At 60.0% G+C, this 240,992-nt stretch overlaps 22 protein-coding genes and 3 non-coding genes across 42 annotated transcripts; 17 read left to right on the top strand and 8 right to left on the bottom strand.

Moving 5' to 3' along the window:
* Nucleotides 1-8,159: 8,159 nt before the first annotated feature.
* On the top strand, nucleotides 8,160-51,215 carry DCHS1 (dachsous cadherin-related 1). Of its 2 annotated transcripts, none has more exons than XM_033052195.1 (21): nucleotides 8,160-8,251; nucleotides 12,284-14,098; nucleotides 26,644-26,832; nucleotides 26,931-27,162; nucleotides 28,144-28,380; nucleotides 28,664-29,683; nucleotides 30,063-30,250; nucleotides 34,769-34,865; nucleotides 35,025-35,182; nucleotides 36,732-37,566; nucleotides 38,284-38,523; nucleotides 38,934-39,059; nucleotides 39,311-39,520; nucleotides 40,000-40,863; nucleotides 41,343-41,456; nucleotides 42,395-42,606; nucleotides 42,746-42,900; nucleotides 44,021-44,151; nucleotides 44,535-44,821; nucleotides 45,404-45,542; nucleotides 45,751-51,215. In XM_033052195.1, the coding sequence occupies exons 2-21, from the start codon at nucleotides 12,347-12,349 to the stop codon at nucleotides 48,363-48,365; spliced, it is 9,801 nt and encodes a 3,266-aa protein (XP_032908086.1). In that variant the 5' UTR covers nucleotides 8,160-8,251; nucleotides 12,284-12,346; the 3' UTR covers nucleotides 48,366-51,215. The 2 variants fall into 2 exon arrangements, with proteins under 2 accessions (XP_032908086.1, XP_032908087.1); XM_033052196.1 differs by lacking the exon at nucleotides 8,160-8,251 and adding an exon at nucleotides 8,706-8,747.
* A 2,067-nt stretch (nucleotides 51,216-53,282) lies between these two features.
* Nucleotides 53,283-58,684, top strand: TPP1 (tripeptidyl peptidase 1). 2 transcript variants are annotated; one of them, XM_033053201.2, is made up of 14 exons: nucleotides 53,283-53,308; nucleotides 53,667-53,756; nucleotides 53,843-53,982; nucleotides 54,056-54,206; nucleotides 54,344-54,465; nucleotides 54,789-54,973; nucleotides 55,181-55,379; nucleotides 56,528-56,716; nucleotides 56,818-56,890; nucleotides 57,156-57,276; nucleotides 57,363-57,521; nucleotides 57,591-57,728; nucleotides 58,426-58,612; nucleotides 58,665-58,684. In XM_033053201.2, exons 1-13 carry the CDS (start codon nucleotides 53,298-53,300, stop codon nucleotides 58,564-58,566), a joined length of 1,719 nt encoding a protein of 572 aa, XP_032909092.1. In that variant the 5' UTR covers nucleotides 53,283-53,297; the 3' UTR covers nucleotides 58,567-58,612; nucleotides 58,665-58,684. The 2 variants fall into 2 exon arrangements, with proteins under 2 accessions (XP_032909092.1, XP_032909090.1); XM_033053199.1 differs by lacking the exon at nucleotides 58,665-58,684 and having other exon boundaries at nucleotides 58,426-58,646.
* A 212-nt stretch (nucleotides 58,685-58,896) lies between these two features.
* On the top strand, nucleotides 58,897-60,498 carry TAF10 (TATA-box binding protein associated factor 10). The gene is made up of 5 exons (XM_033053248.2): nucleotides 58,897-59,096; nucleotides 59,296-59,447; nucleotides 59,591-59,655; nucleotides 59,761-59,875; nucleotides 60,336-60,498. The coding sequence occupies exons 1-5, from the start codon at nucleotides 58,916-58,918 to the stop codon at nucleotides 60,423-60,425; spliced, it is 603 nt and encodes a 200-aa protein (XP_032909139.1). The 5' UTR covers nucleotides 58,897-58,915; the 3' UTR covers nucleotides 60,426-60,498.
* A 468-nt stretch (nucleotides 60,499-60,966) lies between these two features.
* On the bottom strand, nucleotides 60,967-66,739 carry ILK (integrin linked kinase). 3 transcript variants are annotated; one of them, XM_033053247.1, is made up of 13 exons: nucleotides 66,691-66,739; nucleotides 65,173-65,266; nucleotides 63,998-64,163; nucleotides 63,611-63,706; nucleotides 63,436-63,532; nucleotides 63,267-63,350; nucleotides 63,084-63,169; nucleotides 62,779-62,888; nucleotides 62,392-62,519; nucleotides 62,168-62,289; nucleotides 61,994-62,093; nucleotides 61,787-61,917; nucleotides 60,967-61,561 (listed from the first exon to the last, which is right to left on the bottom strand). In XM_033053247.1, exons 2-13 carry the CDS (start codon nucleotides 65,259-65,261, stop codon nucleotides 61,412-61,414), a joined length of 1,359 nt encoding a protein of 452 aa, XP_032909138.1. In that variant the 5' UTR covers nucleotides 65,262-65,266; nucleotides 66,691-66,739; the 3' UTR covers nucleotides 60,967-61,411. The 3 variants fall into 3 exon arrangements, with proteins under 3 accessions (XP_032909138.1, XP_032909137.1, XP_032909136.1); XM_033053246.1 differs by having other exon boundaries at nucleotides 66,655-66,733; XM_033053245.2 differs by lacking the exon at nucleotides 66,691-66,739 and adding an exon at nucleotides 65,966-66,399.
* Nucleotides 66,740-66,980: 241 nt separating this feature from the next.
* On the top strand, nucleotides 66,981-69,395 carry RRP8 (ribosomal RNA processing 8). The gene is given in 8 exon segments (XM_033052687.2): nucleotides 66,981-67,108; nucleotides 67,183-67,240; nucleotides 67,243-67,345; nucleotides 67,422-67,809; nucleotides 67,994-68,123; nucleotides 68,417-68,523; nucleotides 68,629-68,725; nucleotides 69,201-69,395. Coding segments are annotated over 8 exon segments (1,044 nt in total). The 5' UTR covers nucleotides 66,981-67,058; the 3' UTR covers nucleotides 69,312-69,395.
* A 42-nt stretch (nucleotides 69,396-69,437) lies between these two features.
* LOC116992750 (F-box/WD repeat-containing protein 7-like) lies at nucleotides 69,438-76,273 on the top strand. The gene is made up of 13 exons (XM_033052685.1): nucleotides 69,438-69,607; nucleotides 70,713-70,892; nucleotides 71,184-71,513; nucleotides 71,933-72,015; nucleotides 72,362-72,500; nucleotides 72,769-72,903; nucleotides 72,985-73,108; nucleotides 73,189-73,325; nucleotides 73,969-74,082; nucleotides 74,290-74,471; nucleotides 74,553-74,778; nucleotides 75,344-75,554; nucleotides 75,835-76,273. Exons 1-13 carry the CDS (start codon nucleotides 69,476-69,478, stop codon nucleotides 76,101-76,103), a joined length of 2,262 nt encoding a protein of 753 aa, XP_032908576.1. The 5' UTR covers nucleotides 69,438-69,475; the 3' UTR covers nucleotides 76,104-76,273.
* Nucleotides 76,274-76,670: 397 nt separating this feature from the next.
* On the bottom strand, nucleotides 76,671-77,636 carry TIMM10B (translocase of inner mitochondrial membrane 10B). Its single transcript, XM_033052686.1, has 3 exons — nucleotides 77,545-77,636; nucleotides 77,184-77,279; nucleotides 76,671-77,112 (listed from the first exon to the last, which is right to left on the bottom strand). The coding sequence occupies exons 1-3, from the start codon at nucleotides 77,581-77,583 to the stop codon at nucleotides 76,906-76,908; spliced, it is 342 nt and encodes a 113-aa protein (XP_032908577.1). The 5' UTR covers nucleotides 77,584-77,636; the 3' UTR covers nucleotides 76,671-76,905.
* A 46-nt stretch (nucleotides 77,637-77,682) lies between these two features.
* ARFIP2 (ADP ribosylation factor interacting protein 2) lies at nucleotides 77,683-83,309 on the top strand. Of its 4 annotated transcripts, none has more exons than XM_033053185.1 (9): nucleotides 77,683-77,768; nucleotides 78,682-78,789; nucleotides 78,883-78,991; nucleotides 79,916-80,026; nucleotides 80,562-80,677; nucleotides 80,794-81,015; nucleotides 81,316-81,473; nucleotides 81,553-81,727; nucleotides 82,078-83,309. In XM_033053185.1, exons 2-9 carry the CDS (start codon nucleotides 78,691-78,693, stop codon nucleotides 82,231-82,233), a joined length of 1,146 nt encoding a protein of 381 aa, XP_032909076.1. In that variant the 5' UTR covers nucleotides 77,683-77,768; nucleotides 78,682-78,690; the 3' UTR covers nucleotides 82,234-83,309. The 4 variants fall into 4 exon arrangements, with proteins under 4 accessions (XP_032909076.1, XP_032909075.1, XP_032909074.1 ...); XM_033053184.1 differs by having other exon boundaries at nucleotides 77,698-77,768; nucleotides 82,052-82,143; XM_033053182.1 differs by lacking the exon at nucleotides 77,683-77,768 and adding an exon at nucleotides 78,013-78,110.
* A 2,246-nt stretch (nucleotides 83,310-85,555) lies between these two features.
* On the top strand, nucleotides 85,556-94,487 carry TRIM3 (tripartite motif containing 3). Of its 3 annotated transcripts, none has more exons than XM_033052821.1 (12): nucleotides 85,556-85,648; nucleotides 86,731-86,872; nucleotides 88,597-88,831; nucleotides 89,200-89,360; nucleotides 89,590-89,770; nucleotides 90,107-90,830; nucleotides 91,059-91,162; nucleotides 91,492-91,659; nucleotides 91,742-91,910; nucleotides 92,636-92,706; nucleotides 92,818-93,016; nucleotides 93,115-93,194. In XM_033052821.1, the coding sequence occupies exons 2-12, from the start codon at nucleotides 86,745-86,747 to the stop codon at nucleotides 93,177-93,179; spliced, it is 2,205 nt and encodes a 734-aa protein (XP_032908712.1). In that variant the 5' UTR covers nucleotides 85,556-85,648; nucleotides 86,731-86,744; the 3' UTR covers nucleotides 93,180-93,194. The 3 variants fall into 3 exon arrangements, with proteins under 3 accessions (XP_032908712.1, XP_032908710.1, XP_032908711.1); XM_033052819.2 differs by lacking the exon at nucleotides 93,115-93,194 and adding an exon at nucleotides 93,813-94,487 and having other exon boundaries at nucleotides 85,557-85,648; nucleotides 92,818-92,958; XM_033052820.2 differs by lacking the exons at nucleotides 85,556-85,648; nucleotides 93,115-93,194 and adding exons at nucleotides 85,874-85,905; nucleotides 93,813-94,487 and having other exon boundaries at nucleotides 92,818-92,958.
* Nucleotides 94,488-97,395: 2,908 nt separating this feature from the next.
* APBB1 (amyloid beta precursor protein binding family B member 1) lies at nucleotides 97,396-103,773 on the top strand. Of its 3 annotated transcripts, XM_033052593.2 has the most exons (14): nucleotides 97,397-98,049; nucleotides 98,479-98,657; nucleotides 98,932-98,988; nucleotides 99,063-99,169; nucleotides 99,546-99,582; nucleotides 99,934-100,071; nucleotides 100,185-100,309; nucleotides 100,824-100,829; nucleotides 100,936-101,050; nucleotides 101,688-101,772; nucleotides 102,288-102,371; nucleotides 102,467-102,588; nucleotides 103,119-103,295; nucleotides 103,380-103,773. In XM_033052593.2, the coding sequence occupies exons 1-14, from the start codon at nucleotides 97,524-97,526 to the stop codon at nucleotides 103,545-103,547; spliced, it is 1,926 nt and encodes a 641-aa protein (XP_032908484.1). In that variant the 5' UTR covers nucleotides 97,397-97,523; the 3' UTR covers nucleotides 103,548-103,773. The 3 variants fall into 3 exon arrangements, with proteins under 3 accessions (XP_032908486.1, XP_032908485.1, XP_032908484.1); XM_033052595.2 differs by lacking the exon at nucleotides 98,932-98,988 and having other exon boundaries at nucleotides 97,396-98,049; XM_033052594.2 differs by lacking the exon at nucleotides 100,824-100,829 and having other exon boundaries at nucleotides 97,396-98,049.
* Nucleotides 103,774-104,171: 398 nt separating this feature from the next.
* SMPD1 (sphingomyelin phosphodiesterase 1) lies at nucleotides 104,172-108,085 on the bottom strand. Its single transcript, XM_033052596.2, has 6 exons — nucleotides 107,842-108,085; nucleotides 106,291-107,087; nucleotides 105,601-105,772; nucleotides 105,445-105,521; nucleotides 104,884-105,029; nucleotides 104,172-104,813 (listed from the first exon to the last, which is right to left on the bottom strand). The coding sequence occupies exons 1-6, from the start codon at nucleotides 108,082-108,084 to the stop codon at nucleotides 104,398-104,400; spliced, it is 1,851 nt and encodes a 616-aa protein (XP_032908487.1). The 5' UTR covers nucleotide 108,085; the 3' UTR covers nucleotides 104,172-104,397.
* Nucleotides 108,086-108,625: 540 nt separating this feature from the next.
* Nucleotides 108,626-111,991, bottom strand: CCKBR (cholecystokinin B receptor). Its single transcript, XM_033052498.1, has 5 exons — nucleotides 111,719-111,991; nucleotides 110,521-110,772; nucleotides 110,058-110,313; nucleotides 109,862-109,989; nucleotides 108,626-109,587 (listed from the first exon to the last, which is right to left on the bottom strand). Exons 1-5 carry the CDS (start codon nucleotides 111,867-111,869, stop codon nucleotides 109,070-109,072), a joined length of 1,305 nt encoding a protein of 434 aa, XP_032908389.1. The 5' UTR covers nucleotides 111,870-111,991; the 3' UTR covers nucleotides 108,626-109,069.
* Nucleotides 111,992-112,235: 244 nt separating this feature from the next.
* On the bottom strand, nucleotides 112,236-117,228 carry CNGA4 (cyclic nucleotide gated channel subunit alpha 4). Its single transcript, XM_033051759.1, has 6 exons — nucleotides 117,173-117,228; nucleotides 115,911-117,058; nucleotides 115,142-115,343; nucleotides 114,952-115,058; nucleotides 113,460-114,452; nucleotides 112,236-113,391 (listed from the first exon to the last, which is right to left on the bottom strand). The coding sequence occupies exons 1-6, from the start codon at nucleotides 117,226-117,228 to the stop codon at nucleotides 112,475-112,477; spliced, it is 3,423 nt and encodes a 1,140-aa protein (XP_032907650.1). The 3' UTR covers nucleotides 112,236-112,474.
* Nucleotides 116,557-124,789, top strand: FHIP1B (FHF complex subunit HOOK interacting protein 1B). Of its 2 annotated transcripts, XM_033052496.2 has the most exons (14): nucleotides 116,557-116,578; nucleotides 116,938-116,979; nucleotides 118,478-118,743; nucleotides 118,820-119,068; nucleotides 119,446-119,832; nucleotides 120,432-120,590; nucleotides 120,671-120,757; nucleotides 120,853-121,020; nucleotides 121,166-121,245; nucleotides 121,460-121,632; nucleotides 122,185-123,138; nucleotides 123,211-123,389; nucleotides 123,624-123,786; nucleotides 124,185-124,789. In XM_033052496.2, the coding sequence occupies exons 3-14, from the start codon at nucleotides 118,606-118,608 to the stop codon at nucleotides 124,454-124,456; spliced, it is 3,009 nt and encodes a 1,002-aa protein (XP_032908387.1). In that variant the 5' UTR covers nucleotides 116,557-116,578; nucleotides 116,938-116,979; nucleotides 118,478-118,605; the 3' UTR covers nucleotides 124,457-124,789. The 2 variants fall into 2 exon arrangements, with proteins under 2 accessions (XP_032908387.1, XP_032908386.1); XM_033052495.1 differs by lacking the exon at nucleotides 116,557-116,578 and having other exon boundaries at nucleotides 120,480-120,590.
* A 1,268-nt stretch (nucleotides 124,790-126,057) lies between these two features.
* Nucleotides 126,058-128,167, top strand: RPS11 (ribosomal protein S11). The gene is made up of 5 exons (XM_033051991.1): nucleotides 126,058-126,155; nucleotides 126,728-126,859; nucleotides 127,067-127,142; nucleotides 127,541-127,670; nucleotides 127,997-128,167. The coding sequence occupies exons 1-5, from the start codon at nucleotides 126,141-126,143 to the stop codon at nucleotides 128,118-128,120; spliced, it is 477 nt and encodes a 158-aa protein (XP_032907882.1). The 5' UTR covers nucleotides 126,058-126,140; the 3' UTR covers nucleotides 128,121-128,167.
* On the top strand, nucleotides 127,212-127,296 carry LOC116993234. Its single transcript, XR_004417226.1, has one exon. It is a non-coding gene; the product is annotated as a small nucleolar RNA SNORD35 (small nucleolar RNA).
* Nucleotides 127,804-127,893, top strand: LOC116993235. The gene has a single exon (XR_004417227.1). It is a non-coding gene; the product is annotated as a small nucleolar RNA SNORD35 (small nucleolar RNA).
* Nucleotides 128,168-139,977: 11,810 nt separating the features above from the next.
* Nucleotides 139,978-140,979, top strand: LOC116992594 (olfactory receptor 52B2-like). The gene has a single exon (XM_033052372.1). It carries the CDS (start codon nucleotides 140,005-140,007, stop codon nucleotides 140,977-140,979), a length of 975 nt encoding a protein of 324 aa, XP_032908263.1. The 5' UTR covers nucleotides 139,978-140,004.
* Nucleotides 140,980-150,304: 9,325 nt separating this feature from the next.
* LOC116992525 (olfactory receptor 52B2-like) lies at nucleotides 150,305-153,367 on the top strand. 3 transcript variants are annotated; one of them, XM_033052256.1, is made up of 2 exons: nucleotides 150,305-151,079; nucleotides 151,856-153,367. In XM_033052256.1, the coding sequence occupies exon 2, from the start codon at nucleotides 151,862-151,864 to the stop codon at nucleotides 152,807-152,809; it is 948 nt and encodes a 315-aa protein (XP_032908147.1). In that variant the 5' UTR covers nucleotides 150,305-151,079; nucleotides 151,856-151,861; the 3' UTR covers nucleotides 152,810-153,367. The 3 variants fall into 3 exon arrangements, with proteins under 3 accessions (XP_032908147.1, XP_032908146.1, XP_032908148.1); XM_033052255.1 differs by having other exon boundaries at nucleotides 151,835-153,367; XM_033052257.1 differs by lacking the exon at nucleotides 150,305-151,079 and adding an exon at nucleotides 151,102-151,168.
* A 14,334-nt stretch (nucleotides 153,368-167,701) lies between these two features.
* On the bottom strand, nucleotides 167,702-169,854 carry LOC116992301 (folate receptor gamma-like; the record flags this gene model as incomplete). Its single annotated transcript, XM_033051758.1, has 4 exons — nucleotides 167,702-168,027; nucleotides 168,172-168,307; nucleotides 168,747-168,935; nucleotides 169,723-169,854. Coding segments are annotated over 4 exons (783 nt in total), but the record flags the coding sequence as incomplete, so codon positions are not given.
* A 14,921-nt stretch (nucleotides 169,855-184,775) lies between these two features.
* On the top strand, nucleotides 184,776-186,439 carry LOC116992139 (hemoglobin subunit rho). The gene is made up of 3 exons (XM_033051407.2): nucleotides 184,776-185,100; nucleotides 185,453-185,675; nucleotides 186,283-186,439. Exons 1-3 carry the CDS (start codon nucleotides 185,009-185,011, stop codon nucleotides 186,409-186,411), a joined length of 444 nt encoding a protein of 147 aa, XP_032907298.1. The 5' UTR covers nucleotides 184,776-185,008; the 3' UTR covers nucleotides 186,412-186,439.
* A 2,040-nt stretch (nucleotides 186,440-188,479) lies between these two features.
* LOC116992136 (hemoglobin subunit beta-like) lies at nucleotides 188,480-189,883 on the top strand. Its single transcript, XM_033051405.1, has 3 exons — nucleotides 188,480-188,592; nucleotides 188,908-189,130; nucleotides 189,755-189,883. Exons 1-3 carry the CDS (start codon nucleotides 188,501-188,503, stop codon nucleotides 189,881-189,883), a joined length of 444 nt encoding a protein of 147 aa, XP_032907296.1. The 5' UTR covers nucleotides 188,480-188,500.
* Nucleotides 189,884-192,339: 2,456 nt separating this feature from the next.
* LOC116992138 (hemoglobin subunit beta) lies at nucleotides 192,340-194,275 on the top strand. The gene is made up of 3 exons (XM_033051406.2): nucleotides 192,340-192,511; nucleotides 192,599-192,821; nucleotides 194,076-194,275. The coding sequence occupies exons 1-3, from the start codon at nucleotides 192,420-192,422 to the stop codon at nucleotides 194,202-194,204; spliced, it is 444 nt and encodes a 147-aa protein (XP_032907297.1). The 5' UTR covers nucleotides 192,340-192,419; the 3' UTR covers nucleotides 194,205-194,275.
* Nucleotides 194,276-204,550: 10,275 nt separating this feature from the next.
* On the bottom strand, nucleotides 204,551-214,635 carry LOC117010375 (olfactory receptor 51E2-like). Of its 4 annotated transcripts, XM_033084797.1 has the most exons (4): nucleotides 214,450-214,635; nucleotides 208,593-208,679; nucleotides 207,153-207,205; nucleotides 204,551-206,576 (listed from the first exon to the last, which is right to left on the bottom strand). In XM_033084797.1, exon 4 carries the CDS (start codon nucleotides 206,528-206,530, stop codon nucleotides 205,580-205,582), a length of 951 nt encoding a protein of 316 aa, XP_032940688.1. In that variant the 5' UTR covers nucleotides 206,531-206,576; nucleotides 207,153-207,205; nucleotides 208,593-208,679; nucleotides 214,450-214,635; the 3' UTR covers nucleotides 204,551-205,579. The 4 variants fall into 4 exon arrangements, with proteins under 4 accessions (XP_032940688.1, XP_032940696.1, XP_032940704.1 ...); XM_033084805.1 differs by lacking the exon at nucleotides 207,153-207,205 and having other exon boundaries at nucleotides 204,551-207,123; XM_033084813.1 differs by lacking the exon at nucleotides 207,153-207,205.
* A 20,873-nt stretch (nucleotides 214,636-235,508) lies between these two features.
* TRNAL-AAG lies at nucleotides 235,509-235,590 on the bottom strand. Its single transcript has one exon. It is a non-coding gene; the product is annotated as a tRNA-Leu (tRNA).
* Nucleotides 235,591-240,992: the final 5,402 nt, after the last annotated feature.

The following is a 240,992-nucleotide window of genomic DNA, read 5'->3' as shown; positions in this document are numbered from 1 at the left end:
TCCAGGCCTTAGCAAGCAGCTTTCTAAGAGGCACCGGTGAGAGCAGTGTGCTTCAGACAGCGTTCACTCGCAGAACTGCTGCCAAATGAGGTCACCCTGCTGCAAACGTGGATGAAGAGATTTCAGAGCAGGAGAATGGAAGAAGCCAGTACAGGAAGCAGAGCAGTCAGTAGCACAGGGCTCAGCTCAGTCTACTCATCCTCTGGAAATGTTGATTTCAGTTTTGTCTTGGCTCACAGATGAACATATATTAGATGGTTTCCTTCTCATCATTATCTCATTCCCTTTTCTCATACAACGATTCCCTGGCTTGACACGGTTCAGCCATCTCTTGGGGAAGGGTTTCACGGGGCAGGCAGCACACAGGTTCAGAGGGCAGCTCAGACACCAGAACTGGATGACACTGTCCACGTCATTTGGGAATCACAAAGCTCACAGAAGCTTTGGGACAGACTCTGCCTCTGGAGAAAGGTCACAGACTTGTAGAATTGGAGAATACCAGGTTGGAAGTGATCTCAGGGGTCATGTGGTACAAGTTTTCTGGGCAAAAGCGTGGTCCATATGAGCTGGCCCAGCACCCTGATTAGCCAAGATGGGAATCTGTTATTTCTTTTTCATGGTTATTCTAGTGATTAATCCCTCTTTCCACTGAACTACTGCTGTTTCCTCTCAGTTTGCATCACTTCAGTTCCACATTATTGTTCTTGTTACACCTTTATTTGCTAGATTGAAACATTATTACACTTGAAACAATTAAAAATGCTCATTCTTAGAGATCCTTAGAAACCATTACTTCTCAAAATCTTACTTAAGGTCTTCACATGGAACCTTGCTCCTTGGATCCCAACTCAGTGACTCTTCTCTGGCCATCTTATTTCCCTGTTGTTCTGTGTTCTTCTGTTTAGCCAGTTTATATTTCCTTGAAGATCATTAGTCAAGATACTAAAAGCATTGACAGAAAATATTATTATTATTATTATTATTATTATTATTATTATTATTATTATTATTATTATTATTATTATTATTATTATTATTATTACTATTACTATTACTATTATTACTATTATTACTATTATTATTCCTTGGTAAGAAGTGTATCTGCTTAATAGGAAGAACATACTGTACAGGCTGAGTGTGTGTCTCACATACTGAGAAAAACAGTCTGTATGGTTTGGTGTATAGGGGTCGGTAGGCTGAATAGGAGTCAGGTGAGGGCATATTGTAAAAACAAAATAACACCATGTGAGATAGTATAAACAGGAATATGACTTGCAGGATGCATGAACTAATATTTCTGGGTCTCCTTTGCTGCTCTCCTTTGACAGCCACAGACTGTCCAGTACCAGCTAGTGCACCCCAGAGAATGTAGAAAGATTTGTGAACGTCTAGAGGAGACAATTAGAGGTTCAGAAAATGCAATGTAGAAAGATCAAATGCTCTGGGCAATTTAGCTTAGAGAAGAGTGAAAAGATATGATGACCGCCTTGATTTGTAAAGGACAGTTGCAAGGAGAACAATCTACTCCCAGTGTTCACGTACAAGAAATACTGTTTAAATAATAGTAAAGAAAATTTAGCACTGAATAGATTTACTGGCAGATTTATGAAATCTTCACTATGGGTGGACTTTTAGAACCAGCTAGGTGCACATCTGTGAAGTATGGCAGGTGCTCCTCAGTTCAAGGGAGGTCTCTTTGAGGTGAGGGAATCAATCATCTCACAGCCCTAGATCTTTCTTCTTCTGTTTAAAACCTGCCTCTACTATGCTGTTTGTAAAATACCTGCCAGAGCTTCACCAAATTTCCAAGAGTGTAAACACTCTCAGCAGCAAATCAAATTCTACCTGCTCTACCTTAAGAGCATCTCTCACATGCAGCCCAGGAGAGGACCTTGCATTCAAGACCAGCCCACACAAATATGCCTGTTGTGAGAACAGGAGCTCTGCGTCCATCCAGACAAGCAGGGAATGCAGAAGAGCTCTTCCACTGTGAGGTTCAAAGCTCTCTAGCTGGGTTAGATGCAGAAGCAGCTCACAGGAGCATTTCCTCTTGTCCTGGCTGTGAATACAGAGCTGCACGGCTGCGGTACCAGCTCCATTTGCAGGTGAAATGATCCTGCAACTCTTTCTCTATCCATGGATTTAATGGATTTTCTTTCATGGATTTCAAGTGAAATCTAAATGGCAGAGGCAAACTTGGGATCTCACATGAAAAAGACTTTCTCCTGTCTTAGGGAGAGCTGTCCCCTCACTTTCCCTCCAGCCCCAGCAATGAATGTTCCTAGCAGGTGCCTTATTTTATTTTTAACCTCCATTCTGCATGGAGGAAGCCTTTGCTTGCTGCAAACATCCGGGAATCGGAGCCTAAGCACATCCTAGAAGGATTTCCTGTTTAGGACTTGGAGCCAGACTTCACCCTGCACAAGCAGAACCCTCTGAGCAGGAGCTGAGTCCTGCCATGCTGTGGGCCAGAGGACTCCTGTCTGCTTCAGGAGCAAGCTGCCATCTAGCAGGAAGGTGCCAAATGCCCAATCTCTTCCCACCTGCTAGGGATGAGGATAGCAACACACAAGTCCAGTCGAGGTTGGGACGTACCTGACTCTGGGTTCAGGGTCCGTGTGGCAGAACAGCGTGGTGAGGGACTGTAATGTGGATCCCATCGTGTTTGCCTGCAGCTCTTGGAGCATGCCTACAGTGTGTTTTCTGTGCTCATCTCAGCTGAGCTTGGGCTCAGTTTGCCATATTTTATCACCTCCTACATTATTTCAGTTTTGGGAGTTTACCAAAGCACTGATTAAATATGATTACCAGTAATGGTCTGCCCTGAGTAGGTGAATCACGTACTGCTGCTCCCGTTCTGTGTCGTAGCTGCTCTCACAAAGCACTGCTCAGCCTGACCTCTTTCTACCAGCCCACATGTGCACACCAGAAGGACTGTGGAAGGCCTCTCTGAATGTCCAAGCACACGTTATGGGTCTGTTCTCCCCTCTCTTGCAAAGTTGCTCCCAGAATTTCTGGTAGGCTAGAATTTACTAGAAGACCAAAAGGAATCCACGAATTTCTACCCTTGAGTAGAGGGAGCACTTGAGAACCAATTGGAAGTCTTAGAGGAGGATTCTTTGATGATCTGGGGCTGAGGACTAACAAAATCATTGGTACTGAAGGAAGGAAATGACTGAAGGGATTGACCTAGGAAAATGCAGATTGCTTGCAGTAGTACAAAGAATTCAAAGCACATTTTAAAGGGAAATGTTAATTTGAAAACATGGCAATAATGTGATAGACCCTGTGTTCTTCAACATCTTCATGAATTACTGGATGCAGGAAGGAAAGAGATACTAAGCAAGTTTGTTGTTTGTGTAAAACTGGGAGGAAACTGTTGATACTCCCTTGAAGGCAGGGAGGCCTTGCAGAGATACCTGGACAAATTAGAGGACAGGAAAATCACCAACCAGATGAAGTTCAGCAAGGGAAAGTGACAGGTTCTGCACCTGGGATGGGGCATCCTGGATGTCCGTACAGACTGGGAAATGAGATGCTGGAAAGCAGAGCCATGAAAGGAGGCCTGGGGGTCCTGGTCAGCAGAAAGCTGAACATGGGTCAGCAGTGCCCTGGCAGCCTGGAGGGCCAACCCTGTCCTGGGGGCATCAGGCACAGCATGGCCAGGGAGGGGATTGTCCCACCCTGCTCTGCACTGGGGCGGCCTCACCTCAAATATTGCGTGCAGTTTTGGTCACTGCAATACAAGAAAGATATTAAACTATTAGAGAACCTCCAAAGGAGGGCGAGAGATGGTGAAGGATCTTGGGGCGAAGCCGTGCGAGGAGCAGCTGAGGGCACTAGGTCTGCTCAGCAGGAGAAGAAACCTCAAAGCTGTCTACAACTTCCTCATGTGGGGAGGAGGAGGGGCAGACACTGATCTCTGTGACTCGTGACAGGACCCAGGGAATGGCCTGAAGCTGTGTCAGGAGAGGTTTAGGTGGATATTAGGAAAAGGTCCTTCAGCCAGAGGGTGGCTGGGCACTGGAACCCAGGGCAGTGGTCACAGCACCAAGTGCAACAGAGGCTTCAAGGAGCATTTGGATAATACTCTCAGGCACATGGTGTGACTTTTGGGGATGGTGCCCTGCAAGCCCAGTAGTTGGTCTTGATGATCCTTGTGGATGTTTTCCAGCTCAGCATATTCTGTGATTCTGTGATTTTGTCAAATTATGCCAGAATAGCACATTAGACACCTTGATGAGTGGCTTTTTTGGAGGCAGGATCAACTTTTGTGTTGAGCAGACTATCTGAACTGCAGTGATAGCAGCACATGAGAAATTATTTACTCAACTGAAAAAGACAGACATTAATATAAAAACTCTAAAATGTGGAAGACTGGCAAAAAAAACCCAAATCAAACAAACAGTAAATTAGGAGTTTTATGCTTGAGGAAATGCACAGTCTTTTCAAGGTCAGTTTTGGAGCTCATCTATTTCAATTTTTTTCAGTAATGATCTCAGAAAAAAAAAAAGTACATAGATAAGGTAGCTCAGTGACAGGAAGTCAAGAGGCATTGTGAGTATAGAGGATGACTGGGACATTATAAAAGCAAAAAGCTATTATTAAGGAGTAACATAACAGAAATTGAATGAAATTCATCAGTTCATGGTAGATGGTCCTGTGGTTAACAGGAGTGTCCATAAATCATAATCCACCCCCTTAAGTGAAGAGAATCAACAATACCAGGTCAGATCAGCCTTGGAAACTTGCAAGGGGATGAGATTCACTACTCTGTGAGTAGCTTTTCCCAGTGCTACACTACTCTCCTGGTGAAAAAAACATTCTCTAATCTTCACTCTGAATCTCTCAAGGTGTAAATGTGGTCACTGCTACTGTGCTACTGTCTGCATTTGGTTCCATCATATTTGTAGTCTGTTCTTGAGGTAGCAGTAGGATGCTGCTAAACAGCTCTACTGCTTAAGCATCACCAGACCAAGAGAGCCCAGCTTCTTCAGAATCTTGTTATAAATTGATCAGATGTCCCAGACCACTACCTACCTCCTACAGGTTTTCAATACCCATGAACAGGGGGAGACAAAAATGTAGAGAGGATTCCAGATGTGGCTTCACTATAACCCAGTTCAAGGGGGATGATTATTTCCCTCCATCTGCTGCTGACCATTCTCCTCCTGCAGTGCAGGAAAATGTTTGCCTGATTTACAATGAGAGCATCCTATTGACTCTTCATTCCATGTTCATCCCTACCCTCATGTTCCTTTCAGCAGGACTGCAACTTTGTCACACGGTTCCCAACCTGTAAGCGATTTGGAGGTCATTCTGACCCTAGTGCAGAACTTTGTATTTCTCCTTATTGAACTTCATGAGGTTTCTGCTAATTCCTTTCTCTGCATTTCTAGACACCTCTTTGGACTAAAATACCACATATCAGTGACCCCCTCCTAGTGTCATCTCCAGACTTGTACTCCAAGTTATCACAGAGCATCAACAAAGACACTGAGCGATCAATGGCACTGGCTCCTAAATCAATGCTTGGCATATTTTGTTGGCTGCTAGGCACCAACCCTGTGTTGTGTCATTGATCACTACCCTTACAGCCCAGAGGTGCAACCAGTCTTCAGTTCACCTAATGCTTTATTCACTCAGACCATGTGTCCTCAGGTTGTAAACTAAAATTCAGGGGGAGCAGCTGTCAATGCTGTCAAGGCACTTTGCATCTACTGCTTAGTGCAGTTCAACACTTTCCCTTCATCCATACAGCCCATCATTTTGTCAGAGAAGCTGATTGGGCTGCTCAGGCATGATCTGTGCATACTAAATCTATTCTGACTATTCCTGATCACCTCTTTGCTCTCCGTATGGTTAGAAATGGATTCTGAGACAATGCAGTCCATGAGTTTTCCAGGTGTGGTGATGACCTTGAAAAACTGGTCGTTCTCTGAGTTCCTTATTTCCTTTCTTAAAGGTGAGTGTAATGTTTGAATAACAGAATCATAGCACGAAATCTTGGAAGGAACCTTTAAGGGTCACCTACTCCGACCCCCCTGCAATGAGCAGGGACATCTTCTACTGCATCAGGTGACTCAGAGCCCCATCCAACCTGACCTTGAGTGTTTTCCCACCCTCAACATAAACATTTCTTCCTTATACCTAGTCTGAATCTACTGTTTTGTTTTTTTTAAACTATCCTTACAGGCCCTGCTAAAAATTCTGTCCCCTCTTTGTCATAATCCCCCTCTAAGTTCTGGAAGGGGCTCTAGGATCTCCCCAGAGCCCACATTTTCCAGGCTGAACAACCCCAACGCTTTCAGTGTGTCCTCACAGGAGAGGTGTTCCAGATGTCTGATCATTTTTGGGGCTCTTCTCTGGATCAGTCCAACAGGTCTGTGTCTTTCCTGTACTGAGCACTCCAGAGCTGGGAGCAGTGCCCCAGACAGGGTCTTTTCAGAGTGGAGTAGAGGAGACGAATTATTGCCCTGGTCCTGCTGGCCACACTATTGCTGACAGAAGCCAGGTGCCCTTAGCCTTCTTGCCCACCTGGGCACATGCTGTCTTCATGTTTGGCCACTATCAACCACCACCTCCAGGTCCTTTTCCATCTTTCCAGCCACTCTGTTCCCAGCCTGAAGTGCTGCTTGAGGTTGTGGTGATTCAAGTCCAGCACCCAGAACTGGGCCTTGTTGAATGTCAAACATCAGCTGATCAGCCCATCAATGCACCCTGTCCAGATCCCTCTGCAGAGCCTTCCTCCGCTCCAGCAGACCAACGATCCTGCCCAACACGGCTGAACCCATCAGCCTCCTCCTCGTCCCTTGTTTGCCAGTCATGTTTATCGGCAGGGTACACTGATATTTCTTTTCTGGCTGACACACCTGTAGAAACTCTTCTTGTAATTCTTTGCATTTCTCGCCAGGGTCAGCACCAGTAGTGCCTTAGCCTTCCTCACAATTTCTCTACACAGCTGGGCAAGGTCCCTATACTCCTCTTGGGATACCTGTTCCTGTTTCCACTGTCTGTGTGTTTCCATCTTGCTCTTCAGTTTGACCAGCAGGTCTTGACTCAGCTGTGCCAGTCCTCACCTTCCTTGCCTGATTTCTTACACATGGGGATGGAGAGTTTTTGTATTCTACACAAAATGTCATCAAAGGTCTATCAGAGAAATAAGAGACACGATAGCTAAGTCAAGGCTCAAGTTGCTGAAACTGGAACAGGCACCAGATTGTAAGGAACATTTGACCATCTCAGAGCACACTGAGCCATGGCCTTTAGCAGACGATCTTAGCAACAGACCCTAGTCAACAGCAGCTTCTCCACTAAGAAATCAAAGACGGTCCAGCAGTGGTCATTGGCCCTAGAGGCTTCGTGGCTCCAACAGACACACAGACACTGCTGAGACCTGTCTGGAGCAGGGAAAAGCTGCCTGAGTGGCCAAGCCGAGCTGAGGAGCCAGCTGCTGTTGGAGATGCCTGGACAGTCATCAGTCTTGGGTTTTTTCCCTGGCACAGAATGGTGGAGCCCCAGACCCCAGTAGCACAGGCACATCGGGTGAGCATCTCCCAGTCTGGACCTCAGGAGCCCTGATGTGAGTCAAGGTGTTGGCAGGTCACAGGTACTTGAGCTCTGGGTTATGTGCTGAAGAAGCAACTGCGGTAGAGAGCAAAGAATGGCCCCACACGCCCTCAGCGTCTCCCACAGCCCCATTTCATCCCTGCCCAGCCCTCTCCCTGCCCGGTCTCGTCCCACTCCTGCTCCTGCCAACCCCTTCCCGTTTTCTCGGGCTCCCGGCGCCCACCGCTTCCTTCCATCTTTCTGTGCCCCAGGTCCAGCCCTTTCTCCGTGCAGATCCTGCTCCCCGACCCCTCGGTGCCCGGCCACACCGGCCCGCCGCCCGCACCGCGCTCGCCCGTCCGGGGCCGCCTCGAGGCCGCGATCCGCCGGCGCGCTCCGGTGCGGGGCGGGGAGGGGGCGGCGGAGGGAGCGAGGGGCTGAGGGCGGCGCTGGGTCGGGTTTCATCAGGAGCCTTCGCGCCGAGGCAGCTCCGAGCCAACGCCGAGCCGCCGCCGAGCGCTCCGCAGGGCCACAGCCGCACCGGGGCGGCCGCGGCACCGCGGCGGCACCGGAGCGCTCGGGGCACTGGAGCGGCCGGCGGTACCGGAGCGGCCGTGGCGCCGGAGCAGCGGGGAGGCTGCAGGACGTGGTGGCGGGGCCGGACCCTGCGGGATGTGAACGCCGCCGGTACGGGACGCGCAGTGTAAGTCCCAGCGCCGGGGACTGGCCCTAGCTCGCCCCCCGCCCGTTGTCCCGCACGGTGGTGGCATCGCGCGGTGGGACCGGACCGGGACCGGGACCAGGCGCTTTGTTCTGCCTCCGCCGCGGAGACAATGGAGCTGGGGGGGCGGGGGGGGACGGGGGGACGCGCCCGAGGCGGCGCAACACCGCGGACCCGCGGCAGGACCGGGCTCGCTGGCGGCCCCGGCGCTGGCAGCTGCCGGCCGGGACGGGACAGGACGGGACCGGGGCTCCCGGTGCCGCTGCAGGGCAGACCCGCCGAGGGGAGGGCGCTCGGCGGAGCCGTGGAGGCGCCGGGCGGGGGCTGCGAGCCCAGGCGGAGCGGGGAGCGGGTCTGGCAGAACGCCGGCACCGAGGCCGCCCGGTGCGGGACGTCCGGGAGCGCCCGGGACGGGGACAGGGAGCGGCGGCTGGGGAGCCCCAGGAGAGAACGAGCCCCGACAGCCGGCGGCTCCGGTGTACGAGGAGCAGGCGAGGCCCCGCAGCGCGTTGGCGATGGGCACGATCTGGCAGGGGCCGATGGAGCGCGGGGATGTCCCGAGACTGGGACTGTGGGAATTGGCTCCGGCGCGGAAATATTTCGTTAGACTTTCCTTTGTGGGGGATGCGTTCTGAGAGACAGGAGAGCCCGCGGGGAGCCCCAAGGTGGCACAAAAATGGGATTCATAAGGATGCAGTAGAGGCTTAACTGCATCCGCAGGAAAGGACTGGCACCCCCGCTCTGACTGCCCGGGGCCCGTATCAGAGGGTGGTGAGGATGTGTGGCCGGGCTGGAGTGAGCAGAAAGGTGCCGGTCCTGAAGGCCCAGGTGGGAGATGGTAGGAGAGCCAGGAGGCACGGAGGTGGCTGTAGGCAGTGTTAGGGTGAGTAGAGGCTGAAAGCGAGTAGTTAGCCCAAGGCTGTACTGCAGGCCAGTTGGGGCTGTGCATGGTTCCGAGGGCAGATCATGTGAAACTAGAGAGAATCTGTGTGAATGTACAGGAGGAAGGCATATTCCAGGTCCGTGACCAGTCTTCAACAAAGATTCAACGGGCTTCCTGGACTGGAGTCTGAAAAACATCATTACACAAGTCATGGCCTCTCATGTCAGACCTAGGGTATGGCACCAGCAGCATCTGCAGCTTTCCTGGAGCCTTTGCACAGCCAGCACTCTGACATCTGTTTGTGGCATGCACAGTGGGTGCTGTCTTTCCAGATCCTCTGCTGGGGCTGCTGTGAGCCCACTTCCCCCTTTCTTGTCGCTGACACAAAGGAGCAAGCTGCCACTGGCAAGGGAGCACACAGTGGTCCCAAAGTAATTCCATATCTTTTCTCTTTCAAAATGTCACACATCTGCTAAGTGTAGGCTGCGCTCCCCTGGTGCCCCAGCCTGTCAGCCCTAGGCTTACATGGATGTTGTAGCTCACTCCATTTTAGATGCCCTTCTTGTCAACCTCCTCACCATGTCTCTGGGCCTCAAAGACCTTTGTGAAGAGATTCTCATCCTGGCAGTTTTATTCAGAGACTCCTGCTGCCGTTCCTCGCAAGAGCTCTGGGTGCCCGGTGGTGGGAGGGACAGAGAGGGAGGGGGGCAGTGTGGCTCACGTTACACGGACCGGCCAAGCCAGCCCCTGCGCTGAGCTCTCTGCTAACTGAAAGCAGCTGTTCACATTTTGTGACTCTGCATCCACTGAGGTCACTGCTGTTTCCCTGTGACCCAAGCCTGCAGACCTCATTGTAGCAGAGATCTGCTGGTGCCAAGGATGCCTTCTGCCCACCTCTGACTGGTGCAGTCTAGTAACTGTTCACTTGCACCTTTTTCTGAAAGATGGGCTTGCTGTGAAACTACTCAATTGCATCCGGGGAGAATCAAACTGAAGAAGCTTACACAGGCTTTCATCACCCGTTTTCCAGCCCAGGGACTCTAATTTTTGTGCCCTGGTTGTGCTAATGCTCTCAGCTGCTCTTCACACTCCCCAGATTTGCTTTTCAAGTTTCTCTCCTCCCCTCCAGCAGCCCACAAAGCCTCACTGGCTTCTCAAGAGCAATATTACTGATCAAACCAGGTGGGCTTTTCCCTATGTCTATGCTCTGATTTCTTACAGACACTACTAAGAACTGTTAGCCCATCCTGTCCTTAGTCACTGAGGTTGCCCCAGGGAATCTTGGCCCTCTACCTGCTTTTCTTCACATTTTTTTTTTTTTTTTTTGTCTAAGCTCCTGCCAAGCCTTTAAGCTCCTCTGCCCTGGCCCTTCACATGACCTGAGCATCTGGAGCACCATTGGAATGGTGCAGTCTCATCACAGAAGCTACCTCAGACCCCATGCCCCCAGCACTGCATGTTTTAGGGGTGGGCAGTCACCCCTCCATCTGGGGAATTAGAACTAGCTCCAGTAGAGAGGCAGACCTATCTAGAGCCACTGAGTGCAGATTCCCAAACTGCAGCCCACAAAATTATCTTCTTTTGACTTCAGGTCCTAGGACATTGTGAGGGTTCTCACCTGCTGGGTGCAAGAAGAGCATGTGGGTTTACCTTAAAATGTTGGACAGGCCTCAGACTGGATTCCCGTTGAAGTAGGCATTTCTTTATGAGTAGAAAATACTTTTAAATTATTTTGTTTCTGTCACTAACCCAGGATTTCCATAGAAAAAAAAATATAGACAGCTGATCCGAGGTGGGAAAGGAGGACAAGGATATCATTATATGTTCCCTGGAAAGGGTTAACACTGCCATGGGGTTCTTTGGGCAAGGGCTGATATTCTTAGTCTCCAAACTGGGCATTGTCAGCCACCTCCATCCTCCAAGACAGGGAGGTTCTTGCTCCTGCATCTGACATGAGCGGCTCCTGAGTGTGGTTATGGGACCAGCAGCAAAAGCTTTCAAGAGAGTCCAAGTGTGAGCTCATGCTGCCGCCATCCCTGCAGACCACGAAGCCTCGTTCGCTGGGGCTGAGCGAGCGCTGGGGTTGGTGTTCTTCAGCAGCTCCTTGGATGCTGGGTTATCCTGGCTGTTACCAGGAGGGGTGGGCAGTGCAGGGGGCTGGCAGCCTGCGGGCACAGGGAGTGTGTCCGGAATGTGTGCCGTGTCCGGCTGCAGTGCTGCAGGAGCTGTGCTGGCTCTGCGTCCCTCCCCCACTGCTGCAATGAAATGCAGTTACGGGGGAAAGGGAGGGAAGGAGTCGGAGCCAGCAAGGAGCAGCGAGAAGGAGACAAAGGAGGGGAGTGAGCAGCGGAGGGTGTGGGACGGAGCAGCTGGCAGCTCGGAGGAGTCGCTGCGTTCCTGCTGCACCGCCGCCGCCCTCCATGGTACCAGCTTGGGGCACCCACGGATCTCCGTGCCAGCCCAAACAATGAGCATGGTCTGATTTTTCTCCCGGGCATTCCCAGCTGTGGGCACATCCTTTGCAATACATCCTTTCTGATTTATTGTTCACTGGATGGAAGCCCACTCCGGTTCTGTGCTCACTTCATGGGTTTTTGGCACCTATATCCCTGAGGTCCTGAAAGGCACACTGCTGGGGAGAGAGGGGGTGGGGGCTAGGGTCCCAACCAGTGACTCCCGAGCTATCTTGTAATTTGAGACCAGCTTTTCTCAGGGTGGAGAAATGCAAGGCTGCTGTTTGCCCAAAAACCTCTGTCCTCTTGCAGGCAGGCTCCGAACCTCACGGGAAGCATGCAGCTGTTAAAGACACAGGGCCGTGCTGCTCTGGGGCAGCTGATGCCAGTGCTGCCAGGCGGGCAGTGGCTGGAAAGAGCACTTGAGGATGTAGGAAGCACCTGTGTGACAGGGCCCTAGCTGCTCACCTTGATGCACTGTCAGGTGTGACCTGACTCCAGGTGCTGTCCCAAGCCTTTGTTCTGGGCAGTCGCTGACACATTGTCACATTTGCTTCTTGTGAGGGACAGGCGATGCATAGTGACTGGGCAGCAGGTACCCCAGGCCTTCCCTCTGCAGGCTGTTTTCTGTCCTTCCTTTGCTCCCTCTTTACCAGTATCCTCTGGTCTGCATTCCAGGCAGGATTAAAGCAAACTCTGCAAAGGAGATCAGGCCACCCTCTGCTCTGCTGGTTGCCAGCCATGGAGCAAATGAAGAGGTCAACAATGCTTCTGCTGGAGCTGCTTATTCTTGGGGGCCTGAGAGCAGGGATGGGCTCTGCTGTCCTGGGCACCCTGGATCTACAAATAGATGAGGAGCAGCCAGCTGGCACCATCATTGGAGATATCAGTGCTGGCCTGCCCCCTGAAACTAGTGCCTACATGTATTTCATCTCAGCACAGGAGGGCAGCGGCGTCTCCACTGACTTGGGGATAGATGAGAATACTGGGATCATCAAAACAGCTCGTGTCCTGGACCGGGAGACTCGGGACCGCTACAGCTTCATTGCTGTCACCCCAGAGGGCATCACGGTAGAAGTGAACATCCAAGTGAATGACATCAATGACCATGCCCCAGCGTTTCCCAAGCAGCACAGCACCTTTCAGATCCCAGAGCACACACCCATTGGAAGCAGGTTTCCCTTGGACCCAGCCTTTGATGCTGACAGTGGCCTCCTGAACACACAAGGTTATATGATTAAGGAAGGGAATGTGGGGCAGGCCTTCCGCCTGGAAACACGCCGAGGGCCCAATGGGGTCCTGTATTTGGACCTGGTGGTCAGCAGCGTTCTGGATCGGGAGAACCGCTCGTCGTACTCGCTGCTGTTGGAAGCCTACGATGGTGGCTCTCCTCCCCGGAGCACCCAGATGACACTGGATGTGTCCATTCAGGACATCAACGACAATGCCCCCAGCTTCAACCAGAGCCGCTATCATACACTCATTTCAGAGAATCTGAAGCCTGGCAGCAGCATCCTGCAGGTCTTTGCCTCTGACGCAGATGAAGGTGACAATGGGGATGTGATTTATGAGATCAACCGACGGCAGAGCGATCCTGACCAGTACTTCACCATAGATGCTCGCACTGGAGTCATCAAGCTCAACAAGGGTCTGGACTATGAAGTGAGGAAGGTACATGAGCTGGTGGTGCAGGCAAGGGATAAGGCTGTCCATCCTGAGGTCACCACAGCCTTTGTCACTATCCATGTGCGTGACTACAATGACAACCAGCCCACCATGACTATCATCTTTCTGAGCGAGGATGGCTCCCCACAGATCTCCGAGGGAGCCCAGCCTGGGCAGTATGTGGCACGTATTTCTGTGTCCGATCCAGACTATGGAGAGTACTCTAATGTCAATGTCACCCTGGAGGGAGGAGATGGCAAGTTTGCCCTCACTACCAAGGATAACATCATCTATCTGATCTGTGTGGATCAGCTTCTGGATCGGGAAGAAAGAGACTCCTATGATCTACGGGTGACAGCTACGGACTCAGGAACACCCCCCCTCCGGGCAGAATCAGCCTTTGTGCTGCAGGTGATGGATGTTAATGACAATCCCCCACTCTTTGACCAGCAGGAGTACAAGCAGAGCATCCCCGAGGTGGTGTACCCAGGCAGCTTTGTCCTGCAGGTGACAGCTCGTGACAAGGACCAGGGTCCCAATGGGGAGGTGCGGTACAGCATTCTGCATGGCCGTGACACCCACTCCAGCTGGTTTACCATTGACCCTGCCACTGGCATCATCACCACTGCTGCCCCCCTGGATTATGAGAAGGACCCTCAGCCTCAGCTCACTGTGCTGGCCACAGACCGGGGAACCCCTGCCCTCTCTTCCTCAGCTGTGGTGCACGTGGCCTTGCAGGATGTCAATGACAACGAGCCAGTGTTCAGGAGTAACTTCTACAACGTGTCCCTGAAAGAGAACACCCCTGTTGGGACCTGCTTCTTGCAGGTAGGTACAGATATTGAGGGCTGAGCTTAGCAGGGGCACAGCCAGGGCTGTGAGCAGCCTGGGGTGGGAGACCTGCCATGGCAGGGCGTTTGGTGCAGGTGTCATGCAGGCATTGATGGGCATTTGCAGCAGGAATGTCGGAGTGGGGATCCCCACACTTGGCGTGAGTCCGGAATGGGGCCAAGTCATCTCCATCCTTTCTGGGTGCAAGTAGTGGGCAATGCCACTGACCTCGGGCACACCGCAAGGCTGCCCATCATGCAGAGCATAGTGTGGGCCTCTCTTGAGCCGGGTCCTGCTGTGCCAGGCCTCGCTTCCATCTATGTGGAGCCACCTTGCAGCCAGAACACTCAAAATGGGGCTAAGGAACAGGATACTATCTCTAGGAAACTGCCTGTAGCCAGGCTTCGAACTTCCCTCTCCCTCTGTGAGGTTGTTAGCCCAAGTTCATCAGTGTTGGTAAGGCTGGTTGTGAGCATTAGCATTAATTGTGCTAATGAGCTAATGAGCTGAGACATGTGCTGTGGTACCAGCCTTTATGTGGCAAGAGATTGGGGCTGGAGCTGGAGAGCTGCTGGGCCTCCAAAGGCTCTGTGACCCCATGATGAGCTAGCAATGCCATTTGGATTCTGTGTTCCCTGTGTTTGGTTTTTCTGTTGCGGATCAGGCCCTGGAGCCCTGGTACCTGGGGACAGGTGATACCAGCTGGCTGAGTTGGGATGAGGGCAGGTGTGGGGGGTGCAGTGAGGCACTGCCAACCATGGCAGCATCCAGGCTGTCCACTGGGACAAGCACCAGTGGCATTGGGGGCACTTCTTTGCTAGAGGTGTGGGGCACAGAGATGTCTGGCTGGGACCATGGGAAGCTCTGGAGCCACGTTAGTGAGAGGTGCCCAAGGGGATGGGAGGAACAGGAATTCTGGGGTCCATAAGACAAAGCTGGAGAAGGTCCTGTGATTTGGCCAGGAAAAGGGGTCTCTAGGTCACCCTGGAGGAAAATTTGGAGCTGGCAAGAAAGAGCAGCCTATGGGTGCCCTGTGGGTACACTGCAGGGGCATGAGGGCTGTGAGCTGGGCTGAGGAGGAGGGGCTGGGGGTGTGTGTGTGTGTGTGTGCAGGTACTGATGGAGTGGGGTGGGAGTGCTGGAGAGGGGCTTGTTGGGGAGTGAGTGCGAGGGATGGGGTAGGAGTGTGGTGGGAAGGAGAAACTGGGTGGGAGCAAGGGCCAGATGTGGAATAGAGAAGGCTTGTGGAGCAGGGGCAAGTGTAGGATGGCATAGATCAGGAGGCTTGGGGACGGGTCAGGGTAGGATTAGGGGGGAGTCTGGGCAGCAGTGAGTGGGAGATGAGGGGGAAGATACACCTTCCTCAGGGAAGGTCAGGGGAGATTTGGGTTTGGTGTATGCAGGGCAACGCTGTGTCCCAGTGTGGGCTGGGTGGGGATGTGGCAGGGCTGGGGTCACGGTGGGGAAGGGCTCGGGGTGGGTTCAGGGCCGGGGCTGAGCAGAGATGCCGAGTGTCCTTGCGGGAGCACGGCAGCCCCAGGCATGTCGGGGCCGTCTGGGCTGCACAGCCCCCGAAGGGAGGCCCCCCTCTTTCCTTGTCCGTGCCTTCCTGCTCGGTGCTGCTCGCCGTGTGGGAAGGCGTTCTGGAAATGCAATCGGAGATGGCGGCTGGGCTCCTGACCGAGCGTGGGGCCAGGCTGCAGGGAGAGCGCGCCCGGCAGAGCAGCCGGGCGCTGGGGCACACCCGGAGGAGCGTGCAGGGCACGGCTGCCTGGCTCTGCTGGGCAGGGCCTGGGCTGGCCCGGCGGCTGGTGGTGACCAAGGCTTGGCTGGGTTTCCATGGCCTTGGCTTAGTCCTGGTGTTTCGTTTGGAAACTGCGCGTCTGGGCTGAGCGCAGGTAACTCCCGCGCGGCCTCGGCACAAAGCAAACAGCTCACACATCTGCTGCTGCTTCCTCTGAGCCAGGAAATGTGAGAGGATGGGAAAGGAGGCTGGCCAGGCCGATGGCTTGATCGAGGATGCAGCAGGAGCCGGCCAAGTCTGGGAGCTGGGCAGAGCCAGGCCGGGGAGCCCTGGGCTCGGAGCACAGCCCTGGCGTGGCCACCCCTGTTGCCTCAAGCAGGAAGGCTTCAGAGGTGCTGCCAGGGCTCACCGTGTCCAGTGCCCAGCACTGTTCCCCCCAAAGTTGCCCGTGCCAAGCGTGCTGCCCTCACAGCCCTTTTGTTCCATTGTTCCTGCTTGACTCCATCTCTCTATGGTTTCCAGGCACTGGGGCTCACCCTGCCTTGGGACAGTAAAGCGTCTCTGTCAAGGTCCGGGTTTTGTCCAGACCCACACAATGGTCATGAGTGCTCAGGTCACAGGCAAGCCCTGCCAGATGAGGCACAGGACACAGGGCAGCCACCCAGGTTACCACAGAACTTAGTGGGTTTACTTCTCTGTCGCATCTGCCACACTTTTAAGCAGAAAACCCTGGGAATACCAGCACTGTTTTTAGACAGTAATGTCTGCTCTCCATAGACAGGACAGAAAGGTGGGGAAGGAAGGAATCTCTGTGAGTGAGCAGGAGAGACCTAAGAATCGCTACAGAAGATCTGCTCCCTTGCAGACTCCATTCTGTCTGCCAGGTCAGTCTTTGTGTCTGGGTATGAACGGGGATGAGCAGAGCAGGTTGCTGGCCGGAGCTTCTGAGAAAGAAAAAGGAACTCATAACATATTCTGTGTTTATTACTTGTGTTTACACAGTAGCAGACTGAGCATGAAGCAAAGGAAATAGCAAACTCGCTGTTCAGATCTGAGATGAGAAAGAAACACCGGTGGAGACAGAGCCCAGGGTAGCAGTGAACATGGGACCAGCAGAAAATGGAGCAGAAGACAGTCACCAGCTGGCTGCCTTGCTCCTCTCTGCCGCCATGAGCTGATGATGCAGAAGCTTTAGGGCACCGGACCACGTTCCAATGCTGTGGTCCGTGATGCGAAGCACTGCTCTGGTATAAATTCGCCCTGCTGGTTTAAATTTGTTTTAAACATTTCACTGTGTACCAGCACGCTGCATGCATGGTCAGATAGTGTTTTTCTGGGACTTTCTGACTTTTCATGCTAAATCAAGTATTGTCTGTGCTCTGGCAGAGAGAATTGTGAGCCCCATGTGGTGAGCATGGGCTGGTTGGACAGCAACCTGAATGCCATGCAATGGTGGGTTATTGATTCTTGCATATGTCCAGTATTGATGATTTTGGAACCAGGGTTTTTTTACATACTCCCTTTGCATACACATAAAGGGGTTGGGGAACATCAGAAGTGAAAAGCTGACCAGCAATGCACCTAATGTAGAGTTTCTGCAGTTTTGGGGACAAGTCTGATGACTTTTTGTTCTGATTTGTGATTCCATTCATGGGCAGTGCTGCATGCATAGCAGTGGGACAACCCCATGGGCTGTGCCCTAGGGAGGAAGATTTGGATGAAGATCTGTAGGCTACACCAGGCCACATACACTGTATTACCAAAAGAGAGTCTGGAGGGCTAATCCTGGTGCCTTGGTTGTGCCAAAGGGGCGGCTGTGCAGGGACAGGGAGCATAGCCATGTGTGGACAGTGGAGCAGCACAAGGACTAATGCTCACCAACTGCGGTCAAGGAAAGTGGTAAGAGGAAGGGGGGCATTGCTGCCTGTGTTTGTGTTCTTAGGGCAAGGGATTTAGCATCAACCTATTTTCAGACCTTTGCACAACACAGAACAGGCCTCCCCCTCGTTAGAAACAAGAAGGCAAGCTTTCCAAAGCGAGAGGGGAGACGCCTGGGAGCGTGCTGGGGAGCAGAACGAGGGGAGGGAGAGCATCGTGGTCCTGAGGCGCAGGCTGCCGTGTAGGAGGATCTGGGGTACGCAGGATTGTGGGCATGGGGGAGACACTGGTACATGGGGAGATTGTGGGGGGAGGTGAGTGCTGTTGTTACCACCAGAAGAGCTGCATTTGTTCCAAATTCCTGTGAAAGTTATTTCCTTGCGCTGCCAGCAGCCTCCTCCTGGGCTTGGCACAGCAGCCAGCGCCATGATTAATTCAAGTAGCGTTTCCCCTGGAGCTGCAGCAGCTTTTCCACTGCAGCTGAGAGGCCCCAGCCCCTCGCACTCCTCTCCCCCCATCCTCTGCTCCTCCTCCCAACCCCCTTGAACAGCTCCCTCCTTCCTCCATGCAATCCCCAGCCCCCTCACAGCTGCCCCTTTTCCCTTACCTCTGTTTCAGCTCTCGGCTCCTCAGAACTCCTCTTTCTACCACTGCTCACACAGCTCCCTCCGTGTCCACCCACAGCCCCACCCATGCCTGCTGCCCTCCAAAGGGCCAGTCCTTCTGCCCCCCTCCTGTGGCCCCAGTCACCAGCATGCCCCCCCTACGTTTCTGCTCCCTCTTATTCTCCCCACACCCCTTGGTCAGTGCCAGCTGCAGTTGTCTTCTCTCCTGAGACCTTTGCCACTGCGACCCAGGACAGCTCTCTTCCACCTGCACAGCCCTTGGGACATACCAGCCTCTCCCTGCTCTCTGTGGGATCTCAGAATGGTTTAGGTGGGAAGGGACCTTCAAGATCATCCAGTTCCAACCCTCTGCCATGGGTAGGGACATCCTTCCTTCCTTCCTACCTTCTGCTAGACCAGTCCAACCTGGCTTTGGACGCTTTCAGGGATGGGGCAGCCACAGCTGCTCTGGGGAATCTGTACCAGGGCCTCACCACCCTCACAGGGATGAACTTCTCAATATGCCATTTAACCCTACCCTCTGGCAGTGGGAAGCCATTCTCCCTTGGCCCTTGATCAAAGTCCCTCTCCAGCTCTCTTGGAGCCCCTTTAGGAAGGGACGCTAAGGTTTCTCTGGAGCCTTTTCAAGGTTGAACATCCCCATCTCACCCAGCTATCTCCTGAGCAGCTCCATGTCCTCCTGATGTTGGGGGGCCCCAGCCCTGCCTTGATACCTAGGCTCGCCCTGCCTGGCATGCTCAATCTTGTGCTGACCCCAGCCCAGTCTCTCCTGCACATCTTGCTGATCTGTCCCATCTTTTTGCATAGACCTTCTCTGTGCACGGCCTGCCTGAGGTCCACATGGCTGAAACCTATCCCCACACCCTGGTTTGGACTCATTCTGGCTTCAGTGCCCCCCAGGGCTCTGCCATTTCTGCCCTGTGCTGTGGCTGCCCTGTTCAATCCCCCCACCCTGAGCTCTCTTCCCTGCATAGCCCAGCTTCCCAGCCCTGCTCCACTCCAGGATTCCCTGCCCCTTTCTGCTCCCCAGCTTCCAAGTCCTGTTCGGCTCCTGCACCTTCCATGGGGCTCCCTGTGCTCTGTGGCTCCTGGCTGCCGATGCCATTTCACCAGTGAGGGCACCCGGGAGCCCAGGTGCAGAACCTCGCTCCTTGTCCTTCTGTGCCTTGGTCGGTCCCTGTGCCTGGAGGTCCCTGGGCTCTCAGAAAGGTGCTGTGCACTCCCAGACCCCCTCACATCTTGCCCAGCCCCACCATTGGCATCCTGCCTCCCTGCCAGTGTCTGTGGTTAACCCACGTCCCCTCATCCTCTGAACCGGAGGCTTTGTCCCATCTCAGAGCAGTGCTGGAGGCAGCCCCTGCTCCCTCTGCCCAGCTGCTTGTGTTTGTGTCACAGAATCAGAGAAGGGTGGGAAGGGACCTTAAAGCCCATCTCATTCCATGCCCTGCTATGGGCAAAGACACCTTCCACTAGACCAGGTTGCTCCAAGCTCCATTCATCCTTGAGTACAGTCACAGCTTCTCTGGGCAGCGTGGAGGCCTTGGCTGTGGGACCACCAGCCAGCCTCCTGCCCGTGTCTGGGGCCTCGGGGATCCGGAGGTGCGAGCCAGCAGTGCCGGCAGCTGCGCTGGGGCTCCCGGGACGGGGGGCTCTGGTAGCCATGGGGTCTGACCCTCGCCTTGGCCACGTGTGCTGGGCTGTCGCTGGGCCGAACCCTGACCCTGCTCCCTCCCCTGGGACCCGGGTGTGCTGGAGGCTGAGACAAAGCCCTGGAGCCGGGAATGGCTCCTGAAATAGCCGCATGGCCGCTCCCTGGCCACTTTTAGCTGGTCAGTGGCTGTGCCAGGGCTGGGAGGGCAGGGCGCCTGGCACGCACTCAGGCGCAGGGAGCCGTGCGTGGGATCGCTGACCACACTGGCGCCAGCCTCCCCTCCTCTCCCACCAAGAGCCGTCACTCAGAGGGGCGGGAGCCCCAGAGCCAGATGTTTGCCAAAGCCACAGCATAACATGTGTGCAGCAGAGCCCCAGCCATGGCTAGGCTCCAGATGAGTTCCCTGCCTGCTGACTGAGCTGGCTGGAGCGGGGAGGATGGCTGAGGAATGGAGGCCTGAGCTGCTGAGCAGTGCTCCATCACTTTACAGCACTGTGGGCTGGGTGGGGGTGTGCAGGTCGGCAGGAGGGCTGTGAAGGCAGGAGGTGTGTGCAAGGGCCTCTGGTGATGTGCTTGAGATGGGTCTGTGGGAAGGGGTGGCTTTGACTCCCACAGGTGATGCAGCTGAGGACCTTGGTGCAGGGCTGTACTTCATCCATCCCCATCTCTGGGAAATGTAAGAAGTCTGTTGTGCCTTGGCTCTGCTTGTCCCTCCTCTCTTGCTGAGGAACTGGGAGGAGGGTGTGAAATGGCAGGGCCTCAATACCTGTCACTGCCCTCCCAGCTCTCCATGCAGTGGGGAGAGGCACACTTGGCCAGGACCTCACTTCCTTTTCAAAGTCTGGTGCTCTGGTTTCTTGCTGCCTAGCCCTGAGTCATCTTGCTGTTCTCCTTTGTTGTCCTCTGATGCTCTGTGGTGCCACAGCACTCCCACCACATGCTCTTGTGCCCAGCTGCAGGGCAGTCCAACAAAGCCTTCTCATCACATCTGGGGGAAGGAGGGGCAGGTAGCAGATGCTGCTGCCCAGTGTGGTCATGGCTGCCATGCAGGGACAGGAAAGCAGATCAGCTCTCTTGGAACTATTTGAGCTCAATGGTGGACTGGGGTGTTCAGGAGGGTCTTTGGCTGGAGATGACAGAATGGCTGAGTTTGGAAAGGACCCCTGCAGATAATCTGGTACAACCCCCCATGCATAAGCAGCACCATCCAGAGTTGGTTGCATAGGACATCCCCACTTTCCTTTTATGCCTCGTAAAGGAAAAGTGCTTCCTCATCTTCTCCTGTGTTCCCATGCCCTCTGATCCTGACCCTGGGCGCAACTGGGAAGAGCTTGGATCCATCCTGTTGTTGCCCTCCTTCCTGTATGAATGATACCCCTTCTCCAGGCTGAACCATCCCAGCTCCCTCATCTTTTGTCACAGGAGAGGTGCTCTGGTCCCTTCATCATCTTTGTGGGCCCTTCACTGGGCTCTCCCCGGTATGGCCATTTCTCTTCTGTACTGGGGAGCCAGCATTCCAGCTGTGGCCTCACCACTGCTGAGGAGAGGGGCAGGATCCTCTCCCTGACCTGCTGGCCACACTCATGCTGATGCTGCCCAGGGCACAATGCTGTCTCATCTTCAACTTGGCAGCCATGAGGACCTGGAGGGTCTCTTCTGCTGAGCTGCTCTCCAGTGATCTGGCCTCCAGCATATACTGGTGCAGGGGATTGTTTCCTCCCTGGGGCAGAACTTTGCACTGTCCCTTGTTGAACTTCAGGAGGCCTCTCATCCATCCCTGCAGCCTCTCAAGGTTGCTCTAGGTGCAGCATGACCCTCTGGCAAATCAACTGCCCCTCCCAGTTCGGGGTCATCAGCAAACATGCTCAGGGTACACACTGCCCCATCAACCAGGTTGTTAATGAAGATGCCAGACTGGACTGGACACAGGACTGACCCCTGGGTACACTGCTAGCTGCTGTCCTCCAAGTAGATATTGTGTTCCTGGCCACCACTCTCTGGACAGGAGCCCTTCAGCTGGTTTTCAGCTGAATGAGGATCTTATGGGGGAGAGTGCCAAAGGATTTAGTGCACTTCAGGTGGACAATATCCATTCCTTTTCTGTCATCCACCAGGCCAGTCATTTATCAAGTGGTTCAAGCATGATTTGTCCTTAGGGGAAGCTGTGCTCACCACTCCTGATGATTTTCTTGTCCTTCCCATGCATAAAAATGGTTTCCAGGATTAGCTGCTCCATCAGTTTTCCAGGGATCAAGGTGATGCTGATTGTTTTGTAGTTACCTGGGTTCTCCTGCTTACTCTTGAAGACTGTGGAGAGATTTACCTTGCCCAGCCCTCCAAGCTGTAACATCCTGCCTTGAATGTGAGGACTGTGGGCGAAGGTGTCAAAATCCTTCCTAAAGTCAGGGCAATTGCTACCCACAGCTGTCAGCCCTTTGACCCCAGGTCCCATCACTGCACCACAGAAAGCAAACAGGATGGCCAATCCATGATGGCTCTTCCCTTCCAGGATCTTTCATGTGACCTAAAACATGCTGCAAGACGACTCCATGATTCTCCCAGGCCCAAAGTGTGGCTGACAAGAACATAGACCCTCATATGATCCTTTTGGCTTCTGTTGAAGGTGGGATGTGATACTTGCATTCCTCCAGTTGTCAGGGGTCTCCCCTGATTTGCACCTCATGTGAGAGCAGCCCTACGAATCCATTTCTGTCAGCATCCATTGATGCAGCCTGTTGAGTCCCATGGATTCAGTGGATCAGTCTTTTTCTAGAAATGCTGACTCTCTTCATCCCTCTCTGGTAGCTCTCTGAATCCTTTTGAATGGTGTGGAGGCCTGGGAGGCTGGTGGAGCCCAAGGTGGAGAAGGCACTGAGTGTTCCAGTCTTACCTGGGCACGCTGCTGCTGACCACACATAGAAACGAGCCCTTCTTCAGGCCTCTGCCACCAGCACAGTGCTGCAGGCTCTTCTTGGCACGCTCAGGCTTGAACTTCGACTGTGCTGACACACTCCTGACATGCCTGGCAATGTTAATAGATTCCTACTATGTATCTTGCCTCTGTGCCCATCTCAAAGAATTGTGGAATGGTTTGGGTTGGAAAGCACCATAAGTATCATCTCTTTCCACCCGCCTGCCATGAGCAGGGACACCTTCCACTGTCCCAGGCTGCTCCGAACCCTGTCCAACCTGGCCTTGGGCACTCCCAGGGATGGGGCAGCAACAGCTTCTTGGGGCAACCTGTGCCAGGGCCCACCACCCTCACGGGGAAGAATTTCTTCCCAATATCCAATCTAAACCTACTCTCTGTCAGGGAGAAGCTGTTCTCCCTTGTCCTGTCACTCCTGGCCCTTTAAAGTAGCCTCTCTCCATCTTTCTTCTTGGCTCCCTTCAGGTACTGAAAGGCCACAATTAGGTCGCTCCAGAGCCTTCTCTTCTCCAGGCTGAACAATCCCAGTTCTCTTAGCATGCACAACCTTTTGCATGGCAGCTTAGCCCTGGGGCCCCTGCTTAGCCCAGGCCATCTGCTGACATCTCTGTGCTTTCCTGAGCACTGGGATGGGCTGTTGTGGAGTGTGCTGTCCTGACGGCTTCCCAGCTTTCCTGAGCTGCCTTTAATGCTGCCTCCCATGAGATCCCTTCCATTGACCAGTTCCCTGTAAAAGCTGAAGTCTGTCTTGCAGTCCAGGGTCTGTACTCTGCTTCTCTTCTTCCTCACTCCCTTTAGGATCCTGAATGTGCTGCTTCATGGCCATTGCAGTCACAGCTACTGCCAGCTACCCCATCAGTCAATACTGCCTTCTAGGGAGCAGCAGATCCAGCTGCATGCCACACCTGCTTGGCAGGGACATTGGAATTCTTTGTAAGGCCAGAGATCTGTGATCCTGGCTTCCTCAGGTACTGCTGCCTCCTTGGCAGCTTCAGGTCAGGAATCTGCTGGCAGAGCATTGATGTCCTTCTGCTTAAAGCCTTTTAGTCAGAGGTGAGAGAGCAATGGGGCCACCATTCAGGCTCAGAGCCCTGGCTCCTGCTCCCACGTATTAGAGCAGCAGGACTGGCACAGCCCCAATGGGAGTTTCCTGGGCAGTTCTACAGGCAGCTTGACCCTGTTTCCCTCTATTTTTCAGGCAAACATCAGTCTCATGAGTGAGCTGCAGTAAAACCAGCTGTGGCTCCAAGATTTGGGGCGGATGCTAAATACAGAGCCTGGGGCTGCCCTGCATTAGCTTCTAGCAAAGTTCCTGGAAAAAATGTTCATGCTTGGTTTAAAAATTTCCAGAAGTGGTGAACTCACCGCAGGCCTTAATGGGCCCTTTTGGGCCCTCACAGCTAAAACTGTGTCCCTGTCCCAGGCTGTGTGTGCTCTGAGTCTGCAGCAGCACATGCCAGCTGAAATGAGGTGGTTGCCGTACCTGGTGGCTGGTGGACCCCTGTGATGTCTCTCAGGAGGCGCCAGGAGACATCACCCAGCTGCAGTGGGGATCCTGCTGTCCCAGGGTCGTCAGGTTCTTCTGAGGGTGGGCTACCCTCAGGCTGTCAGCAGCCCCATCCCATGGGATTCACACGTGGGATGTCAGCAGTCTGCAGGCAGGGAGCTGGGACTGGGGTGCACCAGCCACAGCCCCCCTCCCTCTGCACACAGTGACAGAGCACAGAGCAAAGTGTCCAGAGGCCCCAAACTCCGCCAACACCATTACCTGGTCCAGTAGGTGTTTGCTGTTCCTGTGGCTTTTCCCTAGGCACCAGTTTAGCATCACCCATCCAAGGGAGACAAGAACCAGGCCTCTCTCAGACCCTGTGTAGGCTCGTGTTGGGCAGAGTTTTGTGTTGGACCAGTAGTCCACAGATGGTCCCACCCCAGGATGGGGTGGTGAAGCACTAGGTACATGGGATACCTTGTTCTGGTACCAGACTGCTGGCTCCACCAGTTATCTTGCTGGAAGATCGTTCTGGACACCAGGAAGCCACCAGGGAGATGGTGATGCACTACACAATAGTGAGAGCTCACCTATTGCTCCCCTGTTCCTGAAACCTGACACAGGTCTTGTGGCAGGAAGCTGGATATTCCCCCTTTGGGTATTCCTGAGGGTGGCACCCAGCAGAAGATGGTTACAGCGGTGAAATGAGGCTCTTCTGGAAGCCCCTGGCCTAAGGAGCCTGAAGCTGCTATCTCACTGTGCAGCCAAGCGTGTTGCTGTACAGTGATTAAAGCAGATGATGTGCATTTTGGATAAGCTTCAGAGTGAAAAGCTCATTTTGAAGGAAGAAAAGTCTTCGTTTGCCATATAGTGCCTCTTCCAGTCACCGTGGCAGCCGGTCAGTTCCTGAGCATTTCCATCTGCAGTGGTGAAGGCTGGCAGCTGCCCCAAGGAGTGACAGAGGCACGGGGGGCTGTGGGTGCAGGCTGCACCCCATAACAGGCAGCGTGTAACCTGCATACGAGCTCTGGTGATGTCGGTGAGGTCAGATTTGTGCTCTCTGCTAGGCAGCTCCCCAGGAAGATGAGCTGGGGCAGTAGGGAGGGGTGGTGAGCTCTGGGTGGGTCCAGTTTCCCAAAGTACCTCCTGACCCAGTTCTGTCACAGCACCTGTGTTTCCAAGTGCTCTGCAGCTGGAGTGGGGAGGGGGGGGATCCTGTTCCAGGGCACTTCCTCTGGCAGCTGCAGCAGGTTTGGGGAGCAAATCCTCTGCACAGGAGCTTAGTGCTCGGTGGAGATGTAGTCTCGGTTTCTCCCTGCAGGCATCCCCCAGGCAGCAGGGCTGGCGGGGGTGTCGCAGGTGCTGCCTCCCCTTCCCAGTCAGGGCAGGGTGGTCCCATCCCTGCCCAGCTGACTGTTTCCTCCAGGCCCAGCTGTTGTGTGTCCCCTTGTCCTTGCTCCTCCATCCCTGATGACCGGGCTGCAGCCCCCAGCCGGGCCCTCGACTTGGCGCGCGTGCGGCGTTCCTGCGCTCCTCGTGCGGGAGCCGAGGCCCCATGGCTGCTGCGGGGAGGAGCTGTGGCTGACGAGGCCTGAACTCCACTTCACCCGGGCCTGGCCCAGCTGCCTTCCCCCAGCTCTGTCCCCCAGCTTTGTTCTCCATGGAGCTCCCAGCTGGTGGAGGAGCTCTGGGCAGGGATGTGGAGTCAGGAGTTGGTTTCCGCTGACCTGAGCTCTGTAGGAGCCCATGGAGGAACTGGGGAGGGCAAGCAGGAAGCAGCATTAATCTTCCTGCTCTGTCTGTCAGCGTGGGTGCAGTTCTTGTGCTACAGGCAACGTGAGACTGGACTGTCACAGGGCAGTGCCACCCTCCATCCTCATGCCCAGAGTCTGGGGCTGCTGGACACACAGCTTTGAGAGCAGAACAGAGCCAGGGCCACGGTGACAAGGGGTTGACTTTCTTCCTGTCCCATCCTAAGTGTCTTTGCAGAAGAGAAGGAGCAGAGGCACAGGGGCTGCTGCTGCTGCAGTGCTGCATGTCCTGCAGAAGAAGCAGTGGCTGGTCTGGGACAAGAGGCACAGTTGCTGTCACACTGCATTGTGATGGCCAGCTCTGAGGATGGTGTGGCAGCTGTGGCCATGGAGCAGAAGGTGGCACTGAGATGTGCTGGTGCTGGATCTGGCCTGGTGGTCTGTTCTGTTCAGGTGGTGCCTTCCCTCACACAGGTGACAGCCACAGATGCAGACAGTGGTGCATTTGGCTCCCTTTCCTATTCCATTGGCTCTGGCATCGGCAGCGTTGTCCCCACGCAGTTCAGCGTTGACAAGCACTCAGGGCAGCTGTGCACGGTGCAGCCCCTGGACCGTGATGAGGGCACATCTGCCTACGACTTCACCATCACTGCTGTGGACGGGGTGAGTGCTAGCGAGGCTGCGTTCGCCGGGTTGCTGACCCAGCGTTGTGCAGGGGATGCTGCTGTCCTGGCACTGTCTCTGATCTGGTGCTTCCTCAGGGCGGCCTGAACTCCATGGTGTATGTGAAGGTGTTCCTGGAGGATACGAATGACAACCGGCCGGTGTTTTACCCGCTGGAGTACGCTGCCAGCATCAGCACACAGAGCATGCCGGGGACAGCCGTGCTGCGTGTCACCGCCCACGACAAGGACGAGGGGCTGAACGGGAGAGTGACGTACCGCATCGTCCTGGGAAACTCGCCCCCCCTCTTCTCCCTCAACAAGGACACAGGTGAGAACTGGCAGGCTGCCAGAGCAGGCGCAGCTGGAGCACGGTGATGTGGGAGAGTGAGCAGCCTGAGTGTCACTGCTTGGCCACCTCAGCAGTGCAGTCTGTACATCTGTTCCTCTCCCTGCCACATCTTTCCCTGCTAAACTTCCTTAGCCTCTGCTAACCCCTTCCCAGACTCAGTCACTGACTTTTTGTTTTTTCTTTGCTCCCTGTTCTGTTCTTCATTTGTCCTGTCTTCCTTCTTCTCCCCATTCCCCATCCCTGATTCACTGTACCATTCCTCTCATGTGCTGATGCTTCACCCCATCAGGCTGTATCCTGCTTCCTTTCTTGTCCCTGCCAGTCCCCTCTTCCCCAGCTCAGTCATGTCTCCTCTTTAACTCTGTCACTCTGTTCTCATTGGCTGCATCTGCTCGAAGCTCGGGCAGTTTCTGCTGGGAAAGTGGTGCATGGGTGTGTGGTGCCAGGTGCTCTCAGCGGGACAGAACGTGCATTGGGGCATCTGCACACTGGTTCTCAAGTTTCCATCAGGTGAATGAGACAAGCCCTACCAGCCCTCCTAACGCAGGGCCACCTCCTTTGTGGGGCCTATCAACTATGGTCCTTCACTTCTGCATCCCCTCCCAGAGGCTCCCTGCCAGCCCAGGGCCCATTTGCTGTGTTACGACACTCACCCTGTGCCCCAGATTGGAAGTCCTCTCCCCTCCTTTCCCTCTCCCAAGATCTGCCTTCTGGCTCATGTCCCTCAGCCTGTACCACTGCTTAACGCAAAGCTGGGTGTAAGGTCAAGTGCGGAGGTTTTGGGGGGGCTTTCCTGGGAAAGCTCCACTCATTCACTCCAGCTCCTCTGTGGTGGGCTCCCACTGTGATGCACATTTTTTTCTGCCCCTTCTGGTCTGTCTTTTCCGGCTTATGGTTTGTCACCTGGTGCCAGGTGACAAGGATGCAGCACAATGCCACATCAATGACTTTCTTCCTCAGGAGTCATCTCTCTGTCATGGTCTCTGAGTGGCAAAGCCAACACCCTGGTGCAGCTGGTGATCTCTGCTCAGGATGGGGGGGGCCTGCAGGCACAGCCGAATGCCCGGGTGAACATCAGCATCGTGGAGGGCACAGTCTCACCCCCCGTCTTTGAGCAAGCTCAGTATTTCTTCAGCGTGCCTGAGGACATGCCACAGGGTGCCAGTGTGGGGGCTGTCCAGGCCCAGAACCCACCAGGTATGAGCTTGTCCCTTTTGCATGTTGGCACTTCCTCTGTCCCCACACCGTCCTTGAGGTCCAGCATCCACCACAGTTCCTGGTGGAGTGGCCCTGCTCTGAGAGCTCCACACACTCACATCTGAATGCGCACCCAGCTCAGCTCCTGTGTGTACACAAGTGTGTGTGCACACCCGTGTGTCTGTGCACAGGGGTACAGTGCTGCTGCACAGCTCCCTGACCGTGGGGCTGGGGGACTGAGCTGGGTCCCTCATTCCTTCTGTCTCCGTCCTCTTGCCCACAGGTCATGCTGATGACATCTTCTATTCCATCTCCTCGGGGGACCCTCATGGCTATTTCTCCATCGACTCGGCCTCGGGGCAGCTCCGCACCAGCCTGCCTCTGGATCACGAGTCCCAGTCCGTTCTCATCCTGGATGTCCAGGCCCGGAGCGGTTCACCCCCTGCCTACAGCAACACACGTGTGAAGATCTCCGTATCAGACGTGAATGATAACGTGCCAGCATTCCCAACTCCCTCCGATTCCATCTTGCTGCCAGAGGCCACAGAGCCTGGCACTACAGTCTACACCGTGCAGGCTGAGGACCGTGACAGCGGTGCCAATGGCCAGGTGACCTTTGAGCTGCTGTCGGGGGGCGAGGGCACCTTCGTGGTGGAGCGTGCCTCGGGGGCAGTGCGGCTCCTTGGGGCCCTGCAGTACGAAGCCATCTCAGCCTACAGCCTGGCCATCATAGCCCGGGACAGCGGCATTCCCCAGCTCAGCTCCACCTTCACGCTGCTGGTGCACGTGCAAGCTGAGGACGACAACGGACCCATCTTTGACACTCTTACGTACCGCGTGGAGGTGCAGGAGGGTGTTCCCGTCTCCACCCGCTTCCTCCAGGTGAGGGCCCTGGCACACGATGTGGAGCCCACGGCCCTCACCTACCACCTGCGGGCAGATGGGGACGCTGCCAGCTTCGGCATCGTGCCTGAGAGCGGCTGGCTGTATGTCAAGAGCGCCCTGGACCGGGAGACACGGGACTTGTATGTGCTGACGGTGCTGGCCTCGGTGGGAGGCACCGGGGCTGCAGCAGACACGCGGAAAACTGGCACCAGCACCGTGAGGATCAGCGTCACTGATGAGAACGACAACAGCCCTCGGCTGAGCGAGGAGCGGTACTTCTTCACCGTGTCTGAGAACCAGGCTTCTGGCAGCAGTGTAGGAAGGGTGATGGCGAGTGACCGGGACGCCGGGCAGAACAGCCGGCTCACCTACCGCCTGCTCCAGCACGATCCCAACTTTCTTATCCACACACAGACAGGTGAGAGGCTCCTGGCTTCCTAGGTGGGGCCAGCTGGTGATAAAGCCCAGGGCAGGGCAGCAGTGATGGCAGCCAGGCCAACTCAGCAGCAGAATATTCACCTTACTGCCCCTGCAGTGCTGGGCTCCAGCAACACACCCGAATAACACAGCTGAGCATGGGGTCTGCTCTAATGCAGCTTGTGGGCTGAGCTGTGTCCCCACTCACCAGTGTTCTCACTTGTGCCTGCCCTATTCCTGGAAGTATTCAAGGCCCTGTTGGATAGGGCTTGGGGCAACCTGGGATAGTGAGAGGGGTTCCTGCCCATGGCAGCAGGGTGGAACAAGATAGGATTGAAGGTCCCTTCCAGCACAAACCCTTCTGGGATTCTCCCTCACAGGAGAGGTCAGCACCAAGCACAGCTTGGATCGGGAGCAGCAGTCCAGCTTCCAGCTCCTGGTGATTGTGCAGGATGGGGGAGCACCACCCCGCAGTGCCACCGGAACCATCTATGTCACTGTGCTGGATGAGAATGACAACGCTCCTGCTTTCCTCCACGTGGGCCCTGGTCAGGAGCTAACTGTGCAGGTAGGGGTGCAGGCTGGCACCGATGAGGCAAGGGCCTGGTGGCCTCTGGATGTGGGGGCAGGTGGTACTGCTGGGGAAAAGGGGGTGGGTAGGGAGACCCAGGAGAGTTTCAGGGTTGGAGGTGAGCAGGCACAGATCGGATCCGTGCAGCAGCCGGGACAGTTTGGTAAATGTGAGATGTGGCAGGAGGGGCATGTTCTTGGGCAATGCAGATATCCTGGTGCACAGAACAGGCAGGGACTCTGGAGGGCTCTGGCACAAGCAGGGCTGGCCAGCAGGCAGAAGCTCTTGGCTCACACATGTCTGTAGGGAGGGACAGCAAAAGGAGCCCTGAACCTGACACAGGTTCAGAGAACAGCCAGGGTAAATAGTGGTGAGCAGGGAAACTCAGGAGGCTATCACTCTCTAGTCTGAGGATTTTGGGTATGGCCACTCATCTTTCTGGGAGGTCAAGAAAGCATTGTCCAGCTGGGCTTGGTATGCACAAGAGTTTTCTGTGATTCTGCTGTGTCTGCCAGCCAGACTTTCCCTCCACACTCCGGTGGCAGCAGTCACCAGGCACTACATGTGCTGCAGACCCAGCTACAGAGGAACTGCTCAGGAGAACTGGGTGAGGACCTGCCCCCCACCTGGCTCTGCTCTGCTGTGTCCCTGAGGGCGTCATGAGCAGCGAGGGCTCGTGGGAGCCGCTGAGGGGCTCTGGCAGCAGCAGAACAGGATGGGCAGCCGGAGCCCTGGCTTCATCTGCTCAGCACACAGCAGGGACAGCCTGCAGCTGGATGGCCATGCCCGCTCTGCACATCCATCGCTGCACATCAGGCTGTGTGCTCAAAGCCCTTTGCTCTGGGTTGGTTCAGAAACACCAGGATGGTGACAGCCACCCTCTGTCACATGTCCTGCCTGAGCCACACACCCCAGACAGATCAGAGCAGACAGGACTGTGTTGGTGGCCACCTGGGTGACACAAGATCTAGGGACATTGCAGCTCCAGCCAGGCCTTCCCCGATCATTGCTGTTTCCATTCCCATTCTAGGGTGCAGTTGTCCCTTGCCCGGCCATCTCCTTGCATACGCTGCTCTGCTGGCAAAGCTGCTGGCAGGGCTTGGCCTGGGTGAGCACATCCCCAGAGCCCAGAGGCGGCAGAGGGGGCACAGTTAGTCTTGCCCTCTCTCTGAGCAAGGCTCTGGGACCAGAGCAGGCCAGGGACCAGCCAGCCATGGCATGGCTGAGGGAGCACTGGACGGGCTCTGCCATACAGCATTGCTCGCACCTGGCATCTGTTGTGAGCCCTCTCCTGTGCAGGGACACCTGAGACACACTGCACTGCAGGATCTGCAGCTGTTCCCAGTGTTTGAGGGCACAAAGTGCTGCAAGTGCTCTGCTAGAGCTTGGGAGGGCTCTGCTCTTACAAAGAGACCATGAAAGCAGATGTGTCCTTCAGGGGACAGGACAGGGGTGAGATGGGTTCAGAGTTCTGAGGGCAGGTAAATGCTGCAGCATCTGAACCAAGACCTGTTTGAGCACTTTGGTTTTCAGGCACTGGAAACAGAGATACAGAAGGGTGAAACACCGTGACAGCCCACTGTTAGTCATGTTTGGGATGTAGGAGACAGACGTGGAGGAAGAAGTGAAAACTAGATGATAACACAAAGCTGCATGATTTCTTACAGATGTGCTCGGTGCAGCGTTCATGCCAGTGTTCATCAGGCAAAGCAGAGGAGGGCTCTGTGTCGGCACCTTTCAGCATCAGCTGCAGCGTGCTAAGATGAAACACGCTGGCAGTACATGGGGTGTTCGCACAGTAACGGATCCTCCCAGGGAACGATTGCTAGGAGAGGGGACAGAGAGCAAAGGGGAGGAGGAGAGTGCCTGTTTTCACAGAGGGAGTGTCCCTGGTGCTAGTGTTTTGCTGTATCCCCTCAAAGATACGATGGTTGATGTGACTGGTCTGTTTACAGCCTTCAAGGTGAGGGCTCACTGTGCAGAACTGCAGAAGGATCCCATCTCATGCAGAAGGATCTTGCAAAAGGATGGCGCTTAGTGGAGGGCTCTGAACCGCCTGCTTCAGTTTGGGAGAAGCCTGGAGCTTTGTGATTGTGCCACATGAGGCTCAGGCACAGGCAAAAAAAGCAAATCAAACGCTCGGTTTAATTAGAAAAGAAACAAAGAATGAAAGAAAGTATCATCACTCACAGCTCAGATTCTGCCCACACTCTCTGCCTGGTTCCATTCCCTGAGTGAGGCAGAAGTGCTAGAAACTGTTTATAAAAGGATGTTAATGGGATCTCTGGCAGATAATGGTTCCAAGCAGAAATAAAACATTCTTTGGCATGGACAAAGCTGCGGGAATATCATAAAGGTGTGCACAGAGTTGTGGGGAAATGAGAAGTTGCTTTTTTATAACACGAGGCTGGGCAGCTCCGTAAAAACTGACCAGGCAGCAGGTTTAAAATAAACACAGGCAGCACTTCTTCATGCAGAATGTAATTAAATTGTGAAATCATTGCCCAGAGTTGCATGGGTTCAAAACTAGATGAATTCATGGAAAGAAAAAAGTCCATCAAAGGCTGATGAACACAAATATGATCTGTGTCTCAGGAAGTGTCTGAGCCACAGTGGGCTGGGAGCCGGGGAAGTTCACAGGAGGATTGTTCCATACGTACCATGTTTCTCACATTTCTGTATATCCACTGCCAGCCCCTGCCAGAGCTGTGCTTGTGGCCAGAATGGCTCTGTAAGGTTGGCACCAGGCTGGTGTTTGCAGCCACCTTTGGGGAGGGTGGGCAGACCCAGATGTGCCCATGTGGCTGCTCTCTTACCAGTTTGCACAGGCAAGCTCACTGCTGTTGCTGTTTATTCCTGTTTGTGTGACTGAACTGGCATCTGTGCGTGGGGCTGTGTGGGTGTTGCCCGTGTAACTCCTCTGACATGTCTGCTTTTCTCAAAGGGGTCTGACTCCTCATGGAAGGGGATTCCTCATGCTGCTGAGCAGCAGCCACTCAAGTCTGGGCTGAGGGCAGTGGGGGCAGATGCTGCCCCAGCCTGTGGCAGGGAGAGGTTGGAAGGGGCCTCTGAAGCGCAGCCCCATGTAGAGGTGTCCACGCAGACCCTCCTTTCATCGAGGGCCAGGCTATATTTAGGACTGCGCCTCCATCACTACTGTGAAAGGCTGTTCCAGATTCCTTGATCTGGTACTAGAAAACATCTCTTCATTTCCAGCCTAAACTAATTTCTGACCATTTTATACTCATTTGTTCTTGTGCCAATATTGTGTTTTTGCTTAAAAAGCTGTCCTCTCTCCCTGGAATTTCCCTCTCTCTCCCAGTGTTTACAGAGCACAGTCCCAGCGCTGCTTAGCCTGGCTGAACAAGTCCAGCTCCTCTGGTCTCCCCTCCCAGGGCTTCAGCACAGTGCCAGCAGCTTGGGCAACAGCTCTGGCCCTCACCTCCACCCAGGGACCTGCATGCTCTTCTCCAGAGTCCTGCTTGGATTCCATTTGTCCCTTTCCTAAAAGCATTAAGTGGCACAGATCACTCTGCTCAGCTGGGTCTGGGAGGGTGGTCTCTGCCACATGGGATGGGATGGGAATGTGAGGTCTGTCCCCTTGAGGTGAGAATTTGGCATCTGCTAGGGTGGAAGGAACAGCAGAGCCCATGCCAAGTGGGAGTCCTGTTCCACTGAAGAGTATGTGCTGGAGGGGCAGATCTGCAGCAGGGAGGGGATGTTTGCTGAGGATGATTCCAAAACCTGACCAGTGCTGAGGGACAGTGATGGGGGTGCATCCAGTTCCATAGCTATCCAGAAAAGGTGTGCAAATGCTGTAATGTGTGGTCTCTGTGGCAAAGGAGGTAGCTCCCCTCAGGACACGAGGTTACCTGAGCATGTGTGATTGATGTCTCAAGGGTCTTGTCACTGGCATAAAATGGGGGTGTAAAATACCTACAGACAGGCAGTGCTACCCAGGAACAAAGGAGAGCAGGGAAAAGCCCAAGCTGAGGTACCTGAGCCCCAGAAGATCTGCCAGCTGCACTTCCAGAGTGGGAAACTTCTCTGGCTAACTGTGGGAACTGCGAAGATCCCTGCCTTTGGCCAGGGAGGCTGGCACTGGGCTGTCAGGGCTCACACATTGGCATTTGCAGCTGAAGGGGTGTTTTGGGGCAGGGAGAGCCAGGACTGTTGTGGAGCCCTGCCCTTACTGCCTGCAGAGGTTCGGGGTGTAGCAGGGGTGAAGCAGTGCCCTCCCTCCCGTAGCCCTGCAGCGTGCTCCCCCTGCCTGTGTTGTTAAATGGGACGGAAGGGAAGGAGGGCTGGTGAGGCAGAACCTCCCCTGGCCAATTGCTGTGAGCTCCTCCGTGTTCCCAGCCTCAGGCACAGCTTGTGGGTCCTGTGGGGGGTCTGTGCTGTGGGTAAGGGGTAGGGCTGGTGCAAGAGTGCAGACCTCATGCCATGCTTGGGGGGCTGTGAGGTGATCTGAGAGGTTTCCTGTGCCACTCAACTGTTCCCTGGGCCACATGGCAGGTGCTGGAAGAGAAGCCATCGGGACTCCTGGTCGCCTCCCTGCAGGCCAAGGACCCTGACGAGGGGGAGAATGGGACCATCATCTACTCACTGATAGGTATGAGCTCCAGGACTGGCAAATCCATGCTGCTCTGGCTTGCAGCAGATGGGTGCCCACTGCCCAGGATCCCCACACCACACTTCCCCTCCTTCGCACCCTCCCCTGCCTCCCTGCACCATCCCTGCTCATCCCAGCCACGTTCCCCTGTCTGTGCAGGAGCCTGGGCTGAGCGTTTCACTCTGCACGTGGCCACCGGGGAGCTGCGCACGGCCACCGTTCTGCGCCGGGCCGAGCGTGCCGAGTACATCTTCACCGTGACGGCCAGCGACCGCGGCGCGGTGCCCCGCAGCACGTCAGCCATCGTTCGTGTGCAGGTACCCGAGCTCCTCCTGCTCCTGCGCGCCGGCTCCTCTTGTCCCTGTACCATCTACCCCTCACTCACCTCTTGGAAGATACCATGCAGCTCTTTGGCAGCCTTTCTCGCCACCTCCTCATCCTCTACTGCCGTCATCCCTGGGTACCCTCCGCTCCTGGTCAGCTGTTGATCCAGCCCTAAAATCCACATGGAGAACCTGGGATGGGAAGGGATGCCCCTGCGCCTGTTCTCATTTCCAAAGAGCTGCCAATTGCAGTTCTGCCTTCTCCAGGCCTTAGACAGTCGACCTTGTCCTAGATGCAGGAAAGACATCTGAGATTCCCTGCACAGAGACTTCCAGTCTTCCCAGTGTCTACTGAAACCAATGTTCTGATCTGCAGGGTGTTTATTCTGACCTGCAGGGTGTCCCTGATGTCTGTGTCACTTTGGCACTCCCTGCTTGGTACTGCCCAAGCAGCCACATCCTTTCTTTGCTGTTAGTAATGAGTCTCCCCTTAGGGCAGAGGCTCTGGTTCCTCCCCATCCTCGCTCTCCCACCAAGCACTGTTTCACACCCGCTCATCCATGTCCTCGCAGTTGCCCAGGCCATCTGACTGCCCTTGCTGTGCCATCTCTGCCAGCCCTTCCCATTGCTCCCTTGAGCCAGCTGGTCCTCAGTCCTTTCTGTCACACAGCTGTCCCTACTCTGTGTCTTTCCCCCGTTGGTGTGGGAGCTCCAGAGCTGAGTTCTAGCCCAGGTGGATGTGACATGCCACATCCCCCTGAGTGGAGCCTGGTGTTAGCCTGCCACATCTGCCTGCAGCCAACAATGACATGTTTTATACCATTGCCTTTTCACACTATGTCTGTAACTGTTCTTGTCATCAGAGCTGTTCTGCAGCCTCCAGAGCACTGAGGCCAGGCTGGCCATCCCCATCATGCTGGTTTGCATCCCTGTAATAGATATTTGCTTGGCAGTCACTGGGTTTGATCCCCTCTGGGCTGACAGGTTTGTTGCTACTCCTGCTTTCCTCCGCTCCTTGACAGGAATGTGCTTCTTCTGCAGGTTTTCCCTGTGGTGGCCTTTACAGCATCCTCTCTCCCATCTGCCAGTGCACTTCATCCCCAAATTAGCTGCATTATCTTTAATAAAGCTAGTGATAGTATTTATTTATCTTGGGGTCATACTGGGTTCTCTTTCTGTGCCTCCCATCAGGATGAGCGTGACCTCTCTTGTTACTCACTCTTGCTTATATTTGCAGAATTGTTTCTGCTGCCGTCAGTTGGCTTTGCAGTGTCGGGCCCAGTCACAGAGCCAGGGAGTGGCTGAGGGAAGGCACCTGTGAAGGTCACCTTCTCAAGCCCCCTGCTCAGATGGGTTGTCTGGGTGACTTTTGGCCGTCTCCAAGGCTGGAGACTCCACCACCTGTGGGCAACTTGTGCCAGGGCTCAGGCACCTGCACAGTGAAAAGTGTGTTCTGAGGACCAGAGGGACCCTCCTGTGTTCCAGAGTGTGCCCTGGCACACAGCCCCCTGTGCCTGCCCCTCACTCCTTCCTCTCCTCACAGGTGTTGCCATCTTCTCGCATGCTGCCACGGCCTGATGCCACCGTGTTGACCCTGCATCCTCTCGAGGGGGTCAAGCCGGGGTCTGTGATTGGTTCAGTGGCCCCCCCGGACGCCCCTGCACGAGGACAACTGATCTACACGGTGGTAGGAGGTGGTGGGGATGGCACCTTCGTGGTTGACAGTATGACAGGGGAGATTTATGCTGCCCGTGAGCTGGACTATGAAGCTGGGGCACGGCACGTGCTCCAGGTGAGTGCTGAGGACACGCAGCACGGCTATCCCTCCAGCAGGTTGGTGCTGGTCCAGATCCACGTGCAGGACTGCAATGACCAGGCACCCACCTTCCCCGAAGACCCCATTACCATTGTGGTGCCTGAGAACGCCCAGGCTGGCTCCTCCATCTTCACCTTCCAGGCGCTGGATGGGGATGGAGTGGGTCCCAACAGCCAGGTGCGCTATGCTCTGCGGCACCTGGAGCCCCCCGGGGCCCCCTTCCAGCTCGACAGCCGCTCGGGACAGCTCACCCTGCGCCAGGGCCTCGACCGCGAGGCTGCTGCCTCCTTCCTGCTGGTGGTGGAGGCCACAGACCAGGCCCGCAACGTCAGCCAGCGCCGCTCGGCCGCCGTCACGGCCCGCGTGTTTGTGACCGACGAGAACGACAACGCGCCCGTCTTCCTGTCCCCGGCCACCGTCAGCGTCATGGAGGACCAGCCCACGGGCTTTGTGGCGCTGCACGTGGTGGCCCAGGACAGCGATCTGGGAGAGAACGGACGCGTCAGCTACTCCTTGCGAGCGGGCAACAGTGATGGCCGCTTCCACCTCAACCCCAGCACTGGTGAGGGCCGGGAGGGTGCAGGGTGGAGGCAGGGACACGGAACAGGGAGGCTGAGGAGGATGCGGGGTGGAGGCAGGGACACTGGGAACAGGGAGGCTGAGGAGGATGCGGGGTGGAGGCAGGGACACTGGGAACAGGGAGGCTGAGGAGGATGTAGGATGGAGGCAGGGACACGGAGCACGGAGGCTGAGGAGGATGCAAGATGGAGGCAGGGACACTGGGAACAGGGAGGCTGAGGAGGATGCAGGGTGGAGGCAGGGACACTGGGAACACGGAGGCTGAGGAGGGTGTAGGGTGGAGGCAGGGACACTGGGAACAGGGAGGCTGAGGAGGGTGCAGGGTGGAGGCAGGGACACTGGGAACACGGAGGCTGAGGAGGGTGTAGGGTGGAGGCAGGGACACTGGGAACAGGGAGGCTGAGGAGGATGCGGGATGGAGGCAGGGACACTGGGAACAGGGAGGCTGAGGAGGATGCGGGATGGAGGCAGGGACACTGGGAACACGGAGGCTGAGGAGGATGTTGCACGGGGCATGGGAGGAGGGTGTGGGCTGGGGAGCCTGGAGGAGCGAGGCTGGGGCTGCAGGGAGGCCCGAGCCCAGCATCTGGTTGACGCAGTGCTGCTGTCTCCTGAGAGCCTTGTGTCCTGTGCCTGCAGCTGCACAGTACTGCCAAGGCACGAGCCCCAGTGCCAGCTTGCCCCCATTCTGTGTCCACAGGTGCGCTCTCCATTGTGCGGGCCCTGAACCGGGAGGAGGTGGCGCAGCACAACCTGACAGTGGTGGCCACGGACCACGGCTTCCCACGCCTCTCTGCCACACAGCTGCTGTCCGTGCTGGTGCTGGATGTCAATGACGAGGCTCCTGCCTTTGAGAAACCCGAGTATGAAGCCCACGTCATGGAGAACCTGCCGGCCGGCAGCCCAGTGCTGCAGGTGCTGGCCACGGACCGGGATCTGGGTGAGGATGCAGGCAAAGGTGAACTGCCCAGTTCAGTCAGGGCCTGTCTGGAGATGCAGCCCCAGGTCTGGGTGTACCCTGCTCCCTTCTGCCAGTCTGGGGAGCCTGGCTGACCAGAGGGAAGGATCAGCACCTGGCCTGGAGGTGGGAGATGGGCTGAATCCTGGGAGAGGGTGGGAATGGAACAAGGACTGTGGTTCCCTCTGGTCCTCTGGCCCGTAGCCTTTGTTCTGTGGGTTCTTCCCACCAGCTGGGTTAGGCTGGAGCCCCACACACACCTCTGCCACCAGGGAGGAGCCCATCCTCTGACCCAACCTGTGAGAGCCAGGAGCAGGGAGGTCAGGACTGGGAGCCAAACGGGGTGCTGGGGCTGCTGCTGGGCTGCCTTCAGAGCACCTTTGTCCCCACAGGTGCCAACGGGCAGGTGTCCTATGGGGGTCTCTCTGGGGGGCCGTTCTCCATCCACCCACAGACGGGGCTCATTGTCACCACGCAGCCCCTGGACCGGGAGGAGCAGGAGCAGCATGTGCTGACAAGTAGGCAAGGGGAGGTAGCAGGCAGGGGGACGGGAGGGTAGACAGGGCGTTCCTGCTGTGGGGTGGGGAGTGTTGCAGAGAGGGCAGGCCGTGGGGAAGGATTGGGGCTGTGGGGCACAGTGGGGCTGTGGGGTGGTTCAGGGCTGCAGGAATGCCGGTGCTGTCATGCATGGCCCCTGTGGGTGCCTGGGGGTTGGCGTACAACGGCTGTGGCCGTAGCTCCCAGCCAAGGCAGCCTCTGTGTCCTGCAGTCTACGCGCGGGACGCCGGCCTGCCGCCCAGCCTCACCAAGGCCACGGTGTGGGTCACAGTGGGGGACGAGAATGACCATGCACCCCACCTGGAGAGCGAGTCCTGCTCCGTGGAGGTTCCTGAGAACCAGAGTCGTGTGGCACTCTACACCCTGCGGGCCACTGATCCTGATGGTGGGGAGAACGGGCGCTTGGAGTACCGGCTGACAGGTGAGATGCACTGGGAGCGTGGGACTAGGCAAGGACTTCTCCCTGGGCTTCCCTGGGTCTAGGGACATCAACAGCAGCAGTCCCATTCCATGTCAGTTCTTTCCTGCTCCAAACTGCATGGCATTGCTGCCATCTCTCAGCTCTCACCCCCCAGTAAAGAGCACCCTCAGATCTGGACAGGTTGCATTGCTCACTCCCCAGACTTGTGTCTAGTTCCCCAGGCTTAGACCAGTTCCACACCTCTCCTTGCTGCTCTGACCTGTTAATTCACAGGTTTCCAAGTCAGATTTTTGCTGTATCCTGTCACAGGCTGTCTGGTGACTCCCCTTGGCAGCAAGTGGCCCAAGGAGGTTTGCTCCCACTGGGACTCACTCTACCTACCCTGCCAGACCCCATGGTGGTGGGCTTCATGCTCTCCAGGGCCTTTCTCATTCCAGTTACAGGCATGCTGCATTGTTACTCCCCCTCTTCTTTTTTAGGTGGAGACCCTGGGCAGGATTTCAGCCTAGACCCCGTCTCCGGTGTCCTCTCCACTGCACATGCCCTCGACCGAGAGCAAATTGCTTCCTACAGCCTCACTGTAGTGGTGCAGGACCATGGCTCCCCCCCACGCAGTGCCACCATGTCGGTGACTGTGCAGGTGTTGGACCTCAATGACAATGCACCCAGTTTTGCTCAGGCCAGCTACACGGTGGAGGTGCCAGAGGACTTGCCAGTTGGTGCCCTGGTGCTGCAGCTGGCGGCTGAAGACCCGGATGAGGGCACCAATGGGCAGGTCTCCTACTACCTGGGCAATGAGTCGCTGGGCATGTTCCAGGTGGAGCCGCAGAGCGGGCGCATCCGCAGCGCCCAGGCACTGGACCGGGAGCGCCAGCCCACCTACAGCTTCCTGGCCAAGGCGGTGGACTCGGCCCCATGGGAGCCCAAGAGCGCGGCTGTGCGCGTCACTGTCGTGGTGCGAGATGTCAACGACCACGTTCCAGCCTTCCTGCACAGCCCACTCACCGTCAACCTGTCCCGCCACACACCGCTCAAGCAGGTGGTGGCCACCATGAGGGCCGAGGACAGGGACGCGGGTGCCAACGCCTCCATCCTGTACCGCTTCGCCACCCCCAGTTCTGCCTTCGCAATCAACTCCTACACAGGGGACATCCAGCTGCTGCAGCCCCTTGGCTCGCTCAGCCAGCGCCAGCGGACGCTCTTCGTGCTGGCCATGGACCTGGGGCAGCCGGCGCTCTCCTCCACGGGGGTGGTGGTGATCCATGTGCAGGAGGAGCCCTACCGGGGGCTGCGCTTTCCCCGCAGCACCAGGGACGTGGCCCTGGCCGAAAATGCAGCCCCAGGTACCCGCTGGCAGTGACCAGAAAGTGCTGTGATGGAATGGGATGGGGCATGAGGGGACGTGGGAAGCGCTGTGGGGAGCCCAGTCAGAGAGCACTGTGGGGTCTGGGGAAGTCCTGTTATGTTTGGGCAGACCCAAGGAACTTGCAGGGTCAGAGTGGTGCCCAGGCTAGTTAGGGTGGTGTCCCTGTAGGTTGGCTGGTCTCAGTGTGTGCAGATCACTGTAGGCAGCCACAGGTGTCCAGATGCTCCCAGAAGGTCTCCAGGGTCACAGTGAGACCACTGAGGAACCATGGATAGGCAGCATGACACCAGGCTCCCAGTCCAACATTAACCTTGGATCTTCAGTCCCGTGCCAGCAGTGTCCTCAGGCAGAGTGGTGCTCCTGTGGTACAGCACATGCTGCCCTGCATGTCATACTTGACCCTTTGCCATGTGCTCCAAGGCTCCACTGTCCCTTCATACCCTTTTGCTCTCCCAGGCACTGAGGTGGCAAGTGTCCAGGCCGTGCACACAGGGGGCTCCTCGGGGCACATCACCTACAGCATCATCAGTGGCAACGAGAGGAACACCTTCCTGATCCAGCCCAGCTCAGGTACAGCTCCAGGAACACTTGGGGAGCTCTGCTCATGGCTGCTCAGGTGCTCAGGGCCCCCAGGGCATGGGAACGCCGTCCACGCTCTGTACCAGTTAGTTGAGAGTTGTTAGTACTGGAATGTAGAACTGCCCTGTCACTGACCAGCAGCTGTTAGCACTGCTCCCAGTGCAATTGTGGTCCCCCATAATTAGATCTTTTACCAAAACTTCAGAGAGTGGGGTTAGATGAGATTTTGGGAAGACATTCTTCCCTGTGAGGGTGGTGAGGCTCTGGCACAGGTTGCTCAGAGAACCTGGACAGGGCTTGGAGCAACCTGGAATAATGGAAGGTGTCTCTATGTGCCCATAGAATGTTGTCAATTAGTTTAGTACATCCTGCTGGCTGCCCTCCTCCTTCTCAGGTGGGACAGCAGCCCCTCATTGCTCCAGCAGCCTAGCTGTCCATGGCTCAGGTTGGTGGCAGTGGGTGTCCTCAGAGCACTTTGAGAGGCTCTGACTGGACTCAAAGCTGCAGTGAGGTGTATCTGGCTTGGAGCTGGATAAGCTAATGTTAGGGTAGGAACAACTCTTTCTGCCCCACACCTTCAGGCGAGACTCCAGATGGAAGGACTGTCACATGCTGTAATGACAGCAGGAACTGCCTGTCCCCAGCAAGGTGTGGGTGTTACCACTCAGGGCAGCTCTTGAGAATTATGAGAAGCTGGCAGTGTGGGGAGGGCTTGGAAGATTTCAGTGTGTCTGTCCTGTCAACCTGAGAATGGGTGGAGGAATGGATGGATGATGGATGGATGGTGAATGATGGATGCATGATGGATGAATGGATCTGTGGATGGAAGGATCTATGGATGGATGGATGGATGGATGGATGGATGGATGATGGATAGAAGGATGGATGGTGCTGGTACATCACTCCCCACTTCCCACCATTCCCCCCAGGTGCCATCTCAGTGAAGGACTCCAGTAGCCTGGACTTCGAGGCCAGCCCCCGGCTGCGCCTGGTAATCCAGGCAGAGACTGCAGCTTCCTTTGGTTTTATGGCCATAAACCTCAACCTCCAGGATGTGAATGACAACCTGCCCCGCTTCCAGCTGCAGAACTACGTGGCGTTCATCTGGGAGTCACAGAGCTATGACTCACCTGTCATCCAGGTATGGTGGGGCACAAACAGGGACACCTGAGCCCTGGCCTGGCTGGAGTTATGGGATGGGGGCTGCATGGGCCTGGGATTGGCACCAGCACACAAATCCTGCCTTGGGCTCTACAGCTGTATCTCGTGTGGCTTTGCAGGTGCTGGCAGATGACCTGGACCAGGGAGTGAATGGGCAGGTGACTTATGCCATCAACCAGTCCCTGCCAATGCCGGGCTTGTACCACATTGACCCTCAGACTGGCACCATTACCACTGCTGCCATCCTGGACAGAGAGATCTGGTCCCAGACCCGGTGAGTACAGCCAGGCTAGGGGATGCCAGGACAGGGACAGAGTCATGGAGCACAGTCCTGAGGCATGGAGAACATTGTTCTTGGTGCCCCCAAAGCTGCCCCAGCCTGGCTATGAAATGGCTCTGTCAAGAGGCACAGCTGAGGGTCAGTGGGAGTGATGGACACAGGAGCCAGATGGCCAAGATGAGCCCACACACAGCTCAGTCAGGTGTCTAGAGAGCTGAGAAGATTGTGAGAGGGCACTAGGTTCATCATTCCCCTTCCTCCCTCTTTAATCCACATTGCATCTGCTCAATTTCTTCCACCTCCAATCACAGGACCCTTGTGTCCTGTCACATGGCTCCAGACCTGTGCACCAGCCTGAGCTCCCCCAGATGTTCCCTTGCACCCAAACAGGCCCTCTGGGCCCTTCACCATGTGTGCACACTCTGGACGTGTCCATCCACTTTAGCCAGATACATGGGAAATGCTGGCAAACACCCCACCATGAATCTCAGGCTTCTCCTGCCCTTTCCACACACCTTGCTCAGGTGAAGTCCTCCAGTTCGTGTTCTCCCCCTCCACATGTGCCCCCATGGCTGTGGGTTCCTCTGCCCTTTTTCCTGGTGGGAAGTTCTGGTATTCCTTCCATCCACACACCCCTCGCCATTCCAGGGAGGCTCCAAGTGTTCCCCAGAAGCCAGAGAGCCCCAGACACCTGCCTGCACCCACACACCTTCCAGACTTCAACACATGCCTTAGGTGTGCAAAAACTTGCTGCCCTGTCCCAGCGTGCTCTCCATGTATCACACCCACTGCCCCACACACGCTCTCCAAATCATGCAATCGTTGAGGTTGGAAAAGACATCTGAGATTACTGAGTCCAACCTGGGACTGATCCACCATCTTGTCTACTAGAGCACCGAGTACATTTCTTAAACATCTGCAGAGAATGCGCTGCACAGGTCCATCAGCCCAGACTCTGAGCTGCTGCAGTTTGCCCACCACATGCACACGCTCCAGCCTGTGCACACCTGCAGTGCATGTCCCAGGTGTGCGGTGCATGTCCCAGGAACTGTACACGGGTACGGTGCTCCCTCACATGTGTGGACACACACCTGACCCTCATGCCTGTCCACAGCTTGGTGGTGACAGCGATGGACCGAGGAACACCACCGCTCATGGGCTCGGCCACGCTGACCGTGGTGGTGATGGACATCAACGACAATAGCCCTACCATCCCAGTCCCCTGGGAGATCCGTGTCCCTGAGAGTGAGTGCCGCAGCACTGGGGCCAGAGCTGGGGTACGATGGGCACGTGGGGTGGGGAGGAGCCCCAGGGAGGCCAGACCAGTTCCTGTCAGGGGCTGGGTCACACTGACCCTCTGAAGCACCCTGAGCTCTCCAGCATGACCCCTGTGCTGCTGCTGTGTCCTGAGGGAGCAACCTGAATTACTAAACCAGCCCTGGCCCCTGCCTCTTGTCTGGGACTCTGTCTGCAGAACCTGCCCTGTCAAGCCCCTAACATCTCCCTCTCCCATGGCATCTTCCCCACTTCCTGGTGCTCAGGCTCTGGATTGGACTGGTTTCCCACCAGGTGAGCCAGGTATGCTGGGCAGGGATGGGTCTGCTCACTCACATGTCTGCTCCCCACAGACACGCTGCTGGGCACCCAGATAGCCCAGCTGACTGGGAACGATGTGGACTCGGGCCCTGCGCTGTCCTACACCCTGCTGCTGGAGGGGGACGCAGCAGACACCTTCGGGGTGCGGCGCTACAGCGGCCACATTGCCCTGACGGGGCCGCTGGACCACGAGCAGCGCAGCCGCTACACCCTCACCCTGCGCGCCTCTGACACGCGCCACGAAACTGAGGCCAACCTCACCATCCTTGTGGAGGATGTGAACGACAATGTGCCCACCTTCACCCAGGTTTTCTATCAGGTACATGCACCAGGTGTGCCAGCCTGCAGGGGCCGTCCCACACAAGCCCTCTGCAGCTGCTGCCTGGCCCGCCTGCCCCTACAAAGCAGAGGACGGGTCTGAGCCCCTTCTGGTCCCACTTTCTGACCCACATCTACATCCCGGCATCCCTCATGCTGTCACTGTGGCATAGAAGGAGTTGAAACCAGGCAGGTGATCCTGGGACCAGCCCCAGCAAGGGACACAGCTGGATGCAGAGGGTCCTGCAGAAATGGATGAGCACAGTGGGGAGGTCAGAGGGGGTGGGAAATGAGCCACAGCCCAGACAAATGTTTGCAGTGAGACCTGGCAGGTCCCTGTTGAAGGCTGACTTGGGCAGTGTGTGCTGCAGTGCTGGAGCCCGGGCAAAGGTCTGGTGAGCCCCAGGAATGCTTAAAGGGTCTAAGAACACAGACCCTTTACCTGTGGTTTCTCTGGCCAGTGAGAGGCTGGACAACCTTGGCTTTGGCTGCCTGGCCAGCCCCAGATCCCCCTCCCAGTGGTGCTGGGGGCTCTGGGCGGTGGGGGGAACCAGATGCTGACTGTGGTTTGCTCCTCTTCCAGGTGCTGCTGCCAGAGCACACACCTGCTGGTAGTGTCATCCTCACTGTGAGCGCAACTGACCCCGACTCAGGGAGCAATGGGGACATCACCTTCCACCTGGCTGTGCCCAGTCCTGACGTTGCCATCGACCCCAGCAATGGTGCGTGGGCCTGGTGCTCTCATGGGTCAATCTGAGGGTGCCTGTCGAGGGAAGTGCTCTGGTGCTGTCCCTGTTCAAACCCTTACAAGGTCTTTTTCTGGTATGGCTGGTGAGGCAGACAGCAGGGTGACCATCAAATGCTCCTCCAGCTGATACCCTTCCCAGTTCCCACTGGTTCCCATGCTGACCCTGGCTTTGTGCTCCACAGGGACCCTCTTCACCACCCGGCAGGTGGAGTTCAATGCCAGCCAGCCCACCCTCGACCTGGTGGTGGAAGCCCGTGACCACGGCTCTCCCAGCCTCTCATCCTGGGCCACAGTGCAGCTCCAGATTCTGGATGTTAATGACCACAGCCCCCGCTTCCAGGAGCCGTGCTACAACGCCAGTGTTCCCGAGGACCTGCGCCCAGGCACCACCGTGCTAACGCTGGAGGCAGGGGATGCTGACCTGTCCCGGGAGAACGCTGGCTTTGACTACACCATTGTCAGTGGGAACGGCGGCAACGCCTTCCAGGTGGAGAGCCGGGTGGCCCGCGCCGGGGGACAGCTCCGCACGCAGGGAGCCCTGGTGCTTGTGGAGTCCCTGGACTTTGAGGCCATCCCAGTGTACAACTTGACCGTGGCAGCCTCAGACCGGGGCCTGCCGCAGCGCAGTGCCACCGTGCCCGTGCTCATCACCGTGCAGGACGTCAATGACAACCCGCCCGTGTTCGCGCGGGCCGAGTACCGCGCGGCGGTGAGCGAGGCCGCGCTGCCTGGCACTGAGCTGCTGCGCGTGGCAGCCCACGACGCCGACTCTGGGCCACGTGGCCACGTTCACTACACCATCAGCTCAGGTGACCAGCACGGGCTGTTCCAGCTTCATGAGAGCACAGGGGCCCTGAGCCTCGTGCGGCCACTGGACCGGGAGGCCCAGGCGCTGCACACGCTGGTGGTGCGGGCCACGGACACACCGGGTGGGCACTTTGCGCTGGTCCCCGTGGCCATCGAGGTGAAGGACATCAATGATAATAAGCCATACTTCCCAGTGGAGGTGCTGAGTGCCAGCATCCGGGAGAACTTGCCCCCTGGCACGCTGGTCACCACGCTGCGTGCTGTCGATGCCGACACCGGTGCCTTTGGGGAGCTGCGGTACGTGGTGCTGGAGCAGGCAGTGGGGGACCCCACCATGGGGGACGGCCGGGACGCCTTTGCTGTCAACAGGAGCTCTGGGGAGCTGCGCTCCCGCCTCACCTTTGACTATGAGCGAGCCAAAGCCTTCCAGCTCTTGGTTCGGGCCACGGATGCTGGCAATGCCTCGGCCACTGTGACTGTGCGGGTGCTGGTGACAGGGGAAGACGAGTACGATCCCATCTTCCTGAGCCCCTCCTTCAACTTTGAGGTGCCTGAGGGCGCGCGCAAAGGGCAGAGCATTGGGCGAGTGCTGGCCACAGATGAGGATGAGGGGGCTGATGGTGTTGTCCTGTACACCCTGGCAAAGCCCTCACCATACTTTGCCATCAACCAGACCACGGGCTCCATCTACCTGCGTGTGGACAGCCAGCCCCAAGCTGGGGCTGGGCGTGCAAAGAGGGAGCCACGGGAGATGAACTTGGAGGTGCAGGCACGCAGCCCCCTGCCTGCTTCCCGCGTAGCCTCTGCTCAGGTCACCATTGATGTCACACACACCTCCTTTGGCCTGGCACCCGACCTCAACCTGCTGCTGGTGGCTGTGGCTGCCTCGCTGGGCGTCGTGGTGGTGCTGGCCGCCGTGGCCATTGTGCTGGCACTGGTGCGCTCCCGGCAGCGCCGGGGCCACAAGAAGGCAGAGGGGGAGGGGGCACTGGCCCGTGCACAGAGCGGGTCCTTGCAGAAGCTGGGCCGTGAGGAGCCGGCACTGCCTGGGGCTGAGCACATCTACCACCAGGCACTGCCAGGGTATGGGACCGAGCCGGCAGGGCCCTACACGCGGGGCGGCTCGCTGGACCCCTCGCATTCCAGCGGCCGTGGCTCTGCTGAAGCCGCTGAGGACGACGAGATACGGATGATCAATGAGTACCCACGCGTGGCCAGCATCACGGCCTCCATGCAGGAGCACATCGCCGCCCGCGGCCCTGACTCTGGCATCCAGCAGGATGCCGACCAGCTCTCTGATATCTCCTGTGAGCCAGCTGCGTTGGAGAGCGCCCAGTGGTTCAAGAGCAAGAAAGGCTCTGGGCTGCTGCTGCCAGGGCCACCCCTGCAGCTGTACCGTGAGGAGGGCGGGGGCAGCGCCTTCCTGGGTGTCCGCTGCGGCCTCAGCGTCTCCTCGCAGCCCCAGGACTACGCCTTCCCAGAGGACGGCAAGCCCTCCGTGGAGGGCTCGCTCACCGCCATCGTGGCCAGCGATGAGGAGCTCCGCGGCAGCTACAACTGGGATTACCTGCTGAACTGGTGTCCCCAGTTCCAGCCACTGGCCAGCGTCTTCACGGAGATCGCCCGCCTCAAGGATGAGAGCTCCCTGCGCAAGCCCTTCCCGGCCAAGCCCAAGGCAGAGCCCAAGCCCCGCATCGACCCCCCACCCCTCATCACCTCGGTGGCCCATCCAGGTGCCAAGTCTGTGCCCCCCAAGCCACCACCAGGCAGGACCTTCCCGCACCCATCCTCCCTGCGCCGCTCGCCCATCAGCCACGAGGGTTCCATTTCGTCCTCCGCCATGTCGCCCAGCTTCTCCCCATCACTGTCCCCGCTGGCCGCCCGCTCCCCTGTGGTCTCGCCCTTCGGCATCTCACAGGGACCATCCACCTCCACTATCAGCGCTGAGCACTCGCTGGAGCCCCCTGAGGAGGCCGAGCTCAGGATTTAGAGCTGGGCCCCTGGACTCCTCTGCCCCAGCCCACAGCCACGGGGCCGGAGCAGGGCCCAGCCCAGGGCTGCTAAAATGGGTGCTCGTCCCTCTCCCAGCACTGTGCCTGGCCTGGGCCCCCAGGGACTGCGGGTGCCCTTGGGGGCAGCCACCCCTGTCCCTCCCCACAGCTTGGCAGATCCTGTGCTGGCTAGTGCCCTATGGACTGCTGACCCCAGTGCTGGCACCCCGGGGTGATGGTCCATGTGCTGCTGGCGGTGGCTCAGAGTGGTGCTGGGCAGGATGGTGCTTCACGGTACTTGGTGCTCCGGGAGTGGCTGGGAGCTGAGGGGTGCTGGGTCAGGGGCTGCGGGCCCAGACCCTGCCCTGCCCAGCTCCGGGGCCATGCAGTAGCCCATGTGCAGGAGGACCCTGAGCCTTCCCTAGGGACTCCAGGAGCTCCCAGGGCAGGGGTTTGACACCCCATGGCTGGGGGTGGTGTTCAGGGCAGGGCTCGATGCCCCAGGGCACAGATGCTGCCTGCAGGGGAATGAACCTGCCCCCTGGCTGGGAGGGGACAGTCACTAGGCTGGCTGCAGCAGAATGCAGCAATGCCCACATCTTGCTGCCTGTCCATGGCTGAGCGGGGACAGGAGGCTCTCCAGCCCTTTCATTACCCCACTGCTGCCGGTGACATATCCAGGGAATCTCCGGCCCAGAGCTTCAGGATGGTTCCTGTGGTTCTGGGAGGGAGGCACCTGCCATGCTTAGCATGGGAACCCTGTTCCTGGGACCAGGTACCTGTCCGGGCAGGGGTCCCAGGCAGGGACAGTGCCCAGGTACGGGCAGCACAGTGGTGCCGGCAGAGCTGTGTGAGAGCTGACAGGGACAGCCCAGCCTCAGGAGCAGTGGTGATGGCTGCTGTGAGCCACACACGCCTCAGGCCCAGCAGGCAGCCTGCAGCTGCAGGGGCACAGGTGGGAGGTGGTACCCCAGAAAGCCACATCGCCCAGGCATGTTCTCTTACAGCCGCAGTGGGGACAAAGGGCATCTGGCCTTCCCCGGGGCCCTGTGGCATGACTGCTCCCCAGGACCGTCTGGCCACCTCCAGGACACGGTCAAGGTGCCAGAGCCCGGCCCCCCATGCAGGGCTGCTCTGCACCCCCGTTATGCATGCTGTGAGCCCGGACAGAGCCCCTGCAATGGGGCCGGTCCCCATCTCCTCCCAGCACTGTGCACGGCACTCACACAGGCAGTGTCACTCACACCACGCTTGGCCCCACCGGAGCTGTTCCCGAGCCCGCGGCTCCGCGGGACCAGCCATGCATCCAGGCCATGGAGTGTGGCCGTGGGTTCTGCTGCTGTAGCCCTGGTGTCCTGGAGGCTGTGATTCCCACTTGGCCGTGGGTGCAGAGCAAGGGCTGGAACAGCATGGGGTGTCCCACAGCAGCCCTGAATGCCCAGTCCCTGATCTTGCCCAGGTCAAGAGTGTTTGGGGTCAGGGAGGACACCCCGTGTCTGAGCAGAGCCGAGGGGAAGCTCCTTCCCATCACACTTTCCCCAGACCCAGCATGTCTGCAGTGTGCTGCAGCCCCAGCCCCAAAGGTGTTGTCACAGCAGACAAATGTACCACTTCTGCCCGTCCTCCCCATTTCCCATGAAGAACCATCTGTGGCTGCAGCTCCATCTGTCGTAGCCCCTCACCCCCCTTGTGCCGTGGGGTCCTGGCACATGCCAGTGGTCCCAGGTGCTGTCCTGTCCTGTCCCCTGTCACTACAGGGGACAGGGATCTGCGACAGTGACAGGGGCACCAAGGGAGCACAGGGCCATGCCCACTCTGCTGGGGCCTGAGGTGCCCTGGGAGGGGAAGACAGTTCTGCTTTGGCACAGGGACAACCCACAAAGGCTCTTGGGGTGCGCACCCCCATGCCCTCTCTGTCCTGCTCACAAACACTGTGGGGACACACTGTTCTCCCCAGGCCCCGTGGGGGCACTCTGGGGGTGCCTCGTGTCCCCCAGCCCTGTGGGGCACTCTAGGGCTACCCAGTGCCCCCCGGCCCCATGCTGGGGTGCCCCATGCCCCTGTGCTGCCCCGACCGCCCACACAGCCCAGCTCCACTGCACATGTAGGATGGGGACACAGATGGGTCACCCTGCACGCCACAGGAAGGGTCAGACACATGCACCCTGCTTTGGGCTGGGGTCACTGAGCCCCCAGTTATTTATTTTTACACAGTGTACTACAATTCCTGTTTTTACTCGTTTGTACCTTTTGTATTGTGTCTCGTGGAGCTGCATGTACAGTGCTGCCCATGGCCGCGCAGGGCCACGCAGTGCAGCCTGAACCCAAGTGCCAACGTCTCAAAAAATGCCTTAATAAACCACACATTTGTACAGACACAGCCCCGTCCCTGCTGCCGTGGGCTTATGCCAGGCTGGTACCATGTTCCCATGGGACTGATGGGGAAAGGGAGGGCACTGGACCTGCCCCACGGAGGGCTCACGTTGGCCTGGCCAGGCTCTGGCACCCACATCCTGCCAAGTCAATCCCCTGCCAGGCCAGTGAAGCTGCAGCAGGAGCATGGCCCTCGGTCTCAGGGCTCAGCAGCGAGGCTGAGTGTGTTTCCATGCATGCAAACACAGCTGTGGAAGACATCTCCACATGTACACACAGCTGGTCCCACATGCCACAGGCAGCCCCATCCCATCCTGCTGCCCTCACTCTGGTGAGAACTATGGGCAGGGCTGTGCAGGGACCCAGAGCTGCAGCAGCTGCCCCTGGACACACCGTCTGCCTGGCACTCCCAGGGTCCCCACTGAGGACACCTGGACATAAAACTTCCCCAAGCCACGGCCTCGTCACAGGCACCAGCGCACACAGACATGCCCTGGGGATAGCTTTGGCTCTGCTTATCCATGACAGACATACACACAGGGCTCGTTGCTGATCTCCAAACACTGTGACCTGACACCACACCTGCCCCCTCACCAAACAGTGCCCCCCCAAGCCCAGGAAACAGTTATAGAGTTTGAGAACCAGGAGTGGCTGTGCAGCTGTCAGGTGTTGGACATGGCCAGACCCACGCAGTGACTAGCCACTTTCATCCTGCCTTCCCTGCTTTACCATTGTATTGTTGCTCCCCAAACTAACCTGTTCAGTCCCTGTCCTCAGCTCTCGGATTCCAACACCCCATAGTGAGTCCTGCACAGCCCCAACCTGTTCTGCACAGCCCCAAGGCATGCCCGACCCTGCTGGCAGCATTCTGGGACCAGGGTAGCAGCTCCCACGCCCCTGCTCTGACAGGGCTGCTAGCACTGCAGGGGCAAGCGTTAGCCAGCACAGCTGGGGCAGAGAGGGGGAAAGGGCCACCCCCCTCCCTGGCGGTCCTGGGGTCCCCTCTGCTCCTTCATCCCCCAACCTGACCCCTTCCAGCTCCCTGCTGGGCACAGCAGACATGTTGGGACCAACAGGCTGCCCTCAGTGCCACTGTCCTCCTCCTGGTGTTCCTAGCCGAGGGAAAATCCAACTGCCCACAGCAGGGACTCGCTTCACCCCGTCTGCAGGAACAGCACACAAGCATGCCCGGGCGAGTGGGGCTCCAGCCAGGAGACACAGGATCCCTGAGCTCCCAGGCACCAGACAGCAGCAGACGCTCATTAACGTGATCAGCTCTGTCCGGCCACCTTAATCCCGGCTGTCCAGACAGATCCAGGACATCATCCCCTGCAAATCCCATCCCACTTAGAGTCCATCCCCAAACTGGACATGGAGCATGCAGCTCCCGCAGCATCCCGCCCCTGGTGCCTGGTTCCCCTCGCTGTCTGTGGCCGGGAGGAGGCCAGGGCTGCCCGGCCAGGGCAGCTGGTGGGGCTGGAGCAGGGGGAGCAGGAACAGACACCTCTGGCACGGCTCCAGTGCGGGGGATGTGGCAGGCAGGGCCAGGCAGGTGGTTTTCCTATTGCCTGTCTCTTCCTGGCCTGGACCCCGCTCTGCAGAAGCAGGAAAACAGCTGGGAACTGCTGGAGCCGTGGAATGTGCCGTGTGATTTGGCTTCTCACCGAAACTGCAGGAGAAACAAAAAAACTCTTCAACAATATTTTCAGTGTTAGAGAATCAAGGCATTGCTTTATTCTGGGCAGGATTTCGTACTGGCCAGGATGTGCAACAGAAATCGTTTCATCCGCACATGTCCCAGGTCGTGCAGAGAAAGTCATTCCATGACACATGAATTTTACCAGATTTTTCAAGTATTTTATACAGTCAAAACAGCTAGAATTTCACTGGTTCAATGTCCATTGGTCCCGAGTTGCGTAGTTCTAAGTATTTGGTTTCCTGTGCGAGGGGTGACGTCTGGAGCCGATGTTCGTTAATGGTCGTTAATCTTTGTGTATCTCCTGCGCTGCTCCCAGCAGCTCCTCCTGCACCGGACCCCCAACCCCCGGCCCGGGACCCCCAACCCCCGGCCCGGGACCCCCAACCCCCGGCCCGGGACCCGACCAGGAACCCGCAGCCCTACAAGGGCCTCCCCTCCGCCCCCAGCAGTCTGGGGCCATCAGTCCCGTACGGACTCTTGTCCTGCCTTCAGCCCAGGATGCCCAGCCCTGCACGGAGCCCTGGCCCCCTCGCAGTCCGGGAGCCCGGCACGGACCCTGGGCCGAACCGCCGGTCCGAGCCATGTCCGCACCGCGACAGGGGCGGGGCCGCCAGCGCCGCGTCCGAGCCGCCGGCAAGCAGGGACGGGCTCCCCGCTGGAGCCGCGCCCGGACCCGCCCCGCTGCCGAGGGGCCGAGAGGCGCAGCCGCTGCCGAGCCCGCAGCTCCGGTTCCGGTCCCGGTTCCGGTCCCGGCGCTCCGGCCCCGCCCACCTCGTGACCGACGGTCACGTGACCGCTGTTTTGGTGTCCCCACGTGGCGGGAGTCACGCGCGCACACGTGACCGGGCGGCAGGGCGGCATGGCGCGGGGGTAACGGGCACGGAGCGGGGGAACGGGACACGCCGCGGGGGGGGGGGGGAACGGGGCGGGGGCGCTTTCCCGCCTCGGGGGCGGCAGGGACCGTAGGGGTCCCACGAAGCTCCCGGGTGACGGGAGCTCAGGGAGTCCGATGGGGCTCCCGGGTGGTGGCGGTGGGAACGGGGACCGGAGGGTCAGGCGGGGTTCCCCGGTGATGGGGGCTCCCGGGTCAGGTGCGGGTGCCCCATGGCAGAGTAGCAGGGTCAGACAGGCTCCCCGGTGCTGGGACTCGGGGCTCCGGCGGGGCTCGCAGCGTTCGTGGTGAGTCCCGCGTCCCGGCTGTGCCCGAGCTCCCCTGAGCCCCTTGCAGGTGCTGGGGGATCGCCGCCGTGCTGCTGCTGTGCGCGGCCGCCTGGAGCTGCGCCCGGGGGCTGGTGCTGGAGCGGGACCAGCCGTTCCGGTAGGTCTGGGGCGGCGGGCCGGGCCGGGCCGGGCCGGGCCGGGCTGGGGTCCCGGTGCTGGCCCCGCTCACCGCCCACCCTTCAGCGTGCCCCCCGGCTGGGCCCACGCCGGCCGTGTGGATCCCGGGCACCCAGTGCAGCTGACGTTCGCCCTGCGGCAGCGCGGCACTGCCCGCCTGGCCCGCCTCGTCGAGGCTGTCTCGGACCCTCAGTCCCCGCAATACGGTAACAGCCACGTCCCTGAGGCTCCACAGCCCCCGGGGCCCGTGAGGGGATCTAACCCCTCTGTGCCTCCCAGGGCAGTACCTGTCCCTGGAGCAGGTGAGGGACTTGGTCCAGCCTTCCCCAGCCACGCTGATGACAGTTCTGAAGTGGCTGCAAGGCTATGGTGTAGAGGACTGCCGGACTGTCACCACCCTTGACTTTCTGGAGTGTCACCTGCCTGCAAGGTGAGCCCTAAGGGCTGGAACTGACTCTGGTAGCCCTGTGGTGGCTTCCCCTGTGTCTCACTACTGTCCCATCCCGTGGTGGCTGTTCTGGTGTCCTAGTCCAGTCCCATCCCACAGTGGCTGTCCCTGTGTTGCAGCATGGCCGAGCGCCTGCTCCCTGGGGCCGAGTTTCACCGGTACGTGCAGGGCCAGCGCAGCCTGGTGCGGTCCCCACAGCCCTACTCTGTCCCTGCAGAGCTCGCAGAGCACCTGGACTTTGGTATGTCCCACCTGGGGGAGGTGAGGCTGTGGAGCTCAGGTGCAGCTACTTTTGGGGGAACAAAACTCCTTCCTGCAGATTCCTGTTACGTGGGATCCAGTGACTGTCCCACAAAAAGTGCAGGGGTTGCCAAACTGAGGCTGTGGGAAGGCTGAGGAGGCTCTTCCCTTGGGCCAGGGCTGCAGGGCTGGGCTCTCCAAGCCCTGCTGTTGGCCTGCCCACGTAGACATGGGGTCGGTGATGGGGAGCCCAAAGCCTCTGTCCTGCCTTCCCGGGGCTCTGCACCCTGATGTCTTCTCCCACCCCACTGGGTTCCGCTGCAGTGGGTGGGATGTACCGGTTCCCAACGGAGCGCAAGGCAGTCAGCAGAGCCGGGGCCAGGAAGGACCCACAGCCGGCAAGAGCGTCGTTCCACCTGGGCGTGACACCAGCCGTCCTGCGCCAGAGATACAACATGACAGGGGGGGACGTGGGGCTCCTGCCCAACAACAGCCAGGCCTGTGCACAGGTAATAACAGCCACCCAGGTCAGAGGCCTGTGTGCTGTGACAGGGATTGGTCCTGTTCCGGGGATCTTGGGACAGCTGGGTGTCCCTCGGTGCTGCTGGGAGTGCCTGGTGCAGCACAGACCTGTGCTGCGCAGTTTTCTAGGTCAGGATCAAAGTGCTGCCTTGTTTTTTCCAAAAGAAGACAACCTGTCCCTCTGTGTCCCACAGTTTCTGGAGCAGTACTTCCACCAAGCTGACCTGGCTGAGTTCATGCAGCTCTTTGGCAGTGGCTTTGCCCACCGCACGCAGGTGGACCGGGTGGTGGGGCACCAGGGCCATGGCAAAGCCGGGCTGGAGGCCAGCCTGGACGTGGAGTACATCATGAGCACGGGTGCCAACGTCTCCACCTGGGTCTTCAGCAATGCAGGTACTGGGGAAGAGCCCCGAGGGGCAGGGGGAACACCTGGAGGGGGAAGGGAGGCACCCAGAGGGGTGAGGAGAGTGCCTGGAGCAGAGAAGGGAACACTTGGAGGTGTGTGGAACAGGAGAGGAGAGTGCCCAGAGGAGTGAGGGGAGAGCTTGCAGGGCTGTGCAGACAACACCTGGCTGTAGCACAGCCCCAGCTGCTTTCCCAGCTGCTGTGAGGGTGCACCCTGTGTGCTCCCCAGGTCAGAGCTGGCACTGGATTCCCAGCTCCCTGGGACATCACTCCTGGTTTGTGTAGTGACTTTGAACCGTGTGAACCCTTAGCATCCAGAGTATCCTGAAGCAGGGATTTTGTTGCTGGCACCATGCGGAGCAGCTGCCCACTCAGCTCCCATGAAGAGGGCACAGCCCTCCTCCCATGGCATTTTCCAGCCTTGCTGGAGCTGAGCTTCCACCCACCAGTGTTGCAGTGGAGCACATGAGGGAGAGTGAGGGAATTTGGGAAAACAAATTGCCAAACAGCCTACACAAACAGGGTGCAGTGCTGGGGGCCATGTCCCTGTCCCAGATTGGGAACTGGCTGAGCAGGTGAGTGCCACAGGGACAGTGGCAGAGCCCAGCACTGCCCTTCCCTCTGCCCCCACACAGTTACTGGTGTGGGAAGGGTGCAGGGACAGTGACAAGGACAACCGAGAGTGAGTGGGGGTGGCTGGGGCTCTGCTCCCTTCCAAGCAGACAGGGCTGGAGGGCAGGGAGGGACCTGAGCAGGTGCAGGTAGAATGTGTGGAGGTGGCACATGCGCCACTCTGCTGGCATCTGTTGCCAGAGGAGGAGCTGAGGCCCTGCTGGGTCCCAGGTGCCCATGTGGCTGCAGCCCTGGGGCAGAGTCTTGGAGAGGGGTGCGAGTGTAGCCCCCTGTCCTTGCCAATCCCATGGGCTGAGTGAAGCTTGGTGCCATGCAATGTGAGGAACCCTGGGATGAGCTGCAGGTGGGATGTGTTGTGTCCCCATGGCCCTCAGGAAGGAGCACCTGGGGCTGTCCTCCATAGGAAGGTGCTGGTGCTGATGAGGCAGGACTCCTCGTGCTGTCCCCTGTCCCTGGTGTTGGAGGAGCTATCCCTCATGTCCCTTCCCCAATGTCCTTGCCAGGGCGCCACGAGAGCCAGGAGCCCTTCCTGGCCTGGCTGCTGCTGCTCAGCAACATGTCAGCACTGCCCTGGGTGCACTCGGTGAGCTACGGGGACGACGAGGACAGCCTGTCCTACGCCTACATGGAGCGCGTCAACACCGAGTTCATGAAGGCAGCCGCCCGTGGCCTCACCATCCTGTTTGCCTCAGGTGCGGGCAGGGCCTGGCATGGCAGAGCCGGAGCCCCGAGCAGGGCTGTGGAAGGGCTGGCTGGGGTGCCACGGTCACCTGTCATCTGTCTGTGTCGGCAGGTGACGAGGGCGCTGGGTGCCGGCGGGTGCACAGTGGGAACCACACGTTCCGGCCCAGCTTCCCGGCCTCCAGGTGGGTGAGGGAGGGAGCTGGGTGCGAGGGGTGGACACAGACCTGTGGGGGCACTGCCAGCCCTGGCCCCGCTGGGGTCTGAGCCCCTGGAGGGTCTTGTGAGCGTCCTCACCAGCATGCTTACGGACCCCAGGGCTGCAGTCTGTGCAGCTCTGGGGGTTTGTCCAGTTTGCAAGGCAAGGTTGTGGTAGCAGAGGGGGCTCTTGGTTGCTGCTGAGGCCGAGGCAGCTGTGTGCCCACCTTCAGTGTCCCCCTGTTTCCCCAGCCCCTACGTCACCACTGTGGGTGGCACGTCCTTCAAGAACCCTTTCCTGGTGACAGAGGAGGTGACAGATTACATCAGTGGGGGTGGCTTCAGCAATGTCTTCCCCATGCCCAAGTACCAGGTGAGGGACACCTGGGCCAGGCTGGGGGCTGCAGGGTTGGGGGTGATAGTGGACTTTGGGATGACCATGGGCTGTGCCATGCCCAGGCTGCTGCTGTCGGGCGTTTCCTGAGCTCAGCCTCGAAGCTGCCGCCCAGCTCCTACTACAACAGCAGCGGCCGCGCATACCCTGACCTGGCTGCGCTCTCCGACAACTACTGGGTGGTGACAAACCGCATCCCACTGCCCTGGGTGTCGGGGACCTCGGTAAGAACCTCATCCCCTGCTGCCCTCTGGGATGGTGGGGGTCCTGGGCTGAGGGTTGTGCCCCCGCAGGCATCCACACCCGTGGTGGCAGGCATGGTGGCACTGATCAACGACCGGCGGCTGCAGCGGGGGCTGGCACCCCTTGGCTTCCTCAACCCCGCACTCTACCAGCTGCAGAAACAAGGGCTCGGTGATGCATTCTATGATGTGAGTGAGGCAGGCCCTGGGGGCTGGAGGGCTGTGCTGGGGGATGAGGGGACTTTGGGTGTCCTGAAGTGTTGGGCTGAGGCGGGGCTGGGCCTGTCCATTGGATTGGGAAGGCCATGCATGCTTCAAGGGCTGTGGAGGAGGCTGTCCTGGGGCTCCTGCTCCCAGAGCTATGCCTGAGGCAGGGCCAGCAGTGTCCTACTGAAGGGCAGGAGAGAGTCACAATGGCCTTCCTGTGGGAGGGGTGTCCTGGGTTTCCCTTGACCTTTCCATGGGAGTGATGTCCTGAGGCTCATGGACTACTGTGAGCTTTGTGGGGCAGGTCCCCTTGTGTGGCCGGGGCAGCAGTGTCCAGTCACTGTGCAGGTCCCAAGGTCCAGCTGAGTGTGCTGTCCTACATTGCCTGAGGGGACCCTGGGCAGGGGTGGCCTGTGCCATGGGAGGCGTTGTGGGGGGTCCCTGTATTTGGGGTCTGGGAACGCCTGTGGCCTGGGATTCTTGTCTCAGAGATGCTGGGGGCAGCTCTCCCTGGTTCCCAGAGGCTGCGGGCACATCTACCCATGGTATCCCTGTCCCGGCTGGTTCCTGTGCCCGGGTCCCCGTCCCAGGGCTGTGTGGTGCTCCTGTGCCCTGGTGGTCGCTGTCTGGGGATTTGGAGGTCGTCCCCGAGCCCCCGTGCTGAGGCTGGTCCCCGCAGGTGATCCAGGGCTGCCACCTGTCCTGCCTGGACGGCACCGTGCAGGGACAGGGCTTCTGCGCCACCCCCGCCTGGGACCCGGTCACCGGCTGGGGCACCCCCAACTTCCCGCGCCTGCTGCGGGCGCTGGGGCCGCGCTGACCAGGACACCGGGAGCGGACACCGGGAGCGGACACCGGGAGCGGACATCGGGAGCGGACACCGGGAGCGGACACCGGGAGCGGACACCGGGGGCGGACACCGGGGGCGGAGCTGGAGGCGGGGGCGGGGCCAATAAACACGCGAAGCCCCGCCCACCGCCTTTGTTTGTTCCATCACTTCCGCCAGGGGGCGCGCGGGGCGATGACGGCCGGAGGGCGGGGCCAGCGGGGGCGGGGCGGGGCCCGGCAGCGCCAATGAGCTGATGAGAGGGGCGGGGCGGAGCCGCCGCGGGGCCAATAGCGCGGTCTTGGCGCGCGCAAGCGCGGAGCGGAGGCTGGTGCCGGGGACCATGAGCGGCAGCGCCGATCCCGACCCCGCGCCCGCCGCCCCGGCGGCCCCGCCAGGCCCCGCCGAGGGCAGCAAGCCCAGCCCGGCCGCTGTGGGCAGTGCCGGGCCCGGGGCGGCGCCAGCGGCGGGGGGCGGCGCGGCGCGGGCCACCGAGGGCTGTGCGGCCGGCGGGAGGGGCCCCGGTGAGTCGAGATGGGGGACAGCGGGGAAGGGGCCCCGCACACGGGAGTCCCGCGATGTGCCCTGAGCCGCTCCGGCCGGGAGAGCGACGGCCGGTGGCTGCGGGTGTGCCGGGGTCCTGCTGAGCGTGCCGTGCCCCGTGCCGGTGTCGGCGGGGCGCGGGCGTGCGGGGCTCCTGGCGCTGACGGTGCTGTCCCGCAGCGCCGGTGTCCGCGGCCGTGGCCGCCGCCCCGGACGGGGCCATGTCCAACGGCGTGTACGTGCCGCCCGCGGCCAACGGCGACGTGAAGCCCGTGGTGTCCACCACCCCGCTCGTGGACTTCCTCATGCAGCTGGAGGATTACACGCCCACGGTACCGACACGCTGGGGCTCCTGTGGGACGGGACGGGCCGGGTCCGCGGTGCCGGGATACGGGGCGGCTTCTGTGCGGCGGGATGTAGGATACGGAAACGCTCCCACGGGGCCGTGGAGCTGTTCCAACTCTTCCCTTCCCAGATCCCGGACGCCGTGACAGGGTATTACCTGAACCGGGCAGGGTTTGAGGCCTCGGATCCCCGCATGTGAGTGGCCGCGGGGCGGGGGAGTGGCAGGAACCCCGTGGGGTCCGGCGGAGGGGCCGGGCCGTGGGTCCGTGTGGCCTCCCCGACACGGTCCCTGTCCCGCAGAATCCGCCTCATCTCGCTGGCGGCACAGAAGTTCATCTCAGATATCGCCAACGACGCACTGCAGCACTGCAAAATGAAAGGCACGGCCTCGGGCAGCTCCCGCAGCAAGAGCAAGGTGAGGGCACTGAGGGAACCGGGGAACCCTCTGGGGATGGGGCTGAGCCTCACGGAATGCAGGGACATGGGTGCAGAAATCCCCAAACCTGCTGGGCTTACAGTGGGTCCCTGCAGCTGGGGAGGGGCTGGCAGGGACACAAGGGGAGCACTGAGCACTTTGGTGTCCCCACCCCAGCAGTGGCTGCAGCTGTGGGCTTGGGGAGGAGTTGGAGTGGGGGGTCCTGGGGACCCTCCTGGTGCCATATCTGGGGTTCAGGGGCTCTGCAAGGCCAATGGGATTTGGTGCTAGGTGTCTGGGAGCATCTGAGGGCACAGAGCAACAGAATGTGGGGAGCTAGGAATGCCCTAGTGCTGCCCAGCAGCTCCTCTGGAGCAGGACATGCCCGTCCTTGCACCTTCGGGGGGCTCCCACACCCCCAGGCTGTCCTTGCTGTGACCACCCGCCCCATGTCCCCCAGGACAAGAAGTACACGCTGACCATGGAGGACCTGACCCCAGCGCTGGCCGAGTACGGCATCAACGTGAAGAAGCCGCATTACTTCACGTAGAGCACGGGCGAGCTTGGGGAGCTTGTAGGGGCTGTGTTGGTGCTATTAAACACCTGGTAGGGTTTTGTGGGAAGGCAGCCTTGCTCCTGTGCCTGCGTCCACAAATGCTGGCCCTGGTCCTCCGCATGCTCACCCTCCTCTGCCAGTCACAGGGGGCTCTGTGCTCCCAACAGTACTGGAGCAGAGTGGGGTTAGGGGGACAGGAGCTACCCAGCACTCTTCCTTCTCTTTCCCTAAACTGCCTCTTGTCTCCCATAGGGAATACCCTGGGGGCTGCACAGGCAGCACTCTGGAGCCAGGGATGGAATCCTGAGCCAACCCTTCCTGCACTGGGCACCTCCTGGGAGGGCCCTGTGCCCATTGTCCTGCACTGGGCACCAGAGGGTTGCTGGGGGTGGTGATTTTGTCCCCAGGGCTCTGTGGGCTGCAAGGTAGCCCCATATGAATCCAACCCCATCCTCAGTGCTAGACATCCCCTGTGAGTCCCAGCCCCCCACGCCCAACCACCTCCCCACATTCCCCTGTCCTGTACCCCAGCAGCTGGTTCCATACCAAATGTTTATTTGGTTGCCAGAGGCTATTCTGGGGCCAGAGGGAAGTGGCCAGTGAAGCGCGAAGCAGGGGCAGTGCTGGGCACCACAGGTGGCCTCTCCTGGCCTGCCCCTTCCCCCCCAGCCTTGGGGGGCTGAGTCCTGGGTTGGGCTTTGCCCAGCAAGGGGGACAGGGGGCCCCACAGCCCCGTCCCTCAGCAGCAGGGCCAGGCCACACGCTGTGCCCTGGGGGGCTGCCCAGAGGCTGGGTTAGGGCTACCCTGGGTGGGGGTCCGGAGCTTGCAGAGCTCCAGCGCAGGCAGTGCCATCTGTACCGTGTGTCCGTGGCTGGCTCAGGGTGAGGGGTGTCCTCTGCTCCCCCCGGCTCTAGGGCTAAAGGCACTTGGGGGTGGTGGGGGGCGCAAGGCAGCACTGGAGGGGAGAGGCACCTCCCCTCTACTTCTCCTGCATCTTCTCCAGGATGGGCACGATCATGTCGAACTTGGGGCGCTTGGCTGGGTCCTCGTTCATGCAGATCTTCATCAGTTTGCAGATGTGGGGGGAGATGCCAGGGGGGATGGTGGGACGTAGCCCCTCCAGTGCTACCTGCAAGCAAGAAGAGGAGCCAGAGTCAGAATTGGGATCCTGTTCCCACAGGCAGGGACATCTTCCACCTGCCCAGGTGGTTCCACACCCTCTCCAACCTGGCCTTAAACGCTTCCAGCCAAAGTTCTCTGGGCAACCTGTGCCAGGGCCTCACCCCCCTCAATGGCCAGAACCTCTCCCCTAACTCTGACCCAAATCAGTTCCTTTGCCCCTCCACCCCCTCACCTTCATACCAATCTCCATGTTGGACAGGTCAGCGAAGGGCACCTCACGTGTCACCAGCTCCCACAGCAGCACCGCGAAGCTCCACATGTCAGCTGAGCGCCGGTTGATCTCCTCTGGTTTTTTCTGCAGGGCTGGGGGATGGCTGGGGGCTGAGTGGGGCTGGGGGTGAGGGGGCCAGGCTGGCGGGGCTGGGATCTGGGCACTCACCTTCGGGAGCCACCCAGGCCGGGGCGTACATCCGCCCCGGGCACTGGAAGGAGAACTTGACGTCGGCCATGCTGATCCGTGCTGTCATGTCCTCATCGATCTGGGGAGAGCAGGGGGTCAGCAGGAGCCCCCCCTGCCCTCCCAGCCTGGGGGAGGGGCTGTGCCCCTGCTCACCATGACGCTGCGGCTGTTGAGGTGGTGCCGCGGGATGAGCGGCTCCAGCGTGTGCAGGAAGGCCATGCCCCGCGCGATGTCGAACGCAAACTTCACCGCCTGCATCTGGTCCACCACAAAATCTGGGAGGGGGGTGACAGGGGGTCAGCCTACCCTAAGCCCACCCAGGGCTGTGGCTGGAGAGACCCCTGCTGCCCCCAAACACACCAGCCCCCAGCACTCACTGGTCCCCTCGTGCAGCACGTTGTACAAGGAGCCATAGGGCATCCAGTGGCTGATGACGATGGGGTGGGGAGCTGGAGGGGCCTGGCAAGCACCCAGCACCGGCAGCACATTAGGGTGGGAAAAGATCCTGCAAAAGAAGTCACAGCCCTAAGAACAGGGAGCGGCTATCTCCACCCCCTCATCTGGCCTTTGCCCTCCCCCAGGGTCTCCCAACCCTTGGCTACCACCCTGGAGTGTTCCTGGCCCCACAGAGCTGGAAGGCTCCTGCCTGCCCCGTACTCTGAGAGCTGCTGTTGCCCTGAGAAGGTGCCAGGGTGGCCCTGGTCAAATGCTGGTGAGGATCCCAGGCACACGCCGGGGTGGCTTCAGGCAGGTGCAGCACTCACCGCAGTTTTGGGTATTCCTCGTTGAAGTCCCGGCTCTTCCGTGTCGTCCAGTCCCGGATTTTCAGCATTTTGATTACAATGTCATTGCCCTGCCAGCGCCCCTTCCACAGCTGGAGGAGCAGGGACACAGGCACTGTGAGACAGGAGCAGAGTCCCCAGCCCCCCCAGTGGGGCTCTGGAGCCCCACAATGAGGAGGGAGCCCCTTGAGCTGGGCAGGAGCTCCCTCCCTGCACCTGGCCACAGAACTCCAGAACAGCAGGACAGGACAGGGCACAGGCCCAGTCTACACAGGCACAGCACCCACCTCTCCTGACTGGTTCTCGTTCAGTTTGTGGCTCAGGCTCAGCTGTTTGAAGTCAATCCCGGCAAGTTTGTTCAGGGTCCCATTCCCTACAGTACAAGAGAGACATATCCCCATGGCTACTGGATCCAGGAGGCAGGGCATGGGGACCCACGGCACCCCCCGCAAAGCACCCCCAGTCCTTACTGGGCCGGGTGCGGGTCGTGCCCTTCCAGAATGTGTCCTTGTAGGGGATCTTGGTGAGGCTCTGGCCCAGCTTCTCAGCACGCTCTGCAGAGGGAGGAGGAGAAGGAGGGTGGCACCCAGAGCCTGCTGTGGCTGGCTGGAGGCTGCGCCAGTTGTGGGGTCCTTGTACCTTTCAGGACCTCTCGCAGCGGTGTCTTGGCCTTGTCTGTAGGGGTCTCACCGTATTTGTTAGCAATGCTGACCAGGGCCCCACTGCCCACCAGGTCCTATGGGAGCAGAGAGCAAGGACTGTGGTTTGTGATCTCTCCTCAGTCCCCCTCCCTCCTGCCCATGCTCCCACTCACCTCAGCCACCTGCTCATGTCCCCAGAAGCAGGCATAGTGCAGCGGTGTGTTCCCATGCTCATTTACTGCATTGATGTCTGCTTTGAACTGCATCAGCTGGGGACAGGGGACAGTCCCTGTGAGCCCAGGCAAGATCGCCATGAGCCCAGGACAGCCCCCATCCTCCTTGTGCCTTGTCCTGGGGGATGCAGGGGTAGCACAGTGGCAGCTGTAGGGAGGGGGCTGATGTGGGGCTCAGAGAGATTTGGAGGCAGTTTGTGAGGAGCAGGGAGCTCAGAGGCACTGGGGGATGACAAGTGTTCCTGACAGGTGATGAGTGGAGCAAGTCCTATGAGGGGAGTGTGGAGAGGGCTGGGGAAGGGCAGGTGCTGGCGTGGGGGCAGGTACCTTCTGCACGATGTCCCGGTGGCCGTGGCTGGCGGCCAGGTGCAGCGGGGTGTCATCGCCCCGGTTCATGACGTTGATGCGCGCCCCGCGCATGATGAGCATGTCCACCACGTTTGAACGGCCCTCGCGGCAGGCCCAGTGCAGGGGGCTGAACCCATGGTCGTCCCTGCAGGATGGTGGGGGGCTCTGGTCAGCTCTACCCCCCTGGCCCAGGCATCACTGGCATCATTCTCAGAACACCGGCCGCAGGGGCGAAGGGACCGGGTTGAACATCCATCCCACTCCCACCCACCCCCACCAGGGCCCCACCAGCCCAGGCCAAATCCTGTCTCCTCCAAGGCTGAATCACAGCCGGATCCTGTCCCCATCCCCCCACTCCATGACCAAGTAAGGGAGGAGGTGGCAGCCAGGCCTTAAATGGAGATCAGGAACTGGCAGAGGGGCTGCTGCAGCCCCGGCTCCCCTCCAGCCCAGGCTCCCCCCAGTCCCAGCCCCCCTCCAGCCCCCTGGCACAGCAGACCCCACTGCCCCCACCATGGCTCTGCAGGCAGGGGCTACCCATCACAGAACAGTCCCTTGGGCACCTTCTGTGGGTCTGGGAGAGCTCCAAGTGCCTGGCACCCCCAGGAGGGACAGGGAGGCACAACCAAGGGAGGCCATTTGTCCGGAGCATGTCCAGAATGCCACGGCCATGGCCTGGCTGGGGTCAAGGTACACACACTGCAGGCAGATGCTCCAAGCCCCATGCAGGCCCAAACGTGGCTCCTGAATGGCTGTGAGCACATGTTGGATCCCATAGTCCTGCAAGACCCCTGGGAATGTGCTGTGGGGAGCAGACACCTGGACACAAAGAGTGGCCCCCGCAGTTCCCAGCCCCAGTGGTCCCAGCCATGTGCCCACACTTCTGCCACGGTGCTCCCCAGAGAGGGGATGGGGACACAAGGATAAGGTCAGTGGACACAGCCGCCCCCATGGGGACAGGGGAGTACCCCCAGCCCAGCTGAGCCCCGGCTGTGGCCGTGAGGAAGTGGCCAGAGGATGTTCGGCCTCGTGCCTCAGCGATGCGGTAACTTCCTCCAGCGGGGAGGAGCTGTGTCCTGCCGTCTGCCATGGAGACCAGCGGAAACCAGCCCCCAGCACAGCCCCCCCGCCCAGCCCAGCCCAGCCCCACTCACCCCTGGTTGAGGTCGTTCTCGGTGTTGTCCAGCCACAACCGCACGGCCACCGCGTTCCCCTCCCGGCATTGTGTGAAGATATCGTCCATGGTGGCTGTGGGAGGGGACGTGGGTAAGGACATGGGGACCCCTGATCCCCCTTGGCTGGGAGGTCCCTGGAACAGCACGTACAGGAGCCTCCTGCCCCCTCCTTGTCCCCTCCTGTCCCATCCCCGCAGCCCTCCAGGAAGCCGCAGGCAGGCTGAGGTCGGGGCTGGAGCTGGACCGGCAGCCCAAGGGGAAGATCCCGGGTGACTCCAGCGGGGCCGTGGCCACCCGCAGGAAGCCAGGCTGGCAGCCCCGGGCTTATCACCAGGCACAGCTGGCCCCAGTGCCCACAGCTCTGGGGAGCAGTGAGGCTGGGGGAGCTCAGCACCCTCAAGGTGGGATCCTGCAGTCCCGTGACCCTCCGGACCAAGCTCGGCTGGGCCTGGTATAGCACCGTGCTCAGAAACCAGGACCCCAAAGTCTCACGCACTCTCCTTGGATCCACAGACACTCCAGCTCAGAGCCAGGCATAGAGCTCTCTCCTGCTCCCCAGGATCCCCCGAGTCCCTGACTGTGAGCGTGGGAGGGTGCGATGTTGAGCAGGGACACGGAGTGAGTACCACAGTGTGGGGACAGAGTCAGATTGAATGTGACACGCCTGACATACACCCACTGAGGCTCAAAGCTGCTGCTGGAGGATCCCCCCGGACCTGATGCCCACCCAGACACAGCGGGACCCCCACTCAGCTGCCCCCCAGGAACCTGCCTGCACCCCTTGTCCCAGGCAGCTTCGGAGGGGTGGGACACACAACCTGGATTCTTGCCAGGGTCTCATAGGCCCCAGAATGGCCCCAGCACATCCATGGCAGCACTGGCCCTGTCCTGGCACGACAACACCCACGCTCCCGGATGATATTTATCCCCCATCCATCTGGGGGCACCTCATGAAAAGGAGTCCCCAGGACATGCCACACCAGTCCCGGACCTGAGGGACCACACTCTGCAGTGGACACCCCATCCTGGCCCCACCCTGTTCCCTGCTCGGGCCGGGGCTGTGCCCTGCTGTCACCCACCGCCCCCTACCCAGTCCGTGGGCTGCCAGGAGCGGCAGCCCCAGCCCTGCCAGGATGGCCAAGTGCCCACCTCGGCCCTGCTCGGCACCCCGGGCAGGGGGCGGGATGCGGGGACACAGTCCCCCCGTGTTACCCCGAACCAGCCGCCAGTGCCTCGCTCTGCCCTGCGGCCCCATCAGTCCCTCCCCTTCAACCCCCCAATCCCTCCCCTGTACCCCCAACCCTTTCCTGCATTCCCAATCCCCTCCCTGCGCCCCCCACCCCTCCCCTGCACTCCCCCACCCGGCCCCGGCCCCGGCTCCGGCGGGTCTCCCCCCGGCCCCGGCCCCGGTTCCGGCCCCGCTTCGGGTCGCCGCAGCCTCCCGCTCGCGGCCTCCCCAACCTGTCCCGCTCGGTGCCGGTGCCGTCCCGCCGTTACCGGGTGCGTGTCCCGGCGGCTCCGCAGGGCGGCGGCTGCGGCGGGCGCGGGACGGCGCGGGGGCTCCGCCCCGACGCGGCGCCCCCTGCCGGCCGGAACCCACCGCGGCCGCGGCCCCGCCACACGGCACCGGGCGGGGCCACGGCCGGGGAGCGCGGCCGTGCGGGCTGGAGGCGGGGAACGGGGCGTGCCGAATCGACCGGGGGCGCGGTTATCCGGCCGGGGGCGGAGCGGGGTGTCCGCGGCACCGCCCGGTCCTCCGGGCCGCGAGGAGGGGCTGTGCCCGCGGCGCTTCCCGGGCGGGAGCACGTGCGGCCCGGTACCGACCGAGGGTCCCCGCTCCATGTTCGCGGAGCAGGACTGGAACGATGCAGCGGAGCCGCTGCCCCGCGGCGCCCCGGAGGGCCCGGGCCGGCCGGTAAGCGGGTGATGCGGGGGCAGCGGGCTGGGCCGGTCCCGGACGCCGGAGTCACCGGCCCCCGCTCTCCACAGGGCCCCCCGGGAAAGAGGCGGCTGCCCGGGACCGGCCGGGACGGCGAGGCGGCGCGGAAGCGGCCCCGGAAGCGGAAGAAAGCCGGCGGTTCGCGGGCCAAGGCGGGGGAGCTCCCGGCCGGTCCCGACGAGCTCCGGGATGTTGGGCAGCGGACGGACACAGGTACCGGGACGGCTCCGGGGCCCGGCGGGCAGGAGGGAGCCGCCTCCGCGCCCTGACTCCCTCTCGATGCCCCCAGACGGCCCGGCCGAGGCGGCGGAGGAGTCCGGGAAGCCGGCGGGGCTGAGCCGTAGGCAGCGGCGGAACCGGCAGAAGCGGCAGCGGCAGCAGGAGCCGCCGGCGGGGTCGGGCGGGGAGCGGGGCTCAGGGCCGGGCCCCCCGGAGGCTCCCCCGGAGCCCCGCTCGGGCCGCTCGGCCGCGCTCCGTGCACGGATGGAGGAGCGGCTGCTCGGCGCCCGGTTCCGCTACCTGAACCAGCAGCTCTACACCGGCAGCAGCCAGGACGCGGCGCGGCTCTTCCGCACCGACCCTGCCGCTTTCCACCTGTACCACCGCGGCTTCGAGCGGCAGGTGCGGCGCTGGCCCGAGCGCCCCGTGCAGCGCATCGTGCGCTACCTGCGCCGCCGGTGAGCGGGAGGGGGAATGCGGGGCCGAGGGGACCGGAGGGGCCGGTGAGCGGCGGCAGAACGGGGATGGACTGAGGAGGGGCTGGGGGGCGCGGGGCCAGAGGATGGCCGTGGGACGGGGGGATGACCAGGGGACCGGTGACCAGCCGGGCCAGGCCGCTCTGACCCCCTGTCCCTGCCCCAGGCCAGCGTCGCTAGTGGTGGCGGATTTCGGGTGCGGGGACTGCACGCTGGCCGCCAGTGTCAAGAACCAGGTGCACTGCTTCGACCTGGTGCCGCTGTCCCCGCGGGTCACCGTCTGTGACATGGCCAAGGTACTGGGGACACCCCCGGGGCAGGGAGCGGGTGCTGCTGGGCCGGCTGCGGGGGGGAAGAGGGGGCACCCTGATCCCGAGGGTCCCCTGCGGTAGGGGCAGCACGAATGTGTCTATTAGAAAGCTGGATGTGTGCCTGGGGCACGGCTGAGCCCACAAGCCTGGGGGGTCCGGGGGTGTTGCCCAGCCCTATAAACATCGCCATCCTCCTCCTCCTGCTCCCGGGGGTATGCAGAGCAGCTTCCAGGCCAAGTCATCATCCTCCTTCTCCGGGGGTGTCCCGGGATGGGCAGGTGCCACTGGCAGCTGAGTCGGTGGACGTGGCTGTGTTCTGCCTGGCGCTGATGGGCACCAACCTGCAGGAGATCCTAGGGGAGGCCAACCGTGTGCTCAAGCTCGGGTAGGCAGAGGCTGTGGGGCAGTGGGGGGTTGGGGGAGCAGCAGGGACGCTGAGCAGTGTCCTGGGCGTGCCTGGGCGCCCTGCTCAGAACTCAAGTGACTGCAGGGGGACCCTGATGGTGGCCGAGGTAGCCAGCCGCTTTGAGGACACTCGTGCCTTCCTGAAGGCCATGACGCAGCTGGGCTTCAAGACTGTCTCCAAGGTGTGTCCCCAGGTGTGCCCAGGGCTGGGTGCACAAGGAACCAGGGAGCCCAGGGACAGAGCCCAGAGGGGGTGTATTGAGTGTGGAGCAGACCAGGGGTTGGTGAAAGCAGGTGGAGGTGGAAGGCATTGGTGCACGGGGAGCTGCAAGTGCGAGAATGGAGGGTCCAGTATGCACAGGGGTGGAGTCCTGGGGACTGTGGGGGTGCGCTGTGGCAGTTTGGGATGTGGGTTTGATGGGGTGCTGGGGCTGGCGGGGGGATGAGGGGAGCCTGGAGCACACTGGGATTGTAGTGTGGGGCCTGGAGGTGGGTGTGTAGCCCGGGCGGAGCTTGGGGGTCCCAGGGCGGCAGGGGGTACCCGGGGCTGTCTGAGGCAGTACTGAGTGGTCCTGGAGAGGGCTGGGGGTTTCGGGGCTGTGGTGATGATGGGGGCTCCAGGGTGCCGGTAACAGTCGGGTGTTTCCGCGCCCCCAGGACTTCTCCAGCTCCTACTTCTACCTGTTGGAGTTCACCAAGACGGGCCCGGGCCGGCCGGGCCCCGCTCCCGGGCTGCGCCTGCTGCCGTGTCTGTACAAGCGGCGGTGACCGGGGCGGCGGGATGGGGGCGTGGCCACGGGGCAGGCCCCGCCCCCCGCGCGCCATCTCCAATAAAGCCGCTGCTTCCTCCCAGCTACGCGTGCGCCTGGGGGGGCGGGGCCGCGCCTGCGCGCTGCTGTCGGGCCTGCGCGGCGGCAGCGCCCGGTACCGGGATGTCGGGGCCGGGCGGGCCGGGCCCCGCCGGGGCCAAGCTCGACATCAACCGCGCCGGCGTGGCCGAGCTGGAGGGTGCTCTCAGCGGTATTGGCCGCCGCCGTGCCCGCGGTATCGTCCGCAAGAGAGAGGTGCGGGGGGCGGGGGGGAGCGGCGGGGACGGTGACCCGGACCCGGGACTCCAGTGGCGGTGTCGGTCGCGGGGCGGGGGCCGTGGGGCGAGTGCAGGGGCGACAGTGCTGTTTCCGTCCTCGTAGCCGGGGCAGGTGGGGCCGGCCGGGATCCCCGAGGCCGCCAGGCCGGGCGAGCGCAGCCGCCCCCGGTGCTGCCGTCCCTGCTGCCGGGTCCAGGTCGCGCCCCGGGCGAACCGGGGGGAGCCGGGTTCGGGCGGGATGGGACGGGCACCGCGCCCCGACTGCCTCCGAACGCGTCACCCGCGATGTTGGGGCGAGACCCTGCGGCGACCGGTGACATGGCCGGGAGCGGTGGGAGCGGCACCGCGGGCCCCAGCGCGGCGGATACGGGCGGGTCAGCGGCGGCCGTTCCCCGATGCTGCGGGGATGGGCAGCGCCGCGGCCGGGCGAGGCAGGGCTGGGAGCCTTTGGCATGTTTGGGGCTGGACAAGGAATTAGAGGAGTGGATGACCGAATGCTGTAGACACGTATGCTGGGAACACCGGGAGGCGGGGGGGCAGAAACCGGTAATACGAAGGGAGGGTGGTCTGGAGCAGAGCCTGTCCCGGGGCGGTGCTGCCACTACCCTTTGTGGGGAGCAGCAGCGCCTAAAACGAAGCCTGCCGGGTCAGAAGGGCCAGTCGGGCCCTTCCCGGGCCCGTGGGCTGCGCTGGTCGTCCGCCGGGTCCTGCCCCGGGACAGCCCGGCCCCCCGGGTTCCGCCCATGGCAGGCGCTCCGGGAGACCGTGCACGGTGATGGAGGCACCTCATCCTGGTCGGGCTGGGCAGTGCTCGGCCCGAGGTCCCGCGGGACGGTGGGTGCCTTGCACAAGTGTGTGTCTGCATGTGTCCAGTTGTTCCCCTGCCCTGGAGCTGCAGCCTCGCTCCCCATCCTGGCACTGGTCATCTGGCGGGCACAATGCTCCTACCGTAGTTGGCGGTTTTGGGTTGCTGCCCCTCTTTCACAGCGCTGTGACTCTTCCCTGCAGTGCTACTTGGGCAGGGGGCTCTGTGGGAGCAGGAGGGACTCTGTTCTGGGCAGGGCTGACTTCCCTCTGCGCAGGAGCTGAAGGGCTTCACTTGCTTGGATGACCTGCTGCATGTCAAGGGCATTACCACACGCATCCTGGAGCTCAACAGCCAGCGCATGACGTGCCGGCGGTGCCCAGGCCCCGAGAGGCCCCCACGGGCCAGCCCCACTCCCTTGGGGGACAATGAGGACCATAGGGCACCTGCAGCACAGGTAGGTACAGAAGGGTCCCTGCTGCCAGGACAAGGGAGAAGGTCTGGCTCTGGGGGGGCTCAGGGGACACTTGTGGTGAGCAGACAGAACTGCATCAGATTCTGGAGGAGCTCATGGTTGTGGGTTTGAGGGGTCTCTACCCTACAACCCCCCCTGTTGAGTGGAGCCCCTCTGCTCCAGGGCCATGGCTCTCACTGGCAACCCTCCAGCAGCACTCCCAGCCCTCTCCTGGTCTGCAGTGGCCCATGCTGGTGCAGAGTCAGCCCTGCTCCCTGCCTCTTCCCTGCTCAGGTGGTTGCTGAAGAGGAGGAAGAGGAGGAGGAGGAAGAGGAAGTTCCAGGGCCCTGGGAGCCAGAGCACCCCTGGAAGGGTTCCCCCAGGTCCGGAGCAGACCCTGATGGTTCTGGGGGGCGGGAGCCACAGGAGCACCCCAGGTCCACCAGGGAGCAGCAGGAGGAGGAGGAGGAGGAAGAAGAGGAGGAGGAGGAGGAAGGGAGCTGCTGCAGCGAGGAGGGGGAAGACAGCAGCAACGTGTACCTGTACTACACTCTGGGAGAGCGCTGGATCGACTACCTGCAGCGCACTGGGGATGGGGGGCTGCTGCGGCACCTGCGTCCCAAGGTGACCAGGGAACCAGGGAGTGCTGTGGCGCTCCAGGCACCTGTGGGAGGGTAAAAGGGGGGTTGTGATGCCCGGCTGCTGGGGCTGGAGAAAGAGATGCTGCCCCAGTCCCCCATCCAGACTCCTGCCCAGCATGGGGGTCCTTGGTTGTAGGGTGGGGGAAGGAGGTGCTACCCTGGTCTACCCTAGTCCCCAACCCTGCTTGGTCCTGGTGCAGCCCCCCTGCCCTGCATGGGAATCCCTTGTTGCTGTGTGGACCCTGAAGGGAGAAAGCAGGAGCAGGTGGGGATCTGCCCCATAGCTCTGGGCAGGGGGCCCACAGGGGCATGTAGAGGTCTGGAAAGATCAGCTGTGGGCAGGGAGTCTGCAGGGGTCTGCCTGGGCTTGTCCCAGCCACTCCAACCTGCTGTGTCCCACAGATGAAGCGGAAGTCAGAGAACGGGCCAGATGGCCGGGCCTTGTCCCCCGGGAAGAAGCTGTGCAAGGGCTCTGACTATGGCAGGTGAGGGGTGCCGGGTGTGCTGAGTGCAGCTGGTGCAGGGGGTTGTGTGTGCTGGGGCAGCACGTACCTCCTACTGCCCTCCCCAGGAGGATGATGCAGCCACTTGGGTGAGCAGGGGTTGGCCCAGGCGAGATCCAGCCCTGACCAGTTGCCTGTCTGCTGAGCAGGCTGGGCTGCATGTCTGCGCAAGGGGTCAACAGGGTGGGAGCAAAGAGGAGGAGTCAGTGGGGTGGAGCTCCCACTGGTGGGAACCAGTTCCAAGAGCCTCTGGCACAGTGTGACCCAGAGCACTGCTGGCATGTGCCACCTGTGCCATGGCCTCACTTGTGCCTGGTCCTTCTCCCAGGACACTGGGTCCCTGTACCCCCAGCCCCACGACCACCTTTGGGGACCTGCGCAATGCCAAGGTGGGGCAGGCCCGGCGCCGTCGCATCCCCTCAGTGGCCCCCCCTCCTGAGCTACAGGACTGGCTCCGCACCTTCCAGGTATGGCTCACCTGGTGGCTCCAGGCAGCCTGGGTGTGATGGGAGGGAGCCAAGCCTAAGGGATCCCACTGTGGGCCAGAGTTGGCCTCATGGTGGATTTTGGGTGATTTTGCTTGTGTGAGGAAACACAGAGGAGGTTTCAGCCCTGGCCAGGGTTGGTGTCACCTGTCACTCAGCACCACCAAACTCCCACCTGGCCTGGCTGCCAGGGCTGTGGCTGGGCTAGCTGGGGACACAGAGCCAGGAATCACTGGGGGTCCCCTTGCAGCGCTGGAGTGGCCCTGAGAAGCTGCTGGCCCTGGATGAGCTCATTGACCGCTGCGAGCCAGCACAGATCAAGTACATGATGCAGGTCATCGAGCCCCAGTTCCAGCGTGACTTCATCTCCCTGCTGCCCAAGGAGGTAAGTGAAGCTGGGGGACCGGGGGCCTGGCCTGACCTGACCCCTCTGGTGACCCCTCTGTGACCTTTATCCCTCCTATAGCTGGCCCTGTACGTCTTGTCGTTCCTGGAGCCACGGGACCTGCTCCGTGCCGCCCAGACTTGCCGCTACTGGAGGGTCCTGGCCGAGGACAACCTGCTCTGGAGGGAGAAGTGCCGTGAGGAAGGTGAGAGTCCTCCCAGGTGGGGGCTGGGGGGCCACCCCTGGCTTGACCCAGGTGAGGCACTGCTGTGTTGTCCCCTGCAGGGATTGAGGAGCCCCTGCACCTGCGGAAGCGACGCCTGCTCAGCCCCGGATTCATGTACAGCCCCTGGAAATTTGCCTTCCTGCGCCAGCACCGCATCGACATGAACTGGCGTAGTGGAGAGCTGCGGCCCCCCAAGGTAGGTCTGGGTGTCCCAGCAGGGACAGACTCTGGGGAGCTGTGATCCCCAAGGTGAGTCTGGGAGTGTCCCTGCCGTTGGTGGACCCTGGAGAGCTGAGGAACTGGTGGGGGGGTCCCTCTGGGGACAGACCCCAGGTCACTGGTATGGGGAAGCTGCTGCAGGATCTGGCTTCCTCAGAGCACTGGGGGCAGCAGAAGTGAGGTCCCCTGGGCCTGGAGAAAGGGGTCACTTTCTTTGCCCCTTTCCAAGGCCCCAGGCAGGGCTCCAGCCAGCCCCAGCATGCAGGGAAGGTGCAGTGTCACAGAGCTCAACTGTGTTCTGTGCAGGGTCCCAGAACCCTGGTGATCTCTCCCTGGGGGACCCTCCTGCCCCTGGGCAGAGTCCCCACTGCCCCTTTTATTGCTGCTTCAGGTCCTGGGTTCCTGAGCCCCCCACTTGCTCTCCTGTAACCCCTGCCCTTGTGCAGCAGCTGCCAAACACACCACACTCCCCAGCTCTGCTGCCCTGCAGAAGCATCGGGGGGTGCAGGTGATTTGGAGACCTGTGTGCCTTTCCTCCCAACAGCTCCTGCTGCCTTCCCATTGCTCATTGTGCTGGGGAGGGCCCACACTGCCCCCAACGCACTCCTGTGCTCCCACAGGTACTGAAGGGCCATGACGACCATGTGATCACCTGCCTGCAGTTCTGCGGGAATCGCATAGTAAGCGGCTCTGATGACAACACACTGAAAGTGTGGTCAGCTGTCACTGGGGAGGTGAGTGTGGCCCTGTCGCTGGCACCACAGGGGTTTGGGGCAGGGACTGTCTCCCTGTGCTGGGCACAGGTGAGGCCACACCCTGACTCCTGGGGTCAGTTTGGGCCCTTTTTGCCAAGGCCATGGAGTTGTGCTGCTCCTCTGTGCTATTTCAGGGGTGGGGAGAGATGAGAAGCTCACCTGTCCCTCGTGTCCTGTTCCCCACAGTGCGTGCAAACGTTGGTGGGCCACACTGGAGGGGTTTGGTCCTCCCAGATGAGGGACAGCGTTGTCATCAGTGGCTCCACTGACCGCACGCTCAAGGTGTGGAACGCTGACAGCGGCGAGTGCGTGCACACCCTGTACGGACACACCTCTACCGTGCGCTGCATGCACCTGCACGGCAACAGGTACGGGGCCGGTGCTGCTGTGTGAGAGGGGGTATCCGCAGGGGGTGAGGCTTGTTACCCCAGGTGTCCTCTCACCTGCAGGGTGGTGAGTGGTTCCCGGGATGCCACGCTGCGGCTCTGGGACATCGAGACGGGGCAGTGCCTGCACGTGCTGATGGGCCACGTGGCAGCCGTGCGCTGTGTCCAGTACGATGGCAACAAGGTGGTCAGCGGTGCCTACGACTACACGGTCAAGGTGTGGGACCCAGAGAGTGAGAGCTGCACCCACACACTGCAGGGGCACACCAACCGTGTCTACTCGCTGCAGGTACGGCCCAGCACACGTCCCCTCCTGCTCCTTTCCCGTCTCTAGCTCCCCTGCCCTCCCTGCAGGTACACCCTCGAAGGTACAGCCTGCCCTCCTGCTGGCTTGCCCTACCACTTCCCTGCCTTCCAGTCACGGGGCACAAGCTGTCCCTACGTGTGCTGTAGGGACAAATGGGCTCTGCCTGTGTCATGCAAGGCCCTGTGTGATTTGCAGGGAGATGTGGGCCATGTCTGTGCCCTGAAGGGATGTATCTGCCATACAAGGACACATGAACCATGCTTGTGTCCTGTGGGGACAGTCTCTGCCCCCCTGACCCCGCTTCCCACACACACATGCTACGGACACAAACACTCCTCCATACCCCTTCCCTGGAGCATTTCTACAGTCCAAAAAGCCAAGAGGTCTGTGAGCCCATGTCTCAGCTGCTGAACTGGGGTCTCTGGGGCTGGTGCTGAAATTGGGGGTGCTGTATCCCAAACCAGGGGACGCCAGAGCTGTGGGCCACACCCCAAACCAGGGGATGCTCCTGTCCTCGATGCTGAACTGCAACCCTTCTCTCTGGCAGTTTGATGGGACGCACATTGTGAGTGGGTCCCTGGACACATCCATCCGCGTGTGGGATGTGGAGAGCGGGAACTGCCTGCACACGCTCATGGGGCACCAGTCACTCACCAGCGGGATGGAGCTGCGTGACAACATCCTCGTGTCTGGCAACGCTGACTCCACTGTCAAGATCTGGGACATCAAGACGGGGCAGTGCCTGCAGACACTGCAGGGTGAGAGGGGATTCCTCACCCTTGGGGGGCAGGGGGGAGTTCCCTCCATCAGGGGGCTGGGAAGGGACAGCTCTCTCCCTTGGGCTGGGAGGGAGCAGGGGAGGCTCCCTGCCCTTGGGGCTGGGTTGGCTCTAAGCTGCTATGTGTGTCTGGACAGAGTGGCGGGTGTCCCTGAGGAGCCAGGGCGGGGTGGCTCTGAGCTGCCAGAGCTGGCAGGACTCATATCATACAGCAGTATCTGCCCCAGGTGCACCTGGGGCTCACAGGTGCCTCCCTCTAGGTCCCAGCAAGCACCAGAGTGCTGTCACCTGCCTGCAGTTCAGCTCCAAGTTCGTGGTGACCAGCTCGGATGATGGGACAGTGAAGCTGTGGGACCTGAAGACAGGGGAGTTCGTGCGAAACCTCGTGGCCCTGGAGAGTGGGGGCTCTGGGGGGGTCGTGTGGCGCATCCGTGCCTCCAACACGAAGCTGGTGTGCGCTGTGGGCAGCCGCAACGGCACTGAGGAGACCAAGCTGCTGGTGCTGGACTTTGATGTGGACCTTAAGTGACCCCGGCCAGCCCGGGCGTCCCGTGGGAGAGGTGGCCCCGGCGCAGGCGCTGGCCCCCGCGGGCAGGACAGAGGGAGGGCCGGGCCGGGCCTTATTTATATGCGCGGGAGTGCCCGGCCAGGCCTGCAGGAGCATGTTTTGTACACGGAATATATCGATTTATTTCTGTATTGGGGCTAGTGCTTACCTGCCCCAAACCCTAAGCACTGTCCTGGGCCTGCAGCTCACGCCCTCTGCCCGGGTGCTGCAGCACGGAGAGAAGAGGCCAGGCTCTCCTGGTGTCACAGGGGCCCTGCACACACATGTGCCCTTAGCTGGTGGGCACTGCCCTGGCAGCACCTGCCACCTACCCCTTGCCCCCTCATACCCTCACCCTGTCCCCATCTGAACACCTCCTCTGCACCAGCCCATGTTCAGGGCCCCACAGTCTCTTCGTGCTCACAGGGGCCTCCTGCAGGGAGACATTTGTCTCACATTGGATTCCCAGCTGTGCCATGTGCTCCCCAGCCATGGCACACCAAACAGGACCAGGGCTCTGCTGCCCTCCCTCTATGGCACACTAAGCCGTTACTGTAAAGATGTTTTATTGGGATTAACAATCCACTTCCCAGAAGTCCACAACCACTCGGGATAGGGGGCTGGGCTTTACCCCCGTTTTAGTGCCTCCATCCCCGGTGCCCTGCAGAGCCCAGCCACTGCTCGGGGCTCCCGGGGCCCAGTGCAGATGCTGCTCCAGCCTGGAGCTCCAGCACAGTGAGGATGCAGCTGCTCCTGCGCCGTGGGGATCTGTGGCCAGGTGCTGCTATGTGCCGGCAGCGGGAGCATCTAGCGAGGACTCCGCGGAGCCCGGGGCCGGGTCAGGGGAGGCCGGGAGTCCGGGTGGCCCCGCAGCTGCCCCATACTCGGCTGCGCGGCGCTGCAGCATTGCCGGCACCAGTCCCACGTAGGCGCCCATCAGGCGGTGGTTGGCGCGGACCAGCCTCGCGGCGCAGCTATCCAGGCACGACTCCTGCGGGAGGGAAGGGATGGGCTCAGGGGCGTGGGGACACCCGACATGCGGCCCCCCGGTGCCCCGCTCACCTCGCGGCCCGTGAGCAGCCGGTAGTTGAGGTTGCAGACGCAGTGGCGGAAGCAGAGCTCGGTCATACGGTTGTAGACCAGCAGGAAGTCCCGCAGCTGGGGAGCAGGCGCGGGTCACACCGGGTGAAGCCGGTCCGGAACCCCCGAAACCCACCGGGAGCCCCGGCGTGCCCCCGGCCAGCCCGAGACGCCCGGGTCCCTTCCAGGACCCGCCGGTTCTCCTACGAACCCGGGACCTCGAGATCCCACACCCGGAGCCCGCCGGGACACACCGGGACCCATCACCGCACCGACAGCCCCGGGACCACCCATACCGGCCTCGCGGCACACCGTGCTCCCCACCCCTGGCCCAGGCGCTCACGCTGCGGAGCTGCTGCCGGTGCTCGGCCGCCGGGTCCATGGCGGGCCCGGGCGCGGGCCCGGTGCCTCCGCGCTCGGCGGGACCAGCCGCCGAGCTCGCACCAACGTCACTTCCGCCGGGCTCAGCGATGACGCCACTTCCGGTTCACTGACGCCACTTTCGGCGCGTCCGGGCCGAGGCGGACCGGGAGAGGCGCGGGGGGGCCCGGCGGGGCCGGGGCGCAGGTGGGGCTGGGGGCAGACCGGGGGGGCTGGGCAGGGGGAGCGGCCGCGGGGCCGGTGTAGTCTGGCTGGGAGAGCCCCAGGAGCGAGGCTGGGGCCGCCGCCGCTCGCTCGGGCCGGTTCCGCCGGGAGCAGCCACCGGGGGTTCCCTCGGACGTCGGTGCCTTCTCGAGGCCTTGCCGTGCGTGGCTGCGGAGGGGGTCCGTTCCGACGCTGCCCCCGCCCCGGAGGCTGTGGGGACTGCAGGGCCGTTCTTCGGCGAGGATGGTTCTGGCCTCTGCCCGCAGGGTTCGACCCTAGAGCTGGGCCGGGCCCTGTCCCCGGCGGGGAGGGGACAGGTCACAGGTAACGGGTTCTTGAGAGCCCGCCCCGAGCCCCGCCTGCCCTGGAATGTGCCCGGACCGGTCCGGGCGCAGCGGCACCCCCCGCTCTCCTGCGGCTGTGGACGTGGCTCCCGGCGCCCTCCTGGCCGGGGTCGGGCTGGGCGCTGCTAGCTCCGTTGTCCCGGGGCAGGGTCTGCGGGACGCGGGGATCCCCGGCGAGCTTTGTGAGAGGGAGTACGGAGTGCGGCCCAAGGGGCGGGGGAACCCGGGAGTCCTGGGCGTGATGGTGTGGGAGCCACAGTGGGTCCAGGTTCATGCTGGGTTGGGGTCGGTGCCTCTGGGATGTGTCACCCTACGGGTCCGCTCTGGGAGCCGGGGGTGCCCCGAGAGACGGCTGAGCCAGGCAGGACAATCGCTGCAGGAAGCCCTGGGCAGGGGGCAAAGTCTGCTCAGTGCCAGCAGCTGCCGATGTGGGCCCCTCCCTCTGCGCTGTAACCTCCTGCTGTCCGCTTCCAGCGCGGCCCCGCGGGTACTAGCCGGTGCCCCCCGCCGGGGGTAGTCCTGGCCCCAGCACCGCCTCTGTGTCCCTGCAGGCCCTGAGGATGTCGGACGGGATCCTGAGCAAGGCAGCCACCATGGAGATCCCCATCAGCAGCAACGGGGACACCAGCAGCCTGCCTGAGGACGATGGCCTGGAGCAGGTCCGGGGATTGGGAGCCCCAGGGGAGTGTTTGGGACTGTACCAGGCCGTGCTGTCTCTGCATCTCAGCCCCCTGTGTTTCTCTGCCTGCCAGGACCTGCAGCAGGTGATGGTGTCGGGACCCAACCTGAACGAGACCAGCATCGTGTCAGGTGGCTATGGGGGCACAGCTGAGGGCATCATCCCCACTGGCACCATCAAAGGTATTGGGGCTGGGCAGGAATGGGGATCATCATGGGAAGAAGGGGCTCAGCTCTCCTCACTGCCCCTGACTTATGATACAAGGCTTTGCCACAGCCCAGCCAAGGTGTCTCTTGGGTGGGCTCTGTTCCCACTGGACTCGGGTTCTGTGCTGGGGCAATGTAGGGGAGTGTGCTGGTGGCACAGGAGGGGATGCTGCCCCAGCTCTGCTCTCCCTGGGCTGGCTTACTCCCCTATCACAGGGTGGAGTCTCTGCTGGGGAATCTCCATCCGCTTGTTCAGCACATCCCCATGGGATTCTGAGTCCCTTCTGTGGTAGAGGATCCCAGGTCTGTCCTGGTCCATACGCAGCGGGAGCTCTGGAGTGTGCTGGGATTGAGGGGACAGGCAGGGGGCCCTGAGCCCACACCCCACTGACATCTTCTTGCTGTCCCAGTCAGAGCAGGGCCAGTTGGGCTCTGCACCCTGGGACACCTGGCACCACTGTGCTTGTTCCATGCAGATCTCTCCCTGAGGGTCCCCTCAGGCTTTGAGGAGGGTCCATGCAGGCAGAGAGGCCCATGTACACACAAGTGTGTGTATGTGTGTGTTGTGTGCTTTCCTGGAGCACCACGGCTGCTGGTCCAGTGTCCCCATGTCTCTGTGTCCCTGTGTCACCATGATACCAGGCCTACCCAGCTCTTGGGGTGCAGGGATTCCTGCATAGGGGCCGGAGGTAGGGTGTTCCCTGGGTGGGGGAGTCCATCTGTGTGGCTGTAGCCATGTCTCTGGGTTCCATGCTCACCTGCTGCCGTCGCTCTCCCGCTGCCGCCCGCCCGCGCACTCGTCCCTGTCCCCTGCCCCCCGTCCCTTCTGCCCTGGCTACCCCACTGTCCCATGCCTGTGCCCCCTATCCTGTCCTGCCCCACCCTGCTCGGCCCCCGCAGCCCCCCCATTTCCAGGGTCTCTTGTCCACCCTCACCCCCCCCGAGGACCATCGGTGCCCCCCAGCGCGCCTGCTGCCCGTAGGATGGCCCGCCCGGCCGCTGCTCCTGCAGGTACTGCGCCCCTCACTCCACCTCTGGGCGTCCCTTGGGGCTGGGGGCCCCAGGCCTCCCTAGGGACTTTGTTAAGAGTCCCCGTGGCAGCTGTGTCATGGCCAGAGCCTGGTCCTGGTGCTGCTCCTTGTGCTGGGACAGAGGACAGCGCTGATGGGCCCAGGGGACTCAGAGGTGGGTCCTGGCCAGGGGAGCCCACCCTGCCCCTGGAGCCCACCTGAGACTCCCAGTGCTGCTGGGTGGTGTTCCCCCTGTGTCTGGCCTGGTGAGGGTGGTCAGCAGGATGGGACAGGGCCTGGTGCAAGCAGACATGGCTGAGCTGGGGTCTGTGCCCCTGTGTGGGACCCTCAGGGGGCTGGCAGGAGCAGGGCCCTCAGCACGATGCCTGTGAGCCGGCGCTGGGCACGTGCCCAGAGCGGGGAGTGCTGCTGGGGAAGCAACAGCTCCAGGGCTGGGGCTGCCCAGTCCCCATGGCTGCTGCTCTCCTGGAGCTGGTACCAGGTCCTTCCTGTCTCCATCCCTGTCCCTGTGCCAGGCCCTGGGCTGCACCCACCACCCCCTGGACCCCCACCTGGTGGAGAGGAGGTCGTGCGTGGCATTGCCGTTGAGAAGTTTGACATTGTCAAGAAGTGGGGGATCAACACCTACAAGGTGAGCGGTGAGGGGACCCCAGAGGCCTTCCTGGTGCCCCTCCCACAGCAGCTGCTCTCGGAGTGGCTCAGGGGACTCACACATGCTCTGGGGCCCCCCGTTTCCCCCGCCTGCAGTGCACCAAGCAGCTGCTCTCGGAGCGGTTCGGACGGGGGTCCCGCACGGTGGACCTGGAGCTGGAGACTCAGATTGAGCTGCTGCGTGAGACCAAGCGCAAGTACGAGAGCGTCCTGCACCTGGCACGGGCGCTCACGGCCCACCTCTACAGCCTCGTACAGACCCAGCACGCCCTGGGGGACGCCTTTGCTGACCTCAGCCAGAAATCCCCCGAGCTCCAGGTGTGCCAGGGCTAGGGGGACACTGCAGTGAGGGCAGGGACACCTGGGCACCAGGGCTGGGGGTGAGCAGGAGTGGCTGGGGCTTGACACTGGGGTTGTGGGGATCAGGATTTGGGGAGTCACACGTGGGCACCAGCACAGGAACATGATCTGCACAGGAGTGGATGTGCATGCTGGTGCTGGGCTTGGTGGTGCTGGGTCACGATTGGTCTCGGGGCTTTTAGCCCAGCACCCTAGATGGAGGGGAGGGGGCGTGTGATCTGTGCCTCCTCATCAGTGCACCCATCCCTCTGTCCCCAGGAGGAGTTTGGGTACAATGCAGAGACACAGAAGCTGCTGTGCAAGAACGGGGAGACGCTGCTGGGTGCTGTCAACTTCTTTGTGTCCAGCATCAACACGCTGGTCAACAAGACCATGGAGGACACGCTTATGACAGTCAAGCAGTACGAGACAGCCAGGTAGGGCAGGGAGTTTGGAGGGCTCAGGGATCCTGGGGAGATGTGGAGGCAGGTCACTGATGGTGGGGATTCTGTGCAGGTTGGAGTATGACGCGTACCGCACGGACCTGGAGGAGCTGAGCATGGGCCCGCGCGATGCCAGCGCCGTGAGCCGCCTGGACGCAGCCCAGAGCCAGTTCCAGAGCCACAAGGACAAGTATGAGAAACTGCGAGCGGATGTGGCCATCAAGCTCAAGTTCTTGGAGGAGAACAAGGTGGGTGCAGGGATGGGAGGTGTGGAGTGGGAATGGGGAACACAGGGATGGGAGGTGCAAGACAGAGGTGGGGGATGCAGAGATGGGGTACGTGAGGAGGGGGAGTTCGGGACAGGGATGGGGGTGTGGGGTGGGAATGGGAAATGCAGGGATAGGAGGCACAGGGATGAGGTCCTTGCAGGGATTTGACAGCCATGCTAGATTTGTCACTCAAGGACATTAATTGGGTGGAATGGGCAGTGGGAGGAGCGGGGGAGCAGTGGCACTTGGGGGGGTCTCAGAGGGCTTTCCAACCCCTTTTCTGTGCTGCTGGGGTGGGGTCAGGCCCCCCAGTCATGATCCCCTCCCAGATCAAGGTGATGCACAAGCAACTGCTGCTGTTCCACAATGCCATCTCTGCGTACTTTGCTGGGAACCAGCAGCAGCTTGAGCAGACTCTCAAGCAGTTCAACATCAAGCTCAAGACCCCCGGCGCTGAGAAGCCTTCCTGGCTGGAGGAGCAGTGAGCCCCCTGTGCCCCCCCAGATGGAGGAGCACACATGGACCTCAGTTGTGGCCGGGGGCTCGGTCTTGAATGGGGGGGGCCCCCAGATGTGGGGAGCTGCCAGTGGGCTGGGGCTCCCCTATCCCACAGCCCTCCTCAGGGCAGGGTGCAGCAGCTCCTCAGCACAGACCCCACACAGCAGACAGCTGGAGTCCCCCCTGCCCCTGACACTCCTAAGGGGCTGGGGACACCCCCCTTGCTGGGCTGCTGCCCCCAGGTACCCCACTCACCCTGGGGTGAACCAGGACCTTCCACTGTCCCCCCTCTGCCTCCCCAGGGCAGTATGAGGGTGCACCCCTCCCAGGCCCACTGCCAGCTTCCACCCAGGGAGACCCCTGCCCTGTGGCACAGTGGAGCTGGGAGGGGCAGCACCGGAACAGCCAGGTCCCCCCTATGTTGGGGGGGGCCTGTGGGGCCTCCCCACTGCACCTGGCACCCAGAGGGTCTCCTGCTCTGCCCTCCAGTGCCAGGGACACCCTGGCCCACTCCAGGCCATTCACAGGTGTTACCAGTGTGGCCGCTCTTGCACTCCTGATTCACAGGGGGCTGCACCCCCCAAAGACCCCCCTGCTTCCCTGGAGCTGTGGCGTCCTCAGCTGGGCTGGTGAGGGGTTCCTGTGCCCTGCTGCTAGTGGCAGGGGGGAGTCGCTGGCCAGGCACAGGTCCCCTGGAACCCTGGGAGAGGGCAGGGGGGCTCCAAGCTGGGACCAAACGTCAGTGGAGGCACAGGGGGGTGCACGTGAGTCCCTGCACGTCCGTGTGCAGGGACACGTGTGTCCCAGGACTGGGGCACATGTGCTGCACACGGGGGGCTGGGGTCCCGGCCAGGGTTCACCCCCACCCCACGAGGAGCCCCCCGCCCACTCCCGCACTTGGGCACTTTCTCCTGAGACAAAATTGTTGGTTTTTCTTGCTCATTAATTTAACCCATAATTTAATGTCGGGATCCGACTTCCCCCTGCCCCGCCCTGGTGACGGTCTGACCCGCCCCAACCCCCTGAGTTCTGTAAAACCCCGAATAAATGGTACAGATCAGTGTGTGCGGAGCTGCAGGTGGGACAAGCAGGGGCTGCACCCTGTGGGCTGGGGCTGCCGGAGCGGGTGGGAGATGGGCACGAGCCCTGTAATGGTGAGGAGCCCTTGTGCAAGGGGCACTGGCTGCTGCTTGTGGGGGCCCAGGCTTGGAAGGGGAATGGGAGAGATGGTTCTGGAGGGTGAGTGTGGCTTACGGGGTCCCTGCTCACTTGTGTCTGGCGAGGGGGGCCACCCCTTGCTCCAACCTCATGGCACCAGCGTGCACCAGGACCAGGTGGGAGTAAATGGCGACAGGATGGGGGGCCCTGCAGGGAGAAGCTGGGTGAGATTTGCCTGGGATTCCTGGCACTATCACTGCTGTCCCACTGGTGGCAGTGAGGGCTTGGCAGTCCTACAGGATGGATTCTCCTTCCCCAGGCCAGGCACTGGGGCCGGTGCCATCTGGTGTCCTCGTCCATTGCCCTTTGACCTGTTACCACTCTAGCTGCTGTTCCCCTGGAACCCCTGGACACCCCCCAGGACACTGTTTGGCCCCTGGGACACTCCTTTCAGAAAACCCCGGGAGATTCCCAACCACGCCCTGAACGTTCCTCTGGGACACCCTCTCCCCCTGCCCTGACCCCCCTGAACACCAAAACCCTCCCATGGAGTCCTGCAATCCCCAGAGCTGGATGTGGGCAATCCCTGGCCATACTGAACTACTGGAGTCGGGGGGTGTCTGACCCCAGGGGATGAGGGCTGTTCCCAGGCACCTGCTCTGTCCCCTCAGGTCCATCCACCAGGTTGTGAGGGATATTGGGAAGGACCAGGGGTCTGTGGGGATGAGGAGCCACTGGAGGTGAAGGTGGAGGGCCAGAGGAGGTCCTTGGTGGAGGGGAGCCCGCTTGATCCTCCTGTGCTGCAGATGTCCCAGCATCTGATCCCCACTGTGCTGTAGGGGGCCAGGGGACGTGCTGACCCTCAACACCTTGTGCTGCTTCTGCTGGTACCCGGCTGAGAGTGGTCCCATGTTCCAGGGCAGGTCACCCCCTTATCACCCTCATGATCATCCTTGTTCTGGGGGCCTGTGCTGGCTGCATAACCAGGTCTGGCCTGGCTGCAGAGCCTCACAGACACCGAGGCCAGGGTGGAGGGTTAGGGACCGTTCCGGGGCCCCCTGTGTGGATGGGGACGGATTTCTTGGGGGACTGGTTCATGGCAGAGCTCTGGGTCTCTCCTGGATCTGTTTCTCCCTGATGGGTCCCCAAAAGGCAGGGGGACCCAAGTGTTGGGCCGGGTCAGGACCTTGCTGTGGCAGTGGCCATCATTCCCCCCATGGCCCACTCCTGCAGGGACCTGGCTGGGGACAGGGGCACCCTGTGCACCTCTCGAGCTCCAGCTCTGCCAGAATGCCCTGTCCTTGAGGGCCTCACCCGAAGGCGGCAGCAGGAGCCTGCTGAGCTCCCCGGGAAGCTGCAGCAGCGGGGCTTCGTGCCACCTCCGGAACGGGAGGGCCTGCCCTGCCCTGAGGGGTACCAGCTGAACGGGTGATGGTCGTGAAGGGGGTCCCGCGTGGAGGAGGAGCTGTGGCAGATGGCAGGGGGCAAGAAGTGTGGGCTCCCTTTGAACAGAGGGGCTGGGACCGGCCTGCTGCGCTCTGGTTTTACTCCGGCCCCCCTTTGTAAGCTCCTTTGGACCCTGCCTGTACCTTCTTTATGCCACCCCTCTATAACCCCTATTTTACCGCTCTGTTTGCCAGCACACCCTCCTCGCCCCCATTATATCAACCTGTTCGCCTTGACCTTCCCTTTATTCGCCCTTTATCCCCCTTTTATACTCCTTCTGCTTCCCAATTTATACCCTCTGCTTGGTAACCACCCGCCCCGCCATGCCCCCACCCACCACTGTATGCCCACATTTCCCGGTCCCATTTCCCCCTCCGATTTCGGGTCAGCCCCCCCCCAAATTCGGGGTCGGGATGTGGTTGCCGTGGCAACAGCCGGGTACCCCTGGATGCGCGGAGCCCCCCCCAGCTGCAGAGCCACAGCCCAGGCGAGACCACTGCTGTTGTTGGGGGGGACCTGAGGGCTCACTTCACCCCGTTCCCCACGGGGCCCTCCCCGCGAGCCCCCCATCGCGGGCGGCACCGCGTCCTGCAGCGACGCCTCGGCACCCCCGCGCGGGGAGGCCTCGGGGGCGGGCTCCGTGAACCGGGGAGGCGGTGGCATGGTTCACCTCCCCCTCCGGAGCGCGCTTGGTGCCGCCCGGCCCGGCCGCCTCCCTGTCGCATCTCGGGCCGGGGCCGAGGATGCGCCGTGGGGTCCCGCGGCGCGGGCGGCAGCGAGGAGGGGGCTGCGGGGGGGGTGAGTGCGGCCCGGGGGTGCCGCGGGGGCCGGCGCGGGGGCGGCGGCGGAGCGCGGGAGGCCGCGGGAGGGCTGCGGGGCGCGGGGTGTGTGAAGGGCGTGTGCGGAGCGATCCCTGGGGTCGGGACCCCCGGGGCAGCCGCGGGCTGCGGGGCCCCCCCGGCCCCCGCCATGTCCCGGTGCCGCGGGGGGGGCGGTGCCGCACAATGGCGGCCGGGGCGGGGCCGGGGCCTGGAGCGCGGAGCCGCCGCAGCGCCGTGAGCGGGGCCGGGGCGAGGGACGGAGGGTGACGGGGGTCGGGGGCTGTGGGGCGCGGGGCAGTGGCGGTGGGGAGGGGTCTGTGGGGCACGGGGACCAAGGGACGGGGGGCCGCGAGTGTCCCGTGGGACGGGGGGCTGGGTGCGTGCCGGGGGGCTCCGGAGGAGGGTGCTGGGGTTGGGGTGTGCCCCTGGGGCAGGAGGATGGGTGCTGTGGGTGCCGTGTGGGGTGGGGGATTGGTTACCGCCGATGGGGGGCGGCTGCCGTGGGCACGAGGAGAGGGGCTGCGGGACGGGGGGGGCCGAGGGGCAGGAGGAGGGTTGGTGGTGCTGTGGGGCACGGCGGTGTGTGAGGCTGGGGGGTCGTGTGGAGCTGGCTTTGGCTGCCCGGGGGTCATGGGCATGGTGGGGGCCAGGAGGAGTGCCCGTGTGTGCCCCACAAGGTGTCTGTGGGGCCAGGGGCTGTGGGACGCCTTGGGGTGGGTGCTGTGGGTGCCGTGGGTCAGGGCTGTGGGCGCCTCAGGGTGCTGAGCCCTCCTGCCACAGGGTGAGTGTCCTGCATGGCCGGCTGTGAGTCTGTGCGGTGGGTAGGGGACTGGGGGCTGTGTGGGTTCAGTGGTGGGCTGCAGGGTGCCACGCAGTTCCTCCCACACGTTTAAATTCCCCCCATTCTCAGGCTGAGGGTCTGCCATGACCCACCACGAGCCTGTGGGGTGGGTGGGGGTTGTGTGGTGCCGTGGGTTGGGGCTGGGGGAGGCTGTGGGCTGCCGTGGAGCCCCATGGGTGCTGCAGGGTGCCTGCCCCTCACTGTGGTGTGCCTCCCAGGCTGAGGAGCCACCATGGCCCGCCATGAGCCCGCCAGCCCGGTGGTGCGGCAGATTGACCAGCAGTTCCTGATCTGCAGCATCTGCCTCGACCGCTACTGCAACCCCAAGGTGTTGCCCTGCCTGCACACCTTCTGCGAGAGGTAGTGCCTCCCGAACCCACCCTGAGCCCCCCTGCATCCTCCCAAACCCCATCCCTGCCTGCATGCTGTCTATGAGAGATGGGACCCCCTGAACCCCTCCTGAGCCCCCCCGCACCCCCTGAACCCAATCTCTGCCTGAACATCTTCTGTGAGAGGTGGGACCCCTCACTACACTTCCTCCACTGCACTACAGCCCTGGTATGCCCTCTGTGCCCTGGCACCCACTGTCCATCCCCACCCTGCCTCTGAGCACCCCTGCATCCCTCCCGTGCCCTCTGCACCCCACCAGCATCCATCCCCAGCACATCCCCACTGTGCCCTGGGCCCCTGCACCCCTCATGTCCTGACTGCACCCCTGCACCCCCAGACCCCTCTGCCCCTTCCAGAATCCATCCCCTCTGCCCCCCAGTGCACCTAGCCCCCCTCTGCCTTGCTGCATCCCCCTGTGTCCCTGAGCCTACACCACACCACTACCGGCTGCACCCCCAGTGTGCCCACTGCACCCCTCCTGCACCCCCCCAAACCTGCAGTGTGAGCACAGCCCCCCTGAGCCCCCACTCATGGTGAGCCAGGCCACCCTGCACTCCCTGCCCTCCCCAGTGAGAGATGGGGTTGAGCTTCCCTGTGCCCCCAGAAGTGGGACCCTCCTACATTCCACAGCCCACGGCGGTGCTGGACCCCAGAGCCCCCCACAGCCCACTGCTCTGCAAGGTCTGCACAGCCCCTGAGCCCCCTGTGTGTGGGTGCTGGGGGTGCTGTGGCTGGGGTCCCCAAGTGGGATGGTCTTGTTGCTGATGGCCCCTCTCTCTGTGCTCCCAGAGCCCTCTGGCCCTGCTCCAGCCCCCCTCTCCATCCGTCCTTCCGTCCATCCCTCTCCCCAGGGGCACTGGCACTGCTGCCCCGTGTCCATCCTGTCCATCTGTCTGACTGCCTGCTCCTCTGCTGCTCCCCCACCTGGTGTGACACCACATAGCCCTCCTGTCTGTCTGTCCATCTGTGTCTCCCATCCTAGTGTGACACTGCGCAGCTCCCCCATCTGTCTGTTCGTCTGTCCCCCTCCTGTACCCCAGTGTGACACTGTGCAGCCCTGCCACCTTGTCCATCTGTCCCCTTGTTTATCTGTCTCTCCCACCCTGCTCTCACACCCCAATATTCCAGCGTACAGCCCCATGTCTGTCTGTCCCTTTCTCCCCCTGCTCTCTGCCTATACTCCGACCCTCCTGTCTATCTCGCTGCCCCCTCTCCCTGTGTTCCTCACCACCCTGTCTGTCTGTCCTGCTGCCCCTGTCCCACTGTCACTATGGGCAGCCCCACTGTCCATCCATCTGTCCCCAGGCCTGTGTACCCTTGTCCTGCACACTGACCCCTGTGTTCATCTGTCCATCCGACTCTACCTGCCCCGGCACCTAGGTGTCATGTTCCCTCTTCTGTCCCCCCATAAATCTGCCTGTCCATTTCCCTGTGTCCCTGTCCATCTGTCTGTCCCTTCATCCCTCTGTGCTGCCCCCACTGACATCCTACATCCCCCATGCCCAGTGGCTCCCGTCCCCCCCTCCCTTCCCTCACCCATTCCCGTGTTGTCCCTATATCTGTGCCTGCATACCCCCGTGCCCCCACAGCCCCCATTCCTGTCCCTGCCCCTTCATGTCCTGGCCCAAAGTCTGTCCTTGTCACGTCCATGTGACCCCTGACCCCAGTGACCCCCGTGACCCCTGTGACCCCAGGTGTCTGCAGAACTACATTCCGGCCCAGAGCCTGTCCCTGTCGTGCCCCGTGTGCCGCCAGACCTCGATCCTGCCCGAGCGGGGGGTCCCGGCGCTGCCCAACAACTTCTTCATCACCAACCTGATGGAGGTGCTGCAGCGGGACCCTGACCCCCGCGGGGCCCCCCCTGCACCCCTGCCCCCCCTGGGCGCCGCCACCGGGCAGCCGCTCTGCTGCCCGAACCACGAGGGAAAGGTGGGGGCCGAGGGCTGGGGAGGGGCTGGGAGGGCTCCGGGGGGCTCAGGGTGTTTGGGAGTGGCTCAGGGTGTCTGGGAGGGCTGATGTGACTCAGGGGGGCTGGGGATCTGCAGGAGCTGGAAAGGCTTTAGCAGGGCTGGGGTGTGGGGAAGGCTAAGGAGGCTGTTAGCACCTGGATGGGTGTGAGGGTCAAGGGGTTCAGGTGGGCTGCAGGCCTTGGAGAAAGGGCCCGGAGGGGGTCTGGGGAGGCTGCAGTGCTCCAGGGAGTCTGGAGGAGGCTGTGTGGGCTCAGAAGGTGGTTTGGGGTGGGCTGCAGGGACCTGTGGGCTGGGCTGCAGGGCAGCAGGTGAGTGCAGGTGTGGCAGGTGATGGAGTTCTACTGCGAGCCCTGTGAGACAGCCATGTGCCGGGAGTGCACGGAGGGGGAGCGGCGGGAGCACCGGGACCACCGCACTGTGCCGCTTCGTGATGTGCTGGAGCAGCACAAGGCAGCCCTGCAGCACCAGCTCGACGCTGTGCGCGCCAGGTACGGGGTCAGAGGGTCCCACTGGTTGCCGTGCCGGCTTGATGCTGCCCTTACACGGTACTGGCAGAGGGGTGGCTGAGGGCATCGTGGGTACTGTGGGGTTTGAGGGTTCAGGGAGTCCCCATGTCCTCCTCCTGCAGGATACCACAGCTGGATGAGGCTGCTGTGGGGGGCTTCAGGTGGGGTTGGTGGGAGTTTGGGAGTTCAGGGGATCCCTGTGTCTCGCCAGGCTCCCCCAGCTGGCGGCGGCTGTGGGGCTGGTGGCCGAGATCAGCCGGCAGCTGGGGCAACGCCGGGCTGAGGCGGAGGCAGAGATTGGAAGCAGCTTCGAGGAGCTGGAGGCGGCGCTGCGGCAGCGGCGGGAGGTGCTGCTGCGCGACCTGGAGGCCACCTGTGCTGCCAAACAGCAGGTAACACACCTGTGGCTCTGTGCCCTTCACCAGCCCTTCCTGGGAGGGTGTGTGGGTGCCCCAGCCATACCCCAGTGCCAGTGGCCCTGCTGGTGCAACAGTTGGGGTCCCAGTGCAGTACCAGGGCTGGGGTTGTGGCCATGGCTGGGGTGCAGGTGGAGCAGTGGTGGGGGTGCTGGGTGTGAGGGTCCCACAGTGACCCCCATGATGTGCCATTGCCACAAGAAGCACGGAGGCACAGCTGGAGGTGCAGCGGCAGGGCCAGGATGTGGTTCAAGTGTGGGTGCTGGTACAGGGGTCCCAGCTGGTGCCACAGGTGATGTTCTGGTCCCACAGGTGCTGGAGGCACAGCTGGAGGTGCTGCGGCAGGGCCAGGAGAGCATCCTGAGCAGCTGCGCGTTCACAGAGCAGGCGCTGCACCACGGCTCGGCCACGGAGGTGCTGTTGGTGCAGAAGCAGATGGGCGAGCGGCTGCGGGAGCTGGCGGCACGGCCCTTCCCTGAGCACCCACACGAGAACGCGCAGCTGGAGTTCCACGCCGAGCCCGAGGGGCTGCGCCGCTCCATCCAGAACCTGGGCGCACTGCTGACCACCAGCGCCACGGCGCACACCACGGTGGCCACGGGCGAGGGGCTGCGCCAGGCCGTGGTGGGGCAGCCCTGCTCGCTCAGCGTCACCACCAAGGACAAGGACGGCGCGCTGGTGCGCAGTGGCGGCGCCCGCCTGCGCTTCGCCGTGACGGGCCCCGACGGCGCCGCGGCCGAGGCCGAGGTGCAGGACAACCGCAACGGCACCTACGAGCTGGTGTACACGCCGCGCACCGAGGGTGACTTTGTGCTGTCCATCCTGCTCTACGGGCAGCCCGTGCGCGGCTCCCCCTTCCGCGCGCGTGCCCTGCGCCCCAGCGACGTCCCCCCGTCCCCCGAGGAGGCCAAGCGCCGCGTCAAGTCCCCGGGTGGGGGGCACGTGCGGCAGAAGGCCCTGCGCCGCCCCGCCAGCATGTACGGCAGCGCCAAGCGCAAGGAGAACCCCATTGAGGACGAGCTCATCTTTCGTGTGGGTGAGCAGGGGGCCAGGGGGATCCTGGGGCAGTAGGGGTGTCTTGGGATGATGGAGGGCTCCTTAGGGCTCCCCACAGCCATAGGGACTCCCCAGGATGGTGGTGTCTGCCTGGGCTCCTCATGGCTCCCTGGGGTGGTGGTGGAGGGCCCCAGGAGGTGGCAGGGGTTTACCAGGAAGGTGAATGGTCTCCTGGGGCCCCATGTGCCCCCCTGACTGGTGCCTGCAGGCAGCCGTGGCCGGGAGAAGGGCGAGTTCACAAACCTGCAGGGGATCTCCACATCCAGCGCCGGCCGCATCGTCGTGGCCGACAGCAACAACCAGTGCGTGCAGGTATGGACACCCTTGGGACCTCCAAACCCCCCCCAAGACCCCCACTGACTCTTGTTGATCCCCACTGACCCTGACAACAACAGCCAGTGCATGCAGGTATGGACCCCTGGGACCCCCATGGGATCCCCATGACCCCACTGACCCCATCAGCAGTAACCAATATGTGCACCTATGGTCCCCTCCCGGCATCCCTGACCTGTCCTAGGATCCCCCCGACTCCCCCTGCTCCTTCCTGGGCCCCAGCTGTTCTCCAAGGAGGGGCAGTTCTGGCTGCGTTTCGAGGGGTTGGGGTGTTGCCCTCGATTCCCCTGACCCTGCTGCCCTCACAGGTGTTCAGTAATGAGGGGCAGTTCCGGCTGCGTTTTGGGGTGCGGGGGCGTTCCCCAGGGCAGCTCCAGCGCCCCACGGGGGTCTCAGTGGACACCAATGGTGACATCATCGTGGCCGACTACGACAACCGTTGGGTCAGTGTGTTCTCACCTGAGGGCAAGTTCAAGGTGAGGGAAAGCAGGGGTCTGAGGGGGGAGCTGCGGGATGGGGGGCCCATGGCACTCCCACCTTGACTCTCTGTCCCCCCAGACAAAGCTGGGTGCGGGGCGGCTGATGGGCCCCAAGGGCGTCGCCGTGGACCGCAATGGGCACATCATCGTGGTGGACAACAAGGCTTGCTGCGTCTTCATCTTCCAGCCCAACGGGAAGCTGGTGGCACGTTTTGGCTCCCGTGGCACTGCTGAGCGCCAGTTTGCAGGTATCCCTGGAACCCCCAGCTGGGAGGCCCTGGGCTCCCCAGGGACCAGGGCAGGCAGGACTGTGCCCCACATTGGTGGGGTGGCTGGTGGCACTGGGACCTGTAAGAATGGCCTGAGGCTGCTGGACAGGTCCAGGCTCCAGTTCTGGACTGGCTTTCTGGATCCAGTTCTGGGCCGTGGGTTCAGGTTCTGGGCTGAAGACTTGTTCTGAGCTCTGGTTTGAGTTTTGGGGCTGGACAGGGGGCCAGGATCTGGTTCTGGGTCCAGCATCAGGTTCTGGGCTGGTGATCCAGTTCCAGGTTCTGTTTCTCAGGGCTAAGATCCCAGGCTCCGAGTTCAGGGTTTGGTTCTGGTTCCCAGGCTGGGATGTGGTTCCAGGTTCTGAGCTCAGTTCTGGGTTTGGGTCTGGGTTCTGAGCTCTGTGTCCTAGACTGGGACACTGGGTTTGGTTCTGGATACAGGTTGTGGGACTGGGTTCTGGATTCAGTTCTGGGTTCTGGATTCAGTTCTGGGCTCAGGTTCTGGCAGTGGCTCCATCCTGGGGGCTTTTGAACTCTGTCAATGCCTCAAGGCTCGGGGTCCATCCTGCTCCTGCCATGGGGCCAGGGCTGAACTGTGCCCTTCCCCTCAGGGCTGAGCCCCCCCAGTCCTGGGACTGAGCCCCCCAGTCTTGGGGATGAGTTCCCTGTGCCCCATTCAGGCTGACCCCCCTTTGTCTCTCCAGGACCCCATTTTGTGGCTGTCAACAACAAGAATGAGATTGTGGTGACCGACTTCCACAACCACTCTGTGAAGGTGAGCGCAGCCAGAGGCAGGTGCTGAGATCCCCCCAGTGCTCTCAAGGCTGGAGGGGCTGCAGTGACCCCCATGACTCCCCTGTGTGTGTTGTCCTCCCCTGCCCACCAGGTGTACAACGCTGAGGGCGAGTTCCTGTTCAAGTTTGGGTCGCATGGGGAGGGCAACGGGCAGTTCAACGCACCCACAGGGGTGGCTGTGGACAGCAATGGCAACATCATCGTGGCTGACTGGGGCAACAGCCGCATCCAGGTACCAACCTGTGCCTGCACAGACAGCTGTGCATGTGCCTGCACACCTGTGTGTGTGCCTAAACCCCTGCACCTGCACAGACCTGTGCATGCACCTAAACACCTATGTGTGACCCCTGCACCTGCACAGACACCTCTGTGTGTGCCTGCACACCTGTGTGTGTGCCTAAACCCCTGCACCTGCATGGACACCTGTACATGCACCTAAATACCTGTGTGTGACCCCTGCACCTGCACAGACACCTGCACAGACACCTGTGCATGCACCTAAACACCTCTGTGTGCACCTAAACCCCTCCACCTGCACAGACACTTGCACACCTGTACCTGCACACAGTGCAGCCCAGGGAGGCACAGCACTGTCTCCTCCCCATCCCATCCCATCCCATCCCATCCCATCCCATCCCATCCCTGCCCTGCCCTGCCCTGCCCTGCCCTGCTGTGAGGCGCTGTGGGGCACCTGCAGGGAACCAGGAAGCAGCTGGGCTTAAGTTAGAGCATCTGGAAAGGATCCTAGGTCAGTTGGGAAGAGTCTGTGCAGGGTGTGGAGTCAGCTGGGAAGGGTCTAGGGTCAACTGGGAGCAACGAAGAAGTGTATCAGGTCAACTGGGAATGGTCCGTGGGGGCCTGGGGACAACTGGGAGGAACTGGGAAGAGTTTTGCACTGGGATGGACTGAGAAGGGGTCTGGGGTCACCTGGGAGCAACTGAGAAGGGTCTGAGGTTAACTGGAATAGACCTAGGGGGAATCTTGACCTGCCCCCAAGGGAGTGCATCCTGCAGGTCCGGGGGCCATCAGGGCCGGGTGTCCCTGGGCCGTGGGGCCGCTGGGCACAGCTGTGTGCACCTCCTGCAGGTGTTCGACAGTGCGGGCTCGTTCCTGTCCTACATCAACACAGCGGCTGACCCGCTGTACGGGCCACAGGGGCTGGCGCTCACCTCCGATGGCCACGTTGTCGTGGCTGACTCGGGCAACCACTGCTTCAAGGCCTATCGCTACCTGCAGTGACGGGCAGGACGCCACGGGCATGGCTGCGGGCGGGGTGGAGCCTGCAGCTGCAGCGGGGCGCGGGGAGTGACGGCTGCCCCGTGGCCTCGCTTGCCCCCCAAGCGCCATCCTGGCTTCATGTGCACTTTATCCCAGGGGGCAGCCGGGCCTGGGGGGTGATGATGGGTCCTGTGGGGTGGGGGCTGCCTGGGGGTCATGGTCTGACCCCTCACCCTGCCCTATGGCAGGGCCAGCATCCCACTGCCCCAGCTGACAGGGTCCCCAAGGTGTGGGGGGTGTGAGGGGCAGGGGGAGCTGCTGGAAGGGCTTGGGGGGACTGTGGGGTGGCCAGTCCAGAGCCTCATGCCTGTTGAGGGCTGCCCCCCACCTCCCGAGCCCCCCTCCCCAGCTGTGGGGTAACTGTGTGCCTGCTGCCCCGCTGCACTGCTGCTCCACAGCTCTGGGGGGCTCCGGGGGTTGTGGGGCAGCTGCCGCACGCTGACAAAACTGTATGTACAAAATAAAGTATTCTGAAGTACCCTGGCCCTGTGCTGCCCTGTAGCCCTGCCTGTCCTTCACACGCCCTGCCCTACAGACCCCCGTGTCCTGTGGGCCCTCCCGGCTGTGCTGGACACCCCCAGACGGTGCCAGGCCAAGCAGGGACAGGAACGGTGCCTGGAGCTCAGTGGCACCATGGGCGCCTGCCTGGCCTGGGCGTTCTGCCAGCACTGCCCATCTGCAGGGACAGGGACAGACTGGGAGTGGGAACAAGGCTGGACTGGTCTGGTCTGGACTGGGCGTGGGGACAGACTCATCCGTATTGGGTCAGACTAGTCTGTGCTGGCAGCAGGGTCTGGGTTGGACTGGTCTGTACTTGTACTGGGTCAAACTGGTCTGCACTGGGAGTAGGAAGTGGTCAGTGACCTGCTGACCCGCTCAGACCCTGCAGGTCCCTGGGGCCAGTGGATCCCTGGGGATACTGCAGGGGCTGTGGAGGGGTCACACAGCAGCTCTGGCCATCCGTGGGGGATCCTGGAGGGCAGCAGAGCTCACTCTACTCATCATTCCCCACCAGCCCCAGGGGTTCCCAGGCCCCAGAGGTGGCCAGTGACCCTATTCCCAAGCAGTGACCCTATTCCCAAGCAGGGCTGGAGGGAGGATCCAGGGAAGTCCATGCCTGTTCCTGCTCCTGATGCTGGGAAGGCCCTGGCACAGATAACCTGTGAGTGTCAGCACGGGCAGGACTAGCAGGGGATCAGATCCACCTTGGGGTTGGGAAAGGCAGGTCCTGCCTCACCCACTTGGTCTCCTGCTGGGACAGGGTGATTCTGGTGGCCAGGGTGTGCCTGCCTGAAGCTCAGCAAAGCCTTTGGCCCCATCTCTGCCTCCCTGGCATCTCATGGAGCACCTGCAGCCTGGCTGGAACAGGTGCTCCTTGTTGGGAACACCTGGCTGAAGGCCAGGCCCAGGGCGGGGTGGGAATGGGGCCACATCCAGGGAGACAGGCACTGCTGGGGCTCCTCGGGGCTTGGTGCTGTCCAGCAGTTACCCATGACCTGGAGGGAGCGATCGAGTGTGTCCTCAGTGAGTTCATGGGACGGGGACAGTCGGGACAGGGACCTGCAGAGGGCAGGAGGGCTGTGCAGAGGGATCTGGACAGGCTGGACAATGGGCAAAGGCCAACAGCGGGATGGTCAGTAAGGGCGAGTTCTGGGTCTTCTGCTCCAGTCACCAAAACCCCCTGCAACACTCTGGGCTGGGACAGGGGCTGGAAAAGTGGGAAAGAATCTGGGATTGTTAGTGACAGTGGCTGGACACGGGCCCAGGTGTGTCCAGGTGGGCAGGAGGCTGATGGCATCTGGACTGTCCCAGCCCCAGTATGGGCACAGCCCCAGTATGGGCACAGCCCCAGGGCAGGGATTGTCCCACTGTGCTGGCACTGCAAGACTGCAAGAGACACTGAGTGTCCAGGGCAGGGAACGGAGCTGGGAAGGGGCTGGAGCCCCAGGAGGGGCTGAGGGAGCTGGAAAAGGGGCTCAGCCTGGAGAAAAGGAGGCTCAGGGGGGACCTTCCCAGGAAACAATTTAGAGGACAAGAGAAAACAGCTGCAAGCTGTGCTTGGAGAGGTTCATGTTGGACATCAGGAGAATTTCTTCATGGAAAGGGCTGCCATGTACTGGAAGGGACTGCCCAGGAAGGTTTGGAGTTCCCATCCCTGGAGGTGTCCAAGGAACAACTGGATGTGGCAGTGGCACTCTGGGCTGAGTGACAAAGTGCGAGTCAGTCACAGGTTTGGCTCAGCCTCGGAGGTTATCAGACACAGTGACTGTGATCCTGTACAGGGTCAGACGGGTCCGCACGGGGTGCAGGGACCCCGCACACCGTCTGTGTCACCATCGCTGCGCCCGCCTGGCCCTCCGGTCCTGCCCCGCTGGGGTTGGCAAGAGCTGGGAGCCTCGAGACCCTCGCGGTCCAGCCCAGGGTTCAGGGCGTTCCGGGGGCACCGCAGCCGCACGGAGTCCCGGTGCCGCCCCTGGGCCTGTCCCGGTGCCGGTGTGGGGGCAGCACGGTGGAACCTGCCGGTGCCGGTGCCTCGGGCGATGCCGCCAGGGCTAACGAGAGGCTCAACTGGATTGAACTGCTCCGTGGCACGGGGGGCACCGGGGATCCCGCTGCCCGCCCGGAGCAGCCGGAACGGTGCGGCGGGCACGGGCAGTGTCGGGGTCACCGGGCCCGGGAGTGTCACCGCGGGGAAGGTTCCCCATTCCGCCCAGGTCCCCCTGCCACCCTGAGCGGGATCGAGCTACCCGCCACCGGCAAGGCCTGGAGCTCTGGTCCCGGCGGGTGCTCGGGGGGCTCCGGTGGTGCGCCCGGGGAGGGTCCGGAGAGCTCCGGTGCCCGGTGCCGGAGGCGGCGCTGTCCCCGCCGGCCGGAAGCGGAAGTGACGCGGCCCGAGCCCCCCACCCTCCCCCCGCGACCCCCGGCAGCGGAGCCGCCGCCGCAGGTACCGGCAATGGGGGCAGGGAACGGGGGGGACACGGGCCGGCCCCGCCGCGCTGCGGGCAGGGATGGGGGGGCGAGGGGGGGCTGAGGCCCGTGGAGACCCCGGAGGCCCGGGCCGGGGGGAGCGGGAGAGGACCGTGGGCGCGGGGTCCCGGTGGGATCTCCCCTGGCAGGGCCGTGCGGCGGATGCGGGGGGGCGCCGGGCCGGGAGAGTCGCGGGGTGACCTCGGGGGTTGCGGTCGTTGCGGGGACTGCGGGGGACGCGGGGCGATGCGGCGGGGGCAGTGCGGGATGCCGGGGCCGAGGGGGATGCTGGTGCTGGGGGGGTCCCCGCGTCCCGGGGGAGGCGTGAGGGGGTGCCGGTGCTGGGGGACGCTGCCCGGTGAGAGGGCTGCGAGGGGATGCCGAGTCCTTGGGAGGACCCGGGGCCGTGGAGCTATCCCCGGTGCTATCCCGCTCCCCGCAGGCCCGATGGACGCGGAGGCGCCCCGGGGGCTGTAGGACCCCCCTGCCCTCCCCACCCCAGCTGCGGCCGGGCCGGGCCGGGGGTCCCGCCCGTCCCCGCGTCCTCGCACCATGTCGGGGGCCCTGAGCAAGCGCAGCGACCTGGCCAACGACAACCGGTGCCCGGGGCTGAGCCTGGGGCTGGGAGCGCCCCCCGACCCCCGCACCGGGCCCGGGGGGGCCCCGGCCGAGGAGCTGCCCGGCGCCGGGTGGGCCAAGGCCGGGCAGGACCAGAACCGCAACGAGCTCGAGCCGGGCCCGGGCCCGGGCCGCTCCCCCGGGGCGCACGGGGAGTCCCCCGGAGCGCTCGAGCCGGAGGTGCAGGCCCGCAATGCCCGGAACGCCGCCGGGGACCCGCGGGCCCTGCTGATCGGCGCCTCGGAGGAGGAGGAGGATGATGAAGATGAGGAGGAGGACGAGGAGGAGGAGGACGGGGCCGGGGTCTCTCCGCCGGCTCTGGGCACGGAGCGGGGCCTGCGGGAGCCCCCGGGGCGCAGCGCCAGCCACCTCTTCGGGGGGCCCGGCCCCGGCAGCGACGAGGACTCGAGCTGGGCCACGCTGAGCCAGGGCAGCCCCGGCAGCTCCCCCGATGAGCCAGGTGGGCACTGACCCCTGGAGCCCCAGTGACTTATGGCTGCCCTGTGGAGCCCCGTGGTGACCTCTCGCTGTCCCACAGCTGGCCCATGGACGCTTCTGACAATCTCTGGCTGCCCCACAAGTGCCCCACAGAGCCCAATGGCTGCCCCCACCTGCACCTTGCCACCATGCCCCTGTGCTCCTGTCAGCTCCATATCTCCCTTAGCTCCTGGCTCTGTGCCGTGCTGCACTCCCAGGCGCCCTGGGTGCCATCCCTGGTGTCCCCTTGGTCCCCTGGGCACTGTTCTGTGTCCCCAGCCCCTGTTAGTTCCATGCCCCCGCTTTGCTCCCTTGTCCCTGTGGAGTCCTCCTGGGGCATCCCTATATCCCTGGGCACATGGGGCTGTGTGTGGGGTTGGTCTGACCCCGCTGACCCCTTCATGCCCCGCAGAGTCGCTGTGGCCGTGTGGCGCAGGAGCACACGGGGACCTGCCCCCCGGGTGGCTGCGGGTGCAGGACACCTCAGGCACCTACTACTGGCATGTCCCCACTGGCACCACTCAGTGGGAGCCCCCCGGTGGGCCCCATGAGACCCCTTCTGATGGCAGCACCCCCACCGAGGGGCCCACCGTGAGTCGGGAGTCAGGGGGCTGGGCTTGCACTGGGGGGTGGCTGTGCAGCCAGTGTGGGGACACAGGGGTGACTGCAAGGTGTGGGGTGATGGGGGGATGATGGTGGGGTGGTTCTGGGGGATGGAGGGCACCCATGGTATGGGGCGTGGGTTGCTCTTGGGGTTACCATGGGACTCCCATAGTGTGCTGTGGGGTGACTGGGGGAGCCGTGGGGTGACTGGGGGGCTGCTGTGGCGCTGCCCTATGGAGCACCCTGACCCAGCCCACTGCAGCTCTCCTGGACGAGCTTTGCCCCGGCTGAGACCTTCAATGATGGGGACTTGTGGAAGGTGAGAGGGGGTAGTGGATGGGAAAGGGTGGGGGTCAGTCCCCCCCCAGCCCCACAGAGCCCCCTTGCCCCTAGGACCCCACAGCTGAGGAGGAGGAGGAGGAGGAGGAAGAGGAAGATGAGGAGCCAGGAGTGTCAGACCTGGAGATGCTGTCACCAGGCCCAGGATCACCAGGAGAGGGGTGCGGTGGGGCACAGGGACTGAGGGCACACATGGAAAATGTGGAGCATGGGTGGGGCTGTGCCTGGGCCTTGTTGGGATGTGGGACCCTGGGTGACGAACAACAGAATGGACAGAGAGTGTCTGGTGGGAAGTGGGGGCTGAGGGGGGCAGGGACCCAGGTGTGGGGCAGGGAAAGGAGGTCTTGGGATGGAGGTTTGGGAGAGTCCCAGGATCTCAAGGCAGGGGTTTGGGGGGAAAGTCCAAGGTACTCAGGGTGCAGTGAACCCGGTGTGGGATGTGGGGGATCCCAGAGGGCTCTCAGGGACAGGGGTTCGGGGTGGGGAGGCCCCAGGGTCTCAGGGTGAAGTCGCTGACCCCCACCCTTCCCCTCACAGCGTGGCCCTGGGCGAGGAGGATGCGCTGGTCTCCAAGGTAGGGCCAGTCTCTCCTGACCCTGCCAGCCCACAGGGCCCCTTCCCCTCTCCTGAGGGGCTCAGGCACCCAACCCAGGGACGCCCCAGGGTGTCACCTGCATGGGAGGGGCCTCGGGCTGTACAGATTGGGGTGGTGAGGGCTCGGGTTACTGTTGGGGAGCTGAGGCTGCCCCTCACCATCCTCCTGCCCCCTTGCCCATCACCATATCTGCCCCACAGTGCCTGCCCCACACCACCCCACCTCATGCTCCATGCCTTTCCTGCCCCACGTCACTCCCTTCTCCACTGCCCCCTCCCCAAGCCCCTGTCCCACACACCCGGCCCCACACATGCTCTCCCTTGCCCCCAGGGTCTCCCTGTGCGCTCTCTGGGCTGGGTGCAGCTGCGGGAGGAGGAGCTGGGTCCTGGCCGCAGCAGCAGCGCTGTCAGCGCCTGCATCCGGCAGCTCTCAGGGCCTCGTGATGGCCCCCCCGGCACCTGGGGGGAGGTGAGCGACCCCAGACCCCCCTGTGCCCTCCCACATCCATCCCACACCCTCTCCACTGCCCCCCCGGCACCTGGGGGGGCGATGTATCCTCCTGACGGTGCCGTGGCCCCCAGGCACGGGCGCTGCTGCTGCTCGAGGACCGCACGCTGAAGCTCGTGGACCCCCAGGACCGGACACTGCTGCACGCGCAGCCCGTGGGCGGCATCCGCGTGTGGGGCGTGGGGCGGCACGGTAGCAGGTGGGGGGCACGTGTGGGGCTGGGGGGCACAGGGATGCCCACGTGTGTGGAGCTGGAGATGGCACGGGGGTCTGGTGTGGAGGGTGTGGGGTTCTGGTGTGTGCAGGCACTCGGTACGTGTGGGGCTGGGCATCCTGAGTACATGGGGTGCAGGCATGGGGGGATCTGGGTGTGTGGGACCCCTTGGGGCATGGAGGAGGGTCTGGATTCCGAGGCTCTGGAATCCCATGTATGTGGGGCTGGGCATGGGGGCATTGGATGTGAGGGGGCCATGGGGCTGGGGTCCCCACATGGGTGAGGTGTGGGGTTCACGTGCACGGGGCAGGCAGGTCCCACGTGCAGATGGGGTCCAATAGTGAGCTGCCCCAGAAGAGACAGGTGTGGGGCAGGATCAGACCTTCCCCTATGGGGTGTGGGGGTGTGAGGTGGGTCCTGCGGCTGGGGAGGAGGGGGTTCTGTCCCACCCCAGAACACCCTAACACCATTTTGTCCCACTTTGCTGCCGGGGACACAGGGAGAGGTATGGCCCAAACCTTCCTCCTGACCCCAATGCCCCTAGTCCCAGCTCGGACTGGGTGGGGAGGGGACCGGGGTGGTCCTGAGTGTACCCCCCTTGTCCCCCCTAGGGACTTTGCATACGTGGCCCGGGACCCCTTGACGCAGGTGCTGAAGTGCCACGTGTTCCGCTGCGAGGGCCCAGCCAGCGCCATCGCTGCCGGGCTGCACCGGGTCTGTGCCCAGGTGAGACCCCCCAGACCTCCCCAGGACCCCCTCAAACTGCCCCCGTGGCCTGCACCATGTCTGTGCCCAAGTGAGATTCCCCCAAACCTTGCCCAGAACCCCGGCTCTGGCCAGCACTGGTTCTGTGTCCAGGTAAAACCCTCCCAGCCGTCTGATGGGTTTTCCCCCAAACTGCCACCTTGGCCCGAGCCACGACTTTGCCTAGATGAGACCCCCAAAAAGGCCCCAAGACCCCTCCACCTGGCCACACCAGGGCTGGGCCCTGGTGAGATACCCCAAGATTTTTCAGGCCCAGGTAACCCACCCCAAATTCCCCTTCTTGGTCTGCACCACATCTGTGCCCAGGTGAGACCCCCAGAAACCCGCCAGGACTTGCCCTAGCCTGCACCACATCTGCACACAGGTGAGACCTCCAGGCCCCTCCAGCCAGCCCCCAGGCCTGTTCCTGGGTGAGCCCCTCCCCACCCCAGTGTCCCCACAGACCTGCTGCAGAGCACAGGGGCCAGGGATCCCTGAGGGTTCCTCTGTGCTGTGACAGCCCCTTGTGTGACATCTGGGGGACTGTGGGTCACCATGGGGCTCCTTGGGGGTCACTGTGGTGTGACATCTGGGTGGGCCGTGTCCCCCTCTCCCCCAGCTGACGGCAGAGCGGCGAAGTGCCCGGGCAGCAGGCAACGGCCTGGGAACAGACCCCCCCCGGCTGGGAGAGCCTCCCCTGCAGGGTACGGGGCTTTGGAGGGTACTGTGAGAGAACTGGGGTGGCTCTGGAGGCATCTGGGGGTCTGGGAGTGACTGGGAAGGGCTGGGGGACTGCTGGGGGAGTCCTGCCAGGGGATAGGGTGACTGCAGAGGAGGGGGCTTGTGTGTCTGGAGGTTGCACTCACTGGGGTAGGGCAGTTGGAAGAGAGGGTGGCTTTAAGGGAGGTTTGGGGAGTGTCTGATTATGTCCCCTACTAAAGCAGGGCTCCCGGCCCCCAAGAGCAAGGCAGTGCAATTGGGGGTGTTGGGAGCACTGGGGCTGCTCTGGGGGAGTGTTGGGGTGCTCTGGGGGGTCTTGAAGGGCTCTGTGGCGGTCCTGCCATGTCCCTCCCACACTGGAGTGCCCAGCATCCAAGAGGTCTTGGAGGGGCTGGGTGCTGGGTGAGCACTGAGGGGTGGGGAGGGGTTCTGGGGGGATGTTTGGACTCTGGGGTGCTTTGGGGGCCTCTGAGGGTGTCTGACAGTGCCTCCCCCACAGTGGAGTTCCCAGCCCCCAAGAGTGAGGTGGTTCAGCGCTTCCCCGTGTGTTACCTGGGCTGTGTCCCCGTTGCCAAGCCAGTGGGTGAGTGGGGGACTCAAGGGGAAGGGGGCAGTGTCTCGGGGGGCTCCTCCAGCCCGGGTGCAGTAGCTGTGGCTGTGTGTCCCTGTGCCCCCCAGGCATGGACGTGATCAACGCGGCGCTGGAGGCAGCGCTGGCCCCTGGCTCGGGGGAGCCCCCTGCACCCACCCCTGTGGTGGTCAGCGTGGCCCCCGCCACCCTCACCATTGCTCACCGCCAGGTGTGTGCCCTCCTCGGACCCCCCTGCCCTGGGCCCCCCACCCACGCCCTCCATCACCCACCACCCTGGCCTAGGGGGGAGTGGTGACCCCCTCCCACTCTGGGGGGATGTGTTCACCCCCATGCTCACTAGTGACCCCTTCCCGGGGTCTAAGTGACCATCACGTGCCAGAGGGGCTGCAGAGACCCATTCTTGATCCTTCCATCGTGTCCCCATCATGTCCCCATCCCTGTGGGGCCTTGGGGGATCCCCTCCCACCCTGGGGGGCTGTGCTGGACACTCCCAACCCCAGGGTATGACAGTGACCCCCCCCACCCTTTCTGGTAGGCACCTTGGTGACACCCCGTGCGCCCTGCTGACCCTGTCCCCGTCCTGGGGGTGCCTCGATGACACCCTGGTTCCCCTTCCCCTTGCTATGGGCACCCCAATGTCCGCTGCTTCTCCTCCTGTGGTGCCCTAGTGACCCCATGCGTTGGGGCCCTGGTGCCCCCTCCCCACGCTGGGTGCCCCAGTGACCCCCGTGCCCCCAGACAGAGGCGGTGCTGTGCGAGTGCCGCGTGCGGTTCCTGTCCTTCATGGGGGTGGGACGCGACGTCCGCGCCTTCGCCTTCATCATGGCCAGCGCTCCCGGCACCTTCCGCTGCCACATGGTGTGGTGTGAGCCCAACGCCGCGGGGCTCAGCGAGGCACTGCAGGCCGCCTGCGTGGTGAGTGCCGCCCCCGCGCCCCCCCGGGCTCCCCGCGCCCCCCCGGGCTCCCCGCGCCCCCGCTGACCCCCTTGCTCCCCACAGCTCCGCTACCAGAAGTGCCTGGACGCGCGGCCCCAGGCCTCCAGCTCCTGCCTGCCCGCACCCCCGGCTGACTCGGTGGCACGGCGGGTGGGCTCCTCTGTGCGCCGGGGGGTGCAGACCCTCCTGGGGACCCTCAAACCGCGGCGGGGAGGGGCACAGACCCCGTGAGTGGGGCAAGGGCGTGGGGGGCGTGCGGCTGGGTGAGGCAGCGTGGGGGGGCAGGACCACTGACCCAACGCTCCAGGGCACAGAGTTACCCAGGGTGTTGGGTCAGGGGTCCTGCCCCCACCAGTGCCCCCATGGCGGGTCACGCCCCCCGCAAGGTCCCCAGTGCATGTGGCGTAACGAGGGTCTGTGTTGTACTAAATCATTAATTAATAAACCCATTCCACCAGCCCGGCTTGGCTCTGGATTTGGCCTCACACAGGGAGGAACTGCAAGAGGAGGAGGAGGGATGAGGGTGTTGTGTCTGGTTTGGGTCTTCCTAGGATGTTGCAGGTGAAGAGGGGCACTGGGGTCCATCCTCAACTTGTTGGAGGCCTGATGGGAGTAGAGGGACCATGGGCTGATCCCAATTGTGATCCCAGTGGGTGAGAATTAGGACAAGCAGGCAGGGTGGTGATGTCCCAGCATCGCTGATTTGGGTCTGCCTAAGTTGTGGCTGAGAATTGCAGTGACGATAAAGGCCAGTGGGGTCCATCACGCCTGTATGGGGGGTAATGGCAGCATGAGGACTATGTGCTGATCCTGATCCCAGCTCCAGTCCTGGTGGGAATGGATAAGAAAGGGTGGTGGTGTCCATTGTGCCTTTATTGTGTAACTGGTGGGACGTGGGGACCATGTGCCACTCCCAACCTCACTCCCAGTGACCCTGTGCCGATCCCGCTCCCAGCCTCGCTCCTGGTGTGACCGAGAGCTGACTACAATCCCGCTCCCTGTGTAACTGTGTCCCTGCCCTGCTTCCCGTGGGACCACTGCTCCTGGTGTGACCATGTCCCTGCTCATGCCGGCCCCCGGGTCAGCAGAGCCGCCGCTGGTGCCAGAGCTCCTGGATGCGTGGGAAGGGCAGCGCGGGGCGCAGGGGCCGGCAGAGCGCGGGGTCACCGGCGCGGCCGGAGCGCAGGGCGCACAGCAGGGCGGCCTTGCAGGGGCTGCCGCAGGGCTCGCGGGGCGGGTGCCCCTTGTTCAGGTGGAACCAGAAGAGCTGGAAGAGCTGCTCGTCGTCCTGCATCCGCCGCACCAGCTGGTCCCAGTCAGCCGGGAAGGCCGTGGGCAGCCCGTAGGCCTCGCGCGCGCTGTAGAGCCGCTGCCAGCGCGGGGGAGTCCCCGGGGGCGCCGCGTTGGCCTCCGTCAGGTTCAGGATGAAGGTCTCGTGGTCCAGGACCGCGTGGGAGCTCCCGGGGTAGGAACCGGCCACCTGGTACACGCGGTACCCTGCGGCAGGAGGCACGGTAAGCGCCGGGGATTGGGGTGGGGGGGACACACGGCGGGGTCTGGGGCGCACCGGGATTGAGGTTGATGTAGGTGGTGACGCTCGGTGCGACGAAGGCGATGGAGACGGGACGGGACAGCGTCTCCTCATCGTAGAACAACTCGAACTCGTCCACGTGTGTGTGCCCGAAGAACTGGGCCGCAATGGTGCCCTCGAACCTGCATGGTGGGGGCAGGGGGGGTGGCATCCACACCCCCAGAGCCCCACTCTGGAACCCCAACCCGAGCCTGGCCCTTGGGTCTGGTATGTGGGGTGGGGGTCAGGTGCATGGGATGGCACACAGGGCGAGGGTTCAGGGTGTGGGGTGGAGGTCTGGTACAGGGGTCCAGCATATGGGGTAGGGGCCTGTTGTATAGGGCAGGGGACCATGTGTAGGATGTGAGTTCAGGGTGTGGAGCCAGGCTCTGGCTTGTGGAGTGGGGGTCAAGGGCACAGGGACAGGGTTCCTGTGTGCAGGGCGGGGGTCCAGCACAGGGGTTTGGAGGCCAGGGCACAGAGTGGCATGTGGGGTGGGGCACACGGTCAGGGGTCCGGCACATGGTGTGGGGGCCTGAGCAGGGGTCAGGCACTGACCTGTTGACGATGCGGTAGTAGTTCCAGCTCCAGCTGCGCAGACAGTGGGCTGGGGGGATGTGCCCGATGATGTGCACCTGTGGGCAGGGAGCCAGTGCTGGGGGCTTGCCCAGGGCCCACTGGGACCCCCCATATCCCCCCAGAATCCCCCCACACCTTCTCCCCATCACGCTCAGCATCTGCCAGGACCCCCATGAGCCACTGGAGCTGCCCTGCAGGGTCTGTGGCATTGATGAGGAGCCAGAAGTTGGCCTGGGAGCAGAAGTTCATGTTGAGGGAGACAAGGCGCAGCCCAGGCCAGACCTGTGCCGTGTAGAACCCGCCTGCCCTGTGTGGAAAAGGAGGGTCAGTGCTGTGCCCCCTGATCCACAGACCCTGCACCCATCCCACAGACCCCCAGCTCTCTGCCACCTGCACTGCCCACCCGCCTACAGCCCCCAGCCTGGAGCCCCCGTTACCCCACAGCCCTCTCTGTACCCCAAGCAGCCACGACCCCACTCCGTGCACCTCTCCCCCACATGAAGCTGAGACACCTGCACCCAGCCCCAGCTAGCCTGGTAGCCCCCCTCCCCCTCCAGCATGGAGACAGCTCTGTGTCCTGCTAGTCTTGAGCCCCCAGTAGCCCAGAGTCCCCAGCTCTGAGCCCTACTGCGCTCCCCTACCCCAGAACACCTGACAACCCAGAGCCCCCCAGTCTGGAGCCTCCCAGCCCTGGTACCCCAAATGCCACAGAACCAGGCCCCCAGTAACCTAGAACCCCCGCCCCCGTGCCCTTCTACCCCTGCAACCCACAAACTCCCCATCCCCGGGCCCTCAGCAGCCTGGAACCCTGTGCCCCGTGCGCACCGCAGGGTGTGCAGGGCGGCGGGGGGCAGCCAGTCCTGCCAGGCCTCGGCCATGGCGTCGTACAGCCACGCGGCAGACCGGTTGCCACGCACGTAGGGCGGCGGGAAGGCGTTCACCGGGGTGGCCTCGTGGTTGCCCACGGCCGGGAAGACGCGCAGCCCCCCGAGGCGGGCGCGCAGCAGGGCCGTGACCGTGCGCAGTGCCCGCAGCTGGTCCCCGCGGCTCTGCTGCCACACGTCGTGCGCAGGGATGTCCCCGGTCCAGTACGCTGCCGCGAAGCCGGTGCCGTTACTGGTGCTGTTACTGGTGTGACTGGTGCTGTTGGGCAGCTGGGCCAGCAGTGCATCGATGGTGTGCAGGGGAAGGTCACACTTGCTGTAGGTGCCCCAGAACCCCGCCACGGCCGGCCCCTCGCGGGGGGCCCCGCGGCAGCACAGCGGGTCAGGGCAGGCGGCGGCGCTGCCCGGCACGTACTGACGGTCCCAGTGCAGGTCCGTGAGGAAGAGGATGCGGGCGGTGGGCGCTCCGGGAGGTGGCGGCGTGGGGGGCCGCACTGGTGGCTTGGGGGCAGCGGGCAGGGACAGGTTCCAGGCACCCAGGATGTCCCAGTGGCCACAGCTGGGACCCAGCAGGAGCCCGCAGGCCTCGGGCGGGCGCAGCACGGAGCGTGCCCAGGCTGCCACCACGTCGCCCTGGAAGAGCTGGACAGCCTGGCGACACACGGGCGGCCGCGCCAGCCGCAGCTCCTGGCACAGCCGCGACGCCACGCGCCCCACGCGGGCCACGTTCGGCTCCAGCTGCAGGGGACGGACATTCGGGATGGTCCCAGCACCCCACACCCCTCGCTATCATCGCTGCCCTCCACCCACCCGCTGCCCAGACCAGACCCCACACACTGAACTCGGCTGCTGTCACTGGCCTGTGCGTGTCAGCAGCCCCGGCACAGGCAGGGCACCCCAGCTGCCATCACTGCCCAGCAGCTCCCGGGACAGAGCCCTGGCTGCTGTCACTGTCCCACACCGGCCGGGACCCACACGGTTCCCCAGCCCCTCTGTTCCCCAGCCTGGTTTCCTTCTCCCTCCTGTCCCCGTCCTCTGGGGGTTCACCGCCCCATCCCAGCCCGTCCGTGTCCCCGCTCCTTTCCCTGTCCCTGTCCCAGCCCGTCCCGTTCCCCCGGGCGGAGCCGCCGGCGTGACCCCGCCCGTCCCCGCCCCCGCCCCCGTTCCCCTTTCGGCCGTCCCAGCCTGTGATGGTCCCGTCCCCGCCCGTCCCTGTCCCCATTCCTAACCTGGTCTCGTGTTTGTCACAAGCCCCGACCTGCCCCGGCCCGTCACGAGGGACCGGCCCGGCCTGTCCTTGTCCCTGTTCTGTCCTGCCCCGCCCTGACCCCGCTGTCCCGTCCCCTCTGTCCCCGTTCCTGTCCCAGTCCTGTTTTCCCCGCTCTTCCCGTTCTGGTGTCCCGGTGTCCGCCCAAGCCCGTGCCTCGCCCGGCGTTGCGGTGTCCCCCCGGTGCCCCCCGTGTCCCGGCGCTGCCCGATCCCCCGTGCCCACCTGCAGCGCCAGGTCCAGCGCCCCGAAGAGCACCCGGCAGGCCGGGCACGACACATTCCGCCAGCCCCAGCGCGGCGCCTCCGCCACCAGCTGCTCCTCGGGGCCGGGCGGCGACACCGCCGACAGCGGCAGCGCCAGCAGCGCCAGCAGCGCCAGGGCCAGCGGCAGCGACGGGCACAGCGGCAGCGAGGGGCACAGCGGCAGCGCCATGGGGCCCGGCGGGGCCCGAACCCCGGCCGCCATGGCCGAGGGAGGGGCGGGGCCGGCCGGGGGCGGGGCCGAGCGTTTGCATTTATAGCTGAGAGGCGGGGCGAGACAGCTGAGGGGGCGGGGCCTGGTGCAGGGCGGGGCTGTGGGCAGGGCCCAGCCCCCGGCGCCATGGCCGAGAGCGGCGGGGGCGTGGCCGGGGGGCGTGACCAATTGCCACGGGGCTGAGTGCAATGGGGCGTGGCCACCCGGGGCGGGGAGCCGTATGCAAATGAGGAGCCGTGCACGGGGCATGATGGGAGATGGAGTCCTGGAGCCGGCAGAGCTCCCTGGGCGCCCCCTCCCCTGGGATCCCCCTCCCCTGCGTGCGGTCACACCCCCGGGACGCCGTTTGGGGACACCGGGCCCGGGGCTCCCATCCCCCCAGCTACCGTCGCCGCCGGGCTCAGCAGTTCCCGCCGCGGAGGGTCCCAGCCCGCAGCCCCCCGAGCCTTGCGCGGTGCCGACCCCACGTCCCGCCCGGAGCTGCCCCGCGGAGCCTCCGTGCCGGCGGGGCAGGAGCGCTGGGAGCAGCGGCGCAGGTGGGCACGGGCTCTGTTTATTGTGACCGTAGCCGGGGAGTAGCGTGGGGCGACCGCGGGCTGGGCTGGGGGTGCCCCGACCTCCCTCAGCCTCCGACCCGCCAGCCCCAAAGGCTCCTCCCGCCCCTCTCCGGAGCACCCCCAGTCCCCCCAGCCAGCCGGGGCTCGGGCACTGGGATTGAGCAGGGATGGTGGGCAAGGGGGGCCTGGGGGTGCTCCGGAGAGGGGCACGGGGGGTGCTGGCAGGGCAGGGGGTCATGCTCGGGGGGTCCAGCTCATGGGGGGCAGGCACGGTGTAAGAGGGTTTAGCTCAGGGGTCCCAGGCTGCTGAGGATGCTGTAGCTGAACTTGGAGAGATAGGTGTTGGCCGTGGGGGGCTCGTGGGGGTCCAGCTCTCGTGGGCCCCAGGCACTGGTGTGGGAGGGCTCGGGGGTCCCGGCTCAGGGGGGTCCCAGGCTGCTGACGGTGGTGTAGCTGAACTTGGAGAGCGAGGCGCTGGCCATGGGGGGCTCGTCCTCGGGTGGGCGGCGGGGGCAGGTGCGGCGGCACCCCCAGCCCGCGCAGGTGGCCCCGAAGGCCTTGCGGAAGCGGCGGTTCATGAAGCAGTAGATGAGGGGGTTGGCGCAGGCCGAGGTGTAGGACAGCAGGTGGATGAAGGCGATGGGGGTCCCCGAGAGCGCCCGCTGGGCTGCCCGTGGGGCGAAGGCACGCCAGGTGTTGGCGGCGAAGATGGGCAGCCAGCAGAGGAAGAACATGGCCACGATGACCACCAGCATGCGGATCACGCGCCGCTTGGCCGCCAGCTGGGCCCCCGAGCTGTTGATGCGCGCCCTGTCCTGCTGCGCAGCCGCCCCCAGCGCCCGCAGCTGCAGCGCTGCACCCGGACGTGAGAGCTGCAGGTAGCACCCGTCACCCTCATCGCAGGCAGGTGCTGGGTCCCCCCCAGTGCCACGCTGGGCTGTGGAGTGAGGAGGCATGGTCATGGCCACGGCACTGTAGGGAGCATCCTCCAGGAGGATGGGGTGAGGTGAGGGGATGTGGAAATGGCCATGGCACCATGGAGCCATGCTGTACCCCAAGGCTACAGGGATGTCCCCAGGAAAGGGAGGCTTCCCTGAGGAACACACCACTGTGGAGAGCAGGGGGAAGGGCTCAGCTCTGCCTCTCCTCCTGGGGTGGGCACTGCCCACACGGGAGTCACACCAACCCTCTCCCCCGCCCCATCCCCTCACCTGCCACCTCACTCTTGACGTCCAGCTCGAAGCGGATGCCGCGGTAGAGCTCGCGGGAGATAAGCCCGTATGCCACCGTCATCACTACGCCTGGGATGAAGAAGAGGACGAGGAGCAGCAGGACGTACCTGGGAGAGGTGGCCCCGTCACTCGGCATCCCCTCTCCCCCGTGCTCCCCCTCCGGCCCGGGACTCACCAGACCTGCCGGACGCGCTCGCTGGGCCAGTGGTGGGTGCACTGCGCGGGGGGCGGGCGGGGCGCGGCCGGCCGCGTGGTGCTGTACACGGCGTAGGGCAGCATCAGCAGCGCCGCCAGCGCCCAGGTGCCCGCGATGACGCGGCAGGCGTGGGACCGCGTCTGCCAGGCGCGGGACTGCAGCGGGTTGCAGATGGCACTGTAGCGCTCGATGGCGATGGCCACCAGGCTGAAGGTGGACACGGCCACCGAGACCCCTGCGGGTGGCAGGGGGTGTCGGTGGGCATGGCGTGAGGCTGCAGGCCCCCACCTCCTCCCGAAGCCCCCCACTGTATTCCATTCCGTGAGGTAGGGATAAGCTCCCCGCTGTCCCCCATGGGCCAGCCAGGTAGGGATGAGCCCCCCCTGCTGTGCCCCACCCCAGCCAGGAGGGAGGGACGAGCCCCCACCGTGCCCCACCCTACCCATGAGGTAGGCGACGAGCTTGCAGACGACGTCGCCGAAGATGAAGGCGCCCATGAGGCCGGGCAGCAAGGTGAAGGGCATGCAGCACAGTGCCAGCAGCAGGTCACTCAGTGCCAGGGACAGCAGGAAGCAGTTGGTGACGGTGCGCAGCCGCCGGTTCAGCGCCAGCACGGCCACCACCAGCGCATTGCCCCCAACGCTCAGCACGAAGATCAGCACGTACAGCACCACACGCACTGCCACGTCCAGCTCTGTGGGCAGCAGGGCGCCGGCGCTGAGGTGGGACCCTGGATGCACCCCAGAGGCATCCCGAGGGCACCCCAGAGACACCCAGGAGGCACTCTGAAAGCATTCCCGAGGCCACCAGAGACTCCCATGGCACCCCGAGGGTAGCCCGGTGGCACCCCCAGACACACTCTGAAGACACCCAAAGGCACCCCAGCACAGGCCCAGCACTGGGACACCGGGGCTCCAGCGTGAGCGCCGCGGGCTCGGCGCAGACCCATCAGATGAGTTCCCCCCGTGTGGCAGCCGCCGAGATTTGGGGCGAACCCCACGCCCCTCGGCTCAATTCCGCGAGGCTGAGGGACCCTCCTCCAGGTGGGTGCCCCCATCCTGCCCAGCCTCTGCCTCGGTGCTGAGCCACGGCTCTCGTGGCGGCGCGGGGACTGGGGACCCGGGACGCGCAGCCCAGAGTGACGAGCCAGAGCCGGGGCCCCAGCCGGGGGTGGGATGGGGAGAGGGGTCTTGGCTCTGCTGGTGGGGTGGGACGGGGCCGTCCCACTCGAGGGTCCAGTTGGAGATCCCGGCCCCGGCAGTGGGGCAGGAGCGCTGGGTGAGCGGTGTCTGAGTCCGTGGCGTCCCTGCCGGAGTCCCCTCCCGCCCTGCTGCTGCCACCGGCACAGCCCGGCGTGTTCCCCCCGGCAGCGCCGAGATCCGCATCGCGACCACAGGGCAGTGCCGGGGCCACCGAGCTCCCGCCCGGGGCGCGGGGATCGGGATAATGGGTGCGATGAGGGGCACGGCGGGGACGGGCGGCACCGGTCGGGGACCGGGAGAACCGGAGCGCAGGGCGGCGCGCACCGGGCTGGCTCGGCGGGACTGAGCGGGGTGCCGGCGTGCCGGGGAGCGCAGAGCCGGGCACGAACGGGGGGTCCCTTCCCGGGTCCATCCCGCTCCTTTCCCCCCCATTCTCACCTCTGGGCGCCGGGGGCCCGCGGAGGCCCCTGCGGAGGAGGTCGCAGAATGAGCCGTTGGTCCCGTTGCCGGTGCCGGGTCCGTTCCCGGTGCCGTTCTCAGAGCGGCAGAGCATCTCCTGCAGCGACACGTTGAGGGGCCGGGGGTCCATGGCGGGGAGCCCCCGCCTCCCCCCGCCCCTCCTCCGGCAGGAGGCACCGGGCAGGATCAGGCACCGGGAGGCACCGGGAGGGACGAGGCTCCGATCCGCTCGGAGCCGCCGGTGGATAAGCGGGGGCGGTGCCCGGCGCGGGGCGGGCCGAGGGCGGGGGGCGGTGGCGGCGGCGAGGGGAGCCCGGGGGGTGCTGGGGGGCGCGGGGGAGGCGCGAACAGCGGGAGCCCGGGGCGGGGGGGGACGGGCGGGGCCATGGAGGGTACCGGGAGCGGGCTCAGGGGGTACCGGGCTGCAGCCGGAGTTCCGGGCGGGTCGGGCAGCTTGGCGGCGGGGGTCGCCGGGAGCGGTCTTGAGGCACCGGACGACGGTGACTGCCGCCACCGCGGGGTCTGTCACCGCGTCCCTCCGGCTGCCCCGGGACGGCCCGGCGGGGCTGGGGGTCCCGAGCTGCTCACGGCTCCGAAACGCCATGCGCCTGCCCCGTCCCCATCGCGGCTCCTTCCCCGTCCCCGTCCCGCAGCAGCGGCAGCAGCTGTCGGTGTCACCCCACAACGGTGGCCGCTATTGTGTCCCCATCCAGGTTACCCCTCAGCACCGCGGAACTAGTCCCGCGGCACCCCCCTCCCTCGTGGGACCCCGAGCCCCTGAGCCCCGGAGAGATCGTGTGCCCCTCTCGAACTCCGTGACACAGAGGGACCCTGTGCCCTGAGGAGAGCCTGTGCCCTGCTGGGGCCGTACGTGCCACCGGGACCTCGTACCCCAGTCTGCCTCTGTGCCCTGAAGGGCCCCTGTGCCCTGAGGGGACCCTGTACCATGGGGGTACCTTGTGCCTTGAGGGTATGTGCTCCCCTGGGGCCATACATGCCACGAGTCCCTCGTGCTCCAGGGTGACCCTGTGCCCTGGGGGGACCCTGCACCATCGAGGTATCGTGTGCTTTGGCAGGACCCTGCCTGTTGCTGGAACCCTGTGCTCTGTGGGGACTCTGTGTTCTGTGAGGACCCTGTGCCCTGGAGGGACCCTGCACCCCAGTGGGACCCCATCCTCCTGCAGATCCTGGTTCCTGGGAAGGACCCTGTGCCCTGGGGGCAGCCTGCGCCTTGGAGGGACCCTGTGCCCTGGCAGGTGAGGCCGCTCCTGCTGCCCTGTCCGTCCGCACCGCTCTGTCCCGCCGCAGCCGCAGCCGCCCCTCGAGGCGCTGGACGCGCAGGGCCATGCGCAGGGCGCTGGCCTCCAGCTGTGCCAGCAGTCGGGCTGCCCGTGTCTGCAGCCCCTCCAGGGCCACCTCCAGCCCCTGCAGCCGCCGCCGCGCCTCGGCCTCGGCCGCCAACGCCGCCGCCTCAGCTCCGGTGTCGAGCTGCCCCATGCGCAGCAGCAGCTCCCGGCCCTTGGCCTCCATGGCAGCACGGGCACAGGGGAACTCGGCCAGCACCTCCGCCAGGTCCTCCTTGCCCAGGCAGAACAGGTCCGAGTAACCGATGCTCAGGATGTTGGCCGTGCGCCGGTTCCCTGCCGTGTTGCCTGTGGGGCGGGGGGCCATGAGCCCAGGGGGGCCACGGGGCAGCGTCGGGGCGCGGTGTGCAGCTCACCCTTGATGTTGATGAGGCTGATCTCCCCGAAGTAGAGCCCCTCACCCAGCACGGCCAGCTGCGTGACACCGTCCTCGGCCACCACGGCCAGGCGGCCCTCGCGGATGAAGTACATCTCGCGGCCCACGTCCCCGCGCCGGCACACGAACTCGCCGGGCCCGAAGACCTGCGGTCGCAGGCGCAGCACCAGCTGCCGCAGCACGCCGTGCTCCCAGCTGCGGAACAGCCCGACGCGCCGCAGGGCCTCCAGGTGCACGCTGGCGGCCACCTCGGCCCGCAGCCCCCGCGGCAGGTGCTGCAGCACCTCCCACTCGGCCGGCAGCTTGCGCTGCGCCCGCAGGTGCTGGTGCCAGCGCACGACGCGCCCCGCCAGCCGCCCGCCCACGCCCCACGCCCGCAGGTACCGCCGCACCGGCCCCGCGTCGGGGTAGAAGGCGGTGGATGCTGAGCTGAGGTTGACGATGACGGTGCTGATGCTGCCGGTGATGGTGGCGAAGCCCAGCACGGCCAGGAGGAAGCCGGCGGTGAGGAAGAGGAGCTCCTCCTCGCGCTGCGGTGTCGGGGTGTCACCCACTGTGGTCAGGACCAGCGTGGAGAAGTAGAAGCTGTGCAGGTAGCGGCGCAGCGGTCGGGCGGAGCTGGGGCAGACCCAGGGGTCGACGCCCAGCCCCAGGTGTGCCGACAGTGCGAAGTAGAGGCAGCCGTGCCAGTGGATGCCCAGCAGCAGGTACAGCATCAGCTTGGCCATGCGGAACACGTTGGGCCATCCCGTGCGCGTCTCGCACCGGTCGAAGGCCTCGAAGAGCCGTGGCACCCGCAGGCAGCGGTTGGCACGCGCTGCTGGCACCCCTGGGACCCTCGGGACCCCGGGCAGCAGGCAGAGCAGCTCGGTGGGCAGCACGGCCATCACGTCCCAGGGGAAGGTCCAGGAGCCCAGGTAGCGCCGCCGCGTCCGGCTGATGTCTCTCACCAGGATCCCGTCCTCTAGGAAACCTGAGTGGGCAGCCAGGGCTTGAGGGGCAGGGCTTGCTCTGGACACCCCTGTGATGGGAGAGGGCTCGCAGCGGGGACCAGGAAGGTGCCCAGCATGGGGCACAGGGAGGAGCCAGGGGACAGGACCTGGCTGAGCACCCTGGGGATGTCACTGGGGCTGAGGGGACGGGCAGTGGGTGTCGAGACTCAGGAACACCCACCCAGTCATCCTCTGTGTGGGGCTGGGTGGTGGCTGTACCGGCTGGGAGTGCAGGGGGGCGGTGTGTGTGTTTGTACACATCTGTGTGTGTGTTTGTACACATCTGTACATCTGTGTGTGTTTGCACACATCTGTGTGTGTGTCTGTACACATCTGTACATATGTGTGTGCGTGCACGCACACCTGTGTCTCTGTTTGTGTGCATGTACATGTACACACCTGAATGTATGTGTGTGTAATGTACACACCTATGTGTGTGTGTACACACCTGTACATCTTTGTGTGTGTGTGTGCCCATACCTGTGTGGCAGTGCACGGCGATGTCCAGCAGGTACAGCGCGTCGCTGAGCCCGTCCAGGGCCTGCCACAGCCCCGTGTGTGCCTCCTGCACCTCGGGGAAGCAGCACCTGGGGTACAAGGGGTGTCACGAGGCATCACTGGGATGGGGCCAGGACACCCCCACCGCCACCCCAACCCTACAGCCTGGCACCTGAGGATGAGGACGACCCAGTTGTAAAGGATGGGCAGCACCATGAGGCTGATCCATCTGTAGTGCCAGTCCCCGGCGGGGTCCAGGGTCCAGTTCCGGGGGATGGCAGTGCAGCTGGGGCTGCAGAGGGACCTGGGGTCACTGCATCCCCCTTTGGGATCCCTCTGCCCCGCGCTCAGCCCCGACTTCAGTGGCTCTAAGGCTCAGCCAGCGCCCCCCGCACCTGTGGGACAGAGGGGGTCCCTGCGGTCCCCACCCCACAGGAGCAGCCGTGCTCTGCTCACCCCGTGGCATGTCCAGCGCCGGCGCCAGTCCTGGCTGTGGGCACGGGTCCGGAGGTGCTGCCGGGCTGGAGCCTGGCCCGGCGGCAGGACAGGAGGGAGCCGAGGGTCTGCATCCTCCGCAGCGGGGATCCTGTGCGTCCCGGCAGCCGGGGGCTCTGTGCACCTCCGCACCTGGCAGGGGTGCGTCTGCCCCGGTACCGGGCGTGGCTCCTCCGGGGGACCCAGCCACGCAGCTCCTGCGGCACGGCCGCGTCCTGGCAACGTGGGTCCCCAGGGCACTCGCGGGCCCCTGGGACACCCGAGCTGAGGCGGCCGCTGTGCCAGGCGCACCGGGCACGCTGGGGCACGGAGCCATGGCCAGGTGTGCTGGGGCCCAGGTTAGTCCCCGGTAATAAGAGCCGGTGCCAGGCAGTGCCCTGTGCGGAGGTGGTGGCAGGTCCCAGCGCCTGGTGCGCCTGCCAGAGCCGTGCTCGGTACGAGGTTACCTGGCACAGCCGTGCCCAGTGCAAAGTTATCTGGCACAAGGGTGCCCAGGGCCGGGTAGGGCGCGTTTCTGGGGTGCCCGGGAGACGGTTCTGCGGGGTGCTGGTGCCGGGGTGCCCGGGAGACGGTTCTGCGGGGTGCTGGTGCCGGGGTGCTCGATCCCGAGGAGCTCAGTTCCAGGAAGTGCAGTGTGCAGGGGTCACCCGGTTCAGAGGATGCTGGTACAGGGTTACCCGGTGCTGGGGTGCCCAGTTCCAGGGGTGCCTGGGCCAGCGGAGTGCCCAGTGCAGGGTGGTGCCCGCACTGGGGCTCTCGGTGCCGGGCGTAGCTGGGTACCCGGTTCCCGGTGACCGGCTCAGAGGGGTTCCCGGTTCTGGGGAAGCCCCGCTGCAGGGGTGCTGGTGCAGGGTACCGGTGCCGGGTGTCCCGGTACCGCCGGTCCCTGTCCCCGACTCGCGGGTCCCACGCGCCCCGGCCCCGCCCGGCCCCGCCCAGCCCCGCCCCGCCCACGGAGCAGCCAATGAACGCTCGGCCTTTCCCAGACAGGCCCCGCCCACCGGGCGGTGTGGGCGTGTCGCGGGGCCGCGGTGGGCGTGGCCGGCGCGCGCGGTGCGTCGGGCGCGGCGGGAAGATGGCGTCGGGAGCGCGGGGCCCGTGGCGGGGGCGGGCGGTGAGCGGCGGCGCTGGGGCGCACCGGGAGGGGCCGGGGGGCGCCGGGACACCGGGAATGGGGGCACCGGCAGCGGGGACACCGGGAGCGGGTGGTGCGGGCAGTGGGGCGGGCCTCGGGGCAGGTCCAACCGCCTTTCTGCCGCCGTGCCGGGCTGCCCGGGCCGCCGCCCGCCCTTGGCCGCGCGGGGCCGGAGGGACCGGACCGGCCCGGGCGGTGTCGGGGTGAGGGGCGGCGGGGGGACGGGTCCGAGCGGGCCGCAGTGCCGTGGGGAGAGGCCCGGCCCCGCTGTGGCCCGCGGGGTCCCGGGGGTCCCGGCCCCGCGCCCAACGCCTCCAACGCCTCTCTGCCCTGCCCAGGTGCGGCGCTGACGGGACGGGACCGCCGCGACCTTGACCCAGGTAGGCGGCCCGGTCCCGGGGATCGAAGGGTCCCGGTTGTGCGTGACCCCGGAGCTTGAGGGCGTCCCGGTCCCGGTGTCTGCATGCCTCCGGGTCTGTGGATGCCCAAGTGAGCACCAATCTTCCGCGGGCAGGGGGACTGCGGCCCCGGCGCGGGGGGCAGCCCCGGGTCTGTGACAACCCCTCGCCTCACCCGGACCACCGGCGACCCCCCGGCGACCCCTCGGTGACCCCCACACCGTGTTCCATTTCCCGGGTGCACCAGAGGGGCTGGTGCTTGTCACTCACAGCCTCCCGGTGCTGGGTGCCATCCTCGGCCTATGGTGTCCCTGCCCTGCTGTCCCTGCCCCGGTGGCACCTGGCTGTCATCCTGTGCCCTCGGTGTCCCTGCCTGCAGTGTCCCTGTGCCTGCTCTGGTGGCACCTGGTCACCCCTCAGTGTTCTGGCTGCCTGCTGCCTGGGCGGAGGCTGCTGCCCCACTGCAGCCCGTCCGGGTGCCCCTGGGTGCCCCTGGTGTGGGGCCACGGCCCCGTGCCATGCCCCGGTGTGTGGGTCCATGTGGCAGGCACAGCCAGGCTGGGGTGAGGGGCACAGGTACGGGACAGAGGTGGTGGCAGCTGCTGTCCCTGTCCCACCAGCACGGCTCTGGCTGTGGGTCCCTGCCCTGGGGACGCTCTGGTGTGCCACACCGTGGCCTTTGCCTCAGTGCTCCTGCTGGGGCCGCAGTGCCAGGTCCCGGGGCTGGCGCTGCCCCGGCATGCTGCGGGTCTAACTTTAGCAGCCACGCGAGCGCTGGCTGTGGGTGGGACAGGCTGTGCTGGGTATAAATAGACAGGCCCTGCTCGTGCTGCGTCCCACTGCCCCAGCTTCAGCCACTTTCCATTCCTTCTCCTGTGGTTTGGGGTGTCTTTAATGGCACTTTCACTTCCCCAAGCCCCACGCAAGGGCTGTGGCACTGGCTGTCAAAGCCACTGACCTTCCCACTTGCTGGTGGGGGACTGGGGGGGTCCCTGCAGTATTTCTTTGTCCCCAGGCACACCCGTGCTGCTGGCTCTGGGGCCTTTTACTGCTCAGTGCCGTGCTGGTGCCTGCAGTGGCAGTGGTGGTGCTGGGGCACGGGGCCCTATAAATATCCTGGCAGCGCTGCTGTGCTGCACCGGCCGTGGGTGCTGCTGAGCATGGGGGTGGGCAGCTGTCCCAGCTGTCCTGCTGTCCCTGCGGCCTGCTGGGTACTCCCCACACCCATGCTGGGCTGGTTCCCAGTTTAAAGTCCAGTGTGGGGTGTGAGCAGGGCAGGGATCCAGAGTCCTCCAGCCACCACTGCTCTAGCGTGCTTGCCCTCCCCAGTTCCCATTGCTCTGTCTCTCCTGCCTGCCTTTCCTTGTGATTACCTTGCTTTCCTCCTGACTTTCTTCCTTCCTGCTTTCCCTTCTGCCTCCGTCCTTGCTGCTGGACGTGAGGTTGGTCTGGGGGTCTCTGACAGCCCCTCTGCCTGCAGCCCGGCCACTGGCAGCAGCATGGAGGAAGGACCCTGGCATCGCCCCTGCTGCCCTGTGCCCCCACGGTGGTGCCAGGCCGCGTCCAGACCGGTTGGGGTGCCCCGGTGCTGTCCGTAACCCCGTGCCCATGGAGAGGATGAGCTGGCTGAGCAAGCTGACCCCACGGGCGGGTGGGCAGCGAGCCCCCCGCAGCGCCAGCCTGCAGCCCCCCGTCACCGCTGACCCCGAGACCTGCCTCATGGTCTTCAAGAACCACTGGGCACAGGTGAGTGGGACGGGAGGGCAGAGAGGATCCCGGACCCTCCAGCCCCCAGCCCCCACTGCCAAGCCCCCTTCCACAGGTGCTGCGGATCCTGGAGCGGCGTGGGAGCAAACCAGCCCCCGACGACCTCAGCGCTGTCCGCAACAACACCTACCAGATGCTGAACCTGCTGGCTGAGGACCGGCCCTGGGGGGATGGGGACAAGGACAGGTCACAGGGGGACGGGGACATGGCCTGTGGGCCCATCCTGGAGTTTGTGGCTGCTGAGAACCTTCTGGAGCGGCTCCTGTGCTGGCATCTGCAGGGTGACTTCACCGAGGAGAGGAAGGTCTGAGTGAGGGGAACAGAGGGATCTACATCGGTGGGAGGTTTGTGGGGAAGTTGGGATAGGCTGGATCCAAGGGGTTGAGGGTCAGCCAGGCCAAGGGAAGGGTGCTGCCCCAGGGCATGTTCAGGTTGGACTGGGGTTGAGATTATCCAAGTCATCCCAAAAACTCTGTGATGTTGGAGGAAATTCCTCATGGAAAGAGCTGTCCAGCCCTGTCACAGTTGGCCCAGAGCAGTGCTGGAATCCCCAGCACTGGGGGGATTTCACAGCCGTGTGGATGTGGCACCTGGGGATGTGGGTCAGTGGGCCGGGTTGTGCTGGAGGAACAGCTGGAGCGGGTGGTCTCTGTACCTTTGCCACCCTGTCCTTGTTGGCAGGTGGAGCAGCTGAAGCTGTACGAGATGCTGATCAGCCAGGCCCGGCAGCCCCTGCTGCGGCACAAGCCGGTGCTGACGCCGCTGCTGCGCCTGCTCAGCGTGTGCGCCGAGCCTGCCTCGGCCCCGCTCGAGAACAGCCTGGTGCTGCTGCTCAACCAGCTCTGCGTCTCCGTGGCCCGCGAGCCGGCCATCCTGGAGCTCTTCTTCCACAGCCACACAGACCAGGGCCCCGCCAACCTCATCATCTTCTCGCTCCTCATCCCCTTCATCCACCACGAGGGCGCGCGGGGCCAGCAGGCGCGTGACGCGCTGCTGCTCATCATGGCCATGTCGGCCAGCAACCGCGCCGTGGCCCAGTCCATCACCGACAACTCCTACTTCTGCCCGGTACGGATCCCCGTGGGCATCCCCCTCCTCCTCAGGCCAATGTTCCCCTCCCCGGGGTGATGTCCCCTCCCTGGGACAGTGCTGGAACCCTGCGCTGCTGGCACAGGGTTGGGCTGCTGGGGCAGGAGCCGTGGACGTAGAGAAGTCCTGGCCTGGCTTGGGGATGGTGGGGAACAGGGCTGGAGATTATGGGGGGCTTGGGAATGATGGAGAGCTTTGGGATAGAGGGCTTGGAGATGATGGAGAATCTGGGGGTGCTGGAAGGTCCGCAAGTGATGGGGGGCTTGGAGGTGACAGAGTAGCCTGGAGATGATGGAGAGCTTGAGGATGAGGGTGCTGGGGACAAGGTGTTTGGAGATGATGGGGGGACTTGGTAGTGATGGGAGGCTTGGAGATGGTGGAGGGCCCTGGGCTGGGGATGAGGGGGCCACTCCCTGGGGTCAGTGGTGGATGCAGGGCCCAGCCCAGCTGCCCTGCCTGGAATGCTGGAGTGGGGCAGGTTTGTGGGGGGCAGGTTGCTGGGGTTTGGGGGAGGACGGTTGGGTCCAGCAGCCGGAGGTCCAGGGGGCTGCGGGGCAGCCGAGTACGTGTGTTCCCAGGTGCTGGCCACGGGCCTGAGCGCCCTGTACTCCTCCCTGCCCCGCAAGATCGAGGTGCGAGGAGATGACTGGCACTTCCTGCGGCGGGAGGACTGGATCGGCGTCTCCTCCCTCGTCCTCTTCATGAACTCGCTTGAGTTCTGCAACGCAGTCATTCAGGTGGGGCTGAGGGGCTACGAGGAGCTGTGAGGGGCTCCCAGCCCCGTCGGGGGCTGCCTGACGCCCCTGCGGCCCCTCAGGTCGCCCACCCACTGGTGCAGAAGCAGTTGGTGGATTATGTCCACAACGGGTTCCTCGTGCCCGTCATGGGGCCGGCGCTGCACAAGGTGAGGGACCCCCGCAGCAGGTGTGGGGTGGGGTCTCCTGCCCGTGCGGGTGGGCAGGGCCCCATGGCGCCCAGCTCCACGTGCCCCTCCCGCAGACCTCGGTGGAGGAGATGATCGCGAGCACAGCGTACCTGGACCTGTTCCTGCGCAGTGTCAGCGAGACAGCGCTGCTGAAAACCTTCCTGCGCTTCGTGCTGCTGCACCGGCACGACAACACCACCATCCTGGACACGCTGGTGGGCCGTATCAACAGCAACTCCCGGGTGAGCCCCATGGCCCCACAACATCCCCCTCCTCATCTTTATCCCATCTCCCATCTCCCCATCTCTGTCCCCTGCCCTGCCATGGGGTGGGTGGCACTGCCCCTGCCCACTCCACTGCCCCTCTGATGCCCTGCTCTGTCCCCAGCTGTGCATGGTGTCCCTGAGCCTCTTCCGGACCCTGCTCAGCCTCAACTGTGAGGACGTGATGCTGCAGCTGGTGCTCAGGTAGCAGGGGCTGGGCTGGGGTGCTGAGAGGGGCTGGGGGTCACCTGCTGCTGGCCCACTCTGGGGGCTCCTCTGGGACGGAGTTGCTCCCAGGTGGGGTTGTGGGTGTGAGGCAGGCACATCATTTGTCCCTCTGTGAAGGGGCTGGGGTGCTGTGCAGGGTCCCTGTCCCTGTGTCTCCTCTGCACTGCCCTGTGCCACCCTGTGTCCCCAGGTACCTGCTGCCCTGCAGCCATGTGATGCTGAGCCAGAAGCGGGCGGTGCGGGACTTGGACATCTACGGCAAGACAGCGGCCAAGTTCCTGTCCCTCATCCCGCGCTGCTGCCGGCCCGAAAGCCCCCCACCACCCCGCGACCGGGACGAGGAGCCCCCCTCCCGGGCCAGGGGTACGCCACTGCGGCCCCTCAGAGGCCCTCCCCACCGTCCCCATGGCCCTTGGCAGGACAGTGTCCCTACAGCCTCTCGGACTCCCTTCCTGCCCGGGCTTGGCACTGAGCTGTCCCGTGCTATCCCTGTGGCCCCTCAGGCCCTGTCCCCCTCCTGGCTTGATGCAGAGCTCTGTCCTGGGGTCTCCATGGCCACTTGTAACCCACTCCTGCTCCAACTTGTTGATGAGTCCCAGCTGTGTCATCCTTCATAGCCGGGCCCCATCCTGTCCCATTGCTGAGCTCTGCCTTGCTGTCCCCTTGGATCCTGTCCCAGCTCAGTGCTGAGCCCCTCGTGCCATTCCTGTGGCAACTTCAGCCCCGTGCCCACCCATCCTGCCACAGTCCCCATGCCACTCTGTCCCCACGTAGCTGAGCCCTCTGAGCTCCCCTGAGCCATCCCTGCAGCCGCTGGGACACCACTGCTGTCCCGGCCCAGTGCTGACCCTCGTGCCACCATCCCCGCTCGAATTGCCCATTTCCCCTCGGGGCTGACCCCCGCTGTCCCCGCAGGCCACGGCAGCCCCGGCGCGGACGCCCCCGCGGCACCGAAGCCCTCCACGCCGTCCCGGCTCGCCCTCTTCATGCGCCAGGCCAGCGCGGGCCCCGCCGAGGCCGCTGCCCCCCGCTCCCCCGGGCCCCCCGCGGGCAGCCCCCCCCGGCCCGGGCCCCGGGACGAGGTGGCAGAGCTGGACAGGAATTACCTGGAATACCTGCGGGACGCGCGGCGCAGCATCGACCGCTGCGCCTGGGCCTGCCGCGTCTGGTCAGCGCCCTACGACGGCGAGGAGCCCCGCGCCCCCGGGCCCGCGCCCGACCCCGACAGCCCCCCGGGGCGGCCCCCCGGGCCCCCCACGCCACGGACTAAGAAGCGGGGGCTGCCCGAGGAGGGGGTGCGGGAGGCGCCGGGGGGGCCCCTCGGGGGTGATGAGCCCAGCGCCGGGGGGCCCGGCCCCGAGCCCCGGGATGGGGGGACACTGGTGAACGGGGCACACGGGGCGGCCGAGCCCAGGCGGCCCGAGGGGGATGTGGTGGTGAAGAAGGTCCGTCGGAGCCCCCAGGGCGAGGGGGAGGGCGGCGGGGGGGCGCCGAACGGGGCCCCTCGGGCACAGCCCCCCGGCTGGGAGCCCCTGCCCTCGGTGGACTCGCTGCTGGAGGAGCTGCTGGCCCGCGTGCCCGCCGAGCCCCCTGGTGCCGGCGTCTCCATCGAGACCTTCACGGAGGAGCTGCGGGAGATCGAGGCCGAGATGCAGAACGGGGGCACGGAGGGTGCCCCAGCCACCCCCACAGAACCCCCGGAGCCGCCCTTGTCCCACGAGGAGGAGGAGGCCTTTGCCAGCTTCACCGCGCTGCCCGAGGGGGATGGAGGCGCCGGGCGGGCACCGCCACGGCCCCCAGACCCCCTGGCGCAGGTGGTGGCCAGCCCGCCGCGGGCAGTGGGGCCACCCCCCAGCCAGCCCTTCACAGGTGGGCACGAGGGGACACGGAGGGTCCCAGCTCCCTGCAGGGCCCTGCCTGACCCCCTCCCCATGTCCCCAGGCCCCTTCGTGTCGGTGCTGTTTGGGAAGCTGGAGAACATGCCCCACAACTCACTGTATGTCAACTTCCTGCTGACGGGGCTGGTGGCCCAGCTGGCCTGCTACCCCCAGCCTCTGCTCCGCTCCTTCCTGCTCAACACCAACATGGTCTTCCAGCCCAGTGTCAAGTCTCTGCTCCAGGTATGGCCCCTGGGGACCCCCTGCCCTTATGGAGTCATGGGAAGGTGTTGGAAAAGATCCCCAGGAGCACTGAGTTCACCCTGTGCTGCCCAGCCCACTTCTCCCATGTCCAGGCACATGGCTGTAACCCCCTCTGGATCCCCTGGGGCTGTTGGGGTGCCCTGTGCTCCAGGGAATGCCCCATCTTCTGTGGACCCCTGTTCCTGAGGGTACCCCCGTCCTGTGGTTCTGCAGGTGCTGGGCTCGGTGAAGAACAAGATCGAGAGCTTTGCTGCCACTCAAGAGGATTTCCCAGCACTGCTCTTCAAGGCCAAGAAGTATCTGATTGCTCGGGGGCGGCTGGACTGGGCAGAGGGGCCGGGGGCTGTGCCTGCCCTGCGCCGCACGGACACCCTGGGTGAGGACATGGCCTTGGCTGGGGGCTGTGCAGGCACTGGGACTGGCACATGGGGCTGGAGGCCGCGTGCTGTGTTGTGTAAGGAGGTGGGGGCTGCCCTGTGCGTTTCCCAGGGTCTGCACGGAGAGTTGTGTGGGGGTGGAGGCTGCCCAGGGGGCTGCAGGCCGTGTTGTACAAGGGACTGGCTGTGCAGGGTGGGTTGGGGGCTGCTCTGGGAGTCTGGTGTCCGCATGGGGTGTGGGGTCTGTGCAGGGTTGTGTACTGTGTGAAGAGGAGGGTTGGGGTCTGTGCAAGAGGTCTGGATGCCATGCCCCGTGAGCCCACAGCCACGGGCTGTCCCGTGGGCCCGGGCTGGGTGCCCCGTGCCCGGTGTCCGTGACCCGTTCCCCTGTGCCCAGCCCGCAGCCGGAAGCCGTCCCTGGGGGAGCTGCTGCTGCGCCACGCCAACAGCCCGACCCGCGCACGGCATGCGGCCCAGCTGGCGCTGCAGGGGCTGCGGGACGGGGGGCTGCACCCCCTGGGCCCCCCGGCCCGCCACGGCGAGGCCCTGCGTGTGCGCAACGCCGTCTACTGCGCCGTCATCTTCAGCGAGTTCCTCAAGGAGCTGGCCGCCATCGCCCAGGCCCACGCCGTCACCTCGCCCTTCCTCACCGAGCCCCCCGAGGAGTGACCCCCGCGCCCCCTTTTTAACCCCGGACTCGGACCTTTTTAATTTATTGGGGCGGGGCGGGGCCGAGGCCGGGCTGCACTTTGGACACGAGTGGCCGCCCCTGCCCCGCGCCCCGGGGAGCAGGGCAGGACCCTGGGGCCCCCGGGGCTCGCAGGGCGGGGGGCGCGGGGCGGGCTGGCTCTGCCCCCCTCGGCCCCCGGGGGGGTCCTGGTGCCCACCCAGCCGCTCTCTATGCAACCCCCGGGGTGTGGGGCTGGGGGGGCTGTGCATGGGGAGGGGATGTGTGTCTGTGCTGTGTAAAACCCTTGGGAATAAAGGGTCTGATTGAGGGCATCGCCTTCCACCATCCTTGTAACTCTAAGGGTAGGGGGGCAGCCAGGGTACCAGAGCACCCCTGCACCCTGCTGCTGGCCTGAGGGACCCCCTGTCTGCTCCCTCCTCAGCTTTGGGGGCTCTGGGGTGAAGCTGTGACTGCCGGGGGACAGCAAGGGGCTTGTGGAGCAGGTGCCAGCATTGTGGGCTGCCCTGGCCCCCAGGTGCACCACAGCTCCCGTCCTGGGACACCCCCAGGACCCTGCTCGTGGCCCTCACCCAGAGGGTTCCAGCTGGGCTGGGGTGAGAATGGAAACCGGGATGAGGGTGGAGATGCAGATAATTGGGATGGGATGGGGATGGTGAGGATGGAGGTGGGAGGGGATGTGGTGGTGTCTCCTGGGCTGTTGGGGGTTCGGGCTCCATTCTGTGTCCCAAACATCCCCTGGCTCTGACCTATGGGAACAGAGACTGGAGAATGTCTGGAATTCTCATTCCAGTAGGTCATGTGTGAGCTGTATTCCAGCCTTTTCCCTAGCAGCGTGGAATGTCAGCCAGCCAGCACAGGGACATGGAGCCACCCCCAGGCTAGAATCTGGGGGGTGCTGCCTGTGTTATCTCCTGTTCCAGCCCTTGCTACCTTGCCGATGAGCCTTTTTTGCAATTGCCAATTGATTTGTGACCAATTCCCACTCATCTCTTGGAGGTTTTGCCCCAGGTGAGGTCATTTCTGTGTTGGAAACAGTGGGGTCAGTAAGACTAAAGAAAGACTAAGGAAATGTGCTCTGCTGGGCACTGCTGAGGCCACACCTCGAATGCTGTGTCCGGTTCTGAGTCCCTCAATTCAGGAAGGACATAGAGGGGCTGGAGCGTGTCCAGGGCAGGGAATGGAGCCGGGGAAGGGGCTGGAGCCCAGGAGGGGCTGAGGGAGCTGGGAAGGGGCTCAGCCTGGAGAAAAGGAGGCTCAGGGGGGACCTTGTGGCTCTGCACAAGTCCCTGCCAGGAGGGGCAGGGAGGGGGGGTCGGGCTCTGCTCCAGGAACAGGGACAGGAGGAGAGGGAACGGCCTCAGGCTGGGCCAGGGCAGGCTCAGGGGGGACAGCAGCAGCAATTTCCCCATGGAAAGGGAGCTCAGGGATTGGAAGTGCCCAGGGAGGTTTGCGGCGCCCATCCCTGCAGGTGGGACGAGGCGCGGTCAGGCACACGGACTCGATGTTCCGGACGCTCCGGAACTCCCGAGCCGCTCCCGCTTCCCCCGGCCCCGCCCCGCCGCGGCACCGACAACGTGACGTCACTTCCTGCCCCTGGCCCCGCCCCTGGGTTAACCCGCGCCCCGCGAGCCCCGCGGCCTCTTTCCGGCCGCGCGCGCCAAGATGGCGGACACGCAGGTGGGCGCTGCGCGGCCCGGGCGCGGCGGGGGGCGCGGGGCGGCCTGCGGGGGGATCGGCCGGTGCCGTGAGGGTGTGGGGGCTGACGGGGGCACGTGTCGGGGATCTGGGCGGGGGAGGAGGCCCCGGGGTCGGTGGAGCGAAGGGGAAGCGGAATCTCGGTGAGGCGAGCGGGGGGGGTGTCTCGATTCGCCGGGATTTTGGGGAGGGGGCGGCGGGGGCTGCTCTCGGTACGCCGGAGTTTCGGGGGAGGACAGGGCTGCTCCGAGGTTTTTGAGGGAGTGGAAATCTTTTTGTTTTGGTGCTTGCGGGGAGGGCCGCGTGTCTCGGGGACGAAGGCGGGGGCGGACTCTCGGTGCCCCACGGATTGGGGGTGCGGGAGCAGCGAGCTCCGTGCCCTGGGCTTGGGACGGGGTCCCGGTGCCCCGAGGGTCTGGGGGAGGGCAGACGGTCCAGAGTCCCGCGGGGGGGAAGGATCCGCGTGCTCCGGGGCCTGGAGCTCGCGGTGCCCGGGGCTCCGGAGGGAAATGAGCCGCTCCCGGTGCTGACCCCGCTCCTGTCCCCCCCTCCAGACGGAACGCGCCTACCAGAAGCAGCCGACGATCTTCCAGAATAAGAAGCGGGTGCTGCTAGGCGAGGGTGGCAAGGAGAAGTTACCCCGCTATTACCGTAACGTGGGGCTGGGCTTCAAGACCCCCAAGGAGGTGAGGGGGGCCTGGGCTTAGGTGTGGGGGCTGTGATGGTCCTGGTGTGGATGTGGCATTTCGGAAAGGGGTCAGTGGTGGCCTCAGCAGTGCTGCTTGGACTCGGGGACCCTTTTCCCCACCTGAATTGTTCCATGGTCCCTGTGTGTTTGAGCATTCTCTGGCCTCTGGTGGTACTTGAGCTGTATCTCCCACCTGTCCCTGCAGGCCATCGAGGGCACCTACATCGACAAGAAGTGTCCCTTCACTGGCAATGTCTCCATCCGGGGCCGCATACTCTCAGGTGAGCTGGAGCATCCCCGTGGGAGTAACCACCCCCTGAGGTCCCTGTAACCTGCCCCGGTCCTGGAGCTGCAAATGATGCCAATCTCACGATGGTCTGCCGAGCCCATCGCGGGCCTGACGACACTGCCACATGGCTTTACTGATGCAGGTGACAGGACCAGGTGTGCTGGAGGGCAGGTGTGGAGGAGCCAGTGCTGTGGGGAGTGTTAGGAAGGGTGTTAGAGGGCTTGAAAAAGAGCCATAATTGGGTTTATAACAGAAACGGGGAGGTTGTGGCCTGGCAGTGAGGAGCCAGGAGAAATTCCTGGGATGTGCCAGGTGGACAGCGATCCCTGGCAGTGCCCTTGAGTCCCTCCAGTCCCTCAGTGTCTCAGGTGTCCTGTCCCTGTGGTGCAGGTGTGGTGACCAAGATGAAGATGCAGCGCACGATCGTGATCCGCCGCGATTACCTGCACTACATCCGCAAGTACAACCGCTTCGAGAAGCGCCACAAGAACATGTCAGTGCACCTGTCCCCCTGCTTCAGGTGTGTGCGTGTCCCTGGCGTGTCAGCACGCCTGTCCTTGCTGGTGTGTGCTGCTGGGCTCGTTCAGACTGGGGAGGCACAGCTGGGCGGGACGGGGTGGGTTCATTGCCCCTCCTCACCTGGAACGTGCTCTCGGTTATGATGTCCAATCTCACGATGGTCTGCAGAGTCCCCCGGCTGAGGGGCTGCTGACAACGCCTCTGGCATGTACTGAACCCGGCACTACCTGTGGGAGCCTTGCACTCCTTCCCAGAGGAGCGGCCAGGCTGGGGTTCTGAGGGGCAGGGAAGCCCTGGGAGCTGCCTGACCTGCCGGTGTCATTGCAGGGACGTGCAGATCGGGGACATCGTGACCGTGGGGGAGTGCCGCCCCCTCAGCAAGACCGTGCGCTTCAACGTGCTCAAGGTGACCAAGGCTGCAGGCACCAAGAAACAGTTCCAGAAGTTCTGACCCCTGTGGGGAGAGGTGTGGGAGGAATAAACGTTGGGAAAATGGAACTTTGTATGTGTGGCTGAGGTGTGTGGTGCTGGGAGCACAGTCATGGCATGGGGCAGAGGGGGACACTGTCCAGCTGCTCTTGTCACTGCCCTGTCCCAGTTCAGTGTTGGTTTGTTCTGGGCTGTGTCTGCCTTCCCAGGGCCACTGCAGCAGGTGCTGGGTGTGAGTTTGGTAATGATTCAGAATGGGAAGTCAGGTGCTGGTGAGGGGCAGGTGTGGCCCTGAGGGTCCTTCTCAGCAATGAGTGGTTCAGCACTGGGGCCAGCTCTGGCAGTGTGTCACATCAGTGTCCAAGGCCAGGTTGGACAGGGCTGGAGGCACCCTGCTGTCCCTGCCCATGCAGGGGGGTGGAACTGGATGAGCTTTAAAGGTCTTTCAACCCCAACTGCCATGATTCCATGACACCTGGGTGCCTCCACCTGCTCCAGGTGAGCCCCACACCTTTGGCTGTGGGCTGGAGCTGCAGCTCCAGGATTGAGCTGTAGCCTTTCTTCACACTCAGACTCTTGAAGAAACCTCAGTGTTTGAGGTAAGTCCACACAGCTCCAGTTACTTTAGATTTTCAGGGGTTGTGACATCCATACCTTTATTCCTGGTCCTGCCATAACTCTGGGACTGCCACGTGTTTGCTCTGGAAGTGTGAGCAGTGGAGGACATGGGGCCTGGTGTCCAGTGCCAGCAGGTGCCATGACTGTGTGGGGTTCATCCCTCAGTTCTGAGGAGCCTGGAACCACCTGAGGTGGAAGGGACACACGGGGACCATTGGATCCCTGTGCCCCACCAGTCAGTCACTGGTTCAGGAAACGTTTCCCAGTTTCAGCCTCAGGTAATGTCACAGCCCCCATGAAGCTCCAACAGTCAGGGGATTAAAGGTGGGCACTGGTGTAGGAGAAAAGAGGGACATGGAGCAGGGCATCCATCAGCCATTCCCGTGGGACCCTGGTGTGTGCCTGAGACCCCCAGCTCCTGAGTGGGGGCAGCTGAACACCCTCAGCACGGCGCCCTGTGAGCCATCCCAGCCCTGAGCCCCCAAACCCCCCAAGCTCCACACTCAGCTCCTTCCCAAGTCTGATCCAGGACAGGAGCTGTGGGCAGCAGGACTGTCGTGTGCTGGGGTTACCTGGTGTCCTGGTGGGCATCACAGGGGGTCCCAGGAGGGTTGTTGGGTCCTGCTGCAGGATCCACCCTCCCCTGCTCAGCTGCACCAGCTGTCAGCACGGGTGGGTTTGGGAGCATTGGCCTTGTGGAAAGCACGTTTCTGTGGCAGGGCTGTGCCCTCAGCCAGCACTGCCTTCAGCTGGCTCGGGCTGACCCTTGCCACTGGTTTGTCTGGGACATTGGGGATGCTGGGAATGAGCCCTGACTGCAGTGACAGGGACACCTTTACCTGTCAGAACCAGGGGAGTGGTGCTCAGGCTGCTCTCAGCAGTGCTCCTGCCCCATCCTCGTGTCCCTGTCCCCCCTCTCCTCCCGTTCCCAGGACATCTGTGTGCTGCTGGGTATCTGACACACCTGTGGCAGGGCCGGCGTGTGCTGACACTTCCAGAGCTGCTCTTGCCAGGTGGAGCCAGGATCTGGTCCGGGGAGCCCCAGGAGCCCTGCAGCACTGAGGGTTGTGGTGTTTTCCCCCACAGTTCCCATATGGAAGCCCCAGGGCCAGGACCAATGCACAGGCTGCTTGGAGCCTACATCCCCCACACCCTAATGCCCAATTATTTGCTCCTTGGGAGGTTAAGCCAAGCCTTCATCCTGCAGTGATTAGGCCTCCTCCTTCACTCCCTTAAGCAGATTTATTTGGCTTAATGCTCCTGCCCTGTGAATTATTCCAACAAGCCTGTTTTTAACACCAGACTGAGATTTTATTGGGATGTCAGCTGGGGGTGTTCCCCCCATGTTCCCCCTGCCCTGAGCCCTGCTGGGAGCCGTGGAGCATCACATCCCAGTGATGTTCCTGCTGTACCTGCAGAACTGGCACAGGGACAGCTCATGTTAAAAACTTTCCCTCTTAATCCCTCCCTAATCCTCCTAATCCCTCATGACATGCTCAGAGCTGCTGGATTTGGGGTTTTTGGGGAAGCAGCTCCCAGCAGTGGTGAGTGGAGTGATCTGTGTCCCCTTGGGGATGCCCATTTCCCTGCCCATTTCCCTGCTCCCTGGGTTTTGCCTTCTGCCAAAAGATCACAGAAACTGCAGTGTCGGAGCTGAGGGACCAGCCCCCTTCCAGTGCAGGAGTGGGGCACTTTGTCCTTTTCCTTTGCTCCAGAGCAGGAACTGCTGTGCTGGGGAGGATCCTTGGCACAGGGCGAGCCAGCCTGGCACAGTCCAGGGCTCCAAAGAGCCTCACCCTGGCACAGGAGAGCCCTCCTGCCATGATCCATGGCCCAGGAGCTGGTGGCTGTTCCATGGCCCTGGCAAGGGTCCTCAGCTAACCCCAGCATGGAACAACTCCCCTGTTCCATTAACTGAGGGTTCACATCATCAGCCTCATCCCCACCCAGCTCTCTCAAGGCTGGTACATTTGGGAATGAATTCCCCTGTCAGGCAGCTCAGTTATTCTGATTGCTTTTGCTCCAGCTGCCCAAGGGACTCCTTGCACTGTACCTGCACATGCCACAAAGTGGGACTGACCATCTTTTCAATCCAAAATTCCCAAATGCCAAGACATTTGTGGATCTAAGGAACATCTCTGCCAGTGCCAGGTTATGATCCCAGTGAGGCCAGGCTTCTTTGAATGGGGCTGCAGGGTGCCCTGGGTGTGCAGTGCCATCCAAAACCATCCTGAGATGTGTGGGGCTGGCTGGGCATGGCCAGGCACGGTGGGGACATGCCTTGGCCCCACCTTCCAGCTCCATCTCCTGGGGTGCCTCTGTCCTGCCATCGAGGTTTGTTTCTGCTGGGGCTGGGAATCCAACTCTCCATGGTGCCTGTTGTGTTCCCAGCAGTTCTGGGAAAAATTAGGGGCTAGGAGATGTTAGATATTAGGAGAAAATAGGTAATAGGAAAGAATTCTTCATGGAAAGGGAAGGGTGCTCAGGCCTTGGCAGGGGCTGCCCAGGGAGGTTTGCAGTGCCCATCCCTGCAGGTGGCACCTGGAGGTGGCACTCAGGGTGACAAGGTGGCCATGGGGACAGCTGGGACTGCCTGGGCTGGGAGGGATTTTCCAGCCCCAGGGATTTGGGGATTCCTGGTGGCCAAAGCCAGGCTGTGGTTGCAGTTCTGAGCTCCTGAGCTGCTGCTCCCTTGAGGCCCCGTCCCTGCCGTGTCCCCACCCCTCTGTGCACTGGGTTAGCACTGAACTCTCCGTGCTGGAGCCCCAGCCTGTGCGTGGTTCATTATTTCTTGAGGAATTTAATTTGCAAACTCAATTTAATCCCTGAACCTGCAGCCATGGGGACGTGCAGCTCCCGCCTTGCTCCGCGGCGTCCTCGTGGCCGTGGCTCCTTTGTTGGGTTCCTGGGAGACCTTCCCCGTGCTCTCACTGAAGGCCACTGCTGCCACCTCAGCCCTGCCTGCCCTGCTGGCACACACAGCCCCAGCTCCTCCCTGCAAGGCTCTGGCAGCCACTTCATCCCTGCTTTGGCTCCCAAACCGCTGCTCATCCCTTCTGGCAGTGCTGCTGTCCACCCCTCCTGCACTCCTGCAGCTCATCCAGAATGGCCCTTCAGGACTCAATTCAATGATATTTGGGCTTGAACAGGCTTGGAGCACCCTGCTGCAGTGGGAGCTGTCCCTGCCCGTGGCAGGGGCTGGGACTGGAGGAGCTTTAAGGTCTCTCCCAACCCAGATCATTCTGTGATCAGGGTACTTCAGGTCCCATGATGGGAATTGCTGAATGCTTCCTGAGGTAGACAGGGACAGTATCCATCATCTTTTGGGGACAATATCCATCACCCCTGGGACAATATCAATCATCCCTCAGACATTGCTCCAGCCAGTGCAGCAGGGTCAGGCTCTCAGGGGTTTTTCCATCATCCCACAATATCCTGCTCCATCCCACAGGGTCTCAGCTGTTCAGGGTGGGACAGGGCCTGCTGAGGTCCATTTGAGCTAAGGCTGTTTCCAGACTGTTCTCCACTGGATGGACCCTGAGGGCAGCACCCAAGCCTGTCCCCATCCTGTGTGTGCACAGAGCTGCAGGGTCCCGTGGAGACCTGGTCCCAAGCCCAGCTCAATTCCCAGACTGTGGCAGTGACAATGTGCTGGAGCTGGACATCCCTGTCCCCTGGCCTGTGCTGCCACTGTCCAGCCCTGTCCCACACCACGTCATGGCCCCATGGTCAGCTGGAGTCCTCCTCACTCCCTTTTTTCTCCATAATTTCCCCAAAATCTGGCCAGGCTGTTTGTCTTGCTCCAAATCCAGCCCTGTGGGGATGTTTCAGCTCCAGGAGCGCAGGGAGCAGTGCTGCCCCAGTGCCCTTGTGGGATCAGACACGGCCTGAGGGATGCTCCAGCACAACCTGTGACAGAGTTTGGTCCAGCCTTTGGTTCCTGAAGGGCAGGGGGCCCTGGGACCCTCAGGGACAGAGCAGGGTGGCACTGGGACACCAGTCCTGGCAAATGGCACAGATCCTGGAGAGACCCACGGCTTTGGAGGAGACACAGCACGAGGAGTGGCAGCTCTGGTGTCACCAGGCTGGAGGATGGTGCCAGGGCCACCGAGCCCTCCAGGGAGCAGGGCAGGCAAGGACTCATCCCCACCCGGAATGAGGATGTGCTTGGGAGCTCCCCTGGTCAGAGAGTGGCACAGGGGACCCGTGGGCTCCTCAGCTGTGCCAGCCCTGCCAGGAGCCCGAGCCCAGCTTTGGTTCCTCTCCTTGCTGCCCTCAGCCAGCTCCTGCCCCTCTGCTCCCCATCTGGGGTCCCTGTCCCGGTCTGAGCCACATTCCCCATGGCACCCCCACACTGGGAACTTGTTGTGATGGGGCAGAGCAGAGCTGGCCCCATTCCCACCCCTCTTCTGTGCTCCCTGGAGCCCCCGTGCCGGGCAGGAGCCCCCAGCTGGGGCAGTTTCCCTGGAATTGCTGATTTTCCGAGCTCTGGGAAGCTGCTGCCCATCCCTGTGCCAGGCAGAGCAGGACAGCTGTCACTGCAGCATGAGTCAGGAGGGTAATTACATGTCATCACGGGTAATTATGTGTAATTCTGTGCCATTCCGGGCCGTTTTGGTGACAGCATTTACCGCGGTGGGCTCAGCCTGTGCTGAGTCAGCCTTTCCCCAGGCAGGGGCTTTCCCATGGGAATTCCTCACCTTGCTGTGGCTGCAGCTCCCCTCACCTTGCTGTCACCACACAGCTTTGTGGGGGAGCAGCTGGGCTCGGTGGCCTCAGAGAGGGGTGCTCAAAGTTGGAGCTGATGACCTGGAAGGTTTTTTCCAGCCTGGTCTGGGGGGTTCCAGGTGTGGGGCAGCAGCTGCTGTGGCTGGTGCAGCCATGGCTCAGGTGAATCTCTGCCCACCTGTGCCTCTGTTCTGGGGTCCTGTGCTGTCCCTGCAGCCCTGGCACTGCTGCTCAGGGCAGGGAGGGCACTTAATTGAAACAATTAATTAGCTAGATAATAAATTGCCTGCTGCTTCTGCATGAGACACTTAATTATCTAGTTATTTATTTAGCTATGTAGTTATTGACTTGTTTAGTTATTTATTTAGTTATTCGGTAAATTATTCTGTAAATTAATTTTTTAATTATTCTGGACATTTGTTATTTAATTTATCAGTTATGTAAATTCAGTCAATTCATTGTTTTACCTGCAGCCACAGCCCATCTCTGTGATCCCCACCAATTCCAGGGACCCCCCAGGAGCTACCACGGAAATCACCAAGGTGGCAATGGGGAATTCCTGCAGGTTTGTGGAGTCCCAGGTGGAGTTTCAGCCTCAGCTTCCTCCTCCCTTTGTGCTGGGAATCCCCTGGGGCTGCAGCCAGCTCTGGGCTGGGGGTTTCAGGGTGTTAAATGGGAACATCCCCCCTGCACCCCCAGGCGCTGCTCAGGTGGAGCAGGGCAGGGTCCAGGCAGCCCTGCCCGGCTGGGGAAACTGAGGCACGGTGTGCCGAGGGAGGTTTAGGCTGGATTTTGGGGAAAGGGATGCAGTGCCCATGCCTGGAGGGATTCCAGAGCCCAGAGTGTGGCTCTGGCACCCGGGCACAGGGGTCAGTGGTGCCCTGGCAGTGCTGGGGGAGGTGCAGGCTCGGTGCTGCCGGGGGCTCTGCCAGCCCCAGCAATTCCATGAGCCCGTGATCTGCAGAGGTCCCTGGAGCACGCCTGGCCTGGCCTTGGTGCACAAGGGGAGGATGACATCCCTCTGGCTGTGCCACATCCTGTGCAGGAGCAGGAACAGCAGCTCTGGAACATCCCTGGTGCCACCTCCAGCATCCAGGTGTGTGGGGTTCACCACAGACCCCCTCTGGGGGGGTCACACAGCCCCCTGTCACTGTCCTGGGCTGTGACATGCTGCTCTGCACCCTGCTCCCCATGCTCCTCTTCCTGGGAGAAAACACGTCAAGGTTCAACCTGCGCTGAGGTGTTGCAGTGAGGAGACAAACAGAGATCATTCAGGGTGTCTGGAGCAGACCTGGGGGGAGCCCGGAGGTGCAGAGCTGGCTGTGACCCTGGTACAGGAGGCAGGACAGACCCCGAGCCCGTGTGTGGTGTGAGGCACCTCTAAATCTGTGAGAGAAACAGAGAAAAGCAAATAACCCAGCGAGGCTGGTGTGGAGCAGAGCCTGCTCAGCTCTCAGGGAAGATTCAGTGTTCTGGTTTTGGGGTGAAGGGGAGAAGGACAAATCTCACTGTCAGCAGGACCCCAGGGCTCCAGGGAAGCTGCTGTGAGCCAGACCCAGCAGGGTGGGTCGGTGGTGGAGGGCTCAGCTCCAGTGGGCTCTGCCCAGAGCCTGTGCTGGCACTGGGAGCTGCTGGGGACCCTCTGGAGCACCACAGCCCCCTCCTGCCCCTGCCCTGCCCTGCCCCAGCCCCCACAGCACCAGCCCCACCACTCTGCCCAGTGCCAGGGAACCTGCTGTGTCCATCCAGAGCTGGTGTCACACCCCTCGTGTACTGGTGTCACAGTCACACACTGGTGTCACCAACCCAGGGGAGCCGTCATATTTAGGCTTGGCTCACTGTGTGGGGTCAGAGGAACTGCAGAACTGGGGGTGTCCCCAGCCCAGAGCCTGCCTGGCCTCGCTGACCCCTGCAGAGGGACACGTCCAGCCCTGTCCAGCCCTGTCCAGCCCTGTCCAGCCCAGCCCAGCCCAGCCCTGTCCAGTCCAGCCCAGCCCAGCCCAGCCCAGTCCAGCCCAGCCCTGTCCAGCCCAGCCCAGCCCAGCTCAGCTCTCTGTGCTCAAGGGACACTGAGGAAGGACAGGGACAGTCGCTGTGTGCGTGCTGCAGGCCCTGGGAGCAAAAGGGTGTGTGAGTAAACAAAAAGGAGGAACAGGGTCTGTGAGTAAACAGAAAGGATAAAAATGTCCCGAGGAACAAAAGCGCAGCAGCCGTGCCGGGCCGTGCTGGAGCTGCCGAGCTCAGCCTGGGAAAGGCGCAGCTGAGGAGCGGGGCAGGGCCGGGGCTGTGCTGGGCGGGGCTGGCCTCGTGTCCCTGTCCCTGCCCGTGTCCGTGTCACTGTCCCTGTCAGCGTCTGTGTCCCTGTCCGTGTCCCTGTCAGTGTCTGTGTCCCTATCAGTGTCTGTGTCCCTGTCCCTGTCAGTGTCTGTGTCACTGTCCCTGTCCCTGTCCCTGTCAGTGTCTGTGTCACTGTCCCTGTCCCTGTCACTCCTGTCCCTGTCCCTGTCTCTGTCTGTGTCTGTGTCACTGTCCCTGTCCCTGTCACTCCTGTCACTGTCCCTGTCCCTGTCACTCCTGTCCCTGTCCCTGTCAGTGTCTGTGTCCCTGTCCGTGTCCCTGTCCCTGCCCGTGTCTGTGTCACTGTCCCTGCTGTCCCTGCTGTCACTCCTGTCACTCCTGTCACTGTCCCTGCTGTCACCCCGCAGGACGAGCAGCGTGGTGGTCCTCGGCACCGGGATGGGGCAGGGTGGGTCACAGAAGGGTCTGGCCTGGCAGGGACGTTAATCCCATCTTGTCCCACCTTCCCCTGGGACAGGGTGCTCCAAGCCCCGTCCCTGCCGTGGACACGCTGGGTCCTTGTCCTTGCAGCCCTTCTGATCCTGCTGCGAATGCCCCTGACCCGGAGGGGACAGTGGGGGCTCGGTGGGGGCTGCCCCAGACCCCCATGGACACCCCATGGACACTCTCCAGGGCCTGGAGGAGCTGGGGCCGGTCCCGCTGTGCCAGGCTGCAGGATCCCCGCCTTGTTCTCCTCTGCAGGGTCCAGCGGACCCTCCCAGGCTCCCCAGCGCCTCAGGTGTGGCCCCTGGTGTCACCTGCCTGCCCCCACGCTGGGCGAGGCCACCGTGACCCCGGGTGACCAAACCATGCCCGGCGGGTCTGCCTGGCTGCAGGAACATTTCTTGCCTGACAGGGACCTCTAGAGTCACTCTCCCAAAGCCTCGGCAGCTCTCCACTCACACACGAGGGTGCTGTCCCTGTCTCATCTGTGCTGCACAGGCCGGAGCTTCCCAGGAGCTCTCCGTGCTCCTCTTCCTCGTGGCAGCCCCAGAGAGTGTCCTGCGTGTGCCCCAGCTCGGGGACAGCAGGGACACCCCGCATCTCCCGGTGACACGGGCTCGTGGGGCTCCATCCTCGCTGCTCCATCAGCCCCTCCCTGGGATCGCCGCTCCGAGGGTCCCTGCCCCGCTCCGAGGGTCCCTGCCCCGCTCCGAGGGTCCCTGCCCTGTTCCGAGGGTCCCTGCCCCGCTCCTGCCCCCGAAGGCTGCCAGGCTGTGCAGGGTGTTTGTGGGGCCCGTTCTGGGGTGTCTGTGCCGTGGGGAACCAGCCCAGGTGGGAAGAGTCTGAGGCAGGAAGGAGACCTGGAGCTCCTGGAGCAAGCCCCGTGTTTGGGGCACAGCAGCAGCACAGCCTCTGCTCCACGGAACGGCAGGATCGCTGAGCTTGGAAAAAGCCTCCCAAGGCATCGAGTCCAGCCCCCGAGTGACAGATCTGCCGTGCTCCCGGGGCTGGCAGCAGGAGGGGCTCGGTGCCCACCTGGAGCGAGCCCAGCTCCCGCAGAGCTCACAGCATCACCCGCATCCTCTCCCGGAGCCAGAGGAACGGGAGCCCGATCCAAATCTGCGGTTTGAGATGCACGAGGCATCAGAGGAGAGACAGCATCAATATTTGTAATTGCACGGCTGTGTCGAGCATTCCCACAGCTGCTGCAGGAGCCATGGTGCCTTGTCAGAGAAGGACCCAGGGTCCTCCTGCAAGATCAGAGCCTCCCTCTCCTGCTTCCCTGCTCCCCCAGAGCCGTGTTTTTGGGGAAGAGGGAGATGTGTCCCAGGCGAAGGAGGGCTGGGAAAGGAGGGGCTGGGACTGAGATCGGTGTCACTGGTGGGGCTGCTCAATATTGACTTTTCTGACAATGCTTTTTGCACTTGATGGTTTTAGAGGTCACAAAGTCACAGAATCGTGGAATCCCAGACTGGTTTTGGTTGGAAGGACCTCAAATCCCACCCATGCCACCCCATCATGGCAGGGACACCTCCCACTGTCCCCAATGTCCAGCCTGGAACTGAACATTCCAGGGATCCAGGGGCAGCCACAGCTGCTCTGGGCACCCTGTGCCAGCCCTGCCACCCTGCCAGGGAACAATTCCTGCCCCAGATCCCACCCAGCCCTGCCCACCCTGCCAGGGAACAATTCCTGCCCAAGATCCCACCCAGCCCTGCCCACCCTGCCAGGAACAATTCCTGCCCAATAATGATTTTGTAGATTGTTGATTTGATCGATGATCTCCACCATGATGATAATCACGAGGCAGATCGCTGCCCGTGGGCTGGGGTTGGTGGCAGGGGGGACCTGGCAGCTCGAGGGATTGTTCAGGGCGGGGTCAGCAGCGGACTGAGACCATTTTCACCTGCTGTGGATAAAGCACTCTCAGGCATCCGCGATGCTCTGGATCCCAGGAGCGCTCAGGCTGTGCCCAGCTCCTGTCAGACCCAGCGTCTGGCAAGGAGAGGAAAATCACTCGCGATGCAAATGCTGGAGGAGCAGGAAATGCCTCAGCCGGGAGTGTTAACTGCTGTTAATGGTTAATGCAGGGCAATTTAAACCTGCCCAGGTCCGGGCACTGATGCTGTTTCTGAGGTGGGAGAGGGAAGGCTCGGTACCACCAGCCCGGGCAGCACTGGGGGCTTTGGGCTCCCCGACTCTGCTCCACCAGGGCTTGTGGTTCCTGCTCCCGGCTCGGGGCTGGCCCTCGGTGAGTCCTTTCATGTCAAAATGGGTTTGGGGCAGGGATTCTGTTTGGAAAGACAGGAGGGAAGCAAAGTGGTGTGTGAGAGGAATAGATTTCCATATTTCTGGGAAGTGGAGGTGGAAAGCCTTGCTGAGCTGCCTTGCAGCCCACACACACTAACGCTGGCTGGTGCTGAAGCCTGGGAATGCTCCCAGGCTGATTTAATCGCTGCTCCAGACCCACACCGGCTTCATTCACCTGGCTGACGTGGGCTTGCAAGTGGAAGAGGTGACGGACAAATATTTGCGATGAGCTGAAGGTGTTTTCTGTGCTGAGCTGTGTTTTCAGCGGGCTTTTGGTTCGGGGAGTCCTTAATGGAAGCACTGGGAAATGCAAACACGTCTGCCTTGGGTACCTGCTGCCTGCAATGAGAGTGGGTCAGGCTGCAGCCAGGGAAGCTTTATCTTCGGTCCGAACGCAGGTGGTTTTCCTCTATTCCAGCCCTGGCCGGGATTTTTCTAATCTATGATGGAGTTTACACAGGGAACGGGAGCTGGGGGTGAGGCGGGGGAAGCACACAAACCCAGCAGTCCTGGGTGCTCCTTCTCCTCAAAGCTTTTGTGGAGGACTTGCAGCTTTGTTTGCATTATTCAAATCTCCAGAGATCGCCTCAGGCGGATCAGTCATGGCACAGTGCTCCCAGCTCGGGCTGCCCCGGCACTTCAGGGCCTGGGAAACCTGAGCTCAGGCTGGGACCCGAGCATCAGTGCACAGCTCTGCGTTTGGGGTGTCTCTCTGGGGTATTCCTGCTTTGAGCCAGAATTCCTTGTCCAGGGATCACTCTGTGCAGTCCACTGTGTCTTTGCCCCGCTTAAGGAAGGAGTGGAGAGGGAATGAAGCAAAAGGCAGGAAAAGAAAGGGCTCCCTCTGCTCTAGAGCCAGGCTGGAGAGCTGGGGTTGTTCAGGCTGGAGAAGTTCCAAGTGAGAAGTCTGATGGATGGCCACAGCCCTCAGGGGCAGCTGGATGTCAGTCACATCCCAGACACTGCCCAGCACTGATCCTGGGGAAGGATTTATTCCTTTTGGGGGATTTTACAAGGAGCATTGGTCACTGGTCTGAGCAGGGTGGGAAATGGTGCCATTCCACCTGCCTGGAGGAACCTGGAGTCCCACCACAGACACAGCTCTGCGTGCTCACAGACGGAGCCACTGACTGTGACAAGGCTGAGGGTGACTCCTAGGACTGTTTCTATGATTTTACAAGGTTTTTGTGGCAGTGGGTAAGGCAGGGCTGGCAAAAGGCCTGGCCTGTTCAGCAGTGGCAATGGGAGGACAGAGATGTTTTCCTTACAGACACTTTGTGGGCCTGGCAGAACAAACAGGGTCCTTTGTGCAGAACGCAGCGAGGGGGGAAGGCAGGTGCTGTGTAACTCGTGTCCTGATTTGCAGGCTCTGCCGGGTGCCAGGGGCCATTCCAGGCTCACAGGTGTCGTTCATCCCTTGTGTTTGGCGCACAGGCCTGAGCCAGGCTGACCCTGGGCACGGCCCCGCCATGTACGAGCTCAACGAGAGCAGCTTCGACCCCATCACCTTCGTCCTGACGGGCATCCCGGGCATGGAGGAGTCCCACATCTGGATCTCGGTCCCCTTCTGCCTGATGTACCTCACGGCCGTGCTCAGCAACCTGGTGCTGCTGGTGGTCATCGCCACGGACCGCAGCCTGCACGAGCCCATGTACCTGTTCCTGGCCATGCTGGCCCTCTCCGACCTCATGCTGTCCACCACCACCGTGCCCAAAATGCTGGCCATCTTCTGGTTCAGCGCCAGGGAGATCTCCTTCGACGCCTGCGTCACGCAGATGTTCTTCACCCACTTCAGCTTCATCGTGGAGTCCTCGGTGCTGCTGGCCATGGCCTTCGACCGCTACGTGGCCGTGTGCGACCCGCTGCGCTACGGCTCCATCCTGACGCCCGCGGTCATCGCCAAGATCGCCCTGAGCGCCGTGGCCCGCGCCTTCTGCATCATGTTCCCGCCCATCTTCCTGCTGAAGCGCCTGCCCTACTGCGGGCACAACGTGATGCCCCACACCTACTGCGAGCACATGGGCATCGCGCGCCTGGCCTGCGCCGACATCCGCGCCAACGTGTGGTACGGGCTGACCACGGCGCTGCTCTCCTCGGGGCTGGACGTGGTGCTCATCGCCGCGTCCTACGCGCTCATCCTCCGGGCCGTGTTCCGCCTGCCCTCGCCCGAGGCGCGCCTCAAGACCCTCAGCACCTGCGGCTCCCACCTCTGCGTCATCCTCATGTTCTACGTGCCCGCCTTCTTCTCCTTCCTCACGCACCGCTTCGGCCCCCACGTCCCCGGCCACGTGCACGTCCTGCTGGCCAACCTCTACGTCGTGGTGCCGCCCATGCTGAACCCCATCGTGTACGGGGTGAGGACCAGGCAGATCCGGGAGCGCGTCCTGCGCCTGCTGTGCCCCAGCGGGGAGTGTCCCTGCCCCGGCTGGGGGGGCCGGTGCTGAGCGGGGCAGGGCTGTGGGGTGTGGGGTGTGGGCTGTGGGGTGTGGGGTGTGGGGTGGGCTCAGGGAGCAGCCCCAAAGGCTGCAGCACCTCTGGGCCTGGAGGAGCCGTCTGCCCAAGGGGTTTGAGGGAAGCTGCGGGTGGTGTCATTTCTGGAGATGTGGACTTGGAACATCAGCACCTTCACTGCTGCTGCTGCTTTCTCCTGGAGCTGCTTCCTGAGAATTTCCTTGAACTGCCCTGAGCTCCCTTCGCTGGCAGAGCCTGGGTGGGTTCAGTGAGAAGCATCAGAGCTGCTGAGTGCCTGTCACCTGCTACAGCTGGTCATGTCTGCTGCCCTACAGCTTCATCTCCACCTGCTCCTTCACCTTTCTGACAGTGTCCAGACTGTGAGCACCTCCTTGGGTGCCAGACTGAAGCACAGCACACCCAGCATGGCTGGATGGGCAAGACACTGCTCAGCATGGCACAGGGGGCACGTCCTCCTGCCCTCTGTGGGGACCCTGGCACCTCTTGCTGCTGAGGGTGTTTCCCTGCTGAAGTGCCCTGAGAGCTTGGGAAAGCCTTTGTTGTCCTGTGTTTGAGGGAGGTGTTTCCCTCAAACCGTGACTCCCAAAGGCAATTCCAGCCCTCAGAGTGGTGTGTGAGGAGCAGTGATCCAGGCCCACCACATCCCACAGGGATGCTCTCTGTCCTGGCCGTACAGCTCTGCCCAGCCAGGCACTGCCCAGCGAGTTTTGGCCGTGGTGGCTGGGGAGCCCTTTGTGGAGGCTCTCACAGCAGTGCCAGCAGTGGGATGCTCTGACCCTGTCCCCTGTGAGGCCCCACAAAGGCTCTGGGGTGTTCCTGATGCTCCTCACGAGATGGAGCACTCCAACCGGTTCTGCAGCACGTCCTTTTGCCCTGGCTGGGCTGCAGAGCTCTCTCAGAGCTGCCCGTGGTGGGGGGACCGTGCTGCACACCTGGGGCCCAGAGGTGTCCCACCTGGAGGGGTGGTGACCCCAGGGATGGGGAATGGCTCTGCCAGGTCTGGACTCTTTAAACGCTGTGCCCTGCATCAGGGTGGGAGCTGTGGGGCCCTTCTGGCCGGGGCTGATCACACCCAGTGTTCCTGGTGGGGCAGGAGCCACGGACACACCAGGAGTGCTCAGAGCTGTGACACCCGATGGGATCAGCACAGGTACCCGAGCAGCAAACCCTGCTCCACCACGCCAGCAATGCTGCACCACTCCAAAAGAAAAGGGGAAGGCACTGATTCATGATTTCAGATCAAAACCCCCCAAAAGTTTTTCGGTTTTGCAACACGTTTCTTCTTTCTTTGTTTTATTTTCCGCTGATTTGATCAAAGGTGGCACCCTGTGACGGGCACAGGGGAAATGAAAGTCTGTTCATTAAAGGCTGTTTGTCTACCAGGGGAGATAACGGAGCTGGGCACAAAAGCTGCTGGGCTTTTTCAATGTCCTCAGAACGTTCGTGTTTGCGTTGGCTTTCTTGGCAAAAAGAAAAAAAAAAAGAGTGTTTGCACAGAGCAGCCATGTGATTTTTGATAGGAGATGGAGCTCGAGAAGGAAAATGTGTCAGGAGAGCGCTTTGCTGTGGGCAGCTCTAGGAACAATGAGGATTTGTCAATATTTGGGTTTGGGGCAGCCTGGGCAGTGGAAGGTGTCCCTGCCATGGCCCATGAGAGGAGCTTGAGGCACTTCCAGCCCAAATTGTTCTGTGATTCCATCATCTGTCTGTTCCTTGGGCTTTCCCAGAATGGTTCTACAGGATGGAGGAGGCAGGTCTGAACTCCCTGCTCTGCTCCTTGGGTGGGTGTGGTGACCAGGTCAGGAGCAGGGTGCCAGGGAAATGTCCCCACGTCAATGAATCACCAGCTGGGCCATTCCTGGCCAGGGGCCCGTGCCTAATGGGGCATTAGCCAGCCAAGCAGGGAGATTTATACTTCAAGGTGGTTAAAATGTCAGCTTAATAACTCACACAGAGCAGGAAACCACAATTCCTTCATTTAATATTTTTTTTTCCAAATCTGGAGACACACATTGTTTTTTTTTAAGCTCAGTTCATGGTTTTTGGGAGTGTGTTTGGATTACCTGGATCTTTACCTGGCAGGAAGGAAGGGAAGGAGGAAGGTTCCCTGCCTGTGGCACAGAGTTAGAATTCAGATGAGCTTTGAGGTCCCTCCCCACCCCAACCATTCCATGATTCCATTATCCCATAATTTCAGTGGGTGCTTTTCCCACAAGAAGTAAATGGAACCTCAGAAATCTTTGGGAAATAAGTGGAAGTCACTGAGAAACGGCGCTGTACCCTCAGTGGATGTTTCTGTGCATGGAGAAGGAGCTGAGGCTGTGCCTGCAGTGGGGATGGAGCCTCGGCGATGGAGCTTTGGCTCCTGGTGTGCCCGAGAGGAAAACGCTCCCAGGCTGTGACTGCTTTGCTGCAGCTTCATTTCCCTCCCTGTGCCCTCCCTGCTCAGGGTCCCTGCAGCTTTCTAGGAGGTCCAATTCTAGTGGTCCAATCAAATCAGAAATCAGAAATCAATCAATTAAATCAGAAACCTAAGGGGTTTTTAGCAGGAATGTCTGCTGCTCTCCAGCTCAGAACTCCCAGTTTCCTCTCCACTGTGGTTCCCAAAAAGTTAGAAAAGTTAGTTCTGGGTCCTACAGCACTTCCAGTGTGGGGCAGGAGCAGGGGCAGAGCTCAGAGCTGAGTCCCTGCAGCCCAGGCGGGTCCAGGCACAGCCCTGGGAGCCACCTGTGACCCCGGTCAGGAGATGAGCAGTGGAGTGACTGGTGCAGGACGCTGCTGCTGGGGTGCTGAGCGCTCCCTGAGGCTCCTCCAGACAGCCTGGAGTCTCCTACAGTCAGTGCAGGCAATCAGTTAATTAGTGCAGATGTGGGAAATTCCCAGGGAAATGAACTGGTGACATCCAGGGGTGAGCACAAACCCCGGGGCACTCCCGGCTGGGACAGGAGGGGGACAGAGCAAGGCTGGACCTGGCGCTGTTGTTTGAGCCTTTTCAGGCTTTTCACTTTGTCTCCTTGCACATCCAGGGTGAATCTCCTGGGAATGGAGCTGGGGAAGGGGCTGGAGCCCCAGGAGGGGCTGAGGGAGCTGGGAAGGGGCTCAGCCTGGAGAAAAGGAGGCTCAGGGGGGACCTTGTGGCTCTGCACAAGTCCCTGCCAGGAGGGGCAGGGAGGGGGGGTCGGGCTCTGCTCCAGGAACAGGGACAGGAGGAGAGGGAACGGCCTCAGGCTGGGCCAGGGCAGGCTCAGGGGGACATGGAGAAAATCCCTCCCCAGGTCGGGCTGTGACCTGTCTGTCTGTGCCCTCTGTCCACTGCCCCAAACTGTGCCCCAGACTCTCAGCATCCTCTGGTCTCTGCCCAGCCCCTTCTCCTCCACTCTTTGCCTGGTGCACATGGCAAGCAAACCTTCCTCAGGTATCTCTGGCTCAGCCAATCAGGAAAAAAAAAACAAAGAAAAAAAGTTTCTGACTTAAATCAGGAAACCCATAAGTTTATGTGCTTAAATTTAACAGAGAAATGGGATCATCAGAGAAATCTGAAACAGCTGCATTTGCCTTTAGATTCAAATAAAATAATGGCAAAGTGAATATGAGACTTGATCAATAAAGTGTAAAAGGGCAGGAATGTAATTAACGGCAATCAGTGCTTGTCTCCATTCCGTGGAGACCTGGAATTTCATTTTCTGATGCATCCACATGGGCCGATAAAGTTACCCCAAGCTTGAAAAAAGTTACCCCGAGGCTTGGTGCAACCTGAGTATTTTTTATGTTCACAACGTTGTGATACAGAGCTCATTATGTCACACAAACAAAGTAATAAATAATAAGTAAAGCAGCTGCTGGTGGATTTGGCCAAGTGCAAAACCTCGCTGCAGTACACTTCTCATTTTCTGTGTATTCCTGGCGAGGCCCTGCAGGGATTGGCAGGTGCTGGCTCTGATGTTGTGTGGTTGGTATCACTTGTGCAAACACAGTATGAAATCATTGCTAATGAGGTTTCCAGCTGATGCAGACCCTGATTTAATGGAGGTGAGTGCAGTCCCCAGGAGGGGCCAGGGGGGCTCGGGGGTCTGAAGGAGCTGCTGAGGGAAGGATTGTCCTGCTGGGACCCCTGGGTGGTGAGGAAGGGGTGTCCTGCTGGCACCCCTGGGTGGTGCTGGCCCCAGGACAGGTCCTGGTGTGTCCCTGCAGCAGAGGGGCCTTGCCCCTGGGCTGGGATAGCAGTGGGGAGATTCCTCCCAAGATCTGTTTCAACATTTATGGCTAAAATACCCTCTGCCCCCAGCTCTGCCCTTGGCTGGGCAGGCAGGCAGAGCAAACCCCTGTTCTGGGTCATGGACATCTGTGAGCAGCACCTGGAGAGTTCTCTGCACCAAAGGAGGAGCCTGGAACGTCTGCCTGGAGTCCCAGCCCTCTCTGGACAATGCAGATTGCCTGATGCAACAGAACAAAGTGAGAATTTTCTGTTCCTTCAGTCGATGCTCGCATTTTGAAATGGTGTGGGGATGGAGGGAGGCAAAGTGAGGAGAGGAAAACAGGCTGTCCCTGTCGAGGGGAGGAGGGGGATGCCCTGGCACCACCTGGACTGCATCCACACATCCCTTGGAGGGACATGGCTGGCACAGGGCTGTGTGATCACAGCCCAGAGCAGCTTCCCTGCAGAGCTCGTGTTCCATCCTTGGTGACAGGTGAGGCTCAGGCCTTGGCTGGGTCCTGTCCTGGGCTGCCCCACAGTTCTGTGCCTGTGAGTCATTTTATGGCTCAGGGCGGGTCATGTGTGTTCAGGACCTGTAACAATGAAGTTTTGTCCTTTTTTTACTCACAGGAAATGTGAAGAACAGGCTGTGAAGGCAGCTGGCAATGGCACTGCCCAGCTCCCATCTCCTGTGTCCTTGGGCATCCTTGGCATGGGGGAGTCTCCTCCCAGGCCCCAACCCCTTCCAGAGATCAGGGGCTGTTCCTGTCCACCTCTCCAGGACTGAGGGGATGCTCTGGCTTAGAATCCCAGAAGGGTTCGGGTTGGGAGGGACCTCAGAGCCCACCTAGAGCCACCCCAGCCATGGCAGGGACACCTCCCACTGTCCCAGGTGCTCCAGCCCCAGTGTCCAACCTGGAACTGAACATCCCAGGGATCCAGGGGCAGCCACAGCTGCTCTGGGCACCCTGTGCCAGCCCTGCCCACCCTGCCAGGGAACAATTCCTGCCCAGGATCCCACCCAGCCCTGCCCACCCTGCCAGGGAACAATTCCTGCCCAAGATCCCACCCAGCCCTGCCCACCCTGCCAGGGAACAATTCCTGCCCAAGATCCCATCTAAATCCTCCCTATTTTAGTTTAAAGCTGTTTCTTCTTGTGCCACCCCATCACTCTCACTCCAGCCAGCAGTGATGGGAGGGGATGGGGACAGTGCCAGGGCTGTCCCCAGCAGCACAGGGTGTTGGTGGCAGTGAGGGGGACAGGGATCAGCTGTGGGGACAGGGAGCAGGCTGGCATCGCTGTCCTGTCCCGGGCAGAGCAGCTCTGGGGCTTTGGCTCCTGGCACGCTCAGGGTGCAGACACCACCCACGTCCTTCAGGAGCTGTCTGGGCCACGAGTCAGAGACAGGAGCCAGGCTCTCTGTGAGCTGATCAGGAGATTTCTGACGGAAAGAAAACTTGGGTAATTTAGAAAATTGACGTCAGCATCAAATATCCTGAAAGTTGTGAGTGAAGCCAGACAAATGGAGCAGCTTGGCTCTGCACCTGGGTTCTCCTGGTCCCTCTGTGAACTCTGCTTTGTGGATTTTGCAGATGAAATTGAGCAGCGACCTGGGGACCTCTTTCCATGCAGCACACAGACAAGAAATGAACCATGGGTTGCTGAGACACATTCGCTCCTTTTGGTTTTCTTCTGAAACAAACACACTTTTTCTCAGCTGGGTAAATATTTGTTGTGCTGATGGTGCTGGAGGTTGTCTGCTCTGGGAACAGGGAATTGAACGTGGATGCTGCCAAAATATGCCATGGCTGGGAGCTGTGAGAGGAGAGGGCTTGAGCCCAGGTGTGGGGATGCAGGGCTGGCAGCAGGAGCCCAGGGCACCCAAAGGCTGGCTGGGGTGTGAGCCCAGGGCGTTTTACATCCCCAGAGCAAACCTGGCAGGATGGAGGGGGTTGGTGAACCAGGAAAGAAGGTCTGGAGCAGAAAGGGAGGGTCCCTGGGGGTTTTCAGGGGACTTGGCCACGGCAGATTGCCAGTGGCTGGGTGAGGAGGTTGTCTCAAGGGGAAATGGTCCTGGAGTCCCCTGAGCCCACATTGCCCAGGTCGTGGCTCCCTCTGCCCCCAACCTTTTCCTTGCTCCTTTGTACAATGGCTGGGCTCCAGTGCCCACCCACGTTCCCTGGCACTGCTCCTTCCCTGGCACAGGCAGCAGCCTTGGACAATGCCAGGCACACGCTTCCAGCCTGGCCAGGACAGCAGAGATCCCCTGGAGAACATGAGCTGCTCACTGAGACCTCTGCAGCTGCCATCCTGCAGCCCCTGAGGGCAGCACAGCCACCCCCCAGTTTGGGATTTATTGGGATTAGCAGTCCAAGTGGAGAGTGATTCTTTACAGGAGCAGAGAGTGCTAGGGCAAAGGGAATGGTTTTACACCAAAAGGGGTCAGATGTGGTCAGCAAATTCCTCCCGGGCAGGGTGGGCAGGGCTGGCACAGGGTGCCCAGAGCAGCTGTGGCTGCCCCTGGATCCCTGGAATGTTCAGTTCCAGGTTGGACACTGGGGCTGGAGCAGCTGGGGCAGTGGGAGGTGGCAGGAGGCTGGAAGGAGATGAGCTTTAAGGTCCTTTCCAGCCCAGCCCACTCCATGATTTGGTGGTTCTGTGGTTCCATGATTCCTGTAACACCTGCAATCCCAACCAGGCTCAGCAGGGAGGCTCTCGGGGGTTCGGGGGTGTTGGCTGCTGAGAATCATGAACAGAGCAGTTCGGTTTGGGAAGCACCCTAAACATCACCTTGTCTCACCCCCCCGCCCTGGGAGGGATGGCACCCTGCCCCTGCCAATCCCAGCAGGGATCCTGAGCCCCGAGCTCTTCCTCCCATCCCCTGGAGCAGCCGAGCTCACAGATCCCCTCTCGCATTCCCGTGGAGAAACTCTGCCAAATTCCTTCTACCGAATTAATCACCAAGAGCGATCTGCATCACAATAATTATTCAAATCAGGGGCTGCTATTAATAGAGAGCTCTGTTGTTGGCAGAGCTCATCCCGAGCACGCCCGGCACCCCCGTGCTGGCAGGGTTGGCAGCGCTGCCCACCCCGCTGCTCCCAAACCCGGCTGTGCTGGCCCAGCCCGGCCCGGCCCAAAGGGGTCCCGAGGAGCGGGGGTGCCCTCGGTGGGTGGGGGGCACACGGAGACCCCCAGAGCCTGTGCGGGGACAGGGGGGCTGGAGGAGCGGGGGAAGCGCCTGGGGCTGCTGGGGCTGCTGAGCGGGACCGGGAACGGGACCAGGAGCATCCCGGCCCGCTGGGATCCCTGCAGGGACCAGGAGCGGGACCGGGAACGGGACCAGGAGCATCCCGGCCCGCTGGGATCCCTGCAGGGACCAGGAGCGGGACCGGGAACGGGACCAGGAGCATCCCCGCCCGCTGGGATCCCTGCAGGGACCAGGAGCGGGACCAGGAGCATCTCCCCTCGCTGGTATCCCTGCAGGGACCAGGAGTGGGACCAGGAGTATCCCAGCCCGCTGGGATCCGGACAGGGACCAAAAGCGGGACCAGGAGCATCCCGGCCCGCTGGGATCCGGGCAGGGACCAGGAGCGGGACCAGGAGCATCCCCGCCCGCTGGGATCCCTGCAGGGACCAGGAGCGGGACCAGGAGCATCCCGGCCCGCTGGGATCCCTGCAGGGACCAGGAGTGGGACCAGGAGCGGGACCAGGAGCATCCCCCCTCGCTGGGATCCGGGCAGGGACCAGCGCTGCACCGCCCTCGTCTGCAGCCGCTGGGCCCTTCCTCCCCTCGCCGGGGAGCGCTCATTTGGGGCCAGAGGCGGCTCTGGGAGCGCTGGTTTGGGATTTGGGGCCAGAGGCGGCTCTGGGAGCGCTGGTTTGGGATTTGGGACCAGAGGCAGCTCTGGGAGCGCTGGTTTGGGGTTTGGGACCAGAGGCGGCTCTGGGAGCGCTGGTTTGGGATTTGGGGCCAGAGGCGGCTCTGGGAGCGCTCGTTTGGGATTTGGGGCCAAGGTGGATCTGTGGCGCTGGGAGGTTGGCAGAGCTACCACACTCCCCGCTAGCCATAAACAGGACAAAGCCCTCCCTCCATCCTTCCATCCCTCCATCCCTCCATCCCTCCATCCCTCCATCCCTCCATCCCGGGCGTTCCCGGCAGCCGGGGCGATGCTCCGCACGCACCGGGCGATGCTCGGGGGCGATGCCGGCCGGGACCACCGCCCCGGCACCGCCCGCTCGCCCCGGGACCACCGCCCCGGCACCGCCCGCTCGCCCCCGGGCAGAGCCGCGCCCTCCCTGCCAGGGAAAGGCGATTTAATTCCCGAGTGAGCAGGATCGCGGGGGCTGCCCAGGGTGCGCGGCTCCAGCCCCAAACCCTCCCGCACAGCCCCAGAGCGCTGCAGGGCGGGGACGGGGCTGGGGCTCTTGGTGACGCTTTAAGGCAAAATGAAAAGATTTTGGGGAGGAAGAACCCGAGGAGCCGCTTGGGCAAAGCTGTGCGAGCTGCATCCTTAGAGTGCATTAAAAAGTGCGTTAATAGAGTTTTATGGTGAGGATGGATCGTGGAGGAAAGGCTCTGGTAGATCGTGGGGGAAGGGGTCTGATCGGTTCTGGAAGAAGGGATCTGGAGCTGAAGAACTCCTTTGGTGCAGAGCCCCTCGGTGCACTGAGATTCCCACCGGATCCCTGTTTATTTGCAGTTTAATATTTGCATTTTGCCAGAGAGGCCGAGCTGTTGGCATGGCAGCACAGCTTCCAGCACTAGCGATATTTTTTCTGTTAACACCTCACATCTGGTTTTGTTTCATGCAATATTTATCCTGAACTGCTTTAAAAAAAATTACAAAATTGTAATAGTAGTAAAAGTAATAGGGAATAGTAGTTATTGTTATATAATAGTAACAATAACAATAACAACAACAATAACAACAACAACAAAACAACAACACCACAACATTATTGTTATTGTTATTATTGTTATTGTTATTGTTATTGTTATTGTTATTGTTATTGTTATTGTTATTCTTATTCTTATTCTAGAAGCAGATATTATTTTGATTGATTTTATTTTTAAAGATGATCCACCGTCATATTGTGTTTCCCTGGACACTTTCCTGGTTCAGGGTATTTTAGACATGAAACTGAGTGTGAACAGGGCTGTTCACATGTTGTTGAAGGCACAGCAGCTTTTCCATACACGGAGTCAATATTTTGGTGTGCAACAACATCAGAGTTTTTCACCCCTTGCACCACTTCCTCCTGTGCTATGGAGAATCCCTTGTGGTTTGAGTTTTGAAATGTAAGACTTGAGTGTTAATACAGAAGCTGCTGAAAACAGTCACACCCCCTCTTCATTTGTGTGACTGGGGCTGATCCAGCCCCTGGGGCTCTTCAGGGCTCTCCAGGGCAGCAGCACCTCCCTTCCTTTGGCTGGAGGGAGAATTCCATCTCGCACAGGTTTTTTTCCTCTGACACAAAGGTCTTTCCAACTGCCTGGTTAAATTTTAGTTCTGCTAGGTGTGCTCTGAAAAATGCTGCAAAGCAAATTGTGCTGGGTCTCGGAGCCAAAAGAGGAGGGAGAGAGAAGTTTGGAGATAGGGAATGTGGGCAGCCAACTTCAAACCTGGAGTTAATTTTGTTCTCTATCCCAGTGTGAGCCCAGGGGCCCCAGAACCCCCCATTATTGGTGCCTGAGAACATCTCGTTCATCTCTGTAAACACTTGACCATTCCTTCCTCATTGCACGGCTTCTTCTTCTGCTCTGGACTCAGAGAACGCAGAAATATCACAGAAATATCACAGCATTCATGCACAAGAGCTGATCCTGCCTCCAGTCACTCTGCTTGAAGTGGAAGCACTTGGAAGAAAAGCGTGTAAGTGCTGCGTTCAACTCGATGAGGAGGAGACCTGGATGTTGGTGTTGACACGTAGCAGGGTGTGAGGACACCCTGCAGCACCCGGGGTTTGTACATGGGGTTGGGAAATGGGGTTGGGAAATGGGGTTTGTACATGGGGTTTGTACATGGGGTTTGTGCCCCTACACCCTGCTGCACCCGGGGTTTGTACACGGGGTTGGGAAATGGGGTTTGGTAAATGGGTTTGGGAAATGGGTTTGAGAAATGGGATTGGGAAATGGGGTTTGTAATTGGGGTTGGGAAATGGGGTTTGTAATTGGGTTTGTACCCCTACATCCTGCTGCACCTGGGGTTTGTAAATGGGTTTGTACATGGGGTTTGTACCCCTACACCCTGCTGCACAGTGCAGACCTGGGGTTTGTAAATGGGTTTGTAAATGGGGCTGGTAAATGGGGTTTGTAAATGGGGTTTGTAATTGGGTTTGTACCCCTACACCTTGTAGCACAGTGCAGACCTGGGGTTTGTAAATGGGTTTATGAATGGGGTTTGTAATTAGATTTGTACCCCTACACCCTGCTGCACAGTGCAGACCATGGGGCTTATAAATGGGGTTTGTAAATGGGGTTTGTAAATCGGATTTGTAAATGGAGTTTATAAATGGGTTTGTAATTGGGTTTGTACCTCTGGCTGTGGCTCTGTGCAGACCAGAGCAGGTGACATTTGGCATGTGGTGCTGCTGGAAGAGCTCAAGCACCCAAAGTAACGCCCTGTAGTGTCCTGTGCCTTGGCTCCAGGTGAGCATGCCCCCGTCCAACGAGAGCAGCCCGACTCCAGACACGTTCATCCTGACGGGGGTCCCGGGCATGGAGCACCTGCACGTCTGGATCTCCATCCCGTTCTGCTGCCTGTACCTGGGGGCCCTGCTGGCCAACGGGGTGCTGCTGGCCACCATCTGGGCCGAGCACAGCCTGCACCAGCCCATGTACCTGTTCCTGGCCATGCTGGCCCTCGCCGACCTCACGCTCTCCACCACGGCCGTGCCCAAGGCGCTGGCCCTGTTCTGGTTCCGAGCCGGGCGCATTTCCTTCGGCGCCTGCCTGACCCAGATGTTCTTCCTGCACTTCACCAGCCTGGTGGAGTCGGTGATCCTGCTGGCCATGGCCTTCGACCGCTTCGTGGCCATCTGCTGCCCGCTGCGCTACGGCGCGGTGCTGACGCCGCGGGCCGTGGCGGGCGCGGGGCTGGCGGCCGTGCTCAGGGGGTTCTGCGCCATCCTGCCCTGCGTGCTGCTGCTGCGGCGCCTGCCCTTCTGCGGGCCCCGCCGCATCCCGCACACCTACTGCGAGCACATGGCCGTGGCGCGCCTGGCCTGCGCCGACATCCGCGCCAGCCGCTGGTACGGGCTGGGGCTGCCCTTCGCCGTGGGCGTGCTGGACCTGCTGCTCATCGCCGCGTCCTACGCGCTCATCCTGCGGGCGCTGGCCCGGCTGCCGTCCCGCGCCGCCCGCGGCAAGGCCCTGCACACGCTGGCCTCGCACCTCTGCGTGCTACTGCTGTTCTACGTGCCCGCCGCCTTCGCCGCGCTGGTGCAGCGCTTCGGCCGCATCCCGCCCGACGTGCACATCCTGCTGGCCAACCTGTACGTGCTGTTCCCACCGCTGCTCAACCCCGTCGTGTACGGCGCCAGGACGCGGCAGATCAGGGACAGGGTGCTCAAGGTGTTCGCCTGCCCCAGGAGCTGCGTGTGAGACCAGCAGAGGGAAAATGATGGAGCCCACATGGGGCTCCAAGCTCCCCACCCCAAATTCTCCTCCAGCTCTTTCGGGCAACGCCCCAAGTCTGCCGCCCCAGAGAAATACAGAACAGCCGGCATCCTCATCACCCTCCCCAGGTTTGTGCAAAATGCAAGATAAAGGCAAAAATCAGGATCTCTGACTGGCAATGGAAGGAGAGTGATGGAAAAAATGAGAACCTGCTCCAGGTACGTCACCTTTGGGAAATCCCGGACTCATAGCTGGGGTGGAAAGGGACCCCAGAGCTCATCCAACCCCCTGCTCCAGAGGTTCACCCAGAACAGGTTACACAGCATCAGCCAGGTGGGTTTCACCCTCTCCAGAGAAGGAGACTCCACAGCCCCCCTTGGGCAGCTGTTCCAGTGCCCCATCACCCATACAGTAAAATAATTTGTCCTCATATTCAGCTGGAACTTCCCATGTAAATGCCCTACAAAGAGCAGGTGGGTGGAATTCCACTGTGGTGTGACAGCAAATCTGGACTCAGGTGGAAGGATGCATAATGAATGTGTTCTTCTGAATGACACCTGTATAATGAAATTCATCTTGGAGATTTATTCTTCATTAAAATTCATAGCATTGAAAAATCTCCAAAAGGAATAGTAGAGAAATAAAACCAAGTTTTTCAGCCTTCATGGGGTGTCTTTATTCCTTAGCTGTACCATTTGACCTTACTTTGAGCAAACATGTCAGTGAAAAATCATTCTCAAAAGAATCACAGAATGAAACAAAGGGTTGTAATCAAACCCTAAAAACGCTCCTGCTCCAGAGTAGCTGCTTTCCTGGAGCTTAAAAATCCCTTGGGCATCAGTTTGGAGCAGCAGCTGGAGGTGCCAGAGCAGAGCTGCTTTCTCTGAAAATAGCCCCCCAAAATCCAGAGCCATTCTGAGGTGGAGCACAAGGCTTTTCTTTCAGCAGCTCTCTCTCCTCGTTTCTTGTAGCTCGGAGGTGACACGTGGCATTGCTGTTTTGTGAGGAAATGAGAAGTGGAAGGATGGCCCTGGGCAGGGTGGCTGTGAGCCATCAGCAGGGTGGCACTCGCCTCCAAGGCCCTCAGCCAGGGCTGCTTCCAGTGCCAGCCACGTGGAGAACTCCTTGTTTTCTCCACAGCAACATGGATTTAATTCCTTATCACTTTACTGCCTGTTTAATTCATGCCCACAGTCACCCAGAGGCTGCAGGGCCCAGAGACCTGCCAGGTTGTGAAGGCAGAGGGACAGTGTTTATTCCCATTTTCAGTGGCATTTATTCCCATTCTGAGCAGCAGAAATGAGTTCAGTGATTTGCCTGAAGTGTATCAAGCCTCATTTTACAAGCTAAATGGATTAAGTTTTTTTATGGTAAAAGTCTTGTTTTCTAGACCCTCAGCTGCAATCTGATCCTGGGCAGGTTCCCCCCCTCTGCCTCAGAGGGATCACTGTGTGCCTCACCTTCACCCCAAAATTAAAGGGTTAAAGACAGGGGACTTGCTGGTGCAGTCATGTCCAGGGTGAGGAACGCTGGCACCAAAATGGTGCCTTGGAAATGAGAAAGGTGCTGGGGTGCAAAGCAAGGAAGCAGAGAGAGATTCCTTGTCTTGCTACAAATCTCAGATTTAAAACCAAACCCAACTATCTCAGCTCCAAACCTGTCGGGTTTCAATTGGCTCTTGACCTTGAAAAATTTCTGTGCAAAGGCTCCAGCACAGCCAGAAAAGCCGAGAAGGGAGAAGGAGATTGATGCTACAACACTTAAAACCAGCACATTTACAGCATTTCCTGATTCCCTGCAAAACAGACCTGGTGCATTTCTTTTTGCCAGGAATCACTGGGTTCTGTGGAGTTCTGAGGTAAAAAACAAACCTGAGTGCTGCTTTGGTCCCAGTGTTTGAGCTGCATTAGGTCAGAGAGGATCTCTGCAATCCCTCCAGCCCCAGCATTCTGTGATTCTGCAAACCCTGCATTTGGGATTAATTCATTCTAATTATAACAATACATACACACAGTATACAATACTAAAATAATGCATTTAATTTAATTTATGAAACTCTGCTGTAAAGCACAATAAACCTTTGTGGGTGTGTGTGGAACCTGGGCTGGGGTTTTGCTGCAGGTTTGCCTTGGGGGTGTGTGCCCTGCCATGAGCATTGATCCTCTAGAGAAGAGAGGAGAGATTTCCTGGGGTGGAGAATTGAGGGAACAGCACCCTGTGGATCAATAAAGCCCTTTAAAGTCAGCTGGGGCTGCCAGCACAGCCCAGCACAGCTCAGCACAGCCCAGCACAGCCCAGCACAGCACAGCCCAGCCCAGCACAGCACAGCCCAGCACAGCCCAGCTCAGCTCAGCTCAGTACAGCCCAGCACAGCCCAGCTCAGCACAGCTCAGCACAGCACTGCACAGCCCAGCATGTTCCTGGCTCAGCACCTCCCAGAACGGCCCCTGCAGATCCAGGGAGCACAGGAGAAACATCAAGGGATGGGATGGGATGGGATGGGATGGGATGGGATGGGATGGGATGGGATGGGATGGGATGGGATGGGATGTCACTGGCATGCCATGGGATGTCACTGGGATGTCACTGGGATGTCACTGGGATGCCATGGAATGTCACTGGGACCCTGGGGTCACCAGTGCTGCTGCAGCAAATGAATGCAAATCCACTTCCCCCTCAGTCCTGCTGGGGCTTGGATCGAGCGATCAGGGCTGGGTGAAATCAAATCCTCAGCCTTCACTGGCTCTGGGGATGCCTCACAGGGTGCCAGAGCCTTCCTGAGGGGAGGCAGTCCTGCTCCACAGGGCCAGTCCTGCTCCTGGGCTGGCACAAACACAAACCACAAACCACAAACACCCTGCTGGCACTCAGTCATTAAATATTGCCTTCAGTGGTTTCCAGGCTGTATCTGTGCTGCAGCCCGTGAGCACCCTGCTCTGGGCCAGGTCTAGCCCAAGCCAGGCTTGGAGCAGCCTGTGGCAATCAGGGCTCAGCCCAGAGAGCCCCTGCCCTCAGCTCATCTCCAGGCACACCCAGCACAGAGCAGGGGCTCAGGGTGCTGCTCCTTCTCCCAGGGAGCAAGGACGAGGAGACAGCCCCAGTTGTGTCAGAGGAGGTTTAGGCTTGGTTTTAGGTGAAGTGTCATCACTGAGTGGCTGCTCAGCCCTGGCACAGGCTGTGGAGTCCCATCCCTGGGGGGATTTCCCAGCCCTGTGGATGTGGCACTGGGACACGGTCAGCAGTGACCCTGGCAGGGCTGGGGACAGCTGGACTCGATGGTCTCAGGTGTTCTGACATCAAGAATTCCATGGCTCTGAGCTGCTGTGGTGCCTTGGTCCAACAGAGCAGGGCTCACTGTGACCCCTCAGAGGGCAGGTCCTGCATTTCAGCACCAGTGAGCTGCAAACGGAGCTGGAGAGGTTCCCCCTGTGCCTGCAGTCACACCCAGCCATGTGCTGCCCTCACTCTCCACACAGGGATTTGCTGGGCTGTCTGATGGACCCTGGGCCAAGCCTTCCATCCCACTGTGTGCACACCATGGCCCTGCTGAACCTCCCAGGGCAAGTGCAGGGAGAGTGAACACACTGACAGAGTCCCTGTCACATCCTTTTGGGGCAGCACAGAATCCCAGCCTGGTTTGGGCTGGGAGGGATCCAAAATCCCACCCAGAGCCACCCCACTATGGCAGGGACACCTCCCACTGTCCCAATTCCCAATGTCCAACCTGGAACTGAACATCCCAGGGATCCACGGGCAGCCACAGCTGCTCTGGGCACCCTGTGCCAGCCCTGCCCACCCTGCCAGGGAACAATTCCTGCCCCAGATCCCACCCAGCCCTGCCCACCCTGCCAGGGAACAATTCCTGCCCAGGATCCCACCCAGCCCTGCCCACCCTGCCAGGGAACAATTCCTGCCCAAGATCCCACCTACATCTCTGCTCTCAGTTTGAAGCTGTTGCCCCTTGTCCTGGCACTCCAGGCCTGTGTACAAAGAACCTCTCCTGCTTTTTCATGAGCCCCCTTTTCGTGACTGCAATAAAAAATCATCTTATGCTAATGAAGCTCTTCTCGCAGAATGAGGAGTTGCTCATCTTTGTACCAAGTGTGAGTCACGGTGACTCAGAGGTGTCTGTGTGTCTGACAGACACCTGGAACCTTCCAGAGGAGCTGCCCGAGCCCCCCAGTGCCCCTGGGACCCCGATCCTGCTGGCTGTGGTGCTGCTGCTGCTGCCCAGGCTCCTGCTGGACGTGGCCACTCGCCGTGTCCCCACTCGCCGTGTCCCCACTCGCCGTGTCCCCGCTGGGACAGGGCCACCCCCAGCTCCAGGGAGAGATGTGACCACATCTGGCCCAGCTGTGCTGCTCCCGGCAGGGAAATGGGAAAGGAGAGGGCAAGCAGCACGGGAGGCTGGGTGGGTGCAGCAACCTGGGCTTCTGAGCCAGGAAAGAGGCAAAAGCAGGGTCCAGTTAAATTCCAGAGAGAGAATCCAGGGGGAAATGGAGCCACACTCATGGGAGGTGAAAGGACAACAGGGTGGGTGGAAAATTGTGATAGGGCAAAATCCTGATGGAAGATAAAGGAAGAAATCTTCCATGTGTGGGTGGGACCTCAGTCCTCGGAAATATAAAACTTGGATACAGCCAGAGCTCCTTCTCCAGGCTGGAAGCTCGTTACTCTCAAGGACACAACAGGTTTCAACTACAAAAACTTGTTTTCCATTTGGAATTTCTGTCCCTGACTGTCCTGACCTCCTCAGCCCTCAGAAAATCCTCGTGCTGCCCCAAGCAGAGAGCAGATGTACACACAGCTCTGCACGTTATCACTGCCATCGTATTTTATTCCATACATTGCCTGAGCCCACAGCAGCCCCCTGACCATGTCACCATTCTCACTGCTGTCTCGGGGATAAAGACAGACAAATTCAGGCAAAAACTTCAACTTTGTCAATTTATCAGCTGCCTCAATATTTAGAAGTTCCCCACAGCACTGTTGGTCTTATTAAAAAATGTAAAAAAATCTATTTCAGAGTCGTGATTAAAGCCCATGTGTCCACCCAGCAGTGAGTTTGACTTTCCCAGTTCCTCTGATCCAGACTTTGTCTTGGGCAGGTGAATGACTCAGAATGACTGCACTGAGGATGTTTGGGTTTTTTCATGGTAAATGTGAAAGTTCTGATCCAAAGAACATATAACTGTTCATCTGCTAGATAAGGATTTAATAATGTCTTGAGAAAAAAAAATGCAAAATATTGAAAATGAAATAAAAATGAAAAAAGAATATGAAAAAAAATTAATGCAAATTTCACCTAAAATACCAGCAGAGAGAAAGAAAGTCCAGAGAGAGACTTGACTTACTGAGTTCAGACAAAGTGAGAGTTAAAAGAAAAGCTGAACTGATCCCAAACTTGTCCCCAGTCTGGTGTGGGGGCTCTGATGAGTCTCCAGCACCACCCCCAAGCCCAACGTCACTCAGTGACTGCAGTGACACAGAAATGGGATTAAATGAGCCACTGCTGCTTTGCAAATCTGAAAATAAAAAAAAGACAGATGGCAAATTCTTTGTCTTTTGGGACCCTGAAGCTGAGGACAGAAGTTCTTCGGACGTGCAGGCCTTGCCTGAAGCCCACTGTGGGTGTTTGCTGGATAAAGGTCACGAAATTCCTCTGGAAATGCACCCAGGATGTCACAACAGATCAGTGACCCATTCCAGATCTAATGTTTGTGACTCTCCTGTAGCTGGGAACAAGCCCCACATGAATTAGCACATTAATTGGAGTGGAGAGAAGGGAACAAAAACTCTTTCCATACCTTGCCCTTGAGTCCCATCAGCGAAACCTCTCAGCGGTGACATCAGGCTCTGCAAGGGCCCCTGAGCCACAAAACCTCGTGGCACTGCCATGGAAATGTCCCATGGAAATGTCCCATGGAAATATCCTCCATGGCACTGCCGTGGAAATACCCCATGGAAATATCCTCCAGGGCACTGCCATGGAAATACCCCATGGAAATATCCCATGGAAATATCCTCCAGGGCACTGCCATGGAAATACCCCATGGAAATATCCCATGGAAATATCCTCCATGGCACTGCCATGGAAATACCCCATGGAAATATCCTCCAGGGCACTGCCATGGAAATGCCCCATGGAAATATCCTCCAGGGCACTGCCATGGAAATATCCCATGGAAATATCCTCCAGGGCACTGCCATGGAAATGCCCCATGGAAATATCCTCCAGGGCACTGCCATGGAAATGCCCCATGGAAATATCCTCCAGGGCACTGCCATGGAAATGTCCCATGGAAACATCCTCCATGGCACTGCCATGGAAATACCCCATGGAAATGTCCCATGGAAACATCCTCCATGGCACTGCCATGGAAATGCCCCATGGAAATGTCCCATGGAAATATCCCATGGAAATATCCTCCATGGCACTGCCATGGAAATGCCCCATGGAAATATCCCATGGAAATATCCTCCATGGCACTGCCATGGAAATGCCCCATGGAAATATCCCATGGAAACATCCTCCATGGCACTGCCATGGAAATGCCCCATGGAAACATCCTCCATGGCACTGCCATGGTGCTTTGGAGATGTCCCACATGAGACCTCCCTGGTTTCTGCCCTGGTGTTTGGGAAATGTCCCCAGATCTGCAAGGCTGAGGCTCAGTTTGGGCTGAAACAGCTCTGAGATGGGATGGGGCTGGTTCAGCCCTGGGATGGGATGGGGCTGGTTCAGCCCTGGGATGGGATGGGGCTGGTTCAGCTCTGGGATGGGATGGGGCTGGTTCAGCTCTGGGATGGGGCTGGTTCAGCTCTGGGATGGGATGGGGCTGGTTCAGCCCTGGGATGGGATGGGGCTGGTTTTGCCCTGGGATGGGGCTGTGGAAAAAGCACCTGGAGAGCACAGGGGGTCACTCCTCTGCCAGCCTCCATCGAGCCGAGCCTCTGGTGCTCCCTGAGCCTGTTTGGTGGGGAATATTCTTTAATGGATTTGTTTTTCCTGTGGATTTCTCTCACCACTTGGTGAAGCCTCTGCAGACTTTTGGTGTTTGCATTTTGCTGTGACAAAATGTTCCAAAGATTAATCGTGCTGAGGCAAAAATGCCTCCTGTAACTGGTTTTAATTTTGCCACCTGATATTTTATTTAATGCAGCTTAGTGCTTGCATTAAGGGAGAGCCAGCAATTGGACCTGAGTGCCCTCCTCCAGCCACCCAGGATACCAGGAGCCCTTCTCCTCCCTCCAGTCATTCCCCTTCCAGGCTGGAGACTCTGGGTTCACCCACATCTTCCTTCATGGAAATGATTTACACTTTTTGGTTGTGTTTGTTGCCTGCTCCCAAAATCCTTCTACTCCCCAAAAGGATAAATGGAAGGTGAGAGCATCTGTTTCATGGAATTTTCAGGTCAGCACTTTTGTGGCTTAAAGGAGAGAGAAAGGAACGGTGAGAGATGCAGGAGAGCTCTGGTAGAGCCTGAAACTCCTCAGGCTCTCACTGATGGGCCATGGGGAAACCAGCTCAGCTTTGGAGGGGGCAGCCTTTATGGCCTTTATGGCTGAGACAAAGAAGGACATGGAGGAGGTGAGGATTCAGGACATCTGGGTCCTGCTGGACTCTGCAAAGGCACCAGGAGAAGGGTCAGTGGTGGGAAAGGGAACTGGGAGAGGTGGGGGGAGATCCAGGGATGAGGAACCCAGAGGGCTGATTGCAGCCACGAGGAGGGGAAAAGCTGGAGCAGGCTGTGGGATCCATCCTGCCCTGGTCCCAGCAGCACAGCTGGAGGGGTGGCAGCAGCTGGAGGGGTGGCACCAGTCCAGCAGCAGCAGTGACAGCTCGGTGGCAGCCCTGGGCAGCAGTGACCCCTGGCTGCTGGGCAGTGCAGTCCGGGCTGGAGCTGCAGGGCATGGGAAGAGAGCCGTGGTCAGAGCCGTGGTCAGAGCCGTGGCCAGAGCCGTGGCCAGAGCCGTGTCCCCCAGCTCCAGCACTGACCCCAGCTCCAGCACTGACCCCAGCTCCAGCACTGACCCCAGGCCAGCACTGACCCCAGCTCCAGCACTGACCCCAGGCCAGCACTGACCCCAGGCCATCACTGACCCCAGGCCAGCACTGACCCCAGCTCCAGCACTGACCCCAGGCCAGCACTGACCCCAGGCCATCACTGACCCCAGGCCATCACTGACCCCAGGCCTGCACTGACCCCAGCTCCAGCACTGACCCCAAACCATCACTGACCCCAAACCAGCACTGTCCCCAAACCATCACTGACCCCAAACCAGCACTGTCCCCAAACCATCACTGACCCCAAACCATCACTGATCCCCGGCCATCACTGACCCCAGGCCATGGCTGACCCCAGCTCCAGCACTGACCCCAGGCCATCACTGACCCCAGGCCAGCACTGACCCCAAACCATCACTGACCCCAGGCCATCACTGACCCCAGCTCCATCACTGACCCCAGTTCCATCACTGACCCCAGTTCCAGCACTGACCCCAGGCCAGCACTGACCCCAGGCCAGCACTGACCCCAGTTCCAGCACTGACCCCAGGCCATGGCTGACCCCACATTCCAGTCCCCTCCTGCACAGCAGCCACTGGATCCTCTCTGACCCGAGTTTTCCATCCTGTGACATTACACACTTCTGTTCAAACTGCACACCCATGATCCCAGTTCCATCATTCCATTTTTGTAAGGTCCAGTGCAGAGTTCTCCTGGCAGCACAGAAATTCAGAACTCTCCGTTTCCAGGGTTCCAAGAGCCGGGGTGCTGCTGTGACACCCAGGGCACTGCAGGAGCAGGGAGCTCGTGTGTTCCCTCCTCACCCAGCACAGTCCCAGAGCCCCCTGCCCTTCCCGGGCTGCCCTGGGAGTGCTGAGCCTGCCTGGGGTCCCTGTCCCCTGCCCAGGAATCACAGCACAGTGCTTTGGGTTGGAAGGGACCTTGAGGGTCATCCATGGGAAGGGCAAGGTTCCCCAGGGAATGGGCATGGCCCCAGAGCTCCAGGAGCTGCCAGGGATGCCCAGGCTGGGATTTTGGGGTTCTGGGCAGGGCAGGCCTGGGACTGGGCGATCCTGGGCGTGATCCTGATGATCCTTCCAGCTCAGGCTGTTGTGTGGCTCTGTGATCCAGCTCAGGCTGTTCTGTGGTTCTGTGATCCAGCTCAGGCTGTTCTGTGGTTCTGTGATCCAGCTCAGGCTGTTCTGTGATCCAGCTCAGGCTGTTCTGTGGCTCTGTGATCCAGCTCAGGCTGTTCTGTGGCTCTGTGATCCAGCTCAGGCTGTTCTGTGATCCAGCTCAGGCTGTTCTGAGGTTCTGTGATCCAGCTCAGGCTGTTCTGTGGCTCTGTGATCCAGCTCTGGCTGTTCTGTGGCTCTGTGATCCAGCTCAGGCTGTTCTGTGGCTCTGTGATCCAGCTCAGGCTGTTCTGTGATCCAGCTCAGGCTGTTCTGTGGTTCTGTGATCCAGCTCAGGCTGTTCTGTGGTTCTGTGACCCAGCTCAGGCTGTTCTGTGATCCAGCTCAGGCTGTTCTGTGGTTCTGTGATCCAGCTCAGGCTGTTCTGTGGTTCTGTGATCCACTTCCATCCATCTACCACGGGCAGTGGGGAACAGCTTGCCCTCCCCTGTTTCCTTCAGGAAACCCCCAGAGGGCACCAGGGAAACCCCAAATCTCCAACAGGACCCATCCCTGCTGTTCCCAGGCTCTTCTCTTTAACCCTATTCCCATTTTGGAAGCCAAGACCTTTACTGTCCCTGGAAATTGGGTATAAAAATCTGATTTTGGGCACCCCCACTGCTTTCTGCTTCTCCTTTCCGCTGCAGCAACAACCTGCAGGATGACCTGTGCCCACTGCTCAGCGTTGTGGGGTTTATTGTCCATCTTACCTCACAGTACCACAAGCTCTGGGAATTCAGGCCTTGTGGGGTGACATTTATTGCTGACCCTGCAGTGGCCTGGACACCGGGAGCCCTCGGACCAGGGTGACTCACCCTGGGAAGCAGAGCTGCCACAGCAGCAATTATTTCACCCTCACTCATCAGAGGGATGTGGTTTTGCTCTGGGGAGTGATGGATTCAGGGTTAGAAAATGGTTCTGGATAAATTTCAGAAAAGCAAATCATTTCAATGCTGGGCCACTTTTCCCTCCAGCAAACAACCACAATTAACGATGCATTTTTCTGAAAACTGGGATTTTATCAGATGCCTGACCCTGCCTTTTGTATTTTTATTTTTTGAGAGAGATAATTTCTTTCGTTAGCCCAAAGGCTGGAGCTGGGAGATAAATCTTGCAGAAGAACCTTCTTTCTATAAAATGTGCTGATGAAAAATCAGCCTCTGGTCACACTTTGCTCTCTGTGCCTTCATGGTTTTAGGGATCAGGGGAGTCAGGAGGGGAAGCTTTGTCTGCATGGAGAGTTCTGAAGGGAAAATCCATGTGAAAATCCAGCCAGCAATCCAAGAATCCCAAATCCCTGGGGCTGGAAAAGCCTCCCCTCCCTGCCCCTCCTGTGCAGAGCCACAAGGTCCCCCCTGAGCCTCCTTTTCTCCAGGCTGAGCCCCTTCCCAGCTCCCTCAGGAATTCTCTAGCCCATTCCCAGCTCCCTCAGGAATTCTCCAGCCCCTTCCCAGCTCCCTCAGGAATTCTCCAGTCCCTTCCCAGCTCCCTCAGGAATTCTCCAGCCCCTTCCCAGCTCCCTCAGGAATTCTCCAGCCCATTCCCAGCTCCCTCAGGAATTCTCCAGCCCTTTCCCAGCTCCCTCAGGAATTCTCCAGCCCCTTCCCAGCTCCCTCAGCCCCTCCTGGACTGACTCTAATAACTCTCAGCATTCCTGCAATGAATCTTTGCTCCAAGTCTGGATGAGACTCACAGTGCAAAGTCTGGCTTAAGCCCAGGATGCTCGAGGAAAACAAACACACCTCCCCCTCAGCTTTAGGTATGTGTTTGTTTTTTTAAAGCTGAGAAATCCAACCAGCCCACGGGATTTGCTGATGGAAATCAGGAAGGGTTGGTGGCTCCTCAGCTATTTATTGCCACTGAAATAACACCCAGAGGTTGGTGGAGCCTTCTGCTGGGAGGAGTCCCTGCCCACAGAGGAGAGGAACAAGGGGATCTTTAAGGTCCCTTCCAACCCATCCTGCTGGGATTCTGTGATCCCAGACCCCATCTCAGGAGGAGAAGCTGCCCTGGATGCACCTGAGCAACCTCAAAAAGCACAAACAGCCAAGGAGATGTGCAGGGCAGTGGTGGAAAATGACCATCTAATGTGAAATTTCTGATGGAAATGTGCAAAGTAGGAATACAGGGAACCTTGAGAGGTTGTGCAGTCCATCTGCCCCCCTGAAAGACAGCAGCTCCCCCCAAGCAAGCCAGAAGGGTGGGCAGGAAATCTGGTCCAACCTTCCTGCACATGGCACCTCCAGAAAACCCTGAAAGGAGCCCTTGTGCTTCACATCCTGTGGAATTTTAATTATTCTGCTGCTAATGGGTCTCTGTGCTCCCTCATGGAAGGTGAGGGAGGCTGGAGTTACTCCAAAAATCGTGAGCAGTGAACAGACCCTGAGCCTGGTGCATTCACTGGAATACATGGATTAAAGGCAGATCTTCCAGGGAAGATCCAATCTGTGTCCCCAGTATGGCAACAGCCACACCCCAAAACCAGCACCCACAGCCCAAAACTGGCTGGCTCCTGAAGAGCTCATTAATGAACACAGTTAATGAACAGCTTCACAAACCCCTCCTTCATCCTTGGCAGTGAATAATGGATAACTGCATTTTCCAGAGGAGTTTGGTCCTCCCTGCTGTGGCAGTTTCACTGAGGTCATTGCTGTTTCTGGAGATGTTGTGTGAGACGTGTCCCAGCCCTGATTGCAGCCAGGGCCAAATTAATTCCCTGGCTGTGCCCTGGCAGCAGGACGTGCTGCCCCAGCTGCAGCAGGAATTAGAGCATTTTGTCTCCATTTGTTCCTGAGAAATCCACAGCCTCTGCTGCCACGTGTGCTCTGCAAGCATCACACTTCTCTGTTTCACACTTTTTCAGGAACTGGATGTTAATCCCAGTGGATTTTGCCCCTTTCCACATCTCCTGTGGTAGGCAGGTCTCACTCCACGCTGGTTTTTATTCCCATTTATCTTCTGTTCATCCTCCAGGATCTCTGCCAGCCCCTGGGCTGCTCCTGCCCCTCTCTAAGTGCTCACAGGGGAATTTTCACCTGCCCTTACCCTGCCCTGCTAATTTCAATCCATTTTATTAGCTTTTAATTTTTTCCCCCTGTTCTCCTTGATTTCTTACTATGCTGCTGATGTTAGACTAGACTTGAGGAAAAATAATTTATAACAAAGAGCCAAGTCACTGCCATGCCTGGTGACACCATCCATCACCCCCGTGCTTCCCACCGTTTGAAGAGCAGAGCAGCTTGTGCTTCAATCTGCCCCTTGCTGAATGCAAATCACTCCTTGCCTTCCCCTCCTTCTCCTCTGCTTTCCATGCTTGTGCCATTACCTTCTGTAAATCCTCACTTCTGGTTTTTCCTCCTGCCAGGGATCACCACAAAGGTGGGAATTTGTGCCTGGTGCCTTCCAGTGCCCTTCCTGCCTACTCATGGCATTGGTGAGGTGGGGAAAAATAAATTGGTGTTATGATTCCATCTCTAAATGAACCTCATGGGCTCCTGAAACGTGACCTCCTGGGCATTGCCCTTGTGCAGTGTGAGAATTCTGGAATGGTTTGGGTTGGAGGGACCCCAAATCCCACCCATCCCACCCAGCCATGGCAGGGACACCTCCCACTGTCCCCAGTGTCCAGCCTGGGCACTGCCAGGGATCCCAGTGTCCCTCCAGCAGACAAGAGCCTGGCCACCCTCTGGACACAGCAGCAGAGTGAGCAGAGCCCACACTGACCCCAGGCCCACGGACAGCAGGAACTGCCCAAGGCAGATTCTCCCCTGAGCTGTTTGGGTTCTGTCCTCTGTGGGGATGGCTGCCACAGGGATCACTCCCAGTGCTCCCTCTTCCCTGGGGCAGGCAGGCAAACCTCACACCCCACACACGGGCTACAGAACATCTCCAGGCCTGGTCAGCTGTGGGCTCCACCTGCACATTTTGGAGACAAGATACTGCATTCACAGCAATTAGATTAAAGGCATCATATTTAAGTTAGAGAGGGAAAGTGCTTCCCTGTTTCATGTAAAGGCAAGGAATTAGTGATCAGCTGTGACAGAGGCTGGGAACATCGTTAAGAACATTTAAAAATAAAAATCAGCCAGAAAAGCTTCTGGAAACACTGCTCTGATGTAAAAACTCCTGAAAATATTTGAAGTACTGCAAAGCTGTGCAGCCTGGACTTGGCCTGGCCCGGGCAGCCCTGGAGACAAAGCTCATGCCCACGGTGAGGCTGGGTCCAGCCCAGCCCTGTCAGTGGTGGTGTCTGCAGCACTGCACAGCTCTGACTGAACATTTATGTGACTTACTCCTCCAGGATGAAGGATGGGAACCCAAATATATTTGTATAAACAAATGATTCATTGTGATGATGATTAGACTAAGAGATCCTAATCAGCATTATTTACTGCACAGCACAGGTACCAGTATAATGCAGCATTTGAAACAAGACTGAAGCAATCCCATTAAAGCCAGCAAACCCCATTAATGAGCAGAGATTGGTGTCACTCACCCACACCAAGGGCTGGGGCAAATCTCTTTTGGCAAATCTCCCCTCAGAAGTGATTTTGAGGGGCATCCCTAGAAGGAATCGGGCAAAGGGGTGCCCAGACTAAAAACTCTGGGACTGGGCTTTTATGGGATAAAGGCCCTGGGCTGGCACTCAGGTGTCTCTGGGCTGTGCCAGCAGCTCTGGGGAAGGTGTCAGTGCTTTCACCTGGGGGTTCCTGTCTCAGCTGCTCTGCCACACCTTCACCTCACTCAGATGAGCTCTGAGATGGAGCAGTCAGGCTGGGCTCTGCTTCACCCAGCCCCAACAGCAGCAGGACTATCTCTCTCCAGCTCCTCCCTCCCTCCTTGTTTCCCTGCGAGGAGCTGCTCAAGTTCTGCTGAAGTTTCTGCCTCAGAGGAAGAAAAGTCCCAAACAAGCACAGCAGGAAGAGTTTGCACAGGTCCTGCAGGTCTGGGAGCCTTGGAGGGCTCTGGAGCCCAGACCAGGGTGGGCAGGGCTGGGGGGAATCTGGGGCAGGAATTGTTCCCTGGCAGGGTGGGCAGGGCTGGGTGGGATCCTGGGCAGGAATTGTTCCCTGGCAGGGTGGGCAGGGCTGGCACAGGGTGCCCAGAGCAGCTGGGGCTGCCCCTGCATCCCTGGAATGTTCAGTTCCAGGTTGGACACTGGGACAGTGGGAGGTGTCCTTGTCCAGTGCAGGAGTGGAAGGAGATGAGATTTGACATCTCTTCCAATCCTAACCATTTCTGATCTTTCCTCCCCCAGGCCAGTTCCCACATTTACAGATCCTCACCCACCACCACCCTCAGCCCAGCCTCCTCCTCCCCCCAGGACACTTCCCCCTCCTCAGAAGTGTTTCACATCAGTACAAGGCTGTTCCAGAGCTAGAGTTTATTACCCAAGCCACCCCTCAGGGAGTCACAGCAGCCCCAGAGAGCAGAGCTCAGCCAGGCAGCCCACGGCTGTGGGGAGGGAACCATGTGCAGCAGCTCCCACAGAGAGCAGGGACTGTGCTGCCCTTGTCCTGGAGGTGAGAACATCCCAGTTCTGGTCAGCAGCCAAGAGGGGGTGTCAAGGTCCAGCAACACAACCTGTGCTGAGCCCGGGACAGACAGACAGACAGACAGTTACCTGTGCCAGCTCCTCTCACAGGGCAGCTGGACCATCCAGGCCATGCCCTCCCCAGAGTGGTCACAGGGACCCTAATCCATGGATCCCACGGACCCCAGAGCCCCCAGGAGCAGCGCCAGGGGCAGCAGGAGCAGGGCAGAGCAGGGCAGGGCTCGCACAGCCCGGTCTCTCTCGGGAGCAGGGGGGCTCCCCTTTCTCTCAGCATAGAACCGTGCCACGGCCGCGTTGGGGTTGCCCTGGGCAGGGTCGAACCACATCTGGACGCAGCGGCCGCTGCCGCGGCGCTCGGGGCTGTACCTGAAGGAGCCGGACCAGATCTTCTCACACAGGTCCTTGGGCCGGGGGAACACCTCCCTGAAGGCTCTGCACATGAAGCCCCAGGGACAGCGGTTCGTTCCTGGGGACAGAGCAGAGTCACGGACAGCCCTGGCACAGCTGGGGGCTCTGAGTGCCCAGAGCAGGGACAGCTGGCTGGGCTGCTGGCACAGTGACCCTGCCAGTGCCCTGCCTGGGGTCAGGGAGGGTCCCAGAGCCCACTGACCTGTGGCCCAGTTCCAGCCCTTGTGCCAGTTCTCTTTGCAGGTGCGGGCATCCTTGCAGTCCTCCCACCACTCCTCGCAGTCCTCCCTGCACAGGGGCACGTGCAGGATCCTCTCCCGCCGCCAGCTGCTGTCAACCTGCAGGGCACAGCACCAGCCACGCTGGGGAGGGCTCTTGAGAGCCAAGGGTAACATCTGCCACGTCCCAGATCCCCCAGCCCCACCACGGGGTCCACAGCTGATCCCTGAGGAGCTCCAGCCCCAGCACAGAGGTGCCTTGACACAAGGAATTCCAACATCAGCCAAAGGCCAGAAAAGTCCTTGGAATCTTTCTACCGTGGGGGAAAAGTTGAGACAACACAGATATTGAAGAGAAATTCCTCCCTGGCAGGGTGGGCAGGCCCTGGCACAGCTGTGGCTACCCCTGGATCCCTGGAATGTTCAGTTCCAGGTTGGACACTGGGGCTGGAGCACCTGGGACAGTGGGAGGTGTCCCTGCCGTGGCAGGGGTGGAACAGGAAGAGTTTTGATGTCCCTCCCAACCCAAAGGGCTCATGGTTCCCTGATCTGCTCCTACCTGCTGGATCCAGGGCCCCAGGTTGGGTGAGCACTCGTACAAGCAGGTGTCCTGGATGAAGTGGCGCTTGCATTTGGGTGGCATCACCCCACAGTGCTTCCAGTTGAAGTTGTAGAGCAGGGACTGGTCCTTGTGGGCCTCTGAAGTGGTGTTGGCTGTGCAGCAGGCATTGTCCTTCCAGGGGGAGCACTGAACAGAGCAGGGCAGGGGCTGCTGCAGCTGCCAGGCACAGCTAAAGGAGGGCACAGCCCCACGAGGGCACAGCCAAACGAGGGCACAGCCCCACGAGGGCACAGCCCACAGCCAGGAGCCTTCAGCAGCCAGAGCTTTTCACCTTCTCCAGCAAACTCTGGGTCACTTTGGGATTAGGAGCTGGGCACTGCAGCAAGGCAGAGCTGAGGAGGAGCAGGGGATCAGATCCTGAGCAGGAATTAGTGCCAGCCCAAGGAGCAGGAACAAACCCCCTCTTCCTCCCTGTGGGGCAGAGCAAGGAGCATCTCCCACACGGAGGGGGAGCAGCTGAGAGTCCTTCCTCAGCATCCTGTCCTCACCATCTTCACCATCCTTTCCTCACCATCCTGTCCTCTCCATCCTGTCCTCAGCATCCTGTTCTCACCATCCTCACCATCCTGTCCTCTCCATTCTGTCCTCTCCATTCTGTCCTCTCCATCCTTTCCTTACCATCCTCACCATCCTCTCTATCCTTTCCTCTCCATCCTTCCCTCTCCATCCCATCCTCATCCCCTTTCCCCTGCTGTGCTCTGGGGTACCTGAGCTTCAGGAGGGGGTTCAGAGGGGTGACCCTGAGCTGACACAGTGTCACTGAGCCCCCCCAGCACTGCCCCTGCTCCAGCCTCTTGCTGAAAGAAGGCAGCGAACAAACAGGTCTCACAGCAGCAAGTGGTGGCCAAGCCCAGTCCAGGGAGGCAGGTACAGGGGCCCAGGCTGTCCCAGCCAGCCCAGCAGCAGCTCCTACCTGCTCATAGAGCTTCCCCTCGGGGCCAGGCTCGCGTTTGTGGTGTTTGGCATCCATGCAGACGTTCAGCAGCGAGTCCTTCCCTGGTGCCATGGCGTGGGGAGCCAGCAGGGCCAGGGCCAGGGCCAGGGCCAGGGCCATCCTGGGGACAGGGCTGTGCAGAGAGGGGACAGGGCTGTGCAGAGAGGGGACAGCCCAGGAGAGGGGACAGAGCAGGACAGCCCAGGATGGGCACACAGCAGGGACAGCCCAGGCAGGGTCTGGCACAGGCAGCAGCAGGGAGGTGCCCTGGGGGCCGGGCACTGCTGTGGCACCAAGGACACGCGTGCACCCCCCCGGGCAGGCTGCAAGGTCAGCCCCACGCTATCAGCAGGACAGCAGCACTCGGGACAAACAGAGCCCGTGCTGACCAGCAGCTCATCACCCTGAGGGGGGGATGCTCTGGGACACACAGTCTGGGCTCCTTCTGCCACCCCCTGCTTCAGGGAGAGGCTTCAGCCCCCAAACCTTGTGCACCAGGGCATGGGGAGCCCAGGCATCTCTCACGAGTGTTCAGAGGGGCAGGGAAAGCACCAAACCCCAAACCAAACACCAGCACCTTGTGTGGCCCAGGAGCTGCAGGAGGCCCGTGTTGACTTCAGGAGCGTGCTAAGACAGGAAAACATTTTCCTTATCTTTGTCTGAGGCTTGCAAACGCTGTCCTGGAAATCCAGCAGAGACTTGAATCATCCCCAGCCACAGAAGGGTTTGGGTTGGAAGGAATCTCAGCCCTGCCATGGCAGGGTCACCTTCCCCCGTGCCAGGCTGCTCCAGCCTGCTCTGATTTGGGCAATCAAAGACAGGTCAACAGGTCACACCATCGTGCCTTGGCCTCCTCTGCCCGCCTAGAGCCTGGGGCCAATTTTATATTCATTTTCTAAAAAAAATCCCAAAAAACTACCCCAAACATACCAACCAACCAACAAGACTTAACCAAGAACATTCCTTCCCATCCCCTGTTGACACAGCACAAGGGTTTATCCAGACACATTTTAAGAATTTTGCAAAACACAGAGGCAAGTCAAAGCATTTACAGCATTAAAATAGCACAAACACCCCAGAAAAAACAGCTACAGGCCCGAGGAGACAGACACAGGAACCTGAGGAGCAGGAAGGAGCTAACTTGCATTTTAACTGCATTTATGCCCTCAAATCAGAGTCAGCCCTAAAGCCTGAATTGCCTCTAAGCTCTCCACAGCACCCACACAGCTCAGCAGATCCTGGGCAGCTCCAGGGGCAAAGGTGCTGGCAGTGGGGGAAACTTCCCCTCTCTTGGGGAGCTCTGGCTCGTGCCAGTGTTGGTCAGCACAGGGAATGATGTTCTGGTGACGGGGGCTGGTCCAGCCTCTCTCACAAGCAGCACCCTTGGGAAACAATCCAGGGTTCTGCCCCAAGGCAGGGGTCGTACCAAACACACCCAACCCGATTTCCTCCAATTCCCAGCATCAGGCAGCTGGGTTGGGCCATGGCAGGAGGCAGAAGGGACCCAGAGCTCTGGGAATGCAGCAAATACTGGAATAAATTGACAAGGCAGCAAATGGCACACGGGCTGCTGCCTCAGAAGGAAGAACAGCTCCCAGCACAAAGGCAGGTGCTGAGGGGAAGCAGTGACCTCCCTGTGCCACCTGGGCACATCCAGCACTGCTGGGAGCTTCAGCAGAGCCCCTGAAAGCCACTGGGCTCAGCAGGGGGACAGCTCTTCCTCCTGAGCAGCTCTGGGGCTGATTTGCTCTTTTCTGCACTCACATCACTGCTGTTCCCGGGATGAATCACGGAGGAGCAGATCGTTCTGCATCTCGTGTGTGAGCACTTCGGGCTCTGGGAGACCCAGCCCTGGTGATCACAGAGTCCCTGAGGCTGGGAGGGACCTCCCCACCTTGTCCCCACCTTGTCCCCACCTTGTCCCCACCTTGTCACCCTGAGTGCCACCTCCAGGTGCCACCTGCAGGGATGGGCACTGCAAACCTCCCTGGGCAGTGCCAATCCCTGAGCTCCCTTTCCACGGGGAAATTCCTGCTGCTGTCCCCCTGAGCCTGCCCTGGCCCAGCCTGAGGCCGTTCCCTCTCCTCCTGTCCCTGTCCCTCCCTCCCTGCCCCTCCTGGCAGGTACAAAACAACCTCGACCTTCCAGCCCTGCGCCTTGGAGATGTCACTGAGATCTCTCCTCAGATCCTTTGCCACCTCTGCCCCTCCACAAGAAGAGTTTTGCCCCTCGAGGCACAGGACTGTGGCAGTTCCAGATGCCCTGCACTGTCCTGGCCACATTTCCTGCTCTTTTCCAGGGAATTTCTAATATCTGGTTTGTTTTTGGAACTGCTGATCACCGAACTGTGTTGTAACATTGTCAGAGCAGTGACAGCTTGTTCCTGGGAGATAATTGTCAGCCACCAGCCTGTCATCTTCCATCTGACGTGTTCTCCCCAGTGCTTTGCTGTGTGTTCATCTCAGCTGCCTTTTCTGTGGAATCTGTTGTTTTATGTTGGGTGACTCAGCCCTACCAGGTGTCACGTCCCACTCCCGGGCACAAGGGAGCACCCAGGAGCCACGGGTGCCCACGGTCACAAAAGGATGGCAAAAGCCAGCAGGGTCCAAAAAACAGAACTCACCAAGTTTTATTGGCCAGCTCCACGCCTGGTGTGGAATCCACGTTTTGCTCCTACTTTGTAATAGTGAGAGAAATAAAAGAGTAGAATGGAAGAGGGAGGCAGGAGAATCTCAGGGAGCCAGGGCAGGCTCAGGGGGGACAGCAGCAGCAATTTCCCCATGGAAAGGGAGCTCAGGGATTGGCACTGCCCAGGGAGGTTTGCAGTGCCCATCCCTGCAGGTGGCACCTGGAGGTGGCACTCAGGGTGACAAGGTGGCCGTGGGGACAGCTGGGACTGCCTGGGAGGGATTTTCCAGCCCCAGGGATTCCATTCTATCATTCCCTGATTCTGTGGTCTTTAAGGTCCTTTCCAATCCAAAGCATTCCATGATTCCATGAGTCTGTGCATGCCATGGTTATGGTCAGACGTGGCTTTGTGCATTGCACACCTGATGTGGTTAATTTGGAGAAATGCCCATACCCTGAGTGATGTCACCACATAAATATTTGAACCAAACATAATTTCCTCTATTGATTTCCCTCCCACAGAAACGTCTGATGGAGAATGAGGCTGTGCCTGCTTTCTTTGCTAAAAAAAGAATGAACAAATACCTCAATAAAGTCTAAAATTCTGTAGCAGAGTGCTGGATATCCACTGCTGTTGTGCCAGGGATATCAGCAATTTCCATCAGTAATTAGGGAGCAGAGCCCGCAGGGATCACAGGGATCAGCCAGGGGTTATCAGTGAGAACAGTTATTCTTGTGGGCACAAAGGAGAGCTAAAGATTAACCAGCAAAGCAAATGCAGCTCCAGGAGATTGGCAGCTTTAAGGACCAGGTCTGTGGGTCTGCAGAGGAGCTGACAAGGGAGGGAGGTCCCAGCTGAGGTGGGATTCCTGCCTGCTGGATCCTCCCAGGCACGCTGGGTACCTGGGACACCACCCCAGGGGGGTTTGCTGTGGGTCTGCCTGGGCTCCAGCACAAAGGTGAAGCCATTCCAGAGAATCACGGAATCATGAGGTGCTTTGGATGGCAAGTGACCTTAAAGATCATCCCATCCCACCCCATCCATGGCAGGGACACCTCCCACCGTCCCAGTGTCCAGCCTGGCCTTGGGCACTGCCAGGGATCCAGGGGCAGCCACAGCTGCTCTGGGCACCCTGTGCCAGCCCTGCCCACCCTCCCAGGGAACAATTCCTGCCCAAGATCCCCCCCAGCCCTGCCCACCCTGCCAGGGAACAATTCCTGCCCAAGATCCCACCCAGCCCTGCCCTCTGGCACTGGGAGCCATTCCCTGTGTGCTGTCCCTCCAGCCTCTTGTAATCAGTTTGTCTCTCTCTTGGAAGTCTTTTGCAACTTTAATGATTCTGTGATTCCTGGTGGTGACATTTCTAACTCCCAGACCACCCCAGGGCAGGTGGATCCTGTCCCTGACTGAGGCTTCACTGAGGTTCCCCTGCAGATCCTTCAGCTGAAGTTCCTCTGCAGCTGAGCAGGAGAGAATCCTCCCATGGGGACCCGACTTCGGCGCTGTCTCCCTGCTCAGGAAAAGGAGGAATGTGCCCTTAGGAAGAACAGAAGAAACAACCTTCCCATGAAGGTCCTGACACGGCACCAAGAGCCTCTGGGTGCATCTGGCGTGGGGCACTGTGTGACTGTGGAGATGGGTCCTCTCCCAGCAGGGACGGGAGCATCTGCACCCACATCTGCATCTGCATCTGCACCCACATCTGCATCTGCACCCCACCTCCTTCATCCTGCACCCACATCTGCATTTTCCACAAATCACAGGTACCTCTTGCATCCTGCCTCTGGATTCTGCATCTCATCTCATCTCATCCCATCTCCTGCCTCGACATCTGCCTCCCTCACCGTGCATCTGCATCCCACATCCTGCATCCTGCATCCTGCATCCTGCATCCTGCATCCTGCATCCTGCAACCCACATCCCACATCCCACATTCCAAATCCCACATCCCCAATGCACATCCCACATCCCAAATCCCAAATCCCACATCCCGCATTCCAAATCCCACATCCCACATTCCACATCCCCAATGCCACATCCCCAATGCCACATGCCACATGCCATATGCCACATTCCAAATCCCGCATCCCACACCCCACACTTGCACCCTGCACCCCCATCCCATCCCATCCCATCCCATCCCATCCCATCCCATCCCATCCCATCCCATCCCATCCCATCCCATCCCATCCCATCCCATCCCTGTATCCCATCCCTGTATCCCATCCCATCCCATCCCATCCCATCCCATCCCATCCCATCCCTGTATCCCATCCCATTATCCCATCCCTGTATCCCATCCCATCCCATCCCTGTATCCCATCCCATTATCCCATCCCATCCCATCCCTGTATCCCATCCCTGTATCCCATCCCATCCCATCCCTGTATCCCATCCCATCCCATCCCATTATCCCATTATCCCATCCCATTATCCCATCCCATTATCCCATCCATTATCCCATCCATTATCCCATCCCACTATCCCATTATCCCATTATCCCGTCCCGTCCCGCAGCCCCGGCAGGGGGAAGCATCGAGCCGCGCTGCGCCGCTCGCAGCCGCGGGTCCGGCCCGCGGGGCAGCTCCGGGATCGGGCGGGGGCTCTGCAGGGTCCCGACCCCGCACCTCCCCTCTCGGGGGCACCGCGGCACCCGGCTCTGCCCAGACGGGGGTCCCCGGGCACCCCAGTTACCCCCAGAGTCCCCCAGTTACCCCCGGGCTCCCCCAGTAACGCCCAGGGTCCCCCAGTAACCCCTGGGCTCCCCTGTAACCCTTGGCACTCCCCAGCAACCCCTGGGCTCCCCATTTGCCCTCGGGGTCCCAGTAACTCTGGGAGGGCTCAGCTGGGGCAGAGAGGCTCAGCTGAGTGTCCTGAGCACCAACATGGGAGATGTGGCTCTGGGAACTCAGCCTGGCACTGCCCACCCCAGTCTGGCACTGCCCATTGCATCCTGGCACTGTCCATCCCATCCTGGCACTGCCCATCCCATCCTGGCACTGCCCATCCCGGCCTGGCACTGCCCATCCCAGTCTGGCACTGCCCATCCCATCCTGGCACTGCCCATCCCGGCCTGGCACTGTCCATTGCATCCTGGCACTGCCCATCCCATCCTGGCACTGTCCATCCTGGTCTGGCACTGCCCATCCCGATCTGGCACTGCCCATCCCAGCCTGGCACTGTCCATCTTGGCCTGGCACTGCCCATCCCATCCTGGCACTGCCCAACCCAGTCTGGCACTGCCCATTGCATCCTGGCACTGTCCATCCCATCCTGGCACTGCCCATCCCATCCTGGCACTGCCCATCCCATCCTGGCACTGCCCAACCCAGTCTGGCACTGCCCATCCCATCCTGGCACTGTCCATCTTGGCCTGGCACTGCCCATCCCATCCTTGCACTGCCGATCCCGGCCTGGCACTGCCCATCCCATCCTGGCACTGCCCATCCAATCCTGGCACTGTCCATCTTGGCCTGGCACTGCCTGTACCCGCCTGGCACTGCCCATCCCAGTCTGACACTGCCCATGCCAGCCTGTCACTGCCAGGATCTCCTGGTCACAGACTGTCTGAGATGTGGCACCTGGGGACATGGCACTGCCAGGATCTCCTGGTCACAGTCTGAGATGTGGCACTGGGGACATGGCACTGCCAGGATCTCTGGTCACAGACTGTCTGAGATGTGGCACTGGGGACATGGCACTGCCAGGATCTCCTGGTCACAGTCTGAGATGTGGCACTGGGGACATGGCACTGCCAGGATCTCCTGGTCACAGACTGTCTGAGATGTGGCACCTGGACATGGCACTGCCAGGATCTCTGGTCACAGACTGTCTGAGATGTGGCACTCACCCCACACCTCCCACACAGCTGGTGACCAGCTGGACTCCCCAGCACCTGGCCCAGGTGACAAAAGGAGTGTCCCAGAGAGCTGTGCTGGGCTGTCCCCACAGCCACACCTGTGCTGCTCAGGTGGGCACGGCCAGCAGCACCCAGCCCTGCTCCTCCTCACGGTGTCGGGACAGGACCTCACTTGGTTCCATTCGCTGTGGGCACTCTGAAATCCCAGAGCAGAGATCCAGATCCGTGCCCAGATCCATGCCCAGATCCATGCCCAGACCCATGCCCACACCCCGGGCCCATCTGTCCACTCTCCAGCCCCAGAACTGGGATTTTCATGTCCTGGGCTCCCCCAGCCCTGGGTCAGCCCAGCTGCTCCCCGGACTGAGCTGGGTCTGCACAGGGCTGCTGACTGGAACGTGTGGGAGTTTCTCCAGCAACCATCACCACATCAGAGTGGGGCAGCAGGAGAAACTCATCCTGAGGCAGCACATCTGACACAGCCAGTCCCAGCAGCTCAGCTCCAGCCAGTCCTGGGAGCAGGGGCTGTCAGAGGTGGATTCTGAGTGCCCTGACCCCGTGTGTGCCCCGTGTCCTGCCCAGCCCTGCCCAGGGGCGCTGGGGAAGCGCCTTATCTCAGCCCCCCTGTGTGCCACAAACCAGCAGCTGCCACCAGCAGCACTGCTGGGACAGCAGGGCAGAGCTGGGGTTACTGGGGGCTCCCCCAAATCACAGAGCCATGAACTGGGTTTGTACAGAGATGGACCAAACTGGGGTTACTGGGGGCTCCCCCAAATCACAGGGTCATGAACTGGGTTTGTACAGAGATGGACCAAACTGGGGTTACTGGGGGCTCCCCAAATCACAGAGTTCTGAACTGGGTTTGTACAGAGATGGACCAAACTGGGGTTACTGGGGGCTCCCCCAAATCACAGGGTCATGAGCTGGGTTTGTACAGAGATGGATCAAACTGGGGTTACTGGGGGCTCCCCCAAATCACAGGGTCATGAGCTGGGTTTGTACAGAGATGGACCAAACTGGGGTTACTGGGGGCTCCCCCAAATCACAGGGTCATGAGCTGGGTTTGTACAGAGATGGACCAAACTGGGGTTACTGGGGGCTCCCCAAATCACAGAGTTCTGAACTGGGTTTGTACAGAGATGGACCAAACTGGAATTACAGGGGGCTCCCCCAATCACACAGCCATGAACTGGGTTCGTACAGAGATGGACCCAGCTGGGAGGAGGCTCCCCAGAGCAGTGGGGCTGGGACAGTGCAGAACAAGGAAATTTGGGGCAGGGATTTTTGGGGGCAGGGGTGCAGGTGCTTCCCACACCTGGCAGAGGTGGGTGCAGCCCGTGGGGAGCTGCTGCACCTGGCTCCAACACTCTGGAGCTGAGTGGGGCAAATTGAGCCTTATGCTGTAGGGGCAGCTCCTGCCCCAGCCCTGCTCTGCTCCCTCTCAGCACCAGGAGCCCAGCCTAGGCTTTACCTCTGAGGTGGATAAATCTCAGGTTAGCAGAGCTCAGCACCAAACCCTGCCTGGCTGGAAAACCCAGAGCCAAGACCAGGGACGGGCTCGGAGCAGCCAAACCCCGTCAGCCCTGCTGGAAATCCCAGCCCCTGGTGGGAGCAGCAGGGTCTCACGGCAGGTGGGGGTCCCAGGAGGATGAACCAGGTCTGCCCCACTCACTCCTGCCTTTCTTCCCTCCCCACTTTAATCCGTGCCTCAGTTTCCCTGCCTGAAAAACGTGGATTTGCTGCTGCTTGTGTCAATAAAAGACTTGGTTGGTCCTTTTGCATCCCCCAAAGCTCTGTGATCCCCAAGTATGAACCAGCACGGAGGTTGCTGGGAAGCTGCCACATTCCAAAAGGAAAAGGGACTTGTGGAAAACACAGACAGGCTCCTGGGCCACAGGAGATCCCGGTGGGCTCTGTGCCTTCCCATCCATGAGCTCAGCCATGGGGCACGAGCTGAGTGCTGTGGATCCCCCCGAGCCCAAAGCTCTCCCATCCCAGGGCTGGGAGCACAGAGGGGCTCACCTGGAGCACACCTGGCCCAGCTCCCACCGTGCTGAGCACACCCCACCCCACCACACTGGCTGGGTTCTCAGCCAGAACCAGGGCAGAACCTGGCTGAGGCCAGGCTGGACAGGGCTTGGAGCGAACAACAGGCATTAAATATGTGAGGTGCTGTTTCTGTTTGGACTTAGATGTGTATTAATTTTTATTTATATTACATTTTTACAAACTGTGAGTTTTATACTACTTTAAGCTAACAAGTTAAAAATGGAGATGCATTTTTTAACAAAGATTTTTAAGGGCTAATTGTTTAATTAAGAAATGATACAAATTATTTTTACTTTTAGTTTAATAACTAACCACTTGTGTTCCATAACACAGAATTTTTTATTTAATTACAAAGATTACTTAGAATTATGAAGAAGAAGGTGAAAAGAGAAGACAAACTTTTGCTTTAACATTTTTATTTTGTTAGATATATATATTATATTTTAAAACTTTAACATTTAAATTCTTCACTATGTGTTATTATACACTTTTATTTAAACTATACACTTATAATTCTAGTTTTATTATTTAATTTTGAAGCTTTTCCTACGGCTTTAGGTTAAATGCAGCATTTTATTTGGAGGTCAGTGCTTGTCAGCACAGAAAGTCTAAAATTCTTAGTTCTGAAGTTTCAGCCCAGGGGTAGTGGAAGGTGTCCCATGGCAGGGGCTGGGAATGGATGAGCTTTAAGGCCCCTTCCAACCCACACCAGTCTGGGATCCCATGGTTCTAACATTCCAATTCTACAATTCTAAACATGTGAAGGAATTCTATTCATTCTGAGGAAGAGTTTGTCTTGCTGTGTCCCTGGGCAGGAGCAGGACACGGGACAGCAAACATGAAGGGACCTGGCCCTGCCCTGAGCACCTCACGGCGTTTCTGAGAGCCCCACTCTGCTTCGTGCCTCAGTTCCCTGCTGGGAATGAATGGAGATCTCCTGAGCTGCCCCGCAGACACTGCAGGGCCCTGAGCCCCTCACTGGCACAGGAGGGAGCAGCCTGTGCTGGGGACTCCAGAGCTGCCCTCCTGCTTCTGCCAAGGAAAATAAATAATAAATTTTAAAAGCTGGCTGCTTTCCCCCGGCTGCCACTCTGGCTCAGCAGAAATGTTTTCTGCTGTGTCAGAGTCTGACTCAGCAGAAAGGGGACACTGCCCAGGGGCCAGGGCTGCCTTATCACTGCCCACAGGGCTCTTGTTTGTGCCATCCCAATTATCAACCCAGCACAGCCCCAGGCTGGGGCCAGCACCGTGACTCAGCACCCTGAGCCTGTGCAAACTCATCCCACCAGCCCGTGCTGGGAGAGCCCACAAACATCCATAAACATCCATAAACTGCAGAGAATGGGCTCCAGTCCTGGGTGTAGGAGTGAGACCCCTCACCTTGACCCTAACCCTGGTCCTGGTTCTGACCCTGGTCCTGGTCCTGGTCCTGACGCTGACCTGGTCCTGGTCCTGGTCCTGACCCTGACCTGGTCCTGGTCCTGGTCCTGATCCTGGTCCTGGTCCTGGTCCTGTTCCTGGTCCTGGTCCTGACCTGGTCCTGGTCCTGACCCTGACCTGGTCCTGGTCCTGGTCCTGGTCCTGGTCCTGGTCCTGACCCTGACCCTGACCCTGACCCTGGTCCTGACCCTGACCCTGGTCCTGGCCTGGTCCCGGTCCTGGTCCTGGTCTCAGAGCTCCCTCCCTGCCTGGCTGTGTGCAGAGGAGCCTCCCACAGAAGCCTGTGCTGGGTCTGTGGGATGTGTGGGACCTGCCCTGGCCCCATCCCAGCTCAGTCCCTCGGGACTCCCCGTCCTGCCCGGTGCCTGGTGCTGGCATTGCAGAGCACAATGAGTGATGGGTTTCAGGCCAGTCCCTGGCTCACTCACAAGCTCCAGGAGCCCTGAGGTGCTGGGATGAGCCCCCTGGTCTCTGTCTGGGCACTGGGCCAGGCTCTGCCAAGGGCAGAGGGTTCAGTGCCTCACTTGGGGCAGGGGGCAGCTTCCCTCCTGCCCCCAAGCAACCACTGAGCCTCTGCAGAGGGATTTCCCCACATCCCACCCCATTTTCAGAGCCACTTTTGTTACTCGAATAAGATTGGGGTCAGATCTGGGGTCAGGTCAGGTCTGCCCTTCCAAAACCAGTCCCAACCCAGGAACAGCTCTGGCTCTGTCCACTGCCAGCACTAAAGGCTGTAAAGGCAGAACAATTCCCATAAAACCTGTTCCTGCCATGCCATGAGCAGGGGGACAAAAGCCCTTGCCTGACTTGGCGCCCCTGGAGCCATCCTTGCACACAGGAAACCTTTTGTTAGCAAAACCCAGGAGTGTGAGGTCCAGGACAGCTCTGGTGGCCCCCAGACCGTGCTGGGACTTTCTGTGCAGGGCTGTGACCAAGGGACCCCTCTGAGAGCAGCCAGAGGCAGAGCAGCTCAGCCTGGGGGGCTTGGAGCACAGGTGAGACCCTGCAGAGCTCCCCTGGCTGGACAAAGGCTGAGGGACAGCACGGCCCCTGCTCTGGGCTGGCTTTGGCTGCTGGGGCTCCCTGCTCTGCACTCTGCTGCAGCACTGGCACCACCAGACATCCTGCAGGGGCTTTCCTGGCTCAGCCTGGCCTGGAGCCCTGGGCCCCCTCAGTGCCATGGGGAGGGGAGCTCTGGGCAGGGGGAGCAGCCCATGGCCACAGGGGCACAGGGAAGGGATCCTGAGCATCCTGAGGAGAGCCCCCTCCCATCCCCCTGTGCTCTGTCCTGCTGTGAGTGCTGCCTGTGGGATGGAGGAGACCCTGAACCCTGTCCTGTAACAGCTCCCACCTGCCCTGAGAGGAAAACAGGATGGGAAAACTCCATGGATAGGAGAGCAGAAAGCTCAGGGAGAGCTCAGAGCCCTGCCAGGGCCTGAAGGGGCTCCAGGAGAGCTGAGAGGGACTGGGGACAAGGGAGGGAGGGACAGCACACAGGGAATGGCTCCCAGTGCCAGAGGGCAGGGCTGGGTGGGATCCTGGGCAGGAATTGTTCCCTGGCAGGGTGGGCAGGGCTGGGTGGGACCTTGGGCAGGAATTGTTCCCTGGCAGGGTGGGCAGGGCTGGGTGGGACCTTGGGCAGGAATTGTTCCCTGGCAGGGTGGGCAGGGCTGGGTGGGATCTGGGGCAGGAATTGTTCCCTGGCAGGGTGGGCAGGGCTGGCACAGGGTGCCCAGAGCAGCTGTGGCTGCCCCTGGATCCCTGGAATGTTCAGTTCCAGGTTGGACACTGGGGACACTGGCAGGTGTCCCTGCCATGCTGGGGTGGCTCTGGGGGATGTTTAATGTCCCTCCCAGCCCAGAGCATCCCACGGCTCCCCAGCAGAGCCGTGCCCGGTGTGTGGATGGGTCTGTCCGTCGGTCCGTGCAGCCCAGCCCTGTGCAGACCCTCCCTCCTGCCCATCTCAGCCTGTGCCCCTGGGCCGGGCTTATCTGGAGCTGCAGCCCGGGGCTATCGGGGCGGGCTCTGGGAGCGGTCCGGGGTGCCCGGGGCGATAGGGGCGAGCAGGCTGATAGCCCGGAGTGCCGGGGAGGGGACACTGCCCCACTCTGCCGGGCCACGCCAGCCCTGCCCCTGCCAAGGAAAAAAATGCACTTCCAGAAATTCTCTTCTACCATGTTCAGGCAGCAGCCGGTCCCAGGCAGGGAAATTGCACGAATTGTGCTGATTCAGACACACTGGTTGCTGCATTTCCCTGGGCTCATCACTGGCCACATCCTGAATTAGGATAATGAATCCTAAACCCATTCTAAATCCTGAATGGCTTTGGAGCAGCTGCTCTGCCCCTTTCCCTAAACTCTGGGAGCATTGGCTTTGCTCTGCTGCTCTGGGCACCCCGTGCCTGCCCACCCTGCCAGGGAACAATTCCTGCCCAAGATCCCATCAAATCCTGTTTTGAAGCCATTCCCTGTGTCCTGTCCTTCCATGCCTTGTCCCCAGTCCCTCTCCAGTTTCTCCAGGGGTTCCTGATGTCCATCCCTGCTGCCCCAGCACCATTCCAAGCCACCCCTGACTGGGAAATCACCTCTGACCTCCAAGGCACCAGTCCCATGCTGGCCACAGCCACAGGGGCCAGTGGGGCAGGAATGGATAAATGTGGGGCAGGAATGGATAAATGTGGGGCAGGAATGGATAAATGTGGGGCAGGAATGGATAAAGGAGATGGTGTGGAAATGTGCAGAGGGGCTGCAAGAGGCCACTGCCATGACAGACTGTCCCAGGCACAGGGACAAGCCCCCAGTCCCACTAACCTGCTGATTCACCTGCTGCCCTCCCTGTGCCCATCTGAGGGGGGTGAGAGGTTACAGAGCTGCTGTGGGGATGGAAGCAGCCCTCAAAGGGATCAATACGGGACAGCAGCATGGAATGGCCTGTCTGAATGAGAATTACACCTGCCCCTCTTCCTCCTGTTTCCTCTGCCTCCCTGCTTCCCCCCTCAGCTCTTTATGGCTGTCATTGCCCACCCATGGAAATGCTCCCACACCAGTAAAACCAGAGCCTGATGGGTCACAGCGTGGGCCCAGGCCTGCAGGATTCTCACCACAAGCCATGTCTCTGCCTGTTTTCACAGGCTCCACAAACCCAGCATTTATTAACCACATTTTAAAAATAATATTAATGCTGCAGTTAACACTTCCCTCCAGCCTCTGTGTTTGATGTTGTCCTGCCTGTCCCAGGCTCACCCTCCTGCTGCCCCTCCCTGAGCTTTTCCCTGCTGCTGGTTCAGAGGCAGCAGAAAAGCATCATTATCTTTTTCTTTTTAAAGTTCAGCCTTGCAGAGCTGAAAATGAATCTGCTATTAGGGACGAGGCGAGTGCATTGCTAGGAACAGGAACAGCGCCAGATGCAGCCTGGGTTTCAATTTCAATGCCAGGAAATTGAGGCTGCAGAGAAGCAATAGATGCAGAGGCCACCGAGGCCATTTCTTGTCATGCCCAGCTGGGCGAGCAGCTGGCAGCCAGCGCTGCCTCACGTGATGGAATGTCAGCCTGGGAACCCAGGGCTGCACATATTCCACCTCACTCTGGGGGATGAATTTGGGCACCTTCTGGAGTCCCCAGATCTCTGTGGCAGCAGGGGTGTGTCGTGTCCCTGCGGGGCAGGTGAGGGGCTCAGCCAGCGCTGGGCGCGGGGCGATACCTTTATCTGCCCCCACAGCCCCACTGCCCGCTATCAGCACCCCTGGGGCTGCTGCAAGGGCCTCTCCCACGGCCACACAGGGAAAAATTCATGGGGGTTCACAGAGCCCTGTGGTGAGGAGGTAAATGTGACTACAGATGTGAATCCCCCAAAGGGATCAGGGCGATGGGCTCGTGCCACTGTGTCTCCAAGATCACACAGTGCCAGCCTGGTTTGGGCTGGGAGGGACCTCAAACCTCATCCAGAGCCACCCCACCATGGCAGGGACACCTCCCACTGTCCCAGGTGCTCCAGCCCCAGTGTCCAGCCTGGCCTTGGGCACTGCCAGGGATCCAGGGGCAGCCACAGCTGCTCTGGGCACCCTGTGCCAGCCCTGCCCACCCTGCCAGGGAACAATTCCTGCCCAAGATCCCACCCAGCCCTGCCCACCCTGCCAGGGAACAATTCCTGCCCCAGATCCCATCCTTCTGGCACTGGGAGCCATTCCCTGTGTCCTATTTCTGCCTCCCCATGTAAAAAGTCCCTCTCCAGCCTTCTCAGGTCAGTGGATCAGTATCAGTCTGTAATTGGAAGATTTCAGAGGTCTGGATGAGACTTCTTAAACCTCCCACAGACCCAGAGCCACAGATTCAAAGAGCTATGGAATGGTTTGGGTTGGATAATTCCCCAGTTCCAGCTCCCTGCCATGGACAGGGACACATTCTACCAGACCAGGTTGCTCCAAGCCCCATCCAGCCTGGCCTGGAAAAATTCCAGGTTTTGGAATTTTGTCTGGACTCCTGACACCTCAAGCATCCTGGCTTTGCCTTTCTGAGCATGGGAGCACAGCTTCACTGGAGGCTGGAAGCCAGGAAATCACCTGTGCAGGTGACAGCCAGAGCCAAACACGAGCCTGGAGCCAGACCTGGACCTGGTGGGAATTGCTGCTGCTGCTGCTGGGGCTGTGGCAGGGCAGGTCTGCTGTCCTTGGGCAAGGCTTTAATTCCAGCAGGGAGACACCACTGAAGGGTGAAGGGCTCACACTGGGCACACGTGGCCAGAGCAGGGGAGCCGGTTCACAGCCCACCCTGGCATCCCACACGGGCTCCTGCAAACACTGACACCATCCCTGGCAGTGCCCAGGGCTTGGAGCATCCTGGGACAATGGAAGGTGTCCTGTCCATGGCAGGGGCAGAACAAGATGGGCACTAAAGTCCTGTCCAAGCAGACAATTCCATGTTCTAAAGCACCTCTGTGAGGGATGCAGCACGGCTGGAATGGCCATGCCTGTGGTGAGCAGGCAGCCAGGGTCCAACAACAGAGATAAGAGGGTCCTGTGTCCTGAGCTGGCCTGTTAAGGACTCACAGGGCTTTCCTGGAAGACCACACCTCACTGCAGAGTGACCACAGCAGAGTGACCACAGCGGAGTGACCGCTGCAGGCCAGCCCAGCCCCCCGGGACCCCCGCCTGTCCCAGCCAATGGCCCCGCTGGAGGGGCCGGGCAGGGGCTGGGCCAGGGGATAAAACCCGGCGGGGTCTGAGCTCAGCTCCAGGTTCTGTGCTCTCTCTGTGTCCTCTCTGTGCCCTCCTGCAGCCCAGCAGAGCCACCATGGTGCACTGGACAGCCGAGGAGAAGCAGCTCATTGCCAACATCTGGGGCAAGGTCAGCGTGGAGGAGTGTGGCGCCGAGGCCCTGGCCAGGTGAGTGAGCCCTGGGCTGGTGGGTGAGCCCTGGCCAGGTGAGTGAGCCCTGGGCTGGTGGGTGCAGCTCTGGGCAGGTGGGTGAGCCCTGGGCTGGTGGGTGCAGCTCTGGGCAGGTGGGTGCAGCTCTGGGCTGGTGAGTTCAGCCCTGGGCAGGTGGGTTCAGCCCTGGGCAGGTGGGTGAGCCCTGGCCAGGTGGGTGCAGCTCTGGCCAGGTGGGTGCAGCTCTGGGCTGGTGGGTTCAGCCCCGGCCAGGTGGGTGCAGCTCAGGAACTGCCCCACTGCATTGCAGAGGGAAACCACCCCAGCCATGCAGCTGTAACGTGTCTGTGCTTGTGTTGTGTCTGTCCAGGCTGCTGATTGTCTACCCCTGGACCCAGAGGTTCTTTGACACCTTTGGGAACCTGTCCAGCCCCACGGCCATCATTGGCAACCCCAAGGTGCGTGCCCATGGCAAGAAGGTGCTCACCTCCTTCGGGGAGGCCATCAAGAACCTGGACAACCTCAAGAGCACCTACTCCAAGCTGTCTGAGCTGCACTGTGAGAAACTGCACGTAGACCCTGAGAACTTCAGGGTGAGTTGTGTTTGCAGCTTTACCCTCTGTCCCTCCTTCCCACAGCACCCCAGTGCCTGGGGGATTTCAAAGGGGCATCAATAACTTGTATTTTAGTTACTCAGCAGGACATGGCTGGCTGGAGTGGGGGCTGGGGCAGGGGAAGATTGGGAACTCAGTAGTGCAGGGTAATGCTGGGCTCCAGGATGCAAGGACAGGTTTGGTGACAGACATAGGGAGGTTCTCTAAAGGTCTGGGGGTTCTGCTGGCATGGCTGGAGAAAAGGAGCAGGATGTTGGGCTGTGCTTCAGCCTCTGCTTGAGCCTGGCTTTGGGCATGTGGAGGGTGGACCTTGCACGGACTCCCGGCTGAATAGGTGTGGGGTCTCACAGCACAAAAAATAAAGGCAGAAAAATACCTAGGGGATGGAAAATGTGAGAGGAAGCAGAGCTGGAGCAGGTGGCACTGATGGCCACGGCCAGCACAGGGCACAGGGACACAGGGCACAGGGACACAGGGCACAGGGCTGACAGCCCCAGGCCTGCTGGGGTCCCCCAGTCCCGGGGTGCTGTGCAGGGCCCGGGGGTGCTGCACCCTGCTGACTTTTCCCTCTGCCTCCCCTCTGCAGCTCCTGGGTGACATCCTGGTCATCGTGCTGGCCGCGCACTTCGGCAAGGACTTCACCCCCGCCTGCCAGGCCACGTGGCAGAAGCTGGTGGGGCTGGTGGCCCATGCCCTGGCCCACAAGTACCACTAAAGCCTCGGGAGTGTGTGTGTGTGTGACAGCCAATAAAAAACACATTTTCTGCAACTCTCTGTGTTCTGTGTCTCCATGGCGGCCTGTGGGCCCTGGGCCTCTCCTCCTGGGATATTTGCAAGGATATAAATTTGTAGAGGTTCAGTGATTCAGGCAGAAGTTTTCCCCTCCACAGTTTGTTACTGATGTATTTGGTTGATCAAAAGGCTGGGTTGGACGGGGCTGGGAGCGCCTGGGACAGTGGGAGGTGACACTGCCATGGCAGGGGGGGCTCTGGCTGTGAGATCCCTTCCAACCCAAACCTTCTGGGATTTTAAAATAGGAGCAAAGACACCCTCAGGACCTGCTGGCCGTGGACAGAAGGCCCTGCATGTTCTGGAGGAGAGGGAGGCTGGCCTGGCTCCAGGGCAGAGCCGTGGCTGCTGATAAGGGCTCTGTAAAGCTTGGCGGGGACACTGCTGCAATCAGGGACCAGGGAATCTGCCCGGGGCACAGAGGGCCCGGTGGAGCTGCTGTGGCCCTCCTTGGGCTGGTGTGTGTCTGTGAAGGGGGAAAGTGTGTGCCCAGGGCTTGGCTAGCACGAGGTTCCCTGTGTATGGCAGGGGGGTGGGATGAGGTGATCTCAAAAAATCCCTTCCAGCCTAAACCATTCCATGGCCCTGTGACTCCAGGATCTCAAAAATCCCTTCCAGCCTAAACCATTCCATGGCCCTGTGACTCCAGGATCTCGGAGATCCCTTCCAGCCTAAACCATTCCATGGCCCTGTGACTCCAGGATCTCGGAGATCCCTTCCAGCCTAAACCATTCCATGGCCCTGTGACTCCAGGATCCCGGAGATCCCTTCCAGCCTAAACCATTCCATGGCCCTGTGACTCCAGGATCCCAGAAATCCCTTCCAGCCTAAACCATTCCATGGCCCTGTGACTCCAGGAGTCTGGAGATCTTCCCCCCACACACACAGCTGGAAGGATGCTGGAGGAAGGGCCCTGGGCAGAAATGCAGCCCAGGCTGAGAGCAGGGCCTGGTTCCTGTCTGGGAATGAGCTGCCAGGTGTTGCTGGGCTTGCCTGGGAAAGCAGATCTCCCTTGGACTCTGCAGGCTCTGAAAAGCTGCAGGAATTGCCCTGCTCAGCACATTGAGAAGAGCATTCCTCCCAGCCTGTGTCCCCTGAGCAGGCAATCCTGTGCTGGGAGCTCCCAACACCTCCAGGCAGCCTGCTGCCTCCTCAGCAGAAAGCAGGGTTTAACACATACTTTAAATTAACTCTTTCCTGTAGAAATGAATGAAGCACTGGAGCTGGGGCTGACCAGGCTGTTCTTGCCTGTGGTTTTTGCCAGGTCTCAGGCCCAGGGTGGCTCAGAGCTGGTGCAGTCCTGCCCAGGCTCACCCTGCCATCCTCCAGGCCCTGGGGCTGTCCTTGCCCCGCTGGGAGCTTGTGTCACTGACCGTGCCCTGGGCCAGTGGCCACTGCTGCAAACAGCATCTGGGCCAGCCCAGCACAGCTGACCTCCTTCAAATTGCTCCATGGCTCAATAATCTTCAAATTTAGAAGCCCTTGGGAGCCCAGGGAGTTTAAACCCATGTTTTTAGCTTATGTCAGCTGGTGAATGCCCTGAGGCTCTCTGGGTGCACAGGGAAGCATCCAGAAGTGTCCCAGGTCCGGCTGGAGCAGCCTGGGACAGTGGGAGGTGTCCCTGCCATGGCAGGGGTGGGATGGGTGGGCTCTGAGGTCCCTCCCAACCCAAACCAGTCTGGGATTCCATGATTCCTTGTGCAAGGATTCCCAGGGCAGGCGGCGCTGGTGTCCCCAGCAGGGACACTGCCTGTGCCACCCTGGGGTCCCTGTCAGCCCTGCTGTGCTCAGGGCTGGGGGATGCTTGTCCTGTCACAGACAGAGGGGAGAGGGCCTCTGTCCCCCTTGGCCAGTATCCAGAGCCACTATCTGCCCCTGTCAGCCCCGCTCCTTCCCCAGCCCCAAGCACTGTCTGCCTCTGAGATTAGGCCAGGCTGTATAAAAATCCTGGGGCAGCTGGGGAGCCACGTCCCCAGCACTGCTCAGGGAGCCCCACAAACCCTCCAGCCAACACCATGGTGCACTGGACAGCCGAGGAGAAGCAGCTCATCACCAGCCTCTGGGCCAAGGTTGATGTGGCCACGTGTGGCGCTGAGGCTCTGGCCAGGTGAGTGAGCTCTGGGCTGGTGGGTGAGCTCTGGGCTGGTGGGTGAGCTCTGGCCAGGTGAGTGAGCCCTGGCCAGGTGAGTGAGCTCTGGGCTGGTGAGTGAGCTCTGGGCTGGTGGGTGAGCTCTGGCCAGGTGAGTGAGCCCTGGGCTGGTGAGTGAGCCCTGGCCAGGTGAGTGAGCCCTGGGCTGGTGAGTGAGCCCTGGCCAGGTGGGTTCAGCTCTGGGAACTGACTGGGCTGCCCCTGCAGAGAGAAACCACCCCAGCCATGCAGATCAATGTCAGTGTGTGTTTGTGTCCCCGCGTCTCTCCCCAGGCTGCTGATCGTCTACCCCTGGACCCAGAGGTTCTTCGCCTCCTTCGGGAACCTGTCCAGCCCCACGGCCATCCTGGGCAACCCCAGGGTCCGTGCCCATGGCAAGAAGGTGCTCACCTCCTTCGGGGAGGCCATCAAGAACCTGGACACCATCAAGAAATATTTCGCCCAGCTGAGCAAACTGCACTGTGAGAAGCTGCACGTGGACCCCGAGAACTTCAGGGTGAGCCACACTCAGCTGCAGCCCGGGCTGGGCAGAGGGTCTGGGCTCAGGAGGTGCTCCAGGGGTCTCAGAGGGGTCTGAGAGTCAGTGAGACCTCGAGAGAAACCCTGGGGCTGCCTGAGAGCCTGAGGCAGGGCACAGGAGGGGAAAGCAGGGTCATATCTGGGGGAACAGGGAAGAGGTTTGGGGCTGGGATCTGAGAGGAGCAGCCAGGGCAGTGCACAGACAATGTGTGCTGGCCAGAAGGAGATCCTGAAGCTGCCAGAAGGGAAGGAACTGAGACAGGGCTTAGAGGGAAGAGCTGAGCTCGGCTGGGAGGGAGTGGTTCCAGCAGGAGGGAAGGGAGCACAGGCGCTGTGGCAGGAGGGCTCTGAGCCCAGGGTGGGGAGGGCAGGGCTAAACCCAGTGGGAGCCGAGGGAGGACAAGCACGGGAAGGTGCTGGGGAGAGGATCCAGCACAGCCAGGGATCCCAGGGCATGCCAGAGCGGGCACAGGCTGTGCCAGGAGCCCGGGGCTGGGATCAATCTGCTCCTTGCTTTGCTGTGACCTCCCCAGAGAGCAGAGGGGGACGTGGGGGGATGTGGGGACAGCACCAGCTCACAGCTTCTCCCCCTCCCTGCCAGCTCCTGGGTGACATCCTCATCGTCGTCCTGGCTGCCAACTACAGCAAGGATTTCTCCCCCGCCTGCCAGGCGGCCTGGCAGAAGGTGGTGCGTGTGGTGGCCCACGCGCTGGCCCACGAGTACCACTGAGCCCTGGAGACACCTGGGACTCCTCCTGGGCCTGCTGGGCTCCAATCTCCCAATAAACTCCAGCTGCTCCAGCACCAGCACATTCTGCCTCTTTGTGGGAACGGGGAGGGGCGGGGCGGCTGGGGGAGAAAATGCTCACAGACACGGGATAATGTGGGACAGCAAGGTGGGGTTACATGGGATAACACGGGACAGCAAGGTGGGGTTACATGGGATAACACGGGACAGCAAGGTGGGGTTACATGGGATAACACGGAATAACAACGTGGGGTTACATGGGATAACATGGGATAACAATGTGGGATAACATGGGATAACACAGGACAGCAAGGTGGGGTTACATGGGATAACACAGGACAGCAAGAGGGGGTTACATGGGATAACACGGGACAGCAAGGTGGGGTTACATGGGATAACATGGGACAGCAAGGGGGGGTTACATGGGATAACACGGGATAACAACGTGGGATAACTTGGGGTAACACGGGACAGCAAGGTGGGATAACATGGGTTAACAACATGGGATAACAACATGGGATGACATGGGATAACATGGGACAGCAAGGTGGGGTTACATGGGATAACATGGGATAACAACATGGGATAGCATGGAATAACACAGGGCAGCAAGGTGGGGTAACATGGGATTACATGGGATAACGTGGCCCACGGTCTCCTTCATGCAAGTGAAACTTGTCTAAGGTGGAGATCCCAGGGGAATGTTCAGGACAAAACCCAAATAAACAAACAGAAACAAAACACAAACACAAACTGCTGGCACTTTTTGGAGACATCAGGTGACATTGCTTGGTTTAATGTTTTAAGACTCTCACAGAGTGAGTGGAGTAGAACTGTACAAAATGTGCAGTGGGAGAAGTGATGGAGATTGGGGCCATGGCCTGTAAATTCCTGCATGTGGGGTTTTGCTGGCTTGGGGGTTTTTTCAGTCAGTGTCATTCTTGGATTAGTGAAGGCAGATTGGAACAGACACAACCATCAAGGGCATTGGATGGGACCTGGAACAAACCTGGGCTAGTGGGAGGTGTCCCTGCCCGTGGCAGGGGATGGGACTGGATGAGATTTAAGGTCCCTTGCAGCCCAAAGCAGCCTGGGATTCTGTGACTCCATGGAACACCAAGTGCTGACTGCAGAGGGCTGGGGCAGAGCCCACCCTGAGCAGGGTCCTTTGGCCGAGCCCCCTCCTGCAGTGAGCAGCAACAAACACAAACACTTTGCTCCAAGGTCACCCAGAGCCCACCAGAACATTCCTGTGCCCCACCAGCTCCATCCCTGTCCCCTGCACCCTCCTCCCCCTTCAGCTGGCACAGGAGCAGCAGAGCAGCCCCAGGAGACCCGGCTGCCTGTCCCCCTGCACATCTGTGCAGATGTGTTTTCTTCCTGGAAAGGGAGCTCAGGGATTGGCACTGCCCAGGGAGGTTTGCAGTGCCCATCCCTGCAGGTGGCACCTGGAGGTGGCACTCAGGGTGACAAGGTGGCCATGGGGACAGCTGGCACTGCCTGGGCTGGGAGGGCTTTTCCAGCCCCAGGAATTTGGGATTCTGTGGGATCCCAGTAATCCCAGTAATCCCAGTAATCCCAGTAATCCCAGTAATCCCAGCTCTCCTCATGCCCTGTGAGCCTACCCTGCAGGCAGGTGGTTTGCCCTGGGCTATGGCATCTCCCTCCCAGCCTTGCCTGAGCTTTGCCAAGGGTTCTTTGAGACAGGAGCTCCCTGCAGGCTGCAAGGCCTTGCCCTGGTTTTAGCAGCGTCATCCTGAAGTCAGTGAAACTCCCGAGGAGCTGGTGGGAAAGCAAAGGGAGAGCCCAAAGCCTGACAGGCCCTGCAAGGAGAGGAGGAGAAACTGGTGCATGCAGAGGGAGAGCCTGAGAGCCCCGAGTCTGCATCTCCTGCCTCAGGGCTGGCCCTGTCCAAGGGACACCAGGGCTGGCTCTGTCCAAGGGACACCAGGGCTGGCACCATCCAAGGGACACCAGGGCTGGCACCATCCAAGGGACACCAGGGCTGGCCCTGTCCAAGGGACACCAGGGCTACCCTGTCCAAGGGACACCAGGGCTGGCCTGTCCAAGGGACACCAGGGCTGGCACCATCCAAAGGACACCAGGGCTGTCCCCTTCCAAGGACACCAGGGCTGGCCCTTCCCTGGGTGCAGGACTCGCAGGGGGCCGTGCTGGGACTCTGTGTGGAGATAATGTCCCCGTGCAGCAGGGCTGGAAATCAGAGACGGGGAGCGTGGGGGGCCAGCCAAGGCCAGCGCTGATCTGGGCACCTTGCCCTGGGCCCCACCCTGAGCTGTGTCCCCTCCCTGGGGCCGTGTCCCCTCCCTGGGGCCGTGTCCCCTGGCGGGTGCCAGGCTGGGGCCCCCGGGGTGCGGCCAATGAAGGGGTGCACAGGGCAGAGGAGGGGCCGGGCGCAGGGGATAAAAGCGGGGCTGCGGAGCGGCTCCCCAGCGTGCGATCCTTCGGGAGCAAGAGCCCAGAGTTCCTCCGTAGCCCACGCAACCCTCCAGCCAACACCATGGTGCAGTGGACAGCCGAGGAGAAGCAGCTCATCACCGGCCTCTGGGGCAAGGTCAACGTGGCCGAGTGCGGCGGCGAGGCCCTGGCCAGGTGAGTGAGCCCTGGGCAGCACTGAGGACAGAGGGAACCTCCCGGCCCCAGCACGGATCTGACCCCGTCTGTTGTGTCTCTCCCCAGGCTGCTGATCGTCTACCCCTGGACCCAGAGGTTCTTCGCCTCCTTCGGGAACCTGTCCAGCCCCACGGCCATCCTTGGCAACCCCAAGGTGCAAGCCCACGGCAAGAAGGTGCTCACCTCCTTCGGGGAGGCCGTCAAGAACCTGGACAGCATCAAGGGCACCTTCGCCCAGCTGTCCGAGCTGCACTGCGACAAGCTGCACGTGGACCCCGAGAACTTCAGGGTGAGTTGTGCCCCGACTCCCTCCCGGTGCAGGGTCCCTGAGCCAGGTCCCCAGCAGGAAAGGGGTTTGTCCAGCGGGAGGAAGAGGGGCTGGGGTGGCACTGGGGGAGGCAGCAAGGAGAGGGAGGGCAGCCAGGTGAGAGGGCACCGTGCAGGTGGGCTGGTGGGGCTGTGAGCAGGGACACTGAGGGCTGGTGGGGCTGTGAGCAGGGACAGTGAGGGCTGGAGCTGTGAGCAGGGACAGTGAGGGCTGGTGGGGCTGTGAGCAGGGACAGTGAGGGCTGGGGCTGTGAGCAGGGACAGTGAGGGCTGGTGGGGCTGTGAGCAGGGACAGTGAGGGCTGGTGGGGCTGTGAGCAGGGACAGTGAGGGCTGGAGCTGTGAGCAGGGACAGTGAGGGCTGGTGGGGCTGTGAGCAGGGACAGTGAGGGCTGGGGCTGTGAGCAGGGACAGTGAGGGCTGGTGGGGCTGTGAGCAGGGACAGTGAGGGCTGGTGGGGCTGTGAGCAGGGACAGTGAGGGCTGGTGGGGCTGTGAGCAGGGACAGTGAGGGCAGGCTGGGCTGTGAGCAGGGACACTGAGGGCTGGTGGGGCTGTGAGCAGGGACACTGAGGGCTGGAGCTGTGAGCAGGGACAGTGAGGGCAGGCTGGGCTGTGAGCAGGGACAGTGAGGGCTGGAGCTGTGAGCAGGGACACTGAGGGCAGGCTGGGGATGGAAGGGCAGTGGTTTCAGTGAGGAAATGGAGGGGGAGAACAAAGGGACAGTGGTTGTTTGTTGGGCAGGAAGAGGTTTGAGTTGAGGGGGAAGAGAAGGAGCAAGAGCAAAGTTTGGCACGGAGGAGAGCAGAGAGATGTGTGAGGAGCGGGAGATGGCAGCTGGATGGCAAAAGCAAAAGAGGATCTAGAGAGGATCTGAGAGTATCTCAGTGGGGAATTAACCCCAGCATTTGTCCCTGGGGTGGCAGAAATCCCCCTGTGTCAGCATGAGCTCGCTGTTTGTGCCAGGGTGGGTCTTGTGCTTGAGAGAAACTCCAAAACAAAGCCAGAAGGGACAAAGAAAAAATTAGCCCAAAAAACCCTGGAGAATTTTTGCTTACTCTTCCCATGGGGCAGCAGAACCTGAACCTTTAGAGTAAGAGCAGAGACCAAGTTTAAAGCCTGGGGGAGGTTTAGGAGTGCAGATTCCCTGGAGTAAGGGGGGTGCTTGTGTGGGGATGCAGAGGCACTGCTAACCCGAGGCTGCTCCTGTCCCCACAGCTCCTGGGTGACATCCTGGTCGTTGTCCTGGCTGCCCACTTCGGCAAGGACTTCACTCCCGACTGCCAGGCTGCCTGGCAGAAGCTGGTGCGCGTGGTTGCCCACGCCCTGGCCCGCAAATACCACTAAGGAGCCGCAGGAGCGCCCTGCCATGCTGGAAGCAGCAGCTTCTGACAGCCAAATAAAGCTCATCCTGTGAAGTGTCCGTGCCTCCGAGTGTCCCTGGGGGATGGAGGGCTGGGGGGGCTGGCTGGGCTGGCAGGGGCACAGAAAATCACCCTGCCTTACTCGGTGCCTGGGGGGATTTGCCTCTGGAAATTGTGCTTTCAGGACATTGGGGTGATGAGGTCCTGCCACCCCCGGGGTCACACACTGGGGACTTTGCTCGGAGGAACCACTCAGAATTTCACTGTAAAACCTGCGTGTCTCTCCTGGACAAGGGAAACTGAGAGCATTTGTATTTCTCTGGGGGGAGGATAAGCAAATTGAAGACTTTAATCTACCCTGGCTCATCCCTGGCATAAAACCTCCCCAAAATCAGCTGAGTCACACAGGCCCAGCAGCCAGCTGGGTGGGGGCAGGTTTGAGATAAACATTTGCTATCAAGGCCTGTCCAGACTTTGTTTATTCACATCCCTCCCACCCTGAGCCACCCACTCTGCAGTTTGGGGGGGTGATTCTGCCAAGAGCAGCGAGTTAATTTCCTGGGGGTGAGTTTGGGGTGGGTTCAGGTGCCTGCAGAGCAGGACTCTTTGGGGCAGGGGTTGTTCCTGGCGTGGGGAGCTCCCCTGAGCAGAGCAGGATGGGACAGAAGCGATGCTTGGCTGGGAGATGTGCTCGGCTCTCAGGGAACACGCTGGGCACAGCTCTCATCCCAGCTGTCCTGCACTGCCTCCTGTCCCTGCCTCACCCATCTCAGGCTCTCCACTCGCTGCCTGGCTCATGGGAAGGAGCTGGAAGCCCCTGTGACCCAGAAATGCCCATTCTCAGTCACGACACCCGAAAAAAGAGGCATTTTGTTCCTGCTGTCAAGGTACACACTGACAAGGAGAGAAGATGATTCAGAGCAAAAAAAAACCCAAAAAAACCCCAAAAGGTTTTTCTCCCTGCAGGGATACTGGGCATGCACAGTCACCAGCCCCCCAAATATTTCATGACTTTTCATAGGCTTCATGACAGATATGAACAGTTTCCGATGGACAGGATTGTTCATGGGCTTCTGGGTGGGATCTTGGGCAGGAATTGTTCCCTGGCAGGGTGGGCAGGGCTGGCACAGGGTGCCCAGAGCAGCTGTGGCTGCCCCTGGATCCCTGGAATGTTCAGTTCCAGGTTGGACACTGGGACAGTGGGAGGTGTCCCTGCCATGCTGGGGTGGCTCTGGATGGGATTTGGGGTCCCTTCCCACCCAAAGCAGTAGGTTCTGGGTTTCCTGGTGGGCTCCAGGAGGACAGCTGCCGTCTCCCAGTGCCTGAGCAATGCAAGCACAGGTCACAGCTGTGATTTCTGTCATTTAACACCATTTCCCAATGCCTCTTCCTGCCCATTTTACCAAAGAGCAATCCCCCCTCCTGAACCCTGCTGGGTCATTACTCTCTGCTGCTGTTCCCTTCCCTTCTTGCCCAGGCAGCACTGAGTGCAGCTCATTCATCAAAGTTTTGTGCTGCTGCGGGAGAACAATCCATCATCCTGCTGGGGTGAACCTCCCTCCCTTCCAGAGCTGCATGATGCAATTCACAGGGACTCAGGAGTTTTCCATCTTTTCTAAATCCAGCCTGAACCAAATCTGTTGCTGATTGCAACTCCCAGCATCTTTTAAAGAATTCTTATCAAATGTCAGTCAGGAGCAGGTGAACCAGGGGACTATCAGGTGTAGGTATTTTTATCTGGCCTTCTCCCCACACTCATCAAAATTGCTGGAGCAGAACAAGTCCCCAGTTCACTTCTTAGCACAAGGCAGAAACACTCTTTAAGCAGCTCTGTGCTGCCCCTACTGGGGTTATTTTCCGTGTATTTATAGGCACAGTTTTACACCTCCCAGGGCAGCGCTGTCAGGAGTGGCAGTGCCAGGGAGCATTTCAGGATGGGGCTGGGATGCAGTCACAGCATCACCTGCCTCTGGGGTGTGCCTGCTGGGTTGGACACTGCTGCAACCAGGGGCACTGACAGTGGGCTGCTCTGAGGTTTAAAACATGCTTCAGTGCTTCTGAGAGGTAAATACAGATGTTGTTTTCTCCAGGACCTGCGTGGAAATTCCCGACTTGCCCGAAGAGTCTGTGCCCCTGCAGGGCTGTTCAGGCAGCTTCGGGTGCTGTTCATGTCTCAGAGATATTGGGACAGAAAATCTCCTTGCCTGTGGCACAGAGGGATCCTCCCAGGATGGCCAAAGCAACAGGGGAGACTGCAGGGGTGGGACCAGCCCTCCTTGCTGTGTCCCTGAGCCCCTTGTGCCAGGGCTGGCTGGGACAGGACAGGACCAGGGCTTTTCCCTGTCTCACTGCCAGGATCCGATGTCATGGCAACTGCAGCAGCGCTGCAAAGCCCCTCAGAAACAGCGTGTGGGTGCTGAAAGATTCCTGATCCCTTGGTGACTTTGGAGAAAGGAAGGTTGGAAACCCCAGAGGGGCTTGTCAGAGCTGATTTGCCTCATCTTTCCTTTGTTCCACCTCCTTGCCTCCTCCCCGCGGTGTCAGTGCCCTTCTAGCCCGAATTCTCTGCAGCAGAGACCCAGACACGTGCAGGAATCACAATTCTGAGCTGCTGCTGAGCTGCTCGTTCCCACCCCAGGTCCTGCCTGTGCAGGAGCTCTCAGTGCTGCACACCCTGACCTTGGAGACCCGGCCCTTCCTGGGCAGCGTTTTTGTGATTTTATTGCATTCCCCTCAACCCTTCTTGGCCCAGGTCAGGTGAGGGCTGCTGTGCACAGGTCACCCCAATCCTTCTCCTCAGCCCTTTCCCAGCTCTCTGTACAGTTTTACCACAGGAAAACTCGACTCTTGTCAAGCACGTGGAGAAGGGAGCGAGAGGATTTTGCAGGGAATGAATGAGCAGAACCCAGGGTCAGTGAGGTTGGAAAAGTCCTCCAGGATCACAAAGCCCAAACTGTGCAGTGAGCCAAAGGGCAGGGAATCCATCCTGAGCCTGTGCACACTCACAGGGACACAGCCAAAGGGCAGGGAATCCATCCTGAGCCTGTGCACACTCACAGGGACACAGCCAAAGGGCAGGGAATCCATCCTGAGCCTGTGCACACTCACAGGGGCACAGCCCCAGGGGCAGGGAATCCATCCTGAGCCTGTGCACACTCACAGGGACACAGTCAAAGGGCAGGGAATCCATCCTGAGCCTGTGCACACTCACAGGGGCACAGCCCCAGGGGCAGGGAATCCATCCTGAGCCTGTGCACACTCACAGGGACACAGCCAAAGGGCAGGGAATCCATCCTGAGCCTGTGCACACTCACAGGGACACAGTCAAAGGGCAGGGAATCCATCCTGAGCCTGTGCACACTCACAGGGGCACAGCCCCAGGGGCAGGGAATCCATCCTGAGCCTGTGCACACTCACAGGGACACAGCCAAAGGGCAGGGAATCCATCCTGAGCCTGTGCACACTCACAGGGACACAGCCCCAGGGACAGGGAATCCATCCTGAGCCTGTGCACACTCACAGGGACACAGCCCCAGGGACAGGGAATCCATCCTGAGCCTGTGCACACTCACAGGGACACAGCCCCAGGGGCAGGGAATCCATCCTGAGCCTGTGCACACTCACAGGGACACAGCCCCAGGGACAGGGAATCCATCCTGAGCCTGTGCACACTCACAGGGACACAGCCCCAGGGCAGGGAATCCATCCTGAGCCTGTGCACACTCACAGGGACACAGCCAAAGGGCAGGGAATCCATCCTGAGCCTGTGCACACTCACAGGGACACAGCCAAAGGGCAGGGAATCCATCCTGAGCCTGTGCACACTCACAGGGACACAGCCCCAGGGGCAGGGAATCCATCCTGAGCCTGTGCACACTCACAGGGACACAGCCCCAGGGACAGGGAATCCATCCTGAGCCTGTGCACACTCACAGGGACAGAAACAAAGGGCAGGGAATCCATCCTGAGCCTGTGCACACTCACAGGGACACAGCCCCAGGGCAGGGAATCCATCCTGAGCCTGTGCACACTCACAGGGACACAGCCAAAGGGCAGGGAATCCATCCTGAGCCTGTGCACACTCACAGGGACACAGCCCCAGGGCAGGGAATCCATCCTGAGCCTGTGCACACTCACAGGGACACAGCCAAAGGGCAGGGAATCCATCCTGAGCCTGTGCACACTCACAGGGACACAGCCAAAGGGCAGGGAATCCATCCTGAGCCTGTGCACACTCACAGGGACACAGCCCCAGGGGCAGGGAATCCATCCTGAGCCTGTGCACACTGACAGGGACACAGCCAAAGGGGTGGGGAATCCATCCTGAGCCTGTGCACACTCACAGGGACACAGCCCCAGGGACAGGGAATCCATCCTGAGCCTGTGCACACTCACAGGGACACAGCCAAAGGGGTGGGGAATCCATCCTGAGCCTGTGCACACTCACAGGGACACAGCCCCAGGGACAGGGAATCCATCCTGAGCCTGTGCACACTCACAGGGACACAGCCAAAGGGGTGGGGAATCCATCCTGAGCCTGTGCACACTCACAGGGACACAGCCAAAGGGCAGGGAATCCATCCTGAGCCTGTGCACACTCACAGGGACACAGCCCCAGGGACAGGGAATCCATCCTGAGCCTGTGCACACTCACAGGGACACAGCCAAAGGGCAGGGAATCCATCCTGAGCCTGTGCACACTCACAGGACACAGCCAAAGGGCAGGGAATCCATCCTGAGCCTGTGCACACTCACAGGGACACAGCCCCAGGGCAGGGAATCCATCCTGAGCCTGTGCACACTCACAGGGACACAGCCCCAGGGACAGGGAATCCATCCTGAGCCTGTGCACACTCACAGGGACACAGCCCCAGGGCAGGGAATCCATCCTGAGCCTGTTCCTGCTGCTGTCCCACAAGGACACAGCCAAAGGGGCTCGGAATGTTCGTGGCTGTGTCTGCCTGTGCAGCAATCCAGGTGAGCAGAGCCATGGATGGGCTCAGGGACAGGGACAGGATGGATGTCCCCCTGCAGGGCAGCCCCGTGTGTGGAGGATGGGACTTGTCCCAATTTCCACCCATTTTTGCCAGCCCAGAACAGGGGTGATGCAGAGTGAATAAATCCACCTACTTGTTTGTGTGGGATGCTGCAGAGGATGAGGATGCCGTGCACGTCTGAGATTGCACACCCAGATCCCAATACTCGAATCTGTATTTTTGTGTGGAAGGGCATTAGAGCACGCTGGAAAGCTGCTGCTGATCTAACTTATCTGGCTAATTATTGAGCTGCTGAAGTGAGGAGCGGAGGCGCAGATGTCTGGAGCTCTGTCTGAGACGTGGGGCAGTGGAAAAGAAACCAATTCCATTTCTCCTGGCATGCTGATGAGTTCAGCCACAGTTAAACAATGCCAAGTTCCCTGTTTACACAGACAGATTGAGTGTGAATTCCTTGAATGCTGGGGACTCGATTTAACTTCTTCCACACCAGCCCCTAAAAAGAGCAGAGGGCAAGTCAGGAACTCGTTAGTGTCAGCTTGAGGGGCATTTTATTACTTGCTTTTAATTTATTTTTTTTACAGCCCCAAAGGCAGCGTTCTGCATTGAAAGCCCGAGCCCTTTCAGCATCTCTTTTCTGTTGTGATTTGTATTCCACAGAGCGTTTCCCTCAGGGCTCTGTGGGCTGGAGGCCCTGAGCTGACAGCTCTGTAGGAGCCAAGCGCTGAGTTTGTGCTCGTTGCCTGATTTTCCTCAGAGCTGTAGCTGCAAAAACAACATTCCTGATAAGAATTATAGTTGCTGTGAGTTTTCCTAATAAATAGCGAAATGCCTGGCACTGGGAGCAGCTAGGGTTGTAGCAAGGGCAGCAGCAACTGGAATAGTGAATTAACTCGGAAATGAAGGGAAACAAAAAGTTCTGGGTTTGCCAATGCCTTAGACCTGTAAGAGTGACCCGTGCCCTCGGGGCCAGCGTGGGTGACAGAGAAATTCTGGAAGTTGCTGCTGTTTCTGTAGCTCCTGGGAGCCCAGCCCCAGTGCCAGGTGCTGCACAGACACGAGACAGGAGACAACTGCAGCCCTTCCCCTTTTCCTTGTCCTGAGGGGTGATGAGACACAGCAAAGGGTGCAGGGGGGCACAGCAGCACCAGAAATCATGGGGTGGTTTGGGCTGGGAGGGACCTAAAGCTGCTCTTGTGGCACCCCCGTGTTCTGCACTCTGGGAGAGGGGCTCCAGCTGGAGGGGCTCCCACACCATGGGTGTCCCAAATCCCAAACCCCACAGCTAAATGTTTCAGATGAAATCCCTTTTTAGGAGGAAACTGGGAGTGTTGTAGGACTGGATTTGCTCTGTGCTGTCACAGGGAGTGCATGGAGGGCGCAGGGAGCTCCCAGAGCTTGCACAGGACACCAGGGCAGGCTCTGCACTGATCACAGCTGTCCTCTGTGTCTCCAGAGGGGTGTTAAAACCTCGGTTCCACTGAGACAATGTGCTTCCTTCTGCTGCAACGAGCTCTGTACAGCCCCAGGTGTGACCTGGTGACACCTGGCTGTGACAGGGCATCTCTGGGACACGAGTCTGTGACAGGGCATCTCTGGGACACGAGTCAGTGACAGGGCATCTCTGGGACACGAGTCTGTGACAGGGCATCTCTGGGACACGAGTCTGTGACAGGGCATCTCTGGGACTCGAGTCTGTGACAGGACATCGCTGGGACACGAGTCTGTGACAGGACATCGCTGGGACACGAGTCTGTGACAGGGCATCACTGGGACACGAGTCAGTGACAGGGCATCTCTGGGACTCGAGTCCTGCACAGCTCAGACAAGGGAGGTTGAGGAGTGACACTGTCACCACTCTCGGTGGTGGGTGGGTGTGACACATCTGTTGTGTGTGTAAAGATTTGTCAAACCTGCTGCACAACCCCAAGATCCCCACAAGGGTCTCAGCCTGGTGCTCATTTTCCTGGTGCAGCCTCTTTTCCTGCCAGAGATCAAGCAGCAGATCCCACTGCAGATCCCACTGTAAATCCTGCTCGTCCTGCAAAAGAATTCCTCAAATTGTGAAAGAGCAATCAGGACACAGCAAAGCTTGGTGTCCCTGAGACAGTGGGGTTCTGGAGTTCTGACCAGGCTGAAACAGCAACAGGAGATTTTGCCTTTGTGATCAGCTCCTGGCCAGGAGAAGGACAGCTCCTGAAAATCAGGACGTTCATGGGGCTGGAGGAGTCTATGGATGGATGGATGATGGATGGATGGATGATGGATGGATGGATGGATGGATGGATGGATGGATGGATGGATGGATGGATGATGGATGATGGATGGATGGATGGATGGATGGATGGATGGATGATGGATGTTGGCCATGAGGCAGCTCTCACATTCCTGCTCACAATGAAAATGTCACCACTTTCAGTGAAGCCTGCAGACAGTGGTTGCTGTTGGCTCCTTCAGGCCACTCTGAGGTCACCCCAAACTTCTCCTCTCCAGGCTGAGCCATCCCAGCTCTCCCAGCCTTTCCTCCAGCCCTGGAGCTCTAAGGATGTTTGACAGATGCTCCTCAGTGTAAACTGAGCTGCCAAGTGCTGGTCTTGGCCAAGAAGGGATGGATTCCAGGGCAGAAAGGGCCAGTGGCAGAGTGTTTGACAGCCCCCTCCCCTGGCCCACGAGCTCCAGTTCTGTCCCAAAGGACAGGGACTCACCCCGACCCTGCACTGCTCACCTGGGAGAAAGGAGCCCTTGGGACCCTGCACTGCAGACCAGGCTGCTGTCCCCAGCCTTTGGAAACCTTCCTGGACCTGCAGGCAGCAGAGGGATGGGCAGTGCCCAGAACAGAGCCAGGCTTTTCCCCCCTGAGGGTCTGATGTGGCCGAGCTGGGCTCTGGTCCCGCTGCACCCAGAGGTCACAGTGCCCCTGAGATGTGACACTGGGACCATCCCAGCCCTCCCAACTGGAGCTGTCAGGGCTGTGCTGGAAACCTCACGGGGCTTTGGGCTGGGGGTCACCTGCGCTCTGGGGACATTCCCTTTTTTTTTCCATGTTGCTTTAAGCATCCCAGGAATTGCAAGTCCTGACAATTTTCTTCTTCCCCTCCTTCCAGGCAGCTGCCTCTGTGGGTGTTGCTCTACCTACAACTTCTGTGGAGAGCACAGGGACAGGGAGCACAGCTGGCAAAGGCAAGGGGAGGCAGGAGTGGCTCCAAAGCCCTTCTTGAGCAGGGAATTCCTGCCCGGCCCTCAATCCTCACCTGCCTCTGCAGGCTCGGGGGACTCTGCTCTTCGGAGACCAGAGATGTTTTTCTGCCTGGCACATCAGTCCCAGCAGGAGCTCTGCCTCTCCCCTGATAGTTCAGGTGTAATTAGAGACAGAAGTCAGAGAAGGAGGCGGTTTTTAACCCACTCAGTGCCGATGATCTCGCAAACAGGATGTGTTTTACTGGTTTGTACCTGGTTTCTTCCAGTGTTTGGAGGAGATGTAAGAAGCATCATAGAATTACAGAAGGGCTGGTGTTGGAAGGAACCTGATGGGTCATTGAGTTCCCAACACCTGCCATGGGCAGGGACACCCTCCACTGGACCAGAATCCCCAAATCCCTGAGGCTGGAAAATCCCTCCCAGCCCAGGCAGTCCCAGCTGTCCCCATGGCCACCTTGTCACCCTGAGTGCCACCTCCAGGTGCCACCTGCAGGGATGGGCACTGCAAACCTCCCTGGGCACTTCCAATCCCTGAGCTCCCTTTCCATGGGGAAATTGCTGCTGCTGTCCCCCCTGAGCCTGCCCTGGCCCAGCCTGAGGCCGTTCCCTCCCCTCCTGTCCCTGTTCCTGGAGCAGCACGTGGGAAACCTGGCAGGGTTGGGTTAATGGTCAGAGTCGATGATCTTAGAGGGCTTTTACAGCCTTGATAACTCTGAGAGAAGAGAAGAGAAGAGGAGAGGAGAGGAGAGGAGAGGAGAGGAGAGGAGAGGAGAGGAGAGGAGAGGAGAGGAGAGGAGAGGAGAGGAGAGGAGAGGAGAGGAGAGGAGAGGAGAGGAGAGGAGAGGAGAGGAGAGGAGAGAAGAGAAGAGAAGAGAAGAGAAGAGAAGAGAAGAGAAGAGAAGAGAAGAGAAGAGAAGAGAAGAGAAGAGAAGAGAAGAGAAGAGAAGAGAAGAGAAGAGAAGAGAAGAGAAGAGAAGAGAAGAGAAGAGAAGAGAAGAGAAGAGAAGAGAAGAGAAGAGAAGAAATACTTGGAGATCATCTCCCAGGAGATCTTGTGGGCTGGGTGTCCCCATGGTCTGGCTGAGTTTTTCCTGCTGCAGGAGAGCTCGCCTGGGGCTCAGCACCAGCCATTCCAGAAGGAAAATGATTTCCCTGTTCACTGTGCCATGTCCCAGCATGTCCTGCTCCCCTGCAAAGCAACTCTCCACGGCTAAACTTTGGAAAACAAGATGTGAGTGAGGGACTTTGTATCTGTACCCAGGAGAAATCCGTCATGCCTACCTGTGCTGAGGCTCTGTTAACTCTCTGAGAAATAAATGAGTAAGAAATACAATACAGCATTCCAGGGTGGTTCATTCATTTTTCTTTATTAATTTTTTTTCTCAGCACAAGAGGAAAAAAGGAACATATGGGGAATGAGCAGGAGCCATTTTTCAGTGCCATGGCCACCTGAAAAGGGTTTAGACCCATAATGCCTCCAAAAAATTAATTCACATTTCCCAAATCACATCAGGCAGGTACAGATTGTTTTCATTTTTATGATATTTTTTTTTCCCTTCTAAGCTCTATTAAACCAGAATATGTAAAAATTGACAGGAGACAGAATTGCCTTGAAGTCCCAGATGAGAGCCGCTTGTAACTCGCCTAAATGAAACTATTTATTTCAAAATAAATTGGAGTTGAATTTAGCAGAAAAGGTTATACCAAGACTGAAGCTGTACCAGCACAGACTACAAAAATGAGGCTGTTTTATTCTGTGTTTGTTGGCACTGGGAAAAAACTGCGCCAAACTGCACCAAATATTGCAGCACTGGAGACCCTGGCACACGACAGAGCCTTGGGGAGATCTCATCTAAAATGGACCTCTGTCCTGGAGAGTCCAGGAGGGGCTGGGGGAGCTGGGAATGGGCTGGAGAATTCCTGAGGGAGCTGGGAATGGGCTGGAGAATCCCTGAGGGAGCTGGGAAGGGGCTGGAGAATTCCTGAGGGAGCTGGGAAGGGGCTGGAGAATTCCTGAGGGAGCTGGGAAGGGGCTGGAGAATTCCTGAGGGAGCTGGGAAGGGGCTGGAGAATTCCTGAGGGAGCTGGGAATGGGCTGGAGCCCCAGGAGGGGCTGAGGGAGCTGGGAAGGGGCTCAGCCTGGAGAAAAGGAGGCTCAGGGGGGACCTTGTGGCTCTGCACAAGTCCCTGCCAGGAGGGAACTGCAAACACATCCCTGACTTCACCTCGAGGGAAACCCCAATTCCTGTGAAACCACAGCTCCTGTGAAACCACAGCAAACTCATCATAACCAGAGCACTGAGAGGGGCTCCCATCCACCCACACCAATCTCCCCAGGGTGTGCCAGAGGATGGTGCCAGACCCTGTCCAGTGGTGCCAGTGACAGGACTTTTTAGGAATTCCCAGTGTGGAACACCTTTGGCTTGGAAATGAGACTTCCTTCAGCTTGGAGTCATCGCTAACATTTATAATGTGCTTATTTTTTCCCTTGAGATGTTTTCATTTTATTGAATACAATTATTAATATAAATTATTTTTACAATTGCTACCAGCATCTCTGACTCTGAAGTTTTTCCACAGCATCTGCTACGAGGAGGTTGAGGGGTCTTGACAGAGCACAGGTCAGAACAAGACCACAGAGGTGGATGTTCTTCTTCTGAAATGCTTTTCTGCATCTGTAATATCACTTTGGACAGGTGTCCTGTAATTATTTTACTTTATTATTATTTATTTTATTATTTATTTATTTATTTACTTTATTATTATTTATTATTTTACTTACAGAATGATGCTACATGCAAATTTTCTGGTAAAAATTTTGGAATGTGGCCTTGCCTCACGTGAAAACAATTAATAAACTGAATCATCCCAAACCATCCAGCATTTGCTCTGCTCTGCCACTGTCAGAGGCGGGGCAGGAACCAAGAGGAGCAGTGTTGGGACATCTGGGTGAGTCGGCCGAGTCACTTTTCCCTTCTTGTGGAATCAGATGTGGATCTAGATCCCTGCAGCCATTTCAGGTTTGGTGAGGGTGAACACTCTGGGAAGGAGTTTGCAGCCAGCTCCTGCCTGGTGGCAGCACCTCAGGGCACAGGGAGGGCACAGCCCAGCAGCAGAGACCGAGTGCCCAACATGAGCCGGAGTGAGGGCACGGGCTGAGCCCGGGTCACCGCGGAGCTCTGTCGGTGACATGGATCAGACTCAGGATCCTCCTCTGGATCTGCTTGGTCCTCACCCCGTAGATGATGGGGTTGAGCACGGCGGGCACCAGGATGTAGACGTTGCCCATGATGATGTGGACCAGCGGGGCCAGGTTCTTCCCAAACCTGTGCACCACGGAGAGCCCGATCAGGGGCACGTAGAAGGCCAGCACCACGCAGATGTGGGCGATGCAGGTGCTGAACACCTTGAGCCGCTCCCTCCAGGCCGCCAGGCGCAGCACGGCCTTGAGGATGAGGAGGTAGGAGAGGCAGATGAGCACGGCGTCCAGCCCCATGACCAGCAGGATGGCCGTGAGCCCGTACACCACGCTGGGGGTGGTGTTGGCGCAGGCCAGGTTCATCACGTCCTGGTGCAGGCAGAAGGAGTGGGACAGCGCCCGGGAGCCGCAGAAGGGCAGGGGCAGCAGCAGCAGGGGCAGGGGCAGGAAGAAGAGCACGCCCCGCGCCATGGCCAGCAGCCCCACCTTGGCCGTGGCGCCGTTGGTGAGGATGGCGGCGTGGCGCAGCGGGTGGCAGATGGCCACGTAGCGGTCCACGGCCATGGCCAGCAGCACGCTGGACTCGACGGCCGACAGCGTGTGGATGAGGAACATCTGCAGCAGGCAGGCCCCGAAGCTGATCTCCCGGCTGCCGAACCAGTAGAAGCAGAGGATGCGCGGCACGGTGGCGGTGGCCAGCGCCAGGTCGATGGCGGCCAGCATGCAGAGGAAGAAGTACATGGGCGCGTGCAGGCTGGGCTCGGCGCGCACCACCAGCAGCACGGCGCAGTTGCCCAGCAGGGCCAGCACGTAGGCCGAGCACAGCGGGATGGCCACCCAGGCCTGCGCCGCCTCCAGCCCCGGGATGCTGGCCAGCAGGAAGGACGGGCTGAGCTCAGAGCTGTTGGAGAAGGGCATGGCCCGCCGCGCCACGGCCGCTCATGCTCTGCCAGGGCGCTTCCCGCTGCGAGCAAACACAAACTTCTCGTCAGCCCTTTCCCATGGCTCGCGGTCCCTCAGGGCCATTCCTGGCATTCCCGGAGCCCAGAGCTGATCACGCAGCTCCCTCCTCTCACGGTTTTTTACCCCGTTATGGCTCTGTGCAACAACATATGCAGCGACAAAATGCTGACATTTGAGTTCCAGCAGGGATTGCCTGAATTCTCTAAAAGGCAGAACTCCGTAAAATCAACCTTTTGAATCACAAACCCGTCAGCTGAACTGGTTTGCTTTTCTTTCTAAAGGACAGAATTAAAAATAATGGCAAAAAACCCAGCAGACTTTCAGTGCTTTCTGTAATACTTCAGTGCTGCTTGATTTTTTCCATATGTGCTGTGGTGCCCTGTCAGAAATGTGCTCCGTGAGGCTGAAGCTGGCAGTGCTGCCTCCCACGACCCAGCCCTCCCCAGAACAGCTCACAGGCACAGGCAGACATGGATTTTTCAATTTTTTTTGCACATACAAATTGGATTTTCATCCTACAAAAAACATGTATGGAAAAACCAGAATATCTGTAGAAAAAAAAAATCAGATTATTCACCTTATTCTGTATCCATAGATTTTCCAGGAGTGCTGTGATCCCAGGACAATGGCCTGAAGGTGCATAAAAGGCTTTGCTTTAGGTACCTTTCTATTTTCAGGCACAGTGCCTGTGCTGGAATAAACCCACCACCCCTCCTGCCCTGGTGGACAGCACAGGTCAAGCACTCCCTCAGCTTCCTGGTCATTCCTTTCATGCCCAATCTGTGCAAACCAACGATGCAAAGTGCCTTTATGGCTCTGCAGGTTATTAATGGAGTTATTTTGTAAGTAATGCTGGGTGTGAACCGTGGGGGTTTTATTGCACATCTGTGCTGAAGGCCTGAAATAGCACCAGGCTTTATCCTCCTGATGTGAGAGGGGCTTTTCCAGCTCAGATGTACAACAGGCAGGGCTCACACTGCAGCTTTTTATACCCGATTTACACACGGTGTGGGAGGACTGCTGCTGTCACTGTGCCCAAAATCTATTCCAGGGATGACATTGGCAGCAGAATTAAGACACAAAGAGAATGAACAAGGAGCCTCAGTAATCACCAGCAGTACTGAGGCACCTCAGCTGCCAGCCCTGATGGAATTACCTGGGTCTCACTGGAAAATTTCTGCCCCCCTGATCATTTCCCTGAGGGAATGGGGCTGTGAGACAGGCACTGCAACAGCCCCTGGTGCTCCAGTTCATCTCTAATTCTCTGGCACTGATAAGTGCACACAGGTTTTCATCAGTGCCTCAGGATTTGGGATTGCTGCTGGGCCTGGATTTCTGCAGAGATGGAACCTGGGGCCATGACTTTGAGACACCAGTAAAGGCAGATTGGTTCTCCCAGGGGGATCCAAGTGGCAGAATCACAGAATCACTGAGGTTGGAAATCCAGGATCTTTGAGTTCAGCCTTTGACCAATCCCAACTCAACAAAGAACCATGGAAAGGTTTGGGCTGGGAGGAACCTCAAAGTTCATTTAATTTCACCCCACCATGGCAGGGACACCTCCCACTGTCCCAGGTGCTCCAGCCCCAGTGTCCAACCTGGAACTGAACATTCCAGGGATCCAGGGGCAGCCACAGCTGCTCTGGCAATTCCATCCCAGCCCCTCCCAGGAACAATTCCTAATTCCCAATATCCCATCAAACCCCACTGGGAGCCATTCCCTGTGTCTGTCCCTCCCTCCCTTGTCCCCAGTCCCTCTCAGCTCTCCTGGAGCCCCTTCAGGCCCTGGCAGGGCTCTGAGCTCTCCCTGGAGCTTCTCCTCTCCAGGCTGGATGACCCCAGCTCTCCCATCTTTCTTCTCTTTCTTTCTCCTTCTCTCCCTTCTCTTTCCCTTCCCCTTCCTCTCCCCTCCAACCTTTATCTCTCCCTCTCTCACCCCCCCTCCACCCTGCTCTCCAGCTGTGCTGATAAATCCCCCACACTTTGCCCTCCAACTCCCCCACAAACATTTTCTTACTGTGGCAGAGGCTCCTCGTGGTTTTTGCTCCGGATCCGTTCTGGAAAGCAGCTGCAGCCAGGAAACACAGACATCCAGGGATGAGCTCTGCAAGGTTTCAGAGTGGGGCAGACTCAGAATCTCCTCAGAATTCTCAGTCACCAAGTTCAGAATCCCGTGTGAGGATGCTGCAAGCCAGGCATCTCTACAGCCAAGCTCTCTTCTCCTGGATGTTGTTCCCTTCTGTCAGTTTTCCCTGCAAGCTCCAGTTCGGATCCGAGATATTTGAGCAGAGCTCTCCCCTTCCCAGTGCTGTGGGAGCTGCTCCCAGGCTGAGCTCCTGGGGCTGTTGGGGTTCCACCCTGGCCAAGGGACCCTGGGACACAGCGAGATAATGAGCACAACACAGAGCAAGCAGTGGCCTGGGAATCCTCCCCTCAGGAATCTTCCCTGCCCTCTTTCTGCTTTTTTATGGAGTTGTTTCCGCATCTTTTTTTTCTCTCCATTTTTTTTTCTCTCCAGCTACCTCACATGTGGAGCAGAACAGAAAGTCACTGATCTGGGCTGGTGAAGTGCTCATTGTCAGACAAAACCAGGAGAGTTCAGGGGTGGGATCCTGCCCTGGTGCCCTTGCTGCTTCCCAAGGCAAACACTGACTGCTGCCTCTTATTCTCCACCGTGCTCAAAACTGGCCAAAATGTGGTTTGAGATCCACAGAACTGCAGCCCTGACATGTGGGGAGTGAAATATTTACCAGTGATGTGGCACTGGTGGGGGATCAGTCACAGCCCCGGTGGCTCTGTGATTCTGTTCCATGATTTTGGGACATTTCATTCTGTCTGCCAGGAGAACCATGAAACCTTCCTGCCCCAGGAGATGCTGCTGTCATCTCCCACCTGGAGATCTCCATCCTGCTCAGGGGCACAGCCAGCAGACCTCAGAGGGAGGGCAGCAGCACGTGGGCCTGAGGGGCAGGGAGTTTGGCCATCCCTACAAGGTTTTTGAACTCCCTTTTTGTTTTTTGCAAGAAAGCTTCCAGCCCCAAGCCCATTCAGACACACACCTGGCTCGTCTGCAGCACACCCTGAAGATCTCAGACAACTCCAACCTAATCTTTCTGCACCATACAGACAGAAGAAAAGGCTCCCTCAAATCCCATGACCTTCCACAAGGAATAGATGGATTTTTTGCAGATGCTGCACATACATGACATTCAATGCAGAGCAATGACTGGGACATTAATAAGACTTGGCAAGCTGGTAAGACTCAAAGGCACCCAAAGGCTTCCAGCCCGGCATGCCATCGTCAGCAGAGCTGATGGAAGGAGCCATGGAATTCCCACAGGGTGTGAGTCCTGCCCATCCCAGCTCTGCTCTCACAGGGCCTAGACCTAAAACAAACCAGCAGCACAAACTGCTCTGGGCTGTGCTGGGCAGAGCAGTGCACACCCCTGCACCTCCCCAGCAGCCTCTGCAGGGATTTGGGAACAGTGCCACACACGGCTACGCTCCTGTTCAGCCACCAGATCCTGAACTGAAGGAAAAGGATGGGCAGGTTTTGTTGAAAAAAAGGAAAAAAAATACTTTTAGGGTGAAAAGAAAAATGCTCCACTATTTCACAGTCGTCCCCAAATTCCAGAGTTTGAGATGCTCTGTGGAGTGAGCAAACACGTTTTCCGTGCTCATCCCAACCACGACCAAGCTGCTAAGCCAAGGCTGCCAACTGGAGATCAAAAGGCATTAAAATTGTGAAAATGTAACCCTGACACCTCCTGTTTAGGAAATCAGCACTGGAAACAAATGCAAATTTTGTTGGCACTGGCACAGGCTGCCCAGAGAAGCCGTGTCTGTCCCTGGATCCCTGCAAGTGCTGAATGCCAGACTGGAGCAGCCTGGTGCAGGGAAGTGTCCCAGCCCGTGGCACATCTTGGAACAGCATGGTCTTCAAGGCTCCTCCCAGTCCAAACCAGTCTGGGATTGCAGGATTTCCAACAGAACAGGGAATCAGGCACTCAGACCCTCCTGCTCCAGCTCAGAAGAGGTTCCCAGGGCAAGGTGGATTGTCAGTGGTTCTCACATCCAAGCCCTGCTCATTTCACAATCTTACTGCCAGGTGGAAGGGAATAAATGAGCAAAACCCCAGAGGACACGGGCTCTGTGTGGTGCCTGGACACCTGTGGTGACAGGCAAGCACAGGGCACAGCACAAGAGGTTCCAGGTTCAGAGCCCTGCGAGATCCTGGGAAGGCTCTGGGGATGGGCTGGAGGGGAGGGGCAGTGGGACAGGGGATGCTCAAACAGGGAACAGAGGGAACCTTGGCAGAATTCCTGCCGTGCCAGCTCCAGGGAGTCCAGCAGGGTGCCAGGGACTGCTGGGCTGGAGAATGCCCTGGGATAAGAGAGCCAGGAAAGAGGCTTGTCCAGCCCAGAGGAGAAGGTTTGCAGGGATCCAGCAGAGCCCTGCCCTGCTCCAGGGAGGCTGGACCAGGATGTTCCCAGCAGAGGATGGGAGGCAGCAGGTGAGGTTAAACGAGGGAGGTTTCAGCTGAATGAAATGAGAAATGTTTCCCCATGGAGCATCCGAGCAGGCTGCCCAGAGGGCTCCCATCTCCATCCACAGAAGTTTTCAGGACCCAGCTGGACAAAGCCATGAGATCTCCCAGCTGGCCCTGCTGAGGCAGGTGTGGGACCAAAGATCTGCAGAAGTCTCTCCAAGTGAATTATCCAGTGAAGCTCCAAGCCTTGGCACAGTCCAGGTTCCCACATTTCCTGTGACAGTGCTGGAGAGGCTGGCAGGGCCCCTGAGCCCCCCAGTGCCAGTGACCCACTGGGGGGGTGGAGGAAACAGCAAATGTGCAAGATGAGCTAATTAAAGAAAATATATTTGTGCCTTCAGTCTTGCTGCTCCTTGCTCAGGATACCAAAGTCACGTCACAGCATGCCTGGGTGGGAGCCAGAGGGTTTGCTGTGACACTGCTCATCTTTGAATAACAGACAATTCTTCCATGACGTATTTATTAACTTCCTAATATGATTTTCTTCATTAGATTCTCAGCTTGAGAGCCTAATGTGACAATAAATCCTGAAGCTTAGCACGGACGAACATCTTTCTGCTCCAGGGCAGAAGCAACACATAACTGATGGGAAAGCCCCAAATCATCTGGCTTTCTCCAGGCAGGGCAGAGCTACGTGTTGGCATCAGAATCACCCTGACCTGCGAGCTCAGAGCCCTGCCAGGGCCTGAGGGGCTCCAGGAGAGCTGAGAGGGACTGGGGACAAGGGAGGGAGGGACAGCACACAGGGAATGGCTCCCAGTGCCAGAGGGCAGGGCTGGGTGGGATCTTGGGCAGGAATTGTTCCCTGGCAGGGTGGGCAGGGCTGGGTGGGATCTTGGGCAGGAATTGTTCCCTGGCAGGGTGGGCAGGGCTGGGTGGGATCTGGGGCAGGAATTGTTCCCTGGCAGGGTGGGCAGGGCTGGCACAGGGTGCCCAGAGCAGCTGTGGCTGCCCCTGGATCCCTGGAATGTTCAGTTCCAGGTTGGACATTGGGGCTGGAGCAGCCTGGGACAGTGGGAGGTGTCCCTGCTATGGCTGGGATGGGATGGGCTGGGATGGGATGGGATGGGATGGGATGGGATGGGATTTAAGGTCCCTTCCTGTTCTGTGATCTAACAGGGAAGTCAATCTGCTGTCATATCTGGGGTCTGGGTTAAAATCCTGAAAAACCCCAGTGTGTGCAGGCCAGTGTCCCTGAGCACAGCTTCTGGCCGACATCCAGAGCTCTCCAAGACTGAGATTCACCAGCTTTCCAGGAACATGGAGGTGGATAAAGAGATTCTTAGAGCAGCAAGGAAAGAAGGGACTGGTGTGAACTGCCTGGGTCTGTAGGAGATGCTGCACTCACAAGAAAACCTTCCCTCAAACCTGACTTTGTCCAACACCAGCAACCCCCACCACAGTCCACAAGTTACTCCCAAACAGGATTTATGGATTTATTCCCTCTGCTCCCCACTGAGCTGCTCTGGTTTGTTATGTTACAGATAGAGATTCCACACCAGGAGAGTTTTACCCCTCCATGTTCGTGTGTGTGTCTGTAAGGGACATGTATAGACAGGCACACATATCATGTATGAAACAGATAAACAGCCAGGCATGTTTCATGTGTCTGGGCATTTGTGCATGTGCAGGTAACACAGAGCTCAACTGACAGCTGCCAGGTCTGACACAGAGCCACAGAGCCACAGAGCCACAGACCCACAGAGCCACAGAACCACAGAACCACAGAGCCACAGAGCCACAGAGCCACAGAACCACAGACCCACAGACCCACAGAGCCACAGACCCACACAATCACAGACCCACAGACCCACAGAACCACAGAATCACAGAGCCACAGAGCCACAGAGCCACAGACCCACAGAGCCACAGAGCCACAGAGCCACACAATCACAGAGCCACAGAGCCACAGAGCCACAGAGCCACAGAGCCACACAATCACAGAGCCACAGAGCCACAGAGCCACAGAGCCACAGAGCCACAGAACCACAGACCCATAGACCCACAGAGCCACAGAACTGCAGAATCACAGAGCCAAAGACCCACAGAGCCACAGAGCCACAGAACCACAGACCCACAGAGCCACAGAGCCACAGACCCACAGAACCAGGTCAGTCCTGGCTGACTATCATGGGATGGCAGTTGTACCTTCCCTTCACAGCCAAGCCCTGAGGAGGAAGCAAACCTCCCAGTCCTGGAGGGTACCAAGCTGAAGATTGGTGGTAGCCCTGGCAGGTGGCTGTGAGCCATCCAGCACAGGGAAGGGGTCACCTGCTCCTGCCCCAGGTGCTCCTGCTCCCCAGGAGCTGCCCAGCCCGCCTGGGAGAGGAGCAGGCACCAGGGCAGGACCCTCCTGGAGCACACGGTGCCGTCCCTTCTCACGCCTTTAATGCCACCTCCTGCTTTTCCGCCTGTCTCTGAGTTTGATGCTCAGCAATAACTCAGAATGTTGGTGTCCTAAGGGTTCCTGGCAGCCAGGGCAGGAGCAGGGCTGTGGGAGCTGGGGCTGGTGAGGCTCAGAAATCTTCTCCTTCCCTAAGAGAGCTTGTGTTTGCACAGGAGCATCACAGGTACCGGTGAGGGGTCAGCACAGGGAGCGGGGGCAGCACAGGGACCCTGGGGACGAACTCAGAGCCCAGCTGGTGACACTGAGCCAGCACAGGGACAGCCATGGCCAGGCTGAGACACCCAGGAGAGGGAGAGCAGCTGGGGCTCACTGCCAGCCCCAGCACAGGGACACCACGGCCACGGCGGCACCGGGGATGTCACCGGGACCTTCCTGTGCGTGTCCCACCCTCGGCCACCATGGAGCCACCACAGAGCCACCAACGGGGCACTGGGTCACATCCCACCCTCGGCCACCATGGAGCCACCAACGGGGCACTGGGGACACATCCCACCCATGGCCACCATGGAGCCACCAACGGGGCACTGGGGACACATCCCACCCACGGCCACCATGGAGCCACCACGGAGCCACCAATGGGGCACTGGGGACACATCCCCACCCGTGTCACTGTCCCCAAAAAGGATCACTGTGGCCACATCCCACCCGTGTCACTGTCCCCAGAGGGTCACTGTCCCCAGAGGGTCACTGTGGCCACATCCCACCCGTGTCACTGTCCCCAGAGGGTCACTGTGGCCACATCCCACCCGTGTCACTGTCCCCAGAGGGTCACTGTGGCCACATCCCACCCGTGTCACTGTCCCCAGAGGGTCACTGTGACCACATCCCACCCGTGTCACTGTCCCCAGAGTGTCACTGTGACACTCCCACCCGTGTCACTGTCCCCAGAGGGTCACAGGCAGAGCTGCCTGCACTTACCGGGGTGCTGGGGGCTCTCGGCCAGCGAGGGCTCAGCTGTGTGGAGGAGCAGGGGGAGATCCCGTGTCTGTCTGTGTCCTGTCCCTGTCCCTGTCCTGTCCGTGTCCTGTCCCTGTCCCTGCCCGAGGGCAGCTCTTTTAACGCTGACCCTGCCCAGTGACCCGGGAATTGCGGAGCCGCGGCTCCCGTGCGCAAACAGCGGGAGGAGTGTGTGCACTAAATGAGCATTGCCATTTATGCCGCTCTCCCGGCAGGCAGGATTTGCTCCTGATAGTTTATTGGTGACATGTTTATGGCTCCCGGTGATTTATGGCAGGCGGTGCTGCAGCCACGGTGCTGGCAATACACTTAATTTTTATTGGGAGGATAAATCTGGAGTGGAAATTATAAATTTTGCAAGAGGAGTGCCCGCAGCGTGGCTCCGAGGGAATGGCACGGGGGAGGTTCTGGCTGTCTCCCCTCGACCGGTGAGGCACCAAATGTTTAATTAAAATCATAATATATTGCACAATAAAAGCAAACTGGATATCAGAGAGGCAAACACGGCCCCAGGTGTCCCCTCGGGCGGGCAGGAGCCGTCTGTGTCCGGGGCAATCAGTTATCTGTGTCCCTCAGCTGTGGGGTGGAAACTGAATTTAACCACTCCTGCTGAGCCTGAGCCAGGCCAGGGAAAGAAATGGGTTTGTCTCACGTGAAGGGTTGGAGAAAATGCAGCCTCTGGCCCTAAAAGACTTGTGCAGCTGTAAATCCATCTGTGCTGGCACTGCCTTCAGGGACAGCAGGGAATCCACAGGTCCGGGATCGTGGGGACTGGAGGAGCTGTCCAGGACCAAGCTGTGCCTGAACCACACCTTGTCCCAGCCCCGGACACCGAGTGCCACGTCCAGGCTGCCTCGGACACCTCCAGGGATGGGGAGTTGGGAAAGCTTTGCATGGGAGCACAGGATGAGCCTCGGCCTCAGGCTGGGCCAGGGCAGGCTCAGGGGGGACAGCAGCAGCAATTTCCCCACCGCAGCCACCGTGTTTCAGAGACAACAAAAAATCTCTCACCTGCGGACTTGTCTGGCCATTTTACACATCCTCAGGAATCCCACCATATCCAGCAGGGATGAGTTCCATAATTCTACTATAAACTCATTTTTAAAAGTTTTTTTTACTTGATCAAAATCATAGAAAGGTTTGTGCTAGCAGCAACCTCAAATACCTATTTATAAATATTCTTTATTATATCTTTAATATGCTGACATTTTCAGAGTGTGTTCTCCCCTTCCTGGTTCACTTAGTGTGAGTGAAGCTGAATAATGGTTCCATATGGATCATCTCCTTCCCATTTTATATCCTATAGACCTTTCCTGTATTGCTTTATTTTCTCTGCTGAGGGCTGAAAATTCCTTTTCTGGCAATCTGGATTTCTACAGGAGCTTCCTTAGAGTGGTCAGGCTGACAGGCTGAATTGTTGGAGGTTCCTTCCAGCCAAATCTTCCCCTTCCCCTTTTCTCACCTTTGTGTTTCCACTCTGCACAAGTCCCTGCCAGGCTGGGCTCTGCTCCAGGAACAGGGACAGGAGGAGAGGGAACGGCCTCAGGCTGGGCCAGGGCAGGCTCAGGGGGGACAGCAGCAGCAATTTCCCCATGGAAAGGGAGCTCAGGGATTGGCACTGCCCAGGGAGGTTTGCAGTGCCCATCCCTGCAGGTGGCACCTGGAGGTGGCACTCAGGGTGACAAGGTGGGGACAGCTGGGACTGCCTGGGCTGGGAGGGATTTTCCAGCCTCAGGGATTTGGGATTCTGAGGTTCAGCATCTTGTGAACAACAGGGTTGTTTAACACTGGCCATGGCAGCAGTCTCAGAGGGGGATGCTCCCACTCCAGCCCAGGCTCCTTTCACAACTGCAGCTCTTGCAGAGGGCACTGGGGCAGCCCCAGGAGGGAAATGGTGACTGGAATTGCCATCAGCACACAGCCTCAGGTAGAGCCAAGTGGGATCAGCCAATTCCAGTTTCCTGTGCCAGGAGTGACCCAGGGGAGCCCCAGGGCCAGGGTGCCCAGTGAAGGAGCCCCTGGGCAAACATTGACACAGTTAATGCCTGGCTTGGCCCATCAGGGAAACAACCCCACGGGGCTGCAGAAGGTGCAGAGGGCTCAGGGGGTGAGGCTGCACAGGCAGCAGATTCCACTTTTAGTGCACGGGATGGAAAATCAAACAGTCCAGAGACATCTGCAAACACCGGGTTTTGCTGAAGGGAGAGGCTGAGAGGCACAGCCCAAACCTCTGCCAGGCAGCAAAGTGCTGGCTGAGAGCTGAGCATGAGAGATGTGGAGCTTTTAGACAGAGCCCAGAGAGGGCCAGGGGATGGGGAAGGGTCTGCAGGGGCCCCACGAGGTCCCTGGGCCAGCCCAGCCTGGAGCAGCCTGAGGTCAGAGCTCCTCCCGAGGGGCAGCGCAGGGACAGCTCCCATCTCTGCTCTGGCACAGGGACAGCACCCAGGGAGCGCCTGCAGCTGGCCCAGGGCAGCCTCAGCTGCCATCTCAGGGCAGGGCTCTTCCCCAGAGGTGCTGGGCACTGCCCAGGCTCCCCAGGGAATGGGCACAGAGCTCCAGGAGCTGCCAGGGATGCCCAGGCTGGGATTTTGGGGGGCTGGGACTGGGGCATCCCTGGGAGTCCTGTCACTCAGGATATCCTGGGAGTCTAAACAACAACTGGGATTCAATAACTTTACCCTGATGGGGAAGGGATGCCAGGCAAATGGAACTCCTGCTGCTGGGTGGTGCCAAGGACAGCAGTGCCCAGTCCCCAGAGCCAGCTCCGCACTCTGAAACGTCCCCAAGGTCCTGGCTGATCCTCCTCAGGCTCCCCTTCCTCAGCACAGCCCCAGCAGGGATGGCTGGAGCATCACCTGGGCAGACACTGCTGTGCCACAGCAGCACCAAAGGTCCCTGCAAACCCCACTGTGCATGAATTTCACCTTTTTCTTCACCCTGTTTCCCAAGGTTTAAAGACACCAAATTCCAGAAAGCAGAATCCCAGAATCCCAGACCAGTTTGGGTTGGGAGGGACCTTAAAGCTCAGCCTGTCCCATCCCCTGCCATGGACTCTTTCCACCAGGCCAGGCTGCTCCCAGGCCTTTCCAACCCAGCCTGGAACACTTCCAGGGATGATATAATTCTGCAAAGGTTTAAAAGACTCTGTTTTCATCTCCTCAACAGATCTTATGTTCTGCAGTTTGAAGTAGTTTCATTCTCATAAGGCCAAGTGTGCCCATTCTCCTTTATCACTCTGCTGTAATGGGATTTTTGGAAAATATTGCACCAGGCACCTCAGTAACAACGCCAGGAGATGAGGGCAGAGCTGTGAGGAGAGGCAGTAACGACATTAAGCTGCAATTCTGCAATGAGCTCTTCAAAATAAGTCACTGGGATGTCATCAAACTGGTCAAAATTCAATTTGGTTAAACATTATCAGATGATTCTGCTTCCAGAAGGGACGGGAGAAAGCTGCAGGGGAATTTATAATCGATACAGGAGCAGCTGCTGCTGAGTGATCTCAGCCCCTGTGCTGCCCACGGATGGAGTTGCTGTGCTGTTATCTCAGGCTGATATCCCAGAGCAGCCCTGTCTGCTGGCTCTGCACAGCCCCTGCAGGAGGGGACAGCCAGGCCCTGCCAGGAACAGGGCAGGAGGAGAGGGGAATGTGGATATTGGGAAAATTTCAGCCTGGAAAGAACTGTCCAGCCCTGGAGCAGCTGCCCAGTGCAAAAGCTGAAATAAATGAAATAAAGCTGTAAACACTTCCCATGCTCCCACCCCCAGGGGAAACCTGAGAGAAGAGTTTGGGATTTGGGACGGGGGTTTGGGGTGAGGATGTGGTTTGAAGTTTCCTTGTTTGAACTGACAGAACATCTCACTTACAGCACCTGAGCTCCACAGGGGCCACACCAAGGCAGCCCCAAATTCGGGACTCTCAGTGCAGATTGGGGAAACCCAGCAGCTGCATTTTGGGAGGTTTTCCTCACCTTTGACAAGCCCTTTGTAGTGCCCGTGCTGGGTGCTGGAGCCATCCAGCTGCTCCTGGGTGACCTGCTGCATTCCCAGGGCACAGATGAATCCATGGAATCTGTTTGCCTGGAGCCAAGGCTGCTGATGGGGATGTGGAGGCGAAAACACAGGATTTTGTGTCCTCAGACCAGGCCAGGACATCAGTCCATGTCCAGCAAACTCTCCCAGTGTGACTGCCCCAGGATCAGCCCGTTCATGTTGGATCACAAGAAAGTTCCCTGGACTTCCACAGGACGGTGAAATCTGGAGATACAGGAGCAGAGGAGTTCAGCGGCTGATCCTAAACAATAAAATAACAAATTCCAACAAACAACAAAAAGAACTGAGAATTCCATTCTCAGTGGAATGCATCAGAGCATCCCAGATCAGACTGGGCTTCAGAGTCGGTTTCCTTAACTCCTTTAAATCCTTAAATCCTTAATGCCTTTAACTCTTTAACTCCCTTTTTTTTTTTGTCTCACAGAACAGATGAAGTTTTACTGGTAAGAAAGTTGTGCTGCTGCAGAGACACTTCTCCCTTCCTGGAAGAAAATCTTCCAAATCCATCCAGAGAAGCCCAGCTGAATGTCTGTGGGGGCTGTGTGGGGTCAGCAGATCCCAAAGGAATGTCAGACTAGGGTGTGAGATTGGTACAGAGCACAAAAGTTGATCAGAGTAAGAGTGAAGTGAGGCAGTGTCATTGATTCACAATCACAAAAAGGTCTGGTGAGCACCCCCAGCTCCCCCAGGCTGGCTCCAGAGCAGAAGCTCCCCAGCCCTGGAGCATCCTGCAGCTCCTGAACAACCCCACGTGTGCCACTGCCCAGAAGGGAATGCTGACAGCTCAGACTGTTTGCTGGCTAAATGGGATTTTGGGATGGCAAACACGGTGTGCAGGTCCAGCTGAGGAAATGCAGGTGGGGAAAGGCAGCGACAGCTGGGAAGCACTTGTAGAAAAATTGTTCTGTCCATGATTGCTTTGGGCACTGCTGTGGAAAGTCAAACAGAGCAGAGCAAACACAGAGTGCTGGGAACACTCGTGGGGCTGTCAATGATTAAATGCAGGCAGCGAGTGGCTGGGAGCAGCTGGAGAGCAGCCAGGGCTGGAGTGAGGCATGGCCCTGTCCTGGCCACCCACAGGAGGGGACCCTGCCCCTCTGCCCTGCCCTCATGGGACCCAGCTGGGGTGGGGCCAGCCCTGGAACCCCAAAATGGGGACAGGGATGTGCTGGAGAGCTCAGAGACACCAGGAGATGCTGCAGGGCTGGAGCCTCTCTGGGGCCAGGCTGGGACACCTGGGGGTGACACCTGGACAGGAGAAGCTGCAGGGAGAGCTCAGAGCCCTGCCAGGGCCTGAAGGGATCCAGGAGAGCTGAGAGGGACTGGGGACAAGGGAGGGAGGGACAGCACACAGGGAATGGCTCCCAGTGGGGTTTGATGGGATCTTGGGAATTAGGAATTGTTCCCTGGGAGGGGCTGGGATGGAATTGCCAGAGCAGCTGTGGCTGCCCCTGGATCCCTGGAATGTTCAGTTCCAGGCTGGACACTGGGGCTGGAGCAGCTGGGACAGTGGAAGGTGTCCCTGCCATGGCTGGGAGTGCAGCTGGATGGGATTTGAGGCTCCAAACCATTTTGTGATTCTATGATAAAACCAGGACTAGAGGGAACGGCCTCAGGCTGGGCCAGGGCAGGCTCAGGGGGGACAGCAGCAGCAATTTCCCCATGGAAAGGGAGCTCAGGGATTGGCACTGCCCAGGGAGGTTTGCAGTGCCCATCCCTGCAGGTGGCACCTGGAGGTGGCACTCAGGGTGACAAGGTGGCCGTGGGGACAGCTGGGGATGGATGACCTGGGAGGGATTTTCCAGCCCCAGAGCCTGTCAGCAGCTACCCCTGCCCTGGGACGTGTTCCTGCCCTTGCAGCACACCCCAGTGCATCCCTGAGTGACACTCAGCACAAAACATCCCTCTACAATTAACCATTGTGCCGTCTTTTTCTTGCATTTAATCCCTGCTATCATTTAGAAATTTATTTTTGAAAGAAACAAATCAATAACACTTTGTGGAAGCAGAAAGTTCTAGCACAAACCCAATTAAGAGCTTCATTTCCTGAATTAGGAAGAAATTAACTCATTATCCACACAGCAAAATCATATTTGCCAACAGCAGCTGGAGCTGTGTGGGGGTGCTCTGGGCTGGGTTTTGGGGTGCAGGGTGCCCAGGAGGGTCCCACAGAACCATGGAAACATGGAATCCAGCTGGGTCTGGGCTGGGAGGGACCCAAATCCCTCCCAGGGACAGCTCCCACTGGGCACTGCCAGGACCCGGGGGAATTGTGTCAATGTATTTATTACAAAGTAATTATTATATATATTATACCAAAGAGAGCACCCCAGAGAATGAGCCCACACTGAACTGGACTGCCCAGTTTATCCCTGCAGCTCTCACACCTCAGAGCTCTCCCTTGATCCCTCCTATCCAGTGCTCTGGGTGTGGGGGGTCCATAAAAAGCTTCAAAACAACCCAATTCCGTCCTTTCCTGTATGTGCACAGCTCAGTTCCTGCACAACTAAATTGGGAACCTCCCACAAGTGTGAAAAATGGCTATTTATATAATTTATTTATATTTTATATATGTATTTAAATAGGATATTTGTGTTTTTTCCCTTCTTGGCCATGGGCTCTGTGCTGGAGAAGGAGCTGCTGGGGACACCTTGGGGGAAGCAAACACAGACCCTACAAAACCCTGTGACCCTCAGGGCAGCAGGGGCCTCCTGGGTGTGGGGATTTCTGCCCTGCTGGGCTGTGATGGCAAGAGCTGGACCAGGGGCTCAGCAGTAAAACAAATTTGCAGATTTGCTCTTGTGCCTCCTGAGAAACCACCTTTTGTATCAGAACAGATTTATAAATATTCCAGCTCTGCAGTTCCATGTTCTAAGACTTGGGGGAAATAAAGGAAGCAGGTACATTAAATCAGTGGAAATATTATGGATTTCATTATCTTCAGCGTGTCTCAGTGCTGCTGATTTGTATTTGATCTGTGAATCAGCTCTGCAGCAGCCCCACACATCAATAACTAATTCAGGCTACAGAAATTATCTCTAAGTCATAAGAGGACAAACACAACTGAAAAGACAGATTAAAAAAAAATAAGTGTTCTCATGTTTGTGTTCTTCCCCAGGAGCTGGGAGCTCAGAATCCCAAATCCCTGAGGTGGAAAAGCCCTCCCAGGTCATCCATTCCCAGCTGTCCCCACGGCCACCTTGTCACCCTGAGTGCCACCTCCAGGTGCCACCTGCAGGGATGGGCACTGCAAACCTCCCTGGGCAGTGCCAATCCCTGAGCTCCCTTTCCATGGGGAAATTGCTGCTGCTGTCCCCCCTGAGCCTGCCCTGGCCCAGCCTGAGGCCGTTCCCTCTCCTCCTGTCCCTGTTCCTGGAGCAGAGCCCGACCCCCCCTCCCTGCCCCTCCTGGCAGGGACTTGTGCAGAGCCACAAGGTCCCCCCTGAGCCTCCTTTTCTCCAGGCTCAGCCCCTTCCCAGCTCCCTCAGCCCCTCCTGGGGCTCCAGCCCCTTCCCCAGCTCCGTTCCCTGCCCTGGACACGCTCCAGCCCCTCCAGGGCTCTCCTGCAGGAGCCAGGACTGGACACAGCTCTCGAGGGTCTCACAGTGCCAGCACAGGGGGACAGTCCCTGCCCTTGGGGACAATCCCTGCCCTTGGGGACAGTCCCTGCCCTGGCACAGCCCAGGGGCCATCGCCCTCCTGCCCACCTGGGCACCCCTGGGTTCACACCCAGCCCCTGTCCCCAGCACCCCCAGGGACATTTCCAGCCCCTCTGCCCCAGCCTGGGGCTCTGCAGGGAGCTGTGGCAGCCCAGGGCAGGACCTGGCACTTGTCCCTGTTGAATCCCAGGGCTGGAGGAAGGGAACCTGCTGCACAACTGGTGTGGCTAGGGTGGATTTTTGTGGTACATCACATGCTGCACATTGCTTGTGGAAGAGCAGAGGTGCAGGTGCTGTAGGTGCAGGCAGGATCAGGTCACACTTCATCCTGAGCATTTTTTATTTTTAACCTGGTTTTGGGGCAGTATTTTTAAGGGCAGTGCCACACTCTGAGCCGAGTCCAACCCTTGGCCAAATCCAGGTGGAGTGTGCAAGAACGCAGCCAGAAGAGCTGCTGGGCAGCAGGGCCAGCACAGCTGAGTGGGCTTTGGCCCTGATGGACTCATGAGCTGCTGCATCACCCCCACACATCCCAAATTCAGGGAATTTTGTGGTCAAGACCTGCCAGTCACAAACCTGCAACCACCACTGGCTGCCTTATTTGGGTTAATTACAACAGTGCTAATTACCTGGCTCTGCCCTGGTTAAACCCACCTCAAACAAGCTGCAGGCACGCAGGAGTGACATCTGCCAGTGCTGTCACCTGGGCTCACCTGCAATTCCCTGCTCCAGGCCGTCCCTCTGGCACACACCCAGGAATGGCAAACATGACTGGGAAGGGGATGGGTGGTTGGGAAGAGCCCTGAGCTCTGCTGGGATCTGGGCTTGCAGCAGGGACAGGCTGCTGGGATGGGTGGTTTGGGGTGAGTTCAGAGTGGCAGAGCCCCAACCTGCCTGGCTGCACCCTCCAGGAGCTGTGCAGAGCCACAAGGTCCCCCCTGCTCCAGGTGGGATCACACAGCTCCACACAGGGCTGGACCTGGCACTGGACACCTGGGGTGTGTGACCCTCCATGGGGGACAGTCAGTTTAGAGAAACAGGATTTGGGGAATTAGGAATTCCCTGGCAGGGTGGGCAGGGCTGGCACAGCTGTGGCTGCCCCTGGATCCCTGGAATGTTCAGTTCCAGGTTGGACACTGGGGCTGGAGCACCTGGGACAGTGGGAGGTGTCCCTGCCATGGCTGGGGTGGCACTGGGTGGGATTTCAGGTCCCTCCAACCCAAACCAGTTGGGAATTCTGCAGTAAGGAAATAAGGCTGGAGCAGAACTGTGACCCAGAAGCTGAGCCTGGCTGAGCAGCATTCTCCAATAGCCTGGAGGGCTCTGTTACCCAGGATGGAGTTCAGAAAGTGCTGCCCAGAGATCGAGTACCTCGGGGAGGGGGGAGCTGTGTTTCCCAAGCTCAGGATTACAGGATCTCAGACGTGTTTGCCCTTTCCAAACAAACAATTCTGGCATGAGACGTTTCCTGCTGGAGTGGCTCGTGCCAGCTGCAGGGTCACTGCTGCCAGGCTGGAAACAGAGTCTGAGCAACAAGCCATCATCAACACGTGGTGTGTCACAATATTGGCTCTGCAGTGTCCAGCCTCTGGCTGAGCCAGGCTGGAAAACCTCCTGGTTTGTGTCCCTGAGTGGGACTGGCTGCAAAACCTCCTGGTTTGTGTCCCTGGCTGGGACTGGCTGGAAAACCTCCTGGTTTGTGTCCCTGAGTGGGACTGGCTGGAAAACCTCCTGGTTTGTGTCCCTGAGTGGGACTGGCTGGAAAACCTCCTGGTTTGTGTCCCTGAGTGGGACTGGCTGGAAAACCTCCTGGTTTGTGTGGTGGGGAGGACTCAGAGTGGCTTGGAGGAGAGATTGAGCTGTTCCGGGGTCACAAAGTCAAATGCCTGGAGAGCCGAGGGGATGAGCTCTGGCCCTTTGGTATTTTGGCTGAAGCAGAGCACACAAGTGCCTGAGAACATGGCACCCCGTTCCCAGCAGCCTGGTTTAACCCTTCCATGCCTGCATTCCCTGTAAAACAGGATGAGTGACAGCGCTTTAGCTCTGCCCCAGGCTGGAGGGGACCCAGCGCTGCCTTTCCTTCCCAGCACAGGGACAGGGACCCCGTGGGTGGGGGCCCATCCAGAGAGGGCTCCAGCCAGGGGATTTGGGTTTGGGCTCCAGCAGGGCCAGCCCCAGAGCTGAAAGTGCTGTTTATTCAGGGCTCCAGGCCAGGGAGAGCCTCTGGACAGCACATGCTGTTGGTGCAAAAGCACATCCCACTCCCAAGGGGGGTCAGACAGGACATCCCAGCCCAGACTCGGTGTGATTTCCACCTGCACAGCTGCAGGGCGAGCAGAGTCCTGCTGAGCTCATCCCCCAAGTGCTCCGGGTCTCCTTCTCACCTCAGGTTTTTATTGGGATGGGATGGGGATGGAAGGATGGGATGGGATGTAACTCCCCTGTGTTTGGGGCAGGACTGTGTGCTGTGCCTTGCTCTGCTCAGGAAAGCTCCTGGGATGCTCCTCAGGAGTCTCTCCAGGTACCTGGTGAGCAGCAGGATCTGCTGTGCCAGCACTGCCTGAGCTTGGCAGCTCCTGGGGAGAGGCAGCAGGAACATTCTGAGCACAAACGAAGGTGCAGACCCTGCCCACCACACTCAGACTCTCCTCGTCCCTCCAGGACACTTCTCTGGTGTTTCTGTGTTATCCTCAAGCTTCTCCCTTCTGAACAAACCCTCAGAAATGGTATTTTCTTCTGCCTGCCTTTGCAGGCTGCTATCATGGGCAGATGACAGAAGGAAGACAGAGCAGCAAAAGGGAATTTCACGATCACATTTCATGTCCCACAGCACTGTTTTGCTCTACAAATTGGGAGGAATTTCCTGTGTTGGGCCCATTGAGAGGAGCCAGGGCTGGAAGCTGACCTTGCTCTCCTTGTTCTCTCCTCTTGCAGCTCATTCAGAGCTGAGCCCTGGCAAGCACCCAGCAAAGGAATAAACCCCTCACCAGAAACAGACTGAAAGTCCCTTGGTTATCCCTGGTGGCACAACCTGAAACATCAACTTCTTCCCCTGACAGGAACTTCCTAGGCAGAACAACCCCATTTATTCTGCATTTCTGACCCATTCCCCCTAGCTGGTGATCCCAGAATCCCAAATCCCTGGGGCTGGAAAATCCCTCCCAGCCCAGGCAGTCCCAGCTGTGCCCTGTCCCCACCTTGTCACCCTGAGTGCCACCTCCAGGTGCCACCTGCAGGGCTGGGCACTGCAAACCTCCCTGGGCAGTGCCAATCCCTGAGCTCCCTTTCCATGGGGAAGGGATGGAATGCTGTTTCACACTGTAATTATTAAGTGGATTCCTGATCCAGGAATGCACTGGGTGGGCTTTGAGGTCCTTCCCAGCCCAAATGCTCCCATTATTCTATGAATTCTGCTCTAAAATCACTCTTTGTGTCCATGGCTATGAAGGCAATCTCTGGTTCCAGTCCTCAGCTGCCACCAATCCCACCCAAAATACCTTCTTTGCATTCCAATTAAAGCTCACTGATTGCTTTCTATTTCAAAGCTGGGTTGAATCTGTCATTTTTCACCTCAAACATATTTTTTTTCTGCCTTTGTGGGATTTATCTGACTTCTGCTGCACCTTCCCTGACATCTCAGAAACCACTTGGCAGAATGGTTCTGCTGCCCTAAATTTACACTTTTTTCTGCTGCTGAATTTGCACATTTTGGGTTCACACTGCCCAGGGCTTGGGAGAGCCTGGTGGGGACACGGACCTCCCATTCCAGGATCTTGGTACTAAGAGCCAGGAGAGGAATTCAGAAGAGCTGTGCATGGAACTGCTCCAGCACTGTCCAGGCAAACACAACAAAGAGCTTTTAGTTCTGCTGGAGGCAACTTGTGCAGCACAGGTTGGACACTGGGGATGGGATGAGGATGGGATTTGAGGTCCTGCCCAACCCAAACCTGTTCTGTGATTTTCTGATGGTTCTGACAGCCCCACTTTGAGGTCTCTGAGCCATCTGGTTGTGCTGTTTGCCAGGATGTCCCTGTGGCACTCCTCACCTGGGAGCAGGGGCAGCTCTGCCCGTGGCTGAGCAAACCTTCCAGGGCAGAAAATGGAATCAGCTTTGTTTGGCAGCAGCTGCTTCCTGCAGCCCGAGCTGATTGCCGTAATTTAATTTGATTCCAAGCCTTTCATTCTCTATTGAGCAAATCACCTGTTAATTCCTGGGCTTTCTGCGGGCTCTGACGTCAGGGTGGGCATTGCAGCTCGTCCCAGCGGTGTCCCAGGGACATCCCGGAGGGTGCCCCGGGTACCAGGGCTGTGCAGGTGGGGCATCACCTCCGGAGATGTTCTTCCTCTCATGTAAATGATCCAAGCCAGCTCCTGTGCTCGTTTTATATTTTAGCAGAGGGTGTTTAACCTCGTTCAAAACTGCCAGTCAAATAAATGATATTGGAAGTAAAGTTCTCTGTCTCTCAGGGGGGCTGGGACCTCCCTGCTCCATGCAGGGACAGATGCTTTGTCTGCTTTCATCTGACACCTCCACTTCGCAAATTCCAACTCTTACCAGCTCACAGACTCTTGACAATGTGCAAAAAAAGACAGTGCCTCGCATGCTGCACCCCCTCGTGTGTGGCATGAAGGTGAGGCAGATCCAGGCAGGAATCTGCACGGCCGGGGCAGCTGCCAGGAGCTCACTAAAGCAGAAGCTTTAGCAGAAGCTGCTGAAGGAGGCTCAGATTCAGAGAGACACAACAGGATTTCCCCCATCCCAGAAGAGGTGTGGAGCTGAGAGCAATGAAGGTCCAGCTCTCTCCAGAAAGGGAACCTGGACCTGATGTCTGCTGATGCCACAGCCACATCACAGGAATCCAGTGGGCCAGCAGGGATGGGTTTGGGCAACTTCCTTTGGCCAATGCACTCCTGCAAGGTACCACTTGGGAATCATGGAACTGCAGGAGGGTTGTGTTGGGAGGGGCCTCAAATTCCATCGTGTTCCACCCCACCATGGCAGGGACACCTCCCACTGTCCCAGGCTGCTCCAGCCCCAGTGTCCAACCTGGAACTGAACATTCCAGGGATCCAGGGGCAGCCACAGCTGCTCTGGGCACCCTGTGCCAGCCCTGCCCACCCTCAGAAGGAGGGAACTCTTCCCAATATCCCATCAAATCCTCTCCTCTCTTAATTTAAAGCCATTTCCCCTTGTCCTGTCACTGTCTGTCCAAGGAATGCCCGCTGTGCCCCAGTCTCTCTCTCACTGGAGAGCCCAGCCCTGGACCCAGCAGCGCAGGCATGGCCCTGGAGTGGTGAGCAGAAGGGAAGGGTCATCTGTCCCTGCTGGCACTGCTCCTCCTGCTGCAGCCTTTGTTCCTGGTCACTCTGGTGTCCCCAGGCCCTGCTCTGTGTCCAGCTGGGTGGCCCAGCCTCATTCCCCAGTCCTGGGCTCATTCCCCAGTCCTGGCAGGAGCTGGCACTTGTCCTGGCTGAGCTCAGAGGTTCCTCTGGCCCTTGTCTCCATCCTGTGCAGGTCACTCTGGACACCAGCACAGCCACCAGGTGACCCTGCTGCTTCTCCATATGCTGGGAAGGCTGGTCCTGGCTGAGAAGTCACACTGGAGGAGGTCAGGATGTGTCCCCAGTCCCTGTGATTTCACTGGCAGAGCTCCCCGTGCCCAGGCCAGGGCAGCACCGAGCTCTGTGGAGTGAGGACTCTGCTCCTGGGAAGTTTGGGGGACAGCGTTTCCCCAGCACCATGGGAAGGTGGGCAGGAGCCCCACTGGGCAGGTGCTTGGGACAGGGGTGACACAGGGCAGGGGTGACATGGGGCAGGGGTGACAGGGGACAGCAGTGACAGAGGTGACACTGGAGAGCTCCTGGATTTGGGTTCGTCCAGCCCCAGGCTGCTCCATGAAGGAGCCCCAAGGACAGAGAGCCTTGCCCGTGTTTGCCTGCAGAGGAGCCCGAGCCCCACACAGGGACAGCAGAGTAACGAGCCCCAGGACAATCCCAGCTCAGCCCCAGGATGATTCCAGTTCTGAGCCCCAGGACGATCCCAGCTGAGCCCCAGGATGATCCCAGCTCTGAGCCCCAGGACAATCCCAGCTCTGAGCCCCAGGACAATCCTAGATGAACCTCAGGACGATTCCAGGTCTGAGCCTCAGGACGATTCCAGCTCTGAGTCCCAGGACAATTCCAGCTCTGAGCCAGGGCTCACTTGCTAGTTTTGAATCTCCTTAGGGTGATGAAGTGTTCAAAGCAAACAAAGCTCAGCCCTGCAGTGCTGGGGCGGGCTGGGTGCCTGCTCGGGGATGGGCAGGAGGACACAGAGTCCCTGCAAGGGCGGGGAGGGGGCACTGGTGGCTTTGGGCAGGGGTGGCTTTGGGCAGGGGTGGCTTTGGGCAGCCAGCACAGAGGGGTCTCTGCTCCCTCCACAGCGGGTTCAGAGTTGCAAAGCCTTAGCGATGCCAGCATCCCTGAACCACCAGGGCACCTCGAGATGATGGAATCACAGAAGGTTTGGGTTGGAGGGACCTCAGAGCCCACCCATCCCACCCCTGCCACGGCAGGGACACCTCCCACTGTCCCAGGTGCTCCGGGCTCCTTGGCTGGGGACACTGGTTTGGCTGCAGCTCCCTGGGCAGTGCTGGGACAACCCCTCAAGCACAGTGACCAAACACAGAGCCAGCTGTGGGGTGGCAGGAAAGAGCTGGGTGAGCAGGGACAAATTCCAGGGTTTCAGCGAGTCCAGCCCTGGGCACAGACCCCAGCTCCCACCCATCCTCCTGCCTGTGCCAGCCCAGAACCTGCACCATCCCTCCACCACAGCCCATCCCCAGCCTCAGGCCGCTCAGAATTCATGTTTATTTAATTCCAGCTGAATTGTCACCGTCCAGCAGCAGTTCCTTGCACGCCTGCGGTGCACAGCCTTCTCGGGACCTGCAGCACGAAGGGCTCTGTTCGGCACCACCCGCACTCCAGCTCTGCTGCTGGGGCTGGAGCTGCCCCTGGCGCAGATTTTCCCGTTTTACCGTGGCGTTTTTAGCCCCTAAAAGTGCCTGAGCCCTGGGCTGGGTTTGGGGAAAGCTCCTCCCGGGGGCTGCAGGGACCCGCTGGGGATTCGGGGGGCTGGGGGTCCCCAGGGGACACCCCGGGCAGGGCGGACACGGGGCACAGACAGGACAGGGGACAGGGAGCGGCGATGTCCCAGCGCCAAAGGAATTACCGGAGAGCTTTGTCCTGATCCAGCTGCGTCTCCCTGCTGGGGATGGGGCCGGTCCCCCCCAGCGCCACCAGCCCCGACGCTGATGGAAAGTCCCCGGGGAGCATCGCCGGTGACAAAGGCGTTAATTGGCGGCGTTAATTGGCCCTGGGCAGCGGCGGGGGCCGCACAGCCAGCAGCGCTCGATGCTCCCGGGGCCAGAGCCGTAATTACCCCGCGCTCGTTAGCGCTAATTGGCCTCTCCCAGGAAGGGAACCTGATGGAAAAAACATCATCAACAAAGTTTATGCTTTTGACTTGTACTTGTTGGAAAAGCCCGAGGGGGCGGTGAGTCAGAGGGACGGGAGGGGACACCGCTGTCCCAAAAAACCTCCGGGCAGGGTCCGGGCACGGCTCCGGGGCCATGGCTCGTGTCCTGGGCCAGGAGCTGTCCCTGGGCCAGGAGCAGTCCCTGGGCCAGGAGCAGTCCCTGGGCCAGCTGAGCTCCGGTCAGGCCAGCACGGGGCAGGGGGGACACTGGCTGAGCTCTGGGGTCTAGCCCAAACCATTCCCTAATTCCCTGTTCTGTTTTCCACGGACACAGCCATTCCCTAATTCCCTGTTCCGTGTTCAACGGACACAGCCATTCCCTAATTCCCTGTGTTCCACGGACACAGCCATTCCCTAATTCCCTGTGTTCCATGGACACAGCCATTCCCTAATTCCCTGTTCTGTGTTCCACGGACACAGCCATTCCCTGATTCCCTGTTCCGTGTTCCATGGACACAGCCATTCCCTGATTCCCTGTTCTGTGTTCCATGGACACAGCCATTCCCTGATTCCCTGTTCTGTGTTCCATGGACACAGCCATTCCCTAATTCCCTGTTCCTGTTCCATGGACACAGCCATTCCCTGTTCCCTGTTCCATGGACACTCCCCAGCAGGACTCGGACCCTGCGGAGCTGCCGCTGCAAGGGGGGTTCCAGGGGTCACCCTCTGCTGAGGAGTGACCACAGAACCCGGGGTCACCCTGCCCTGCTGGGGATGAGGATGATGATGGTGATAATGATGAGGGTGATGATGAGGAGGAGGATGATGGTGATGAGGATGGTGATGAGGATGATGATGGCTGCGAAGGAACAAATTAAATGGACACCCCTCCTAACCTCTCTCCCGGGCCGGGCCGCCCGGGGGACACGGCGGTGACACCGGGCATGGCACGGACTGTGGATCGCAGGAGGCCCCTCCTGGACAGAAGGCAGCACTGCCACTGCCACCTCCCGGCACTGTCACCACCTCGCTGCAATGCCACCACCTCGCTGTCACCTCCCTGCCACCTCCTGTCACTGCCTCACTGTCACCTCTTGTCACCTCCCTGCGCTGTCACCTCTTGTCACCTCCCCGCAGTGCCATCCCCTGTCCCCCTGTGCCACTCCCTTGCCATCCCTGTCACCACCCTGTCACCAGTGGGAGCCATTCCCTGTGTCTATCCCTCCCTCCCTTGTCCCCAGTCCCTCCCAGGACTGTGTGACAGCATCTTTGGAGTGTCCCACCCTCTGGGGATGATCCCAAGACAAGGGACAAAGCTGGATGAATGCTTCCTGTTGTGCTTTTCCAGCCCGCCCGGTGTCTGCGGCTCTGAGGGATGCTGTGCGCTCCTCACACAGCGCAGGAGGCAGCGCAGAGCCTGAGGAGCAGCCTCAGCTTCCATGGAAACCCAGAGGAGCTCACAGGAATTCAGATCTGAGCTCGGGAGCCACTCCCCGAAGCGTCACACGGTGGGAGCTGCTCAGAGGTGCTGCTGGGAGCAAAGCAGAGACAGATTGTGGGGGAAACCATGAGAACTGTGGGGGAGAACCACAGTTTGGTGGAGGTGACAGGGTGTGAAAAAGCATCCGAGCCTGGCACCCAAATCGGGAGATGCTGCCAAACCAAAGGGGACAAGGGACCTTTGGGCAGGGCAGACCTCCTCACCTGAACCTCCCCGGTGGTGGCAGAGGATCCAGGAGGATCCAGCCGGGGCACAGCCTCTGTTTGTTCTCCATTTCCTCTCAGGGGCTGAGACTGCAGCACTTGGAGCTGGAGATGAAGCAAAGGGACAAATCCCAGCAGTGGGGGCTGTGATGGGGGTTTGAGACCCTCCCTGCACTGCTGGGGCAGATCCAGCTCGCAGGGATGCAGCCCTGTGCTGGACACCTGACCATGCCCCTCCAGACAGGCTCCTGTCCCAGATTCCCTGACCTTGGGGGGTTTGTGCTGGACACCTGACCATGCCCCTCCAGACAGGTTCCTGTCCCAGATTCCCTGACCTTGGGGGGTTTGTGCTGGACACCTGACCATGCCCCTCCAGACAGGCTCCTGTCCCAGATTCCCTGACCTTGGGGGTTTGTGCTGGACACCTGACCATGCCCCTCCAGACAGGCTCCTGTCCCAGATTCCCTGACCTTGGGGGGTTTGTGCTGGACACCTGACCATGCCCCTCCAGACAGGCTCCTGTCCCAGATTCCCTGACCTTGGGGGTTTGACAGCACGGCCTGGCTGTGTGGCCACTGACTGGCACTGGTGTCCCTCTGTCCTGGGCACTGTGGCCATGGTGGCACTCGCTTGCCAGGCAGGGAACCCCGGTTAGGCAGGGCTGGTGCAGCACTGGCACATCCCAGATCCCAGGTTTTGTGTCAGCTCCTTCTCATCCAGCTCCAGTGCCAGAGAAAAGGGACAGCTGGTCCCAAGCCAAGGCCCCACTGTCCCCACAGGCTCTGAAGGTGCTGCTGATGCTGGGATGTCACCCAGACCCCTCCCTTCCTCTGCAGCACTTTCACCTCTTCCATCCCTTAATCAGAGTATTTGCTGTGGTTTGTGTCAATTTTTAAGTGTTTAGTTACTTCCACATTATCTTCGGTTGGGTTATCTTACTTGAGCCCTCCCCCTGCAGTCAGGAATTTTCCCTAGGGACTTTGGCTCTTTTGCTCTAATTATATTAATGTCATAATTAGCTCTCAGCCTGACTAACCCTGAGCACTCTGTGTGTGTAATGTGTGTCTGTGCCTATAAACCCCCTGCCAAACCGGGGCTGGATTTGTCCCAAGCCCTGCTCCTCTGTGACTCACCCAGCAAATCACACAAGGTTTGGGCTGGGAGGGGAGGCACTGCTGGGTGTCCCAGGTTCCATCCTGCTCTGTTTTCTGCAGTCCTGGATTCAAAGCTGGCAGTTCTCCCCATCCCACAGCTCTGGGGAGCAGGGACCCAGCGAGGGGCTCTCCTCCACCTGCTCACAGCACTGCACTCAGACTCTGGGAGCCTGGGGGAGCCCTTGGCTGTCCCTGCTGAATTCAGACCTTTCCTGGCTGTCTCTGCTTTACACAGCAGCCAGGGATACCCACAGGAGCAGCCTCTGGACAGAACCTGCCCCAGCCACTCCCTGAGCTCATCCCAAACCTTCCAGCACTTCATTCCTGCCAGGCTCTGAGCCGGGCTGGAATTAATGAGCAGTTCCACCCCTGCACACCTCCGAGGTGCTGCTGTGCGTGGGGACAGAAGCAGGAGAGAGCAGGAGCTGCCACATGAATATTAAACCTGAAGAGCTGCTCAGCAATGTTTTATGCTTTTACTGAGTTTGACTTCAATGCTTGTGGGAAAAAAAAATCCTGGGCAATGCAAGGACTCCAGGGAATTAGTATCTTCTCCCAGCATAAAAGCCTCATTTTTATGGAACACAAATGAGTTGTGTGCAGACAGGGAGGTCTGGGAGCACCTTGCTGTATTTGCCAGCTGATATTTCTAAGTGTCTACAGAAAGTTGGGAGGACCGTGAGGTGATGCATAAGAAATGGTAATTTTTAAAATAGGAAAATAGATGGGAAAGGGCCTGGGAGTGGGGGAGAGCTCCTTGTTTTCCTGCTGCATTGCGGCTGCAGAGTTAAGGATCTCCGTTAGGCTTTGCTGCCATAAATTAAGAAGCATCAAACACACAGAGACAAAAAAGCGAGGAAAAACTCGGAGATCTTACAGCTCCAAGGCAGGGCTCTGAGGGAATTGCCGGGCAGAGCCCACGGCTTCAGTGGTGGGGTGAAAGCTGAGCCCAAGAGCCAGCCCAGGGCTGCTCCCACCCCGGAGCAGGAGGCATTTCAGGTCACCTGGACAATGGGGCAGAGCCCAAAACCCACCGTGGGAAACCCGGCCAAAAGCAGGGGAGGTTCCAAACTCCTTGGGGAAAAGCAGAGATTCCAAGGGGAGAGTCCCAGAGCATCCCTGCCCAGAGGCAATGAGGAGCAGCTCTGGGCAGCTCCGGGATATCCCCTGGATGCTGGCTGCAGGCGTTCCCAGGGCAGGGCGGTGTCCCCGGGACTGCAGGGAGGGGTCCCCGTTCCCTGACACCCCCGCAGCCTCCCCTGCCGGCTCCGCCATCCCTGCGCCCGCTGAGGGCTCTCTGTGCCCCAGACACCAGCAGAGCCCCCAGGGCAGCCGTGCTGGGCCGGGGGGGTTCGGGGGGGTTCGGGAAGGTTCGGGGAGGTTCGGGGAGGTTCGGGAAAATTCGGGGAAATTCGGGAAAATTCGGGAAAATTCGGGAAAATTCGGGAAAATTCGCAAAAATTCGGGAAAATTCGCAAAAATTCGGGAAAATTCGCAAAAATTCGCAAAAATTCGCAAAAATTCGGGAAAATTCGCAAAAATTCAGGAAAATTCGCAAAAATTCGCAAAAATTCGTAAAAATTCGGGAAAATTCGCAAAAATTCGGGAAAATTCGGGAAAATTCGGAAAAATTCGGGAAAATTCGCAAAAATTCGGGAAAATTCGGGGAAATTCGGGAAAATTCGGGGAAATTCGGGAAAATTCGCAAAAATTCGGGGAAATTTGCAAAAATTCGGGAAAATTCGGAAAAATTCGCAAAAATTCGGGAAATGTCGCAAAAATTCGGGAAAATTCGCAAAAATTCGGGGAAATTCGGGAAAATTTGGGAAAATTCGCAAAAATTCGGGAAATGTCGCAAAAATTCGGGAAAATTCACAAAAATTCGGGAAAATTCGGAAAAATTAGGGAAAATTCGGGGAAATTCGCAAAAATTCGGGGAAATTCGGGAAAATTCGCAAAAATTCAGGAAAATTCGGGAAAATTCGCAAAAGTTCGCAAAAATTCGGGAAAATTCGCAAAAATTCGCAAAAATTCGGGGAAATTCGGGAAAATTCGGGGAAATTTTGGGAAATTCGGGAAATGTCGCAAAAATTCGGGAAAATTCGCAAAAATTCGGGAAAATTCGCAAAAATTCAGGAAAATTCGCAAAAATTTGGGAAAATTCGAGAAAATTCGGGAAAATTCGGGAAAATTCGCAAAAATTCGGAAAAATTCGCAAAAATTCGGGAAAATTCGCAAAAATTCGGAAAAATTCGGGAAAATTCGCAAAAATTCGGGGAAATTCGGGAAAATTCGCAAAAATTCGGGAAAATTCGCAAAAATTCAGGAAAATTCGCAAAAATTTGGGAAAAATCGGGAAAATTCGCAAAAATTCGGGAAAATTCACAAAAATTCGGGAAAATTCGGGAAAATTCGCAAAAATTCGGGAAAATTTGGGAAAATTCGGAAAAATTCGGGAAAATTCGCAAAAATTCGGGGAAATTCGGGAAAATTCGCAAAAATTCGGGAAAATTCACAAAAATTCGGGAAAATTCGGGAAAATTCGGGAAAATTCGGGGAAATTCGGGAAAATTCGCAAAAATCCGGGAAAATTCGCAAAAATTCGGGAAAATTCGGAAAAATTCGCAAAAGTTCGCAAAAATTCGGGAAAATTCGCAAAAATTCGGGAAAATTTGCAAAAATTCGGGAAAATTCGCAAAAATTCACAAAAATTCGGGAAATGTCGCAAAAATTCGGGAAAATTCGCAAAAATTCGGGGAAATTCGGGAAAATTCGGGAAAATTCGCAAAAATTCGGGAAAATTCACAAAAATTCGGGAAAATTCGGAAACATTCACAAAAATTCGGGAAAATTCGCAAAAATTCGGGGAAATTGGGGAAAATTTCCCCATTTTGGCTCTGCCCAGCCCCGTTTCCCCCCGGATCCACCCCAAAAATGTTTGGGGGGCTCCTTCCAGGAGCGCCCACCCCCCCGATCAATTCCCAAAATCGGGGCTGGCAGCGGTGGGATTCGAACCCACGCCCCCGCAGGGACTGGAGCCTTAATCCAGCGCCTTAGACCGCTCGGCCACGCTACCGCGGGCGCGCGGGGGGGCGCCGGGATCCCCCCCGGAATTCGGGAAAATTCGGGGAAATTCGGGAAAATTCGGGGAAATTCGGGAAAATTCGGGAAAATTTGGGAAAATTCGGGAAAATTCGGGAAAATTCGGAAAAATTTGGGAAAATTCGGGGAAATTCGGGAAAATTCGGGAAAATTCAGGAAAATTCGGGAAAATTCGGGAAAATTCGGGAAAATTCGGGAAAATTCGGGAAAATTCGGGGAAATTCGGGAAAATTCGGGGAAATTCGCAAAAATTCGCAAAAATTCGGGAAAATTCGCAAAAATTCGGGGAAATTTGGGAAAATTCGGGGAAATTCGGGAAAATTCGGGGAAATTCGGGAAAATTCGGGAAAATTCGCAAAAATTCGGGGAAATTCGGGGAAATTCGGGAGGTTCGGGAAGGTACGGGAAGGTTCGGGGAGGTTCAGGGAGGTTCGGGAAGGTTCGGGAAGGTTCGGGGAGGTTCGGGGAGGTTCGGGGCTGTTCGGGAAGGTTCGGGGAGGTTCGGGCCCGTTCGGGCCCGTTCGGGAAGGTTCGGGGAGGTTCGGGAAGGTTCGGGGAGGTTCGGGGAGGTTCGGGGAGGTTCGGGGCTGTTCGGGAAGGTTCGGGGAGGTTCGGGCCCGTTTGGGGCCGTTCGGGAAGGTTCGGGGAGGTTCGGGAAGGTTCGGGGAGGTTCGGGCCCGTTCGGGGAGGTTCGGGGAGGTTCGGGCCCATTTGGGGCCGTTCGGGAAGGTTCGGGGAGGTTCGGGAAGGTTCGGGGAGGTCCGGGCCCCTTCGGGGAGGTTCGGGGAGGTCAGGGAAGGTTCGGGCCCGTTCGGGGAGGTTCGGGCCCCTTCGGGCCCGTCCGGAACAGCCCCGGGACACTCGCAGGGGGCGGGGCGAGCTCCCAACGCTCCCGGTCCCGCTGCGGCCGCGCCACCAGCGCCCCCCGGCGGCTCCGCGGGGAACTGCAGGAACCGCGCCGGGACCGGGAACAGAACCGGGACCGGGTTCGGCTGTGGGAACAGAACCGGGACCGGGATTCGGCTGTGGGAACAGAACTGGGACCGGGAACAGAACCGGGGTTTGGGAACAGAACCGGGGTTTGGGAACAGAACCGGGACCGGGAACAGAACCGGGACCGGGAACAGAATCGGCACTGGGGTTCGGCTGTGGGAACAGAACCGGGACCGGGAACAGAATCGGCACTGGGGTTCGGCTGTGGGAACAGAACCGGGACCGGGGTTCGGCTGTGGGAAGAGGAAAAGAGGAAAAGTTGATGAGATGGGAAATTCAGCCTCACCTGTGCACTGGCTCAGCTTCATGGACCTGCCATGGACAGGTGGCATTTGGAAGGGGCTGCAAGAGAGATGGAGACTTTGGAGAAGGGATGGAGAGATGGGACCAGGGGGAATGGCTCCCAGTGCCAGAGGGCAGGGCTGGGTGGGATCTGGGGCAGGAATTGTTCCCTGGCAGGGTGGGCAGGGCTGGGTGGGATCCTGGGCAGGAATTGTTCCCTGGCAGGGTGGGCAGGGCTGGGTGGGATCCTGGGCAGGAATTGTTCCCTGGCAGGGTGGGCAGGGCTGGCACAGGGTGCCCAGAGCAGCTGTGGCTGCCCCTGGATCCCTGGAATGTTCAGTTCCAGGTTGGACACTGGGGCTGGAGCAGCCTGGGACAGTGGGAGGTGTCCCTGCCATGCTGGGGTGGATGGACTTTAAAAAGTCCTTTCCAAGTCAAACAGTTGTATGATTCTGTGACCAGTCTGGCCCCAGGAGAGCAGCAGCTCCAGCTGGCAGGTGAGAGTTTCTTGCTGTCAAAGAAAAACTCTGAAACTGCCCCGCTGGGCTGGCATGCACAGAGCCCCAGGCTCTCTGGCCTGGCACAGCACAGGACATCATCCCTCTGCTTTTCTTCATCACCTTTCAGCTCTTGGATTCAGTGGGAGGTGAGGAGAACTGGGCTTTGTGGGGAACCTGTCCCTGCTCAGCTGCAGTGACATCCAGAGAGCCACGGTCAGTAGAGCCCCAGGGCGGGTGTCTGGTCCCGCCCTGAGGTCTGGGATGGTGCCATGCAGGACAGGAGCCGTAGGTTTTAGTGCAGCTCTCAGCACAGGGCTGCAGCCATAAATGATGGCACAGTTACCCTGGGGAGTGCCAGATGTGACCAACTCCCACCCCAGAGGGAAGCCACGATGAAGAGCTTCCAGAACCAGCAGTGTGGCACCACTCTGTAATCACAGAGTGCTTTGGGTTGGGAGGGACCTTAAAACTCATCTCATCCCAATCCCCTACCAGGGGTAGGAACCCCTTCCCACATCCCTGTAGGGATGGGCAGGGGGGGCAGAACTGAAAGGATAAAAGCAAGGAACTGGTGGGTTTTGATAATTTATTAATTAGAAATGAATTCCGAGGCTCCTGGAGGGAACCCCCGCAGGCCCTCTAGTCGATGTACCTCACTGTCACCAGGGGGTTGGCGAAGTGCACGTGGCGGCTGCGGCGGCGCCGGAAGTGTCGTGTCCACCAGCCCACCACGAGATGCCTCAGGGAGGAGCAGAGATCCAGGAGGCCACATCCTGTCCTGCTGGCCTCGGGCTCCCTGGGCTCGGGCACCTGCTGCCAGGGCCTGGGCAGCGACAGGGACCCCCTGCCCCGAGCAGCAGGGATGCTCCTGTCCAGCCCCAGAGAGCCGATGGGGCTCCTGGGGGCCGTGGGGCCAAAGCCCTGCACTTCTCCAGGGGGGACGAACCAGGCCATGGCTGTGCAGCTGCTGCCTTGTTCCAGCTCCAGGAATCTGCTCCTGCCTGCAGTCCCTGCCTTGGCTTGGGACTTGAGACCCAGCCTCTTGGCCTTGGCTTTGCGCTTTTTGGCTGCTCTGCCCTTGCCTGCCTTCGGCCGCTGCTCTTTGGGGCCCTGTGGCCACTGCTTGCCCCCCAGCAGCCCCAGCTCCGTGGGCACCTCAGGCCGGGCTGCCCTGCAGCCCCTCTGCATCCTCGGCCACCGGCGCAGCTGTGCCCCCAGCTCCTTGCAGTGCTCCTTGAAGAGGATGAACCGTGGGTGAAGGTCTTGGGGCACCCCATGGTACCATCCCTGGAGCTCCAGGTTACCAGCACAGGCTGCTGGAGAGGTTCCCCAGAGAACTGCAGTGAAGGGTGAGAGGAATCCAGCCCTGGTGGGATGGCAGAGGCTGAGGCTGTTGTCTGCCAAGACGCTGCCAGATCATTGTGCCCAGCACTGTCTGCTCCTGTGGGGCCTCTTTTATAGCCTGGCAGAGTCCCCTCTGTGACATCATGGGGCAGCCAGAGCCCTCTTTGTGACAGCGTGGGGCAGTCAGGAATCCCTTTGTGACACCCAGGAGCCCACGGGAGAGCCTCCCTGCCTTGGGTGCAGGGCTGTGAGAAAGAAACTTGTGAGATAATGGAAACAAATACAAAAAATTAGAATGCAAAATACAAAAAAGAAATATAGAAAAGATAAATGAAGTAATGTGATGCGGGGAGGCTGTCCTGGGCAGAACAGGCACCAGGGGAAGAATTTTGGATTCCCAGGGAAGCAAGGAGGGAGGCAGCAGAAATGGAGAGGGATGGCCTTAGAAGAGGGGGCAGCAAAGCCCGAGGTGACAAGGACGTTGGGCTGTCCTACAGGGGGAAAACGAGAAGGGCCAAAGCCGCACTAGAACTTAATGTGGCTACTGCTGTGAAGGACAGTAAAACTTTTACAAATAATACATTAGGTTTGGTTTGTTTCAGGAATTTTTTTTTGTTTTTCATTGTTGAGAGGAAACACTGAGACAAAGAGGGAGCAGAATCTGAGGTAGCAGGGGATGAAGCTTGCAGAGCGTGGGTTTGGCAGAGTCAGGTCCTGCCTGACCCAGCCCTGCCCCTCCAGGACAGGGTGCCCGCTGGGCTGGCGAGGGCTGGGGCCGCTGCAGTGGCCGGGCCAGCCCCGGCCGCTCGGCTCGCAGTCGCTGGGCCCCGCTGGCCCCGGGCCCGCTCAGCGGCGGCGGGAGCAGCACGGGGGGAGGCGGCGGCTGCACCAGGCTGCCAGGCTGCCCCCGAGCCGGGCACGGAGCTTGCCCAGGGCCCGGCCCGGCTCCCGGCCCCGCGCCCGGCCCGCGGGCAGCGGCTGCGGCCCAGGCTGCGGGGCGGGGGGCAGCGCCGGGCCCCACCACGGGTCGGAGCTGGGCATGCTGAACGCCAGCCCAAGCGAGCTGCTGCTGCCACTGCCCTCCAAGCCCGCGGCCTCAGCAATCGCCACGTCCCTGGGGATGAACCAGGCCATGGCTGCGCCGCCCTCCAGCTCCGGGGAGCCGCTGCCGCCCTCCAGCTCTGGGGAGCCGCTGCCGCCCTCCAGCTCCGGGGAGCCGCTGCCACCCTCCGGCTCTGGGGATCTGCTGCTGCCCCGGCCTGCGGCCTCGGCTCCGGCCCCTTCAGCTGCGCCGTCCGTGCCCGCCTGCGGCCGCTCCTCACCAGGGCCCTGCGGCCACTCCTGGTCCCCCAGCAGCCCCGGCTCCGCGGGCACCTCGGCCTGGGCCGCGCTGCAGTCCCTCTGCATCCTCGGCCCCTGGGCCAGCTGTTCCTCCAGCTCCTCGTGCTGCTCCTCGAAGAGCGCCTGGGAGTCCCAGGAGCTGTGGATGAACCTTGGGAAATGCCTCCTGGAGCTCATGGAGCTGCCTGGGGAGCTGCCATGGGGCAGCTCCATGTCTGATGGTGTCCGTGCCCTGTCCACATTCCTCTGCCCCTCCAGCCGGCCTCTCGCTGTGCTTGGATGCTTCGAGTTCTGACGGAGCCTCTGCAAGGGCCACAGATGGGTGAGACAAGAGCAGCTCCCCAAAGCTCCACATTGTCATGCCACACGTGCCACACCAACTCACCCCAAACCCACACGGCCCAGCCCAGCCCACACAGCACATCAGAGACCACGTACCCACAGACACTTGTCCCGCAGCATGACAGTGACCAGGATGAGCTGCAGCCCCATCATGGTGAGTGCCACCAGCTCACCCACGGTGAAGATGTTGAGGAGCCCCATGGCACTGTCCCTGTGACAGTGAAGAGGTTCCCCAGTGACTGAGGCCCCAGTGAAGGAGCCCCAACCCTACTGGGGGGGCAGAGGCTCTGGTGATGCCAGTCTGAGGTGTCACCATGTCCCACAGTCCCTTTTATATCTCAGCAGGTGGGCAGAGGCCCCTTTGTGACGGTGTGGGGCAGTGAGAGGCCTCTGTGTGACATCACAGGGCAGGCAGAGAGCCCTGTGTGACATGTGAGTGCCACCGGACAAAGGGACCTGCCCACGGCCCAGGCTATCCAGGTGGGCACACAGGCAGCCGCAGGCCCCCATGGCAGCTCCCCAGGCAGCTCCATGAGCTCCAGGAGGCATTTCCCAAGGTTCATCTGCAGCTGCT

This window comes from Catharus ustulatus, chromosome 2 (assembly GCF_009819885.2).
Source record: "Catharus ustulatus isolate bCatUst1 chromosome 2, bCatUst1.pri.v2, whole genome shotgun sequence".
Lineage (NCBI taxonomy): Eukaryota > Metazoa > Chordata > Aves > Passeriformes > Turdidae > Catharus > Catharus ustulatus.
The sequence above is the reverse complement of the archived record's forward strand: the minus strand, read 5'-3'. Positions and strand labels throughout refer to the sequence as shown.

Coding starts and splice junctions, on each gene's coding strand:
- DCHS1 (XM_033052195.1), top strand. CDS start 12,347: ATGGAGCAAATGAAGAGGTCAACAATGCTTCTGCTGGAGCTGCTTATT. Junction 42,607..42,745: donor ATGACTCACCTGTCATCCAG/GTATGGTGGGGC, acceptor GTGGCTTTGCAG/GTGCTGGCAGATGACCTGGA. Junction 42,901..44,020: donor GAGATCTGGTCCCAGACCCG/GTGAGTACAGCC, acceptor GCCTGTCCACAG/CTTGGTGGTGACAGCGATGG.
- TPP1 (XM_033053201.2), top strand. Junction 55,380..56,527: donor CTGGGTCTTCAGCAATGCAG/GTACTGGGGAAG, acceptor TGTCCTTGCCAG/GGCGCCACGAGAGCCAGGAG. Junction 57,277..57,362: donor TCCCCATGCCCAAGTACCAG/GTGAGGGACACC, acceptor TGCCATGCCCAG/GCTGCTGCTGTCGGGCGTTT.
- TAF10 (XM_033053248.2), top strand. CDS start 58,916: ATGAGCGGCAGCGCCGATCCCGACCCCGCGCCCGCCGCCCCGGCGGCC. Junction 59,448..59,590: donor TGGAGGATTACACGCCCACG/GTACCGACACGC, acceptor TTCCCTTCCCAG/ATCCCGGACGCCGTGACAGG. Junction 59,656..59,760: donor GAGGCCTCGGATCCCCGCAT/GTGAGTGGCCGC, acceptor CCTGTCCCGCAG/AATCCGCCTCATCTCGCTGG.
- ILK (XM_033053245.2), bottom strand. CDS start 66,059: ATGTGCTGGGGCCATTCTGGGGCCTATGAGACCCTGGCAAGAATCCAG. Junction 62,290..62,391: donor CGTGCTGCACGAGGGGACCA/GTGAGTGCTGGG, acceptor CCCCCCTCCCAG/ATTTTGTGGTGGACCAGATG. Junction 61,918..61,993: donor GGCCTGGGTGGCTCCCGAAG/GTGAGTGCCCAG, acceptor GCCATCCCCCAG/CCCTGCAGAAAAAACCAGAG.
- LOC116992750 (XM_033052685.1), top strand. CDS start 69,476: ATGTCGGGGCCGGGCGGGCCGGGCCCCGCCGGGGCCAAGCTCGACATC. Junction 71,514..71,932: donor TGCGGCACCTGCGTCCCAAG/GTGACCAGGGAA, acceptor TGTGTCCCACAG/ATGAAGCGGAAGTCAGAGAA. Junction 72,501..72,768: donor ACTGGCTCCGCACCTTCCAG/GTATGGCTCACC, acceptor GTCCCCTTGCAG/CGCTGGAGTGGCCCTGAGAA.
- TIMM10B (XM_033052686.1), bottom strand. CDS start 77,583: ATGGACCCGGCGGCCGAGCACCGGCAGCAGCTCCGCAGC. Junction 77,280..77,544: donor ACCGGCAGCAGCTCCGCAGC/GTGAGCGCCTGG, acceptor CCTGCTCCCCAG/CTGCGGGACTTCCTGCTGGT. Junction 77,113..77,183: donor GGCTGCTCACGGGCCGCGAG/GTGAGCGGGGCA, acceptor TCCCTCCCGCAG/GAGTCGTGCCTGGATAGCTG.
- ARFIP2 (XM_033053185.1), top strand. CDS start 78,691: ATGTCGGACGGGATCCTGAGCAAGGCAGCCACCATGGAGATCCCCATC. Junction 80,678..80,793: donor GGGGGATCAACACCTACAAG/GTGAGCGGTGAG, acceptor CCCCGCCTGCAG/TGCACCAAGCAGCTGCTCTC. Junction 81,474..81,552: donor AAGCAGTACGAGACAGCCAG/GTAGGGCAGGGA, acceptor GATTCTGTGCAG/GTTGGAGTATGACGCGTACC.
- TRIM3 (XM_033052819.2), top strand. CDS start 86,745: ATGGCCCGCCATGAGCCCGCCAGCCCGGTGGTGCGGCAGATTGACCAG. Junction 89,771..90,106: donor CCTGTGCTGCCAAACAGCAG/GTAACACACCTG, acceptor CTGGTCCCACAG/GTGCTGGAGGCACAGCTGGA. Junction 91,163..91,491: donor GCAACAACCAGTGCGTGCAG/GTATGGACACCC, acceptor CTGCCCTCACAG/GTGTTCAGTAATGAGGGGCA.
- APBB1 (XM_033052593.2), top strand. CDS start 97,524: ATGTCGGGGGCCCTGAGCAAGCGCAGCGACCTGGCCAACGACAACCGG. Junction 100,072..100,184: donor CCCCCGGCACCTGGGGGGAG/GTGAGCGACCCC, acceptor CGTGGCCCCCAG/GCACGGGCGCTGCTGCTGCT. Junction 103,296..103,379: donor CACTGCAGGCCGCCTGCGTG/GTGAGTGCCGCC, acceptor TGCTCCCCACAG/CTCCGCTACCAGAAGTGCCT.
- SMPD1 (XM_033052596.2), bottom strand. CDS start 108,084: ATGGCGGCCGGGGTTCGGGCCCCGCCGGGCCCCATGGCGCTGCCGCTG. Junction 105,030..105,444: donor TACTACCGCATCGTCAACAG/GTCAGTGCCTGA, acceptor CCCACCATGCAG/GTTCGAGGGCACCATTGCGG. Junction 104,814..104,883: donor CTACATCAACCTCAATCCCG/GTGCGCCCCAGA, acceptor CTCCTGCCGCAG/GGTACCGCGTGTACCAGGTG.
- CCKBR (XM_033052498.1), bottom strand. CDS start 111,869: ATGGACCCCCGGCCCCTCAACGTGTCGCTGCAGGAGATGCTCTGCCGC. Junction 110,314..110,520: donor GCTCGTCGCCTACCTCATGG/GTAGGGTGGGGC, acceptor TGCCACCCGCAG/GGGTCTCGGTGGCCGTGTCC. Junction 109,588..109,861: donor CGTCAAGAGTGAGGTGGCAG/GTGAGGGGATGG, acceptor CTCACTCCACAG/CCCAGCGTGGCACTGGGGGG.
- CNGA4 (XM_033051759.1), bottom strand. CDS start 117,228: ATGGAACACGGTGTGGGGGTCACCGAGGGGTCGCCGGGGGGTCGCCGG. Junction 117,059..117,172: donor GGGGGTCGCCGGTGGTCCGG/GTGAGGCGAGGG, acceptor GGAGGCATGCAG/ACACCGGGACCGGGACGCCC. Junction 114,453..114,951: donor CGCCGTGCACTGCCACACAG/GTATGGGCACAC, acceptor CTGCCCACTCAG/GTTTCCTAGAGGACGGGATC.
- FHIP1B (XM_033052496.2), top strand. CDS start 118,606: ATGGAGAGGATGAGCTGGCTGAGCAAGCTGACCCCACGGGCGGGTGGG. Junction 121,633..122,184: donor GCCCCCCTCCCGGGCCAGGG/GTACGCCACTGC, acceptor CTGTCCCCGCAG/GCCACGGCAGCCCCGGCGCG. Junction 123,787..124,184: donor GCGCCGCACGGACACCCTGG/GTGAGGACATGG, acceptor CCCTGTGCCCAG/CCCGCAGCCGGAAGCCGTCC.
- RPS11 (XM_033051991.1), top strand. Junction 126,860..127,066: donor GCTTCAAGACCCCCAAGGAG/GTGAGGGGGGCC, acceptor CTGTCCCTGCAG/GCCATCGAGGGCACCTACAT. Junction 127,671..127,996: donor CACCTGTCCCCCTGCTTCAG/GTGTGTGCGTGT, acceptor GTGTCATTGCAG/GGACGTGCAGATCGGGGACA.
- LOC116992594 (XM_033052372.1), top strand. CDS start 140,005: ATGTACGAGCTCAACGAGAGCAGCTTCGACCCCATCACCTTCGTCCTG.
- LOC116992525 (XM_033052256.1), top strand. CDS start 151,862: ATGCCCCCGTCCAACGAGAGCAGCCCGACTCCAGACACGTTCATCCTG.
- LOC116992139 (XM_033051407.2), top strand. CDS start 185,009: ATGGTGCACTGGACAGCCGAGGAGAAGCAGCTCATTGCCAACATCTGG. Junction 185,101..185,452: donor GGCGCCGAGGCCCTGGCCAG/GTGAGTGAGCCC, acceptor GTGTCTGTCCAG/GCTGCTGATTGTCTACCCCT. Junction 185,676..186,282: donor TAGACCCTGAGAACTTCAGG/GTGAGTTGTGTT, acceptor TCCCCTCTGCAG/CTCCTGGGTGACATCCTGGT.
- LOC116992136 (XM_033051405.1), top strand. CDS start 188,501: ATGGTGCACTGGACAGCCGAGGAGAAGCAGCTCATCACCAGCCTCTGG. Junction 188,593..188,907: donor GGCGCTGAGGCTCTGGCCAG/GTGAGTGAGCTC, acceptor GTCTCTCCCCAG/GCTGCTGATCGTCTACCCCT. Junction 189,131..189,754: donor TGGACCCCGAGAACTTCAGG/GTGAGCCACACT, acceptor CCTCCCTGCCAG/CTCCTGGGTGACATCCTCAT.
- LOC116992138 (XM_033051406.2), top strand. CDS start 192,420: ATGGTGCAGTGGACAGCCGAGGAGAAGCAGCTCATCACCGGCCTCTGG. Junction 192,512..192,598: donor GGCGGCGAGGCCCTGGCCAG/GTGAGTGAGCCC, acceptor GTCTCTCCCCAG/GCTGCTGATCGTCTACCCCT. Junction 192,822..194,075: donor TGGACCCCGAGAACTTCAGG/GTGAGTTGTGCC, acceptor CTGTCCCCACAG/CTCCTGGGTGACATCCTGGT.
- LOC117010375 (XM_033084797.1), bottom strand. CDS start 206,530: ATGCCCTTCTCCAACAGCTCTGAGCTCAGCCCGTCCTTCCTGCTGGCC.